Here is a 221,773-nt window from a genome sequence, read left to right as displayed (position 1 = left end):
GGATCTGGTGAGGAAGGCCGGCAAACACACCTCACAAGAGTACTGTCTCCGACCGCTCCTTTGTTTCTCCCTCCTTGGCTGTTCCACTCCCTCCTCCCTTTCTTCCTGGTCGGCCGCCCCAGACCCGCGAGGCCCCGCCTCTTTCAGGGCCGAGTGCCCTGCTCCAAGATGGCGCCGGGCGCTTCAGCTCTGGGGGAAGTGAGCTCATGTTACTCCGGAAGGGAAGGCTGGGTGAGAGCAGGCGGGCGGGTGACCCGCGGTGGGGCTGTGGGTGGGGCGGCGGCCGTATCTGTGGTGTTCGGGCTGGAGAGAGGGCGAGGGACTCGCCCGCCCCTGGGAACCCAGTCGAGGGCCCAAGGCCGGCGGCGCTGGAGGAAGTCGCCCCGAGTGGCTCGCCTCTGGCCGGAGGAGGGGCGGCCCTGGGAGCCGGCGTCCCGCCCCCGGCGGCCTCCGTCCCCGACCCTCCTCCTGGGCTGTGCGCGGGCAGCGCCAGCTCTGTCTTGGTGGCTGCGGCGGCAACCGCCTTGGGGGCTGGACGAGACCCTCTCCCTGAGGACCCGCTGGAGGAGCAGAGGGAGCGCGGCGGGTCGGTCCGGCAGCCAGAGGTCAGGCCGCGGGTCCCCGTCCGGGCTCCTACGCCCTTCGCCCAGCCCTCTTGGCTAGAGTCCGCGCGCGACCTCCCCACGCCGCTCGGCTTCTCCTTTGAGTATGCCACCGAATCCTCTGGCGGGGTGATTGTTCCTCCTTGCTTTGCTGGGAAGGAGATATATATTTAAAGGCTATCTGTTCCCACCGCTACCCCTGTCCTCCTAAAAGTTTTCCTTCAGTAGGAATGCTTGTATTCCTTCCCAGGACCCTTTGAGGGTTCCCGCTTGAGCCGTCGTCTGATTTAGCAACTGGGATCACCTTCAGATAAAATCTTAAAAATCATCACCTCCAAAACTCTACAGAGTAGTTCTCTCCCGCCCGAGAAGGGCAAATGGACTTTGGAGTCAAGATGCAGGGAGGTGAGCCAGTGTCGACCATGAAAGTCTCAGAGAGCGAAGGAAAGCTGGAGGGCCTGGCCCCCGCGGTGACCCCGAACAAGAACAGCAGCAACAGCAGCTGTGGGGGTGGAATCAGCAGCAGCAGCAGCAGCAGCAGCCGCGGCGGCAGTGCAAAAGGCTGGCAGTACAGGTATGGCCCTTTCTCCGAGGTGATTTCCAGAGGGGAGGTGGGGTGAGTATGCTGGAGTCTGCATTCCTGGAGTTGGTGAAAGGTAAAGTTTACCTGCTGACTTCCAGAAGCAACTGATCTCGTTTGCACCTGGGATCTCATCTTTCATAGGCGAGATTTAATTCATGAATTCCTCCACTCAACAGGTATGTCTTGAAGGCCTTTTGGAGAATACGTGAATGTATCCCTGAACTTCCTCTGCCGCTCTCCTCTACAACCTCTTTCCCTGATTTAATTCTGTACCCACTTCTCTTTTTGCCTGTGTTGTAATTTGTTTACAAGCTTCCCTCTTCTGCTTGATTGTGAGGGCAGGTACCATTTAACTCAACTCTCTCCACAGACTGGGGAATACTACCTGCTCAAAACGTGTTTGTCTAGTGATTGAATGGAATAATTGAATCGGAAAAGATTCTTGCCCTCATGGTGTGTGTGACTTAGAAGGGAAGATGTACATAAATCATTTGAATACAAGGGTGCTCGTGCCTGATACCTTAAACCGGTGACCCTGGAGATGTTTCAGTTTGAGTTGATCAAGCCACTTGCTGCCTCTCTGTCTTGATGAGATATTCTGCATTTGTTAATTTTTCATTAATATGAATGAAAAACTTAAGGAACAAGAAGAGAGTCCTGGAGAAGCAACTGTAGTTTTGTTTTGTTTTTGTATTTTGATATGTAAAGTATAGGGAAATATAACCTTCCAGAATCTTAAGAATGAATGAAATCAGGATACCCCATACTATTGGACCTAAAGGGATGAATTCTTAAATTTTCGTTTACTGACTGCCTGTGTGTCTGACTCTAGTCCTTTTTAGCCCTTGTGCTGTTAGTAGTTGTGAAATTTGTGTGACACTTGAAAGATATTAAAGCCAAGATTTTGTGAAGGGTATACATTTATCATGAATAATATTCGTATATGTTAAATATGAATGATATATTAACATACAGAAAGGGAGTGTAGAAGGTTATAACTTTTTATTGGTACATGATTGTAGGACAGGGAAGTATATTTAGTTACTGTGAGATGAGTAGGTCCACTTTTGGAATCAGCATGATGCTTTTTTTTTTGTAGTTTAAGACTGACGATATAAAGTTATCAATTACGTGCCCGGGATATTTTGATATGACTTAAGGAAGCAAGAGAAAGTAATATTTCGTGTAGTCAGAGGTCGATCCTCTCACATCCTCAACTCTTTGAAACCCAGTCTCAATTGAATTGAAAAGTGAAACGAGTTTCTTAGAAGCACTCTGGAGAGTTGTTATAAAGTCATGCACTTTACTTCTGTATTTTCATTCAGAACCCTATTATCCCTTGTTTAGGGTATTATTTAATGGTTATATAATTTTCAAACTAGAATCTATTGGAACCACAGATGAAAAAGGTATCAGGGGAAATGTAACAGAGGAAATGGCAACTGACAGTGTAGGACAGTCAAAGAAGATTTGAAAAATTAACATGCAGACTCAGCTGTATTACTTCCTAATAAAATAATAGTGGTCACAATGACCTTAAGTCATCCAGGAAAGCACACTCTATTTAAGAAGGCAGAGAACTGTATGATGCAGGGGTGAACAATTTTAAAGAAAATAGCCAAAATTTAAAAAAAGGATACTTAATGTCTGGAAAATTCAGTTCTGTGGAAGTCTTCCCCAAGAATGCAGATAAATAAGGCATTACTGCATTTACATACTGACATATATTTTGTTTTAATTTGGCTTGTCCAAGGCTATCCTTCAACCTAGCCTTCTATCTGAGTTATCCGTTTGTCCTCTAGGTCGTTGATCAAGCAGTTGTCTATTGTCCTGTGTTGCTCCCTCTTCCCTGGCTTCTTCCCCTGAGGCTCCAAGTCTCTGGACTTTAAAAACAACAATAATAAAAATCAACCTAATGCTTTCCTCTTAAAAGCAGTTTATACTCATTGCCTCTACTTCCTTAACCTTCATTTATTGCTCAACGTGTGACAGTTCGCTCTGTCCTCACTAAGAATATGCGTAAAAAACAAGGAATGTTCGTAGAGTCTTATTCCAGTTGATTCTCTATGAGCATATGTGTTATAACTCTTTTCTTAACTTTTTTGATATTACTTTCTCTTGGTTTCTTCTTTGTTCCTTGACTGTTTCTCATTTTCTTTGGTTGGCTCTTTTCCTTTAAAGGTTGGTGTGATAGACTTTTCATCTTCTCTTCTTATACTACATGTTTTCAGTTTATCTCATTCTCTTCTATGACCTCAGCTCTTTCTGGAACTTGAGAGCCGTATATCCAACTGCCTATCTGTAATTTGCTACTATCTCATTTTTAAAATGGAGATTTCAATCTTATGGAGTGGTTGAAATTTAGTAAAGACCCTGGACTTTGGCTTTGCAGACTTAGAAATTTGATTAGCATAATGTTTTCAAGTTTCATAAATATTGTAGCATGTATCATTTCTTCATTCCTTTTTATGGCTGAATAATATTCCATTATACGGATATACCACATTTTGCTAATCCATTTATCAGTCGATGGACATTTGGGTTGTTTCTATTTTATGGCTAATATGAATAATGCTGCTGTGGACATTTGTGCAAGTTTTTTGTGGACACATGTTTTCATTTCTCTTGGGTATATAGCTAGGAGTGGAATTGCTGGGCCATACAATAACTCTTATGTTTAACTTTTTAAGGAACTGCCAGACTGTTTTCCAAAGAGACTGCACCATTTTACATTCTCACCAGAAGTATATTAGGGTTTTAATTACTTCGCATCTTCATCAACACTTGTTATTGTCTCTTTTATTTTAGCCATCCTAGTGGGTGTGAAGTGGTATCCACAATGATTGTGGTTTTGAATTACATTTCCCAGATTATTGATGAGGTTGAGTATCTTTTCATGTACTTACTGGTCATTTATATATGTTCTTTGGAGAAATGTCTGTTCAGATCCTTTACCTGTTTTTAAATTGGGTTATTTATCTTATTATTATTGAATTGTAAGAGTTCTTTATGTATTCTGGATAAAATTTTCTTATCAGATATATGATTTGCAAATGTTGTTCTCCCATTCTGTGAGGTGTCTTTTCACTTTCTTAATGATATTGTTTGCAGCACAAAAGCTTTTAATTTTCATGAAGCCCAGTCTATTTTTTTTTTTTCCTTATACTTGGTGTTGCATCTAAGAAACCATTGCCAAGTCCAAGGTGGCAAAGATTTACACTTTTTTTTTTTTTTAATTTTTATTTATTTATTTTTCCCCCCAAAGCCCCAGTAGATAGTTGCATGTCGTAGCTGCACATTCTTCCAGTCGCCGCACGTGGGACGCGGCCTCAGCATGGCCGGAGAAGCGGTGTGTCGGCGCGCGCCCGGGATCTGAACCCGGGCCACCAGCAGCGGAGCGTGCACACTTAACCGCTAAGCCCCGGGCCGGCCCTACACATATGTTTTTGTCTAAGAGTTTTATATTTTCGCACTTACATTTAGATCTCTGATCTATTTTGAGTTAATTTTTCTTTATGATTGTGTTTTTTCTTTTGTGGAATATCTACTTATATGTTTAATTTTCTATTAATATTTTCTCTTAATATTTTCCTTGTTGATATACTTGAAGTCTATTTTAAAAATATTACACATTAATTAATATATATATATTTTTTTGTGAGGAAGATCAGCCCTGAGCTAACATCCATGCTAATCCTCCTCTTTTTGCTGAGGAAGACCAGCTCTGAGCTAACATCTATTGCCAATCCTCCTCCTTTTTTTTTTTTTTCCCCCAAAGCCCCAGTAGATAGTTGTATGTCATAGTTGCATATCCTTCTAGTTGCTGTATGTGGGATGCGGCCTCAGGATGGCTGGAGAAGCGGTGCGTTGGTGCACGCCCGGGATCTGAACCCGGGCTGCCACTAGCAGAGCGTGTGCCCTTAACCGCTGAGCCACGGGGCTGGCCCTAATTAATATTTTTTAATATCAATTTTACTTGAAAAATATTTTGTTCATTTTTTTTTTTTTTGAATAGGTAAAAGAGGTATATACAGTGAAACGTTTACCTTACATTCTTGTCCCAGCCACCCAGTTTCCCTCCCTGGAGACACTATCTTTTTTACTGATTTCTTCACTATAATTCCAGAGAAAGTTATATTAGTTCTTTATATAATAAATATGTAACTACATAACAATATATTTTAATTTTGCTATACTTGTCGCAAAGATTTTCCTAGTCTTTGTATTTTAATTTATTATATTTTTTCACATATATAGAACTCTTACTCTTTTTTCTTTCACTTCTAATTATAGAAAGTTATTTTTATAAATACTTGTTTTCGTGTAGTTTTAAAATGACTTGGTAGTTTTATATTTAATTTTGCAACTTTTTTTTATCTCATAGTGTCTGTAAGTCAGGAATCTTTGGCAGCTTAGCTGGGTCCACTGGCTCTGGGTCTTTCACAAGGCTATGGTTGTCTTGAGGCTCAACTGAGAAGGATCCACTTCCTGGCTCACTCATGTGGCTTTTGGCGCAATTCAGTTCTTTTGGCCTGTTGGACAAAGACCTCAGTTCCTCATGAACTGACCTCTGGCAGCCTCCTTTGGTTCCTGGCTACATGTGCCTGTCCACAGAGCATCTTAGTACTGGGCAGCTTGTTTCATCAGACCAAGGAAGTGAGAAGGCACGAGAGTGTTAGCAAGACAGAAGTCTGTCTTTTGTAACCTAAGCATGGAAGTGAAGTCACATCATTTTTCCCTGTTCATTAGAAGCAAATGATGAGGTTCACCCCTTACAAGAGTGTGAATACCGGCAGGTGGAGATCATTGGGAACTGGGCAAGAGCGTGCCTATCACAGATGTTAATAGAAGTGTACTCTAGATTGTCATCTGCTATTGAGATAGATTTGACAAGCAGGCAATTGGGAATTTGTTTCTAAAGCTGAAAGTTTGGGAATGAATTTGATTGTTGGGGAATAGGAGGAGCTACTATGAGATCAGTTGCAATGACCTAGATATGAGATAATAAAGGGAAGGTGTTAGTAGGCTGGAAAAGAAGGAAACCATTAGAGGATGGTTGACAGACCTTGGTGATTGATTGGGTGGAGGGCAGTAGTGAGGAAAGGAAGTAAAAGTTGACTTGAGTCATCCAGATTTGAAATTTTGAAAAGTTTAAAGGAGAAACATTTTGGGAGTCAGCTGATGCATTTGGTTTTAGGTATGTTAAGCTTAAGTTGCCAGAATGTTTAAGTGGCGTATCCAGCTGGCCCTTAGAGATATGGGGCATTGGAAATGTAGATAATTGTCTTTATAGTATCCACAATGTTTTCACTTCTATTATCACATTATATCCTCCCAACAACTCTTGCAGGAAAGTAGGGCATTGTTATCCCCATTTCCAGCTGAAGAAAACAGAACTCAAAATGAGTTGGCTAATGTTACATAGCTAGTAAGTGGAAGAACTTTTATTCCTAGTTAGGTATTTGCATAGAGGTATTTGAAGTAGATAAGCTCTCTAAAGGAATGAATAATTATTGATAAATACTTAGTTTAGGATGAGGTGGTTTCATCATTTACTGGTGTTTTGACTCATGCAGCAAATATTTTTGAGCCTCTACCATGTGTGAACCCCTCTGTTCGTTAATTCCAAATTAATGTGTACTCTCAAAACGATGAAAGTAGGGACCCCAAGGCTCATTTTGGGAGAATCTTGAAGAAGAATCAGAAGAGGGAAGAGCTTCAACTGCGTTTGCAACTCATGATGACCTTTTTTAAAACCAAAGTTGAGAAGTGAGTTTATTAGATTAGCCTTAAATTTTATTTTTTCCAAAGTAATTTATACTTATGATGTGGTCTTTGCTCACCATTTAAAAGGAAAATAGATTTCTTAATTCTAGATCCTTCCTTCCTTTTTCATAGTGAATGCCCAAAGTTTGTAAAATGTGCATGTTTCCGTTATTTTTATATTCTTCATGTCAGCTTTCAGAAAAATTTACAAATCTGCAAATCTGCCACTTGTTTATTAAAATGGACAGAAGAGAACTACCCAAAGGAGGAACTGAAAAGCAAATCAGGATATATGATGGGCGTGCTTTTTCTTATTTTGGGCTCTATGTTGGCTAACTACCATTAGCAAACAGGCTGATCGCTTTTCCTCATTAGTAAATAGTTATGTTTCAGTAAATGGGTAGAAGTCTGTGAATGTATAGTATAGAAATAATTTTTGTGGTCAGACCTGATGTTGTCCACTCTAAATACTCTATTAGAGGGAAGAGTACCTATTTGCAAATAGGGAAAGATCTGTCTAAATATAACCTAATGTTTACTCTCTTAGAGGTTTTACCACTTGTTTTGAGGTTGATTTAAAGAAAGAGTCATATGGGTCAGCCCCATGGCTTAGCGGTTAAGTGCTCGCGCTCCGCTGCTGGCGGCCCGAGGTTCGGATCCCTGGCGCGCACCGACGCACCACTTCTCCGGCCATGCTGAGGCCACGTCCCACATACAGCAACTAGAAGGATGTGCAGCTATGACATGCAACTATCTACTGGGGCTTTGGGGGAAAAAAATAAATAAATAAAATTATAAAAAAAAAAAGAGTCATAAATGTTTGCTTTTTTTCTCTGTAGGGGTTAAAGGAAAGTTGAATGTATATTTCTGTACCCTAGTTTTTTTTCCCCTGTCTGAAATCTGCTATAGATGCTAGTGAAAACAAGGGAGAGACAACTTATAGGCATATAAGTGAAAGCTATAATATATTGTTCCAAAATCTAGTGAGAACTATACTAAGCCTTGAGGAACAAGATTTGGGTTATTATGGTATACTCTGATTTCTTAATCTCCTTATATTTTTGCTCTACAGATCTAAATACAGTCCATTTGAGTTCATATTTTCCATAGAAGTTATACTGTATCAAAACTACACACAGGTTAATGTTAGAACATGCAAATTAGTCTTTTTAGTCTTTTTTGGATAAATCATGTAATTTAGGTCCTAGAGGAAATTGTCCATCAAATAGACTTCTGCAAAATTATGTCTTTTTAAAACTCTTTTGATTTTTGCTTTTGAAAATAGTGGAGAATATTTTTGATGTAAATTATACTACCTTGAAGAGAAGGAGCATCTTCCCTAGCTAAGAATCTTCCCCTGTACTGATTTTGCTTCATAAAATGATTTGTGTCCAGACTTATTCAGGTTTAACTTAAAATTAGATTGCCTGATTAAATAGTCACATTAGTGTTTTGGCATTACCATCTGGAGTTTAGAACAGTTTATAGAGTAATTTAATTTGCTGGTGAAAGAAAAGATTTTCTTTTTGGTTTATTAAATATTGTAACAAAGCATGATTTCCTACTTAGTCTCCCTGTACTTGAGTTTTGGCTGCCTTTGCAGTTCACTACCATTGTTATTCTTGAGGTTGGCTGGGAGTTCCCTGGGGGTGATAAACTGAAGTCTATGGTTGCTACTGGCTGCAGCTGAAAACCCTAGTCAGAGGGATAGAAGGGAGAGAAAAAGAAAAGGAAGGAGAGGGAACACAGGTAAAGAAAAAGGACCTAGCAAAGAGATAGAGATGGAGGGAGAGTGAGGGAAGGGAGGGAACGAGAATGATGTAAATGATGAGATGAAATGACACCAATAGTTGCTTCCGGAACAGGTTTCCTATCCTTGATAGAGGCTTTTTTAATATGCTACCTGAGCCTGTACCCTCAATTCTACAAAGAATAACTTCTTTATCAGTTTCATAGATGTTTCACGTATTTATAACTAACATAAATGAAAAGTATTTTTAATTTAACTTTTTTGGAATAGGTAATATGTTCATTCGATCCAAAAAAATATTAGAAGAGGTACAATGAAAAATCTTTCTTCCACCCCATCCTCCACCTGCTCATGTCTCCTCTTGCTTAAAAATAGAGAGTAAACACTCTTGGCTTCTTGTGTGTGTTTCCAGAGATTTTTAAAAAAAGAATCAAGCAAATACAATGTACATTTGCCCCTCTTTTAATTTTAACCACAAATGGTATCATATAAATTAGTTCAGGCTGCCATAACAAAATACCGTGGACTGGGTGACTTAAATAACAGAAATTTATTTCTGATAGTTCTGGAGGCTGGAAGACTGAGAGCAGGGTGTTAGTATGGTTGGGTTCTGTGGGGACCCTCTTCCAGGCTTGCCCATGGCCTCCTTCTTGCTGTGTCCTCACATGGCAGAGAGAGAGTGAGAGAGCACGCAGGCTCTCTAGTAGCTCTTCTTGTGAGGGCACTAATCTCGTCATAAGGGTCCCAACCTCATGAACTCATGTATACCTAATCATCTCCCAGAGGCCCCATCTCCAAATACCATCACACTGGGGGTTAGGACTTCAACATAGGAATTTTGAGGAGACACAGTACAGTCTATAGCACTCTAGACACTGTTCTCCACCTTTAATAAGTTCGCTCTTGATGGACATTTAATTTGTTTCCAAAATTTTTTAGATGTAATGCTGCAGTGAATATCCTTGTACACAGGTCATCTTGCAAGCATATGAATATATCTGTGGGAAAAATACCTAGGAGTGGAATTACTGAATCAATTTGTAATTCTGATAGTTATTCTCAGATTGCTCTGGGGTATACAGTGCCAATGACTGAGTGCCTATTTCCTAACAGCCTTATCAGTGTAATGTGTTATTAGATTGGTGAAAATCTATAAGTTTGATAAGTTGAAAAATGGTATTTCAGCATAGTTTTAATTCGCTTCTCTCTTAGTGAGGTTTTAGCATAAAATTTTGAGTGAAATTTTATCCCATTTTGTTATCATGGTAAATAGTGACTCAATGTAAATCAGCAATTGGGAGGATTCTATACGAAATATAATACTTATGCCTTTAAAAAATTTTTTTCTCTTACTGATAGATTCTTGGTGGCTCAGCCATACGGTTCCATCTTAGAGTATACATTGTATATTTTAAAGTGATATTTCATTTTTAAATTTTCACATGATTTTATAGCTATACAAGATAACAGAATCATTTGATTATACAACAATTTGTCATCGGGAGGTGATTCACTTCCTAGTCAATAGGGAGTTTGAAGGTATATATATGGTCACCAAAAATTATGATGAACACTATTACAAAAAAATTGAGAGATTTTTCTTTTATTTAAATAAGAAAATGAGCTGTTTTTATTTTCTATGTTTTTTAAAAAATAATATTTGTAGGTACTTTAAGGAAAAAACTTGAGTGTTTGAATTTGTTGTTACTTAGATCATAAATGTGAAATTTACAAAAGAATTGACTCTAGTCAGATAATAAATGTATGAAAACGAACATTGCTTGGTACTTCTTGTGTGATCTTCACCTTTTTTTTTTTCCTGTTTATTAAAATATGGAGGAAGGAAAATGCTTTTCTGCTTTTTCTTTTTACTTTCAATTTAGAAATAATTAGTCCAAAGGAAGAAAACATTCTTTATACTCGTTTCTTAGATTATGCTATTATGGACAAAAGTTAAATGTTACTCTACGTGTATTTTGGGACTAAGTATGGTTTAAAACCAGAGAGCGGTACGTACAAAAATAGAATGAGAACAGACATACAGATAGGGAGAGTGGCAGTGGGACTTTTAGTACCCTGCCGTTCTTGGTCTGTGGTGTCTTGGTGTCATTGAAATGGTTACTGCAAAGACCTTTTGAAAGTATTTGGCGGGGGCCGGCCCCGTGGCTTAGCAGTTAAGTGCGCGGGGGGACCGGCCCCACGGCTTAGCAATTAAGTGCACACGCTCCACGACTGGCGGCCCGGGTTGGGATCCTGGGCGCACACTGACGCACCGCTTGTCCAGCCATGCTGAGGCGGCGTCCCACATATAGCAGCTAGTAGGATGTGCAACTACGACATACAACTATCTTCTGGGGCTTTGGGGAGAAAAAGGGAAAAAAAGAAAAAAAAGGAGGAGGATTGGCAATAGATGTTAGCTCAGGGCCGGTCTTCCTCAGCAAAAAAAGGAGGATTAGCATGGATGTTAGCTCAGGGCTGATCTTCCTCAAAAAAAAAAAAAGAAAGTATATGAGGGATAAGTAAATAGCCTGTGAACAAGATAGTGTGCTAGAAAAAGTTTTCTACTTTTCTCTAAGGATTTTTAATGTGAATTGTAACGTTGCTCTTATTTGCAGACTTTAGTTTTGAAAAAACAATTTTATGTTGAGAAAAAACCTTTAAGTTTTGAGTGATGAGTGATGTACGAACATTTTAGGTTGCAAGGGCCATAAAACACATGAGAAAACCGAGGCCCAGAGAGATTAAGTGATTTGGCCAAGGTCACTCCTGCCGTTAGTCAGTAGGAAGGTCAGAACTAGATCCTCTGTCCCTTTTAGGTGCTCGTTCCACAGTATAGCACTACCTCAGACTTAAGTTTTAGAAACTTAGTTTTGGACTTAAGGGGTATTGAAAAGCCTACTAGTAATGTCTGCAAGTCTTGTTTATAGGTGAAAGCTACGCTCTATTTTTGTTGGCAGACAACACTGCTATAGGCTGGTGTGGATACAGACTCTTTTTTACATTGAAGGGTGGGAGTTAAATTGATACAGCCTCTTCGGAGAGCAGGTCGGCAGTATTTACAAAAGCTAAAAACACGCATACCTTTCACCCAGCAATTTTACTTTTGGCAAATATACACAAAGATATGTACAACTCTGTTTGTTGCAGCATTGTTTGTAATAATAAAAGCCTGGAAACAAATGTCCATTAGTAGGGGGACTGGTTAAATATATAATAATACTGCCATACGATGGATTACCATGCAGATGTTGGAATGAGTTAGATCCATATGTATCCAAATGAAACCATCCCTAGGAAAACTGAAAAAAGCAAGGTACAGAACAGTGTGTGTAATTGCAACCATTTGTTTAAAAAATAAAGTGTGTGTGTGTGTGTATTTGTAGGTGCACAGAATATCTCTGAAGAGATATACAAGAAATTGAGGCAAGTCCTTGTCTCTGAGGAGGGGAACTGGTGACTGGAAGATAGGGCTGGATAAGAGACTTTTCACTATAATATGCATGTAGTACTCGGGACACAGTTCTTCATGGGGTCTCATGTTTCTACATGTCTTATGAGCAGAGGTACTGACTGCCCTCTGTTTTGTTCTGTTTATTCAAAAATGTTTGCTTAGCAAACGGTCTTGGAAGATAGAGATAGTATCTCCCTCCTGAGCAAAAGTCAGGTTTATTTACTGCCCAATATAATAAAAATAATGTCTCTTTGCCTCGGAGGTCAGGCAGACTCACATCTGTTACAAGATTCAGGTTCCCCATGCTTGAGGTTCCTCGTCTATACCACAGCCCACTGTGTGTACAGGTGTCTCCTGCCCTCTTTGCATTGCCTTGTGTGATTGGGGCTGATAATTTGTCTGCTGCTATTGCTGTGACTACTGAAGTATTTTGTCTCTGACTCGAGTCTCATGTCTTCAGCCAGTATCCCTGAAACTCTGGCTGGCTAACTTGTTAGCTTGCAAGTAGGATAACATCTCAGACCCTTCATAGTCCTTGACAAAATACCTACTGGAAAAAAATACAATAATTATTTGTTAATATAAAAGAAGTGGAAGTCTCAGGGCTTTTTAGACCCCATCATTCTGAGTTGAAAATGTCAGGCTAACAAGATAAGACAGATCTAGAAAACTGATTTAGAAAATGAGCCCTTTGCCTGCAGAGGAATTGACTTCCTAGAGTGGGAGAGAACCGATATTTGTTGAGCATTTACCATATTGAAATATACTTCACGTATATATGGGTTGAAATATATTATCTCTTTCCTCATTATAAATCTATAAGATAGATATTCTTATCCCCATTTACAGATGAGGAACTTAGGCCCAGATGTGTTATTTGCCTAAGGTCACACTGAAATTCAAACCTTTATCTGTCTGATGTTAAGCTCATGCTCTTTCCACTATAATAAACAGCTTCCTAGCTTTCTGGAAGTGTTAGAGGTGACTTTCTACTTTTCTATATAGAAGTTTCTTCTGTCTCATCTTCACTGAAGCTCTGTTGTCAAATGGCCAGTATCTGCATGAGAGATTTCCCAAAGTTAATTTTCTGTGACAGTCAGTCATGTATAGGAGTTTTTCTTTTTTTTGGTCTGTATAGGCATACATTTACAGCTGTGCTTCTCAAACTTTCTTTGTGAAATATCTCTAACTGCGTAAGACAATAGGGACCCTCAGGGGATCAGTTTTGTGATTTAAAGCAGCCCGTGGCTGATAGATCTTTCTTGGGAGTTTTCTGTATTTTCAAAATTCATGAGGATTTTATATTCCACTCTGTAATATATCTGTTATTAGGTTTTCAAGAGATCAATAAATAATATCCTGAGTTCGGGACCTGTTGAGAGAGAGGACGTAGGGATCAGACAGGACACGATCAAATTGTCAGGTTTTTTTTTATTGTGGTAAAATATAGGTATCATAAAATTTACCATTTAAACTGTTTTTAACTGTACGGTTCAGTGGCATTAAATACATTCACATTGTTGCACAACTATCACCACAGTTCATCTCCAGAATTTTTCATCATACCAAACTGAAACTCGGGACCCATTAAATAACTCCCCATTCCCCCTCTCCCCCCAACCCCTGGCAACCACAATTCTAGCTTCTGTCTCTATAATTTTGACAACTCTAAGTACCTCACATAAGTGGAATCATACAATATTTGTCCTTTTGCGACTGGCTTGTTTCACTTGGTGTAATGTCCTCAAGGTTCATCCATGTTGTAGCATGTGTCAGAATTCCTTGCTTTTTAAGGCTGAATAATATTCCACATGGTATAGTGTACCACATTTTATTTATCCATTCATCTGTCGATGGACACTTGGATTGTTTCCACCTCTTGGCTATTGTGAATAATGCTGCTGTGAACATTGGTGTACAAATAATCTGTTGGAGTCCCTGTTTTCATTCTTTGTGTATATACCCAGAAGTGGAATTGCTGGATCATATAGTAATTCTATGTTTAATTTTTTGAGGAACCACCATACTGTTTTCCAGAACTGCTGCACCATTTTACATTCCCACCAGCAATGCACAAGGGTTCCAGTTTCTCCACATCTTCCCCAACATTTGTTATTTTGTGGGTTTTTTTGGTCTTGTTTTGTTTTTGTTTTAGTAATAGCCATCCTAATGGGTGTGAAGAAATAGTTTTATTACTGGAAAAGCTCACTGGAGAAAGTGGTTCCATTGTGGGTAAAATAGGTTTGCTAATATTTCACCCTGGAATTAGGCACATTTATGCACGCAGTCACAGCCAGCTTAGAATACTCAGGTTTTATCTCTGCCAGAGCAGATAAGAATGTCTTCCCTGGGTAGGCAGGCAGATCTGAGGAAAATTGCCCAGAAAGGGCTGAGCCATTCATGCCCAGCTGTGGAAGGTGTGAGAAGAAGGGTGGGGAAGGAGGACAACCCTCTGGAGAAGTTCTCCACATGGAAATGTGTGAGGAGGAGCAAGTTTCTTCTTAACCTTTTTGTGAGTTTTGGTATTAAAAATGCTTCAACTTCTTACAGTCAAATAAATTTGGTCTAGAAAGATACTCTAGTTTTACCCTGTTCTTATAGCCACCCAGCCCAGTTTGGGGTATGTATAACTTAATTTGGGAAGTAAGGGCTTATAGGAAACACAGTTCTATATCCCAAAAGAGTAGTGTGCATATAGTCACATTGGAAAGTTTAAAAAAATCTAATCCATACCTATTTTTTTTTTAAGATTTTATTTATTTATTTTTCCCCCCAAAGCCCCAGTAGATAGTTGCATGTCATAGCTACACATCCTTCCAGTTGCTGTACGTGGGACGCGGCCTCAGCATGGCCGGAGAAGCGGCGCGTCGGTGCGCACCCGGGACCCGAACTCTGGGCCGCCAGCAGCAGAGCGCAGGCACTCAACCGCCAAGCCACGGGGCCGGCCCTAATCCATACCTATTAATAGGTATAAATAGCTCTGTGCCTAGACCCTCCCACCTATTCAAATAATTGAACATTTAAAAAGTGTTTTGTTTGATTATAAAAATAATATATTAAAATTGGAAAATATGAAACAGGGAGCAAAATAAAACCATCTATAATTCTTCCATCCAGTGATAACCACGGTTGCTATTCCTTGTACCTATGTTCTGGACATATATTTTATATACTCTATAAAATTTCATAACCTGCAACTTTAGTGATGTTAGTAAGCACTTTCCCATGTTGTTAGAAACTCATAAACATTCAAATTGTTGAATACTATTCTATGACATTTCGTGATCATTCTCCTAATGTCATTCATTTAGCTTGTTTGTTTTTCTTCCTTTCTTCTCCATTCATTTCTTTTTTTCTCCAATTTTTATTTTTATTTATTTTTTTACTATTATAAATAGTGCTACAGTGGGTAGGGTTGCATATTATCTTTGTCTACATTTCTAATCATTTGCCTTTGCCTTAGACTGGATATCTAGAAATGAAATTCTTGGGCCAAAGAACGTTAACTTTTTTTTTTTTTTAAGATTTTATTTATTTGTTTTATTTCCCTCCAAAGCCCCAGTAGATAGTTGTATGTCACAGCTGCACATCCTTCTAGTTGCTGTATGTGGGACGCAGCCTCAGCATGGCCGGAGAAGCGGTGCGTTGGTGCGCGCCAGGGATCGGAACTGGGCCGCGGCGTTGGTGCGCGCCAGGGATCGGAACCGGGCCGCGCGCACTTAACCGCTAAGCCACGGGGCCGGCCCAGAACATTAACATTTTTAAGGCTTGTGGCAGGAGGGAGAACCTCTCCCTTGACTGTATACTTTTGGGTATAGATTAAGACGCAGTTGAAATTAGAATTTGTTTTATCTGAGATTTATTTGAGTATACAGGCTGTGAATTTATTATTTTTTGCAAGCTACTCAGAATTGTGATTTTATAGAAAAATTCTGCTTCTATCTTCCCATTGCTTAATTCATTCAGCAGAGATTTATTGCACACCTGGTATATGCCAGGCTGTACACAAGGTGCTACAAGGAATGCTAGGATGAGTGAGAGGCAGTCACCGCTCTCTGGAAGAGCTTCTACAGCAGAAGGAGGTACACGTGTTGCAGTCACTCCCATCTGTTCGGTTGCTTTTTCCTCAGCTAAGCAGGCTGCTCCCTCGCTTCATCCTGCTATTTCTGTTATCAAGGGAGTGAACGAAAGCTAAGCCTTTCTGGAGGGCAGTTTTTGCCTAATAGAAAGTAGGAATTTTGACCTGTGACTTAACTGGGAACTCCTTTATACTGACTGCAGCTTGCATAAATTCCTGCCTGCAGTTAAATGCCTTAAGGTGCCTGAGACTCATTTCTCTCCCTGGGCTCTGGAGCCCACCTCTCCCTCATTTCCCCTCTATCTTTCCCCTTTACTCTGTTTACTATCTGCCTCCCCTTAGTCAGTTAGAGCTACCCTGCCTCAAGGCCACATCCCCTTAACCACTCCTATTTCTCCAGGTCTCTTCAGTTACTGCCAGCTGGCTCTGCCTTCGCCATTCCTCATCTCTGGTTGTTATCTCTTGGTTGTTAAATTTAAATAGAAATTTCTCAATTTTCGTCTTACTTCACCTTTCAGTAGCATTGAACATTTGTGACTACAAACTTGCTTAAATGACAGTCATGCAGCTGCATAACGACATTTCCGTCAACGACAGACCCCATATATGACAGGGGTCCCGTAAGATTAGTACCATATAGTCTGGGTGTGTAGTAGGCTGTACCATCTAGGTTTGTGTAAGTACACTCTATGGTGTTCGCATCACGATAAAATCAACTGAAGATGCATTTCTCAGAACGAATCCCTGTGGTTAAGCAATGCATGACTGTACTTCTGGTTTTCTTTCTGCTGCTCAGTTACTTCTTATTTCCTATCTGCACTCTTCTTGCCTTTAAACTTTTCCTTAAGGTTCTCTTAGACTCTGTCGCATCTCCTGTCATTTTGTAATACTTCCTAGGTGATTTTATATTACTCTCATGGCTTCAAATACCAGTTACGTGCTTATATGCTGATTCTTACCAAATCTCTGTGTCTAATCCAGATCATGGTGCCTTACTGGATATCTCCCTGTGTATGTCCCACAGGTCCCTTAAATTCAACCTGTTAAATTGCAACAAATCCAAAACTTCCCCTATGATCCCCATTTCAGTGACAGTGTTCATATCTACATAGTTGTTCCAGCTGGAAATCTGGGTGTTGCCCTTGTCTCTTCTCTCTCACTCTTACTCTCACTCTCAGTCTCTGTCTCAATTCATATCTAATCAGTCATCAAGTCCAGTCATTTCAACCTCAGTCTCTGTTGAATCGTGTCTTTGTTTAATGAATCACGTGTCTTTAATGAAATACTTTTTTCATTTGTATGACAGCTAACAGCATAGTCCCATTGTGTCTTCTTCAGTAGCAGGAGCCCTTGTCATTGTCTTTTTCTTCAAGGAGATACATTTCTCTTAGATTAGATTATGGATTTGGGATGGAGAGGAATTGCCTTTTTTATTTTCTCATCCTTTCAGTGGATTTTCAGAGTGCTTTGCGTTTAGAAGGTACTGAATAATTGTGTTGAACTGAAATGAAAGGATTTGAAACTGTTCAAAAAGTAGCTTAGGAGTTGGCCCAGTGGCATAGTCGTTAAGTTCGCAGGCTCCACTTTGACAGCTTGGGGTCCACCGGTTCGGATCCTGGGCGCAGACCTACTCACTGCTCATCAAGCCATGCTGAGGTGGTGTCCCACATAGAAGAACTAGAAGGACCTACAACTAGGATATACAACTATGTGCTGGGGCTTTGGGGAGAAAAAAGAAAAAGAGGAAGATTGGTAATAGATGTTAGCTCAGGGCCAATCTTCCTCAAAGAAAAAAAAACAAAAGTAGCTTAATTTTAAAAACTTCTACAGACTTATATTCTTTAAGTCTGATAAAGAAAGGTTAAGAAATAAATGTGTTATAGTAATGGAGATTTAAGAATTGAAACAATCATTATCAAGATATCTAGGAGGAAATGAGCTCAAACTAAATGTAATATAATATTGTCACTTGGCATGGTTCAGTTAATCAACTATCAACTTCTAGCGCTAATCCCAATTAAATGTTAAGTTGAAAAGATCAGAATATACTCAATTTGTTGAGTGGTGGAGTTGCTGAAGCACTGAAGAAGAAATTAACTTTTTCATAGCTTATTTTTCAGTGTATTAACTTTTTCATAGCTTATTTTTCAGTGTATTAGCCTTTTGGACCATCATCTCTACTTCATAGAACACAAAAGAGCAGTGTGATATAATCAGACATGTTGTGTGTTCCTACTTTAACAGCTAGATTTTATTCATATTAACAAGTACATTAAAAATCTTCTATAAAAATTCACACATTTTAAACGGGAGCAAAGCATGAGGGTTAGAGGTACTACATGATAACTCAGTTATTAGAAGAGAGGAAAGAGTGAACAAAATTGACTCACAGAGCTCTCTGTGCCGGCCACCAGATGGCACAGTCGTTCCACAGCAGCTGGTTGCACTGACTAAAGAAGGGAGAGGGGAAGGATGAGAGAGGAACAGGACAACCAGCTGTTGCACAGAATAGGGTGTTCTTTTTTTTTTTGGCTGAGGAAGATTCATCCTGAGCTAACAGTTGTTCCCAATCTTCCTCTTTTTGCTTGAGGAAGATTTGCCCTGAGCTAACATCTGTGCCAGTCTTCCTCTATTTTGTGTGTGGGTTGCCACCATAGCATGGTTGCTGACCAGTGGTGTAGGTCTGCGCCCGGGAACGGAACCAGGGCTGCTGAAGTGGAGCGCCCCAAACTTAACCACTAGGCCATGGAGCCAGCCCAGAATAGGGTGTTCTTAAGTTGATTCTTTGTACCCTGGAGACGTCTGTTTTAAATGGTAAAAGCAGGCCAGCAGTCTATAATTGCATATTTGAATTTCTAGTTCTTTTGAGGCTGGCTTTATGCTACTATCAAATAAACCATGTTAATATCCCTCTTGTATTTTTTGTGAGGAAGTTAACTCGTTTAGATATAAGCATCAACAAAATATTAATAACATTAAAAATTGAACATAAAACATTACTGTGAAATATGAAGATATACTTTGATGTTATTTAGTGAATGATGCTACTGAAATTGTACTCTTAAAAATTCATTGGTGGCTATTAAATGACTGATATAAATAACTTAGATATGACCAAAATGAGGAATACCTTTATCAAGATGAGAGACTGAACAAAGTAAAGGAGATGCTGCCTTATCTTTAGTTGCTTTGAAATGAAAATTTTGTTTTTCTCATTTGTAGATAGTACACTGGAGGTTTTATGAAAGATTCTCCCCACAGTTCACATATGCATTTGGGAAGAATATATGTAGTCCTAGAACCAGAAGAATTGAATTACAGTTGAGTTGTAATGTTTTTATTACATGCTAATAGCTATGAAATGACATTTATCTCGTAATGAAGGGTGGTGTAGAAACCTAGATGAAGGGAGAAAACCAAAAAAGGTGAATTATGGAATATTTTGGCACTTTGAGGACATATTTAACTTAGGTTATGTGACACCTTAGGCCTTTTGTGTATTGATGCAGAGTGTAAATAAATAAATAAATAGATATTCATGTTATAAAGCTACAGGACAGAATGTATAAAGAATAAGGTTTTTTATTGAGATATAGTTGATACATAACATATTAGTTCCACGTACACAACATAATGATTTGATATTTGTATATATTGTGAAATGATCATCACAATAAGTCTAGTTAACATCCATCATCACACTTAGTTACAAATTTTTTTTCTTGTGATGAGAACTTTTAAGATCTACTCTCTTAGCAACTTTCAAATATACGGTATAGTATTATTAACTATAGTCATCATGCTGTACATTACATCACCGGGACTTATTTATTTTATAACTGAAAGTTTTTATCTTTTGACCACTTTTGCCCATTTTGCCCACCCCGTCTCTGGCAACCACCCCTCTGTTGTCTGTATCTGTGAGTTCATTTTTTGTTTATTTGTTTTAGATTCCACATGTAAGTGAAGGAATAAGTTTTGAGGACAAGAACAGTTTGGGGAATCTGAGCCGTGCGTTAAATATCTAAAACACTGGAGGGACTCTTTGGGAAATTATTTTTGGGCAGAGTCCAGGGGCATTGGAATTCCTGTGGCCCCAAAGAGCTTTAAGCCTGAAGACTGGAAAAGATGTGGGAGCCAGACAAGAAAGGTGTCTCTGCTTTTTCAAGTACCAATGGAACTAAAAGAATAGCTTTGCTGTGACCTGGGGCTGGAAGTAGAGGAACTCTAACGAAAACCCAAGGGGCTGGGTTTTTGAAGAATCTTTTCCTATAGATGTGGGCTTTAGAAAATATTGAAATGAGAATCCAACTGGTGCTGTCAGTGTTAATGTGACAGAATAGATATATAATTATCAGAACTTTGGGTTGAGATTTTAGAAGTTGACAATCTTTATCTTCTTGAGATTAGTGACCTTATGAAACCAAAAGGATTTGAGCAGTTTCACTTAATATTAATAAATAGTGTTGCTTGCTAGCCTTAGAAGGGAAGAAAAATACAGAAAAAAAATAACAGTCTCAGTTATGGGATCAGTTCTTTATTTTCAGATTTCATCTTTATTTTCAAGCATTCTGAAGACGTGAAATTTGAAAGGACCCAACACTGAGTTTTTTCCTGAGGCATCTCCCTACTTGCTCTCCTGTAATAGCTACTGGAATCTTATACTCAATTTGGTCGTTTTGTTTGCTGAGGGAATGTCTTTATCTTCAACTCTTTTCATTTGTCATTCAGATCAATCTGAATTTTTTTTGAACTTTGTTCTGGTGGTTGTGTTAGCTCTCGCTTGCTTTTGCTTTTGACATCCATATTTTAAAGGTTGCCAGTTGACTGACACTTTCAATTTCCTGGATGCTGTTAGCTGAAATTTTACCAAACGTGCCCTGTGATTCAGGGATAGTAGAGAAAACAAATGTTTAATATCCGTTTTATTTTATAGTGTAAATTTAAAACTTTTGGAGTAGAGTAGGTGAGTTTAAAAGGAATTCTTAATGTAAATTATAAAATGAAACATGAAGCTCATATATCAAAAAGATATGTCAATGTAGGTCTAGCTTTAATATCTTTTCATAAGTATAAGGAACCTTAAAGTACTGGAAAAGAATTATCAATGAGATATTGCATATTCTGTGAACCACTATAGCAGAACATTCCTGTAATAAGTGAAAAAAGGGGGCAGGAAGTAGAGAAACTCAATTGTACTAAGGGCAATGATACGGGTCCCAGATAAAATCTTTCCAGTGGCAAAACTTGTAGTGACCACTTTGCCTCATGCTCTCTGGGGTGGGGGAGCGGTAGTGAGGTGTCACACTCTCATCAAAAACAGGATCTTGGGGCCAGCTTGGTGGTGTAGTGGTTAAGTTCGCGCGCTCTGCTTCGGCGGCCTGGGGTTCCCAGGTTCAGATCCTGGGTGCGCACCTACGCACCACTTATCAAAGCCGTGCTGTGGCACCGTCCCATATAAAGTAGAGGAAGATGGGCACGGATGTTAGCCCAGGGCGGGTCTTCCTCATCAAAAAGAGGAGGATTGGCAACAGATGTTAGCTCAGGGCTAATCTTCCTCAAAAAAATAAAACGCCCCCAAAAAAACCCAGGATCTTCATTTTGTAAGCCCGAAGAATCAGAAGCATAGCATGTCCCACCAGAGGGAGGAGGCACTATTTGATCTAGAGATCTTTCTTGCCTATTCTAGAACCATAAAACTGGATTTTATTTCTTCACCGTTGAATTGTTATAAAATGTTTTTATTTATAATTGTATTTGTAGTATATGTGTTTTATATTTATATAATTTCATATTTATATAATGATTTTATATTTGAAATCTAATAATTTATGGGAGATTACACTCGAAGAAATCTGATAAAATGAAGCTCTATGGGTATGAAATACCTCTATTTGTTAACCAATGAATTTTACTTCTGAAGAAAATTTGAGGTATTTGTAGAAAATTTGTGTGTCTGCCGCTATTTTTAAAACTGGACCGTTAACTTCCTGGGATTTCTTCTGTTTTTCACTGACTTTGGCACTTTCTGATCTTTTTGAAACAGTGATCACATGGAAAATGTGTATGGCTATTTAATGAAGTACACCAACCTTGTCACTGGGTGGCAGTATAGGTAAGTGTGATTATGCTATGTCACCTCACTCTCCTTGGAGGCCAGAAGTGGGGCTTTTTAGGTTCTGATAATTTTTTATTCTGATATTACTTCAGTACAAATATGGCTAGGAAACCTTTTAGAGAAGGATTTACCATGTTTTCTAACAGTCCGATGACTTTCTTTCCCATTTTAGAGGGCAGGAGCGGTTGACATCTGTCCAGATGGCAGCCTCCAAATGCCTCAGAAGTTACCATTTTATTAGGATTAAAATCACTTGTTCACCTGGCTTGGGCTTTTTTTACTTGTAGTGGTTAGGCTCTTAGGGTGGTTTGGAGGAGAAACACGTTTGTGTTAGGTGCCTATTTTGTACAGGATTCTCAAAACTTCTCTGAGACCTTGGAGAGTTTAAATAACCAGCCAAGGTCACAAAGGCAATCAGTAAGTAGCGAAGCCAGCTATCTTAAATACTTTGTAGAATTGATAGTTGTAGGGCAGAGGGTTAAACTTTTTTTTTTATTGTGGTAAAATATACATAATGTAAAATTTACCATTTTAACCAATTTTAAGTGTACAGTTCAGTGGCATTAAATACATTCATATTGTTGTACAACCATCACCACCATCCACTCCAGATTTTTTTGCATCTTCTCAAACGGAAACTCGTCACCCATTAAACAATAACTCTACATTTCCGCCTCCCCCCAGTCCTTAGCAACCACTATTCTACTTTCTGTCTCTATGAATTTGACTACTCAGGTACCTCATATAAGTGGAATCATACAATATTTGTCCTTTTGCGACTGGCTTATTTCACTTGGTGTAACGTCCTCAAGGTTCATTCATGTTGTAGCATGTGTCAGAATTCCTTTCTTTTTAAGGCTGAATAATATTCCGTTGTATGTTTATACCGCATTTTGTTGATCCATTCATCTGTCGATGGACGCTTGGGTTGCTTCCAGCTTTTAGCTACCGTGAATAATGCTGCTGTGAACATTGATGTACGAATATCTGTTGGAGTCCCCGCTTTCGTTCTTTTTTGTATGTACCCAGAAGTGGAATTGCTGGATCATATGGTAATTCTATGTTTAACTTTTTGAGGAATCTCCATACTGTTTTCCACAGCAGCTGCACCATTTTCATTCCCACCAGCAATGCACAAGCGTTCCAATTTCTCCACATCCTTCCCAACACTTGTTACTTTCTGTTTTTTTTATTGTTATTATTTTTGATAATAGCCATCCTAATGTGTGTTGAGTGGTATCTCATTGTGATTTTTAAACTTTTTTAAACTGATAAAACTAGAATTTGAACCCACATATTTCTGACTCTGTGTTCTTTGCATTAGAACGTGCTGCTGCTCATTCACATGTCATTTGGAGACTTCTGCTTTTGGCCATGTTGGAATAATAGGAGCTGAATTTGCCTTCCTACCTTAAACAACTAGAAAATGGGACGTCATATATGAAAGAATCGTTTTCAGACGTTTTACAGAAAAGTCAAAGCACTGGTGAACATGTGATTGTTTAGAAGAGAAGGCAATTTGAGCCATGTTTAGTAACATTAGAGAATTCAAATAGGAGTGACGTGTGGAAAGTTGGAGATCATATGAGAGGTCAAAGCTGGCTATGAAAACAGGGAATCGTTCCTATTGAAGTAAAGAGGGCAGTTCTCTAGGGTCCCCATCTTTTATTAAAAAAAAATGAGAGAAGTCAAGGGAGCCTTTTCATTTTGCATTTTTCCACCTCAGTTTTTATGTAATTTTTTTTTGTGTGTGAGGAAGATCAGGCCTGAGCTAACATCTGCCAATCCTCCTCTTTTTTTTGCTGAGGAGGACTGGCCCTGGGCTAACATCCATGCCCATCTTCCTCCACTTTATATGGGACGCCACCACAGCATGGCTCGACCAGCAGTGCGTCAGTGTGTGCCCGGGATCCGAACCGGCGAACCCCCGGCGGCCGTAGCGGAGCGCACGCACTTAACCGTTTGCGCCACCGGGCCAGCCCCCAGTTTTTATGTAATTTTTTGAAGGCTTACACGTTTAAGTGACATATAGAATGTTAATTTAAAAAAAATTTTATGTCACTTTGCTCTTAGTACTATTCTTTGTTCTCTTTTTTAAAAGGGAACTAGATCAACTATCTTCCTCCAACATTCAACAACTTTCATTCATATAATATTGAATATTACTGAGAAAGTCTCAGAAGTGGAATAGAGCAAGAAAGCTCCAAAACATACCCAAACGTGTAAGATTTAGTATATATTAAAGATGGCATTTCAGGTCATGGCAGCCTGAGGCCATGGGAAGAAGGAGCAGGTGTTTGTATCATTGCATAAGGGAGCCTACCGAAAAGATCCATTGGCCACTGATTGTCTAGGGAGCTACCTAACAGATCCAAGCAAACGTTCTAGGATAGGGAGGGGCACTGCCTCTGCCTATATGATCTCTCCAGCTGTGTAAGAGGCCAGTTGTAGTAGCACCAGAAAGTATAGGGATGAAGACAACCCATTCTGTTTGCTGCTGAGAACACAGGACCTTTTACCAACTTGCCCCGTCAGAGAGGTCTCAGCTTGTCAGCTTGATTGCTGTAGGCCCACTTTAGAAAAAACTTTCATCTTCCTTTTTCTGTCAGCCTGGCTGGAGGTCTTGTGGCACAACAGAGATATGCTGGATCTTCAGCATGGAACATGTAGATTGAATGATAAAAGGGGAACAGAAAGGTTAAGACCTTGTTAAAGGACCTAGGCTTAGTAGCTCAGTTTCTTTGGCACGCCTAGCCACTTTTGTCCATGTGCTGCAGATAAAGTTAAATAACAAAAGCACTGCCCCTGTGCCAGGTATTCAAAACGGTTTCCCTGCAATCCATTTCTATTTTGACTAAGGGCAAGTTAGAGCAGCTTGGAGAAAGCAGCATGGGCATACTCTATAAATAACTACTTGCTTTGGAATGTAGTGCCCTAGGAAAGTACACAACAGCAAGACCCTCTCCTGAACCCGCTTCCCTTCCACTTTCAACTCTAATTCCCAAAGGTGAGATTGCTTCCATTTGGCTTAGAAGTTCTGTACACACTCAGCATTAAAGCCCTGGGATGGTCGGAACAAAGCACATGGTTGCCTTTCCATCCAAAATCTTCACTAAAGTTTATTTTTGTCGTGATAAGACATACTTCCAAGTCAGAATATTTTTTAGATTGCATTTGATGATAGTTCACTTTAAGTTGTAGGCTGTTCCAAAGATTAGTCATTTCCCCAAATTAGCAGTCTTTGTTATTTTGTAATTGCAAAAAATAATTATTTAACTTTTCTTTTAAAACAATTTTTCTTTAAAACAATTATTTAATTTCTTTTTTTAACAACTTAGGTGACTTTTCTGCATATAAAGATTTATGCTGAATCTTAAATTTCCCTCTCACACTTAGCCTTTGTTTCTACATTTCTTTAGCTTCTTGGTTAGGACAACTTGCTAAAAATACCTCAATCAAGAGTCTAGTACTCTTCTGGGAAAAATAGCTTCATTGGGTTTCCTCACTGTGTGGATTGTCTCTCTATCCCCAATCTACACATCTTGTAAAATATCTCCATAGAAGGGCTGAGAGAAGAACATTTGGATTAGTCCATGAATAATGAAAGACAGTCTAAAGTGCACTATTATTACCAGTGGATAACCAGCATCATCTTGGTGTTAAAAAGATAATCAGTTATTGGCTCATACTATCGTTTTACCAATCCCTCCTTAGCATTACTTTCTGTATATCAAGGTGAGTGCCTCCATGTTGTAAATTTGTGGGAATGCTTTTGGGATAAAAATATGTGTTCACAGCAAACTTGAGATTTCCCAACATATTATACTCTAAATTTTCTTTGAATTGACTACTTTTAAGAGAAAAGAACAGCCATTTTCCTTTGACTGTTTGAAATGAATTGTTCTTATCGCTTAGAAGGAGAGATCTCTTTCCTTCCTTCTTTCCTTACTGCCTTATTTTCTGCCTTCCTTGTTTGATCGTTTGTTCTTTTTGTTAACAGCTATGTTGAGATAATGCACAGACCATACAATTTGCCCATTTAAAATGTACAACTCAATGGTTTTTTTTTTTTTTTCCTTGTTTTTTTTCTTTGGTGAGAAAGGTTGGTCCTGATCTAACATCCGTTGCTAGTCTTCCTCTTTTTGCTTGAGGAAGATTGTCCCTGAGCTAACATTGGTGCCAGTCTCATTCTATTTTGTATGTGGGATGCTGCCACAGCATGGCTTGATGAGCGGTATGTGGGTCCACACCTGGGATCCGAACCTGAGAACCCTGGGCCGCCAAAGTGGAGCACGTGAAATTAACCACTACGCCACAGGGCCAGCCCCTCACTGGTTTTTAGTATATTCAAAAGATTGCATTCTTGCTAACAAACCCCTTCTATTTATTTGATGAATTTTTTGTAGTAGATTCGTGTCTTTCTTTGTTCATGCTGCTGTAACAAAGTACCACAGACTGGGTAGTTTATAAACAACAGAAATTTATTCCTCACAGTTGTGGATATTGGAAGCCCAAGATCATGGTGCCAGCGTGGTCGGGTAAGGGCCCTGTTTCGGATCACAGGCTTCTCATTATATTCTCACGTGGCAGAAAAGGGGCGAGGGAGCTCTCTTGGGCCTCTTTTTCTTAAAGGCACTAATCCCATTCATGAGTGTTCTGCCCTCATGACCTAGTCACTTCCCAAAGTGATTCCGTTAATACCATTACCGTAGGGGTTAGGATCTCACCATATGAATTTTGGGGGTCCACAATCAGACCATAGCACATTCATATGAGCATTTTACTAAGGACAGGTCATATGTTTTAGAAATTTAAGATGTTGTCAGTGGTTATTTTGTGTTAATTCAGATGATCCCTTCAAATCTTTGGGAAAATAAAGATAAATAACTCTTTTAAAAATAGGCAGAAATGTGACAGGCAGTTCACTAAGTAGAGCTACAGTTGGCCAATAAACACATAAAAAGTGTTTAGCTCCTGTAGTAATTAATGAAACAGAAATTTAAAACTCAAAAATATTAAAATTAATATATATTTTTTACCAAAATATGTGAACATAATTTTAAAAATTAGAAGCGTACTAAAAGATGAATGGGAAAAACAATAGTCCTTTGCTTTCCCATCTCCCTTCTCAGGCAACCACTTTCAACTTCTTTTGCTTGCTTTTCGTCGGTTGTTTTTCTTTCCCTGAAGAAAAGGCTGATTCCATTCTCTCCCAGTTTGATATGGTTGATATGGTTGCCACGTTTCTTAAGACAATATCTTCTGGGCTGGCCCCGTGGCTTAGTGGTTAAGTGCGTGCGCTCCGCTGCTGGCGGCCCGGGTTCGGATCCCGGGCGTACAACTGACGCACCACTTCTCCGGCCATGCTGAGGCCGCATCCCACGTACAGCAACTAGAAGGATGTGCAGCTGTGACATACAACTATCTACTGGGGCTTTGGGGGGGGGGGGGGAATAAATAAATAAATAAATAATAATTAAAACAAAAAAAGACAATATCTTCTAGGAACTTGAACTGGATCAAATTGTCTATCTGGTTCTGTTGTAGGACACACTAACATGTAGAATGCCAAACTGCTCCAAACCCAAACAGTAATCTTTTGAAATAGAAACTTTTTAGATTTTTTTTAAGAAAAGAGCTATTGCACTACTTAAATTGCAATCTGAATTAATATATTTCCTGACGTAGTTAATCTAGAACCAAATTAGAACATAAAATTCCTTTCCAAAGTGTATCAGTATTTCATCATTTAGTTTCAAGTTCCTTATGTTTCTGCATCTCCAGTTGCAGCTTTTTCATTTTTAAACAGGACAAGTAATCTTTAGTTGTGACCTATTTAATGATATAGTCACAACATCTTTCTACCTTGATGTTATTCTCATTGTGTATTTCACTGATTAAATCTTGAGTCAGATTCATTTCTTACCTAGCATTTGGTTAATCCCAGAGCTCATGTTTTGATTTCTTTCCAGTGAATTTTAAATAAAAGTTCTCACTACCATTCGTCTTTGGGCAGGTTACCCTCCCTGTTAATGAATTCTGAAGAGAAATCTTCCACTGAAAGGATACTATATCTTTGTTTCCTTTTTGCATTATCTGATATGCTTCTTCCCTATTAAATGCCTTGCCCTCAGTTGAAGGTTTTATATCTTTCATTAAACTCATTCAATTTTTCAATAATCTTGACTGCTAGGCAATTCAGTCTGGTATTTCCAAGTACTTCTTGAAATGATTTTGAATTTTATTTTTTTAATAACAAAAACTCCAAAATGTATGATTGAAATTAGTTTGCTTTAGTTTGACTAGGGGAAATGTTTAAAAATTATGACTGTTTTTTAAATCATTACAGGTTTTTTGTTTTAAACAATGAAGCTGGGCTGTTGGAGTACTTTGTGAATGAACAGTCTAGAAATCAAAAACCCAGAGGTACTTTGCAGCTTGCAGGAGCTGTAATATCACCCAGTGATGAGGACTCTCACACCTTCACTGTAAATGCTGCCAGTGGGGAACAGTATAAACTCAGAGGTATGACTGAGATATGAGAGTTAATGGTGTGATTTTTTTCTTCCCATGAGAAGTTGGTGTACTTCCCTGCTTTCATTTGGGTTTTGGAAATAGAAAATACTGTCATTGATGATGTAGACACAATATTCTAAACCTTGGAATTACTTTAAGAATTTATGAAATCTATTTTAATAAATAACTTTTTTCAAGTGGCTAATGAAGAAGTCTGTTTAAGATTGACCCCTCTAAAAAATTTGTGTAGATGAAACCCCGATTACTGAGAAATCTAAAAACATAGACTTCTTTAAATGATATATTTTATGTCTGCCATGGATTTTTATTTTACCCCTTTTCTTGATTTGGTTTGCATGCACTCTTTGCAGTTTTCAGTGACTAATGTACATACTCGGGATTTATTAAAATGTTCATATTCGTTCAAATAAAGTATAACTTCTGTTTATATAAATTTAATTTGTATAGAAGTGTGTGGTTTTTAATTTAATTAATACACGTAAAGTATAATGGTAGTCCTAATTGAACGTGCTGCTAGAGATCTGAAAGTATTGAGTACACATCAATGCTGAATAAAGGTTATTTCTTTAAATAAGAGCATATTTTTATGAGAAACTTAAGACATGTCAAGTCTCATATACCCACCTAGCTGCACATAATCTATCCTCCTTGTGAAATATCCATACCCAGCTACTGTGTTACCTAACAAAGTTGATGCTTTGGCCTCTTTCCTATCCCTCTCTAGTCAGAGACATTTGCCCCAGGAAGAGGAGAACCAATCCTTGGTTTTCAATGATCTGTTCTTCATGTTATAGACAATTAATTGTATTCAAAAAATAAATATAAAAGTGAGTAACTCTTAGATACTTTTTATCAGCTACAGATGCTAAAGAGCGACAGCACTGGGTTAGCAGACTTCAGATATGTACACAACATCACACTGAAGCTATTGGCAAGGTATGTGGGTTCATATCTGATATTAACGCACAAAAATGGGTAAAGAATTTTTTTTATTTTTTTACATTTTTAAATTGAGATACTATTCACAGACCATAAAATTTACCCTTTTAAAGTGGACAATTCTGTGGTTTTTAGTATATTCTCAAGATTGTACAACCATTGGAACTATCTAATTCCAAAACATTTTCGTTACCCCCCAAAAAACCTATAACCATTAGCAGTCACTCCCTATTCTCCCCTTTCCAAGCCCCTTTCTCACACTAATCTATTTTCTCTCTTTATGGATTTGTGTCTTCTGGGCATTTCATATAAATAGAATCATACAATATGTATTTTTTTGTGTTTGGCTCCTTACGCTTAGCAAAATGTTTTCAAAGTTCATCCACGTCATTGCATGTATCTTACTTTATTCCTTTTTATGGCTGAATAATATTTCCATTGTATGGATATACCACATTTTGTTTATCCATTCATCAGTTGATGGACATTTGGGTTGTTTCCATTTTGTGGCTATTATGAATAATATTGCTGTGAACATTTGTGTTCAAGTTTTTGTGTGAACACGTGATTTCACTTCCCTAGGTTAAACCTAGGAGTGGAATTACTGGATTATATGGTAATTCTCTATTTAACTTTTTGAGGAACTGCCAAACTGTTTTTCAAAGTACCCGAACCATTTCACATTCCTTCCAGCAATATATGAGAGTTCCAATTTCTCCACATCCTTGCTAATACTTGTTATTGTCCTTTTTTTTTTTTAATTATAGTCATCCTGGTTGGTGTGAAGTGGAATCTCATTGTGGTTTTGATTTCATTTCTCTAATAGAGACTAACAATGTTGAGCATCTTTTCATGTGCTTAGGGTCATTTATATATCTCCTTTGGAGTGTTTTTTTATTTTTTAAAGTGAAAAGGAAGGTCTCAGTGCTTGAAATCTGAGGTTAAAGATGTCTAAAAACTAACATGTGGGCAGCATAGTTAAAGGATTCTATACCTAGGTGATAGTTTGACTTTTTTTTAATTATTATTATTCCAAATGTTTTTTCCCCCATAAGTAAATTGTAAAAAGTTCTTTGTGATTTAGGCCTATAGCTTAGCCTTCAGGAAATCCGACATAAAGGCTTTATTCATACTACAAGATTCTAATCATTGGCAGTGATCGGAAAGTATTAGTTTGTTCCAAAGATGCTTACATGTTACATTAGAAAATTTATTATATTGAGTATTGCTGAGTACATTTTTTTGTTTCAATCATAGTGTTTAGAAATCTGAAATTAGAAGTTTCTTGTTATTCTAATATATGTCTAATGTGAAAAAAAATTCTTGACAGCACAAAACTGGGATTAATTTTCTAAATAAATTACCAGTTTACTGTGGGATGTGTAAAATACTTAAACTTTGAGTGTCTCAAATTTTATCATCTTTAGAAATGTTCTAGTAGTCAATTCAGAGGTTAATTTTATTTTTAAAACTGTTCATGTGTACGCCTCCAGTGTATGATAGGTTGAGGGTTAGCCAAAATTTTTAAAAAAGGAATGATTTTCTTTGTTTGTTTAATAGAATAATCCTCCTCTGAAATCACGGAGCTTCTCACTAGCATCTAGTGGTAATTCTCCTATATCTCAGAGGAGACCAAGTCAAAATGCCATTTCCTTCTTTAATGTTGGACATTCCAAACTACAATCAATGAGCAAAAGAGCTCCCTTACCTCCAGACCATCTTGTGGAAGTCAGAGAAGTAAGTATGAATTGAAGTCAAGTTAAAATGCATTAAATAATCTTACCTGCTTGGTTTTGTCACAAAAAAACTCTAAATCCTGTTTGTGTCTTCTAGGGTCCTCAGTGTTTAAGTCATAAAGACTCCCTAATTATATGTGGTATCCTTAGTTTCCTCAAGTCTGTCAACTAGGTTCTAGGTACACTGTCATTTTTCAAAAGTCTCTATCTTTGATTTCTCAAGTAAAAGTACAGGCTCCTTTTGATGTAAAATTTATGATCAAAAGAATTATTAAGCCTAATGGGAAGACTATATGACCAAATGAAGGACTACTTTTAAAAAAACTGATATAGAAAATTTCAAACATACACACAAATAGAAGAGTTAAACCCTTGATGTTTCCTTATCTTTCTATTTCCCTCTTTCTCTTTGAAACTGAGTACCAAATAATTCTAGTTAATAAAAAATGCAATTGTTAAATTCTAAATATTCCAGGTATCGTTTGCTGCATTAGATTTGGTAGAGCTCATAGATGTCTATGTAGCGGATTGTGACAATAATAACGTAAATCACACTCAAATGATTCAAGGCAGGAGGCTGGGGAGAATAAGTCCTCTATCAAGTTATTTTGGGTTGTATTTATAGATGAAGAAATTGAGATTAGAAAGATGAAGTAACATGCTTGAGATAAACAGACAATATCTTTTGATTCAATTTCTAGTCTTGTTATATAAACAAGTGATAATTACAAAGACCCTTTTTCGTAAAACAGTGCGTTTTTAGTATTCACGATGATGGTATTCAGTCTGTAGGTAAATATCAGTGTTTGTGTTTTAAGGAAATCAAGGTACTTCTATGTTAATCTAGAGGGAAAGAAAAGGAAACATTAAAAGTGGTTAAGAGGTGAGGCCGGCCCCATGGCCTGCTGGTTAAGCTTGGTGCGCTCCGCTTCAGCGGTCCGGGTTTGCAGGGTCAGATGCCAGGCGTGGACCAGCACCACTCATCAGCTGTGCTGTGGCGGTGACCCACATACAAAATAGAGGAAGATTGGCACAGACGTTAGCTCAGGGCGAATCTTCCTCAGAAAAAAAAAAAGTGGTTAAGAGGGGCCAGCGCTGTGGCTTACTGGTTAAGTTCAGCGCACTTTGTTTCAGTGGCCCGGGTTCAGTTCCTGGGCATGGACCTACACCACTCGGTGGCGGCCTTGCTATGGCGGCGACCCACGTACAAATAGGGGAAGATTGGCACAGATGTTAGCTCAAGGTGAATCTTCCTCAAACAGAAAGAGGAAGATTGGCAACAGATGTTAGCTCAGGGTGAATCTTCCTCAGCAAAAAAAAAAAAACCTGGTTAAGATACAAGAGATAGAATAAAGAATAACGTCTAGGGGCAGACTTGTGTCATAGTGTCTTCCTTAACCCTTGAGGAATTTTTGGAACTCTTCAATCCTGGCTAGTGATGACAGTTTGAAGGAGAGCTTCTGAGATGCTGGTAATGTTGTTTCTTGATCTGGGTGTTGGTTACGTGGGTGTGTTTGAATTTCATAAAATTCGTAATGAATTTTATGAAAATTCATTAAGCCTATACACTTGTGATATGTGTACTTTTCTAGCTGTATACTCTATGTCATTATACTTCAGTAAAAAATTAAAAATGAGCAAAAAGCATATAGTTGAAAGTTGTCTTGGATTCTCTACGTGCACATTTTCAGGGAAAAGGAACCTTTTCGTATTTGAGATTTTAGCCTCTGCAGAGGTCTCTGCTTGGCTGTGCTTGGGTCTTTGAGACCATTGTCATATCTCTCTTAGCTTCTCTTCTACTGTGAAGACTTTAATCACCTACTCTTCTCTTTCCTGCTCTAATAGTGATTTTGTTATTCTTACTGGTCCAGGGGTAATTTCTCACCGTACCCACACTGTAATGTTTTGTGTCTTTAAATATACTTTTCATATTATTGTGAAAGCATGTTAATATTTAACGTGTAACTCTGGCACATGTGTGTAGAGAGTGTGTGTACCCAAAGTTTCACAACTACCTCTTTGGGAAGGACAGATAGTTACTTATAGAACTGCCTAATTTAATGGCAGCCTCCTTGAATTATGGCTCCAGTAATTATTCTAGGATTTGAGTGGTGTTTGGCAATCTCTGTGCCAGTGCCACTCCTGCACCCACACCTATGCAAAAAAAAATTTTAGCTAAGTGTCTGGTTCTTCACTAGGTTGCCGTTTTTGCTTTTAAGAACACAACAGGTCAAACTGTAAAATTATGACTCTATCCCGAACATTTCTGTATTCTAATGGAATAATTCTGTTTGTGAAAAAGTAGTCCATTTTGAGTGTTTATACCATCTTTTGTCCTCCAGACAAATATTAAATACTTCCAGAACTGCTTTTTCCTTTAAAAGTTAGCTTATTGCTGATTATTCAAAATCATCATAATCTAGTCTCTAGAGGCATATTGTTTCCTAGTCTTGCTTAGGATGCCATGTGTTTAAGAATCTTGTTTGGTTTTGTGGCTTGGATGTATTTCGTTGTGGGAGCTATAAATGCTTTATGAAAGTAAGGGCGCTTGGGAGGTTTCTGAGCCTTTCCAAAGCAGTTTTATCCAATACAGTGACTGAAAAGATTTGTGTTAAGCTAAAACCAAAGCTAACAGTTTCACAACTTGAGAAAACTTTTTAAAATTTTGAACTAACTTTAAATTTACAGAAAAGTTGCAAAAATAGTACAGGATTTCTGTATAGCCCTCACCTAACTTTCCTTATGCCACCATCTTTCATAACCATGGTATAATGACCAAAACCAGGAAATTATATTGATGTAATACTGGTAACTACAGTCCTTATTCAAATTTTGACAGTTTTTCCACATGTTCTTTTTCTGTTTTAGGATCCTATCCAGGATCCTAGATTGCATTTAGTTCTTACTATTTAGTTTCCTCCAGTCTGTAATTGCTCTTTGGTCTTTCCTTGTTTTCATGACCATAACACCTATAAAGATTATTACTCAGTTATTTTTGTTTAATGTCCCTGAATTTAGATTGGTCTGATGTTTTCTTATGATTTGAATGGAATTATACATTTTTGGAAAGAATACCCCAGAAAAGATGTATCCTCAGTACCTCATATCAAGGAGTTCATGATGTCAATATGAATATTATGTCTTATGTCAATAGTAATATGTCTTATTACTAGTGATGTTGGCCTTGATCACCTGGTCAAGGTAGCTTCTACTGGTTTTCCTTACTCTAAAGTTGCCATCTTTCCCTTTATAGTTAAGAAATGTCTTGGGGAGATACTTTGAGACTATGTAAATCCTTTTTCTCCTCAAAGAAATTGAGAGAACTTTTGATGCCAAGCTGACCTGTGGTTCTAGGTAGGAGTTCTCAAGCTTTTTGGTCTTGGAATCCCTTTCCTTCTTAAAAATTATTGAGTACCTCAAAAATTTTTGTTTTATATGGGTTAAATTTACTAATATTTACCTTATTAGAAATTGAAATGGAGATTTAAAAAAATACTTCTTTAGTAATTTATTTTAAAATAAAAATAACCCATTACATGTTAACATAAATAACATTTTTGTCAACTTTTTTTCCAAAAAAAAAAATAATTGAAAAGGGTGGATTATTTTACATTTTTTGCAATCTCTTTAATATCTGGCTTGATAGAATGCAGCAGGATTCTCATATATGCTTCTGCACTCAATCTGTTGCGATATGTTGTTTTTGTTGAAATACACAAAAAAATATTTGGCCTCACGCAGATACGTGGTTGGAAAAAAGAGAATATTTTAATAGCCTTTTCACATAATTGTAGCTATTCTTTGACATTGCACCAAAACTTGACAGGGCTAATTTCTTTAATGTTAGATGCAGTGTGGAATCTAATATATATCATTGAACTTTTCATATTCTGTTACATGAAAATCCATTGGTCTGTCTTGCACTTTGAATGGATCTTTAACCTGTGCATGATTTTGTAAAACCATATATTAGTCATTTGGAAAATAGCAGTTCACAGAGTTATGCAGGTCTTGCAAATGTTGATCCATTTTATCATTATACAATATCAAAAATTCACGTTCCTTAACAGTCTCATCAGTCTCATCCACCAGTCTCTTCAGAAAAAACCTTTCAGTATTGGGAGCTGTCAAGCTTATGGTGACAGATATAGGTTTTCCAAAATTCTAATTTAATTTTAAAGCTCGGACTTTATAATTGGCAACAAGTACTGTCAGTTGTTTTTCTTGACGTGACAAGCTCATTTTGTTTGAGAAAATGTCTACCACATACCGCCAAGCCTGAAGAGCCATAGTTTATAGTTTCTAACAGTCATTCTGTCAAGGAAAAACACTTCTGTGTTTCTCCTTCTGCAATGCTCTGCACTTCTGTACTCTGGACACCAAATGTGTGAGGTTTTCCCCCACACCAAGCAATCTCTAATTCACTGTGGACACCAACTGGGTGTCCTACAGTTTATTTTTTTATTTTTATTTATTTTTTATTTTTTTTATAATTTTATTTATTTATTTTTTCCCCCAAAGCCCCAGTAGAGAGTTGTATGTCATAGTTGCACATCCTTCTAGTTGCTGTATGTGGGACGCGGCCTCAGCATGGCCAGAGAAGCAGTGCGTAGGTGCGCGCCCGGGATCCGAACCCGGGCTGCCAGCAGCGGAGCGCGCACACTTAACCGCTAAGCCACGGGGCCGGCCCATGTCCTACAGTTTAATTCACTTCTGACACTATTTGCCTGAGATAATGTCAGATCACACAGAACTGCCCCCACGTCAGATGCCAATCACAAGTCCAGGTTATCTCCTGTGCTTCTGACCAACCAGCTATAAATCAGAGGTTTCCATTACCCCTTCCTCGGGTTCAATCATTTGCTAGAACAGCTCACAGAACTCAGGAAAACAGTTTACTTACTATATTACCAGTGTATTATAAAAGAATATAACTCAGGAACAGCCAGATGGAAGAGATGCATAGCACAAGATATGGGAGGAGGGGTGCAGACCTTCCATGCCCTCTCTGGTTGCACCACCCTCCCAGTACCTCCACATGTTCACCAGCCAGAAGCTCTCTGAACCTCCTCTTTTTGGGTTTTTATGGAGGCTTCATTACGTAAACGTGGTTGGCCGAATCATTGGCCATTTGATTAATTCAACCTCCAGCCCCTCTTTCCTCCCTAGAGGTTAGTGGATAGGGCTGAAAGTTTTAACCTTCTAATCACAGGGTTGGTTCTCTGGGGCAACCAGCCGCTATGTAGGGACTCTCCAAAAATCACCTCATTAACATAAACTCTAGTGTGGTTGAAAGGAGTTTGCTATGAATAACAAAAGACACATTTCACCTTTATGCTCTGAAGCTATTTCAGGAACAAAACCAAATATTATAACAAAAGATGCCCCTATGCTCTAACCACTTAGGAAATTACAGTGGTTTTAAGAGCTGTGTGCCAGGAAGGGGTGAGGGGCAGAGACCAAATATATATACAGTAATCTGGTTTTCAGACAAACTAGATGCCATTTAAGTGATGTGCTATCACCATATTTGCCATATCTAGCTACTGGTTTTATAGTGTCAGGAACAGTCACTGAACAGTCACTAAAACAGCTTCACAAATCAGTTTTCTATTTCATTGTAAATATATGATCAACTCATTTGTTTGTTTTGGAGAGAACCATAACCAAATTTTAATATTTGTGCTATAATTATATTTTAAAGTTTATTTTTTTTAGCCAAGAATATCACTTCCTTAGGCCTATTCACTTCTAATATCAGTACTGGCAGGTGGCGTTCTTGGGCCATTTGCGCAAAGAAACATATTTTTTTTCTCTTAAGTGTTATGTTATGGTAGCTGATTATTTATGTTGTGAATATCCTGCTTATAATTTTTTTCCTTTATTAAACTTTTATTGGCTTATTTTATAGAAAAGTACACAAATCATAAGTGTACATCTGTTTTTATTTGTGCTCTCTTAATACAACAGGTGTTTTTAAGTTAATGAGCAGGTGTTTTTAATTTAAATGTAGTCCAATGTTTTAACTGTTTTTCTTATGGTGAGATTAAAAAGTTGCGTTCTCCAGGTTCAAGAAAGAAATTGGAAAGCAGACTCTTGTTTGGCCCTAGATTAAAGCCCCAAGCAAGTAAACATAGAGCATGTTTAACCAGCTCAAATCAGTTGTTAATAGCCCTGCTTCAGTATGCTTACTTCTGAATGTTAAACAGTCCCTAAAGGCCACACTTCCTCTGCTCTGTTACTTTTGTTTGTAAAGTCAGCCCATCTTTGAACGTTGTACTTTGCCAAAGAGCCTACATAAGATTAGCTCTTTAATTTATTCTGTGAGGACAGTTCTCCCTTGCTTGGAAAGTAATAAATTCAGCTTGGTTTCAGATATCCTTGAGGAGTAATCTTTTCCCTCAGCAGTACTAGCACTTATTGTGTCTCGTGTAAGAAATCTGACAAGTATAGAAGTTAATGTTCACCCACAACATTGCTAGACGCAGGGGGAAGAGCAGTTATATTTAGGGCCCCTAGACCAGAGAGGGATACAAAAGAGGCCTGAGGTAAGCTTCCCATTTCTAATCACATACCAAGAAGTTCTTGTAAAATGAAGAGATAGGGTGAGTATATAGTTTGTTCTTCAAACTGGAACACGTTCAGACAGAAGGGAGACCCTGTCCATAATTACAGCAGGACCATAAGCATAAACTGGGACTGTCTCTAGAAATCTGGGGCTTATGCCCCAACTAATAATAGAATTTTGTCTACAATTTCTTATCTGGTTTTCTGCTCTGTCCAGTTAGTCATGGAGGTTCTTTTCATTAGACCAGTGGTAAACCTAAGGGATCTGTGTGGCCCCTTCCCTTGGTCTCCATCTCAGTTCTTAATTAACCTTCTAAGCATGTATCCATGTATAAAAGAACCTGACCACAAAGTGTACACTTTGATGTAATTTCTGTGTAACCACCTCCTGGATCAAGAAATTAAATATTATTAGCACCCTAGAAGATGCTCTCATTCCCCCCATCACTACACCCTTCCTCACTATCCGGACTTCTGACACCATGGATTTATTTTGCCTCTTCTGAAATTTCTAAAACTGGAATCAAATAGTATGTACTACTTTGAGTATGGCTTCTTTTCAGTCAACATTGTATGTTTGAGATTTACTTATGATGTCGAGGTTAGCAGTTTCTTTTCATTGCTGCACAGTATTTATTGTATGAATATACCTTAATATTTTTTTTTTGTTCTAGTGTTGAGAGACATTTGAGTTGATGAACATATATACACACATATCTGTTGGTTATACACCCACAAGTGTATAATTGTTGGATCATGAATTATATTTATTGAACTCTAGTAGACACTGCTAAACTGTTTTCCAAAGTGGTTGTACTTATTCATAATTTTGGATTATTGAGAATTAGTCCTAAAATTTATATACAAAAACATTTACACACATACAAAGCATACATATGTATGCGTGTATAAATATGTATATATAGATATCTTTATACCCACACTTCATTTAAAATCCTTTTTTTCTGGTAAAGGTGAATGTTTGATCTATTACTACGACATATGTTTTCAGGGGCTATTTCATGTATTACACACTTGATTTGCTTGCTAGGATCATTTTGCATCTCTCTTTCACTAGCCTTCTGATGAACTATATTAAAAATCACCTGGAACAGAGCTTCTGAAAGCTAAAAGAATCTCTCCACTATAAAGTTTCTATGTGAATTAAAACAGTATGCAAAGGATGGGCAATCTGAGAACCTTCTGCTCACAATTGAAAGTAATTTAGCATAATAAATTCAGTTTTCATTTTAAAAAATTGGGTTGCTCGTCAGTCATTGTTATTCCATTGGCTCTGTTAGGAAAAGTGGACAGGGCTTCTCATCAAAGCAGAGTATATTAAATTCTGTTAACCCGAAAAGCTTATATCTAGTATTTGCTCCAAAATCAGCCTAATGGGGCCAGAAGGTTAGATGGGAAAGAGGAAGCAGGTAACCCATCGTGTTCTCAATGTAGGTTCAAATTGAGCCTGGCCAGAGCTGCTGTGAAGCAAGTGGTTGAGAGCCCAGACTTGGCAATTAATTTTACTTTTGAATGAAATACTTAATGCTGCTATTAAAGATGATCTGGAATGTTCTTTCTGATGACTTGCATAAATTTATACTGTTAATAAAAGGTGGCAAGTCTTTTGAGCTTTGTTGCTTCCAAAGAAAAAGTACAGCTGCCAAAGGTTAGCATCTTTTATTCAATTGATAAGCACTATTAAATGCTCATTAATTGAGAATAGCCAAACTTAAAATAGATTTCTAAGCCTAAAATGTGCTAAAAATGGCTCCGAAGCTGAATATGGTAATTAAAGTGGCATACAGTATGTCTGTATGTATACGTGTTAATACAGAAATCATGAGTGGCACGCACGGAACTGTCGTTTTCTTTAGATGATGTCTCATGCTGAAGGACAACAAAGAGACTTAATTAGACGAATTGAATGCCTTCCTGCTTCTGGCCATCTCAGTTCCTTGGACCAGGATCTCTTAATGCTCAAAGCTACTTCCATGGCAACTATGAACTGCTTAAATGACTGCTTTCATATTCTCCAGTTGCAGCATGCATCACATCAGAAGGGTTCATTGCCTTCAGGTAAGTTATGGATTAAAGGTAGGACTTCAACATTGAGGGCCAAAACGTGGAAAGGACTGTATTCCTTGTAATTCTACTCCAGAAAAATCTTAATTAAAAAAAATAATAATAACAAATAGAAAACCAGCGAGCCTCCAGGTTTTTAATTATCACACTAATGTTATACGAAGTCTGTTGTATTGTGTCCTTTTCCGAATCTAAAACAATTTTAGGTCTCATATCGTTGAATATCCCTTTAGAGACCTCAAACTCAACATGTCAAAAACTGAACTCCAAACCCTTTTCTCATGTATTACTGTTAAAATTGGTGGCATCACTGTCTATCCAGTTGACCAAAGTAGAAACATTGGGATCATTTCTTGGGTTTTGGTTTAGTCCACTATTCATTATTTCCATATTAAGATATATAGATTAAAGTCTATCAGTCACCTTTCAACTTGAAAAATAAAGTGTACGTCTAGTATTTGAGAGCAACTGTTTGTTGAAATTAATTTACTGGGGAAAAGAATGTTATTGCATGGGAGAACAAAAAATTAGTTTTCCTGTTAAATGAGGTGAATAAACTCATCACATTGGTTTTTAAAATTGAAATATAATTGACATATTTTGTAAGGTTAAGGTGTATAACACATTGATTTGATATATTTATATATTGCAATATGATTACCACCGAAGTGTTAGCTGACACCTCAATCACGTCACATAATTATCATCTCTTTTTTGTAGTGAGAGCATTTAGGATCTAGTCTCTTAACAACTTTGAATTAGATAATACAGTACTGTTGACTGTATTCACTATGCTGTGCATTAGATCTCCAGAATTTATTCATCTTCTATTTGCAAGTTTGTACCCTTTAACAAGATCTCCCCAATTCCCCCACCCGCATTACATTGTGTTAATAGTAGTAACTTAGTATTTCACAACACTCGTTGTTCTGTTATCCGACTAACTCCCCTTACTTGTGAAAGAAAGATATTTTAGAAAGATATTCAGTCTCTGCTCAGGAAAAAGTTTACTATACTAAGATCTTGATATGCATATAGTATGGATATCCTCATGTTTGCCTAAATTCAATACTTCAAGCTAACAAACTATTTTTGATGGCAATCGTAGATATAGGTCAGGGCAGTATTACAGAGGCCGATAAGCTATGTATGTTCTCCTTAAGGAATTCATAGTCCACTTGGGGAAGAAGTATGTAAATAGTTAACTATAATATGTAAAGTGCCACTTACAATGGGAACAAAGTACTATGGGAGAATATATGAATGGACTAATATTTCTGATAGAAAAAGGTCTGGGAAGGGCACAGAAAAGCTATGAAAACCAATTAGGTAGGGGAGAAGGCATTCCAAATAGATAGAAGAGACTAAATTGTGAGTCGTGAACATAGACTGGTGCCTTGGAGGAATTCTCAGTAGTCCAGTATAAATTTTCTCCTGTTATGAAACAACACACACATAAAAAGTTTAGCAACTACGGTACAACTGTAAGAAGAAACGAAAATCATGCATTGCCCTACCACTCAGAAATTGCCACTGTTAATACGTTAATATACTGCAATTTTTTGTTTTTTTCTTCTTAGTTTTTGTTTTATCTCATTGTTATTAGAAAATGTGTGTTTATATTTTACATTATTCACCTAATATCAAGAATATTTTCCAATTTATGATATGCTTTTGGTAAACATAATTGTTATTGACTGCAGTATATTCCTTTGAGGGGATAGGTGTACTTTGGTTTTTTGGTTTACTTAACTGTTCCTCTATGTTGAACTCTGGATGAGTTACCCTGAGCTTTGAAATTTGGGTTAATTCTAGTGTTGATAATAATTGTTTTGTCAGGAAAATAAAGCAGTTTGTTTCCAGTTTATACTACTTAATTTTTAAAAAGTATATCAAGTAGCACAGTGCTAGTTACTAGATGTTCAATAAATACTTTTTTTTTTTTTTGTGAGGAAGATCAGCCCTGAGCTAACATCTGTGCTAATCCTCCTCTTTTTGCTGAGGAAGACCGGCTCTGAGCTAACATCTATTGCCAATCCTCCTCCTTTTTTTTTTCCCCAAAGCCCCAGTAGACAGTTGTATGTCATAGTTGCACATCCTTCTAGTTGCTGTATGTGGGACCCTGCCTCAGCATGGCCGGAGAAGTGATGTGTCGGTGCACGCCCGGGATCCGAACCTGGGCCACCAGTAGCGGAGCGCACGCACTTAACCGCTAAGCCACGGGGCCGCCCCTCAATAAATACTTGATTAATTAAATACTATATAATTTTAAAAATTCTTAGAAATTTCATTTGTGTAGTTTAAATTAATACATAATCTTATTTTTAAATGATTGCTTCATGATTAATGAAGCATAAATTTGTGTTTTTTAATTAGAAAAGTGAAGCACATTGTTAGCTTTACAGAAGTGGCTAAAGTAAAAGTTGTTCTTCCACATCACTATTTTTTGGAGCACAGATTTATAGGTATTTAGGGGAATTAATGAACTGGTATTGATATTTCTCACCATGAAGTGCCATGTTTTCCAAATAAGGTCTGTAGAAATTTAATCTTAAGTCACTTGAGAATGAAAATATAACTGTGGAAAGAAATACTGAACTACCTTACCACGCAACTTTTGAAATGACACAAGAAATGAAATCTAAATTTAAATTAGTGTTTAGTCCCATGAAGCCTTAATGTATGTTATCCAAAGGCTCAGTGGTGATCATTGATTTAGAGGGATCCTGAGTCCAAACGTTTAGTTTGATAAAGAGTTTGGTTAAGGTTTCCAATCAGTTGAGTGACCTCTTAAAACAGATCTCTTAAATTTAGTGTTTGTGTGCATTTTATTTGTAGAAGTAAAGAAATCTAGATATTGATATTAAAAATAAACATTTTAAGGTAGGAACAAAGTGGTTTCATTTCTTTGGAATTTTGAAACAGGCCCTATGAACTTATCCAGGGCATTCCCCCAATCATGAATCCCCGCAGTGCAGAGTGAGACTGAACTTAGTGGCAAGGCAAAATGCTCTGGTAGCCTGGTAAGTACTTTGTACTTTATTTCTCTACTGAAGGCTGGGGTTTTGTTATAAAATGAGTAAATTCCGTACTCCTTTTAACTTCTGCTGTAGGAGTCTGAGCATCCCTTATTGTAGCCTCTGAAACCTAGATCAGCCTCTGAAATCAAATGGAACATTTTCCATTATTGATTAGGCATAGAATCTACCTTGTTAAACTAGTTGAGGGTAATAAGAGACATTTGAGTCATTAACTGAGAAGGTGACAGGTCTCTAAATGTGACCACTGTTTTTGACTAGGTCAGCTATTATTTATTCAGTAGAAGAGCCTTTCAGTTTAAAAGTATATGGAGCTTTTTTATCTGATAGGAAAAAAAGAAGAATGGACATGTATTTGCAATTCTTAAATTAGATCAAGGGGGTTATCTTGATTGGTTAGGAAATTGCTACTTGAGAATAAGTTTCAATCACAAATGGAAGCAAATTTTACTGTTTCACAGTCCCAGGCTCATCCTGTAATTGTGACTCCCTCAAGCCTAACTGCATACTCTTTGATCACCAGAGGGACAGGGTTCATATGGAAAGGACAGCAAATCAATTGTTAGGATGGGAATACACTTTATGAGTGACAGATTTGCCCAAGAAGTGAGTTCAGTCCTGTTCAGGGTTGATTCATTTAAGTGGTATCTGATTTCAAGTTGCAAGTTGCTCTGTTGTAAAATGCCCAATCATAGGGCTCATGCTAATGAGATACAAGTGGCTGTCTCGCAGAGTCTCTTAACAGGCTGAATTGCTTTTAGTCTTGTAGAATCAAAACAAAATTGTTCAATAAAATCCACATCTGCTGAACTTTCCAGATTATGAGCAAGTTTCAGCGAAAGTTTTCTCTTACTTCATCAGGAACGACAATCGAGTGGTTAGAACCAAAGATACCTTTATCAAACCACTATAAAAATGGAGCTGACCAGCCCTTTGCAACTGAGCAGAGTAAGCCAGTGGCAGTTGCAGAAGAGCAGTGTGTTGCAGAATCTGGACTATTAGCAAGGGTAAGGTAATGTGAAAATATGGTTTTGGTGTAAAAATTAGGAATCACTGAAAAAAGTCAGTTCTCTTTTCATTGTCAGGGCGTGCAAGTCAACCTAACACTAGAGCAACAGTCTTGCAGACTCTGGACATTGTTGTTCTACTTTAAAGTGCATTGGCTTTGGAAGAGGTTTTATTGTATAAAACTTGGACGTGTTCTGTTTTCCAGGTTAAATTACATGCCCTTTTTAGTATTGCTTTATTTTTGCTTGATAAAAATGTATTTAAAAATTGAAATTTGCATGTTTTTCTTTTTCTAGAAAGTAACTTGTCTAACATAAGATTATTTGCACCATATTTATCCGTTACATTTCTTACAAAATTGTTCAATAAAATCCACATCTGCTGAACTTTCCAGATTATGAGCAAGTTTCAGCGAAAGTTTTCTCTTACTTTATCTTAATTTAACATTATTTTACTATTTTTAGTAGTGTTTACTATTAAGTTTACAAGTTTAAAAGTTTACTGTTAAGTCTTTTTGATAGTAAGCACTTTACCAAACCAATTTTTTAAAGTGTTATTCTACTTAAAATAGCACACAGTTTTAGAATTTAATATTTTTATAAAGTATTATTCATTCTATATTTCTCAGAAGCTAAAGAGTGTTTTATTCTATTCATAGTTCCACCACTGTAACAAATCATATTGATTTTTTGCCTTTTGTGTTCACATCTGTTATTTTTATGGTCATCATAATTACATAGATAGTTTTATTTTAAGCTCTTTTTACATGATACTTCTCATAAGCATTTTTCTATGTAATTTTGGCCTATATAATTAAAGTTTTAAAGGTCGAAGTAGGCTATTGAGTATTTAGTTTGTTATTTTTTGTTGTTATAAATAGCACCATATCATCTACTGTTTTTCCTCCCTTTATTTGGATTATTTCTTTAGGTTATATTCCCAAGTAGAAGTACTGAGTCAAGAGTAATGCACAGTTTATGGTTATTTATATATTAGCAAATTACTTCCTAAAAGAAATTTATGACACAGGCACTTACAAAGCTGGCAAAGTCCTTGGCTTAACGAAGCAGGTAATGGCGGCAGGGTAGGCAGGGGAGAAGAAAAAAATTATGAAATGCTTTTTTTCTATAACTTTTGACTAGCTCATTTATGGAGTCAAGCAGGTAGTAAGTATATATCAAGCTGTCTAACATATGACAAGTCCAGTGTTAGGAATTAGAAGAGACCAAAAAAATAGAAGACATAGTTCTTTCACTGAAGAAACTTATAATCTACTTGGAGTCACAACATGCAAACACTGAACAATGGGATAATAAGATGAAGCAGTATTTTTTTTTTCATCTTACTTGATATGCTTTAGGCTGTTGGGATATGGGCACTCAGAGAAAGAAGAACGATGTATTGAGTAGAGTGGAGGGGGAATACTTTGGAAAGAAAGTAGAAGTGGAATTGGGCTTTGAAAAGAGACAGGATTTGAAGAGAAGTTGTAAGAGAATCTGAAGATGGAGGAGTCACATGAGCAGGGATACTGAGGCATGTATGCTTATTGTGGAGGCTTGCCTAATGGTTTTGAACCCAGATTCTATCATTTACTAACATTTGGGCCAATTAATTAATCACTCTTAGCTTCAATTTCCTCATCTGTAAAGTAGTGATAGTAATACCTTATAAGATTGTTTTGAAGATAAAATTAATTTAGCAGAGCACCTGGTTTATGGAAAATGATCACAGAGTCGTTGGATTTTGCAAATCCAGGTGACCATTCATGTTGCATTCTATGTGGAATGATATTCCCTGGAGCCCTGCTCCATAGAATACAGTGTAAACTGTGCCCCCAAGGAACATAAAAATCATGCAGAAGAATTTAGTGTTAATGTAATAGACAATAAGGTCATGAGCATGGGGAGGGATGTGATATGTTGAGAAAATTGGTATATGATATCACCTGGATTAAGCTATGGATAGAAGGCTATAGAAGTAGAAATGAAGACAAATGAATGGGTAATGTGCGTTTCAACTGAAAAATCAGTTCGACTTGTGATTGACTGGTTATAGAGTTGGGTCAAAGATAACTCCACATTTTTGAGCCTAAATCACAGATACAATTGTAGTGTCATTCACAAAGCTAGGAAAGTTAGGAAGAATGAGCATTTTGAGAGAAAAGATTTAGTATGGTTTATGAGCATGTTGAATTTTATAAGAGAAGAGGATATATGATTGTTAATGAATATAGAAAGCAATTGGAAATAATGAAACCAAAGCTTTGGAGAGAGATCAAGACTGGAGATATAATTTGTAAGTGAAAAATGACAGACTATAGGTCATATACTCCAACATCTTCACTCTTCTGAAGGAGAATACAAAGCCTTTTGGAGGTCAGGATGGAGGTATATGTTAGAGATGGGCCACAGAGGTGGGGAGGAGAGGATTGCTCTATTTCCAAATCTCTTCAAACAGTGAGTAGACTACATCACCTAGTGTAAGTAGAAAAAAAAATAAACACATAGCTATTTTTTTAAATTACAAAAGAAATTAGACTGTACTCAACTTACCAGAATAGACCTGTATTTTCCAAAATTTTCACATATGCCTTCGTTGAAATATGAATGTTAATGCAAGCTAGAGACATATATTATAGTAGTGGAGATTTTGCTGTCAGGTGATGGAGAAAGTAAACCCCAGTGAGGCTAGAATGAAGCCCTCAGTTCCTTCATGCCCAAGTCAGAAATCGGAAGGACAAAAATGAGGTTAGTATGAGTTTTGTGGAATATTGGGGTTTCTTTTTGCCATGCAATCTCTGGATAGTATGAATTCCTAGAAACTCAAGTTGCCACTGTATTTGCTAACCATTCTGGGTTTGTAAGGATTTTGTACATTTCAGCATGTTTATTTAAATTTTGGTAATGCTTTTACCTTAAGCTTTTCCTTAAGAAAGGCATGATGACCTCTGAGAACAGGCATTTCAAAAAGAAAGAGCTTTCAAATTCTTCCATTCACACCAAGACTTAGAACCAATATTTAATTGTTAACAGAATTCCTCTTTTTTCCTATTCTAAGTGATTTGAACATAAAATTTTTCTAAAAACAGCAAAAACTGTACTGTTTAAATAGTTTTTCTGCCAGATTATGTTTTATTTCTTTAGTATTATTTTCATTAGAGGAAGTTCCAAACCACAAAGTAAACTTTGTACTGTATAGTAACGTCAAGGCTATATTTGCATTATTAATGTGTCCCAGGTTCTGACCTCACATGTAATGGTACCTTTTCAGAGGGCTGGAGAACATTATTTAATCAAGACCTATTAGGTTTTTTTTCAACATTTCTCAAATGAATAATGATTGTATTTGGTATCCATGTGTAGAGAGGAGGATGATCAGCTTTTCTCCCTGTTTTATGAAGAGTAAATATTTACAAGTATACTTAAACTATACTGTGCAACTGATTTAGGGTAGATAACAGGACGTACTTCCTGACAGACTTACTAGCCATTGAAAAGAGTAAATTGGGAAAGCCTTTGGGATCTCTCCTCAAGGTTGTAAAAACAAGTGATTCTGATTTACACAAACAATAATTTGTCTGTGTGGTCTTAACATGAGGGCATGAACTAGACCATTGATTGATTTATCAGAATTTGAGCTGATATAGATTTCCTTGGTAGAAGAGAAAAGGAAAAAGGAGAAAAACAAAGATAAAAGAATGACCAGAAACCCATTATCCTTTAACTCTGTCTCTGTGTTTTATATATTTTTTTAATATTTCAAGAACATTAAGTTCTTGATTTTGTGCCTGATTCAAATTGGTTTTCTTTGGCAAGCTACATAGAACAAATGGGCTTCTTGTTTGATAGCATTTGATTATGAGAAGAGAAACTCAAAGGCAGAGACATTAACAAAATCATTTCCTTTTTAAAATCCTCATAACTTAAAATCTAATACAATACCAAAGATTATATGGTCATATAAAGCTCTCTTGCACGAAGGTAGTAAAAAGACCGTACCACTGAGAGAGATGGGACATTACCCCCACATAAACATGGAAAGTGACATCTGATAAGGTTCTATAGAATCTTGTGATTTGAAACTGTTGTTTAAGTAGAAATAAATAAGAAATTAAGGTTCTCTTGACCAGTTATTTGGAGCTCAGACCCTACTGAGATGAAAGGAAACATTTTCAGTTTTTCAAGGAGTTGTTTGATTGAAGAGCTCTGCAGGGAATGTTTTGTAGCATTAAGATTGTATGAGCAACTACAGAGTTTCCATACCTGCACCTAGAATTCTCTTCAACTCCATGGTTTCTTCCTAACAACTCCAAAAATGAGTGAATGTCAAAATATAGATTATAGTAATTAGACTTTAAATTTGCTTTAAAATTTACTTTTTTTTTTGTTTGTTTGTTTTGTGAGGAGATCAGCCCTGTGCTAATATCCGCCAATCCTCCTCTTTTTTTGCTGAGGAAGACGGCCCTGGGCTAACATCTGTGCCCATCTTCCTCCACTTTATATGGGACGCCGCCACAGCATGGCTTGCCAAGCAGTGCGTCGGTGCGCGCCCGGGATCCGAACCAGCGAACCCCGGGCCGCCGCAGCGGAGCGCGCGCACTTAACCGCTTGCGCCACCGGGCCAGCCCCTAAAATTTACTTTTATAGTTTTAGGTTAAAAAAGGGCAAATATTTAATTCTCAAAACATCTTGAACTTAAATTATAAGTAGTGTGGTGTCTCCAGGCAGTTGGTCAAAGCCTACAAAGCCTGAGATTCAGATGAGACATTCTTAACTCTTTTTGAAAAATCCTATTTTTAGAAAATATACATATTTTGTATGTGATGTATATGGCAAAACCACAATATGTTCAATGTCAGTGATAATGGATTCATTGAAGGAAATGTATTCCATGGCCAAGTGATGGAAGTTATATTTTCAGAAAGATTTTTGCCCATTCTCAGATTCATTTAGGCCCAATATAAGTGTCTTCCAAGTCTAATGTGTATACTTTTTTGTGTGTGTGTGTGAGGAAGATCAGCCCTGTGCTAACATCTGCCAGTCCTCCTCTTTTTTTGCTGAGGAAGACTGGCCCTGGGCTAACATCCGTGCCCATCTTCCTCCACTTTACGTGGGACGCCGCCACAGCATGGCTTGCCAAGCGGTGCGTTGGTGTGCGCCCGGGATCGGAACCCGCGAACCCCGGGCGGCCCCAGCGGAGCGCGCGCACTTAACTGCTTGCACCCTGGGCCGGCCCCTAGTGTGTATACTTTTATATTCTTTTTTTTTTTATGTGGCTGTGAAGTCTGTCCTTTAATTAGCATTCCTGTCTGTTGTTTGTAAAGCCTGCTGTTTAATCCAATTTCTATATTGGAAAATACGAAAAAGAAGATACAGGAGTATTTCTTGCACAAAGAGACAGTGACAGAAAAGAGACTTTTATTCTTAATAGATATTAATAAACATTTATAACACTAGACTTTTGCTTTGTTTTGCCTCAAGGAACCTGAAGAAATAAATGCAGATGATGAAGTGGAGGATACATGTGACAACAAGGAGGATGACCTGGGAGCCGTGGAGGAGCAGCGCAGTGTCATCCTGCATCTCTTGTCACAGCTTAAGCTGGGCATGGATTTAACAAGAGTGAGTATTGGGATAAACTGGCTCTAATATAATGGAGATCATTAGGTCAGGACTGTACCTGTAATTGTTAATATTGTCAGGGCTTTTTATTCTTTATGAATTGGTTTTTTAGTCTCTTGATCAGCATTTCTTATTTTCATAAAAAAAAATAATGATTTTCTTGTGCAGCAGGAACTCACATGGCAAATAAAGACCTACATTCTTCTTGTTTCTGTACAAAATAAAAGAGGTTCATTGGTATACAGAACTGGAAAATCTAAAGAAAAGGACATAATCCCACAAAATCATGAAAGTCATTGACACTTCTACTTTAGTCTTACTTCCCACATTGGGTAGTACATTTTGGATATTATCTATAACAGTGGTCAGCAGACATCTTCTGTAAAGGGCCAGATAGTGAATATTTTCGGCTGCGTGGACATAGGTATGTGTTGGACCTACTCAACTCTGCTTTTGTAGTATGAAAGCAGCCATAGATGGCATGTTGGATTGGGCATGGCTGTGTTCCCACAAAACTTTATTTCTAAAAACAGGAGGCCATATTTGACCCAAAGGTCATACTTTGCAGACCCCGGGTCTGTAGCCTTGCTTACTTTAAAAATGTGGTCTGAATTAACTAGATGGTGCATATACATCACACACAATGCGTATGTATATCAAATCACCACCACATACACTTTAAATATCTTATAATTTTATTTGTCAGTTATACCTCAGTAAAACTAGGGGAAAACAAGTGTGGTCTGAAGACCAGTAGCATCATCACCACATAAGAACTTGTTAGAAATGCTGAATCTCAGCCCATAGTTTCACACTTAGAAGACCAGAATCTGCATTTTGATAAGATCTCCATGTGGTTCATATGTACATTAAAGTTTGAGAAGCGCTGATTTATAGTTTCTGATTTTAGGCCAGTCTTCTCCGTTTCTAGTTTATTTAATTAGTGTGCCTTAATTTGTTTTAACAATTAATCCATGGTATTAATTTAAAAAGCAAATCAGGTTTAAAACCTATATATTGTGGGATTATGTACTTTGAAATATTACTGACACTACTTTGCGTTAATATGGGATTTCAAAATTGACTTTAGGAGGTGTGTTTCAAATTGAGGTTTTTGATGCCATCGAAGGTAGTGAAAGTGTAGATTAAAAGGTTGTTTGATTCCAGTGAATTGTTTACCTGAAAATGTAACTTAAATAGAAAGCATTTTGCCTTTAGCATTTACTTTGAAGCATTTCAAAATCAAAAACACATTTCTTTCTTTACTTAGACTTATGGTGATTATAGGAGGGTGTAAAAGTAAATAGATTGAATTAAAAGCCTTCTAAGAAGCAGACATTTTAGGAATTAATAAAGAAACCCATTAACCTTTCACCTTTCATCTAACCTTAATATTTTAACCGGGTATCATGTCTATTCTAGAAATTTTCATATTAGTGGTTCAGAAAAGACTATTAGTTATAAAATTAGTTAAAATGAATAATGATATGAGGGATTTGTTGGTTATTATGGTGTTTGCTGTCCCTTAGTAGATTTAGGTTTATAAGGCATAAGAACAGTGTTGGGGTTTATGAGGCATAAGAACATTTGAAAAGAATGTGCTGTGATAGTAATCCAGATGGTAAAGCTCTCTCTTGGCATGAATAACTAAACATAATAGAGTTTCCCTACATTTGTTCCTTGTTAATTAAAAAGATATGTGTGTATATATATATTTTTTATATTTATATATAAAATTATTAACATTAACCTACCACGAATTATGAACATTCACATAACATTGAAAAGAGTGGTGCTTTTTGAACAACATTAAAGAAGCTGGTGACTAAACTGCAGTCACACCTACCTCCTGTCTAACAATAACACTGGTACAACAAATATTTATTGAGCCCCCCTTATATTCCAGACACTGTGCTAGGTGCAGGGACTATAGCAACGAGTGAGGTAACCATGGTCCCAGCCTGCGTGTTGTGAATAAGTAATACACATATTCCCCACTGTTCATTTCGCTCCTTTTTAAATAGTATCATGAATTTAGTATAATTAAACACTTCATGGAAAGTTTTGGAAAATAAAAGGAAAAAATCTCCTATAATTCTACCACCCTAACAACACAACTCTCACTTTGGAGAATCCCTTCCAATCTTTCTTCAGATAACCATAGTTTATATCCAATTTTGTTATATTTCCTTTTTTCAGTTAATATCTTTTCTTTGCAAAGTGTATTATACACACAAAAAACTGAATAGAATGCATACAAACAGTTCGAAGAACAGTGGTAAAACGAATACCCGTGTCCTCACCTCTCAGATTAAGTTATAGAACATGCCAGAACCTGGAAGCTCTCTGAGTGCCCCTCCCAGTGGTAGTCTCCTACTATTTCCTAGATGTAACCACTTACTTGATTTTTGTGTTAATCTTCCCCCTACTTTTCATTATAGTTTTACCACCTGTATATGTACCCCATAACAATATGTTATTTAGTTTAGAAAAAAGTGGTAGCCGGCACACGTTTAGCTATATAAGGAAAGGGTTATGTTGCCATTCCTGGGAGAAGGCTCCCTGGGGAAGATAAGCTAGATAGAGTCTCTGGCTACAGCTTCTTATAACTTACTGCGAAAGTTTAGAAGAACCCTTTCTGAAGAAATCAGAAGGCAAAGTCATCAGTGAGTCCTGTGAAATATATAGCCCCCACAGAGTTAGAGCATTTGGTGTGAGCGAGGTACTGGACATCCAGCAGGAAGGTGAGCAGAAGGAGTGAGCTGCTCAGTGTTCTCTGCTTCTGAGTGAACTGTGACTTACCCCCAACTCTCAGGAGTAGATTGAAGCCAGAACACATCTATGGGTGAGATGGTGTATGGGTGAAACGAGTGTCTTCAGCCAATCCAGACGACAGAGCATGGAGAGAATAGGCACTTCATCAGCAGAGGGTCAACGCCAGCCGAATACAGATACAGTTGATACCAATTTCACTAGGGCATTCTATCCTCAGGTTTAAAAAGATGATAACAATGGCAGCATGAAGCACGTAGGTGACAGTCTTCAACGTGTCTGTGTCTGGAATCACATCATTCTAGTCTGGACCGGTTTCCCTGTGTCTGCTCTGCAGCTTTCCTCCTGGGGTGTCCTTTCGTTGTCCTCCTGGGATTGCCTTTACCTTTCTCCTGTGCTAGGTCTGTTTCCTGATTCCTTTCTTCTTTTTTGATTGCCTCTCATTTTAATGGAGCACATCCTCCTTTAACTTCTGAGAAAGATCTGTGGGAGGCAAAATGGGAAAATGTGTGTCAGAAATGTCCTTATTTTGCCCTCACGTTTGATTGCTAGTTTGGGTAGAATTTCTAACTTGTAATTAATTTTCCTTTAGAATATTTCCTCCTTGCTAGGGTTGTGGTGAAAAAGACTGATGTCATTCTAATTCCTGATCTTCGGTTTGCAACCTGTTTTTTTTGTTTTTGGAATCTCTTCTTTGTCCGCAGAAGTCTGAAATTTCCGAGCGACATATCTTGGTATAGGATTCTTTTTATCGGTTGTCTCTGGGCACTTGGTGGGCCTTTTCAGTAAGACAACTCATATTTTTCAGTTCTCTGAAATTTTCTTGAATTTTTTCATTGACCATTTCCTATTTTTTTGTGTTCTCTCTGAAATCTTTGTTACATAGCTATTGGACTTCCTGGTGTGGTCCTCTATTTTTCTCTTCTTTTCTCTCTCTCTCTTCTATGTTTTGGGAGATTTCCTCACCTTTTTTTGTAACCCTTCTCTTGATTTTTAATTTTTACTATCATATTTTAAAATTTTCTGAATTTTCCTTTTCAAAAAGCATCCTTGTTTCATGTGTATGATATATTCTCAGTTCTCTGAAGATATTAATTATTATTTTTATTTTTAAGTTTTTTTCCCTTCCTCTCGTAAGGTTTCTGTTTCCTCCAATTCTGTTTCTTTGTTTTGGTCTTTATATTCCTAGTTAGAGGTTTTCTCAGAGATCAGGTGTTTCTTTGATTTCTGCTCATGATTAAGTGGAGAGGAACTACAAAACCTGATTTTAAGTTTTGAACGTATGAGTTGGGCCTTTGCTTTTCAGTGTTGAGTAATCTGGATTTGTTGGGGAATCTGGTGTCAGTATCATTAGATTTTTTCTCTAATGGGTTAGTCAGATTCCCCAAGGGGGATTCTTCTAATCTCCTGCTTGGTGGGTAAAGCAGCTAGGAATTGTGGAGGAGAAGAGGGTTGGGTGGGAGGAAATATCAGCATCTAACATTTAATTCGTATGGAGTTACTTCATACCCCTTTTATCAGTATGGTATCTACTCTCTTGGAAGTCCCTGATGTTCCCCAAACTAGAAAATAAGCCACCTTGTTTCGCTCTCCAGAGACTGAACTGGTAGATTTTGGCTGAGGTGCAAGAGGGACAGTTACCAACAGTGTGGAGCTGTGGGGGGTGATTTACGGATCTAATTGCTTTGCACACAGATTTCACTCAGTAGTCTTTATTTTACCATTTCCCCAAACCCCCAGATCCAGAGGTACCTGGTACTGTCAATTCCTGAGCCCTCTCAGGAATCTGTAAACTACTGCTTAAGAGTCAACTTTCTAGTTAACAACTCCCAAAATGTTGCTTTTTGTCAACTTTCCTGATATCTCTAGGTTTGCCTTTATTTGAAATTTAATATAATTTTAATGGGATTTCAGTAGAAAGTGAAGTTAAGATGTATGTATTCAATCCATCATGAAATGAACCTGAAACATCAGTCTCTTTTATTATTTGTATCATCTTCATAACCATCTTTTTAAATGACTATAATAGTCCGTTTAGTTAAAGTTCTGTATTTCATTTAGCTAGAACAATAGTTAAAATGATAGGTTGTTTTAATTTTATTTTCACATTCCTTTTTCTTCATTCGTATTATTTCCTAAGGCTAGATTCCTGGAAGAGTAATTACTAGGCTAAATGGATCTGAACATCTTCAGGCTCTTAACATATTGCCAGATTGTTTTCTCAAAGAGTTGAACCAGTTTGCAGTGCGTCTCCAATTCTGCTTTAAATAAAATGTTTAATCTTCCTTATACTTACCTGGCTTTAGGTATCAAAAGTTCTCTTCTTGAAAATAGTTCTCTTGTGTTTAAAATTAAATGTAAGTTACAATTTTTGCTTTGGTCAGTGATCTCTTTAGTCTATTCTCAGGGAATGACATTGATTGCCTCTTCTCATATCTCATGTCATGATCAGCAATCCTCAATTTATTTTTAAAGTAGGAGAGGAAAAAAAAAAGTATGGCTAGCATTTACTTTAAGCTTTACCACCATTTCCCTGATGATGCTTTTATCCAGTCTAAAGAGTTTGAGGATTTTTTTTTAAATTTCTTCTACGTGACCCTCTTGAAGTCCTGAATTGGTATTTAATTTTAACCATTTGACTTTCATTTCCTTTTAAGCATGCTTATTTTTTAGTAAGACCATACTTTTCTTTTGTGACTTTGTTTTTAATATCCATCTAGAATGAAATGTATTCAGAAAGATAAGAATAGTTATCTACTGATGTACACCTGGATTAAAAATCTCCCTCTTCGGTTGATTGTTGTTGTTGTTTTAGGTGGTGCTTCCTACATTTATCCTAGAGAAGCGTTCATTGCTGGAGATGTATGCAGACTTTATGTCTCATCCAGACCTGTTTATAGCCATCACTAATGGAGCCACAGCTGAGGACAGGATGATCCGTTTTGTTGAGTACTACCTTACCTCATTTCATGAAGGCCGCAAGGGAGCCATTGCTAAGAAACCGTACAATCCTATCATTGGAGAAACATTTCACTGTTCCTGGAGGATGCCAAAAAGCGAGGTCGCATCCAGTGTTACTAGCAGCTCTTCCGCCCAGGCAGTCACAGATCATGCTCCTCTGTCAGAGGGGGCTTTGAGCCAGGTGGGAGCAGACTGTTATACAGTCAGATTTGTTGCTGAGCAAGTTTCCCATCATCCTCCAGTCTCAGGATTTTATGCGGAATGTGCAGAGAGGAAGATGTGTGTAAATGCGCATGTCTGGACTAAGAGCAAATTCTTAGGCATGTCAATAGGCGTGACGATGGTTGGAGAAGGTAAGTAGAAATATTGTTCTCCAGTTTTTAATATTAAATTACAGTCTTAAATTTCGGGAAGCTAAATAAATACTACTTATAAATTTGAAATGTTATGTGTACTGCTTTTGTGTTCCAATTCATAGTATGTTCCAGAATGCTGGGGGTGGTGGGAGCATATCTATGGACAAATATAAAGTCTCTTTTTAAATGATTTTTTTCTGATTTTAAATATAAAATGTTTTTATTGCAGAAAATTTGGAAAGTTAGGAAAGTATCAGGGAGAAAATAAAGCATCTCGAATCCTTCCATCCAGAGATGGATAAATTTAGCTAGAATTTTGTATTTTTTCTGTGTGTGTATGTTCAGACTTTTGTTTTTGTTTTATAAGATTAGGATTAATTCTCTATAGTTTTGTGTCCTGCTTTTTTGCAGTAAATAGTCATTTTCCCATGTCATTGATAATACTTTAAAACGTATGTTTTAATGACTGCATAATATCCTATGAAATGGGATATTTGGTAATCTTTTAACTATTTACACTATTTGGACTTTGAAGTTGTTTCCGTATTTTCATTATTATAAAAAGCACTCAAGAAATATCTTCTAGGTAAATCTTTATCTACATCTTTTATATTTCCTGAGGAGATACTTATAGAGTATTTTAAAATACATTGTCAAACTTGTAATTCTACTTAAGCAAAAGGTTATGAAAAAATAATTTAAGGAAATCTAGTGTTTTATGGCCAAGAGTATCCAAAAAATCAACAACAAAAAAAGCTTCCACAGAAATCATTACAGAGTTAATGAAAATACAATGGTGGAATAAAACCTACCATTTTAATATTAAAGGCAAACTCTTATGCATAGAATAATTTGTTCTGATTGTAAACTTACAATGTAAGCACAGCATAATAAAACCTATGCGCTGACATTTTAAGATTGTGTTGTTGTAGCTGTCAAGAAAATGCTTTATCCTCCTTTTCACTGTTCCCCATTTTTAAGATCTGTTGTGATATGAGTCTTACCGATTTCCAAATAATGTTTCAAGCTAATCAAAACTTTCATAATATTAGAAAGTACTTATGTTTTATTAGTTTAAAAAAAAAAAGTTTGGGGCTGGCCCCATGGCTTAGCAGTTAAGTGCGCGGGCTCCGCTACTGGCAGCCCAGGTTCGGATCCCGGGCGTGCACCAACGCACCGCTTCTCTGGCCATGCTGAGACCGCGTCCCACATACAGCAACTAGAAGGATTGCATACAACTATCTACTGGGGCTTTGGGGCAGTGGTGGGGAAAGGAGGAGGATTGGCAATAGATGTTAGCTCAGAGCCAGTCTTCCTCAGCAAAAAGAGGAGGATTAGCAAGGGTGTTAGCTCAGGGCTGATCTTCCTCACAAAAAAAAAAAAAAAAGGTTTGCCACTTTCAGTTATAAGCTCCGTAACATTAGCCGTAGGATCTTCATAAATCAATTTATTTATTTTTCAGATGAAAAAACTGAATTCTAGAGGTGGTGGGACATGTCCAGGATCACAAAGGTTAAGGCATAGCCAGATTTAGAACCTCATTCTTTGACATCTTCTCCCCGAGGACAGTTACTCTTATCAGTTCATGTAACAGAAAGAATCTGATACTGGTAGCCTTGCCCACTCCAAGAAAGGAAATACCTCAAGAAATAAGGAAAAGCATTAATATCTTAACCATGCATTAAACGTGAAGGAGGTATAAAGTCGTTAATTTTTGATTAAGTGCTAATTATGTTTATGGATTGCCTTTTAGAAATTAAATTGCTATTGGTACTCTCAACAGAAAGTAAATAAAATCAGGGAATGGGACTTATGACAATTTATTTTGCTTCTATTAGCAACCATCTTTTTTATTTATTGGTAGGGGGAAATTCTGTTTAATGATTAGGTAAATGAGATTTTAGAATTTTTTGAATCTCAGTTACCCTCACCAGTTATTATCATGTACATTCAAAACTGACTGTGTATTTCTTCAGATTTTAAATTCCATGTGTGTGCTACATAAATATATTCTTAGAAATCAAAGATCATAAACCTAGTTTATAAGTAATAAAAACACATCTTTTCCAACTTAGAATTAATCAAGTTATTATTAAATACTTAAAATATACCCCAGTATGTTGTCTGTATGTCTTCTGACAGCTCCCATCCATGTCCTGTAGGAAATGGCTCAGTAATTCTTGATTTATTGTTGCCCTTTGTGAAGACTGTTAAGAGGAATACAAAAAAATAGTTGATGTTGCTTTACGTAAAGTAGATTACTTTAGCATCTCAGTTTGTCTGTTTGCTTATCCTAAAAATTAACTAATTAAAACATTTACCAGGGAGGCCGTCCCGTGGCTTAGCGGTTAAGTGCGCGTGCTCCGCTACTGGTGGCCCAGGTTCAGATCCGGGCGCGCACCAACGCACCGTTTGTCCAGCCATGCTGAGGCGGCGTCCCACATACAGCAACTAGAGGGATGTGCAACTATGATGTACAACTATCTACTGGGGCTTTGGGGAGAAAAGGGGAAAAAAGGAAGGAGGGAGATTGGCAATAGATGTTAGCTCAGGGCCAATCTTCCTCAGCAAAAACAGGAGGATTGGCATGGGTGTTAGCTCAGGGCTGATCTTCCTCAAAAAAAAAAAAAAAATTTACCCTAACTCTTGCCCTTATTTGTGAACGTTAAGAACAGAGTACTTAATGAATGTTCATTAAGAGAGAGATACCATAAGAGTTCAGACTAGTAGTACATTTCCAGTTCAGTATTTGGTCTAATGGTGACCCAAGTAATGAGCTTAGGTTAGTAATGTAGCTCAACTATTCTTAGTGTCTCTTAATTATCTAGTATAAATTGATTATTCATTAATGTAATTCTTTTTATGTTTTTTTAAAACCGTCTTTAATATAACATTACTTAATATAGAACAAGCCCTCTTAGAATAATATTTGTTTGAAAACTACCACTTCTATCTCATGTAGCTTCACCCTAAATATTTCAGAATTTGGCAAACAAAATGATTATTATGACCATAATTTTTATCGTAGAATTAGTTTTTTTCTTCCTAATGTATATAGAATAGAATGAAAAACACTTTTTTTATCAAATTGTCTACGATTAAGGTCTGTGACTCTATAGCATTAGACATTTAGTATTCCCAAACTGAAAAAGTTATTAGTACTAATGATCACACCTTAACCTGATGCAGTATAGCATGTGCTTAAACTTGACTTAAGATTTTACTTTATTTTTAGGAGTATTAGAGAGAACTCTTGAACTGTTTCCGCTGTGACATTTTATGCTCCCATGAACCCCAAAGGGATGATAAAGTCATAGTGAAAGTAACCTTGATTCACTCTTACCAGGAAATATGTCAAATACAATTGTAAATGAAGTCAGTTTCATCTAAAGTTAATTGAAAATTAAGCAAAAGAATGAAGTTTATTTACTAGACAAGAGAAAAAATCAATAGAATTTTTCATAACTGTCTTTAGATTAACCACCCTCGTGTTTTCACATTCAGGTATCCTCAGTCTGTTGGAGCATGGAGAAGAGTATACGTTTTCTCTACCTTGTGCATATGCCCGGTCAATTTTAACTGTTCCTTGGGTAGAACTGGGTGGCAAAATCAGTGTCAACTGTGCAAAAACTGGGTATTCAGCCAGCATCACTTTTCATACTAAGCCATTTTATGGTGGCAAACTGCACCGGTAAGAACATTTTAATGATACCTGGCTCTTCTTCTACCAGTTTTGTCTTATAACTCCTTATTCTTTTTCTGCTTTGTTTTATGTGAATGGAGTTGAATTTTTATTTATGTTTATTTTTTGTTTAATATATTTCATCTCTTAAGGCATTCTGGAAATCACAATCTAGTTTTTAAAATAGTGACAGATCTATCTACTCTTGTAAAATTTTCCTGGTTAAAAATCTCCAAGGGCCAGAGAGAGGATCTGCGGGATTGGGATGCAGGGTAGCCAATGGGGGAGAAGGTAGACACTTATATAGTGCCTTTTTCCCCCTACATAGTTTTCACAACCCTTCCAAACAAAAATTGTTTCACTTATTTAACTGTTTTATATCTACAGTTTTCTTGAGATAGAATCTATTTTAGGAGTTGAGAGGGACTTTAAAAGGATAGGACATACTCAGGCTTCCTTTCATGATAGATTTAACATTACTATCGTATTTATCCTTAGTGATTTTTTTTTGACAAGTTTGATCTTTACTCTGAAGGCAGTGGGGAGCCAATTAAGATTTTAAGCGTGGAAGTGATATATTTTATTGATTTTACTTTATTTTTTTATCTTTTGTTTTGAAATAATTTCAAACCTACAGTAGAGTTGTAAAAACTCTCTTATACCCTTTGCCTAGATTTACCAGTTGTTAACATTTTGCTTCATTAGCTTTGTCAAAATCTCTCCTTCTTTGCCTATATACGTATACTTTATTATTATTATTATTCATGAAACATTTGAGAGTTAAAGACATCATGACACTTTACCCCAAAATATTTTAGCCTGAATTTTCTAAGAACAAGGAAATTCTCATAATCACAGAAAAGTTGTCAAATTCAAGAAATTTAACATTGATATAATACTAGTATCTGATGTATAGTCCATTTTAAATTTTGACATTTTTCCCAATAATTGGCAGTATTTTTTCTCTTGACCCAGGATCATGCATTATACTTCATTATGTACCATTAGTCTTCTGGAATGTTTCCTTAGCCTTTCTATTTCTCTTATAACATTGACATTTTTGAAAAATATAGGTCGATTTTATGGAATGGATTTGGATTTGGATTTGTCTGTTTTTTGAATTTTTGACAAGAATACACTGTAAGCAGTTTTGCATCTGAAAGTGATATATTTTAAATCTATATTTTAAAAAAGATCAATCTGGTGGCCCTTGAAGAATGGACTGGGGTTGGGGAGAGCGAAGGGAGATTAGAAGTTGGGAGACCAGTTAGCCATTCAGAATTGACAGACTTCAGGGAATAACTGACAGGATGTAGAGGGGTCAAGGGGCGTCTAAGATAACTTTGGGTGATGTCCTATTTGTCTACTGCTGGTAATAAACCTCTCTGAAACTTAGTGTTTAAAACAGCAGTTTATTGTTTTCTTCCACAGTTCTGTGGATTGACTAGGCTCAACTGGGTGATTCTCACGTGGTGTCTTTTGTGTGGTTGTAGTGGGATGTTGGTTGGGGCTTCAGTCATCTAGCTGGATATCCAAGGTAGCTCACTCAGGTGGGAGGTGTAGATCTGGCTGTTGCCCTGGAACTCAGCTGGAGCTGTCATTCAGAGGGCCTGTGTGTGGCCCTCCCACGTGACTGGGGCTTCCTCCATCTTGGCAGCTGGATTTCTAGAGAGAGCATCTAAAAGCAAACATGCTAAAAGCCTTACTGGCTTTGGATAACTGGTTTTCATATTTTGAGTTTTTAAAGACTTCTAATAATTTCAGATGGACTTCCTTATTTTCCTTAATCAGTCATTATATTTGCCATCTTGTTTGTTTGAATTTCTTGCTTAAATTGGCTTCTTTTCTCTCTTCAAATCTTTACCTATCCACAAGGCCACCCTCACTGGATCTTCTTGTCACCTGGAAGTATGATACTTTTCTCTAACAGTCTCTTTCTCTCTCCTTTGCATTCACATACACATTCTTTCCATGATTCTTGAGGGATACTTTTGGCTGACTCCAAAGTTTCCTCATTTTTTCCATTCTAATCTCCCTTCAGACCAATGGTTTCAACTAATTTCTCATTTAAAAGTTTCCTATTAGAAACAGACTTCTCGGGCCGGCCCCGTGGCTTAGTGGTTAAGTGCGCGCGCTCCGCTGCTGGCGGCCCGGGTTCGGATCCCGGGCGCGCACCGAAGCACCGCTTCTCTGGCCATGCTGAGGCCGCGTCCCACGTACAGCAACTAGGAGGATGTGCAGCTGTGACGTACAACTGTCTGCTGGGGCTTTGGGGGAAAAAATAAATAAATAAATAAAATTATATTAAAAAAAAAAAAAAGAGACTTCTCTATCCTGGACATTTTTTCCTCTTTGATTTCACAGAATATTATAACAAGGGCCTTCTTTCATGCCTTTATTAAAGGCCATGTCTCCCTCCTCAGACAGCCTACTTTTTTACTGCTATCTGCAATCAGAGCAGACACATTATCTGCTATCTGTATTTGGTGTAAATATATTATCTTCCACTTGTCTTTCCTTACTCCCTCATTTTCCACAACTAGCTGTGATGCAGCCAGGTGAGCCTACTTAACTATTCTCTGTGCCAATGTCCATCTCCTGATCCCATTTTCCATATATATCATACATACATACACACATATATCATCATCATCATCCTAAAGTGAGGTAGGAGTTATCTATATAGATAGATATAACACTATATCTATCTGTTTATATAGTGGTATAATATTAAGATTATGTTAATTATCTAAGTAACACACTTTTCTGCATACTGGAGATATAGAGTAGAAAAAAGATTATCTCTGCCTTCAAGAAGCTTTCAGTCTAGTATTAGAATCCAGGACCCTATCTTTCTAAAGCATTTGTAAGGCTTTTAGGAAAAACTCACATATAATAAACAGTTAAAAATAAAGTCTGTTATTTTATAATAACCATAACAATGGAAAAGGGCAATAATACTGTGAAGCCAGGATTAGGTAATTACTATACCTGAAAATAAAATTTAATTCTGACTCATCTGTTAAAATAAAAAAAGAAACGTGATGCTCAACATACTTCTTGTTGTCTGATAAAGGAAGCCTATCACTTTTTCAAGAGAGGCAAGCTGTTTTCCTGGTCTTAAATTCTAAAGGAGATTTGTTGTAGGTATCCTTATATAGTGGCATTGAGTAGCATAATAGACAATGTTTTCTTTAGTAGTTGTGCATAAGATGTAATTATCCTTCCTATGAGTATTTTTTTATATATATGTGTGTGTGTATATAATATATCAATGAAACCCAAAGCTAAAATCTTAACTTTCAGTCAATAAAAGCTTTCTATATGAAGCCAAGTTAATAAATCCAATGATTTTCTGGTATTCCAAATAGCTGTAGAGACAGGGTCTAGATAATCTAAAAGGCCAATTTGATGTCAGGCTTTTTAGAAAGTGAGAGAGCAAATGCCATATCAATTATCCTCATTTTAGAGATGAGTAGGATGACAACTTAAGATTTAGCTCTTTGGTAAGTATCTTAAGGGCAGCATATTCTATGTCATTGGTTGATACATGATCTAGATCTGTGTGCTTTAGCTATTCAGATATTCATTTACTTATTATCTATGATTGTTTTCATGCTACAGTGACAGAAGTAAGTAGTTGTGACAGAGACAGTCTGGCCCCGTGAATCCTAAGATATTTACTTTCACATCCTTTACAGAAGAAGTTTGCCAACCTGCATTAGACTGTTAAGAAGAATTGTTATAAGCAAAATGAGGCGTGGCCCTTCTTCCTCCTTGTGTTCCTTTTGCGAGTTCCTCGTGGCCTACCTCTAGTATATGTGCTTCTTGTCCCTGCCCCACTTCTCTTCATGCTGTCTTGCTGTGTAGCTGCACTAAGCAGCAAGGACCCTGCTTAACCCAGTGTGCATCAACAGGGACCTAGGGTTTATTTGTCCAGTGGAGAGGCACGTGAGGGAGATAAGGATAACGTGAGAGATTGTGCTGTGGCAGTAAAAGAGAGATCAAATGAAGAACGGATTATTGTTCCTCGGTTCTCAGAATATAGCTCTGGGTATGTGTGGATGGAGAAGGGAAGAGATAAGTGTTCAGTGTCATCTCATATCCTGTTTGGTTAGAGATAAATTTTTAAAAAAGGGAACAATGTTGGCAAATGGGATCAGAGAGGAAACATGAATGTCGCAAGAAACATTCAATCAGGCAGAAATCCTTAGCAGTGGAATTAAGTTCATATGCTTTGAAATATAACCCAGAGTTCCCACCTTTACTGTAATCAAACAGACTCATAGTCGTGATGTTCTTTGTGTCCAGTGAGCGATAATTACCACCTAACTTTTGATTTTGGATGTTTGGTTTGCTCTTGGATTCCAAACTCCTGTACAGCTTGATCTCTAAGATCTGGTTCATAGGTCATTTGCTTATTGGCCTCTACACCTCTGCTTGAGCTCTGGGTTTGCAGACTTTTAACTTCTGATTAAAAACTGTGGGCTCCCTAAATTCCACTCTGTCCCTCTGGTTCCCAGGCCTTTGACATACCTGACAAATGCTACTTAGGGTTCCTGAGCTGTTGCAGGAACCTCTGGGCTTTGGTCTTTTGAATTCCCTTTTGAGTCAGATAAGCCATAATCCCTGGCACACTGATTAGACCCTAACATTTGCCTGGTAATCTCTGAGTTCTGAACCTCTATCTAATCTGACCCTGTTGTTATTGTGTCCTAAAGTGAACATAAAATACTTTATTAAAAATAATTACACCTGTTCCTATTCCAACTTTATTTGAGTTGCATCCTATCTGTCTGTTGATAAACCAGCCAGATAAGACTTCATTAAACTTTCAACAACAGTAGTGTTTGAGTTCTCTCTTGAGTTCTGTGTTGATAACAATAATTTTTTGTATACCAGTACTCTTTTAATTTTTCTGTTTTGCCAAGAGAATTTAAAATTTTTTAACTCGTCTTTTCTATTTTTCTACTCATTGATTTGTCTGGTTTCTATGTTTAATTTAAAATTAGGCTTATGGGTTTTATACAGAATTGATATATCCAAAACTTCAAATATAATGACTCCAAACTTTTAAATAAATAGAACTAGTTAAAAAAAAAAAAAGTTAGATTGTAATGTTGCAACATTTTTAGACTATAATAAAAAAGAAATTTTAACATTTTTCATATTCCTATTTAGTTTTAATATTATAATAGTTTTATTTGTAACGAGCATTTTGTGATCATTTATGGTAACTTAGTCTCCAGTTTGATTCCCAGTATTCTTTCTAAAGATTAAAGTTGATGTTATTTGAAAAAATGTTAATTAAAAAAATTATCTAGTCAGCTGTCATGGATTTACAAAGAGTCTGACTTTGGCACTGACAAATTGAAGTGAACTATTTAACTAATATGAACAGAATTCACAAGGTACGTTCTTGGGTTTTAGAATCCTAAGAAACAAACCCAATATCACTTACTGCACTTAGAGCATGTCTTTATATTCTGCCTGCTTCTAGGGTTACAGGTGAAGTAAAGCACAACGTCACCAACACTGTGGTATGCAGAGTGCAAGGGGAATGGAATAGTGTTCTTGAGTTCACTTATAGCAGTGGAGAGACAAAGTATGTGGACTTGACTAAATTGGCAGTGACGAAGAAAAGAGTAAGACCTCTGGAGAAGCAGGATCCATTTGAATCCAGGTATGTCATCCTCCCATCCATCCAGAAAGAGTGAGAAGCTTTGGATCTTAATGTAAGCCTTTTCACTAACTTGCAACCTTGGTAAGTCACTCCACCACTTTGCATCAGCTTCCTCATCTGTGAATTGAAAGGGTTGGTCTGGTCTGATGCTCTTACACCCATTACCAGCTATGACATAATGTGATACATAGTCATATTTTAGTAAAAATGAAACGTTTGTAAACTGCGCAAAAGTATTAACAACATTTAACAGTCAAAGGATTACTATCCTTATCATAAAATGTCTTAGAAATTATTAACAAAAAGACAGATACCCCAATAGAAAAATGAGCAAAGAACATAAAGAGGTAGTTCACAAAAATAGGAAAAAAATGACCACTGAGAAAATGAATAGTTGTTCAGTGTAATTAGAATTCAAAGAAATACAAATTAATCAATAAGACAAATTAGTTTTTAAAATTGTACTTCTTTTGAGAAAAAATATGAGCAAATAGATATTTTCGTACTGCTAGTTAGAAGGTTAACTGGTACAACCTTCCAGAGGATATTTTGGGAATATATGTCATAGTCCTTTAAAAGTAAATGAAGTGGATCTCTATGTGCTAATAAGGTAGTCTCCAAAATGTGTTTCCAGTGGTTGCTACTGGAGAGGAGTACTGGGGTCTGGGAAAGGAAAGAGACTCGCTTTTCACAGAATGCCCTTTTTACTGTTTAAATTTTCTATTGCTGTATCAATTTGAAAAAGGAAAAAAGAAATACAAGGAAGCATTAAACATCTTAAGATCACATAAATAGAACCAAACAATTTATAACTAGATGTGGAAAGGGATTAAAAATTACTCATTAACCAGATGTTCAGATTAGGTCAAAAAGTAAAACAGGATAGGAAAAAAAAAATTCTTCTAGGGATTTATCCTAAAAGAGAAGTTCTCAAGGTTTGGTCGGCTCAAAATTTTTTCATAATAATGCTAAAATGTTATTTACCTTTTTCACTCTGTTGGCACTTGTATTGGTGGTGCAAAAGCAATGATGGATAGCACTGCTGGGCCTTAGCACTAGTCAAAGCAGTGGCACCAAACCAAACTGTACCAGTAGTCATTGTATCCTTCACTGCCATGTCCTTGCATTTTTTTTTTTTTAAATGCCAGTTTCTTTTTTAAATGTCCTTGAAAAAGCAGTACAGGTTATTAGTTTTATTATATCTGGACTATCGAGTACTATTGAGTATTTTTAATATTCTGCGTGACAAATTGAGAGTATACATAAGGCATTCATCTAAATACTGAAGAAGAACAGTGGTTATCTGGAGGAAAAGCACTTGTGCAGTTATTTGAATTATAAGCTGAACTAATTACTCTTTTCATGAAACGCCATTTTTACTTAAAAGAATGGTTGACAGACAAACTCTGGCTGTTCTAATTTCAATAGTGGGCAAACATTTTTCTTGTAAATGAATGACATGAACATGGCACTTCAAGAAACCATTATCAGTATTTGTTGCTAATAATAAAATTTACAAATCTTTTTTTTTTTTTTTTAATTTTTTATTTATTTTTCCCCCCAAAGCCCCAGTAGATAGTTGTATGTCATAGTTGCACAGCCTTCTAGTTGCTGTATGTGGGACGCGGCCTCAGCATGGCCGGAGAAGCGGTGCGTCGGTGCGCGCCCGGGATCCGAACCCGGGCCGCCAGCAGCGGAGCGCGCGCACTTAACCGCTAAGCCATGGGGCCGGCCCGCTAATAATAAAATTTAAATGGAAATAACCTAAGTGTCCATCAATGGATGAATGGATAAAGAAGTTGTGGTACATACACACAATGGAATGTTATTCAGCCATAGAAAAGAAGGAAATCCTGCTGTTTGTGACAACGTGGATGGACCTGGAGGGCATTATGCTACGTGAAATAAGTCAGATAGACAAAGACAAATACTGTATGATCTTACTTATATGTGGAATCTAGGGGAAAAAACTCCTAGAAAAAGAGATCAGATTTGTGGTTAGCAGAGGTAGGGGGTGGGGAGTGAAGGAGTTGGATGGAGGTAGTCAAAAGGTACAAACTTCCAGTTATAAAATAAATAAGTACCAAGGATGTAATGTATGACATAATGACTATAATTAACACAGCTGTGTGGTATATTTGAAAGTTGTTGAAAGAATAGATCCTAAGAGTTCTCATCATGAGGAAAAGGACTTTTTTTTTCTTTATTGTTTTCTGTATCTGTATGAGATGATGGATGTTAACTTAACATATTGTGGTAATCATTTCTCAATATATGTAAATTATTATGCTGTACACCTTAAACTTACACAGTGCTGTATGTCAATTATTTCTCAATAAAACTGGAAAAAAAATTTAAGCTTCAAGGCAAAATCAGAATTTTGGAGGGGCCGGCCCCGTGACTTAGCAGTTAAGTGCGCGTGCTCTGCTACTGGTGGTCCGGGTTCAGACCCCAGGCGCGCACCGCTTGTCTGGCCATGCTGAGGTGGTGTCCCACATACAGCAACTAGAAGGATGTGCAACTATGACATACAACTATCTACTGGGGCTTTGGGGAGGAAAAGAGGGGGATTGGCAATAGATGTTAGCTCAGGGCCAGTCCTCCTCAGCAAAAAGAGGAGGATTGGCATGGATGTTAGCTCAGGGCTGATCTTCCTCACAAAAAAAAAAAAAAATGAATTTTGGAAAACTTGTATATGCCACCATGAGCTTGAAAACTTTCCAAATAAACAATTTTCTGATAAAATTGGTGGTGATATTAATAAATGTGGTTTTAATGTTATATAATAAAATATGTCAACATCTAGAAGATCATTTTTCAGATGATCAATGCATGATATTACAGAATCATTCAAGATCCATTCAAAAATCCATTCAAGACGCCAGTCAGGCCAATGGATTTCCATATAGCACTTCCCTAATAATTAGTGACATTGAATGTCTTTTTTTTTTTCTTTTTTGATGACAAAAACAGTTCCTTTTTTATTATTACTTTTAAGAAAGGATTCCAGGGACCGGCCCGGTGGAGTAGTGGTTAGGTTTGCACGCTCCGCTTCTGCGGCCCGGGGTTCACAGGTTCGGATCCTGGGTGCAGACATATGCACTGCTCATCAAACCATGCCGTGGTGGCGTCCCACGTACAAAATAGAGGAAGATGAGCACAGATGTTAGCTCAGGGCCAATCTTCCTCACCAGAAAAAAAAAAAAAAAAGGATTCCAGAGAAAGCTTAAATTTTCTGGAACTTATATGGGCAACAGTTTTAATACTAAAACTTGATTTTATTTTATTGAGGTCATAATAGTTTTAACATTGTGAAATTTCAGGTGTACATTATTATTTACCAGTCACCGTATGTATGTGCCCCTCTACTCGATTTACCCACCCCTTAACCCCCTTCCCCGGTAACCACTAATCTGTTCTCTTTGTCCATGTGTTTGTTTATCTTCCACATATGAGTGAAATCATGCGGTGTTTGTCTTTGTCTGTTTGGCTTATTTCACTTAACGTAGTACCCTCAAGGTCCATCCATGTTGTTGCGAATGGGACAATTTTGTCTTTTTTTTTTTTTATTTATTGATGTCATAATAGTTTATAACATTGTGAGATTCCAGTTGTACATTATTGTTTGTCATTCACCATATAAATGCGCCCCTTCACCCCTTGTGCCCACGCCCCAACTCCCTTTCCCCTGGTAACCACCAAACTGTTCTCTCTGTCTGTGTGTTAGTTTGTATTCCACATATGAGAGAGGTCATACAGTGTTTGTCTTTCTCTATATGGCTTATTTCACTTAACATAATACCCTCCAGGTCCATCCATGTTATTGCAAATGGGACGATTCTGTCTTTTTTATGGCTGAGTAGTATTCCGTTGTGTATATATATATACCACATCTTCTTTATCCAATCATCTGTTGATGGACACTTGGGTTGCTTCCACATCTTGGCTATAGTGAATAATGCTGCAATGAACATAGGGGTGCATAAGCCTCTTTGGATTGTTGATTTCAAGTGCTTTGGGTAAATACCCAGAAGTGAGATAGCTGGATCATAAGGTATTTCTATTTTTAATTTTTTGAGGAACCTCCATACTGTTTGCCAGGGAGGCTGCACCAGTTTGCACTCCCACCAGCAATGAATGAGGGTTCCCTTTTCTCCACATCCTCTCCAACATTTGTTATTTTTTGTCTTGGTGATTATAGCCATTCTCATGGATGTAAGGTGATATCTTAGTGTAGTTTTGATTTGCAGTTCCCTGATGATTAGTGATGTTGAACATCTTTTCATGTGCCTATTGGCCATCTGTATATCTTCCTTGGAAAAATGTCTGTTCACATCCTCTGCCCATTTTTTGATCGGGTTATTTGTTTTTTTGTTGTTCAGATGTGTGAGTTCTTTATATATTATGGAGACTAACCCCTTGTCTGATATATGGTTTGCAACTATTTTCTCCCAGTTGGTGGTCTTTTTGCTTTGTTCCTGGTTTCCTTTGCTTGGCAGAAGCTCTTTACTCTGATTAGTCCCATTTGTTTATTTTTTTTTGTTTCCCTTGTCCGAGTAGACATGGTATTCGAAAAGATGCTGCTAAGACCGATATCAAGAGTGTACTGCCTATATTTTCTTCTAGGAGTTTTATGGTTTCACGTCTTACCTTCATGTCTTTAATCCATTTTGAGTTAATTTTTGTGTATGGCGTGAGATAATGGTCTACTTTCATTCTTTTGCGCATTGCTGTCCAGTTTTCCCAGCACTGTTTATTGAAGAGACTTTCCTTTCTCCATTCTACATGTTCTTGGCTCCTTTGTCAAAGATTAGCTGTCTGTATACGTGTGGTTTTATTTCTGGGCTTTCAGTTCTGTTCCATTGACCTGTGTATCTGTTTTTGTCCCAGTACCATGCTATTTTGGTTACTATAGCTTTTTAGTATATTTTGAAGTCAGAGATTGTGATGCCTCCAGCTTTGTTCTTTTTTCTCAGGATTGCTTTAGGTATTCGGGGTCTTTTGTTGTTCCATATGAATTTTAAGATTCTTTGTTCTGTTTCCATGAAGAATGTCATTGGGATTGCACTGAATCTGTAGATTGCTTTAGGTAATATGGACATTTTAACTATTGTTTATTCTTCCAATCCATGAGCATGGAATATCTTTCCATTTCTTATGTGATCACCAATTTCTTTCAATAACGTCTTATAGTTTTCAGTGTATGGATCTTTCACCTCCTTGGTTAAATTTATTCCTAGATATTTTATTCTTTTTGTTGCAGTTGCAAATGGGATTGTATTCTTGAGTTCTTTTTCTGTTAGTTCATTATTAAAGTATAGAAATGCAACTGATTTTTGTAAGTTGCTTTTGTACCCTGCAACTTTGCTGTAGTTGTTGATTATTTCTAATAGTTTTCTGATGTATTCTTTAGGGTTTTCTATGTATAGAGTCATGTCGTCTGCAAACAGCAAGAGTTTCACTTCTTCCTTACCAATTTGGATACTTTCTATTTCTTTCTCTTACCTAGTTGCTCTGGCCAAAACCTCCAGCACTATGTTAAATGAGAGTGGCAAGAGTGGGCACCCTTGTCTTGTTCCTGTTCTCAGAGGGATGGCTTTAGGTTTTTCCCTGTTGAGTATGATGTTGGCTGTGGGTTTGTCATATGTGGCCTCTATTACGTTGAGGTACTTTCCTTCTATACCCATTTTATTGAGAGTTTTTATCATAAATGGATGTTGGATCTTGTCAGATGCTTTCCCTGCATCTATTGAGATGATCATGTGATTTTTATTCCTCATTTTGTTAATGTGGTGTATCACATTGATTGATTTGTGAATGTTACCATTCCTGCGTCCCTGGTATAAATCCCACTTCATTGTGGTCTATGATCCTTTTAATGTATTGCTGTATTCGGTTTGCCAATATTTTGTTGAGGATTTTTGCACCTATGTTCATCCGCGATATTGGCCTGTAATTTTCCTTCTTTGTGTTGTCCTAGTCTGGTTCTGGTATCAGAGTAATGTTGGCCTCAAAGAATGAGTTAGGAAGCCTCTGTCTTCTTCAGTTTTTTGGAATAGTTTGAGCATGATAGGTATTAAGTCTTCTTTGAATGTTTGGTAGAATTCTCCAGGGAAGCCATCTGGTCCTGGAATTTTGTTTTTGGGGAGGCTTTTGATTACTGCTTCAATCTCTTTACCTGTGATTGGTCTATTCAGATTCTCTATTTCTTCTTGATTCAGTTTTGGAAGGGTGTATGAGTCTAAGAATTTATCATTTCTGCTAGGTTATCCAATTTGTTGGCATATAGTTTTTCATAGTATTCTCTTATAATCCTTTGTATTTCTGTGGTATCCATTCTAATTTCTCCTCTTTCATTTTTAGTTTTATTTACTTGAGCCTTCTCTCTTTTTTCCTTAGTGACCCTGGCTAAGAGTTTGTCAGTTTTGCCTATCTTCTCAAAGAACCAGCTCTTTGGTCAATCAATCAGTTTCATTGATCCTTTCTACTTTTTTTTTTTTTTTTTTTGAGTCTCTGTTTCAATTTATTTCTGCTCTAATTTTTATTATTTACCTCCCTCTGCTGACTTTGGGCTTTGTTCCTTTTTTTCTAGTTTTGTTAGGAATAGTTTAAGATTACTTATTCGAGATTTTTCTTGTTTGCTGAGGTGGGCCCGTATTGCTATAAATTTCCCTCTTAGGACCACTTTTGCTGCATCCCATGAGAGTTGATATGTTGTGTTTTCATTTTCATTTGTCTCCAGGTATTTTTTTATTTCTTCATTGATCTAGAGGTTGTCAAGTTGCCATGTATTTGTGACTTTCTCAACATTTTTCTAGTAGTTGATTTCTGGTTTCATAGCGTTGTGGTCAAAAAAGATGCTTGATATGATTTCAGTCTTAAATTTATTGAGGCTTGCTTTGTTTCCCAGCATATGGTCTATCTTTGAGCATGTTCTGTGTGCACTTGAGAACAATGTATATTCTGCTGTTTTGGGGTGTTGTGTTCTGTATATATCTATTAAGTCCATCTGGTCTAGTATTTCATTAAAGGCCACGGTTTCCTTGTTGACTTTCTGTCTAGATGATCTATCCATTGATGTAGTGGGGTGTTCAGGTCCCCTACTATTATTGTGCTGCTGTCAATTTCTCCATTTAGGTCTGTTAATAGTTGCCTTATATACTTTGGTGCTCCTATGTTGGGTGCATATATATTCAAAAGTCATATCTCTTCTTGATGGAATGTCCCTTTTGTCATTATATACTGCCCCTCTTTGCTTCTCATTGCCTTTTTTATCTTGAAGTCTGCTTTGTGTGATATAAGTATGGCAACACCTGCTTTCTTTTGCTTACCATTTGCTTGAAGTATCCATCCCTTCACTCAGAGCCTATGTTTGTCTTTAGAGCTGAGATGTGTTTCCTAGAGGCAGCGTATTGTTGGGTCCTGTTTTATAATCCATCTAGCCACTCTATGTCTTCTGATTGAAGAATTCAATCCATTTACATTTAGAGTGATTATTGATATATGAGGGCTTAATACTGCTATTTAATCTCTTATTTTCTGGTTGTTCTCTATTTCCATTGTTTCTTTTCCATTGTATTTCTGACTGCCATTTCAGTTTCGTGGTTTTCTGTGATAGTTTTCTCTTTATTTATGATTTGTGGCTCTGCTCTGATTTTTTGTTTAGTGGTTATCATGAGAATTGTATAAAAGATCTCATAGATGAGGGATAATCCATTTTCTGATAGCCTCTTATCTCCATTACCCTAAGTGGGTTCCATCCCTTTCCTCTTCCCCTTCTGAGTTATTCTTGTTACAAATTGTTCTTTTTTGTATTGTGACTTTGTGACTAAATTGAAGTGTTTATAGTTACTTTTGTTGCTTTCCTTCCCTTTATCTTTTATGTTGTAATTAAATGTTTACTAACCTATTCTGATACAGATCTGCAATTTTCTGAGTCTGTCTGTCTGTTTATCTCCTTGCTCAAGGTTTTGTGAACCTTTGCTTTTTAGGTTCAGATGGGAGGGCTCCTTTCAACATTTCTTGTAAGGCAGACCTAGTGATGATGAACTCCCTCAGCTTTTGTTTATCTGGGAAGCTTTTATTTCTGCGTTGTATCTGAAGGATAGTTTCACTGGATAGAGTGTTCTTGGCTGAAAGTTTTGTCTTTCACTAGCTTGAATATAGCATTCCATTCTCTCCTAGCCTGTAAGGTTTCTCTGAGAAATCTGCTGAAAGCCTTATAGGAGTTCCTTTGTAGGTTATTTTCTTCTGCCTTGCTGCCCTTAATAGTTTTTCTTTTGTTGTTGACTTTTGCCAGTGTTAATAGTATATGCCTTGGAGAAGGTCTTTTTGCATTGATGTAATTAGTAGTTCTCTTGGCTTCATGTGCTTGTAAGTCCAGTTCCTTCCCCAGGTTTGGGAGGTTCTCAGCTATTGTTTCTTTGAACAAACTCTCTGCTCCTTTCTCCCTCACTTCTCCCTCTGGAATACCTATAATCCTTATGTTAGTTTTCCTAATTGACTTGGCTATTTCTTGAAGAATTTCTTCATCTTTAAAAAATCGTAGTTCTCTCTCCTCCTCCACCTGAAGCATTTCTATCCTCTAAATCACTAATTCTGTCCTCCTTAACATCAGCTCTATTTTTTATGGTTTCTGGATTATTTTTTATCTCATTAACTGTGTTCTTCACATCCAGAATTTCTGTTTGGTTTTTTTTTTTTGAGCTTCATTCTCTTTGTTGAAGAATTCCTTTTGCTCATTAATTTTGTTCCTGAGCTTATTGAACTGTCTGAGTTTTCTTGTAACTCATTGAGTTTCTTTATGACAACTCTTTTGAATTCTCTGTCATTTAGATTGTAAATTTCTGTGACTTCAGGATTGGTTTCTGGAGACTTGTTATTTTCCTTCTGCTCTCAGGTGTTACTGTAGTTCTTTATGGTGTTTAATGAATTGATCCTTTGCTAGCGCATTTGTGGTAGTATCAGGTCACAGATTCCACCTACCACTGCTGGGGGTGGGGCCCGGAGCTGTGTTTTCTGATCCTGCCCTGTCCACTGGAAGTACCAGTAGAGCTGCTGAACGTTTGCGTGGGCTGGCCTCAGTCACTTGGCGGGTCACACACACACATGCAGGCAGGGCTTCTCTGGTCTGCCAGCAGGTTGCTCTCTGTGAGCAGGACTGCTGTGCTCGGTAGGAGGGGAGGGGCGCTTTCTTTTGCACATAGGCTGGCTCTGCGCTTGCCAGCAGCTCAACTGAGCTGCTGTGCTTGGTGGATGGGACTCCCTAGTGGGGGCTGAGCTGCTGCCACTCAGTGGAGAGTGTTTTTGTGGGCGGGGCCACCACACCACAATAGGCACTCCCACTGGCTGGGCCACCACTCTGAAAGTGTTCACATGCAGGCCGGGCTGTCCCTGCCTCCTCTTACAGTCATGCTGGCCACTGTGAGGACCCACGACCTGGATTGCTGGTCTGGAGAGGGGGAGGGCCCTGCTCACCTGGTTCCACTGCTTCCCAGGGATGCAGTCCACCCACCTTCAGCTGTATGACTGTGTGGATCTCTCAGGCATCCCGTTGTGCTGTGTAGGGAATCTTCTGTTGGTTAATGAATATCCAGTTAGTTGTAACTTAGAGGGGAGAGACAAAGGGAAGAAACAACTCATTCTGCCATGATGCTGATGTCACTCCCCTTTGGGGGAAAGTTTTTAACTATAAATTCAATATCTTTAGTTCACAGGGATATTTTGGTTATCTATTCCTTCTTGAGTGAGCTTTGGTAGTTTGTGTCTTCCAAAGAATTGGTTCATTTCATCTAATTTGTCTCATTTATTGACATATAGTTCATAGTGTTCCCATATTTTTCTTTTAATGTGTGTAGAATCTGTAGTGATGTCCCCACACTCATTCCTTATATTGCTAATATTTTCTTTTCCTGATCAATGTGATTAAAGGTTTAAATTAATTTTATTCAAAGAATGAGTTTTTGGTTTTATTGATTTTTGTCTATATTTCTGTTTTCTTTTTCATTGATTTCTGCTCTTATCACTTTTATTTCCTCTTTTCTGTTTACTTTGTGCCTCATTTGCTACTCTTTTTTCTAGTTTCTTAAAATGGAAGCTTAGGTCAGGGGTTAGCAAACTTCATAGAAGGCCAGGGAGTAAATGTCTTAGGCTTAATTGGCCACGTAGTTTCTACCACAACTACTCATCTCTGCCATTGCAGCATGAAAGCAGCCTTAGACAGCGAACAGATAGATGTTGCTATGTTGCAATAAAAATTTATTTACAAAAATGGGCAGTGGACCATAGTTTGACCCCTGGTTTAATTAATCGATTTTTCTTCTTTCCTAATGTAAATGCTTAATGCTATATATTTCCCTCTAAATCTGCTTTACCTATATCCCACAACTTTTGATCTTTTGATATGTATTTTCTGATTTCTCATGTAATTTTTTTTTGACTCTTGAAGTTATTTAGTTGTTTAATTTCCAAATATTTGGAAATTTTCCAGATATCTTCCCATTATTCATTTCTAATTTAATTTTGTTCAAAGAATATACTCTGTATAGTTTCAGTCCTTTAAATTTATTGAAATTTGTTTTATGGCCCTTGAATACATTCTGTCTGGGTAAATGTTTCATGTGCATTTGACAAGAGTATGTATTCTGTTGATGTTAGGTGAGAGTATTCTGTAAATGTCAATTAGATCAAATGGGTTGATGGTATTTTTCTAGTCCTTTGTATCTTTACTGATTTTCTGTGTACTTGTTTATCAGTTGAAATCAATAATTGAGATCAGTTATTGAAATTACCAATTATGATCAAATATTTCTCTTTGTAGTTCTATAAGTCTTTACTTCATGTTATTTGAAGATCTGTTATTAGGAGCATACACATTTAGGATTGTATGTCCTCTTGATGCACTGACCCTTGATCATTATGAAACAATCGTCTTTGTCCCTGGTTGTAGTTGTTGCTTTGAATTCTACTTTAATACTAAAATTGCCACTTAAAAATAACAACTTTATCGAGATATATTTTACATATAAAATTCACCTGTTTCAAGTGTACAATTCAGTGACTTTTAGTAACTTTCCTCAGTGGTGCAATCATTGTCATACATCAGTTTCAGAATCTTTTCATTCTCCTAGAAGATCCCTTGTGCCCATTTACAGTTAATCCCCATTCCTCCCCCAGTCCCAGGGAACCTACTTTCTGTCTCTGTAAATTTACCATTTCTGGACATTTCAGATAAATGGAATCATACAACATGTGCTCTCTTGTGCTTGGCTTCTTTCACTTAGAGGTTCATCTGTGACGTAGCATGTATCAGTAGTTCATTCCTTTTTATTGCTGAAGAGTATTCCATTGTATGATACCACATTTTGTCTATTCATTCTCCAATTAATCAACATTTTCAGTTTTGGACTGTGATGACTAATTCTTGTGCAAATATTTGTGCAGATATGTTTTCATTTCTCTTGGGTAAATACCTAGGAATGGAATTGCTGGATTGTCTGGTAGTCTTACGTTTAACTTTTCAGGAAACTGCCAAACTGTTTTCCAAAATGACTGCACCATTTTGCATTCCTGCCAGCAGCGTATATGGGTTCCAATTCTCCACATCCTCATCGACACTCATTATTGCCTTATTTATTATACCTATTCTGGTTGGTGTGGAATAGTATCTCATTGTGATTTTAATTTGCATTTCCATAGTGACCAATGATGTTGAGCATGTTTTCATATGCTAAATATCCATTTGTATATCTTCTTTGGTGAAATGTGTGCTTATATCTTTTGCCCATTTTTTAAATTCAATTGTTTGTTTTATTGGGTTGTAGGAATTCTTTGTAAATTCTGGATACAAATCCTTTATTGGACATGTGTTTTGCAAATATTTTCTCTTTGTTGCTTGTCTTTTCATTTTCTTAATGGTGTTTTTTTTAGTATAAAAGTTTTTGTTTTGATGAAATGAGATTATCAATGTTTTCTTTCATGGATTGTAGTTTTGCTGTTGTATCTAAGAAATCATTGCCTAATCCAAAGTCTCAAAGATTCTTTCTTGTATCTTCTTCTAAAAGTTTTATTGTGAGGTGAGGTTCTAAAGTCATCTTTTTGCATGTGGATATCCACTTGTCCCAGCACCATTTGTTGGACAGACTATTCTTTCCCCAAAGAATTGTCCTGGCAGTTTTTTTTTCCTTTTTGGTGAGGAAAATCAGCTCTGGGTTAACATCCGTTGCCAATCTCCCTCATTTTTGCTGAAGAAGATTAGCCCTGAGCTAACAGCTGTGCCCATCTTCCTCTATTTTGTATGTGGGATGCTGCCACAGCATGGCTTGATGCGCGGTGTGTAGGTTCACACCTGGGATCCAAACCTGGGAACCCCGGGCTGCCAAAGCAGAGCACGTGAACTTAACCACTATGCCACCGGGCTAGCCCCACTGGCAGTTTTCTTTTGCTTGGAGTTTGTTGAGCTTTCCCCTCCCTGTGCTCTGCCTGTAAACTCTCTAGCCAGTGAGTTGGAGCACTCATAGGACTCCCTGCATTTGTTTCCCTACTCTCAGGAATCACTGTCCTGTGCTCCCTTTTGTTCGATATCTGCAAACCATTGTTTCACTATATTTTGTCTGGTTTTATAGCTGATCAAAGGCAAGAGAGTAAATGTGGTCCCCATTACTTCATTATGTCCAAAAGCAGCGGTGGTCTCTCTTATATTTCAGCTCTTTAAAAATTTATTTATCTTTTTGCTTATTATTTCCTAAGTTTCTTAAAAATAAAAAGCTTGCTTTTATAACTTTGGAAAATACAAATTATTTTTAATTTAAAAAGAAAAAGCAGAAGCAGCAGCATCTTGAACATTAGTAACAGCAACATAGTATCAGTGTTCTCATAACTCATAGGCATGAAATTATATATCTGATTTAGAAAATGTAATTTTAAAACTTATTGTGAATTTTGAGAGTATCAGTTCTGTTTAATTATCTTTTTTTAAAGAATGTTTGTAAAATGTGTGATTCTGTGATTTTAGGCGATTATGGAAAAATGTGACAGACTCTCTGAGGGAATCTGAGATTGATAAGGCCACTGAGCATAAGCGTACCCTGGAAGAACGCCAGAGGACTGAAGAAAGGCATCGAACTGAAACAGGCACACCCTGGAAAACCAAATATTTTATTAAAGAGGTGTGTCCTACATGTCTTCAGACTAAACCTCGTTATCTACTTAGTGAGAACTTGAGCTTACTAGGCTTTCTTGAATTGTTGTCACTTATACATCTTTATTCTAAAAACAGTGCAGCTTAACCATGAGCCTTTTCGTGAGCTTTTTCACAATTTGTCAAAGTAAAATAGTTTACCAACAGTTCAGATGAAATAGGTTTGGAGATTTAAATTGGCCACAAATGAAAATGCTAATATAATCTTCAATGACAATAATAGAATATACAATTTATAATTTATTGCCTTTTTTTTTTTTTTTTTTTTTTGGTGAGGAAGATGAACCCTGAGCTAACATCTGTTGCCAATCCTCCTCTTTTTGCTGAGGAAGATTGGCCCTGGGCTGACGTCCATGCCCATCTTCCTCTACTTTTTATATATGTGGGACGCCTGCCACAGCATGGCTTGATAAGCAGTGCATAGGTCCACACCTGGGATCTGAACCTGTGAACCCTGGGCCGCTGAAGCAGAGCATGCAAACTTAACCACTACACCACTGGGCCGGCCCCCGCCAATCTTCTTTTTGCTTGAGGAAGATTGTCGCTGAGCTAACATCTGTGCCAGTCTTCCTCTATTTTATATGTGGGCCGCTGCCACAGCATGGCTGATAAGCGTTATGTAGGTCTCCACCCAGGAGCTGGGCCCATGAACCCTAGGCTGCTGAAGCAGAGCGCACTAACTTGACCACTACGCCACTGGGCTGGCCCCAATTTATTGCCTTTTGTACCACACCGAAACTCTGTGTTCACTTCCAGAGACCACCTTTTAAGGGAGAGATGAGAAACTTAATTGTTCACGCAAAGGATAGTGAAGTGGCTAGAATTTTTGCAATATTTAAGAAAAAAGAATGAAGTGGGGGTTTTTAGCCTGGAAAATAGAAAATTGGAGCCATTCATTATAATCTTCAAATATACATAGGCTTATCACACAGAAATTTTTTATCAGTTCGGATAGCAGACATGAGCTAGGCCCATATTACCAGGAAGCAAGTTTTGAACTTAACATAAGAAGGAATTGTATAACAATCAAACATAGCCAATAATAGCCAGAGAGTACATTTTATAGTAATGTATTCCGCATCGCTAGACCTATACAAGAGACCATGGCTTATGTAGAAGAGATTGATGCACTGATTTTGCAGTTGGACTAAAAGACTTCTGAAATCTTGTCTAAATTTAAAGATTTTTGTTTTGTTTTGTTTATTATTTTCTGTTAGAACTCAGAGTAAGGTGATTAATGTACCTGAGCTGATACCAAGAAAAGTTTTCTTGTCTATAGCTAAGTCTAAGATAGTCTTTTGAATTTCAGTATTGCTCCATCAAAAAGGAATCTGGAAAAAGTAATTTGATTTTTTTTTTTTTTTTAATTTATTTTTTCCCCAAAGCCCCAGTAGATAGTTGTATGTCATAGCTGCACATCCTTCTAGTTGCTGTATGTGGGACATGGCCTCAGCATGGCCGGAGAAGCGGTGCGTCGGTGCGCGCCTGGGATCCGAACCTGGGCCGCCAGCAGTGGAGCGTGGGCACTTAACCACTAAGCCACGGGGCCGGCCCAGTAGTTTGATTTTTATTTTTGCATGGTTATTACCTTCAAAAATCCATAGTTTGTTATAGTAGTTTCATTACTTTCATTTTTCTAATCTTTGGATATCTAATATAATACTGGCTGTTTTCATGGATAGGAATAAGAAAGAGAAAGTACTTTACATCTCTACACTTTTGTTTGAAAAAATAAAACTTTGTAATTACTATTCAAAATTATAGTCTGGTAACCTTTCATTTTTTCATTTCAAGCTCATTAAGAAAGCAGATGTATCAGGAGCAGATTCTAGAGAGGAGAATTAAGGGAGGACCTCTGTAAATCATTAAAAATAAACTCTGGGAACTGAGCTATAAAGAGTTAAAGGTGCAAAAAAAAAAAATAAAAATAAAAAAAATAAAAAAAAAATAAATAAATAAAAAAAAAAAAAAAAAAAAAAGAGTTAAAGGTGCAATCAATGGGATTTTAAAAGATAGGCACCCTGATTCTTGCTAGTAACATGACATGTAAACTTCTCATTTATTCTTTATTTGACAGATATTATTAAGAGCCTACAATTTAATCTTTTTATCACACTTTGTGGTGTTGGATAGACAGATGCAGAAAATGATAGCGAGATGTGGCAATTGTCCAATAAAATAGTGAATTTCTTTCAAGTTAGATGGTCTTAAGTAACTGTGTGATAGAGCAGTAGATTGGAGATGCTGGCTCAGATTTGGGCCCCTTGGGGTGGTCAGATGTAAGCAGGGCTTCCTAAATGGTGTGCCATGGCACAGTGGTATAGCAGATGGGTTAGATTTGTGGCATGGTATTAATTCCCTAAGCCCATGGGGCAGCCAAGTCACATCCTATGTGTGATTGGACCATGATGTATGCCATCACATGTAAGAAGCACTGCAGAGTGCAAGTGAGGCTGTGAGGATGGCATCCAACTGAAGCTGGTTAATACCACAAGGTTCATAACAAATTTGAAGCCATTGCCATCATGTATGCCTCTTTGCTAAGAAGAATTAAATGTTATTGAAAAGTCGATTTTGTCTCCCCTGTGGTCCTAAACAGAGTGCTGGGCACGTAGTAGAGGTTTCGTAAATATCCTTATGACTAACAAGAGCTTTTCCACTTGTTTGGTACTTTGATTATTGTTCTCAGACAGATTACAGACCAATTAGGAGTTGACTTTAATTAGATGGAGGAGTAAAGAATATCGTCACTTGGTGTAGAAGGAAGAGGTAGATGGGGCCAGCCCAGTGGCTTAGTGGTTAAGTTCGCTCACTCTGCTTTGACAGCCCAGGGTTCGTGGGTTCGCATCCTGGGTGTGGACCTATGCACCACTTATCAAGCCATGCTGTGGCAGCATCCGCCATATAAAGTAGAGGAAGATGGGCATGGATGTTAGCCCAGGGCCAGTCTTCCTCAGCAAAAAGAGGAGGATTGGCAACAGATGTTAGCTCAGGGCTGATCTTCCTCACCAAAAAAAAAGAGGAAGTAGAGTAACCCGAGAAAGTATAGATGAACTTAAAGTGTCTCTAGTATCATTTAATCATACCCACCTTCTTTTCCTGACCATTTCTCACTGACATTTAATCTATTAGATCATCCATTTCCTCCCTTTGGTATTACACGTGTCCATCAGCTCTATTGGTTGTATCCCCTTAAGTCATGTTGAAAATTTCCGAAGTTGTGTATAAATGCAAGCAGGCAGGCCTTTATGGTATAGTGGACCATATGGAGTCAGATGTGCTGTGTTGAGCCCCAGCTCTTACCTTGGATAGTTTATTTACCACTTCTAACCTCAGTTTCCTCATCTGTAAAATGTGGGTGAATATACAGAAGGTGCACCGAAAAGAACTCTGCCCCTTCCTGGGTGAAGTTGGGCAACTCATTTCACTGCTTGGAGCCTCAGTTTCTTCACCTGTAAAATGAGATGGTCAGATGACATGTCTTAACTTCTAAATCTAGCATTCAGTGATATGGTTAGGTGACATCTTTTTCAAAGAACAGTATAGGTGTCAAGAATTAGCAACTAGCAACTAGAAGGATGTGCAGCTATGACATACAACTATCTACTGGGGCTTCGGGGGAAAAAATAAATAAATAAATAAAAGAAAAGAAAAGAAAAGAATTAGCAACCAGGTGATTTAATATAAACAACCTAATGGTTGCTATTATTAAAGAGAAGTTATTCTGATACATATTAAAAATGGTAAGGAAGACTTTATTCAAGACTGTTGCAACAGAGAAGAGGGATTATACTCAGCTCTGAATACGGGGACAAGTGGGAATTTATAGCCAATGGGCAGGGTGAGGGAGTAGGGTGGAAAAGAGGATCTCGGTTATGTATCAAGGATGGAGGGAGGAGAGGAACTTGATTAGATATCAAGGGAGAAAAAAGGAGTTTGATTGGAAGTCAAGGATTGGGGAGTTCTCGATAAACTGGCTTATCAGGATTCTTTGCTAAAACTGGGCTCAGCAGGCCATGGACGAAGCCTAGTCAAGAAGAGAGCTCAAAGAAATCTGACTAAGGAGAGAGTGAGTCAAGGAGAGAGTGGTCAAGGAGAGAGTGAGTCCTTGTCACTATGAGCCAAATAATTGCTGGCCTTAAGTCGTTTGGAACAAGGTAGGGTAAATATATTAAAAAAAATTTTTTTTTTAATATAAGTAAATTGTAGGAGATAGTAGGGTTAAGGACAGAAGTTCAGATCTGACTTAACTTTGGCTAGTCCCATAAACACTGACCTCCAATCTTAGCTAACTTGACCTCAACTCTGCCAAACCCCCACCCCAGTATGCTGCTTCATGCCTTTGCTGCAGCTCTTTTTTCCTCACTTGGTCTTCTCCTGTCTTTAGTTCATTCTCTGAGTCTAACTTTATCTCTTGCAGTATCTTTCTATTCACAGGAACCAGGGAAAACTAATGGAGGTAGAGTCAGGAAAGAACTAGAAAATATACTAAGATACTAGAGATGCCAGTTGAGATGGAGAGAATAGTACCTTGATGACTCCTTCTTTGTACTCCACCTGCTGCTGTCACTCTGTAGGTGAGGCTCAATCCACAGCATCTTGGCAGAATTGATACAAATGACTTCTGCAAAATAGAGTATTCGTGGGGCTTCATCTAGGTCCCCCCAGACCAGAACTTCTCGCCTCATCCTAGCTAAACCACAGGCATTGTTTGATGTCTTAAGCACAGAGATTTTTTTTCCTTCACAAAAACTCTTGTTTTTAAATGTGAGAATAGAATTCCATTTCAGTGAAGGCATTGCTTCTAGTTTTGGTTACTGATTCTGAAAATATTACAGGAATGGTTCTTTAATTTACTTTTCTACTTGTTTCAGGGAGATGGCTGGGTTTATCACAAACCCCTTTGGAAAATAATGCCAACAACACAACCAGCAGAGTGACACACACTAAGACTCCACCAAATGAATTCTTTGTTTACCCTAAACCCTCCCAGAATGGAGTCATTGCACTGAGTGGCCTGTTTCCTGATTGTGCAGACTGAAACTAGGTAAACACGAGTGTCCCCATCAGGGCACCGTAGAACTGCCGCAAGACCAAAGTGTTGAAGGAGCACGATGGACCTCTCGCCAACCTGTTCATGTGATGTGAGCAACATCATCTTAACACCTTTCACCTGAATTATTAGATGATTAATCCTTTATCCAGTTCCTGCTCCTAAAGCTAAGTTTGAATCCCCTATTTTTGCATGGGAGCAGCAGATAAACACCACACTGAAAACTCGGTGATTTTGATTTCTTTATAGTGAAAAGTGAAGTCTCTTTCAGAGTTTGTGCTTTGCTTTCTGTCAATAACTGAAGTATTCACTACTCTTATAAACAAACCAAGAGGAGGAAGATGACCCAGAAATGGATTCAGCCATTGTGCCTGAAATCAGTGTTAAAAAAAATCAACCAGATTGTAGTAACAAGGCATTCTATTCCTTCAAAGAAACTGTGTGCCTGTGTCTGAGGAATTTATCCATTATCCACCTCTGTTGGAACTCTCTTTTAAAAAGTATATTTATAAATTGATTAGAATTATAACCACGGAGAATTTTTTCTTCTGAGCATTTTAATATACTTGAAAACAACATTGACTTGAAAAATTTCAGAACATTTTTCAATACCTAGTTTTATTAATTATTACACTTGAGAGACAATTTTTTAAAATATGTTCATGTCAATATGGTGAGATTTTGGCCTTTCTCAAGAACTGAGGCATTAAAGAACATAGCAAATATTAAAAAATAAAACTGTTACTTTGTCCCTACCTTTTTTTCACTTGTAGGTTAATATTCAGTATTATGTGCTATCCCTCTGGATAAGTATGCTTAATCTTACCTCTGTTCACTCAGATTTTAGAACAACTATTCATTTTGTCAGTAATTCAGAAGTTATATATGTGACTGAGCGTATGTACAGTCTGGTCTTACTTTCTTTTCAAGGAACCGCAAAGGAGTATGAAATAAGGAGTGTGAAATAAAAAGATATCAGGAAGTTGTATTCAGGTACAAATCTTTTTTTTTAATACGTGTTTTACTGAGGTTGAAGAATTGCTGGCAATTAAAAGAATAGTATGGCTTTCATCATTCATTCAAGTATTTATTGAGCACCTACTTATGGTGCTCAACGCTTGTTACTGCAAGCTACCTTAATTTTCCAAGAGTGGTGCCTTACTCTGTTTCTTCTGATGTGGTCTTCCAATCAGTGTGTGTAACATACCTGTTATTCATCAGACATTGTAGGTGGCTGTATCTGTTGTATCATCATAAGAAGTTTAAGCTTTGTGCTCTGATAAATTGTGTTTTATTGAAGGGGTTAATAGGATGAAAAGAGCAAAACAATAATTTTTTTCAACAAATTGTAAATTATAAGAAAATAACTGGTTTATGTACAACCATTTTAATGATTCCCCTGTTCATTTTTGCTGTGAAATGCACTGAAAAAAATCTCAAAATGAGTTATAGTTCATGTGTTGGGAAGATTGAAAAATAATAAAACTAGAGAACAGTGGTGTCTTTGTCTTTTTTATGAATGGAGAGAAAGAGAAAGTTTATAATTTAGTGGGGTTATTGCCCTATTCATTTGAGAGGGACATTGATTTTCTCTTAAATCCTTATCTTCAGGAATCTCTTAGGGAGATAAGGGAGTAAATTTAATAAGAGTTTTAAAAAATTAAAATGTTTTGGGGCTGGCCCCGTGGTGTAGTGGTTAAGTACGTGTGCTCTGCTGCAGTGGCCCGGGGTTCGCAGGTTCGGATCCCGGGCGCACACCGATGCACCGCTTGTCAAGCCATGCAGTGGTGGCATCCCATATAAAGTAGAGGAAGATGGGCTCAGGGCCCATGTTAGCTCAGGGCCAATCTTCCTCAGCAAAAATGAGGAGGATTGGCATCAGATGTTAACTCAGGGCTGATCTTCCTCACACACAAAAAAAATTAAAATGTTTTAATTTTACTGTCTTTTAAAAATACTGGAAATAGAGCAAGAATATAAAGTGAAACTAGAGATTTTTGTTTAGTTCTTTGAACCATTTCAGTGCCCATTTATTTCTTTGAATTGTTGAGCCATTTTAAGAATTATTGGGCCGGCCCCGTGGCTTAGCGGTTAAGTGCGCGCGCTCCGCTGCTGGCGGCCCGGGTTCGGATCCCGGGCGCGCACGGACGCACCGCTTCTCCGGTCATGCTGAGGCCGCGTCCCACATACAGCAACTAGAAGGATGTGCAACTATGACATACAACTATCTATTGGGGCTTTGGGGGAAGAAAATAAATAAATAAATAAATAAAAAGAATTATTGAGGGGCTGTCCCCACGGCCTAGTGGTTAAGTGCTCACGCTCCACTGCTGGCGGCGCGGGTTCAAATCCCCGGCACACACCAATGCACCACTTGTCAGGCAATGCTGTGGTAGCGTCACATATAAAGTGGAGGAAGATGGGCACAGATGTTAGCCCAGGGCTGATCTTCCTCACACAAAACAAAAAGAATTATTGAAATATGATTTTAAAAATTCTTATGAAAAACAATACATTTGTAATTGAAATCCTCCCACCTTATTGGATTGAACTCTTTGACAGCAGTGAAATAATACCACTTTAGGGTAATTGTTTTACCTTGTCTCTTTCTTCTTGACAACCCACTGCAGCTTATCCACCTGACAAGAGCTAGAGGCCTTTTCTGTTTGTTTTCTTTTTTTTGGCTGAGGAAGATGAGCCCTGAGCTAACGTCTGTGCCAGTCTTCCTCTATTTTATGAGTGGGTCGCTGCCACAGCATGGCTGATGAATGGTGTAGGTCCACCCCTGGGATCCAAACCTGTGAACCCAGGCTGCCGAAATGGAGTATGCTGAACTTAACCACTAGGCTACAGGGCCAGCCTCTTGTTTTGGTTTTTTTTACCTACGCTTTGCTAATATTTGGCCAGGGAAATGGGTCTTTGTAGCGTTGCTACATATTTGTATCTCTTTCTTTTGGGCCGAAGTTTTAAATGTATACTTTCCTTCTGGCTGTTAGGAATTGTGTGTTAAGAAGTCCAAGACTAGAAATGACAAAAAGAGAATGTTCTGGCCATGTATTTGGGCTTTTATTTTTTTACCATGATGGTGACACTTACTACCCTATACCTTCTGTCAAATATTTGTATTTAAGCCCCATAATCATGTTCCAATTAATTAAATTTTAAATAGACAGTTTTTAAGTCCCCAAAGTTAATTTTAGACTGTGTATTGGGTGAGATATGGCATCTACATATTGATTCACTGAGCTCTGCAAGCTGTGACCAACATCACTTCTAATGCCTACTTGTCACCAAAAATAGGAAGAAAAGTACTGAATCCCTCACTCCATAATTCTGGTACTTACACTTTACTCTCACTATAAATTTCTGGTACTTGAACCAACTTCTACAAATGGATTCTTAAAGGATTTATTAATTAACTAGGTAAGCCTGAAATTTTGTTAAATTCACCAGAGACAGTAGGAAAGGGAAGAAAAGGTGATTCTACCAAATGGGGATAAAAAAGACAAAGCTCATATAGATGAAAATGAAAATTCTAATAAAATATATATTCTAGTGGCATAAAATCCCTACTTCGTCCCAAAACCAAGCTGCACAAGAACTTTTTACATATTATAAAGCATTTTCACATTATTTTCACTTGATGTTCACAACAACCGTGTGAAATTGGAAAGTCAGGGATGGCTGTTCAGACTTTACAGATGAAGAAATTATTGCTCAGAAAGTTTTAGTGCTCACTTCAAGTCGCTTAGCTAGACCTTCATTCATTCAACAAACATCTGTTGAGTATTCCTTTGGGGCTGGGTGGTGCATTGGACTCTGATGTGGCAAATAACTAATCCTATTCCTACAGACTTAAATGAGGGAAGAAACTAAAACCTAAGTTCCTGAGAATGCGATGTTGACACCAGCAAGCCTATTGATCTTTCCAAACCCCAAAAAGGCATCATGGTACCTAGGTACTGTGGAAGGCAGAGTTGAGCAATGAGTTGAAAACAAGAAGATTGGTTCAAAGTCTGCAGAAAGAGCTCCAAACAATGCAGCAAGGTGACTAACCCTTATTCCACCCTACAAGAGACTCTGGAGAGATTGAACCAGAGAGGTTCCTGATTCAGGAACACAAATAAATTGATAAACTGAAAATGGAGAACAAAATCAAGTCTACAAACTTAAAGGTGAGACCTTCCAGCCCCTTCCCATTCCCAAAATATTGGCAGTCAGGCTTATATCCTTAGGTCAGAGATTAAAAGATCCTTTTGGGGAGAAAAATTACAGAAAAACGTCCTTCAGATACATTTGAAGGATCTGCCAATAAAAAAAAAAGTCTCAGTTGACAACCCTGTTAATTAATTTACGGTAAAGTACAGCAACTCCCTCAACATAACCCTCCATCCTCTCACCATCACACTACACACATCCATTCTCCCACCAACACACTATATATATAGACAACACATTATGTCTCATTTTAATATCTAAGGATCAGCAGACACGAGGAAAGCTTCCAACATGAATGAAAAAGAAATCAAAGAAAACAGGAAAAAAATTACAGGAAGCAGATAATTCAGGACATGAGGGAAAAGAACTTGAAAAAAAAATTAAATCTTCAGACAGATGAGATGATCTTGCTTCTGTGAAACATAAACATAATACTGCTTTCAAAATGGACTGTTCAGAGCCAGCCCTGATGGCCTAGCGGTTCAAGTTTGGCGCACTCCGCTTCGGCGGCCCGGGTTCAGTTCCTGGATGCGGAACCGCACCACTTGTCTGTCAGTAGCCATGCTGTGGTGGTAGCTCACATAGAAGAACTAGAAGGACTTAGAGCTAGAATATACAACTGTGTACTGGGGTTTTGGGGAGGAAAAAAGGACGATTGGCAACAGATGATAGCTCAGAGCGAACCTTTCCCAGTAAAAATGGACTGTTCAGAGAACAAGCACAGGTCTTGGAAATTAAAAATATGATAGTTTGGGGCTGGCCCGGTTGCATAGTGGTTAAGTTCACGCACTCTGCTTCAGTGTCCTGGGGTTTGCAGGTTCAGATCCTGGGTATGGACCTATGCACTGCTTGTCAAGCCATGCTGTGGCAGGCGTCCCACATATAAAGTAGAGGAAGATGGGTCACGGATGTTAGCCCAGGGCCAATCTTCCTCAGCAAAAAGAGGAGGATTGGCGACGGATGTTAGCTCAGGGCTAATCTTCCTCACACACACACAAAAAATGATAGTTCAAATTACACACCCGGAAGTTCTAGAAGATAAGAAAAATGTCTCGGCAAATAGAATAAAAGAACAAAAGATGGACAATAGGAGAAAAATGATACGAATTTAGAGGAGCAATCCAGGAAGTCTAACATACAACTAGTGGGAGTTCCAGGAAAAGAAAACCAATGGAAGAGAAGATCCTACTTAAAAATATGTATAGGGGCCAGCCTGGTGGCATAGTGGTTAAGTTCACATGTTCCACTTTGGCAGCCCAGGGTTCACTGGTACAGATCCTGGTAGTGGACCTACTCACTGCTCATCAAGCCCTGCTGAGGCAGTGTCCCACATAGAAGAGCTACAACTTTACGACTGTGATACACAACTATGTACTGGGTCTTTGGGGAGAAAAAAGGAAAAAAAAAAAAAGAGGAAGATTGGCAACAGATGTTAGCACAGGGCCAATCTTCCTCAAAAAAAAAACAAATAAAAAATAAAAATATGTATATATACAAGAAAATTTCCCAGAACTGAATGACGTGAATCCAGTTGAAAATGCCATGAACACCTTGCACAATCGGGGAAAAATAAAATCCCAAACAAAAGCACATCTTTGTGAAATTTCATAACACTAAAGATAAAGAGAAGATTCTAAAAACAGAATTGCATCAACCTTCTCAATAACATAACTGAAAGCTAAAAGACAAAAGAGCAATACTCCAATTTTGCCTAGAATTTTATCCCCAGCCAGAAGATGAATCTGACATACAAAATTTCAAAAAAATTTTATCCCCGCATTTCCTTTTCTGGAAGCTATTAAAGTACATGCTCTGGCAAAACATAAGAGGAAGGAAAAAAGCAGGAATTGGAGACGATAAGAGATCAAGAAAAGCAGAAGATCCAACAGAGAAAAGAGTCAAAGAGAGGCATCAACTCTACAATATGGAGACAAATAGTCTCCCGTGAACTAGCTCCTCCAACAGCTTTGTTATCTGTGAACAACACTGACTTAAGAAGTTCTTTGAACCAAAATCTACCTCACTAAAACTGCCTCACTATAATCGAGATCATTGGTCTTGATTCTAATGGAGTTCATATAAAAGTAGAATATTTTTTCTTGTACAGGGCGGTACTTCATATATTTGAATATCAGTTCTCCAAATTTTAATATTCTGGGGTTATTCGGCTATTCTTCATATGCTGGTGTTTTATCTCATGATCAGTTTCCCAAGAATGCACCATATATCGGTGTTATGTGGACTACTTGGAAAAGGCCAGAATATTGCAAATAGAATCGTGTTTTAGACCCATATGTCTTTCTTCTTTTTAAAGGTTTTGTTGATGTATAATAGACTTAAAGTAAATATTTTTAAGTGTACAATGTGATGTTTTGATATATGTCTACACCCATGAAACATCGCCACAATCATGATAATGAAGATATTTACCGTTCTCAAAAGTTTACTCTGACCCCTTTGTAATCTCTCCTTCCCACCTCTCCCCTCTCTCCACCTCTCTCCCATTTCCAGAGAACCACTTGTATTGGTGTCCTGAGGCTGCTGTACAAGTTACCACAAACTGAGTGGCTTACAACAACAGAAATTTATTCTCTCACAGTTCTGGAGGCCAGAAGTCTGAAATCAAGATGTCAGCAGGGCCACACCCTCTCTAGAGGCTCTAGGGGATAATCCATTCTTTGCCTCTTCCAACTTCCGGTATCTTTCGGCATTCGTTGACTTGTGGCCAATTACTCCAATCTCTGCCTCTGTGATCACATTGCCGCCTCTTCTCTGGGTCTTCTCCTCTTCTGTCTGTCTCAAATCTCAAATCTTCCTCTTAGAAGGACACTTGACATTGGATTTAAGGCCCACCCAGATAATCCAGGATGCTGATCTCATCTCAAGATCCTTAATTACATCTGCAAAGACGTTTTTTCCGAGTAAAGTAACATTCACAGGTCCCAGGAATTGGGACCTTTTTGGAGGCCACCATTAACCCACTACATCACTAATCTGCTTTGTGTCATATAGATTAGTTCGCATTTTCTACAATTTTATAAAATGGAATCAAATAGTATGCTCTATTTTGGGAGGGGGTCTGGCTTATACCACTCAACATAATTATTTTGCTGATTATTTTGCATAATTGTTATTTTATCCATGTTGTTTCATGTATCAGTAGTTCATTCCTTTTTACTGTTGAATAGTAATCCATTGTTTGGATGATACCACAATTTGTTTATCCATTCACTAGTTGATAGACATCTGCAGGCACGTCCCCAGCACCTCAGGCCTCCTCAAGTGGAAGAGAAAAAACTCCTCCGCCTCCATTCCTGCAGGCAAAGAAGCGCCTGCTCCCCTGAGCTCACCTGGCCTTCAGAAGAAGCTGAGTCCGGCACTCTCTGCCCCTCAATCAGAGTCTGGGGCTACAGCTCTGTCCCAACGCTGCTCTGCTACTAACCAGTTGTTAGTAGTGACTGGGAAAAGTTAACCTCCTCTCTAGGCTTCCCTGTCCTCATCAGAAAAATGAGGGGGTTGGATTAGAGGATCTCTGAGATAATACCTTACCTATGATCTCTAGTTTGGGTTATATATAAAGGAAAACAACTCAAGAAGAAAAACAACTGCCATCTATTGTCATTTCCCTCAGGTCTGAAGTTGGTGGTTTCTGGAATTAACAGGTGACTTAGACCTCTGCACCTTTAACACTTTTCCACAAAGTGGTGGGGTGAGGAGAGTAAGGTGGCTTAGAGCTGCTGGCTCCCTGGTAGAAGCAGAGCTCTGATTAGGGCCAGGCTGTAGAAAGGGACACAGTGACTCCTGCTGCTTGCCTTTCCCCAGGGCTGCCTCCTTTGTCTTGAGGAAACGATTCTCACAGAGGGACCAAGCCCACAAGGAAGGGGCTAGGGGAGGAAAGCCCATCTTGGGATTGGGGAAGGGATGCAGAAGAGGCAGCACTGGCCACCATCCCGCTGTAACCACTCTCACCTACTTGCCTCTTTGCTGTTTTGGGGAGAATTCAGGTATGAGGACATGCCTGCAGAGGCTGGAGGCGGAAAGGGTTTCTTTTGGACTGGTTGGTACAGTGAGAGCTACAGTGGGCAGGAGCCTGACTCTCCTGCCTGACTGCCTTTAATAAGTAAAAGTGCAGTTTGTTATTGTTTGTTTGCTTGTTTTGTTTTGTCTGCTCTGCCCCTCCCCCCACTCATTCATTAATTCAGCAGACCTGTGCTGAACACCTACTGTCTCCTGAGCACTGGGAACACAGAGAGGAGTAAGGCTCCGCCCCTGCTCTTACTGAGTTCCCTGGCCTAGAAGAGGAGACAGACTCATCAAGTTAGTCAACAAAATGAGAAGTACCAGAACAGAAGAACGCCAGCCTTCAACGAAGGGGGCTAATGAGTGTGTGGGAAGGAGGTCACAGAAAACCCCAAGTCGGGGAAAGCAGAACTGGTCAAAACACAGTGCAAAGTAGATTCAGTATAAATTTATTTACTTAAAATTATTTCTAGTAGTTAAAAAGTTGTTTATTCTACAGATATCAGTGAAAAGGGGAAGATAGTTTAGGAAAAACCAATTTGAAAGATCTTCAAAGGCTATCAGTCGTAACAGCCCCCGTCTCTTGCCTGTTTCTTGCTCACCTTTCTGAACGTGTGTTAGGCCACTTCTTGGGCAGAGGTGAGATTCCAGATGCCGCTCCCTGTCTCCTGCTTCCTCTCCTCACTTAGTTCCTGCTCCTGAGTGTCAGCATTCACAGCCATGCCCTCCCCTTGCCTTGCTGCCCTGGGAACCACTGCTATGTGAGGGGTGCTGGCCAGTTGGCTGAAATAGGATCCCCCTTAGGAGGGCTGTGCCTCTGATAAGTGACAACAAAGGTGTTCCCCTGTGGCAGTCAACATAGCATGCGGCAAATGGTAGCGGAAGTTACAAGTAGAAGATTCCATCTAAGACTTAAGTGTTTAAAATTGATTCATGGTAATTTAAATTTTACAAATGTTGCCTTCCTCTCCCCCTCCACTTATACTGTCTATAAGAGACACACTTTAAATATAAAGACACAGGTTGAAGGTAACTGAATGGAAAAAGATCTACCATGCAAATAGTAAGCATTGTATAGCTGGTGTGGCCATATTAATACCAGACTAAATAGACTTCAAGACAAAGAGTATTAGCAGACAGAGAGAGATACTAAATAATGATAAAAATGTCAATTCCATTAGAAAGACATAACAATCATAAATGTGTATGTACCTAATATACAACTTCAAAATACATGAAGCAAAAATTGACATAATTAAAGGGAGAAATAGACAATTCCACAATTATAGTTGGAATTTTAACACTCCTCTCACAGTAACCAATTGAACAACTAGACAAAAATCAGTAAAGCCATCCATGATCTCAACAACACTGTCAATCACCTTGACCTAATTGATATTTATAGACCACTGTACCTTACAACTGCAGAATACAGTTTTTCAAGTGTGCATGGTACATTCACCAACTTGCTGGGCCATAAAACAAGTCTCAGTAAATTTAAAAGGATTGAATTCCTAGAGATTATGTTCTCTTAACTACAACATAATTAAATTAGACAACAATAACAATAAGATATCTAGGAAAACTCCAAATATTTGGAAACTAAACAACACATTTCTAAATGCTTCTTGGATCAAAGAAGAAATCACAAGAGAAATTAGAACATATTTCTAAGAAAATAATAATGAAAAACATATCAAAATTTGTAGAATACAGGTAAAGCAGTTCTTTTTTTCTTTTTTGTGTGTGTGTGGAAGATTGGCCCTGAGCGAACATCTTTTTTTTTTTTTTAGGTGAGGAAGATTAGCCCTAAACTAACATCTGTTGCCAATCTTCCTCTTTTTGCTGAGGAAGATTGGCCCTGGGCTAACCTCTGTGCCCATCTTCCTCCACTTTATATGTGGGATGCCTGCCACAGCATGGCTTGATGAGCAGTGTGGGTCCACACCTGGGATCCAAATCTGTGAACCCTGGGCCACTGAAGTGGAATGCATGAACTTAACTACTACGCCACTGAGGCAGCCCCTAACGCAGTTCTTAGAGGGAATCTTATGCCTTTAAATGATTTAAATTTCTTTAAATTAAAAAAGAAGAAAGATTTAACATCAGTGACCCAAGGTTTCACCTCAAGAAATTAAAAGAAGTAAACTCAAGATAAGCAAAAAGAAGGAAATAATAAAGAACAGAAATTAACACAGAGAAAGTAGACAAACCAGAGAGAAAATTACCAAAGCCAAAAGTTGGTTCTTTGTAAAAAGAGCAACAAAATTGTTAAGCCCTAGTTCCATGGACCAAGAAAAAAGCAAGAGAACATAAGTTATAGAACACAGATATCAGAAAGAAAAAGGAGTTACTGAGGCCTGCCCAGTGGCGTAGTGGTTAAGTTCATGCACTCCACTTTGGTGGCCTGGGGTTCCCAAGTTTGATCTCGGGTGCGGACCTAGGCGCCGCTCATCAAGCCACGCTGTGGCAGCATCCCACGTACAAAATGGAGGAAGATGGGCACGGATGTTAGCTCAGGGCTAATTTTCCTCACTACAAAAACAAAATGGTGTGTTTCTTGTCCATGGTATTGTTTACAAACACTAGTCTGCATAACCCTATGATAGATATGCTGGCAGGAAGTTTAAGCATCAGGTAGAAAGTTGCACTTGACTTCTGAATTCCCTTCTAATCTAATTGTGATTTTATGTTTTTGTGCATAGTCATGTCACTACGTGTATGACTCTGTATATGTTAGTACAAGTCTATGTGTCTGTGAATGTATTAATCATGTCCTTTAGGCTGTATTTTTGATGCTTTGACATCTTGGGGTCTTGCTGATCCTTGAGACTGCCCCTCCTGGGGCTAGCTAATTCCTAGCACACCTTTCATATGCAGAGCAACCAATTCAGAGCCCATACTCCCAACCGTCTCATTTATGGGATCTCACACTCTGGGCCACAATTCCCCTCCCCTAACCACCCGAGGGCCAGCTACCAGACAACTAGGGATAGCCGCTACACTCCAGAGCCCGCTGAAATTATTCAAACCAGCCAGTCCTAACCCTGCTTACCTTGCCTGGCCCGTTTCTTCCCACAGAAACCACCATAAAGGCTCGCACCCATGTTTTCCCCTCTCACTCAGCTTCCCTGTGTGGTCCCCATGCCTGGTATGTTGAGCTTCCTGTTTCTAGGGATCTGTGAGTATAAACTTCTTCCTTCATGACAGTCATTTCTCTGTCTGCATGTCTTACCATACCTAACTAAAACGAATCCTGAGTACACTTAAAAGAGTGAATATGTATGTATGTCTCTAGATCTCTCCTACTACTTATTTCATTCAGTATAAACAAACATAACTGGATGGAATTTTATCCTGGCAGGAACACTATATAACCTATAAGCTGGTTTCTCCCAAATGGGTTCCATTTTATCTTTCTCAGAGCAGAGTCTCTACATATTTGTCTGGGGGGAGGGGGGTGGGGAATAGGAATAATTATGACCTCTGTGAACTCCTAAAAAAAAAACTTCCAAAATAAAACACCCAAGTGGATTTAATATGATTTTGGAGAAGAAAATAAAACAAAAACACACCAAAAAACACCCCTCAGAATCATGTCATAAATCGTTAGTAACTTTTAGGCAGCCCTGGTTGTCAAAGATCAGATGGTCTCACTGCTTATGAATACCAAAGAAAACTCTCCATTTCTAGAGCGTCATCTGCCAGGTTACCAAGTACCCTATAGGTAAGCTGTTACCCATATGTACAGTATTAGTTGAGAGGTGCAGCAAGACTCACCTGTCCCCAAATACCTTGGCCAATGACCTGCCACTGTGCTTCCTCCCAACCTGGTTTGAGTTTCCTAGTTGTAGGGTAAACAACTAATCGCTTCAGAAGACCTCTATCAAAGTGTGTTTAAGCCATCTGGGAGGGGAGAAATATTTCTATCCTGTGGTGGCTTTCAGGATTTTTGGCTGCTGAAGAGTCCAGTAGCTGGCTTGCTGTAGGACTTTGGGGGAGTTTCTCAAGCTGTAGGGGTTTAGGGTACAGTTCTGCTGATTCTGGGTGTATATTCCAGTCTTCTCCATGGGTAGACAGCCATGAATCAGTTTGGATGATCACCTTGGCAGACATTGAGACTGCCTGGGACAGGGCAGATGTTTAACAAATATTTTTTGCATGTTTAGTTGAATAGATAGGAGTTTCACTGTGTCAGTTACAGCTCTGTGCTGCATAGAACAGAAACCAAGAGAAAATCCTGGAAGGATATCAGGAGCTTACAGAATTAAGGCTGGTGATCCGAGCATAGAAAGTCGCAGAATCAAGGTAACTCTGGAGACTTGGCACAAAACCCACAGGAAATTCAGGAGTTGCAAACAATCTGGCCCTAGCACTACCATTGGCCCAATGATGTCTCCCATCTCCAGCATCCGCTCTGACCCAAGATTCACAGTCCTGTGAGTTTCAGGGTCTGAGTGGCTGAGTTGAAATAATTTGCCCAGAGGTAGTAAAAGAAGGATCTGAGCTCTTCAACTGTAATGGGAGGCTGCAATAGAAAGCACATACTAAGAATTGCTCTCCAATCAAGGCCTCACACAACGGGGAATTTGCCCAAAAGGAAGATAGCGGTACTAACAGGAAGAGGGCAAATTACATATTTGTGCTGTGAACTAGGACAGATGTCATCCACACTGAAACTAAAATGAGAGATGGAGTGGGGTTGGGGCTGGTTGCTGGTCAAGGTTGAAAGAGAAGAAGGGTGTAGTTCTAGAGGAAAGAGAAGAGCATGACCTTCACAAACCCTCGGTGGCCAGCCAGGCACAGGAGGAGAATCCTGGGGAGGAGAGAACAGAACCTAGATGACGGGCAGCAGAGAATAGGTGTTTCAGGTAGTTCCTAGGCTAACACGGCTCAATAAATATTTGTTAAATTAACGACAAAATGGAAACCTAAATCATGCTATTTAGATATAAGAGACCATGGTTCCTCTGGCTGGCTGAGGTGTCCCCACAGAAGATGAGTCATCCTTACAGCCAAACTGGCTAGTCACCCCTGCTACTGAGACTTTTCCCATTCACTCGGAGCAGGCAACCTCAGGTGCTCCCCCAGTGGAGGTTGGGGGGTGGGTATCCTTCCCTTGTCTGAATCAGAAGAATGAGGGGCACTTGTATCCAAAATCCCCATGGAGTTAGCCTTGGGCTTTCCCAGACTTGAGCCAGACTGGAGTGACTTAGCCTTCGTATTCCAAGGAAATGTGCTTCTCTCTCTGGGTTTTCAGGTGAGGAATCAACCCTTGATTTCCACCAATTATTTGCCTTCTTTTCCAGAAGAATCTCTCTTCTTCCTTTCCCCCATGCAGAACAGCATGGCCCAAGAGCTTGGCTTCTGGGTGTCCGATAAATCTGGGTTTGAATCTCAGGTCTTCTCCTTATTTGCTGGCTGTGTGACCTTGTCAAATATTACCCAAGCCTGCTTCTTTCTCTCTGAAATGGAGAAAATAATACCTGTCTTGCAGGGGCATTTCATGAAAATGTGCATAAAGTGCCGAGCACATAAAAACCTGCAGGGCAGGGGTCCAAAAGGTGGACCCATTAAAAAGTTCAAGATATTTTCTGCCACCCCAGGCTTTTTACATAAACTCTAGTTATTGTCTTGTTATCAAAAAGAATTGGTTAGGGACCAGCCCGTGGCGTAGCAGTTAAGTGCACACGCTCCGCTGCTGGTGGCCCGGGTTCAGATCCTGGGCGCACACCGACGCACCGCTTGTCAGGGCATGCTGTGGCGGTGTCCCACATAAAGTAGAGGAAGATCAGCACGGATGTTAGCTCAGGGCCAGTCTTCCTCAGCGAAAAAGAGGAGGATTGGCATGGATGTTAGCTCACGGCTGATCTTCCTCACAGAAAAAAAAAAAAAAAGTAATTGGTTAGCTTGTAGGCAGCCTCAAGGGTAAGACATATTATCTAGTGGATACAAATTGCAATTTTTGAGAAATATATTATTTTGTAATAGAGTAGAAATAATTCCTCAGGTACTATCAGAGCTTAAATGAAATTTTCCTTAAAATCTTCCAATTCCTTTTTAACCTAAGGAAATAACTGGTTGAGTATACAAAGTTGTTATATAGGATGGTTGCTGCAGTGTTGGTTATAAAAGGAAAGCTTAGAATCAACTTAAATTATAACTCTAGAGGATTATAAAATTAAATAAATTATAGTAATTTTTTACAATAGAACTCTGTATAGCCTTTAAGAAGATTCTGTAGAAATACATTTACTTGCATGAAAAGGTGTTCTTGCTGTACTAAGTGAGTAAAATAAATTATAAAATAGCATTATAGTGTGATTCCATTTTTATTATATATATGTATGATATTTGAAGTGATATATATATTAAATATTAACAGTATCTTTGGGTGTGGGAGTATGGGTAGCTTTTATTTTTATGCATAACTATTTTCTAATTTTCCCACAATGAACACATATGTATATAAAATAGGGGGAAATGATCGTCTGATCCTTTTTGCCCTGATTTTAGACTCTTCAAGCACCCTTTTGATTTTTCAAATTTGGTTTCTCAAGGTCATCTCTTAAGAAGATATAAGAACAAAGTTATATCCAGCTGAACAACTTAAAAGAGATATTAAAGGCAGTCGATTTTCTTTCCCACAAAAAAAGCAGTGTGAATGAAGGGGAAAAAGATGATCCTACTCTGTTTTAGTTTTTTTTCTTTTAATAACCACAGATAGCACCGTGGCCTCCCCTCAGGTGACTGTTTTGTAAAGCCCTGAGCCCTTTTCCTTGTTTCTACTCACTGCAGGGTGACATACTCCAGTCACCAGCCCAGAGCAATTATCCCAATGGCTCCAGGACCTAGTTTCCCCGGTATCTCAAAACTGGGAAAAGGGCACAGGATAATGGATACAAATCTGTCCCTGGAAAGATATCTCTCCCTCTTGTGATAAACTAATAAACTAGTCTTCTGATTTAAAAATATATCTCCTGAGGGGCCAGCCTGGTGGTGTAGCGGTTAAGTTCGCGTCCTCTGCTTGAGTGGCCCAGGGTTCTCAGGCCCGGATCCCTGGCGCAGACTGACACACCGCTTGTGAAGCCATGCTCTGGCAGCTCCCATATAAAGTAGAGGAAGATGGGCACCGGTGTTAGTCCAGGGCCAATCTTCCTCACACACACACACAAAATATATATATCCTGAGATTTGCCTAGCTTGAATAATCCCTGATAAACGGATAAAATACCTTTAAACATTTATTGAGTAAATGTCCTAGGTTTGGTAAGAGAAAAAAATACTAACATAGGGTCCTTGCCTTAAAGGAGTCCAAAGTCTAGTTGGGGCAGACAGACATATAAATAAATAATTGTAAAATAATACGAGAATGGTAATAACTGATTTATGGATAAAGTGATATTAGCAGTTGGACGCGATAACTTAAGATTTTAGAGGTGAATGGGAAATTCCCAGGAGGCCAGAGAAAGCATACCAGGAGGGGGAGAAAATTGTGTGTCACAGCTTGAAATAAGCTAAGTATTTGGACAGAAAGATCAGTTTCTCTCCTTGAAAAATTGATGACCAGACTTTGAATAGAAGGTGCCTCAAGGTACCACAGTCTGGTACATCCAGTGCGCATTTCCCATCAGGTTACCATAGTGAATGCCTGTCAAGAAAGCAAGTTCCGAAAATTCAAGGAGATGTTTGTAGAAAATTACCAGAGATCTCCAGGGCTTCATGAAACACTTAGAACTCAAGCACCACTTCAGCCAAGCGCTTCACTTCTCTCAAACACTTGGAAGCGTTACCTTTTGTTGACTGTGTTACTCAACCTGCTGAAAGTTAATAATTTATGCTGCTCTGATCTTTCCGGGTGAAAAAATGGAACCAATAATGGTAGGCAAGACAGAGGCCAAGGGGGAGGTCAGACCGGTCTCCGATTTCTTTTGAGTTTCAAATTTCCTTCAGGTGATCACTCAACCTGACCTACTCTGGTCTTCACCTTCCCCTGGGCTCTCTTTCTCTCCCTCCATCAATTCTTCCGGATTACTGGGTCTCCTGGTTTAGCATCTGACCAGCGCCTTTGTCGACCCGCCGCCCCCGCCAGCCCCAGCCCCAGCCCCAGCCCCAGCCCCAAGCCCAGCCCCAAGGCCAGCCCTAGCCCGGGAGCCCTCTCGGTCTCCGCTGCAGGACGGGGCGGGGCGGGGCCTGGCGGGGCTGCGGCGGGTGGAGAGGCGGGGCGGGGCGGAGGGGGCGGGGCGGGGCGGGGCGGAGGGGGCGGGGCGGGGCGGAGGGGGCGGGGTCTGGCGGGCGGGGCTGGGCGCGGCGGCGCAGGCGCACTGGGTCCGCCGCGCCGAGGTGCAGCTATGGAGCAGGCACCTCCGGACCCCGAGCGGCAGCTGCAGCCGGCACCCCTAGAGCCGCTGGGTCACCCCGACGGTGGGCTGGAGACTGTGGTCGGTGAGGAAGTGGAGGGGGCCCGAGACGAGAGCCCCGGGGACGGCACGGTGAGGAGAAGGGGCGGCAGGGGCCGCGGGGCCTGTGTCGGGGCCTAGCGGGCCGGGCTGGGCTGGGCTGGGCTGGGCTGGCGGGGGCCGGTGGGCTCGCCGGAGAGACCCGGCGGTGACGGGGAAGGGTCGGGGCCACAGGTGCAGTGAGGGGGCGGCTCACTGGAAACAGGGGGTCCTGGGTAGAGGGCGAGCGCCGGCGCTGCGGGACCAAGGGAAGGGAGAGGGCGGCGGCCAGGGAGCGGAGGGGACCCGTGGGTGCGCGTCCGCGGGCGTGGAGGTGGGGGCCCCGGACGGGCAAGGCTGGAGGAGATGCGGTGTTCAGTGGTCAGGGAACCCGGAGGTTGGACCTGAACAGGAACGCTGATGTTTCTAGTAGTCTGGTAGGAGATTGTGCAGGGAAGATGGCTTAACCGGGGCCCTTTGGGTGGTGGACCGCGGTGTTTGAAAAGGAAGAGAATGGGGGACTTGAGGAACAAGTCTGGGGCAATAAGGGTGGTTGGCCTGGTACCACCATCAGGAAATTGAAGAAAGTGCCTGATTTAAGAAGAGGTGCAAATGAAAATAACATTTTTAAACTCCTTATTTGGCTGTAATTTCTTCATTTCGGGGTCAGTGCCATAGTTCCCATTGGAGATTTGTCATCGATATCCCATGTACCTGCTGTAAACCCTTGGTAATTAGTGATTTTCGTTTGCTTGAGGAAAGGAGAAAATGCATCGTTTCATGTTTGCAATTGATTTCATTCCCAAGTGTCTTCACGTATAAGGCAAGACGGGCAGACCAGGTTAAATTGAAGCATTTCAGAAACTAGTGCTCCACATCAGACTGCCCTACCCAGAGTGTGCATTGCTCTTCCATTTTGCTGCTTTTCTTCGGGAACAGGTGTTAGTGTTAATATAAAACTGCCTATCCTCATGATAGATGGATAAAGAAAAGTCAAAGTTGTTTGCTGAATGTAATTAGAAAGACTCAACTTTAAGTTTAGAGACCTGATAACCAGGAACTTCAACATGGGAGTTGAAGGTTTTACTTCCTTAGGGAAGTGTCAAGGTATATAGGGTAGTGTTAAAAAACAAAATTCGACTGAGTAAATTTTGAAGGTCTTATTGGCTTTATTCAGTGATTTATGAATTGGGCAGCATCCCACCCAGTAGATAGAAAGGAGCTCGAGGAGCTGTACGAAGTGAAAGACTTTTATAGGCAGATGGGAGCGGGACAAGGAAATTATGCTAGCAAAAAAGTGGATTGGTTGTGGCAAGGTCACCTTCCTTTAGGGGACGATAGGGGTCTGTCAGGCAGATTACCTCATTAGTGCTGACCAGGTGATTTCCTGATTGACTGGTGTAAGATTCCATTCCTGGGAGAGGCTGACACTGTAATGAAGTTAGGGATTAAGTCTCCGCTTGGTGATGTGGGGTTTAGCATAGGTGACTCCATTTTGTGCCTGTTGTCTCTTTTTTAACAGTAGCATGAAGTTTTTTTGGGTGAATTTTAAGATTTTCGTTTAATTTTTTCCTAAAGTCTAGCATTATTTGTGGAGAGGTCAGGATCTCATATTAAATGTGAGACAAGTGTGTGTATTCTGTAGTGCATCAATTTGGCTCTTACGTGATTCGCTTTTTATGCGGGTTCCCATCTGTGACTTAGATTTTCTGTTTTCTCTTTTAAAAAACTGTTATTGTGAACTATATCATTAATGCAGAGAAAGTTCTCACAAAATAATTATCAGTTCCTTTGAAGCCCGCATATGTTCTCCTGGATTATAGCTCACTCCCTCCACCACAGAGATAACCTGTATTTTGAATTCTCTATTAACAATTCTCTTGCTTTTCTTTATAATCTTACCATATGTATCCCTAAACAATATATTGTTTAATTTTACTTGATTTTGAAATTTACGTAAGTGGAGTAATTTTACTATGAATTCCTTTCTTTTGCACAATATTATGTTTTTGTGATTCATCCAAAATGTGGCTTAGTTCATTTATATTCATGGCTCTATAGTATGCCATTTCATATATATTCTATAGTTGATTTCTCTTTTCTTCTGTTTACGGACATTGGAGTTGTTACAAGATTCTTGCTATTTCTAAAAAATTACTCTATCATGAACTTCTTGCTGCATATCTCCTGGTGCAGATGTCTAAAAGTCTAATATAAACTTAAGAGTGGAGTTGCTGGATTGTAGGGGAGTAGCATGTTCAATGCCAGTAGGTAGTGCCAAATTGTTTTCCAAAGTGACTATACCAGCAATTTTTACTTTCATTAGCAGTACCTGATGCTCTCTGTCCTTATCAACACTTAATATTTTCAGACTTTAAAATATTTGCCAATCTTGTGGATATATATTAAAGCAATTTTAGATTGTTCCAAAAGTTAAGAATCATATCTTTTGTTGGCTACATCATATGTTTGATTTTGATTATGATGATAAAAATTTTGGTAATTTTTTTTGTGAAAGCCTGCGGGTAATTAATATGAAGTCGAAACGATAGTATGAAATCCATTTATGTTAATTTAAAAGTGATTATAAATATCTCATTAAGTCTAAGGTAGTTGAAAACCCAAAGATGCTATTATACAGTGAAAGTTGTAGTTATATAATATTACCTTACTTTTTAGGAAAATGTTTGTAAATATGTATTACAAGAGACCATCTAGGGGCCAGCCCAATGGCGCAGTGGTTAAGTTCGTGTGTTCCACGTCGGTGGCCCAGAGTTCGCCAGTTCGGATCCTGGGCGTGGACCTGCTCACCGCTCATCAAGCCATGCTGAGGCAGCGTCCCACATAGAAGAACTAGAAGGACCTACAACTAGGATATACAACTGTGTACTGGGGACTTTGGGGGAAAAAAAGAAAACAGGAAGATTGGCAACAGATGTTAGCTGAGGGCAGTCTTCCTCAAAAAAAAAAAAAGAGAGACCATACCTTAGTGACCAAACTTATGGGGTTTTGCAAAACAACTCCCTAATTTAATAAATCATAGAGATACAAGCTGTGTGGACAGATATTTCAGAATCACCAGGAGTTTAAACACACACATATTCACATATACTCTGTATATTTCCCCTCCGCTAGAAAAACTCCCCAGATCCCTCCTTAGACTGTCATCTACTGCTTTTTCCTCTTTCTGTCCCCTCTTCCCCTCCAGTCCACCCAGTTGAGAAGTATTGCAATAACTATAGCTGTGTTGCTACTGTTACTGGTAGGAATGTGGTCTGGACAGAAAGGTAAGTTGGATTTGTTGTTTGTGTGTGCTATGCACAGAAAGCCTCTACTTTTCATTTAATTTTCCAAATTACTCCCAAAGAAAGATAAAGATGAGGAAGTGGAAGCTCAGGAAGAAGTGATTTGACCAAAGTCGCAGCTAGTCAGTGGCATGGCGGGGATTTGAGCCCAGGTTGGCCTGGCTTTGAAATCATTCATCTGTCCATTAAGCCTTGTGGCTTTATTCCAAAAAAAAGTTAAAATAGTTTTGTAAATTTCTCCGATACTGTGTTTTAAATTTTTTAGTTTAGTTAAGATTGTTTAATTTTAAGAAGAAAAAAAATGTAAAAGATGTGTTGATTTACCAGGCAGTTTTTCACCACAAAGATATCTCTGCAGATAGTGTGCAGAGAGGGCAAAAGCTTGCCTCATGGGCTTCATCTTTGACTCTGGGCGGAGTCCCAAAAAAATTTGGGTGGAGAGTAATTTGTACCGATTGCCCTACACCTAGGGGTGGTGGAAACAAGCACTGCCCAAGAGTCACAAGTCTCTTCTGGTTTTAAACATCACTAATCAAGATTCTTTAAATTCTGCTGTAAACTCGTATTCTGTAGTCTCTTGCTTTTCTTTCTGTGAGTCTTTAATCCTCTTCCTTTCCATTGTCTGATTAGAAGTCTCCTCTTTTCCTTTTCTACTTTTTCCCTGTAAGGAACAGTGCATTCTTTTTCTTTTAAGTATTGTCAATTCTATTTAAAGTAATTTAGAAAATGGAAAAATGAGAGAGGAATCCAATCTCCAAGAAAGTAGTAATTAGTCCTGGCAGAAGAGAGAGGAAATAGCAAGGGAACTGAGGTAAGAATACTTCTTTTTTAAGCTGGAAGATTCCGTTGCATTGGCAGTTAACAGTATTTGCCCGGAGAAGAACCATTGCCTGAGGGATTCAGAAGCGAGTTTTTAGGGAGAGCGCTCTAGGCCTGGGAGTGTGGGTCGGGGCACAGAGTGCTTGAGCAACTGGTGCTTAAGAGTCCTGTACACAACTAGGACCTCCACTGATGGGCAGCAGAGAGCTGATGGGAGTGGCGAGAACTGAGAGTGAGGTTTGAGGCATTTGTGGGTGAGGATACATAAAAAAGGGAAAGAAAATGTATCTGCATAGTTACACAGTCTATCGGTTTAGCAGATGTTGATTAAATCATACTTAAGAATGTTTTCCTCATTTTCCACCTTAGCAACTCTCTCAGATTATTTTGAAGGTGACTCACAGTACAAAATACGTTTACAAAATCAGCATACATATACTTTCATACGTAAGTGTTGTTTCAGGAAAGAATACTTTAACCTTTATTTCATGTAATGCCCTCTGATAGTTTTCTATTCTTTTTCATTAAAAAGAAATGTTGGTCACAACCCACCAAATTAGTTTCATGAACCGTGAATGTGTTGTGACTCAGTTTGGAAAACTGTTCAAACTTACATATTGTTTTATTTTTAATAAAAATTAATGTTTTCTGAATAGCTGTGCTTTTTTTAGTAGATAAAAAGCACAAGAACACAAGTCATGTATTACAATCCTATTTTTCGTAGTTATCTAAGAAATACAGCTGAAGTAAACTTCACTATTAGGCCTAAGTAGACATTATTATTTTTTTACCTAATAAAAGCTACTTTGACCATTGTAGACATATCCCCAAAGGGAAGTAGATTCAACGGATGGTTCTTAAACTTCATATCTCTGACCTTTTTCATTAAGATCACACCTAGAAAAAAAGATTGTAAGAAGTGCACTAGTATATCAACAATGGTTAGCGCTGGGTTGTAGGATACAGGTGATTTATATTGACATAATTTTTCCTACACTTTTCAATTTTTGTATACTAAGCGTGTATTCATTTTTATAATCAGAACTTTAACCTACAAGTAATAGATGATAGATAATACTTGCTATGTGGTAGGCAACTTTTAAAACTCTTTACGTGCATTAACTCGTTAAATGTTCCCAACAACTTCATGAGTTAGGTACTCTTTTTTTTTTTTTTTTTTCCTTTTTAATGAGGAAGATCAGCCCTGAGCTAATGTCCGATGCCAATCCTCCTCTTTTTGCCGAGGAAGATTGGCCCTGGGCTAACATCCGTGCCCATCTTCCTCCACTTTATGTGGGATGCCGCCACAGCATGGCTTGACAAGCAGTGCGTTGGTGCGCGCCTGAGATCCAAACCTGCGAACCCTGGGCCTCGGAAGCGGAGCACACGCACCTAACCGCTGCGCCACCAGGCCAGCTCCTGAGTTAGGTACTCTTATCCCCATTTTACAGATGGGGAAACTGAGGCAGAGAGGTTAAATAACTTGCCCAGAGTTACACAGCTAATTTGTGGCAGAGATGGGATTCACATTCTGGCCAGCTGGCTACTAATCTGAGGGAGAATTGATCCTCTTCTAATTACCAGCTTTTGCTTTTTCTTGAGCACCTGCTTGGCCTGATGCGCCAATGGTTTCTTTTGATTTGAGTTTACGTTACTTGTGTTTGTGTTTGTCCATTTTGTAATTTTTCTGCCTTGTGTTATAAATCTTTCTCTGTTTACTAGAGGGAATTTAAAACATTTGCATTTATTATCTTAACTGGCTTTATTTTTAGTTGATTTTATTCTGTCATATTTTATACTTTGTTATTTTGGTTTCTGATTTTGAGTTTTCCTTTGTGGATACTTTCTTTAGTTTTATCCTCTGTAATGATTTAGAAGGCATGTATCTTTGTTTTTTTCTTCCCCAAAACGTGAGACAAAAATTATTTATGAAAATGTAATGACCATTTTAAAAACTTTTGAAATAATCTCATTTATAGAAATGATCTCAAATTTCTAAGCAAATAGAGTACAAAGAACCTTTTTCCCCTGAACTATTTGAGAGTAAGCTGCCATTGTGATAATTCCCTTACCTCATCCCCAAAACTTCTGGTATGTATTTCAAGGGCAAATGAGGACATTTCTCGTGTATAACCACAATATTGCCATCAAAATCGGGAAAATAGCATCGATAAGTTACTACTGTCTAATCTTCAGACTTGGTTTGCCAGTTGCATCAATAGTGTTCTTAGAGCAAAGTGATTCTGTCCTGACTCCTGTGTTGCATTTAGTTGTGTTGTCTTTTTACTCTCCTCCAGTCTGGATGAGTTTCTCAGTCTTTACTTTCGTAACTTTAACCCTTTTAAGGTTAGAAACTAGTTATTTTGTAGAATGTCCCTCAGTTTGGGTTTGCCTGATGTTTTCTCGTGACTAAATTCAGGTTATGCATCTTTGGCAGAAATCGCCACTGAAGTGATGCTGTGTTCTTCTAGTCACATCTTACAGGATCGCACATGATTTGGATTTGTCTCAATACTTTGATCACTTTTTATCCAGGCTTCACCAATATAAAGTTACTCTTTTTCCCTTTGTAATTAAGAAATATTTTGTGGGGAAGTACTTGGACCAACTTTGAAAGTATGAAAATATCTTGTTCCTCATCAAACTTTCTGCTTGTCTATTTCAGTATGGACTCAGGAATTTTTGTTTTTTAACAGCTTTATTAAGGTAAATTTATATACCATAAAATTCACTCGTTATAAGTTTATGATTCAATAACTTAGTAAATTTGCAGGGTTGTGCAACCATTACCACAACCCAGTTTTAGAACATTGCTATCACCCCCCTACATTCCCTCATTCCCCTTTGTAGTTAATCCCCCTTCCCACCCATAGCCTTTGGCAACCACAGTCTGCTTTCTATATAAATTTGTCTTTTAGGGTATTTCGTATAAATGGAATCATACAATCTGTTGTCTTTTGAGTCTGCTTTCTTATAATGTTTTTGAGGTTCATCCATGTTATAGCATGTATTAGTTCCTTTTTATTACTGAATAATGTTCAATTGTATGAATATATCACATTCTGTTTATCTGTTCACCATTTGGACATTGAGTTATTTTCAGTTTTTAGCTATTATGAATATTATTACTGCTGTGAACATTCATTCACATGCAAGTCTGTGTGTGCATATATGTTTACATTTCTCTCGAGTTAGAATTGTATGAGTGTTGGGGCCGGCCCCGTGGCTTAGTGGTTAAGTGCACCAGCTCTGCTGCTGACGGCCCGGGTTCAGATCCCGGGCGTGCACCGACGCACCACTTCTCCGGCCATGCTGAGGCCGCATCCCACATGCAGCAACTAGAAGGATGTGCAGCTATGACATACAACTATCTACTCGGGCTTTGGGGGAAAAATCAATCAATAAATAAAAATTATAAAAAAAAAAAAAAAGAATTGTATGAGTGTAATTGCTGGGTTATATGGTAAGTTTATGTTTAACTTTTTTTTTGGTGAGGAAGATTAGCCCTGAGCTAACATCCATACCAATCCTCCTCTTTTTGCTGAGGAAATTTGGCCCTGGGCTAACATCCGTGCCCATCTCCCTCTACTCTATATGGGTCTTTTTCTTTTTAATTATATTGATGATTATTATTTCTGTTCAGTTTCTTCTGATTTCTTCTTCAAGTACAACATTATTTAAATGTTGGTTCTTAGTTTTCCTTTTTTATTATCTTTCATCATTTTCACTTTTTTTTTGCTCTTTTTTTCGTCAGCATTCTGGGGAGGGCTTCCCAACTGTGTCATCTTCTTGCTGATTTGATTTCTTGCAGTGTCAGTTTTACTGCCCAGAATATATTTTGTTTTTGCTATTTTATTTTTCTTTCTTTGCATTCTTTTCTGAGTTAGCTCCATGTTCATCGCAATCTGCCTGTTGTTTTCTGTTTGCCTGTTTTCTTTTAATGTTTTTTCCTATAATTTTCAATATAACAGTAAACATAATGTATTTTCTTTAGTGTGTGATTTAAATAAGATTAACTGAATAAATTAAATTCTATAGACACTCTAACTCTTTTCATCCACAGTCCTAAAAGTTGTTTTATTAAAGTTAACTTAATTTTGTCTTTAATCTTTTTTTGTGTTGTGTATGTGTGTAAGATTAGCCCTGAGCTAACACCTGTTGCCAATCCTCTTCTTTTTTGCTGAGGAAGATTGGCCCTAGGCTAACATCCCTGTCCATCTTCCTCTACTTTATGTGGGACGCCTACCACAGTGTGGCATGATGAGCGGTGCGTAGGTCTGTGCCCGGGATCCAAACCTGTGAACCCTGGGCTGCCAGAAGCAGAGTGCGTGAACTTAACCACTATGCCACTGGGCCAGCCCCTGTCTTTAATCTTAAAGAGCAGCACAGATGAACAAGGGCTCGCTGGAGGATTGAGAATTGCTCATGCAAGCAGTGGACTCAGGCACTTGGTCTCAGTTATCCTCCCATTCCTAATGACTGGCATTGTAGAGACTCAATAAATATTTAGTTATTGAATTAGTAGTTTCTTTTTTTTTTAAAGATTTATTTATATATTTTCCCCCCAAAGCCCCAGTAGATAGTTGTATGTCATAGCTGCACATCCTTCTAGTTGCTGTATGTGGGACACGGCCTCAGCATGGCCGGAGAAGCGGTGCGTCGGTGCACGCCCGGGATCTGAACCTGGGCCGCCAGCAGCAGAGCGCGTGCACTTAACAGCTAAGCCACGGGGCCGGTCCGAATTAGTAGTTTCTTATTGTTCTTTTTATCACTATCATCTGCTTTATGCTTACTTTTACTGTCTTCACTGTTTGCAACATTTTTAAAACTTAAAATAGATTATATTCACTTTCATGTACTGAATGGGAAGTAAAGAATTTCATCAGCCTTTTAAATATGTCCATCTTCTATATTTATTTAGTCTTAGGTAGTTATTTAGTCTTAAATCAGGTGGGAAGTAGTGATTCACACATCAAGCATCTACATTTGGGACATTATTCCTTTAAATATGAGTATCGCATTGCTCTTTCTTTAATGATATTCTGCACTCTGATAAGAAGTCCACTTTGAATACAGCTAAAATATTGTATCTCTTTAACATACGTCACTGGTCTCACGTTTTGGTCATCAAGTCAATCCATTTCTAAATCTATTGCATGTATCCTTTTAACAATTTTGGTATCAGTTGTATTATTCTTGGAACTGTTTATGCTTTAATATTGACAGTATAAACAATTTTATATCATCTACCAAACCTTGCTGGTATTATTGTGTGTCATTCCTTAGGTTTTATGATAGCCGATTTTATTCTTTTATTGTTTTTCCTTCTTTGTAATTGGATGGTGTGCAATTGGATTGCGTCACAGGGTAAATTAATGACTCATGCATTATCTTTTTGGCTGGAGAGATAATTTGCTTTATCAGTCATGAGCTTCTAGAATTCAGAGAATTTTTCACTGGAGTAGATGGTGGTAAAGTGCTTGGCTGTGGGCCAAAATTATGAGTTTTATATGTATATCTCAACCAATGAGGGCTTCATAATCCTGATGTTGGGTTTGTGCTTATGTAATTTTTTGAGTTTTCTTTTAGTTAAATGATTTCTTCCTCTCTTATTTTCTCTCTTAGTACATAAACATACAACTCATACTTCATAAAAATGTCTTGTTTAACGACTGAGTGATTTCTGCTTTTGTTGACTAATAATTCCATTCCATTGGGTTGGCTCTTAGTTCTCTGTCCTTTTTCTTTATCTTCCTTTAGCATTTTTACCTTCTTCTCCATTATTATTATTATTTTTTTTGGTGAGGAAGATTAGCCCTGAGCTAACATCCATTGCCAATCCTCCTGTTTTTGCTGAGGAAGATTGGCCCTGGGCTAACATCTGTGCCCATCTTCCTCTACTTTATATGTGGCACGCCTGCCACAGCAGGGCTTGATAAGTGGTGTGTAGGTCTGCTCCCAGGATCTGAAGCTGCGAACCCTGGCCGCCGAAGCAGAGTGCGTGAACTTAAGCACTACGCCACTGGGCTGGCCCCTTCTCCATTTTCCTTCGACATTTTGGGGGCACTTTCTAAGTGTGTCATCTTTATTCATCATTGATTTAATTTTTTGCACTAGCACATAGGTTTAATTTTCTGTGTGAAGTATCACCATGGGTTTTAACTGCATGCAGCTTTTTCCTTTACGTTTTGGTGCATCCATCTTTCTACTTATATGTCTTCTTCACAAACTGCCCCAAATTATAATGTAGTCCAGTGTTTTTAATTAAAACTCACCTCTGAACTTTAAGAGCGAATAAGGGAGGAAAAAAACAAAGCACAGTAGTTATCACATGGTCTCACTTTGTCTTCCTTGTTTAGACTTGGGTTTTCTTGAGTGTATTCAAGACCCTTCCTCAGTGGTGCACTTCCCATACATAGAGCCTGAGAACCACTGGTAGTGTATGTGTGTGTTTGTCGTTCTTTTTGATCCTTTGATGTAGACCTGGGAATGTTCTAGCAGGAACAGAAAGGAGTCTGCTCTTCTTAAATCTTACTGCTGTCTCGCAGGTGGAGCCTGTTAATCACTGCCGAAAAGTTTAGGTAAATTTTTTTTGTTTTTTTGTTTTTTTTGGTGAGGAAGACCGGCGCTGAGCTAACATCTATTGCCAGTCCTCCTCCTTTTTTTTCCCCTTTTTCTCCCCAAAGCCCCATAGATAGTTGTATGTCATAGCTGCACATCCTGCTAGTTGCTGTATGTGGGACGCCGCCTCAGCATAGCTGGACAAGCGGTGCGTCAGTGCACGCCTGGGATCCGAACCTGGGCCGCCAGTATCGGAGTGCGCGCACTTAACCCTAAGCCACGGGGCCGGCCCCAGTTTAGGTAAATTTAAAGTTGAATGTAGGATGACTCCTGGTTTTTTTTTTTTTAAATTAACTTGCCTGCTGAAAATCTTGCCTTTTGGCATATGGGTAGTATTTTATTTTCGAGAGAGAGAGATTTGACTTCGGTGAAATAAAAAATTAGATATCAGTCTTGAGGATCATTCATCTTTGTATAAAGTGTTTTTAGATTTTTTCGTATGCATTTCTACATAGATTTATTCTTGGTCACTTAGATATCTATGTTTTGTTTTTATCTTTATTTTTTTTGTGCTGTTATCTTGCCTATATTTTAATAATTAAGTGTATAATACCTGTTGAAATAGCTTCTGGAAAAGTTTAACGTGCTACGGTATGCTGATAAAGAGGGGCCTGTCATTTAGCAACCCCTAGCAACTCAAGAAATGTGAGAAACTAGCTTGAAATATGTACCAATAATGGATTTTATTATAATAGCTGGGTTTTTTTTCCAATACCATCTTAAAGGTTTTTTTTTTTGTTGTTCTTCCATTTGTTTTTGCCCAGATGACAGAAAATAATTTTTGGTTGAAGAAGATAGAAATTAGTGTTTCAGAAGCAGAAAAGCGAACTGGAAGAAATGCCATGAACATGCAAGAAACTTACACTGCTTACCTCATTGAAACAAGGTGGGTGATGAGAATGAGGCCCAGGTTTAGATGGAAGAAGCTTTGGTAGCTATTGATGCAAATTCTGTTGCATAATGGAATTGTTTACAGGTTGTCTTTTTAGGGATTTTGCTTGATTGTTTCTTTACTTTTTTTTTTTTTTTTTTTTTTTTTGGTGAGGAAGATCAGCCCTGAGCTAACATGCATGCTAATCCTCCTCTTTTTGCTGAGGAAGACCGGCTCTGAGCTAACATCTATTGCCAGTCCTCCTCCTTTTTTTCCCCAAAGCCCCAGCAGATAGTTGTATGTCATAGTTGCACATCCTTCTAGTTGCTGTATGTGGGATGCCGCCTCAGCATGGCTGGAGAAGCGGTGCGTCAGTGCGCGCCCGGGATCCAAACCCCGGCCGCCAGTAGCAGAGCACGTGTACCTAACTGCTAAGACTCAGGGCCGGCCCTGTTTCTTTACTTTTTAACAGGTAAAGTAAACAGGTGTCTTTTATTGTGGTACTCTTGGTGACTATATTCTGATGTACTTATTTTAGGGGGAGAAGGAAGGTTAGTGAAATGCTTTTGGAGCCTGGAATGTTACTGGACACATGCTTTGGTTCAGTTATTGGTGTTAGATACTATTCCTGTGCAATTTTGGGAAGGGATACCAGGTTATCAGGAGTGTATGAAGTGAACTTGGGTAAGTGGAGATTGTTAACAAAGAAGTCTAGGAGGAGAGAATATAGTCTAAGTTATTTTAGGAGAGCTGGAAGTTACAGAGAAATTAACAGGAAAAAAATTGATTGAGACTGGATCTTTAGACCTTGGCATAAAATTGAAAAGACGAAGTAAATTGTGGAGTAAGAAATCAAAACTCACCAGAAAAGTTGTCTTTTACCTCATAAGGAGAAAGTTAAAGGAATTCGATTGTTTTGTCTAAAAAAACGCAAGGGAAGACTCCAGTTCTAAACAGTTTATATAAAAACTGTACTGACTAGTTCTTTTTTTTTTCTGTAGACTGAGCAGACATACTTTCAATTAAAACCAATAGATGTGAGAGAACTTTTTGATATCCAGTAAAATAAAATAATAGGACTACCAGACTTAGTTGATAAAGAGTTATAATCATGTTTTAATGTGAATACATTTTTAAGAAAAAAAATTTTAAACCCTCCATTTTTGTAGGCTTTGCTAAAAGTCACCAAGCTTGCCTTAAGGCTGAACCCTGTGACTTTTCTTTTTTATTTATTTATTTATTTTTCCCCCAAAACCCCAGTAGATAGTTGTATGTCATAGCTGCACATCCTTCTAGTTGCCATATGTGGGACGCGGCCTCAGCATGGCCAGAGAAGCGGTGTGTCGGTGCGCGCCCAGGATCCGAACCCGGGCCACCAGCAGTGGAGCACGCACACTTAACCGCTAAGCCACGGGGCCAGCCCTGAACCCTGTGACTTTTCAAGGCTTTCTCCAGGTCTGTGGTTCTACCCAAAATGAAAGTTAAAATCTTGGTGAAGGTTGTTTAGTCTACAGACAATTCTGAAAATCCCTTTTGCAAGTATAGTTTTCCTTTCTCAACCAAAAAAGAAAAGAAAAAAGAATCGTCCAAAAACAAGAGAAAATTTGTATACAATAGGAATTTTAGGAAAAGAGAGGGGTAAGGTGTATCTTTTTAAAATTTAGTCATTTTGTGACATATGTAAATATGTGTATGTGTCACAGAGATTTTTGAGGTGATTAAAAAAAAATATGGTCCCATGAAAGGGCTTTTGTTTCTGTTTTTTTTTAAATTAGCCACTTAAAAGATCATACTTCTGAAATTAGCATTGGCTCCAGCTTTCTAAGTAAGTTCTTAAATTTGAAACTAAAAGGGATATTTTTAGTATGTGCCTATTTCTTCACCCAGTTGAGTAATGAAATTAGCTGTTGATTACTTTTATTGCTGGAAAGGAATCTTGATTTGAATAATCTGGAATAATTTATAGTTGTTTATTTTTGACTTTGAAATGAATAGAGTATCATAATTTGAAACTGGGAGCTAAAAGTGACCACACTTGAGTGCTATAGCTAGACTCTGAATAAATATTTAAGTGGATCATCAGTAAATGTGTCACACAAAAGGATCATTGAGTTGACTTTCATGATTGCATTTCATTTTAAATTTATTTTAAAACAGTGGTTCTCAAACTTTAAAATACATAGGAATTACTTGGAGAATTTGTTAGGCTGAAGGGTTTTCGGTAGGGTTCAGGAGTTTACGTTTTTTAACCAAAGCTCCAGGTGTTTTCAAAGCAGAAAATTATGGCTGTGGGCCATAATTTTGATTATCTTTTGAAGTACAAAGGTTTTGGGGCTGGCCCTGTGGTGTAGTGGTTAAGTTCGGTGCACTCCTCTTCAGTGGCCCTGGTTTGCAGGTTCGGATCCTGGGCGTGGACCTATACCACTCATCAGCCACGCTGTGGCGGCAACCCACATATAAAGTAGAGGAAGATTGGCAACAGATGTTAGCTCAGGGCGAATCTTCCTCAAAAAAAATAGAAATAAAGACATAAAGTACAAAGGTTTTAAATTCTAAGATAGTCAAATTTATCTTTTTTTTATGATTTTTATTTTCCCTATCTTAAGAAATTCTTTTTTTTTGGAAATTCTTGCTTCGCATATATCATATAGATATAAGAAATACTGTTTTGTTTTGTTTTGTTTTGTTTTTTGTGAGGGAGATCAGCCCTGAGCTAACATCCGTGCTAATCCTCCTCTTTTTGCTGAGGAAGACCGGCTCTGAGCTAACATCTATTGCCAATCCTCCTCCTTTTTTTTCTTCCCCAAAGCCCCAGTAGATAGTTGTATGTCATAGTTGCACATCCTTCTAGTTACTGTATGTGGGGTGCGGCCTCAGCATGGCAGGAGAAGAGATGCGTCGGTGCGCGCCCGGGATCTGAACCCGAGTTGCCAGCAGCGGAGCGCGCGCACTTAACCGATAAGCCACCGGGCTGGCCCAAGAAATACTGTTTTTGAATAGATTATTTTGTAAGTACTGTACCTTTAAGGTTAACTGACCTTCAACAACTACAGAACCCTCAAATTTCTTAATTTAATCATTTAGGATTCTTTCTGTAATTCAGTGTTATGCAGATAATCTTGGACAATATGAAGTGTTATTGAGCCTTGGTATTAACTAAAAGTTTAACTTTTATCGTGTAGCTTACCTGCCTACTCTTTGGATACAAGTGGAAAGCCCATTTAGCAATTGCCTATGGTGTTATAGTTTAGCAGGGTAAGATTGAATAAGGCTCAAGTCACTGGTTTTTAATTTCTCCAGAGATTTTGTGTTTTCCGGCTCATAGAATATGAACCCTTTTAAAATAGATAAGAATATGCCTCTTTTAGAATAGTAAGAATGCCTCCATGGCTTGGGAGGCAGTATGATGTCATTACTTAATTCTTCTAATTTGTAAAATGGAGCTAATGATACTATCTCCTTTATTGTGAAGGTTAAATTAAATGTTGTGTGTAAAATCAATTATGTGCTATTAAATATTTGTTAAATGACTGGATAAATGGAGTTGTGTTGTGATCCAGTGAGAGTCTTCTGTATGCTTTTAGTCAGTTTCCAATGATTAGACCCTGCCTTAAGTGGCCTTTTTTTTTTTAAAAACCCTTAGCAGGTCTTATAGGCTATATTTATCTACCTATTAGCAAGATTCGGGTTCTGTTCGTAATGATTTTGACTAATTTGAAACTTGATATTAACCCAGATATTTTTCCAGCTGAACTTGAGAATCAGAATTGGAATGGTATTAGTCATAGCTAATGGTTAGGTCAACTCTTTATTTTTTATTTTTATTTATCTTTTTTAAATTTGAAGATCTAATTGGCTTTATTAAGCTATTCATGAATCAGCATCTAATGTGATAGCATCGCATCTAACCAGTAGAAGGGTGCTCTCCAGGTCAACTCTTTTGTTTGTTTGTTTGTTTGTTTGCTTTTTGTGAGGAAGATCGGCCCTGAGCTAACATCTCTGCCAATTCTTCTCTTTTTGCTGAGGAAGACTGGCCTTGCGCTAACATCTGTGCCCATCTTCCTCCACTTTATGTGGGACGCCGCCACAGCATGGCCTGACAAGTGGTGCATTGGTGCCCGCCCGGGATCCGAACCCTGGCTGCCAGTAGCAGAGTGCGAGCACTTAACCGCTACGCCACGGGTCCAGCCCTCCAGGTCAACTCTTTAAAATGAATTAAGATTTAATACTCATATATTTTTGCCGTGGGAGCCATTGTGCATTTGAGCTTCATATTTTGTTTACTTTTTATTAATATGCAATGAATAAATTTAGTGGCAAACAATATATAAATAATAAAAACATTGAACATGTCTTGTGCTGAGCATGGCATAGTGTACATACTTGCTCAAGACTTGACTGATTTAGCTTTTGTGCCTTTATGCCCTAATGTACAAATGCACACTGTGGTTATATGTATGTTTCTTGGAGGGCTTGTAAGTTATTGTCAAGCAAGCAGTTGGAAAATAGGAAGGTCCTGATAATGTTTAGAAAACAAATGCTTTCTGACAGTGATTATGCTAGCAGAAATTTTAAGTCAAAATAATTTCAAATATCCTTCACATGATTTTATCCTAACTTTCCCCCGACTGTAAGTTGAACTTTCATGTGGATGAGATGTGGCATATTCTGCAGCTCTTTATATTAAAGGTAAGACTAGAGGTGAATTTTTACATCCCTTCTCCCCCACCCTTGCAGAGTTAATTAGCATTTTGCTTTTGTGGATATTTCCTGGTACTTGGATGCATCTGATTCATTTATAACCTTAAATCAAGTTTTTTTGCGGTATCTTGGTCTTCGGCATGAGTGTTGTTCTCTCACTGTGGCAGAAGTGCAGTTAAAAATACTTTCTATTTAATGCAACACTAGCTAAGCCAGATTTTACTATATTGTAAAATCAATTATATATTAACTGAATTATTATACATTGAGGCTTTTAGACTATTCTTAATATGACTGTTTCCCTTGAGTTCAGATAGGTTTCCTATACCAGACGGAGAGTGGTTAGGAGGGAGGGTTTTGGAATCAGAGGATCTGAGTGCTCTACCCACAGATCTTTATGATTGTAGGAAGAGCATGTACTGTGCTGTTGCTTCTTCGTCTGTAAAATGGGGACAAGTGTCCCTGCTTCACAGGGTTGTTGGAAGGATTAAATAAGATAATACATGAAAAGTTCTTTACTCAGTGCCTGGTTCATAAGCATTCAGTAAATGGAGTTATAAGTTTTAAAGGAGGTTGTGTGCATGTATTTGTATTTTTAAAAAGTAATAGAAATCTTATGCTGTTTCTTTTCAGGTCAGTTGAACATATTGATGGTCAGAGTGTCCTAACAGACTCACTATGGAGGCGGTATAGTGAATTTGAGTTGTTGAGAAGCTACCTTTTAGTTTACTATCCACATATTGTCGTGCCACCTCTACCAGAAAAAAGGGTAAGAAGTGAAATGGCGGTGTAGTTTAGAAATATTTAGCATTGAATCTATTCATCATGATTGTTTTGTTTACCTAGGCAGAATTTGTTTGGCATAAACTCTCTGCTGACAACATGGACCCAGATTTTGTGGAAAGACGACGAATTGGTTTAGAAAACTTCCTTTTGAGAGTTGCTTCACATCCCATCCTTTGTAGAGACAAAATCTTCTATTTGTTTTTAACACAGGTATTTTTCTTTTGTTTAGTCTTTTTCAAGAATCCATTTGACTTGGGATTTTTTAAATTTTAAATTGTGGAATGCTTATTCTTAAGGATCCTTTTGGAGCAGCTTTGTTCATCAGTATGTGTTTCATTTTTTTTTGGTTTGTTTTGAATTTCAAAATTATTGGAAATCATTCTTTTGGCTAACATTTTTATACTTAAAGATAATAAGGCAGGACTTTTGGTATCACTTAAATGATATTGAAGTTGGTCTTTAGATTTTTGAAGCCCAGATCTGTATCTTGAGTCCCTCTTTTGGTAATCTTTTGGAATCTGGATTGTATGTTTAATCGTGAAGTGAAAAGAATTCTTTTTTTAACCTCTCTCCCCCATCTCCCCTGAAAGAAGAACAGAATGATAGGCATTTAGTTTATTTAACTTGGACTATTCCTTGTGGGTTGTTTTATTTTGCAGTGATTTCTAAAATTAACTTTAATTTTTAGGAAGGTAACTGGAAGGAGACTGTGAATGAAACCGGATTTCAGCTGAAGGTAAGGATATTTGTATGAAATGATTTGTCGTGTTCTTTTACAATTCCCAGCACACGCCCTCGACTTAGTGGGTACTTGGTGTTTATTGAATGACTGAATGTTGGAAATAGGCTTTGCATCTAATATCGTTGGTAAGATTTTCAAAGAAACAATCATTGATAATATTTTCAAAGAAACACTGCAATTTACTTTTGATTTGTATAATTTTAGTTACTAGCGAGACTATAGTGGGCATATTTATGAATTTAATTCTATTGAGAAAGAACATTTTGAAGCACTAATTTAGATACAAGCTGTAGATTTTTCTCACGGTATACTCATATTATACTTTGCGTCTTTTTTTTCTCCCCTCTGTCCTTACCACTGCCACTCACAGTAGTGCACCTCATAATTGCTCACTCTGTCGCATGAATGATGCTTCTAAAAATCAAGCTTGAGTTTTCCAATTTTAGTAGACTAAAAGTTGAGCGATCAGTCATGTTTCTTCTGTGTACTGGGACATGGTGACTGGTTTTGAGTGGGCACAGGAGTCATTTTGAGTTAGCATCTGTTAATGATACAGGCTTCTTTAATTTTCATACAGCTTTTTAAATTTAGTCATTAGAATTAGTGTTCAGGAGTGAAATTGTTTTCTAAAAATTGAAAAGCATAATGGTGGTAACATGCCACCCTAATTCCACTCTACTCTCCCTGTTGTCCCCAAAAGTAATATAACGCTGGTTGTTGTGGATTTTTGAAAGTTTTCATCTCCTATGTAAACCAAATAGGTAAGTAGAGAAATATAATATAAATTGATAAACGATTCACGTGACAATACAGTAACAAAAGTTCAATAGGTCTAGGCAATAAGAACAAAATGTTTTTATAGTAATTTTGAAAACACCTCATAGAGATTTATGCATTGGTATATAGGTATTTGAAATGAACAAAAAAGCTAGGAAGAGAAAGATTTTTTTCTGCACAGAAAATATAATCAAGTATCTAATTCTGTCATAAACTGATTCTAATTTATAAATATTTTGTTGGCAGATAACATGAAAAAATTAGTATTCTGTTGGCTACAATTCATTGCTTTATGGCACTCAGAGAATACTGGAATTTTAGTTTAGATATGGATTTGAAACAACTCTAAACTTTAAAAAAATTATTGATATTTTGATAGGGTCTTTTGAGAACTAGTCTGAGATATGTTAAGAGCTAAGATGATAAGAAAAAGAGCAAACTGGGGCCAGCCCAGTGGCATAGCGGTTAAGTTCATGTGCTCTGCTTTGGCAGCCTGGGGTTCGCAGGTTTGGATCCCGGGAGTGGACCGACGCACCGCTTGTCAAGCCATGCTGTGGCAGCGTCCCATATAAAGTAGAGGAAGATGGGCACGGATGTTAGCCCAGGGCCAATCTTCCTCAGCAAAAAGAGGAGGATTGGCACCAGATGTTAGCACAGGGCTGATCTTCCTCAGAAAAAAAAGAAAGAAAAAGAGCAAACTAAATTATAATTGTTTTGCTGACATCTCTTTATATAATAGAAAATTTTAAAATTTTTAGTTATTGATTTAGTCATTAGTTTAGTAACTGGTTATCAATTGTTTGTCCTTGAAGCCAGTTTTTGGCCATAACTTGGGTGACCTTGAGAAAACTCCTGAATTTCTTCATCCATCTAGACTGTGCTGTTTACGGAGTGCTTTGAATCTTGTGTGTAGGTGCTATTTAAGAGTTTAGGTAAAATGTTTTGTATTTGTATTATGCTGAAACCTTGGTTTCACTTTATTAGGTCTTTGAAAGGTAATAATATACATTATTAATAATTTGAAGAGTCAGAATTTTAATGAAATGGACCAGAAATAAAATGTATGGAGAGAATTTGTAAACCTATGTGTCTTGGTGTATTTCCTTATTGTGTTGTGGCTGTTTCTTATTTTAAGTCCTTCCTTCCATCAAGGAAATGGGACCTTTTTGGACCACCTCACATGCACACGTACATGCATACATAGATACAGACATGTATGTGAGGTTGTCCACATACACACCTATATATAGTCACATTTCACTTATCTGGAGGTCATGTATTTGGCATTACAGCTCACCTGATCACAGTTCAAAGCTGGGATTTAAGGAAAACTGACTTCTGAGATGTTCAAATGGATATAACAAGGCTTACTGCTATACTTACAGAAACACTCTGGTCCTTTCAGATAAGACTCAATTTTATTATAGTTATTCAAAGAAACTTGGTTATTTTCTAGGCTACAACATATTAGAAGAAACTTTAAAAGGTCGAAAAGTGGATACTACTGAAGACAGGCACACTGTGACACTAGTGAAACTTGACAGCTGAGCCTGCTGGCAAAGAAAGATGACGATGATGGGAGAGTCAGATGCCACAGTAGGGGGACATGTAGCATGGAGCCAAATCCCCACATACCTGTGCAGCCCCTAGGGCTTCACTGCATCACAGATGGGTTCAGTATTAGTTATTTATAGTGGTTCCCTGGAGGCCTCAAGTAAAAGTTGAATTATGCTTGCTTGTACTCATAATTCAGTGTTTCTTTCTTCCTTTTTTTTATTTTTAGCATGCAGCCAGTTGTTTTTTTTTTTAATTTGTTAATTCAGTGTTTCTTAAAATGTAGCCATTGTGCTTTGTGCATCTAAATTTGTTGGGATTGTTTTTTCAAAATACTGAATTGTAGAGTTCATCCTAGACATACTGATTCCCACTAGACTAAAACTTGACAACCATTGCTGTAAGGTGAAAGATAAGAATATTTTTAGGAAGATAATTTTAGGAAGATTGTCAAAAATTATAAGAAAAAAAGTTTTTTAGAACTTAAAGCATTATCTTGTCTTAATATTATTAACATTATAATTTTATGTTTACTATGTACTAAACACTGTACTATAATATACAGTAGTTTTTTTTTTTTTTTTTGCTCAGTATTGCCTCTTTACCTTTGAGGTTAGTTCACTGTTATTCCCATTTTTTAGATGAGGAACTCTAGAAAGTGACTTACCCAAGGCCACATAGTTACAAGTGATAGAGACTGAATCCAAGTCTAGGCCTAACTCAAAGCCCTTCTTAATTATCATCTCATATTAGCTCTCTATTCACTTCTTAATTATGTAATTAATATATGTAAAAATAGTTGGTAAAGGAAGTGTTGGAAACTATATTTCAAATGAGAAAATGAGATAGTTTTGAACCAGACCAAATATTTATATCTTGTAGAATATTCGACCTTGGCTATGAGATTGTCATCCTCAAATTGAAATGTCAGCTTACTTTAATTTCCCTTTTTCAGACATGTTTAATTTAATCTATAGTTTGGGCCTACTAGATTAATATTTTCTTAAATTTTTTTAGAGTAATTATATCCAGCAAGATAATTATAAAAATTTAGCATTTTTTTTTTTTTGGTGAGGAAGATTTGCCCTGAGCTGACATCTGTTGCCCGTCTTCCTCTTTCTTTTTTTTTTTTTTTTTTGGTAAGGAAGATTAGCCCTGAGCTAACATCTGTTGCCAATCCTCTTTTTGCTGAAGAAGACTGATCCTTGGCTGACATCTGTGCCCATCTTCCTCTACTTTATATGTGAGACACCTGCCACAGCATGGCCCGATAAGTGGTGCACAGGTCCACGCCCGGCATCCGAACCCGCAAACCCTGGGTCGCCGAAGTGGAGCGTGCGAACCTGACCAATATGCCACCGGGCTGGCCCTAAAATTTAGCAGGTTTTTTTGTGTGTGTGTATGTGAGGAAGATTAGCCCTGAGCTAACATCTGTTGCCAATCCTCTTCTTTTTGCTGAGGCAGATTGGCCCTGGGCTAACATCTGTACCCATCTTCCTCTCTTTTATGTGGGACACCTGGCACAGCATGGCTTGATAAGCAGTGTGTAAGTCCGTGCCCGGGATTCAAACCTGTGAACCCCAGGCTGCCGAAGTGGAGAGTGCAAACTTAACCACTACGCACCGGGCTGGCCCCAAATTTAGTTTTTTTAATCTATGCTCTATTTAACATAAACATGAGCAACAGTTCTTTTCATCACTGCTCTATATTGGTGTTCCTTCTTTTTTCTTGAACATTTATATAATACTTATATTAATTCAGTGAAAGGCGAGCAAAGAGTTTATCTCTAGAATAATGAACATAATGAACATAAAAACTAGTTACTGTAGTTTAAAGTAATATCGTTTGAACTCAGTTAACTCAGTAAGTTACTTATATGAAAGTAAGTGTCATCCATATGCCCAAACGTTGAATGAATTTAGGCTGACTCAGAAGAATCCAGAACTCTGTCTGTTGCTTAGAGCAAGGACTACCAGAGACAAGATGTGGGCCCATAGGATCTCTGCTAATCTGTGTCTTGCACAGGAACTCCAAGAGAGCCAACGTGGAGATGCCAAATGCTGGGTGCCTACAGAGTGTCACGTACTCTTCTAGGTGCTGTGGATATAGTAGTGAATGAGCTGGAAACATTCATAAACTCTTTGTTCTTATGAAGCTTATATTTTAGATGGAGACATTAAATTAATATTTAAATAAGATACTTTAAAATAGTTATAACTGATATAAAGGAAATAAATCATCATTGTGAAAGAGTATGACAGCCAGGATTTTTTTTTCCAGGGGTTGTTTTGAGATAGGTGACCATAAGATTTATTGTCCAAATGGGGATACTTTTGAGAGTAAAAAGAGGCACTATTAATAATTAGACTGGAACAACAGGCATAAACCAAGTCTCCCTGGGCAAACTGGGTCACATGGTTGAGGAGGTATCTGAGACCCAAATAATAAGAAACCTGCAGTGGAGTCAACCTAAGGGCCGAGGAAGAAGAATGTTAGAGGCCGAGCTGGGTAGTGGTTTACTAGGCAAGGTTTGGGGGAAGATAAGAATCAGAGAATGAAATAAAGGAAAGATAAGGTCCAGAACAAGGAAAGTAAAGTATGTAATAGGAATTGGAAAGGGTGGAGGAGGTGGGGACTAAAGGAGAACATGAGAAAGGTAGTGTGTTGGGGCTATATATATATTTTTTTTTTCATTCAACCAGTACTTACTCCATGTTTTTCTTGTGCTAGGCATTGTGAGACATTGGGGATGCAGCAATAAACCAAGGAGATGAAAGTATTGCCATGGCAGCCTCTGTGCAACTCCAGGGGCACCATCCACATTGTGCTTTTTTTTATGGCTCTTATATTCTAGTGGACAGCTGGGAAACAAGTAAACAGCTCAGATGATTTCAGATAGTGCTGTGTTAAAGGAAATAAAGTAGAGTGGTATGAAACAATGATGTAAGGGCTTCTTTAGATATTTAATGGGGAATCTGGTAAGATGGATGGTAACTTGTCAGATTTGGAACAGTCCAGCTAGCTTTTTAGAGAGAAGTTTCTGGTTTGGTGACAATTTAGGCAATTTCTCTTTTTATGGAATCTAGTGAAATGATGAGTAGATTGAGTTGGATGTTGTCAATGATCTGACCTGACAGAATGTTTGGGAAGCAAAAGTTAGGATGGGGACGATTTACGTTTTATATGACTTCTAAATTGGTAAATTGGTGATATTAAAAGTAAAAAATAAATTGGTGGTATTAAGAAGTATGAGATTCAAGAAAAGTTACAAATGAAAATTTTCTTCTTTACTGGCCTTCATGGCCTTTATTTCATCCTCATTTAAAGAATCACATTTGCATGTGACTATAAAGTCATTAAAACTTTGGTGTTTAGTGTTAATTTTAATTAACATAAGGGATAACATAATATATGCCTTAAATTCATTGGTGCTTTTATTTGTAAGGACTTGCACATGTATTAGCCCGTTTGCCCTGGAGATATAAGGAAGGTCAAGAATTGGTGAAATACTGATTTTAGAAATGAGAGAATCCCCTGAAATCAGTGACAAATTAAGTTTCTTTAGATATTCTTGATAGCTCTTAGAATTTCTTTTGGTCTGAAGTGCTAGGAGGCTGAGCCAATGGAGGAGTGTGTTTGTTGCATTTGTTTTTATTTTCTTAGCCAGGTAATCTGGGGAGCCCTCTTATGTTTGTTTTGTTTTGTTTGTATAATGTTTTATTATTTTGGGAGTATTTGTAATTGTGGATTGGAAGTTAGAATAATATAAAATTTTTAAACTGATTGGGATTTTCAAAACCAACCAAATAATGAAATTGATTCCTGATTGAGCTTCCGTTAACGAACCCTGTAGTTTCTGTGTACCTGGTCAGAAAAGTAATTTGGTTGTTTTTTCTCTTTTAAGTGAGAAGTTTAGGATAGGATTTAGATGTATTAAATATAAACTTATGCAATGAAATTATTTAGTGTTGATCCCTCTGTCCTTCCTTTGAGAGCAGTTATCTAGAAATAAGTAAATATAGTTAAAAAGTTGTATGTTGTCTTGTAACGTTTTCTGCCAGCTAGTAAGTAATTTGATTTCCTCTAGCTTGTCATCTAGTGTACTTTAGTACAGTATTACTTTAGTAAAGGCATTTCCATATTTCTTTTTTTCCCCTAAAATACTGATCATGAAGATGAGAAAAACCAATATACATTTGGTTTGGATTCCACCTGAGAACCACCCTCAGTAATGCACAGGCTCCAAAGCAGTCGTTTTATTTAGTTTGTATTTACAGACCATTGCCTTTCTTGATTTGAAGAAAAAGTAAATTACTTTTTTCACACGACCTAGTCTGAGTTATAATAATCAGGGCTATGTGCCCATTAGTGTGTTGGTGTTTACAGTTGTTTTACTTTCGTATCATTGAATCCCATGTATTCAGTTTAATTTATAACATTATTTTTGTAGTGTTTTCAAAAATAACTACTAAGCTGTTTTTTTAGGTGTGTTTAATGTGTTTGACACAACTGATATGAAGAAAACTGTACTTGAGCATCTTAATTCTAAAGGGAAAGTAAAATTGTTTGGATTTATACCCTGAAATGTAATTGTATTAAGTGAATAAATTATTTTTTCCAGGCAGACTCCAGGTTAAAAGCGCTTAATGCAACATTCAGAGTGAAAAACCCAGACAAGTAAGGTTTTGTTTTAATAACAGTTACAATGTTGTTTTGAATGGTGCCTATCAATCTATTTAATTTTTCATTTCTGAATGTATGCACTTTATTTGCTAAATATTTTAAATAGTAATTAACATTTAGTGAAATCCTTTTGCAGTCTAAAACTGATTTTGAAATTTGGTAACTTAATTGGGTTTAAGGTTGTAAGTAACTGAAGTTTTAGAAAGTTAAACCATTGCTTTTTCCTAGAAAGGTTTATTAAATGTTGTTGAAGGTATCAGAAAAATGGGAAAAGTAATTTTAATTTCATATAATATAGTTTTTCTTATATGACTTTGCTTGTCAAATATTTACAAAGTTCAAGATAAGATTATATATTAGATATAGATTTTAATAATAAAAACTTTGTACTATGTATACCAAGAAAACTTGATAGGTAAATGCATACCAGTATAATAATTTCATGGAGATGTATTTATATGACAATTTCTTGACTTCATTAATGTTAGTTTGGTGTTTGTGAGGGCATTTCTATATTAAAGGAAGCCAGTGTATTCAGAATTAACTTTCCTTAGGAAGGGACCTAGGTATTAAGATTTTGGTCTTGTTCATTCTCTGAATTTGGTGGATAATTCAGGCTCTTCATTATATGGACCTTTACCTGGTGTTTGGTTTGGCTAAGTTTTTCAGTTAGAAGTGTGCTTAGGCAGATGAGGCTTTTCCATTTTTGGTGACCAAGTTTATGAAATCTGTTAGAATTTCTCTATGGCCTCTAGCATTAATTTCTACATAGTGTAAATTCTTAGCAGGCAAAGGCCAAGTTTGCATAGTCTGATAGCCTATTATGCCTGACTTTACAAGCAATAACACATTACCATAATGCCTCTGGTTTTTAATATAAGTTTTGAATATAAAATATAAATATGTTAGAGTTTTGGTAATTAGGAAATTGTGAGGATAACCATTGAGGTGGAGTTTTTTCTTTTTCTTAGTATACTTTATTTCTTAAGAGTAGTTTTAGGTTCACAGCAAATTGAGCAGAAAGGACAGAGCTCCCATATGCCCCCTGCCCCTACACATGCCCAGCCTCCCCCACTATCATCATGCCCCACCACTGTGGTACATTTGTTACAGTCGGTGAACCTACATTGACACATCATTATCATCCAAAGTTTGTAGTTTACATTAGGGTTCACTCTTGGTATTGTATACTATTTGGGTTTTGACAAATGTATAATGACATGTATGCATCATAATATTATCATACAAAGTATTTTCACTGCCCTAAAAATCCTCTTTGCTCTGCCTATTTATCCCTCCCTTCCCACAGCCCTGGCAGCCACTGATCTTTTTACTGTCTCCATAGTTTTGCCTTTTCCAGATTGTCATATTGTACAGTATGTGGCCTTTTCAGATTGGCTTCTTTCACTTTGTAATATGCATTTAAGGTTCCACTGAGGTTTTTATAGGGGTTATAATGACATCCATGGTATATAAGAGATGTTCTCTAGATTAAGAACTAAAATTATGTCACCCTCCAAAAAATGCTTTGGAAAACCTGATAAGCAAAGTTTATGACACTGGTAGATATACATTCATTAGAGAAGCATGTAGATGAGACTATTTTTTTTACTTTTTTTTTTATTGCTAAGCACAAAATTAATACATGATCAAGTGCAGGAAAACAAAAAGGAAGAAAAGCCTAAAAATAGATTTTAAATGTGTATTAAAATAGAAATATGTACATGTAAATAATGCAAATGATATAGAAATATGAACATAGTGAAATTTCCTGTTATCCTTCTGAGAAACAACCAGAGTTAATAGCTTAGTGGACAGCTTTCCAGATCTTTATCTCTATATGTATGAATCAAATACATACATTTTGGGGGGAGGGTACTACAAAAAATATGTAATCGTTTTTAATACTTTCTTTTTGGATTTCACTTTCCTTTGTAGATGAGACTTTTTTTTAAATTAATATTTTGATATTAATATTTTATTAATTGAATGTTTTTAAACTGCTAAATTTAATGAAAAATATTTTGTCAGTTAACTGTTTGTCTTCCCTTTTCTGACCTAATCTCGTTTTCCAGATTGCTAAATTTTATTTAATATCCATATTTTATACAGAATTTTAAATGTGATATGACCAGTAACATAACCAAGGCAGTTTTTTGCACCTACGTTCTTGTTAAAGTGTGTAATTAATGTGTAATTAGTAATAGAATTTGTTTGCCTTAAGTTCTAGGTAAGAGAATTGTCTATATTAGTCATTGTTATAATAGATTCTTAATATACAGAATCTCTGTTCTAGGTGTAGCCGGCCCAATAGATTACTTATTATTCATATCATTACTAAAATAGTTGATATCACTAAAATACTTTTATTCTGTCCTCTCTTAAGATCTAGAAAACCAGAAAGATTGTTTCAGAGGGATTACCAAAATGATACTTGCTTCATGCATGTTTATCTTGCTTCAAAGTAGACTGTAAGAGCAGTTAGGAGGAGGACCTTGAGTCTATGGGCGATATTAGGAGGTAGACCGAGTGATGAGTAGAACATATGGGGTGAAAGAGAGGGAAGGAAATACAGATGGCACCCAGGTTTCATTCTTTAAAGTGCTAGGGAATACAGGGGAGAGAGATTTTGGGAGATAGGGAAACATAAATTGACCTTTGGACATGTAAGCAATTACACGTGTCTATTAGTCAGTTGGCTTTATAGGTCTGGTGTTTAGGAGAAAGATTTGGGCTGGAGGTAGAAATTTGAAATTCAGCAGTGTGTTGATCATAATTGTGAAGGCTTGTGAATGACAAGTCACATAGAGTGTGTAGCTTGAGGATTGATTGTAAAGTGGGTAAGGACCTAGGACTGAACTCTAAAGAAGCCAGCACATTAAGGGAAATCCAAAGTGTAATCTGAGGATTACCAGCGTTTGAATCCTGTGGGTAAGCTTGTTATAAATTCAGATTCCTAAGTCCCACTAGGGCCTCTGTGTACAGTTGTGGTGGTTATTCACAGCCCTCACTTACTGAGGCACCCTCAGGAGTGTTTTTAACAAATGTTTCAGGAGTTCTTTGCACACTGAAGTTGGAGGTGTAAGAGATGAGTGAAGGAAGTGAGCACTGCAAAAAAGACTTTAGGAGTGACCAGAGAGTAAAAGGAAAATCATGGGAAATAACGCTGATATCAAGGGAACAAATTTTTGAGGAGAGTGAAGTCAGCTATTACATTGCTGGAAGGATCAAGTAAGATGAGGACTAAAATATATTAGTGGATTTTAGCAACATGAAAATAGTGGGTGACTTTGTCAGGAATATTTCTCCACTGTTAATGCTGGAGGCAAAACTAGATTGTAGTGGGCTGAGAGCAGTGAATGGGAAGGGAAGAAGTTATTGCTAGAGAGATAATGCCTTGTAAAAGTGTGGCTGTGAAAGGGGTGGTATTGAGAAAGTGTTAACAGTTGGGTGTGTTGTCAAGGGAATATGTTAGTGTCTTTTAATCTAGGAGAGACCCTAAAATAATTGATATGCTAATGAGGAGCTTGTAGAGAGAGGAAGTTAGAAAATAGGAAAATGGGGTGTAGCTAGGATAGAATCTAGAGTATTGGATGGGAAGAAGGATGTAGCTTTGGGGAAGTTTCTAAGTATACTGGCAGGAGGTGGAGGTAGTTCTGGCTTCTGTTTAATCTTTGAAGCTTAGTTGGAGAGTGATGGGTGGTGGTTTCAGGTCTTTATGGAGAAGAACAGTTATTAGATTAGGAAAGCAAAAATTACTGAGCAGCATTAAGATTAAAGACCATGAGTTTATGGTTGCAACATAAGATTTTTTTAGCACCACAAATTTTTTCCTGTCTTTTGTTTTCAAGTAATTTCTCATACCAACAAATTTTATCTATTCAGTCCCACAGTGTAAATTATGAAATATGACATCTTTTCTTGGCTTTAAAAATATCCAAGAAAAGTGAGATTGTTTTATTTTAGAATTTTTTGAATTTGTATTGGTATGTAAATTTTCAGGGCCAGCATGTGGTTAAATAGAATCAGTTTCATAATTCTCAGGAACTGCTGTTTTGTCTTTCAGTTTTTGACTTGTTTTCATGAGAAAAATGATGTTTTATTTGTTTCCCGTTTCAGGAGGTTTACTGAGCTAAAACACTACAGTGATGAACTGCAGTCTGTCATCTCACATCTTCTTCGAGTTAGAGCTGTAAGTGGTCCCCAAGAGCTTTTTGACACACGTTTATAAGGAAGTGCTTCTCTTTTAATCATTATGTTTTTAAATAATGGATGCTATTTATGATGAATAACTGATTTTTACATTGAAATTTGGTGTGTTCGTCATCTGAACTGCTTTTTAAGAAAAATGCGAAATGTTGTCTGACATAAACAACTGGAGGAATTTTAGCCTATTGTTTTCTCTGTAGTTTGTATATAGTTGTTCTGACGTCAAAAAACCTACCACGTCAGTATTGGAATAAAATTAAATGAGTGTGGGATTTTAGATCTACATATGATAATATCCTATTCTTTCAAGGTTTTTTTTAAGGTCTGTGAAATAGTTAGGCCATCCTGTGTCTGTGCTCTTACATTCTACTAAAGAAACTTATGTGAGGTAATGGTCTGCCATGAAAAAGGGAACTAGAAATCAAGGCATAATCATTGTACTTAGCCTTATGGTTTGACACTTTGGGGTAAATTGATGTACCTGGGAAACGTGTCATCCACTCTGATCCTTTGGTGTAACCTAGAGGAAACCTTAGAACTTGCCTTAATTAAAGGCTTTGAAAGACTTGAGGTTACCAGGTCTAGCATCATATCTTATGCTGATGGGAATCCTCTTGAAATGAAATCTATTATCCGGGATTTGTTTTAATGAAAGAGTCTACTGGTAAGGGGTGGAGAGGAGGGATGGCTTGAGATGAAATTAGATTGGCCATATAATAATTATTGAAGGTGAGCGTTGGGAAATGGAAGTATATCCGGCTATTCTCTACTTTTTGTATGTTTGAAGATGTCCATAATAAGTATTAAAAAATGGGATAAGGCGGGTCCGGCCCCGTGGCACAGTGGTGCAGTGCATGTGCTCTTCTTCGGCAGCCCGAGGGTTTGCAGGTTCAGATCCCGGGCGCTCACCAAGGGACCACTTGTCAAGCCATGCTGTGGCGGTGTCCCATATAAAGTAGAGGAAGATGGGCACGGATGTTAGCCCAGGGCCAATATTCCTCAGCAATAAGAGGAGGATTGGCATTGGATGTTAGCTCAGGGCTGATCTTCCTCACCAAAAGAAAAAAAAAATGGAATAAGGGGAAAAAATCCATCTGAAAATCCTCATATTGGCCCAATCTCCTGTTTGACCATTGGACTCCTTAAATAAATTGTAAGATACTTTCTGGGGAAAGAAAACATACCTGTGAGAATTATTAGGCTGCAGTCAAGAACTAGGTATTGGAAAGGACTGTGTGGATTAATGAGATAAAATTTCTAGGCCTTTAGTTGCCTTGAAATTACCCAAATAAATTAGACAACAGTTCTTGTGGAAAGTGGAGGTGGTGGACAGAGACATCCGGAAAACTGGAAGAACAATTCATACTCCTTTGTTTTCTGTGCCAGAAAAGTTGGAGAATCTACTTAAATTAGAGGTCTGGCTGAGTGTGAAAATTGTATTCTCCTTAAAGGCCATCAAACAAAGGGAAGGGGGGACCCTGTAGAAAGCCTCATTTAGCAGGAGGGCTAACAGTTCTGGGAGTCTTGGGTAGGCAGACTTACACTATTAAGCAGTCACATGACTAACCTCAGGTGTTGAGAAGTTCTCAGTCTTTCATATGCAGGAGAAACTAAGGGACAAAGCAGAAAAACCAGCCAGAATCAGATTTATGAGAAATCTCAGAGATGAGTGGCGAATTGAACAAATTGTAAGAGTTAAACACTCAGAAAATCCATGAAACATAGGGAATAAATTTAAGTGAGATCTAAGGGAGGGGGAAATGATTGTCATTGTTGAGACTGTGCTATAGATCATTTAGCCTGAAAGAGGGTATGGATGACTGCTTTCATAAGACGTATAAGATATAAAATAAGATAGTTTTCTATCATTTCCCTGTCGTTTTCTGTCATTGCTGTTGTCTTTATAGCTACGCTATCTGATGTTGTATTCTGTACTCATTTGTTAATTATCTCCCCTACTAGTGTATGTGAGCTCCACAAGAGCAGGAGCTTTGTTTTCTCATTGTGAAATCCCTAGAATAATGCTCGACTCATAGTAGGCGCTCACTACATATGTTCACTGAATGAATGAATAGATGAATGTATATGCTGACAGTGTTATGTTTAAAAAGATCTGAAAAAGCGATAAGATAAATTGCTTCTTGAATTAAGTTATAACCAACTGGAGAACTGGTCAGTAATGTATATGTGACAAGAACCTTTAAAGAAAATGACCTTGTCATCAGAGTTTGTAATACACAAGTAAGAGAATTCTGGGTATAGATATTTATCCTAAACTTTATGAAAACAGATTTCAAAATTTTATTGACATGAAAGATAGCTTGAGCTCTTCAAAGGAAAGGCAGCATTGATCTGTGAATCTGTATAAGTGAGAGAAATGCCAATGAAAAATACAGAATGATTAGTTTCTGATTAGTTAAAATTCTGATTGTTCTAAAATTGGGAGAAAGGCTATTTAGTCATGGACAGTAACAGAAAAGTAAAAATGGAAGTTAATGCCCTACACTGACAGAAACTCGCAAACAATGCAGAAGGCACCACAGGGAGAGCCTTTTTGTAACATTCGGAGCATCAAGAGAACAAGGCCTAGACACATGATAATGAATTGTTAACAGTGAAGAGAAAATAGAATTATTTGACTGTCTTTTCTGTCAAGGCGAATTCTTTTGAAAGTAGAAAAGGCAAAAAAATAAATTACAGATAGGTTAAAGAGTTAAATATTTAAGATGTCAAAACAGATCAACCAGAAAGGGCAGGTGGCCTTAGATTAGAGGAGCTGGATTTGGAATTTGTCTCTGCCATTTCCCAGGACCTTCAGGCAAATCCAGTAACCTCTCAGAGTTTATTTTCTTTGCTGGGAAATGGGAATATCTGCCTGACACATAGTAGGTACTGAATAAATATTTTTTATATGAATGGGTGCATTATTCATAGAATTATGAGACTCAGATGAGATAATTTGTGTTTTGTAAACTAAAACAAAAGAAAAATAATACTGATATCTAACATTTATTTACCACTGGATATCAGCCACAGTGCTCAAGCATATTATATTATTCTTCCTTAATTCCCACAGTAGCCCTTTGAAGGTAGGTGCTGTTACTTTCTCCATTTTATAGATTTGGAGACAGAGGCAAATGAGTTAAGTAATTTGTCTAATATCATACTATAGATGTGTGGAGCCAGAATTTAGACCTCTGTCTGACTCCAGAGCCCATGCTCTTCACTACCTACAACGATGCTTTGACAAAGGACGTGAATTCAAGTAGATTGAGGGAGAAGAGAGCTGATTTTTATTGAGCCACCTTGCTTATTGTCAGGAACCTTATAAATGGCATCTTCTTTAATGCTCACAAAGTCATATGGTGAAGGTCATTTCCACGAGAAAGATGTAATACTAAGGCTTGGAGTGGTTTAATAAATTCTCCAAAGTCAAACCCTAAAGTAAGAAGGAGCTGGAATTTGAAGTCACATTTGTCTGACTCCAAATCCCTTATTTTCTTCTACCGTGTATGCTGCCTCTCTAGGAGAAACCAAATTTAAAAGGGAGGGGGGAATGTGTAACTTTGATAATACTCTAAAAATGCAAATTATAGTTATAGAGATGCTATTTAATATTTAATTTGTAGTAATTTCTAAAGATGGTAGATTTCTAATGTTTGTGAAATATTGAGAATGGTGGCAGTGTAAAGTCTTACATACAGCTCCTTTGGGAACCATTTTGGCAGTTCAATATCAGGAGTCGTAATCTCATAATCTTTGACTCCTTGGGAGATAATTCAAAAGAAAAAAGCTGTGTGTGTCCAGATTTACAAAATAAGATCATCTAATTGAATGTCATACAACTTTGTCCTTTTTAACATTTAAACGCCTACAACTTCGGTGAGGATAGAGAAGGCATTCTTATCAGTTCCAAATGATACTGAGCTGGGGAGGATGATTGGATGAGTCTGTCATATTTCTTCTATTGTCATAGAATTTGCTAGGTGTGTCAGTCCTCCCCGTCAGATGATCAGTTCTCGGGAAGAAAGACTTGTCAACAGAAATGAGGTTGAATAGCAGTCTAGATTAAATCACTGGGTACAGCTCCTTTTTCCTGGCACCAATATTTTTGATTACCAACGATCATTGAATTAATGTGGTTTCAAGTTTTCATAATTCATGTTTTATTTTCTGCCGTTTTTGTCTTTCCTTGGCTCTAGAAATAATTTTTGGTCTATAGTTTATAGGGTTTTTTTTGCTTCATCTTCTTTCTCACTGCCTGATGATGTAGATAGAAGTCATTTCATGTTTTAGTTGGCTAAAACATGAATAGTTGATACTAGAAACATTGTTGGTCCAGTAACAACTGCTGAGTGTCTCTTTGTGGCCTGGTTCATGAGTAGAGTAGGTCCTCATGTGGTGCTCACCTTTTTGGAGTATGAAAACTCTTGCCTCTTTTTGCTGTACTCTGTGGACCAAAATGTTTTCCAGAGCTCTAATTACTGTGGTGGAAGCTCCTTTTGCACCAGCTTCCAGGAGTGATATACTGTAAAGAAATAAACTTTTAAATACCTGGAATTCACCAACTTTCTCTTTGGACATTTATTTTGAAACTGCATTTTGCAGTTATGTTCCTTCTAGTTTTTGTTCTTATGTTATTTAACAAGCTCTCTCCTTCTGTTTCATGCTTGATATCTCAAGTGAAAGATAAAATGTTCAGCTTTCAGGAGGAGGTTTGATCTTTAAAAGTACAAGGGTCTAGAAAAGTTAGTGGTCTAGAATGGCGTTTTCCATTTTATGTTCTTTGGAATGCCAGTCCTGTAAGATGTTCCCTACTATAAACCACATCTCTCTCTTGAACAGTCATGATTCACATACGGTGTTAAACATCTAAAAAGTCCTGCAGAAAAGAAACCTGTTAAAATTTATTATCTCAGTGTTTCCCAAATTTACTTGTTGATGGAACCAGTTTAAAACAACAAACAACCTTTGACACTCCGTAGGACTCTCAAAAAATAATTGGGAAGTAATATCCTAGAGAAATTAGTGTAGAGGTCTGGTGACAACCTTGGAAAGTTTCAAGCAGAATAAAGACTATGAGCTTTGTCCTGGAAGTTGAGTCTAGTGCGGCAATTGGCAAACTTTCTGAAGGCCAGATAGTAAATATTTTCAGCTTTTTGGGTGATATGGTCCCTGTCAAATCTATTTAGCTCTCTTATGAAAGCAGCCAGAGACAGTGCTAACATGAATGAGCATGTCTGTGTTCCAATAAGACTTTACAAAAACAAGCTGCAGGCCTGTAGTGTGCTGCTCCCTAGTCTAATGGGTATGTGTTCCTTCAGAGCAGGCCAAGAGAGATGGAAAACATTATGATCTTCTCACACCTTTCCAAGTGTTTACAATGGTGGTTTGTTCACTTTAAGCTGAAGTATTGAAAGGGTTAAGATTTGTTGTCATGGTTACTGCCTAATTCCTCAAATTACTCATGTTTGAGTAAGGAATTAGGGAGGTAATTAATCCTCAGGGTTTACATTTACAAACTGTATGTCAGGAATTTTTTTTGAGGGTTTTATGTGGGATTAGTTTTGGTGGTCCAGTTCTTGTCTGTAACACTATAGGGGAAAGTAAAGCAAATTACCACACGTGGTGTTTTGTTTTGTCTTTTGTAAAATTTGTGTGAATGGCTGGGCAGTACATATTTCATCTGAGTGATCTAAATTGTAATTTCTATTGTTATTAAAATATCTAATGTGTTTGTTGGTTAGAAGGAGTTATCTTAAGTAGCACAGAGGTATGTTGCATGTGTTCAGCATTTATGTGTAAAACTATCAATAGAATTGAAAATTTATATTCTTGGTGAAATTTACACTTTGGGGACTTTATCATAAGGAAACAGTCTGAAATTTGGAAAAAGTCTTACTCTCAGAGATGCTTATTACAACATTATTTATAATACTGAAAAAATTAGGGATAACTAAATATTCAACAAGAAATGCTTATATATTTTAGACACTACTGGGTGGAATTTTATGCAACTTTTTAAAGGGATACCTAGTAAAAGTAATAACCTGCTGGATAAAAATCTTACCACTCTTGATATAGGAAATTTAAAAACAATTAAAACCTGTATATGTAGAAAGAAGCATGAAATCAGTTAGATAAATATGATGAAAACACTAGTTTTTTTTTTTCCCCATGATGAGACTGGAAGATTTAAGTTTTTTCTTTTCTATGTTTTCCAAGTTTATTGTACTAAGCATGCATTTTTTTTATGAGGATGAAATCTGTTTTTTAAGTAATCTGTATATAACTTTGACCTAATAGCAATTTCTTTAAAATATTTCTTCCAGAGAGTAGCAGATCGACTTTATGGTGTATATAAAGTACATGGGAATTATGGACGAGTTTTCAGGTAAGCATTATACAAACTTTAAAAATAAAGATTAGCTTTAATTTGCTTTTTGCCTGAGAACTATAATTCTTGAAAATTTGTGAGTCTGGAAAGTAGACGATTATTTTTTTAAATGATGTTCTGTAGTAATGGTTTTTAAACTTTTCATTTTAAAGCCTTTCTTTAAATAAAAAATAGTGAGGAAGTCCAATATATGGAGCAGATGAGAGTGCAACTGCTCTGAAGCAGGAAGCGCCACCTTTTACCTTCTTGGCGGAATGCCTGAGAAGATTCTATCGGAAATCACTGTCTTACAGAAGTAGTGATTTTCTCTTTCTTTTTTTTTTTTTTTAAAGATTTTATTTATTTATTTATTTTCCCCCCAAAGCCCCAGTAGATAGTTGTATGTCATAGCTGCACATCCTTCTAGTTGCTGTATGTGGGACGCGGCCTCAGCATGGCCGGAGAAGCGGTGCGTCGGTGCGTGCCCGGGATCCAAACCTGGGCCGCCAGCAGCAGAGCGCGCCCTTAACTGCTAAGCCACAGGGTTGGCCCATGATTTTCTCTTTCTTTTCTTTCTCTGTGTCACTATAATTTCTGAAGGCATTTTTGCAAGATGGGTTTTTCAGTCTTGGGGTAATTTTAGTGTAAATTAGAGTATTTGCTTCTGTATATAACTTGCATATTTTGGTTGTTTTTGAACCTTCTTTTTATGAATTTTTGGTTGTGTTCATTATTTTGGTTGTGACATTTTAGAAATTATTATCCAAATCTTTTTATAAGAAAAATGTCCTTGCTAATGTTCCCTTGTAAGTCCTTTTGATTGAATTAATTTAAAAATGTGACTTTACATTTTTGAATAGATAATACATTCCTATGGCACAAAATTCAACAAGAACCAAAGCTTATATGGTGAAAAGTCTCCTCACCCCTGTCTGCCAACCACCCAGTCTCCTCCTCTGAGACAACTAATATCAGTTTCTTGTGTACACTTCTAGTAAAATGTAGCACTATAAATGTAATATATTAGCATATTAACAAATGCATTTCTCTCTTTTTTTTAACATGAAAAGGGAGAATGTTGTATACGTTGCTATGTTCACTTTTTTTACCTTGCTTTTTTCACTTAAGAACTGCTCTCTAAGATATATTGTTATCAGTAAATAACTGTATTGGGCTTTATTGAGCAGGGATATCATAATTTATTTACCAATTTCTTCTTCATAATTTCCAGTCTTCTGCTATTGCATTCAATGCTGCAATAAATATTCTTGTTCATGTCGTTTCACACACGTATGAGTATATATAGGATAAAATTCTACAAGTGTTGTTACAAGGTCTAAGGATAATGGCATTTGTAATTTTGGTAGATATTGCCAACTTGCCCTGTATAAACGATGTTAAACTCCCGCCAGCAAAGTTTTAGTACCTGTTTCCTCATACCCTCACCTGAACAGTGTGTTAGAAGACTTTTGTCTTTACCAGACTGATGGTGGAAAATGGTTTCTCAACTGTAGTTATAATTTGCATTTCTCTAATTATGAGTGAATGAAATTTTTTTCCTATAATTAGCCATTTTTTTTTTCTATTTCATAAGCTGTCTATGTATATATTTCGCCTTTTTTTTTCTATTGGGCTGGCAGTCTGATTTCTTAATTGATGAGCAGGAGTTCTTTATCTTTTAGGAATATTAGGCCTTTGTGAAATGAATTACATTTTTTTTCCAATTTGTCCTATGTCTTTTGACTTTTCTTATGTTGGCTTTTGATATGCAGAAATATTCTATTTATTAAATTCAGTTACATATAAATGATTAGTTTTTCTCCTTTCTAAAATAATAGCCTCTGATTTTTGTATATATCTTAATAAAGTCTTCCCCACTATGGAGTATAAAAAAATATTTCTCATGTCTTCCACATTTTTGTGGTTTCATAAATTTTTGATTCATCTGAAATTTATTTGAATATCAGTTGTGAGATATGGATCTGAATTTATTTAATTTATTAAAGTAACAAGTTATCCATGTGTCTTTGGTTGATCAATACATTAAAATTAAATGCAGGTTGGGACAATATCAGGATTATATGACCTTTTTTAATGAAGAAAAGCATATTGATATTGTAAACATGTAAACTCTTCATAACTAGGACAGGAATACACGGCTAAACATAAAAGGAATAGGATAATGGAAAGAAAGGCAAATAATAATCAGTTTTCTGAAGTCTGCTGCATGATGTTTGACATATCTACAATTGCTTTTAAATTTATGCACATGAGTCAGCCCTGATTTTTAGAATATAACCCAAACTGTAATTCCAGTTAAGCTTGAGAATATGCTCACTTGAAAATTAACATAAATCAGACACTCCCAAAGGTATCACATTTATTATAATTAATAAATGGACTTGTATAATTTGAGAAGCAAGTAAATACAAGGTCACTTGAATCAAATTTTAAAGAAAATTGTTTGCATTAATGTCTCATGATAAATATTGTACAGATTTGTCTTTTTGCCAACTCAATAAATTAATAGAAAATCATTTTTTTTTTGTGAGGAAGATTAGCCCTGAGCTAACATCTGTCGCCAATCCTCCTCTTTTTGCTGAGGAAGACTGGCCCTGGGCTAACATCTGTGCCCATCTTCCTCCACTTTATGTGGGACGCCGCCACAGCATGGCTTGACAAGCGATGTGTTGGTGCGTGCCCGGGATCTGAACCCGCACTTAACTGCTACGCCACCGGGCTGGCCCCTAGAACACCATTTTACGTCTAAAATATTTCATGAGGGCCGGCCCCGTGGCTTAGCGGTTAAGTGCGCGCGCTCCGCTGCTGGTGGCCCGGGTTCGGATCCTGGGCGCGCACCGACACACCGCTTCTCCAGCCGTGCTGAGGCCGCGTCCCACATACAGCAACTAGAAGGGTGTGCAACTATGACATACAACTATCTACTGGGGCTTTGGGGGAAAAAAAATAAAATATTTCATGAAAATTGAGCCAGGGAGACCAGAGGTGGTTGAGGTAATTTAAGCAGGTTATCAACAGCCTGAACCAGAGCAGTTGCCAGTAGGGACAATTAAGGAGGCATAAATGATAGGACTTACCAGTGGATTCTTTCGGTTATTCAGCACACATTTGCTGAGGTCTTGCTACCATGGTAGGTGCTAAGCAAACCAAGATTTAATTTGCGGGCAGCTGAATGATTAGGAGGATTGTGGTAGAGAATGTAGGAGAAATAGCAGGTTTGAGGAGGAGTTAAAGGGTTCTGTTTTGGATAGATTGCATTTGAATTAAAGATTTCTTTCAAGCAATTGGAAATTTGGATCGGGAATTTAAGAGACTGGTGAGAATATGAGCTGTGTATGAAAGATGTATCCTAATAGAGGGATTTTTGAAAACGTAGGGTTAGGTGATAATGTTAGAGGGTTAGAGTAAGTATGTGAGAGATTCAAGGGCCAAACGTTGGGGAATACCTGTGTTCAGGGATCAGGCAAAGAAAAAGAACCAGTGAGGGAGACATTGGCAGATTGATGAGGAACCAGCAGTGTGCATTGTCAAGCAAGCGAAGGGAGCATTTCAAGAAGTTGGAGTTATAGTATAGAGGAATTGAGTTTAATGAACTCAGTGGGAGAGAAGATAGAGAGGAAGGTACAGAGCTGTTGTAAAGCAGAGGAGCAGAGTTGTAGGAGGCAACATTAACTGGCCTCCGTCTTAGTGAAGCAGGTATCTCTGCTGAGAACAAGTGGGGTAATCTGTGGTTAGGAAACCTGAGGGGAGGTAGGGCAGTCTGTGTCAGAGTCATGCAGAAGAGAGTTCCTGAACTTGTCCTGCTGCATACCCTTCTTTACCTCCCTCACTAGCTGCACGAGGGATGGATTGGCTGGAAGCAGCTGCGGCAGAATCTCTTTGAAGGCTTGAGTTCTATGAATTCATGCAAAATATGTGTTTTATTCGGTAGAACATCTATGGTTGTTTAAATATATAAAACTTTCCCTCCTCAAATGTAAAAGTAAATATCCATGGTAAAGTATCCCAGTTTGAGAAGCGCTAATGAGAGTATCAATTAAGAATGTGGAAAGGATTGCTGAGCAGAGCCAGTTGGTGGGGAGTGTTTTTTATCTTTTGAGTGCCGCTGACCCATATGTACTGAAAAAATTCAAAAATTGAGGGTCACATAATTGGAAAAAAGATTAATATGTTCTTATTCTTTGGTTTGAAATTTGAGAGGGGGAGAAATATAAATCTGGTTTCATCAGCTTTGTTTCTTAATTTAAATTTTTTCAATATATACCTCAAGTAATTTTGTAAAATTATGACTTGTTACTAAATTGGAGATTGGAGTGAGAGAATGGACTAGGAAAAAAGATTGAGCTGTGAGTGGAAAAGGACTGTCCAAGTGGGAAAGACAGAGGATGAGACATAAACATATATTAAGTAAGAAATGAGCGGGAATTAGATGCACAGAGAAGAAACAGGGAAGATTTTATAGTATGTTCATGTTACACGTTGCTGTTAATTTTTTTTTTCTTTTTTGAGTACAGGAGTGCATTTTTGTGCTCTTCTTGAGTTCCTAGGCTTTTTGCACATTCCTCCTGGATTATGCACTGATCTGATTTAGGATAGGCCAACGGGCCTTTCCCCATTGGTGCGTATAGGACTTGTCTGTATTTTCACTAGTTTCAGACTGAGCTAGGAACTCTCAGATCTGCCTGTCCAGAACTGGACTGAATACATAGGTGGGATCCACCCTGCAAAAGACTTAGAAAAAAGGGGGAAAGAGTTTTAAGTGCCGAAAACTATGCACTTGTGGCGAATGAAAACTGTCAGAAGCTAATAGCCTGAAGTGTTGTGTTCTGTTAACTGAGCATTTTGAAATACTTATTTTAATTCACAGATTGTGAATCTGTATAGAAGCAACCAAAAGAAACCATCTCTTCCAGATTTAATTGGTATAATTCCTTTCAAGGAATTCCAGGAAAATACACAAGCAAATTTCTTTCAAAAAGTCATGTGCAAAGGCACACCATCAGGGATACACAAAATTCATCGTGTACCTCAGAACTCAAAGACACAGGATGTATTTTGTCTAATGATTCTATACTTTGTTTTTATTTTTTGGTCATGTGCATGGTGAGTGGGGGTAAAGAACTCTTTAGGCTAAGAAAACCAAAAAGAAGTGTTGTGGGTGCCAGCCTGGTGGCTTAGTGGTTAAGTTTTCGTGCTCCGCTTCGGCGGCCCGGAGTTTGCAGGTTCAGATCCCGGGCGCGGACCGACGCACTGCTTGTCAACCCATGCTGTGGCGGCGTCCCATATAAAGTGGAGGAAGATGTGCAGAGATGTTAACCCAGGGCCAATCTTCCTCAGCCAAAAGAGGAGGATTGGCACTGGATGTTAGCTCAGGGCTAATCTTCCTCACAAAAAAAAAAAAAAAGAATTGTGGGTTGGGATTAGTAGATAGAACACTATTGGCAGTCAGTTCTAATCTCAGCTCTGTCTCTGGTGGGCTGCCTGACTGAGTAAACCATGTTAGATCTCTGAGCCTGATTTTAAGTATTATTTAGTTGTGGGGTTAAATGGCGAGAGTGATTTCCAAACCCTTTCTTAGCATGGAACTTTGTTTAAATGAAATCTTATACAGAAGTACAAACAAATACAGCCTGTTACCACAGACCTGCTTGGGGTGGAGACTTTCCCTCTAGTGCCTCTATCCCTGATGAACACCAGATTGGGTGACTAAATTTAGCTCTAAACCTCTATTTTTGTTGTAATAATATTTTTATTCCTATCCAAAATCTTGATGCTTGGGCATTCTTGGCGTCTTTTCTTTTCCTTCTTTAATAGAAATGTAAAAACCTAAAGCAGGAGGGATCTTGGCGGTTTTATAGTTCAGAGTTCTTAATCCAAGAGGTGAGAATGGGGGGACTTCAGGTTGTCTGAAGTCTCTGAAATTATACGTAAAATTAGTTTGTCGTTTTTTCCCCCTTAAGGAGAATGTCCATAGTCTTCATCAGATGCTGCAAAAGATCCATGACCCTCTTGGATCTGGTTCGTCTGTGACAATAACTCACCCATTAAGTACTTTACAATAGCAATTATGCCTCTTAGAAAGTTGATGCTAACTCCGTCTACCCTTTATAGTTCCTTGTATGTTAATGGTTTCCTGCTCTCCCCACTGCAATGGTTAACATTTTCTATTTCCAGTCCTGAACCTAATGGACACTCAGGTCACCTGGAGAACTGTTAAAATGATTATTGTGATTCAGTAGATCTGGAATGGGTCCTGTGATTCTGTATTTCTAACAAGTTTCTAGGTGATTCTGTTCGTAGACCACAGTTTGAGGGGCAAAGGGCTAGACTCTTTGTACCTTGAGGGGAGAGGTCTTGTGCCTAGCAGTGGCTCATACGTAGAACCCAGTACATGTTTCCCTTCTCTCATTTATTAGTTCACTTATTGGTTTATTCTTTCATTTTGCCTACAAACTATAAATGCCAAATATTTATCAGGCACTAAACTACTTAATAGGAATACATAGATGATTAAATGTAAGTCCTACCTTCCTTGAACTGGTTTTTTTTTTATTATTATTGAGGTCATAATAGTTTATAACATTGTGAAATTTCAGTTGTACTTTATTATTTGTCTGTCACCATATATATTGCCTCTTTACCCCTTATGCTCACTCCCCAACCCCCTTCCCCTCTGGTAACCACTAATCTGTTCTCTTTGTCCATGTGTTTGTTTATCTTCCACATATGAGTGAAATCATACAATGTTTGTCTTTCTCTGTCTAGCTTATTTCACTTAATACCCTTAAGGTCCATCCATGTTGTTGCAAATGGGATGATTTTGTCCTTTTTTATGGCTGACTAGTATTCCATTGTGTGTGTGTGTGTGTGTGTGTGTGTGTGTACCACATCTTTATCCATTCATCAGTTGGTGGGCACTTGGGTTGCTTCCACATCTTGGCTATTGTGAATAATGCTGCAATGAACATAGGGGTGCGTAAGTCTCTAAATAGTTGATTTCAGGTTCTTTGGATAAATACCCAGTAGTGGGATAGCTGGATCATATGCTATTTAGGTTTTTAATTTTTTGAGAAATCTTGATGCTGTTTTCCATAGTGGCTGCACCAGTTTGCATTCCCATGAGCAGTGTATGAGGGTTCCCTTTTTTCCACATCCTCTCCAACATTCATTATTTTTTGTCTTGGTGATTATAGCCATTGTAACAGGTGTAAGGTGATATGTCAATATAGTTTTGTTTTGCATTTCCCTGATGATTAGTGATGTTGAACATTTTTTCATGTGCCTATTGGCCATCTGTATATCTTCTTTGGAAAAATGTCTGTTCATATCCTCTGCCCCTTTTTTGATAGGGTTGTTTGTCTTTTTGTTGTTGAGTTGTGTGAGTTCTTTATATATTTTGGAGATTAGCCCCTTGTTGGATATATGATTTACAAATATTTTCTCCCAGTTGCTGGGTTGTCTTTTTGTTTTGTTCCTGGTTTCCTTTGCCTTGCAGAAGGTGTTTAGTTTGATGAAGTCCTATTTGTTTATCTTTTCTTTTGTTTCCCTTGCCTGAGTAGACATGATATTCAAAAAGATCCTTCTAAGGGGCCGGCCCGGTGGCGCAAGCGGTTAAGTGCGCGCGCTCCGCTGCGGCGGCCCGGGGTTTGCTGGTTCGGATCCCGGGCGCGCACCGACGCACTGCTTGGTAGGCCATGCTGTGGCGGCGTCCCATATAAAGTGAGGAAGATAGGCACAGATGTTAGCCCAGGGCCGTCTTCCTCAGCAAAAAAAGAGGAGGATTGGTGGATGTTAGCTCAGGGCTGATCTCCTCACAAAAAAAAAAAAAAAAGATCCTTCTAAGACCAATGTCAAAGAGTATACTGCCTATATTCTCTTCTATGAGTTTTATGGTTTCATTTCTTACCTTCAAGTCTTTAATCCATTTTGAGTTAATTTTTGTGTATGGTGAAAGATAATGGTCTACTTTGATTCTTTTTTTTTTTTTTTTTTGTGAGGAAGATCAGCGCTGAGCTAACATCCATGCCAATCCTCCTCTTTTTGCCGAGGAAAACTGGCCCTGAGCTAACATCCATGCCGATCTTCTTCTACTTTATGTGGGATGCCGCCACAGCATGGCCTGACAAGCAGTGCGTCAGTGCACGCCCAGGATCTGAACCCGGGATGCCAGCAGCGGAGTGCGCGCACTTAACCACTACACCACAGGGCCGGCGCCAACTTTCATTCTTTTGCATGTGGCTGTTCAGTTTTCCCAGCACCATTTATTGAAGAGACTTTCCTTTCTGCGTTGTATGTTCTGAGCTCCTTTGTTGAATATTAGCTGTCCGTAGATGTGTAGTTTTATTTCTGGGCTTTCAGTTCTGTTCTATTGATCTGTGTGTCTGTTTTCGTACCAGTACCATGCTGTTTTGAATACTATAGCTTTGTAGTATATTTTGAAGTCGGGGATTGTGATGCCTCCAGCTCTTGAACTAATTTTTAGTCTTGTTTGGTAAACAAGGGAATTAAATTTGGTTATGTTGACCTTGAGTTGGTAGTGTTATGGAACCAAAGTGGATCTGCTTCTTGGTGAGTTGAAATCAAGAACTACTTCACCAGAAGTAGTTGTCAAACAAAAAAGTCAAGTTTATTTGCCACAAATAAGGAGCCCACACGGAATTATTTCCCAAAGCTGTGGCTCCCTGAGCACGGGAAAACAGGGGCCTTTTATTTTGGATGGGGAATGAATATTCAAAAGAGAGAGGTAGGTATTTGCTTGTGCAGGCTCAGTTGGAAAACATACTTCCACGTACATCACATGTTATGGTAATAAGGCCTAAGCTCCTCCCAGGGTGGAGATTTTAGCATTAAAATGAAGCAAAGGGCGATTTTAGGTCATCTCTCTGCTCATCTGTGCAGGCACTGCTCTTGCAGTGGGGCTCGGTGGGTTCAGGGTGGTTGGTGATTGCGTCTCTTAACATAACGACAACAAAAAAAACTATTTGGAGAAACAGTTAAATGCTTCTGAACCCTTCCTTAAGTTCCTCAGGGAATTAGTTGGTGACAGTAGCACATGAAAAGGTACTCAAAGATTAGATGGATGAAGCACCTGTGGGACATCCAGTAGATGACCTGGACTGTCCGTTAATTCTATTACCATGACCTACAGTTGTAATAACTGTGATCACTACGTTACACATTTGGCGAGTTATGCCTGTAATCTGCCAAAATCCCTAGGGTTTCTGTTGCATGTGAAGAACTGGGCTTTGGATATGTTCAGTGAAAGTGACAGAGATATATAGGAGCAGAATTGTCTTGTAGGCATTGGAAATATGGCTTTAGAGCTTAGATAATATAGTTAGAGATATTAAAAATCCATTTTGTAAACAGCAAAGCACTAAAAAAAGTTTAACAGTTGCTATTACTATTTTTGTGTGAGTAGTTAAACATATGAGCAAAGAAAATTATCAGAAGGAGTCTTACCTATTTTGTTATTTAGTCGTAACCATACTGTTACATAGGTGATTTATATGTTTGTTTTGCTTGACAATATTAAAAGCCATGGAGCTTTTTTCCTTCTAGTACTATAAGCATATAATCTAATATTTCAAGAACAGTGTATAAAAACTACAGATTCACAGAATAATCATGTTTCGTTGTTTTTTTTTGTGAGGAAGATCAGCCCTGAGCTAACATCCATGCTAATCCTTCTCCTTTTTTTGCTGAGGAAGACTGGCCCTGAGCTAACATCTATTGCCAATCCTCCTCCTTTGTTTTTCCCTTTTTCTCCCCAAAGCTGCTGTAGATAGTTGTATGTCACAATAGTTGCACATCCTTCTAGTTGCTGTATGTGGGACGCGGCCTCAGCATGGCCGGACAAGCGGTGCATCCGTGCGCACCTGGGATCTGAACCGGGGCCGCCAGTAGCGAAGCACACGCACTTAACCGCCAAGCCACAGGGCCGGCCCAGAATAATCATGTTTAAAATTTTTTTTTTTTTAATGATGTGGTACAATTGAAGATGTTTATTATACATTCTTCACATAGCAGAAAAATTGGAAACAACCTGAATGGCCAAGAAAATGGTAAAAAAAATTATGAGTTGCCATCTGAAATAATGCTTAGAACAAATTGTTTTAATAATGTGGGAAAATACTGTTAAGGGGAAAAAGCATGATACAAAATTGCATATACTTGGGAATCTCAGCCATATGAAAATGAGTAAATAAAAAGACTAGAAGAAAATATATCAAATGATGTCATCTCTTGGTATTTGTGATTATAGATTTATTTTCCCTGTTTACTATAATATACGTATATAACTTCCATAAAAAGGAATTTTTATTTGAAGCATTTCACAGAAATGACAACAAAGTGATCTGTGGTTCTAGTAGACTTTCTCATGCAACTTTAGTGCCAATTATTAAAGTTTTACTTTGCATCTGCTTCTGTACAGCCGTCGTCTTCTGTTAGCTATTAGATAGTGGCATGTAATCAGGCGTGTTCATGAGAACCATCTTTGGAGTGTTTAAAAATATACACGCCTCACCTCAACCCCAGAGATTCTGATTAAGCAGATCAAGAGCAGGGCCGGCATCCATAGATTCTGAAAGCTCCACAGTTGATTTAAATAGGCGCCCTAGCTGAGAAAGTTGTCTGTAAGCAGAAGCTGTTTTGTATGATACTTACTTTGCACTTTGCAGCAGGTAACAACTTTTGAACTAACATTTTAAAGCCTCATTTGCATTTAGTTGTTAAACTTAAGGGGAAAGCAGCAGATTTGAGTCATAGAAAATAAATCCAAATACAGATACTATATATTGCCTAGAAAAAAAACCTTGTTAAAGCTTCCATTTAATAATATTCCACGTCTAATTAATGATGTTTTTGGTTTTATCATTTTCTTCCTAGTGAATGGAGTGCCATAGAAAAAGAAATGGGTGATGGACTTCAGAGTGCTGGTCATCATATGGATGTGTAAGTACCTAGAGAATTTAAGGTGAAACCTGAGGCAAAGTTTGGTGGTGAAATGTTGAGTGATTCTTCTGTTCTGTTTTTATCAGGTTTGCTGGCATTTATATTATGCTCTGTGTATACAGATCTGATTCAAAGAAGTTTATCTCAGGAATGCAAGGTTAATTTAACGTTCAAAAATCAGTAGTCCTTGGGGCCGGTCCCGTGGCATGGTGGTTAAGTGCGTGCGCTCCACTGCTGGCAGCCCGGGTTCGGATCCCGGGCATGCACTGACAAACCGCGTGTCAGGCCATGCTGTGGCGGCATCCCACGTAAAGTGGAGGAAGATCAGCTGGATGTTGGCTCAGGGCCGGTCTTCCTCAGCAAAAAGAGGAAGATTGGCAGATGTTAGCTCAGGGCTGATCTTCCTCACCAAAAAAAAGAAAAATCAGTAGTCCAATTCATATATTAGCAGAATAAAGAAGAAAGCACGTATGGTCATTTCAATACATGTAGAAAAAGCATTTCAACATCCATTCACAGTAAACATTCTCATCAAACTAGAAATAAAAATAATTTCCTCAGTCTAAAACTTACAGCTAATATTGCATTTAATAGTGAAATATTGATGCCTTCTCCTAAGATTAGGAACAAGACAAGATTGCCTGCTGTCACCACTTCTAGTAAACCTTGTATTAGAGGTCCTAGTCAGTGCAATGAGGCAAGTAAATCAAATAAGAGGCATAAACCTTAGAAAGAAAGAAATAAAACTGTCTTTATTTGCAGTTAATAGGATCTTTTATATTGAAAATCGTAATGAATCAACCAAAAATATTCTAGAACTAACAACTGAATTTAACAAGAATGCAGGATACACAATCAATATATAAAAAATCAATTGTTGGGCCAGTCTGGTGGCGCAAGTGGTTAAGTGCGCACGCTCCACCGTGGTGGTCCAGGGTTCGCTGGTTCGGATCCCAGGTGCGCGCCGACGCACCACTTGGCAAGCCATGCTGTGGCGGTGTCCCATGTAAAGTGGAGGAAGATGGGCATGGATGTTAGCCCACGGACAGTCTTCCTCAGCAAAAAGAGGAGGATTGGCAGATGTTAGCTCAGGGCCGATCTTCCTCACAAAAAAAAAAAAAAGTTAAAAAAAAATCAATTGTTTTTACACGCTAGTAACACAATTGGAAAATAAAAATTTAAAAACAATATTACTTATAATAGCATCAAACAAAATAGAGATTAATGAGAGATGTGAAAGACCTCTACCCTGAAATCTTTATATATAAACATTGCTGTAAGAAATTAAAGATCTGTATAAATGGAGAGATAAACCACGTTCATGGATTGGAAGACTGAGTAGTGTTAATATGACCATTCTTTCCAAATTGCAGTCCCAAGCAAAATTCCAGTTACTTTTTTATGGAAATTGATAAGCTGATTCTAAAATTTATATGGAAATTCAAAAGACCTAGAGTAGCCAAAACAATCTTGAAAAAGAACAAACTTGGAATATATTACCTGATTTCAAACCTTACTGAATAGCTGTGGTTATCGAGATAGTGAGATATTGAGATAAACAGGTCAATGAAACAGAATGGAGTCCAGAAATAGACCTACATTTATATAGTTCATTTCAAAAAATGATTCTGGAATAACTAGATATATACATGGAAAAAAGAATGAACCTTGAGCCATATCTCACACCTTGCATAAAAACAAATTTAATTTGGATCATATACATAAGTGTAAAAGCTAAAATTACAGGTTTTAGTAGACAACCTAGGAGAATATGGTTGCAGCCTTAGAGTAAGGAAAGATTTCTTAAAAAGGACGTGAAAAAGAAAAAAGTTTTTAATGGCAAATTGTTCTTCATTAAAATTAAAAATTTTGCTCATCAAAAGATACCATTAGAGAAGGGAGGAATGTGGGAGTTATTGTTCAAAGGGTGCAGTTTCAATAGGGAAAGATGAAAAAGTTGTGGAGCTGGATGGTGGTGATGGTTGTCCAACAACGTGAATGTACTTCATGCCACTAAACTGTGCACTTAAAAATTGTTAAAAAGGTAAATTTTATTTTTTGTATATTTTACTACACACACACACACAAAAGACACCATTAAGATTATGAAGAGGCAAGCCACAGACTGGGAGTAAACATTTCTAACCATAATATATAAAGAACTCCTACAACTCAATAACAAAAAGACAAATATTTATTTTATCTAAGTATTATTTTTCTTTGGGCCGTATTTAAGCTAACTGGCTACTTTTCAACCAGTTTATTAAGAAGTCTTCCTGCATTCTGTTGACTTATTTTCAGTATTTGCAGGAATTTAGGATTATCGCATCAGTTGATTTATTTCAAGTATTAAATAAAATTAATCTCAGTACTGTTATCTAAAACTCTTTTATCACTTACACTTTTCTACCCAAGGATGTGCCATTTATCCCTACACTGTGTTTCCTGTCTTCAAGCCGCCAACCCTGTGGTTCCTCTTATTGTTTGTTTCCTTAACATTAACTCTTCTAGAATCATAGATTTATTAACTAAAGGCAGTTTTTCCTACTCTTTACAATGATTCTCAAGATTTTTTTCAGTCACATAGGGGGAATTCTACACTCTTAACAAATACAAATTTCTAATTACAGAATATATACTTTGCCTACTTTTATAAATCCTGTCAGCACATCACTTTTCAATGAACCCTAACATAGGTTTATTTTTTTATTTATTTTTAGAACTCCAGTAAACTTTGTTTGTATGCTGCGTGAAGCAGGCCTGGAGACATAAAGTATATTTTTCTTTTATTCTCATGCTATAAGGAGTCAGAATTAATTTGAAAAAGGACGCCTGTTATGCCATGCAGAAGTAGTAAATGACACAGCCCGTGTCCTTAGTGAATTTATAATGTGATCAGAGAAATGAAACCAACGCACAAGGCATTACTTTCGTAAAATTTAAGTTCTAGATTGTTGGTAAGAGATTGGAAGTGGAGTGGGTAAATAAGCGCTGCAGCAGCCTGGGAAGATTGCCAGGAGTTGTTGAGATGTGTGCTTGCAGGATTTGGGAAGCAGTGTGGAGAGCCATCACACAGCTGTACAAGGAAAAGACTAAGGTCCAGGAACGAGAATGACGTGACAATGAGGGGCTCGTCTGGATCAAAGCAGAAGTTGCTATTGAGAATTAGAATAAAATAAGGCTTCTGAAATTTTCTGTAATCTTTATTTGCTTGACTTTTCCTTTTCTAGCTTTTTAGCATTACTGTATGTAGTTGCTACCAGGAGCACTTGTGCACCAATTATGCTAAACTTTTATTCTTTCTACAGATTTTGTAGTCCTTTATAATATTTTTGAACAAAAGATATTACAGTCTTAGAGTGCTTCTTAAGCTCCCTATAAGAAGGACCATTTTTTGTTTGTTTTGTTTTTTATTTCCAAGCTATTGCTGATCGAAACATTTTGGAAAAATTCAGTAAAATTGTCATGGTAATTAAAGTTGCTATGAATGTTTCCAAATGCTTTTTCTCACTTTCTGTACTTACTTTTTTAAGTAGAAAATGCTCTGTGGACCACACTTTGAATAGCACTTCTTTAGGGCATTAATACTTTGTGTCCTGATAAAAGTTACTCTGTGCAATGGTTTTTTAAACAGGTACGCATCTTCTATTGATGATATTTTAGAAGATGAAGAACATTATGCAGATCAGTTAAAGGAGTATCTTTTTTATGCAGAAGCACTGCGGTAAGTATAATAAAGTTCCAGATGTAGCCCTGTAGCTGGTCACCACTCTCTTCATAGGCTACTCTAAAATAAAGATAGTAAGGTGATTTTTAAATGAATTTATTCCCTCAGATATTGAATGAGGTCTTGTTGTATTCTTCTGTGTTACAGAGTGCTAGGCATAGAAATTTAAGACAAGCTCTGTCCTTGAAACATTATATTAATAAAACCCATTGCCTCAGGCATCAGGTCTGTCTGTATGTTGTTTCTTTCTGCTTTTTTCGGTTTGAAGATTGGAAGCAAGGTACAGATTGAGTGTGTTTAGCACTGTCACTAGCTTGTATATTGCCATTTTTATTCTATAATATTTTTCATACTTGCATATCTCATCTCCTCAGTATGATTGTAAAACTTCTTGATGTCAGGACTTTGTCTTCTGTTCTTATGGTATCTCCTACAGAGCCAAACAGAATTCTCTAGTAGATAGTCCTATTTAATTAAGAAGTTACTATATTTTTTCTGTCCAATTTAGAAGAATGAATCATTTTTCCTGTAATAGGTGGCTTTTGGTCATAGTCACTTTTGGTTATTTTCCTGAAACTTTTAAAAGCAGTATAAGAATTCTGTTAGTAGGGGCCGGCCTGGTGGCACAGTGGTTAAGTGTGTGTGCTCCCCTTTGGCGGCCTGGGGTTTGCAGGTTCAGATTTTGGGTGCTTGTCGACGCGCTGCTTGTCAGGCCATGCTTTGGCGGCGTCGCATATAAAGTAGAGGAAGATGGGCACGGATGTTAGCCCAGGGCCAATCTTCCTCAGCAAAAAAAGAGGAAGATTGGCATTGGATATGAGCTCGGGGCTAATCTTTCTCACACACACAAAAAAAAGAATTCTGTTAGTAAAACAGAGGAGCAATTCCGTAGCTGTTCAGTAACTGGTATGAAAACATCACACTTTTAGCCTTTTTCCTTCTAGAGCTTTGAGTAGTAAGGAGTTTCACCAAGGTATTTTCAAGTTACCAAGCAAAAGAAAGTTGCTGAATACAGCGGAATTCTGTGCAGCTCTTAAAAATTATAGAAAAGAATGTGTGTTGATATGGAAACATGTCCATGGTATATATAAGGAAGAAAAGATGTAGGATCAGTTGGGGTGTGTGGATATGTGTATTTGTAAATGCCTAGCTAAAGTCTGGAAGGATAGACACCATCTGTTAACATGGATTGTGTCTGGATAGTGGGAGTGGGGGAAAGAGAGTTCTTGAAACTTTTTATTTTGTGCATTCCTTTTTAGAATCTTTTTTTTTATTTTTATAGTGAGCGTGGATTATTTTTATGATAATAAGAACTAATAAAGCTTTCTTTTTTATTTAGAAATGTCTGAGATAATATCTTTTTAAAGAATACTCAATTGCTATGTGAGATTATAGCATTAGTTCCTATGTTATACAAAAGATTTTTTACTTTATTTTGAGGTCGCATTGGTTTATAACTGTGTAAATTTCAGGTGTATATCATTATATTTCAGCTTCCGTATAGACCGCGTTGTGTTCACCACTAAAAGTAGTTTCCATCCGTCATCATACATAAGCACCCCTCTACCTCTTTCTCCCTCCCCTCAGCCCCTTTCCCTCTGGTAACTGCCAATCTGTTCTCCTTATCTGTGTGTTTGTTTATCTTCCACATATGAGTGAAATCATACGGTGTTTGTCTTTTCTCTGTCTGACTTATTTTGCTTAGCATAATACCCTCAAGGTCCATCCATGTAGTCACAAATAGCATGATTTCATCTTTTTTTATGACTGAGTGGTATTCCATTGTATATATACACCACATCTTCTTTAGCCATTCATCTATTGATGGACGCTTGGGTTGCTTCTAAGTCTTGGCTATTGTGCATAATGCTACAGTTAACACAGGGGTGCATATATCTTTTTGAATTAGTGTTTTCCTGTTCTTTGGATAAATACCCAGAAGAGGAATAGCTGGATCATATAGTATTTCTATTTTTAACTTTTTAAGGCCTCTCCATACTGTTTTGCCACAGTGGCTGCACCAGTTTGCATTCCTACCAGCAGAGTATGAGGGTTGAGGGTTCCCTTTTCTCCACATCCTCTCCAGCACTTGTTGTCTCTTGTCTTTTTAATAATAGCTCTTCTGACAAGTGTGAGGTGCTATCTCATTGTGGTTTTGATTTGCATTTCTTTAATAATTGGTGATGTTGAACATCTTTTCATGTGCCTGTTGGCCACAAAAGATTTTTTTTAATGTATATCATGGTGGTATGTTTATTGAAAAAAATGTTGCAAGTATCTAGAAAACACCCTTTTTTTAAAAGTATACATAAAGCTTTTATGCTTAGATTCTGCTAGATTTAATTTTTAATATTGGACTACTATACTTTAAAATAGAAAATTCTGGGTACACAAGTTCTGACCCCAGTAAGACATTGTGAATGCCTCCGTTTTACGCCTGAAAAAAATTTTTAACATGTTAAATGAAAAGACATGAAAAATTTATTAAATGACAGCACTTTTTTCATCCCTAGGGCCGTGTGCAGGAAACATGAACTTATGCAGTATGACTTGGAGATGGCTGCTCAGGACTTAGCATCCAAGAAGCAGCAGTGTGAGGAACTGGCAACTGGGGTGAGTGTTTTTCCATTCAGGTCTCTAGAATTATTGTAGCAAGCCTTATGTGAGAAGAGCTGCAGTTACGCAGTTATACAAACAGGATGTCTGTAGCTTTTACAGGGGAATAATTTGTGGGTAGCGTTGTAATTCTTTGGATTGTGATCTTGCTATAAAAAAATGTAAGCCATTAAAACATTGTATTACATAGTATTTTTGCTAACAAATGTGTAATAAGTGTCTTCTCATTTCTTATTAAGTCCAAGTGAAAAAACATTATTCTTTGGGATTGAAATAATGACCTTTGTCAGGTTTAATTTTACAAGGTATATTATAGAAATTTTAGTTTAGTTTCTGTAAGTGAAAAAAAAAGCCTTACCCAGTTAGAATCAGTGCATCTCTCCTAACAAGGAGCTTTTTGTATACTTTATTCTTGAATGCTTAGTGAGTACTTGTGAAGAAAATTCCGTATCTTATTGTATTAAACTTAGATCATTTTAATAATCAGCTTTCTACTGTCCAGCTATTTCATTGGAATAAGTGAGCTGTCTTGGTGAGAGCACACAACCTGGAAGTAATGAGGCAGTGACAGTGCCACCGTTTGGGAGTCACTTCATGGTTAACAAGTGCTTTAGATTTAAAAGTGCTTATAGGTTACCCACTTGCTACATGTATGGAAAGTCATACATATATGTGGGAAAAGATCTTTGACTGTGAAACACGTATACGTTAGGCTTGATTTATTTTTAAAACTCAGGGGAAGGTCCCAGGCTATTTTCAGGGAGCTTGGTTCTCTATTCTTGCATGTGAAGGGAAAAGTGTTGCCCTCAGTAAACTCCAGAGAGTGAGAAAATGTAAAAGCAGCCAGGGTTGGGTTTAGGCATCCTGTTTTATTAATAGAGACCCAAATTTTAGTGTGAGTTATGCAGATTTTAAATATGTTTCTTTGGTTTATTTCCATTGTTGCCTGTTCAGTTTTATCTGTTTTTTATGTCATAGAATAATTTTTAAAAATATGACCACTAATGTAAAGAAATAACTTGCCTAATGCTTTGCCTAGAAGTTTTCCATTTGATTAAGAAGTTCAGTTAGAATTTTTCCCTTTTTGCCTATTCCATATTATTCCACTGTTAGAAATCGTATTAGGAGCCCCCTAGTTGTAAGGCTTATAGTGCTTCTGTCTGAGCCAGAGGGAAAGTTTTTTATTGCCTTTTTTTTGTTTTAATTTTTAATTATGGTAAAATATGTATAACGTAAAATTTATCATCTTAACTATTTTTAAGTGTACAGTTTAGTAGTAGTAAGTACATTCACATTGTTGTGTAACCAACCTCCAGAAACTTTTTCATCTTGCAAAATTGAAACTCTACACCCATTAAACACAAACTGTCAATTTCCGTTTCCCCCCCGAGCCTCTGGCAACCACCATTCTGCTTTGTCCCTATGAATTTGACTGCTCTAGATACCGCATATGAGTAGAATAGCACAGTATTTGTCTTTTTGTGAGTGGGTTATTTCACTTAATGTAATGTCCTTGAGGTTCGTCCATATTGTAGCATGTGTCAGAATTTCCTTCCTTTTTAAGACTGAATAATATTTCATTGTATGTATATACCATATTTTGCTTATCCATTCATCTGTTTCTATTTCCTTTTAGACCGTGAGAACATTTTCTTTGAAGGGAATGACTACCAAGCTGTTTGGTCAAGAAACTCCAGAGCAGAGAGAAGCGAGAATAAAGGTGCTAGAAGAACAAATAAATGAAGGAGAACAACAGCTAAAGTCTAAAAATCTGGAAGGCAGGTAAAAATGCTGAGATGTTTAAAAAAGCTAGCCATGTAGACTACATGGAAGATGATTTCTTTATAACAATTCCCAGCTTCATTAACATCCCTGAATATACCCTGTTCTTCTCAAATGCAGTGAGTGAATCCCTAAGAAATTTGAGTTATCAAAAATCATATTATAGAAACAGTTGTTGTAGCGTGGGGGAAGAGGAAGAAGAAAGAGTTTATTAGCTTCATAATATTTTTTTCCTGGACTTTTCATGATTTCTATCCTTTGCATATTTCCTCTACCCATTCTTTTCTGTCATTTAACAGAAGCCTGCTCATTCTTCAGTGCCCAGCTCTTGTGTTACTTCCTTTATGAAGTCTTCTCATATCCTTGCAGGCTGTCGTAGCACCAGGTTCATGCCACTGTAGCTAGTGGCTGTTTTTTATTGGGTGGTTGGTTGTTCTTTGTGACTGTCCCTGGCTAAATTATGAGCCCTTCAAAGTCAATGACTGTGTCTTTCTCGTCTTTATGTCCCAATACTTTGTGTAGTGGTGGTCTAGTGGTTAAGATTCGGCGCTCTCACCACCGAGGCCTGGGTTCATTTCGGGTCAGGGAGCCACAACGCCTGTCTGTTGCTTGTCACACTATGGCGGCTGCTGTTGCTGTGTTGCTGAAAGCTATGCCACTGGTATTTCAAATACCAGCAGGGTCACCCAAGGTGGACAGGTTTCAGTAGAGCTTCCAGACTAGACAGACTAGGAAGAAGGACCTGGCCACCCACTTCTGAGAAAATTCGCCACGAAAACCCTATGAATAGCAGGGGAGCATTGTCTGATATAGCACCAGAAGGAAAGAGCACCAGAAGGAAAGAGGATGACGCAAAAAGACCAGGCAGGGTTCCACTCTGCTGTACACAGGCTCGCTAGGAGTCAGAATCCACTCGATGGCACTAACACCAACAAACCTTGCATAGGGCTTGGCATGTAATTATTCCCTAAATATTTCTAGAAATTCACTTCTCAAAGATATGCCATCACTGTTTGGCTCATTTTCGTTATTGTTTTCATCTGAGAGTCAGTGAGTAGACCAAGGCAGACCAAGAGTATATCATTGGTTTGGAGATGGTTTTGTTAATTTTTAGAACTGCTGGCACCAAATAAGTCAGAGTAAACTTTCACGAATAGAGTTAAAAAGACAAATGCCTCTCAGAATTTTTAAAACTCTAGTTGTCATTTAAAGTAAGTGTATGATAAACGTGATTTATAATCCCTTCTTGTCAAAAAGAGTGTATGTTTTCCAGTGACCCCAGGAAGGCAACTTCATGTGGCATCTGTTATGCTTGTGAGTTTCAAGGAGCCATCTCCATCTGTTTTATAGGAATAATTTGAAGCTGGAATTCTTGTGGCAAAAATATAGATTATTAAAATGTAGAAGAATGTATGACTGTCTGCTTTTTCTCCCACTCTAATTTTTAGGAAGAGAAAAAAATAGAACTATCTTATACAAGCAATCGCTTTTACCTCTATATAGACAAATAAAAACTAACTCAAATGAGGACTGGTTATTTGAATTTATAATATATAGTTTACTTAATTGAAATAAGAATAATAATAATGACTGTACCTTTTATTTAGAGAATTTGTGAAAAATGCTTGGGCCGATATTGAACGCTTCAAAGAACAAAAGAACCGTGATTTAAAGGAGGCCCTCATAAGCTATGCAGTCATGCAGATCAGTATGTGCAAAAAGGTAGGTTTTAGTTTCAGTAAAGATACAAGTATATTTAGAACTGCTTACAAATTTCTTTAAAACTAATTTCTCTTATTTGGGCCAGAGTATTTATCATTTTCATTTTTAAAGCCCATTCTTTTCCCCTTGCAGAATGTTTCCCAATTTCTCTACTTAATTTTGAAAGAAGTATCGTAACCAAAATATCAGTTACTGAGTCTCCACTCATCTGAAGTTCCAAATTTGTATGCCCCACTTAGAACTTGTATTTGAAAATATACACTAACAACTTACTTTGATTACATGATGTTCTTGGACAGGGCAGTAAAATACCTCATTCCTAACAGTGATGTCTACTTTGGAAAGTGGCTTAAACGTTATTTTGGGAAAATATAATTGTGATATGGTTTGTTGTCAGAGTAAATCCTTCATGTAGCTGATATTCGTAGTAGAAGATATGAACGTTGAAGCTTATTCTGGTTAAAATAAGTGTTTTGACAATGGTGGAAATCTTACTAAAATGCTGTTGTAAGAACAAAACATAAAACATTCCTTGACCTCTTCTTCATAACCCGAGATCTGCCTGTCTGACCACCAGTTAGTGCCAGTGCTTTATGTTTATCTAGCACTTCACAGTTTATCCAGCAATTCAACATGCATTCTCTCAGTAAATCATACAGTAAGACAAATTCCCATATTTATGAAGACCTTCTCAGGGGGAAGAATCACACTCAGATAAACACTCTTAGGCTTTAATTTATCCAAAATTTGTATTTTTTCTAGGAACCATCTCTTTCCTAGACCTTTTCACTTGTGTCACCAGCAATAGCAGTAGAGAGCAAAGATATTTTGAGACGTAAACACCAGACACACACCGTAGTCAAGTGGGCTCCTTTTGTATTGGGCAAATTCATATTTATGCCTCAGTGAGACTGTAAGTTACTTCATGTTGTGGATCTTTGGGGTCGCTTAAGAGAAGTTAAATCCGTGACCGGTCAGTCTGCAGATGCCGATGGTTGAATGGACTGTAGTTGGGTGCTGTTTCTCTCTGTTGCTGTCATCCTGTCAACTCCCACTGCCCGCCTGCTTCCCAGGGCGCTTCACGTGTACGGTCTTCCTTCTAAGCTGCCTTTTTAAATCTCAGGAGGTCTGAAAGATCAGATAACAAAGGTTTTTAGAGTTGGTTTTGTTTTGTTTTATTCCTATACAAGACTCGTTGATCAGCTCCTTGTGATCTTTCATTCGCTTCTTTCCAAAGTAAAATGCACACTTGATATAATGGCTCAGAGGACTTTTCCTCTCACTTTGCTTAGGGTGGGGTGGTTGAGGGTGCTACAAATTAATCTCTGAACAAAAAAGATCTTACTGTAGGTATATTTGGACATACTGTTGGGTATCTTGTGGTTCTACTCATGTATCCTGAGATAATAACCATAGTAAACAAGAGATTACTCACACAAGAAGAGTAAAAGTGTATGTTCCCCTTATTTCCCAAGAACAGTACTATAAAGTTTCATCATGTTTTGTTTTCTTCCCTAAGTGGAATAGATTTTTATATTTGAAAATCCACAGTGTTCTTTTCTTTAGAAACTTAAAATTAGGTATGAGAAGTCAAGATTAACATCAGGGTTTTTTTTGATAAATATGGATATTATTTTGTAAATTTTACTTGTGTATTAACTTTTAAAATATATCATACTTTGTTATAATGTCAGCTAGTCAAAGTGGTGATTTAATATAATCAAATGACTAAATTGCAGTAGTAATAAACGAAAAAAAATTTCAAATAAAAATATTAATATTAGCATTTAAAAAGCAAATATCACTCCTAAGTGTTTTATGGTCAACCTTTTTGATGGCGAATTTTCTCATTTGTTGAATCAAGGAGGCTGAGGCTTTTAAGAAATACTTGATTGTCCAGCTATTTTATCTTTTTAAATTTTAAAAATTAATTATCATAGAAATAACATGTATGCTCAATGCAAAAATTTCAAATAATCCAGAGTATGTTAAGTAAAAATTCTCTCCCTCCTCCCCCAAATCCCTCACCACTGTGACACCTTCACATGTATCCTTTCAGACTTTTTTGTACGTATACAGTCATGTAGAAAATATACACTTTCCTCTTCCTCACAAAAATGGGACTGCATTGTATATGCTAGTGTGTAGTTTTGTTTTTTCATTTGAAGTCTCATGGACATCTTACTATGATAGTGCTTAAGATCTATCTCATCCTTTCTAAAAACAAATACTCCATTAGATATTACTTTATCCAGCCAATCTGAGACATTTTAAAGGATTTTTCTGGGGTTTTTTAAATTTGCTTTTTGTGTTCCATCAGGAAGGAAAAAAACTAAAACAATCCTTGATTTTTTTTCTGTTGTTTGAAGCCTCAGTAAATATTGACACACTTTAATATTTAAGTATTAAATAAAATATTCCTTCATAAATTAGCAGTTATTGGAGAATATGTATTTTGTTTATTGAAAAAATACCTTTGTTTCTACCACTTCCTTAGGTTTTACTGTTGACATTTTTACAGACATGCATTTTTATTTAAGCATATTAGGTATATTGTAGCATATTAGCTTTGTGCTAAATAGTTTGTCAGAACCATTGAGGAGTTGATAATTTAGTACATAATTGATTTTTATCAAAACATTAGTTATTAGACCAATAATTTAATAATTCATTAATTTATATTTAATTGTTAGACTAATAAATTTTATTCTTTCGTTTTAAATATTACATAGAAAAAACTTCTTGAGAACTTGTTTGATTTACAACAGAAATGATATGAATATGTGATATGAGTAAATGGGTTTGTGTTATGAACCTTGAAAATGGTTTTGTAAGAAGTTGTATGAGTTTTTTATCCATTTTGAAGATAGGCTCATACAAATGATTCTCTTACTTTTCTCAGAAGTATTAGACATTCCTTTATATTAGCCATTGCCAGAAATAGTGTCATATGTGCTGGACTTGTTGTTAGTTTCCAAAAAGCAAAACTTAGCATACCAGTAAGCCAAATACTTGGGCTTTCAGAATCCTTCCAAAATCACATTTTAAAGTTCCATTGTTTTTTTTTTTAGGGAATTCAAGTTTGGACCAATGCTAAGGAATGCTTTAGCAAGATGTAATCTTGTGAAATGAATTTCTCTTCAATCAAAGTGCCCCAAAACAAAAGCACAAGTAAATAAAAAAAATTTGTTACTACCCACTATACACAAAAATATATAAATTGAGTAAATTCAACTTTCTTTAATTTGATTGTAGTTGTGTTAATATAGCACAAAAAGGATGTATTTTAATGAAGATTAATTATTATAATTTGAGGTTTTGGGGACTGGTGCTGATTCCAAAAAATTAATTTGATAAAATATACCAATGGATTGTTTGTCAGGCTTCTGAACCAATGAGTGAATGTCAAGATGTTAGGTAATTTCTAGATGTTTGTTTCAGTGCCAACTGTTTCAGATCTGTTTATGTAGGGAGTTTTTTCCTAAGATTGAATTCCTATCTTTACTTGGTAAGACCCACTAATCTGTTATAGGGGGTTATTTTTCCTTGCCTTATAGTTGAGCTGTTTGGTTTGACAAAGCTCAGCAGAAACATAGTGTGAAATCGAAGATTTTCTTCCACGTTTCTTGATGCCCCCTGTAACATTTGCCTACAACTAGAAAATGCCTTCAATTTGTGTTTTACCAGAATTTTGATACTGGTCGGAAATTTTATACTGCCAATAAAGAAGACTTAACTTTCAGATACATAGTGAAATACATTGTTATGATGTAGGGATTGCTATATAGAAACTTTTAATTGAGTATGTTAATATAAGCATTAAATTCTTCACAAATAATTCTTAACCTCAGTGATGAGCCTAAATTTACTCTGCTTGGCTCTCTACACATGGCATTTCAGGGTACAAGATGTAGCATTTCAATGTATAAGATATATGTAGTGAACGTATGTGTTAGTATCTTCATTATTAACATCCTTCTTTTCTGTTGCTTGGCTGTAATTTTTGTAAAGGTAAATTATATTGTTTTTGTGTGTGTGTTTTTGTGGTATACGTTCAGAAGCCAAGGACCCTCATTTTGCTAGCTTTGCAGAATCTTACATGTATACTCATTATTACTAATTATGTAAAAAAAAAAAAAATCTCCAGTACTGTTCAGCATTTGACTTTTTTACATGTTTAAAATGTTGCTGGATTTTTGTGCTGTTTGCCAAACTTATACAATAAATAAAGAAAGTATTGTGCTGATTTTCATATGATTTTTGTTATTTTAACAAAGTGATGTATACATATTAGTATCTGATGCCCTATGAGAAAATAACTCATGCCATATTATGTTTTGAAGTGTTTAATTGTATAAATTTGTCTTATGCCAAAATGTTGGATTTTTTAAAAAATAAGATGCTGAAATGAGAAACAATTTTTTTAATTTTACTGGTTTTTATTTAAAAGGATAAAATTATTAGAAGCAAAAGACCTCTGTATAGACACACATTTCATTCCATTGAATTGTATCATCTCTTGATGATATATCTCATGAAATGAAATAGCCTCCATTTGGCAAATAAAAATCAAAAGCCTTCTCCGCACACTAACCTTAGACTAAATGTAAAATGTATTAGATTTTTTCTACTAGCTGACTTAATTTGAGAAGGCCATTGTTACCTGTGTTTTAAAAGATGAATTAGGAAAAATATTTTATCTCTAAAATATACAAATATTTACTTGGTTGTATATGTATTTAACTAGAAATATCTTGACTTGGGTTGGTTTAGAAAAAGTTTCATTTGATAGCACAATCATTCTTTTTAAAAAAAAAACTCTTGGAGCCGGCCCAGTGGCCTAGTGGTTCAGCACACTCTGCTTCAGCGGCCCAAGTTTGGATCCTGGGTGCAGACCTACACCACTTGACGGCAGCCATGCTGTGGCAGTGACCCACATACAAAATAGAGGAAGATTGGCACAGATGTTAGCTCAGCACAAATCTTCCTCAGCAAAAAAAAGAAAGAAAAAACTCTTAAGGAATTTTATTATGGGAATCATTTTTGGTATTTAAAAATCAGAACTCAAAATGAATTATTAAGGGGGGGTTGTTAGCTCCCAAAGATAAATATAAAAAGATAAAATAAGCAATAACTAAAGAAAAATGACTCATTACATTGATATAAATACTTAGAGGGAGATTTCATCTTGACAGTGTACTTGTGATGCAGTTGGTATAGTCAAAGCATTAAAATTAACTGAAGTCATACTTAACCTTCTTTTACTTCCAAAAGCTTGAATATAGATGAATGAGTCACTGGTAATTACAACGTAGCATCCAAAACAGGAACTGAGGGTTCTTAAAATTCAAGCATCTTTAGAATAAACACATACCCAGCTTGCAATGGAATGAAAAATCAAGAGTTATGTAACAGGAATGCTAGACTTTTTATATCCTTATAATCATTCTTTAGATTTATATGCATACTCTCCTCCTGGGTAGAATTGTCCTAAACAGTTTTCCCTAAAAAAGGACTTAGGAATTTCTTTCAAGGTTGAGTAACCCAGAGAAATAAAGCAATGTAAGGCCAAATCAGTAGAATTGTACTTGCTTCCTAAATTATATAGCTTTAAATATTTATATATTTGAAAGGAAGGAAGAAGCTAGGGAAAAATGAACAAATTAAATCCAAAGTAGAAGAAAGGAAATATTAAAAGTAAGAGCAAAAATCAGTGATATTAAAAACAGATAAATAATGGAATTAACAAAGCCAAAAGTTGGTTCTTTGGGAAGACCAATAGCAAAACTGGCAGAAAAAGAAACAGCACAAATTATCCCTATCAGGAATGAAATGGAAGACATTATTATAGATCTTACAAACATTAAAAGGATAATAAGGAATATTATGGACAACTTTAAACCAATAAATTAGATGAAGTCAACAAATTCCTTGAAAAACATAGCTTACTAAAACTGATACAAGGTGAAATAGAAAATCTGGATAGCCTTATAGTGAAGAAATATATTATCAAAAATCTTCCTACAAAGGAAAACTCCAGGTCCAGATGGCTTTATTGGTGAGTTCTATGAAGATTTAAGGAGGAAAAAGCTTTAAGTCTACACAAGCTTTCAGAAAATAGGGAAAAGGGAATACTTCCCAACTTTTTTTTTATGAAAGCAATATTACCACAATACCAAAACTGGCCAAAGACATTTCAAGAAAAGAAGGTGACCACATATCAATATACATCATGAACATAGTTGGAAAAATCATTAAACTATTCGCTAATTGAATCCAGCAGTATGTAGAGCATAATACATCATGACCAAGTTGAGTTTATCTCAGAATACAAGATTGGTTTAACATTAGAAGTCAATTACTATAATCCACCACATTAACAAAGAGTGTACCTCATGATCGTTTCAGTACATACAGAAAAAGCGTTTGACGAGGTTCAACGCTGATTCATGATTTAAAACTCTCAGCGTCTGTGGAAAATGTACAGCTAACATCCTACTCAATGTTGGGAAAGTTAAGTCCATCACTAGACAACTGGCTGCTAGACAATATGTGTCCCCATTTCCCCCTCCCCTATCACCAGTGCTGAGGTTCCTCTGGCTTTCACCCCAACCTCCCTCCAACTTTCCCCTCTCCGATTGTTTCTTGTGCTCATTGCTAAGCCTTTTTCTCAGAATATTTGTTGAACAGTGAAACAGACAGATGCCCCATACTTGAAGCTCTAATGGAGAGTATGTCCACCAGGTGGACACTCCAAGTCCAGAGGGTTTGGGGAACCTATTGATTCAGCAGATGGTTATAAAATTCATCCCCAGATGAAGGTGGAATGAGTTGATTTGGTAGCAAAAGCCGAAATAAATAAAACATCCCGTTCACATACTATGTGATAAAAGCACCATTCAGCAGAAGACAGGGGGAAATTCCTAAGTACTCAATTGCTAAGGCCTTGATTTCAGAGGATATAGCTAACACATGTTGAATGTTTACTGCTCAAGTCAAAGCCAAAATGGAGGCACAGTGCAGGGATGTGGCTTGCCCAAGGTCCCACAGCTGGTAACAGGTAGAGCCGGGATTTGAACCCAAGTATCACAGCTCCAGAGCCTGTGCTTTTCGAGGCTTTTCTTTTTTAGAGGAGCAGGGTACTTGAGGCATCAGAGACCTGAGGGAGAGCCTCTGGGACAGACTCATGAGGGTGGGGGAGGGATCAAAAAGGTAACTTTCATGATGCTCAAATTGCAAGACACTTGAAAATGTCTTGGATACTACTGGGAATGGGAGCAAGAAGAGGCTATGGTGAAATACTAGACTAGTTCTCCAACTTCACTGTGCTTGTGAATCCCTGGGGGAACTGGTTAAAATGCAGATTGTGATTCAGTAGTTTGGAGTGGAGCCTGAGAGTCTGCATTTCTAGCAGGCTCCCAGACAATGTCAATGCTACTGGTCACACTTTGAGTAGTGACGTGTACATATATATATATATATATATATATATAATATGTAATATTAGTAGCTATTAAGCCAATGGCCTGGCCAAACCGAGACCAATTTAGGTACAGTTATTTAGCAAATATACAAAAATTTAGCAGTTTTACAAAAATAAAAAATTAGGTAATATTAATTTCTTAATACAATTACATGTTTACAAGTTTGTGTCAAAAGCTAAATTTAAAACTATGTGAAGCCTTAATGATAAAGACGAATAGATGGATAATAATTATGATGCAAAAATTAAGACTGAAACTCAATAATATGGTAATAACAAAAATAGTATTAATGAGGCTTTCATCAAATATTGCAGACGACTTTCTGTTAAATACAGTGATTTAGACATGGGTTTACCTTTGTGCCTTCTCAAAATTCCTCTAAAATGACAGGAAGGTGTTTTGTTTTTTTTTTAAGTACCGTTGAGGACACAGGGAACAGAAGAAGAGATAACTGTGTACAAGAAATGTTCACAAAATTTTAGAAGATAATAAGATAGAGGAGTGCTGATTGACAGCAAAATGGTGGCAGCTGAAGCTTACTTAGGTTCTTCTAGCTGGGGCTATTAATGAGAAACAAGCTAATTTGCACAACAGAATCCAAGAAACACTCCGAGGAATGAGAGGAAACAGGTATATTGGTAAGAAGAAATAGGTGTGGAGTTAAAAGAGTGGGGGAGGGATTTGTGGCAAGTCTGTACCAAGAGCCCAGGTCCCTACCCTTTCTCCATATGTTTAGGAGACCACCATTGCACTTTACCATTAAATTTCAGATTAGTAAAACATTCCAAAAAAACAGTTAATATACAAAAAATTGCCATCGGAATAGCATCAGGCTTCTCAACAGCAAGATATCTTAGACGCCGGGAGAGAATAGAGTAATGCCTTCAGAATTCTGAAGAAAAATTATTTCCAACCTGACAGCCAAACTGTCAATCAAGTGTGAGGCAGAACAAAAACATTTTTGGATATGCAGTCCCAAAAATTCTCTTCCTCTACACCCTTTCTCAAGAAGCTACTGGAGGATGTGGTTCACCAAAACAGGAGCATAGACCAAAAATCAGGAAGACATGGGATACAGAAAACAAGAGATCTAACACAGAAGAGAGATGAAAATTTTGCCCAGGATAAGGTGAAAAGGAGTCCCAGGAAGGCGCTGTTTAGAGTGGAGCCAGAGATGGAAGGCTCCAGGGGAAAGATCACCCGGGAAGAAGTTGGAATTGTAGGCTTCTGTCTGTGGGATGTATGGAGACAAATGTGGAACATTGTATTTGGAGGCCACTGGAGTGGGATGATTTAGCCAGAGATAGAAAGAAAACTAAGCAATAAAAACACAAGGCTATTACAATATTCAGGAGAAAAAGAAGTGTTTTGCAAGAAGAGAATCATAATCAGAATATACTACATGGCTCTGCAGTTTAAAATATTTACATAATTATGGTAATAAAAACATGACTCAGCTTATCCAAATTTGGTGCTAACAACTGTAGTGATTGGTTGGGAGGGGAGGTTAAGAGAGCCAGATACTCATCTAGTATGTCTTGATAAATGAAGACAGCACTGGAAACATTGCTTAGAAATATAAAGACACATGTCAAAAGAAACAGCGAAAAGAATCGAAGGGACTGAGGAATGAGGAATAGGTAGAGGGGGCAAGGGGCTCCTGCTTTTATCATAAACCTTTAAGTACTATTTAATTTTTAAATTATGTGATAGATAATCAATTTAAAAATAACAAATAAATAAAAAGTAAATGAATTGACTTTAAAACATGTCCTCTGTAGAGAAAGCAAATAATGCAAGTAGCAGAACAGTATGTGTAACATGAGCCAGTTTTATTTTTTAGTAAAAAGAGGGTTGATGATGTCTGTATGTGTCTGTGTTTGCATATGCTTGGGAGATGTCTGGTAAGACACTAAATGGTTCACAGTGGTTACGTTTAGGGTGTCAGTTGGCAGTTGGTTGGAACAGCAGCCTTTTACTTTTTACTTTATTTCAGTACTGTTGAAATTTTTGCACCATATATAGTATATATATATTGCACCATATATAATAAAAGTATAATTTTTAAAAAAGTGTGGATAAGAAATAATTATGCAAAGAAAATAAGATAAATCTATTAAAAGAACACCGCAGGGGCCAGCCCCATGGTGTAGTGGTTAAGTTCAATGTGCTCCGCTTTGGCAGCCTGGGGTTCATGGGTTCAGATCCCAGGCTTGGACCTACACCACTTGTCAGCCATGCTGTGGCAGCGTCCTGTATACAAAAATAGAGGAAGATTGGCACAGATGTTAGCTCAGGGTTAATCTTCCTCAAGCAAAAAAAGAGGAAGATTGGCAACAGATATTAGCTCAGGGCACATCTTGCTCCCCCCCCCCAAAAAAAGAACACCCCATTCCTGCAGGTGATAGGAATAATCTTTGTAAAAAATATTGCTGTACATCAAACTGCTTTGCAACCGAAAGAAACATAGCGGTAAATACTAATATGGCCCAATAGGAACATTATCAGAGTTGGTACATGTACTTGATAGTGGAATACACTGGAAATGAATATGGACATGGGAAATTAAAGTGACACAAGCTCACAGCTTCCCTCCAAAAGTGGCTCCTGAGGGAATTTTAACTGAAGAAATTGAAGTCAGAAGATTTAAACAAATCAGTATCAGGAATTAGGTTATCAGCGAAATGTGGCTACCACATACTGGAATGAAAGGACCGTGTCCACATCTGCCATCTCCACTTATTAATAGATCATTTCGTAAAATGACGATTTCTCATAGCTACAGCGAAGTGCACTGTTTGCGTGTTAGAAACGCTGCTTGCTGTGAAAATGCCCCACTCCTTTACAAGACCGGAAGAAAACGCAGTGTGAGGCAACAGTTAATTCAAATATGTGTAATAAAAATGAAAAATAATTCTGTCTCCTAATATTTATAAGCAGAGAAAAAGGTAGAGAACAGTTTTAAACAATAAGCACATAAAGGCAGAGGAAAGCTAAATTCTGTTCCTCCGGCCTCACCCGGGGAAGTAAAAGAGGTCAAATTAAAGACCCCAGGGTTTTACAAACATAAATGATAAAGGACATATCAAAGCCTCTTTTAGATTGTGAGATTCATAGTGGACATTTCAATTGAACATTAAAACTTTTTTTAAATTAATATGTGAAGATAGTAAAAAAAAGAAAAAAATTCAAACGGTGCTAAAAGCATGCATGTGGAAAGTGGCGGCCTTCCTGTCTTACTCCCCACCCCTCTGGCTCCCTCTTCTCCACAGAGGTAACCACTGTTGTCAGTTTCCTGTGTATCCTTCCAGAAATAGTCCATCATACACATGTGTATATACCCCTCCACACACACGAATGGGAGCGTCTGGTGCATACCTACCATATCTTGAAGATCGCTCCATGTCAATACATACAACTCAACCTCTTTTTGGTCATGTGGTTTTCCATATAGACCATAATCTAATCAGCCTCGTATTGGTGGAAATGAGAGGGGTGTCCAGTGTGGGACTATTATAAATGATGCAATGAATGTCCTTGTCTTTATGCTCATATGAGAGTACATCTGCAAGATAAATTTGGTGGGGATTTCTAAAAATAAAGTTTTATATCCTACATAAAATGGTAGATAATGTACTTCCAATGTTGAATGAATTTCGTGTTCTCCTAGTTCCAGTTTGAGCATGTGGTTCATAAGAAAAAGTCAGCTCTTGATGATCTATGAGAGGGTTGCCCTCTGAGGATTTTCATGTGGCGACCCCGGCTCAGCCTCCTGCGCAGCGCTGGTCACAATGGGACTGAGACAGTGGGCAGCAGTGCAGGTAACGGCTGGCAGCAGCTGACCCGGGCGCGGGTGGTGTATTCTCAAGCATGCATGTCTAATTACAGTCCCACGCTAGTTTTAAAATAATTTGGCAACGAACTACCATTTAAAGTTGCCTACATTTTACCCCCACCCCCACCCCTGCCCACGAGGTGAGCATAACTATATTTTGTTTGTTCAAAGGGAAAAGCTGTCAAAAGTACAGAAAGGTGACCAGCAACCCATTGAGGCTCCAACATGACAGAGTCTTGTCAGGAGAACCAAGTCTTAGGCAGGACACTCAGGGCCATACCCAGGCTAAGGGGCAGGATTGAGCCCACTGAAAGTTGCTGTGCGCCACTGGGGACATTATTAGCACCTTTCAGTCCCTGTCCTGGCTGCCCTGCCCTTTCTTTGCCTGCTCCTGAGCTTCTGATTTGGAGGGAGAGAGAGAGAGTTATTTGAGAGTTTCTCCAAAACGACAGAATTGTTGTGAGAACAAATTAATACTGTGCAATCAAGCACCTGATGCCCAGAGAGGCAGAATAAAGGGAAGATTCCATCTGGAGGCATCAAGTGGATAATGCTTCCCAGAGTTGCTAAATTTTAAGAGAATGGTGGAGACGACTGAGCCAGTAGGTGTGTTTTCAAGGTTAAGGATAGTGATAAGGGCCAAGGCAGTCCTTCCCTCAAAATCAATCCCTGACCTTTCCTACTGAGTATAATAAATGTGAGAAATGAATTTTCAGGGTGAAATTTATGACTTCTTAATTAGCATAACTGACTTTCATTGATAGCATTAGTGGGATTCAAAATTGGAAAAAAAAATTGGTTAAAATTCATGGATTCTGATTCATGGAGTTTTGGGTGGGGCCTGGAAATCTGCATTTTCCAGAAATGTCCCAAGTGATTCCTCATTCTAATGACAGAGGCAATGGAAAGAATAACCACCACTCTGGAGTTGTAAATGACAATCTCATACCCTTCCTTGCCTTCCAGACGTGGTTGGTACAAGTGGAGCTCATAAATCTGAAGCCTTTGCCAATATGGACCCAGGTCATGGATGTGGCAAAGAATTCACTTTAGGGCATGTTGAGCTTGGTGTGCATGAGAACATGCAGGTCGAGGTGCCCAGGAGGGAGTTGAATGTACAGGTCTGAAGCTCTAGAGGAGTCTGGGCTGAAGATGGGGCTGGGAGACATTAGCAGATGGATGGAAAGTGAACCCTGGGAATGAACAAAGTCACTGAGAGGAGCAGGCTGAATGGAAGGAGACCTAAGGATGAAACTCTGTGTGGATATGGGCGTGATCATTGTAACTAACCTTTCTCCTACGTTTTGGTAAAAACTCAACTCTCTTTCTATCCTAATGTATCTATACCCATTGCCTTTTCATGTGCCATTACTACGTTCCTCCCTGTCTGCTCTTGTGCAGGCTCTGAATGCCCAGTTCTTTCAACCATCACTCACGTGTTTTCCAGACCCCACCCCACCTGAGATGGTATTACCTGGAAGCCTCTGGTTTGAAGGATCCTTCTCAAAACTTAGTACCCAGAATTAAGCATGACCCTCCAGAGGTGAGCCCAGTGTAAGCAGGGTACAGGAAGACTGTGCACTGCTGGTGTGTAGGCACCGCTGGGTCCCCGGCAGCAAGCTGAAGATCACCACTGTGGGAACCGGGTATCTTCTCTGTTTCCCTTAGACCCATAAAAATGCTCAAGAACAAAGTCCACATTTTATCAGGTAAGTCTCCTTTTCTTGATTCCCTATACATGTGTACTCATATGTATATGAACAGAACGAGATCACCATTTTCTCTCTCTACGTATATATCTATATCTATCTGTAGGTAGATCTATGGCTATAGATGCACACACAAACACACACGCACCTTGTGTTGCTGGGCTGGTTAGGTGGGGATGACTGAAGAACCCTGACCCTATTGTCCCAAGTCCTGGTGGCAGCGCCTTGTGAGGTCTCATTCCTGGTCCCTGGCTCAGCAAAGGCTCAGGGATTCTCACCTCTGCTTCCTTCCACCTGGCAGCAGGCCTGGAAAGGCAATGGAAGGGACAATATCCTCTGATTAAGAACTTGCTCAATTGACCCTTGAAATAGACCCAATTCTTTCAGTGATAGGATCCCAGAATCTTCAGGTAGAAATGAGCTTAGAGATGATTTCCCCTCATTTTAAAAATGAGGAAACAGGACCAGAGAGGGGAAGTAACTTGCTCACAGTCACACAGGCAGTGAGCGCAGATCCTCCACTTCTGGACAGGGTCCCTCCCTTAGGTATTCTCTCTCCATACTTGTCTCCTGAGCCAGTGGGCCTGTGTGGCTTGCCCAAGCCTCTCTGGCCGTCACAGCTCACCACCTGCTCAGTAGCCAGGGAGGGGAACTGGAAGGGGGTTACAGCAAGTCCCACACCAGGCCAGGGGGTACATCGAGGGTGGTTTAGGGGGAGGACACAGGAAGGCAATTGGCTGAAATGAAGGTTTGGGATAAACACTACATTTCAACCATCCAGCGACTTTGGACAATTACTGTCACCAACACCTCTCGAGTTCCCTCCTAAACACGAGTCTGTGTATGTGACACCTTGGCACAGTGAGCGGGAGCCACTGATACCTGTGTTTCACAGGTGGCCTGAGCCCCAGAGAACTACGTGCGAGCTGGGTCACACAGCGTGGGCTAGACCAGGCCTGGGGGTCCTGGATCCCCCTTCGCTTGGTCCAGCCTGCAGGGAAGCCCTCAAAGGCTCTTTAGGGGTGCCCTGGGGGACGGGCAGAGGGTTTCTTTAGTTGTTGGCCGAGCGTCGGGAGTCCTGAGACCTTCCCACCTGCCGTGAGCTCACCAAGCCTGCTGACACCTGAGCTCAGGACGGCTCCTTTTTGGGCCCAGCTCATGTTCCTCTCTGGGGGACATGCCCTGGCTTGGAGGTAACTGAAGACCCCCGTCTCCTCTTAGAGATGGAAACTGAACCACAGCTTTTGGTGGGGCCTCTGGATATTCATGACAGGGCCACTGCAGGGGAGCAGGCTGACTAAGAGAACTTGGTATCATGGAGAGTAAGGGATGCGAATTCTGGGACACTCTTCGCTGCTCCCTGAACGCTCTTGCTTTCGTTTGCCGCAGGGCCCTTGGACCTTCTGCTTCTCTTGCCTGAGGCGGGCTCAGGCCCCAGCCCCATCTCCTTTATCTGGAGAACTATCCTCACAAGCTCATCTCAGCCATAACCTCCTCTGGCAGATCTTCCCTGAGCTCTGAATCAAAGAGCCTCTGGCTCCTAGAACTCCCTGTTCCTCCCCCGCCTGAGAATTTAGCACCAGGTACTGAAATTGTAGTTTCTGTGTGTGTGGTCAAGTTTTGTAAATGTCCCATGTGTGTTTGAAAAGAACATGTCTTCCAGTTGTAGGGTGAAGCGTCCCACACAGGACCATTATATTAAGCTTCTAAACTGGGTGTTCAAATCTTTTTCCTTACTGATTTTTTTTGTCTGCTTGATCTATCAATTACTGAGAGAGGTGTATTAAAATCTCTTACTTCAATGTTGGACTTGTCAATTTCTCCTCATAGTTTTGCCAATTTATGCACTTATATAACGAGCATTTTTCCTGGAAAAATTCTAAGGACTGCATATGGATAAACCACAGTTTAACTAACTTGTCCTCTATTATTGGACATTTATTGTTTCTAATTTTTTACTTTTATAAATCATACTGTAATAAGCATCTTTGTATACAGTTATTTCTGATTATTTCCTCTGGGTAGAGTCCTAGTAGTGGCATTTCGAAGTCAGGATGTATGAACGTTTTAAAGACTTGTCATCTATGTTGCTCCTTCATGGCTGTTGATCAAATTAGAATTTTCAGTGTGGAGTCACGCAATTGGTTCTCATTGAACTATCTGTTCCTAAAATCCCTCAGTGGTTTTGGCTTGATCTTTTTTGTCAGCCAGGCATCCCCATATTTGTGCATTTGGCAGACAATATATGTAATTTAGAACTTACATTATCTCTGTTAAATTTTGCCTGTTAGGTTTGGCTCATCCCTCCCAACCTGGCGATATCTCTCAGCCTCTGATTCAGCAGTGACAGCCACTGATGTGGGGGCCCCGTCTTCTGTAGCTTCACTCAACTCAGGATGGAAATGATGAGAAAAGACTCCCATGGGCCTATTGAGTTCTTTTCCAATAAAACTAATAGTTACAGTTTATTAAACATTTACTATGCTCTAGGTACTACCCGTACATTAACTCACTGGATCATCACGACAAGCCCCCAAAGTAGGTATTATGGTCTCCATTCTAAGACGTGGAAATTGAAATTAAGAGAGAGGAACTCTGTCTAACTGGTCATCCTGCTCTGAGTGAGCAGAGCCAGGGTTCCGACCCCTGACTTGGGTTCTGGCCTGCAGCCCAAATGGCCAGCCCTGTTCTAGACGAATCGACCACCAGGTGGCAGTGGAGCCAATGGGCCCAGGAAGAACCTCTCGGAGATCTGAAATCAGGCGCAAAACTGCGTTTTACCTATAAAAGTAGCATTGACTCCTATTGACATGCCTAAAACTAGATTATTCAAAAAAAAAAAAACAAAAAAAAACATTAACCCAACTGGCACATTCCTCGGGGTAAAAAGATAATAAAGTAAACAGACCTTTGAACTTGGACCTTTCTAGACTAGATTTCATCAATACAGCTCCTCAGGGGAAAATCTGTTCCTAACTCGCCAGCACTTGGATGATTATCCCTCGTTTTCTGCATGCTCTTGGCTGCCTTTGCCCCCTGCACCAGTACACCCCCAGCAGTAATCGAGGCTATAGGGCGATCCTCCACTGGGAGAGCTATCAGGATCTGGGGCAAGGGGTTTAGAGAAGGGAATCTGGGGGGTCAGTGAAAGCCCTCCTGGGGATTCGGAGAGTCCTGGTTTTGGAGAGAATTCCCGACTCACCATCCAACCACCCGCCCTTCCATCTCTCCAGCTCGTGAGGAAGGACGTGCCTCTGTCTGATCTAAGAGTCCACAAACCCCTCTCATGTCTTCAATCTCCCAGTCACAGTTTGAGAATTTTCCGCCTCCTTAAAAAAAAAAAGAAAAAAACATTTTATTCTCTTTTGTAGAGTTTCTGAACAAGCACTAGGGCTTTGCTTGCTGAGTTTCCCCCTTGGTTGGCAGCATCTTTTTCAAACCATTTGAACAAACACACATTTGTCTTGTCCAGCTGCGTTATATTTCAATAGAAATAGAACATAAAAAGAACTTTTTTAACATTCTGCCACACATTGCTTCTGCCTAGATGACCCAGTGCTGAACTCCAAGCCACTCCCAGGGTGTCCCTGCCGGCGAGCTGATCGCCTCCCAGTGCCCGGTCCTCACACCAGTTAGGGACCTCCAGCTGGGGCAGGACCTGGAGAAGCAGCCAGGAGTGGGGCTCTGGCTGCAGATCCGGGGGTTCTGAAGTCGAGTTTCAGGCCTGGTTTGACTCCTGGCTCCACCTTTATGAGTTCTGTGATTTCGGATAAGCTACTTAAGTGTGCTGTGCCTCAGTTTCCTCAGTGCCAAGTGGGGTAAGTGTAGCGCCTACTGTGCAGAAGTGTTGTATTACATACACCAATGCATGTCAAGTGCCCAGCACACTGTTCCAAGTGCTCAAGAACGTTGGCTATTGCTCAGTTAAGTAAGGGATCAGGGATGGCTCAGGAACTCATGGACCGTTACTGCTGAGGGGCCCACAGGGATCATCATAGTCTGTGCTGTGGTCTGAAAGTCTGCATCCCGCCCAGATTCATATGTTGAAAACCTAGTGCCCAATGTGATGGTGTTAGGAGGGGAGGCCTTTGGTCCTCCGGGTGGAGCCCGTATGAATGGAATTAGTGCTCTTATCAAAGAGACCCCACAGAGCTGCCACCATGTGAGGATACTGCAAGAATTTGGCAGTTTGCAACCTGGAAGAGGGCTCTCACCAGAACCCAACCATACTGGCACCCTGGTCTGGGACTTATAGCTTCCAGAACTCTGAGAAATAAATTTCTGTTGTTTATAAGCTACCCAGTCTGTGGTATTTTGTTACAGCAGCTCAAAAGGAGCAAGACATTCTAGTTCTCTCAGATAACCAGATGTCTTGCTTTACTGGCTTGAATGAAAATATGGACCTTTTTTTGCTGAGGAAGATTTGCCCTGAGCTAACATCTGTGCCAATCTTCCTCTATGTCGTATGTGGGTCACCACTGCATGGCTGACGAGTGGTCTGTGCCCGGGAACAGAACCTGGACTGCTGAAGCAGAGCGCACCGAACTTAACCACTACACCATGGGGCCATCCCCTGGAACTATTTGTGTGTGTGTGTGTGTGTGTGTGTGTGTGAGAGAGGAAGATTAACCCTAAGCTAACATCCGTTGCCAATCTTCCTCTTTTTGCTGAGGAAGATTGGCCCTAGGCTAACATCCGTGCCCATCTTCTTCTACTTTATATGGGACACCGCCACAGCATGGCTTGAGAAGCAGTGCGTCTGTCTGCGCCTGGGATCTGAACCTGCAAACCCCCGGCCCCAAAGTAGAGTGTGTGAACTTAACTGCTACACCACTAGGCCGGCCTCCCATGGAACTATTTTTTAAGGTGCAAATAAGTGATTTCAAGCCCCCAACATAGTACTTATTAAGAATGTCCTCCATTGGGCCGGCCCCGTGGCTTAGCGGTTAAGTGCGTGCGCTTCGCTGCTGGCGGCCAGGGTTCGGATCCCAGGCATGCCCCGACACACCGCTTGTCTGGCCATGCTGAGGCCGCGTCCCACATATAGCAACTAGAAGGATGTGCAGCTATGACATACAACTACCTACTGGGGCTTTGGGGGAAAAAAATAAATAAATGAAATTTAAAAAGAAAGAATGTCCTCCCATTGTTTGTCAATTATACCTCAGTAAAGCCTAAAAAATAAATAAAATTTTGAAATTGAAAATAAAAGAAAAGAGCGTCCTCCCAATAGTGAATCTAGAGACCCCCAAGTGTCTCCCAGTCGTGGTCACTTCACCTCTGAGAAGAGAAAAATAGGCCAAAAGGGCCATTCTTCTGAGAAAGCAGGCAGCCCCTCAAGGTAAGGCCGTGTCCACTCAGGAAGTGCCCAGGCCACTGAGGCTGGCCTCATAGGCCGCAGGTGTTTCTCAGGGCTCAGGACTGGGACGAAGACCCCTCTCTCCAGGGTTATGGTCAGCCTAGGGCCAGCCTGGGCTCCCGTGAGCTCTTTGAACTTTCCACACGCAGGCTCTGGTCCGCCTGTGCTCGGTCTCCCCACAGCTCGGAGGAGAAGCTCCAAGGGCTCTACACACCCTCTTGAAGCAGGAGGCTGCCCCTCCCTGCAGCTGCCAACAAAAATAAAATGGCAGCCCAGTGATGCCGCGAACCTTCCCTCTACCTAGCCAGGATCGACTCGCCCCCATCACCACAGCCTCTCCCTGCCCTCGCAACACCTGCAAGTCCAGTTCCAGAAACCCCAGAGGAAGTCCTTCCCCTCCCAGGCCCAAGGGCCGCCATCATTCCTGCCCTAGATTCATCTTCCCAGCAGGGTCCCCCATTTCCTGCAGGAGAAACCGCCATCCTGTTGCCCCTGTATTTAGACGAGAAAACTGAAACCTAGGAGAGGAAAGGTGACTCTGCCTGGGACACACAGCTGGTCAGCAGGCTGGGCCCACATGTCCCGACATCCAACTTAGAGCTCTTTCCCCAAACCGTAATGGGCCCAGGGTAGAGTGGTGAAATTGGGAGGATGAGATGGGGTCAGAGGTCAGGAACAGGTGAGTCGTGTCAGGATACCCTGAGAGTTGTGTGGGCAGTTGAGTCTGCAGTTGGTGGGGGTGGAAGTGATGAGGGGGCTGAGGCCCACGGGATGCTGGTTCTCATTTTTAGTAGGAACTTCCCTCAAGAGCTGTGCAATTAGGTGTTTAATGAATCAGAAACACTTTTTTGAGGATTAGAAGGAAATACCCAGTCCCGCCTTAGGCGCTTAGGGGCTGTTAAAAACCAAAACCAAAACCATGAAGTCTGGGGACTGTGAATTCCACTTATTTGCATGTGAGCTGCCATTAATTTGTAGATTGAGTTTGGGGCCTTAACAAGGCGCACATTAAATTAAATTAACTAATTAGCGCAAATGTCTGCCACTGCTCTTGGGACAATTACTCAATGAGGGAGTAGTGAGAACTTAGGAACTTTCAAATCAGGCTGGTCTTTTCCTGGTCGGCTGCCTAAAGGCGGAGCTGCGAAAGCACAGAGACAAAGGCGAGCACAACGTTGCCCTCCCAGAAGCCCACAAGCAGATGGATGGGGTCCACACAGAGTGGTCAGAAACCAGAGACCCCATCGGTCCTGACCTGGTGAGGCCTGACTGCTCTGTGCTGGAAAACCTTACAGCCTGTCCCTAGGATCCTTCCTTATGGAAACTGGGAGCGGCTTAGGACAGCTGGCCTCAGGGTCCCTGGGTGCAGGTGGGTGATGGGGGAATTAACTCCAGTTTGGCGTATGTTGGGGTCGAAGTGTGGGGCGTTGAAGCTGGTCAGAGCACTTCATCACAGACCCTTAGAGATGAAATCTAGAGAAGGAAGCTGTTGACCTAGGTGCTGGCCCCTCCTTCCACCTTAAGGCGGTAGATCTCAGTGTGGAGTCAGTACGGCCTCCCCCAGATGATTCTGGAGTAAGCTCAAGTTTGAGAAGCCCTGTCCTAAGGCATTCTGGAACTGTAGCAGCTTTGCGGCTAACTGTAGACTTTCCGTAGACAGGCCTGTGTCCCAATTCCGGCTTTGCGGCGGGTGGAACTGGGATGAGGCCAAGGGGCGCCTCAGGCGTAGATTATAGGAAGGCCCTGGCTCTCTGGGTCTTGGGGTCTGATGCCAGATAGCTGCCTCGATTGCCTCACCCTAGTCCCAGCCCTGTCTTCCCACTGGATAGGTGTGCAACCTTTGATCCTAAAAAACTGAGTTCTGGTTCTGTTGGTCTGAAGTGGAGCCCGGGAATGTGCTTTTAAGAGCTCCCCAGTTATTCTGATGGTCAGCCAGACTTGGGGATTACTGGCTTAACCTCTCTGAACTTCAGTTTTCCAACCCGTGAAACAATGTTATGGTATCCACCCCTCGGGGTTGTTGTGGGGATTAAACAACATAATGCATGTATAGCACTCAGCATCCGTCTAGCATGCAATAAGCACCCAACAGTGGTTGTGAGGGACCAGTGCCCTGGGTTGCTCTTGGGGGGCACTGAAAAGGCCTGGTTCACCCCAGCGATTTTGTAATCAGCCTCCCATTCCCCCCCCCCCCACTGAAGTTCATCCTGTGGGGGAGGGGCACTGTGTTAACCCCTCCCTTAGCAGGAGTCTGGTTTCAGATTCTGGAGATAGGACATAGGGTGGTCTGGACACTCTCTAGAAGAGGACCTTTGTTGTCCCACGCAGGGACATTCTGCAGAGGCCTGGGGTGCAGCAGCAGGCTCTCCACAGAGCCCAGGGAGGAAACTCGGCGTTGCTGTTGACTGGAAACCTGAGTCAAAGTGAAAGGAGAAAGGGGTCAGACGTTTGTGGAATACCAACTAGGTGCAAACGTGCTTCCACTCTGTCTTGTTGACCTGTCATAACGACCGTGAGGGAGGTGGTCTCGCCTTCCACATCTCACAGATGAAGAAACTGAGATGCAGAGAAGTTCAAGCTGCTCCGAAGCTCAAGCTTGTTGCCTTACAGGGTGGTGTTCAAATTGTGCTCTGCAGAACCCAGGCCATTTAATGTCACTTTAGGGGGCCCTATAGGGGCACGGAAGTGTCCCCTGGCCCAGCTCGGACCTCTCACTCCGTCTTCAACTATAGCATAGCTTTTAACTGGTTTGGGCCTTCAAATAAGATTCTGTCAGGATGTCCTGGCTAAAAGAAATTTGAAAAAAATCACTGCTCCACACCATCCATCTGCCTAAAGGCTCTCAGGTGTCAATGTATGCCCCAGCCAGGCCTGGACTCAGGGCCACAAGATCTGAAGATGAGGTCCTTTGGGCCTCAGCTTTAACTGAGGAATTAATATGAAAGATATTAGGCGTCTACATGAATGTGAGCCAGAATTCCCATACATCTCCAATTTACAAAGGAATTTTAAGAACTGGTTCTACATCTCTTGGACTCCTCAAGCAGATCAGAGATCTGAAAATGGGTTAGAGTGTGGGGAAAGAGGATGACTCGTGAAGAGATTTCCTTGGAGAAATCTGTTGCCGTGGTGAGTCCTCCATGCTACCCACCTGGGGAGGAAAGGGGATGTCATCTACTTCATCTCAGACAGAGTGGGAAAGGCTTCCATGGGGCTACCTGGAGAGCTTACCAAGTGTTTCAGTCACCTGCAAAACAAACCACCACAAAAATTAGTCCCTTCACGCAACAATAATCACTGATTTGTTCATAGTTTTACAATTTGGGCCAGGCTCAGTGGGGACAATTTTCCTCTGCTCCACATGGTTTCAGCTCCAAAATGACTCACTCACCTGGCTGTCAAGTCGGTGCTGGCTGATGGCTGGGTGGTCAGTGGGGATTGTTGGCTGAGGAGCTTGGTTCTCCTCTATGTGGCTGCCTAGGCTTCCTCACAGCATGGAGGCTGGGCCAGCCCCGGTGGCCTAGTGGTTAAGTTCAGCGCACTCCACTTCGGTGGCCTGGGTTTAGCCTCCCAGTGCGGACCTACAACCAGTCGTCTGTCAGTAGCCATGCTGTGGCGGTGGCTCACATACAAAAAGAGGAAGATGGGCAATGGATTTTAGCTCAGGGTGAATCTTCCTCAGCAAAAAAAAAGCATGGAGGCTGGGTGCCAGCAGGGAGAAAGGGGAAGCTGCCAGTCCTCTTAAAGAATGGACCCAGGACTGGCACAGAGTCACTTCCACCATATGCTATTGGTTAAGCAGTTACAGGCTAGCTCGGATTCTAGGGGATGAAGTATAGATTCCACTTCATTTTTTTTTTATGAGGAAGATCAACCCTGAGCTAACATCCATTGCCAATCCTCCTCTTTTTTCTGAGGAAGATTGGCCCTGGCCTAACATCCGTGCCCATCTTCCTCTACTTTATATGGGACAATGTCACAGCATGGCTTGACAAGTGGTGCTTTGGTCTGCACCTGGGATCCGAACCTGCTAACTTGAGCCGCCGAAGTGGAGCTCAGGAACTTAACCACTACGCCACTTCTTGATAGCGGAAACTAAACTAAGGGAAGGAATTGATGGCGGCCATCTTTGGAGACAGCGACCACACCACAAGACCTCTGGAGTTGAGGTGGTATCTGGAGCCTGGGGTCTGATTCCATTCTCTAGAGTATGATAGACAGATGTGCTGATTCAGGGCTTTAGGGGCAGAGCCAGGAGCTTGCTAATGTCTTAGGATCATCCTGGACTTCATTGGAACAAGGGGAAGTATGAGTGTTTCCCATGGGTCAGAAGGGGGCCAAGCAGAGAGTCAGCCTGTGGGACCCCAGCAAGAAGCAGAAGTAAAGATGTCACAAGTGACCATCCAGAATATAGATGCATCATGTGAGTCAAGGGAACTGTGGGAGAAAAGTCCTAGGGGTGGGAGTCTCTGAGCCATCCATAAAAGCACCCACAACAGGAAGACAGCTTTCATTCTCTACCAGCCCAAAGAGTGCAAAGCTGTCCATGCAAGTAGCATGGGACCAGACCCCTTACCTCATCTCCTGCCCTTTCCCTCATCTGGTGATGATGGAAACAGCCGCTAGGGGAGGAGGAGGCCAGGGGACTGGGTTGGAGGAAGAAGAAGGCTTTCCCAGAGACAGTAGCACCGACTGCAAGCTTTGACTGTGAGAGACAGAGAAGACACCTTTAAATGGAGATTGAAGAGTCTTTAAGGAAAGACTAATATATAACCACTGAATGAGATTGTCTTTCTGACCTAAAGTGACTGCAAGGCTCTCTATTACCTCAAACTGAGAACACAAAAGTCGTGAGGCCTGCTGAGTTTTCACCCAATAGCAGAAGAAAAGTTTCCCCACTGAATAAAGTTTAAAGGATAGTGGGAGACAGAAAAATAAAGTTTATTTAGTCACAAACCATGCTTGTTCATCATACAGATAGAATTAATGAATGGGGCCCCAGCAAACCCTCTCCATAGCTGGAACACCGCCACGAGCCCGCAGTCCAAAGGCCGGTGGGGAGCAAGCACGGCACAAAGGGTAGTGTTGTTTGCTCCCACGACCTTGCTTTGCTGCAGGGAGAGAGGCTCACCAGAAAGTTCATCCAGGCCCTGGGGAAGGCTTCAAAGGTGGAAAGTATTTTCATTTCTCCGCAGGCCCTCAGATCCATCAGATAGAGAAACCATCTCTGACTTTCTTGTACCTCTTGCCCCAGCCTGGAAGTCTCTTCTGTCTCTGTCTGCCTTGGGTCTTAGGTCTGGAAATGACTGTACACCTCCCTCACAGATACATCCTTGGGCATCTGCACCCACTGCCCAAGACCTTAATATTGCCTGGATTTCTGGGCTGCTGTGTTGACAGCTGTGGTTGTGGGGTCAAGCAGATTGTGGGGGTAGCTGGTAGTAAGGAAATACTGGATATCCTAACAAAGTACAACCCAGAATGTCTGTCTACTCATGAGAGCAGAATCTCTTGGTGGGGAGAGCTGGACCATGTGGTCCAACTTGGAACTGGATCCTAGCTCTCCCCACAAGTCTGTCTTCAGCTACCCCTGCCTCCCACTCACTGCTTCCCCCTTGATACCCTGTCCCAGGTGTGGATACATCACCATTGTCTCATGATCTAGACTGCTTAGACAAGGCTAGCCCACTTAAACAAATTTTATCAAAAGCTTAGGACATACAAATGAGAAGTGAACACAAAGAGTAACATGGAAAAGGCAATCTGGCTCACAAGGCAGGGCTTTTTTTTGTGACTCTTTCCAGAATTCCCTCTCTCTGACTCCACACTTCCCAGCTCCAGAGGGTGCACCTTGGCCCCCTCTACCAGAGAAGTTCAAGGTCAGGACAATGAGGCTCGTGGAAAGAAGTGGATTCCCCCCTCCTGCCTGCCTAGGGCCTCATTTAATAATTCACTTTCTTATGTAAAGAATCTCTTCTTCCCAGAGGGGATTAGCCCTGGGAATTACTTAGCATTTCAAGGAAGTCTGGATGTCAGGCTGCCCCTCTCCCCACTCCAAAGGATTTCTGGATTGGGATCAAATTATATTTCAACACCATGACCCCAAGATTCATATAGCAAAGTTTCATAAATCAAACACAACAGTAAAGCTTTGATCCAGATTTTGTTTATCTCTTAAGTGGCCAATAAAATCTGAGATTTTTCCAGTCATTAGTACTATTCACCAAGTGTTTGAGCTTCATCTCCTGGTCACACTGTGTGCTTTGAAGTTAGGTGTAGGCTTGTGTGGTGGTTTTAAAATAGCCACGTGTTCTTTGATACTCTTCCCTTCAGGAGATGGAGCTTAGGTTTGCCCATATGGTATGGACTGGAGTTAATAACTCACTTAGAATAAATAGAATATTCTGGAAGTGATGGTGTCTGACTTCCGAGACTAGGTCATAAAAGGTTTTGTGGCTTCCTTCTTGGGCTCTCTCTTGACTTGCTCATTCCGGGGGAAGCCAGCTGCCATGTCATGAGAACACTCAAGCTGTACTTCAAAGAGGTCCATGTGGCAAGGAACCAAGGCCTCCTGCCATCAACCAGCCCTAAGTTGCCAGATGTGTTAGTGAGCCGCCTTGGAAGCAGATCCCCCAGCCTCTGTCAAACCTCCAAATGCCTGTAGCGCTGGCATCTTGACTGCAGCCTCTCGAGAGACCCTGGGCCAGAACCACCCAGCTAAGCCACTCCGAGATTCCTGACCCTCAGAGATTGTGTGACAGCATAAGTGTTTATTGTTTTCAGCCACTAAGTTTTGGGGCTATTTGTTATACAGCAATAGATAACTAACACACCATATGTCTTGCTTTGGCTTATGAAGAACGGACAGACGTGTCACGTGTCATTTCCAGGAGGAAACCTAAAGAACAAGGTACAATCCACGGTGCTCTTTTTCCAGTCAGGTTCCAGGTGGTGGCTGCTTCATCAGCCTGGCCCTGGAGTGAGGACCATGTTTGGGTAGGGTCCCAGCAGGGGAAAGATGACACAGGCAAAAGGAAAGTCGAGGAGAGTTTAATGAAGGGACCATCCACAAAGGTGTGGTCAGGCTTAGCAGAAACCAGCAAGGGGTGGTGAAACATCTCAGGTCAGCCCTACCACCCCCAAACCTGAAGGGGCAGGGGAGGGAGTAGTTATCAGAATTCAGTGAGAACTGTAGCTGTAGGAGAGGGCTACTCAACAGGACCATAGCCTTCTGTAGAGAAATACAGCCACTGCCAACCAACAGCTCTGCAAGGAGGGCTCTGGAGGAATAAATACCCCACCTTACCTCTTGCTGGTGCTTCCCACTGGCCAAACCATGTAGTCTGAAATAGTGGTTTTGCCAGTATTTAAATGACTCTTTTTTTTTTTAAAAGATTTTATTTATTTATTTTTCCCCCAAAGCCCCATCGGATAGTTGTCTGTCATAGCTGCACATCCTTCTAGTTGCCGTATGTGGGACGCGGCCTCAGCATGGCCAGAGGAGCAGTGCGTCGGTGGGCACCCGGGATCCGAACCCGGGCCGCCGGCAGCACAGCGCGCGCACTTAACCGCCAAGCCACAGGGCCGGCCCTAAATGACTCTTTAAAAATGGTACCAAACAGTTCAATTTGCTAGCTCTTTTGGGGTACAATTTGTAGCGTATTCATTTTGATTGTTCATTGAGAGGAATTTTTTCTTTTAATAGCTGTACTGCTGAGGCCATTCTGAGGGTCTTCTATGGAAGAGGTGGCCACCATCTGCTTTAGATACTTTTTCACAATGAAGTATTTTCTTCCTTGTTCGATGGAGCTTTCAGATGGCTACTGGCCTACTCATGGCCTGCACTCTAAGAGTCTTGCTCATGGAGGCCGTGGCCTCCAATTTCAGGAGAATATCTCTTTTTTCCCAATGATCTTGGGCCTTCCACCTTTCTGTAAACACATATGATGGTCCAGCCCAGCCCTAAACCCATCTAGAGGATTTGCACAACACCCCTCCTTCCAGAGCTGATTTAGCTAACTCTGGGCTTTTAAGACCCAGGAGTCCTAGCCAGAGAAAGGGCCAACTGGATAGGACTGAGCTTACAGAATAAATGACTCAATGTGCAAAGTTCTTAGAGCATCCTTTCTCTCACAGAGGGCCTATGCCAAGTGGGAGATATCAAACCTCTCGTTAGAGCCTTGTTACTCTAGTGAGGGAAGCCCTGCTAAGCGTCCACTACCCAGGCATCCCCTCCCTGGGACTTCAGGTAGGACCTGATCAATCATGATTCTAGAGATTAAAAGATCTGTCCTGAGAAATAGGTATTTGGAGTCCTGATGTTTGGACCTCTGTGGAACAGTGGCTTACTCTGATGGCTATACAGGAAGTCCAACTCATAAATATTCACAAGGTAGTGTCAACTCTTGTTTGAACACCTGTCTACCAGAGCTTATGTAGACCCTCTTCTCTATATATTAGAAGAATATATGATGATCTGTTCTAAGACATTTAATATTGGAAAGCAGCAGTTTACTAATCTAGACTCTGGAAGTACTGTCTCAACATCAACTTAAAATCATGGTGTGTCTGTGGGAGTGGGGAAGTCTGAGGTGGATTGCTAAGGGATACTCAAACGGGATAAATACAGCCCATCATCCTGGAGCACCAATTTTGTTAGAAGTTTTAAGGGGGAAACACATTTTTATATATAACACATTATGAAACAGACTGTAAAATTCACATGGATTTTAAATATAAATTGCAAATCTTCGAAGAAATTTTAGCTTACAGCTGGCCTTTTTGGGCTACAACCTCTTCTCACCCACCCCCAGCTCGTGCTCACGTGAGGGGGCTCTCACGGCAAAGCTGAAGCAGCATGGGATTTGAAAGTGCCTTGCTGGTGGTAGAACTCCCCAGATAAGAGGAAGACAAAAATATGACCAGGAGATGAAATACTGGACCCCACCTTTCAGCTGTTAGCCTAAGTACCTTCCCCTGGTTAGGAGCCGATACCTCGCTGTGTTGCTTTTACGGCAAGTTCATAGAGAGCCATGCAGGCAAGTGAGTTTAATAGGATTTCTTTATAAGCTGTTTAAAGATTGGAAGGAGTCTGAGCACCCAATTCTGAGCACCATGTGGAGGGGGTTTTTTCCCCACGCCAACAAGCAATTCTCTGACACCTGCTGGGTGTCCTACAATTTGACTCAGTTCTGACACTATCTACCCGGAGATAGCGTTAGATCCACAGGTTAAGGGCTTGGTCCTACAGTCCCTCTTCCGTCACCCCCCCACTTCAGATGCCAATCGAAACTCCAGGTTGTCACCTGTGCTTCTGACCAACTGGCTAGAGATGGGAGGTTCCAATGACCCCCTCCTTGGGTTCGATTAATGTGCTAGAGCAGCTCACAGAACTCAGAGAAACATTTTACTTCCTAGATTACCCTTTATTATGAAAGGATATAACTCAGGAAAGGAACAGCCAGACAGAAGAGATTCATAGGGCAAGCTATGGGGAAAGGGGGAGGAGCTTCCCTGCCTTTCCAGGAGTACCACGCTCCACAAATCTCCATGTGTTCACCAACCCGGAAGCTCTCTGAAGCCCCTTGTTTTGAGTGTTTATGGAGGCTTCATTACATAGGTATCATGGACAAAATCATCGGCCAGTGATGATTGAACTCAATCTCCCAGCCCCTCTCTCCTTCCTTGGAGGTCAGGGGGTGGGGCTATTCTAACCCTCTAATCATGTGGTCAGCTCCCCTGGTAACCAGCCCCTTATGAATAACAAGACCTCCATTTCACCTTTATGGCTCTGAAGCGATTTCAGGAACTGAGGACAAAAGACCAAATACTCTAACAAAAGATGATCCTGTTGCTCTTATAGCTTAGGAAATTCCAAGGGTTCTGAAACCTTTGTGCCGGGAACAGGACGAAGACCAAATATATACTTCTCATTGTGAATCACGGTATCACAGATAGTCTTCAGCGTCTCTCAGTACCCTTTATATGAGGATTCACATAATAAATTCCTGCTTGATTTTAGATCTCAGAAAAAGCTGCCTCCACAGAAGAATTAGAATTCTCTGTCTTATTGGACAATGAAAATTATGCAACTTTTTGTGTTTCTTTCTGCTTCATTGCCGGACATCTTAGAGCCAAATTTCCTAGGTCTTGTAATATGTTCAACTCTGATGCCAGAAAATACTGCCCCTTCTGCTTCCTTCAGATGGACTCAGAGTTGCTCCATCCTATACGTCGTCTTGTTCTGTGTCGTAAACAGTCAGCAAACTCAGGCAGCAAACAGGGCACAAATTTTAACGTGAATATTTTTTCAATCAGCTTCTAAAAGGTTGTGATCAATTTACAACCAAAATACAGATACAAGAGCATTAACACAGACTAGAAAACAAGTCAAGCACTAGAGAGGGACGGCTGATGGATGTTATTTTTTAAAAAAGGAAAGTCTATGCAAATTCACATTGTTTTGCTATGATAAATAATGCTGCAGTGAATACTTATGTGCATAATTCTCATAATGTATGCATAAGGTATATTTCTAGAAGTGAAATTATTGCCCATATGGTGTAACTATTTTCAAAGGGAAACTAATTTGCTCTGTCTATTAGGATGTTTTGGGTCACAAGAAAGGCGGTGTAGTACAGTGGCTACGAGTGCGGACTCTGGATGGCCTGAGTTTGAATTCTGGTTCCACTATTCAGTAGAATTAAAAGCAGGCTGTTTACCCTTCAATTCACTTCAGGAGCTAGTGGTAAACACAGTGGTCTACTCAGCAAAAAATAGAATAGAAAAGAAAGAGCAATGGAATGTAAAAACGAGAAAGTGTAAAACAAAATGAAGGAAGAAAACCTAAATAAAACCATTATGAAAATAAATGTAGACAAGTTAAACTTGCCTTGAGTAAAAGACAGTGATTCTCAAATTGGGTCAAAAGTCAAAGGAGAGATTGACTGCTTCCTCACCTTCAGCTAACTCTTTACTGTGAAATCTGGTCACTACGCCCAACTCACCACTGTCACTGCTCTTGTCACACCATGCGGATGGTCACTAAATCCAATGGAGTCTTTTCAGCCCCTTTGTTCATCTCTTGGAAATATTTGATGCTGTTAGCCACACCCTTTCTCTTGACACAAGCTCTTTCCATGACTTCTATAAAACTGAATGTTTTCTAGTTTTCTTCCTTTCTGGCTACTCCCTCTAAGTGTCTTTTTCCTTTGCCCATCCCTTAAATGTTGGTGCTGTTCCCCAGGAGTCTGCCCTAGGTGCTTTTCTTTCTCCCTCTATACATTCTTTCTGTAAGATCTCAACCACTCCCAAAGCTTTGATTACAACCCATGCACTGATGGATCCCAAATCTGGAATCCCAGTCTACGTCTCAGGAGAGATCCTGAGCTCCAGATATGTATATCCAACTGCATACTGGATATTTCCATTTAGGAACTTTGTAGGAACCTCAGACTCAACATTACCCAATTAAACTCATAATTTCTCCCATCTCTTTCTCCTGTTACTATTAAATGGCACCACCTGGTTGCTAACGTCAGAAACCTGGGATCCAGCTTTGAATCCCCTCTCCCTTACCACTCATATCAAATGAATCAGCCTCTCCTAAATATTTTCCAAGTCCATTTGCTTGTTTGCATGCTCACTGCCAACACCCTCTTCTGTCCCAGCACATTTTCTTGCCTGGGCTCTTGAACAGCTTCCTAAATGGCCTATCTTTGGTCATGCTATGCTACAATCCAATGTCCATTGTGCTCCAGAGTGCTTCTTCTATAGCAAAAAATTTTACTATAACACTCCCATGCTTAACATCCTTCAGTGACAAGGCTCTTCATGACCTGCCGTTGAACTCCTTTCATCTTGAGTATGCCTTGCTCTTCTCATATTCAGACCTTTGCACATGCTCTTCTTTTTCCCTCAAATATTATTTGCAATTCTTTTCTTAGTTTACCTCCTCTCATTCTTCAGGTCTCAGATTAAATATCCCTTTCTCAGGAAAATCTAAAATAGGTTAGGCTTCCTGACCATGTGTTTCCTTATCATCATATAATTTCTCTACCATTTATCAGAAAAGTGTTGGAATTTCTTACTTAATTGTCCTGTTTTCCTGTTGTACTGCAAGGTCCATGAAGATGGGAACTGTGTCCATCTTTTTCACCATGTGCCCCAGAATCTAGCACTGTGTCCAGTAATGATTAGATGCTCAATAAATGGTTATTGAATACATGGACAGAGGTGCAAGGGTATGTCCTATTCGTATTACTTGTAACTGCAGAAAAACCTGGAAAATATTTAATTTTCTAATGTGAGGAGATAAGTTCAATGAAGTGTGATCCTTCATCTGCTGAATTACCCATGCAGTCCAGTCATTAGAAATATCATGGTAAAAAATGCTTAATGACATATGGAAAGATGTTTCTCATATATTGTTAGGTGAAAACAGCAGTGTTATATATGTAGACATAGAGCCTAATCATAATTTTGCTCTTGTGTTTTTAATTTTACCTTCAAATTCTTTATCTCATGTATCTACCTTTCTATTTATTTTGTTCTTTTTCTTCTCAGCTTGCTTTCATCCTGTGGCTGTCTGCTCATGTTTTATGAAAGACATCTCTTCTTCCATCCTATTGAGGATGCTGAACAATGTCCCAGCACTTTCTTTCTTGTCCTGCAGTAATCTGCACTTTCAAGGACTTGTCCCCTCCTCTTATTCTTTAGGGAGGAAAGGATTTGTCCTTTCTCTTCCTCAGTAACATTTTTCCATGGACTCCATTTTTTTCTCCTTTTACTTACTTGGATTGAATGAAACAAAGACGTCAGCTTGGCCCCACACTGTCTGCTTGGGAGATAATAGCATCCTTTTCTTAGATCAACAGCTTGAGAGGAGGTTGGTGTGAATAGTGCCCAGTTAAATTCCGAGTTCTGGAGGACTCTAGTACAGCTTTGCTCACTGAGGTGACATCTCCTTCAACACCTAAGGCCTGGCTCTTTGATTCTGAGACCCAATACGATACATAACAACTTTAATTCTTTTTCCATTCAGAGGAACCAGGGCTTTGAGGGGAAATGACTGATTCCAGGTTTGGGTAGGAAATATACATAATAAACCCGAACATCTTGTCATACCAGATAGTGAGGATTATGCATTAAAAGGATTCAGGAACCAATGGAAGGGGCTTCCACTGGCTGACGATAGATAATTTGAGCATCAGTGAGGATAATTGCAATGGATTGAAACACATCAAATAATTAAATTCATGTATTCACAATATCCCCCTCCCCCAGCCCCAAAGCCCTAACTAGTCTCTGTGGGAGGATGCCAGAGACCAACTCATTTTGAAAATTGATAAATAAAGGTAAGAAATCAAGCATTTATGTTGCCTTTCCTGTATTAACTATATCACTGAGAAACCAAATACAGATTGTGGGGAAGTTTCTCTTCATAGAAGTATTAAAGTTAATAAGTGAAGAAGGAAGGCAAGAGTTAGAACATTTTGCAACCTCCAGTGTAATAAGGGATCCAGGCTTTGATCATCAACAGCCTCCCACATCACAAAAAAGAAATGCAAACAGATATTAAGGGACTCCTGGCCGAAGAAAACAGCAGCAGCTATACAGTAGTCTTGCCAAAAAAAAAAAAAAAAATCTAGCAAAGCTGATTAAGCCTCTAGATTCAACTCCCTTTTTACAGGAAATTCAGAGGATAGAGGAACATATTCAACATTTCCCTGTCCCCAACATGAGGATGCAATCAGCAAAAGGCAGATTGTAAGAAACTCTACCTGCTCCCTTCAACAAATAATTTGTCAAGAAAAAAAAAAAATATATATATATATATATATGTATGAGAAATGGTAAGGGGAGAATGTATAGAGACTTAAAAGATATATCCCCATTCTCAGTCTATGGACCTTATTGGAATCCTGATTCAAAAACAAAAAAACTTTAAAAAATTGTGATATTTATCAAACAAAATTTGAGCACTGACTAGATTTCTTAAAATAAGAAACTGTTAACAGTTGGGATGATAATGAAATTGTGTTAATATTTTGTTAATGTGTAAAAATAGTCTTTATTTTAAAGATCCATGCTTAAATATTTACAGATGAAATGATGTGATATTGGGATCTGTTTCAAAATGTATGGGGAGTAGTGATGGAATATAAAAGAAGCATGGTTGACCATGAGTTGATAATTGTTGAACTGGGGGATGGGAACACAGAAGCTATTATATCATTTATTATTCTGCTAATTTTGCACATCTGATATTCTCTATAATAAAACGTTTTAAAAATTGCAATTGTCAAAAAACAATTCAGTGAAATCAACCCCTAACACTTGAGTCCTTCGTAAACACTGCCTCTGTCCTTAGTTTGGAATCCTCCTAGCACACTGGCACCTACAGTGGATCCCATCCTACCACAATGACATTCTTCAGTCAGCTCCTACAGCTAAATTCCAGCCAAGGCAAAATTACCTTGAAAATCCTTTAAGTTTCCCACAAAATAAGTAAATAAGGTATGGTGTATAAACCTTGTAGAGTGATTCTTGTGTACATTAGCATTTGGGAAACCCTGAGATAAACTAAAGGAAGATCCAGTAACTTGGAGTACTTTCTCCACTTGTTTTCCTAGACACCACTGTTTTTTGATTCTCCCCTACCTTATTAACCACTTTGCTGCCTTCCTGTCATCCCTCTCTCAGTGTCAGAGTGTCCCAGGGTGCAGTGCTTCGATCTCTTTTCTTTTCTATCTACCCTAACTTCCCAGTGAATTCATCAAGTCTTATGACTTTAAATAATGTCTATAAACTGATGACTCCCCGATTTCTATCTCTAGCCCAGAATCAGTCCCCTGAACTCCAGAGTCATTTATGTAATTGCCTACTTGAAATGCCCATCTGGATGTCTAATAGGCGTCTCGAATTAACACATCTGAAACAGAATACTTGATTTCCGGGTCTCCCTGTCTTCCCTGTATATGGCAGTGTTCCTCTTCCCTGTATATGGCACTAGTAGCTCAGGTCAGAAACGTGAGAGTCATCTTGAATGTCCTTTTTCTCTCACATCCCCTATTCAATCTTTCATTGAATCCCATTTATTCTTCTTTAAAATATATCCAGAATCCAATCACTTCTTACCACTTTTGCCTGGATTATTTCCATAGTTTTGCAACTGGTCTCCCGGCTTCCACCCTTGCCCCACTGCCAGTTTCTTCTTAAACCTAGCAACCAAGTGGTCTTACTTCAGCCGCCCAATGTGTCCCATCTCAGAGGAAAATCCAAAGTCTTCAAATGGCTTTTATGAAGACCTTCAATCGTGCAGCGAACTCCACTATGTTCCACTACCCAACTACCCCTCGGACCTCGTGTCTGTCTGTTCTCGAATTCACTGATTTTGCTCCAGCCCCACTGACTTCCCTGGTGTTCCCTGAACACGCCAAGGACACTGCCATCCCGAGACCTCTGCCTTCCTTCAGTCCTCTGCCCAGTTCTCACACTATAACCTCCCACCACACACACATACAAACACACATGCAAACACACACACGCACACACACACGCACACACACACATTTCTTAGCACTCCCTCTCCTACTTATTCTGCCTTATTTTTCTATAACACTTATCATCGGATATACTAAACATTTCTTATTTATTTGTCATTTGTCTTCTCTGCTGGAATGTAAACTCTCTAAGAAAGAATTGGAAATATGTTTGTTCACTGCTGTATTCCCACTACATAGTTCTTGGCACGTAGAGAGAGCCCCCAAATATTAACTGAATGGATTGAATCAACGAAAGGAGGGACAAGAAGAAAATCTAGATACAGATGCATAAGCATGAAACCTTTAAGATGCCCCTCAACTCTCAGCAGTGAGTGGGGGATGGGTGGAGAATTGGGAGGGGTTCCTGCTTGTCTCTGGGTTTACTCAATTCTGTTTCTATTATTACAACTCCTCAAAAGCCATCATGTTGTGATATGCTCTGTGGAGAGGCCCATCCCTCAAAGAACCCAGGGGTCCTCAGTCCAACAACCACTGAAGACCTGAATCCCACCACCAATCACGTGAGTGAGGAAGGAAGCAGGTGGCTCCCGCTTGAACCTTGAGATGACTATAGCTTTGTGAGAGACCCAGAGCCAGGGACCCAGCTAAGCCATGCCTGGACTCTGACCCATAGAACTGTGAGAAGATAAATGTTGTTTTAAGCTCCTAAATTTGGGGTAATTTGTTACACAGCAATAGTTCACTAAGACAGAGTTTGGTTTAGTGACTGCACCAGAAATTCCTTGAAAGCAGTGACTGTTTACTCAGTGCTTGTCAGATGAATATTTTTTGCATGACTGGATGACGTAGAGTTTTTAATCTTTTTCTCTGTCTGCATGTATTTTAGGGGGGATTGGAGAAATCTACATCAGGCGGCTGCTAACTAGATGCTGCTTTAAATGTAATGTCTTTCTCTTAGCCTTGCCTCTCAGTCCCTAATTCCACTCTCCCATATAAGTGAACCTATCAGTGGTTTTGACCATGTGGACAGAGTGAAGTTTCTTAAACAAGTGATCACTTTCCACCCTGTGCAGGATGCATATTTCAAAGATAGGGATAAGCAGAGAGGGGATAATTATTATCAGTAACAATGGCCCCTTGATTAGAAATTTGAGTGCTGCTCTTCTTAGAACATTAACCTGTAGTTAACAATCACAGGTTATTGTTACTGATCAAGTTGCTTGAATATTTCCCTCTTCAATTAAGATGCACAGCCCTCGAGGTGCGGGCCATAGGGAACAGTCTTCCTAGTCTAAATGATGCATCATAGAGGGGACTTGTTTAGAGCCACTGATGATGCTAGGGCCCAGATCACCAGCATTTAATCCCTCATTTTGACTCTCAGCCAGAGAATGCTAAATACAAGAGACTCAACACATTAATTATTGGGTTCAAGATCTGATTTTTCCACATGCAACTTGACACAAGCAATACCTACACTGAGACATAGTGAATTCCTTTCATCAGAAAGCTGATTGAGCCTCAAAGTAAAAATTCTTTATTGTACCAGTCAGAGGCTCAGGGAGAACTGCTAGGCTCTGCCCAGTCATGTGGTCGGTGGCCAGGCTGACGGGGAAACTAAGAATCAATAGATGTGAACGCTTCCCTTTATAGCCAGGCCTCTCCTAGGCGGAAAATGGGAGAGCCCAGGAGAAAGGTGGTTAGGTCAGAATCTTTTCATCGAATCCCATATTCCATATTCCAAGAAAGGATTTTGGCTTTTTTGTGGGGTGTGTTCCAGGGCCCTGGGGATTGGGAGAATGCAGCTGCTTGGCTTTTTTTACCCAAATTTGTATGCCTCTCCAGCAGATGATTGCTGACACTGCCAGGGCTGGACAAGCCTCGTTGTAATTTTTTGAGGTACAAAAAAAAAGATTTTCCAAGCTGCTTTCTCTGAGGAGGAGGAGGGCTTGGCGATGCATCACCAGCTGGGCAGGCTGGGGTGTGCTATGATTGGTAAAACCGGAATTATGCAAGGGTGTGGGGAGTCGAGCTTGAGACCTGGGGCACAAGAAGTGGATCTCAGAGGGGCTGTCCCTGCAGGGGAGTGGGTTAGTTAGTACACTACTAGTTAGTAGTGGGTTAGTTAATAGCAGGCAACCCCTGGGTCAGGGGAGGCAGTTCTGTGGAGAGAGACTTCCATGATGCTCTGGCTGAAGGGGATGGAGGATGGGGAACTCTGACAATGAGAGAGTTTAGGCTGGTCATTTAGAAGCAGGTCCAAAGCTTCATGTAGACTGACCCGTCTTTGTCCTGGCCACCCTAGGTTCCTCCCCAGGTTAACGTGTGGAGTTGTCCAGGTCTTCCTCTGTTGGTATCTGAGCATTTCTGGGAAGCTCTAGGGAAACCAGAATCTGAAAATAAATATTTATTTATTGTTAAGTAACCTTGATAGTCTCTGGAGTTCTATCCGGGCCCTGATTATCATTTGATTCACTTCTTCATGTGTTCATCTGTTGAATACACTTCTTGAGCACAATCTTTGCGTCAGAGGTTATTCTAGACTTTAAGGGTATGAGGGTGGGGGATGCCCATGAAGTCTGTGCCTTCGTGGAGTTTGTGCGGGATGATATGGGTCCAGCACCATCCAAAAGGATGAGTCTGCTGGCTCATCAACTCCTGTGGGCAGTTACTATTCCAATAGTCAGCACAGATGTGATTTTCCCAGTGGATAGCTATTCTTGAATATAAACAGCTGTGAATCAGCATGTCAAAAAAGCCTCCTTAAAGGAGTGTTCTCTCTTGTCTGAGACTCTGGAAGCTTCAGAGAAAGATGTTTTCGTCCAGGTATGGGGCAGCTGTGTGCTGGCCAACAGAAACTCTCAGAACACCCATAGGTGAATTTAGCTTAGCCATAACCCCACCCATTTTGTCATAAGAGATGTAAAAACATCCTTCAACCTCCATCCCGCTCACACTCCATCATCATAGTTGGATCTAGTAGACTCAAGGCACGAGGTCTACTGGGAATCAAAACAGATATAGAGAATTCATCTGTGTATTCCTGAATGGTGTTTTGGAATATGATAGCTCTGTTATGCCTCTAGACCCCAAATAGACTGGTTTGATCCGAAACGATGTCTGAGAAGAACATGGGTCAAATAGCAGCTCTCAAACCTTCAAGAACAGCTTTTTACTTCTGTCTGCACATTAAAATGACCCAGAGAATTTTAAAAATTCCCCACACCTGAGCCTGATCCTAGCCCAATTAAATCAGTAGCTCTGAGTAGGGTGTCTGGGCACTTACTTTTTTTTTAAGCTCCTGGTGACACTGATGTGGCAGCCAGAGTTGGGAACCTCTGCTCTAGACTACTCTAGACTCCAGGCAGGCCTAACCTCTCAGAGAGCAAAGGTAAGCTAATCAGACTGCTTGCACATGCCACAGCGACATTCAAGCTCACCAGTAAGTCGGTCAATAGGTCTAGATTTCAAAAGCAAATTTCCAAAGTTCAACAGAGGTTTCCTGTGGCTAGAAATCTTTAAAACTGGAAAAGCAAACTTTTATTTCCAAAGCAGCTTTGAAGTTTGAAATTTAAAGCTGGCAAGCTGCGTCATCCTGCAGAAGGGAATATTTTAAATTCCTGGAGAGCATGTCAGAATTTCAAAGGATAATAATAATAGGTGAAATTTGACTGATGTCTAGAGCCAAGCAGGCAGCAAGGTTTAACGGGGATCACAGTTACCAAAAACCTCTGGACTCTTTCTCTGTCTTCTTCATAGAAATAGATAATTATGGAGTTGGAAGGCCAGCCGTCACCCAACAAAAGAATCCTGTCTGGAACATCTCTGCTGGAGGGCCAGCTAATCTCTGCTAGAACAATTTAGATAAAGAGGCACTTATCATTTTCTAGAACAGTCTGTACCACTTCAGTATAGCTGGGTAAGGTATATCTTTGGGTTGGGCTGAAAACAGCAGATGTATCTCATCAGTCTGGGTTCTGCCCTCGTCCAGTGTTGGAGGGTTTATGATGGCCACATCCACTCCCCAGGTCCTCTCTTCTCTAGTCTGTGTCCTAAGTTTCTCTGACCATTCTTGGTGTAAGATGGTTTTCAGATACCTCACCACCTGGTTGTTCTCTCAAACTTGTCAATGTACTTCTTAAAATGTGACACCCAGAACCAAACACTGGGTATGAATATCAGAGGCATCCAGAAGGGCTGTGGCAAGATTCAGACACAAAAGCACCACAGTCTAGTTTCTCTATCATTAGAAGGGGAGGCCGGGCCCTGGCTGGGTCAGCGTGGTGACCCTGGCATGGTCTGAGATAGACCTGGGAGAGGAGCAAATCTCAGGTGACCATAAGCGCATGGTCAGAGAAGGAGAAACAAGATTTAGCACCAATTTGTAACCAAGGATTAGACACGAATACTACTTTGTAACTTTAGTGCAATTACTCTTTTGTTTGTAAACATCTTGAAAATGTGCAGTCGGCTCTGTGTGTTGTCTTTGTAGTGTGGAAAAGAGAGAGATCACAGATGGACAATAATGAAGAGCAAGGTAAGAAAGTGCTCCCTGTGCACTGGGCAGGAAGAAGGCCGTTGGCCATTCTGGGATGCTGGCTGAGAAGTCAGAGGCTCCGATGTCAAGCAAAAGTGATATGGGAGGACAGGGTGGTCCCCAGCCAAAAGCTAGTGGAATAATCTGGAAGGCAGGGAGGGATTGAGACCAACAGTGGGTGTTGATATTAGTGCCCTGCTCCCCTGCCGAGAACATCGGAAATCTCGGTGTTCTAGGAGAGCGTGGAAGAGGCAGAGGTAGTTCCCCAAAAGTATTCATCAAAAGCCACTCCTCTTGGAGAAGGAAGAAAACAGTTGTCTTAGCTTCCTTGCACACCTGTTTTTGTCTTGTGCCAGAAAGCCAGGGCTTTAAAGAATATCTTGTCTTGGAAAGAGACAAGTTCAGAGAGCTTCCCAAGGGTAGAAGACCAGAGGCAGCTTTGCCCTTCAGAAGGTGAAGGCTGCTTGGAGAGCTGGCAGGCTGGAGGTGAGGATGAAAGTGAGCACACTGTTTCCTCATGTTGGAGTCAGAGAGAGGAATTGTAATTAGAAATGATGTAATCATTCTGCTTGCTTCTAATTTCTGCAGTTGTAATAGTTGAACCTGGAGATTCTCCCTCTGCAGTGAAGATGTTCTGTGTCTCCGCAACAGAGTGTGCTTGTTTCAGAAAGAGGCTCAGGGCAGGGCCAAGGTCTCAAGTGGCCATGGGGACTGTCCTACAGGAGGGGTCTCTGAGCCTATATTGACACCAGCCCAGGCAGCAGCCACTAGCTCTTTGTCATTTTGTTTGTTTAGTCCTCAACACGTCACCACGTACAATAACTTCATAATAAAAGCTTTCTGATTTTGTGGGTGGTTGATGGCTGATACGGTAACATCTGATCTGATTTTCTCCTTCTAATTTCACCGTCTTCCTGGATATAATCTCCTGAAATAGAAAGAAGAGACAAGAGAGTTAACTACATAAACTGAAGGTAGGGGAATAGGGGAGAAGTTGTTTTCTTTGTCTGAAATATCTGGATTCTTGATTCTGTTACGGCTTGCCTGACATCTGAAGTGAGGTGACCTTATGGCAATTGGAAAGAAATACACACAAAGAATTTCCGTGAATGGATATTTTCCTTTTAGGGAAAAAACAACCTATTACTGATGCGATTTCTTTTAACTGGAGGGAGTCAACATTTAGCCTGAGTGGCTCCCCACAAGCTCCTCTGACAACTCAAACAAAAGACCTAGATACTGTCTGGTACGGTCCACAACATCTCAAAAATTCCAGGGAACACATTATTCTCCTGTTTTAGAGAAGGAAGAAGGTTTGGAAATGGAATCTGTTGAAATGAATGTCAGCCTGCAAGATCTTACACTACTTGAAGAGGAATTTAAGTGTTCTGAACATGTGCAACTATCCAGAGACATAGATTGTGAAATGTATCTTTTTCATTCACTCATCCATGCATTCATTTATTCATTGATTTAGCAAATATTTATTGGGGGCCATCTCTGTATCCAAAGTCTGTTTGGCTTTCCAGGTTGGAAGCAGTTCTGCCATAGCCTTCTAACTCTGCAGGAGGGTGATAGTGCATATTCATTAATCTCCTCTTGAGAGGCAGCATGGCCCTAGGCGATCAGATGCTAGTCAGGCACATGGAGCATCACCCTTACATTTTGTGAGCTCCCAGCAGCCTTCACATTTGGAGACACAGTTGCAGAGGCAGATGATCTCACCTACATGACTGGGATTGGGGCCATGTGAACCCAAGCTTGCTCAATTTCCCTACTCTCCACATTAAAATGTCTCTGTATCTTATGTTTTTCCAAAGAAGATACACAGACACATGAAAAGATGTTCAACATCACTAATCATCGGGGAAATGCAAATCAAAACTACACTAAGATATCACCTTATACCCGTTAGAATGGCTATAATCACCAAGACAAAAAATAACAAATGTTGGAGAGGTTATGGAGAAAAGGGAACCCTCATTCACTGCTGGTGGAATGCAAACTGGGGCAGCCGCTATAGGAAACAGTATGGAGATTCCTCCAAAAATTGAAAATAGAAATACCTCATGACCCAGCTATCCATCTACTGGGTATTTATCCAAAGAACTTAAAATGAACAATCTAAAGAGGCTTATGCACCCCTATGTTGATTGCAGCATTATTCACCATAGCCAAGAAGTGGAAGCAACACAAGTGTCCATCGACTGATGATTGGTTAAAGATGTGGTGTATACATACAATGGAATACGACTTAGCCAAAAAAAAAGACAAAATTGTCCCATTCACAACAACACGGGTGGACCTTGAGGGTATTATGTTAAGCGAAATAAGCCAGACAGACAAAGACAAACATAGCATGATTTCACTCATATGTGGAAGGTAAACTAACACACGGACTGAGAGAACAGTTTGGTGGTTACCAGGGGGAAGAGGGTTGGGGGGGTGGGCACAAGGGGTGACAGGGCGCATTTATATGGTGACTGAAAAATAATAATGTACAACTGAAATTTCACAATGTTATAAACTATTATGACCTCGGAAAAAAAAATTTCTCTGTATCTTTACTCATTGTCTTCTTCCCTCTTGTTTCAGAGAAAGCAGTGTCCAAGGCTGACCTCTCCAGCTGTCCTCAGCCTTTCCAGCATCTGCTCTTTCTCTTTCCTCTTGATTTTTTCTGCTCTCCACAAACATACCTAGTTCTCCCTGACATGTATAGACAAGCTCTCTATTCTGCTACTCCTCAAATTACCATCATCTTCTCTATTTCCAGTGACCACCAACCTTCTCAGATGGTACTTCCTCCTCTCTGGTTACTCCTTCCTCTCCCTATGAACTCCCTACGGCCCACCAGAGGAAACTACCTGCAAAGGTGACCAATGACCTCTGTGGTAGAGAATTGTGTCCCCATATCTGTCATCTTTTTCTTCCTTTAGAAATAGAACCCATCAGTTTTAGCTGAGTACCAGATTCCCCAGCTAAAGACTGCATTTCCAGGTTCCCTTACAGCTAGGCCTTGCCATGTATTTAACTACTGGATCATCCCCTTAAAAGGAAGGGGCATGCTATATCCACTTTTGTGTTTTATCTTCATGCTGGCTAGACTGTAGAGGGATGACGGAGCAGTAATTTTAGACGTGAAATAGAAACCTCATGCTCATGATGGCAGAGCAACAAGATAAAAGGAGCATGGGTCCCCAACAAGATGGCATGGCCGTATTAGCCCTGAACTGTTTATGCTGGACTGTTATGTGAGGGGAAATACACTCTACACTGTTGTTTTGGCCTTTATTACAGCAGCTAAATCTGTATCCTTATAGAATAACCCACAACTTCATCAACACAAGCCTCAAATTGCCAATTCCAATGACCATTTCCCAGGCCCTACTCTTCTTGATTTCCCTGCAGCACTAGGCACTGTGGATAACCCTTCTTCTCGAAGCTTTCTCCTCCTTCTGTTACCCTGCTATTGCACAACTCTGATTCCCTTCCCACCCCTCTGACTGTTCCTGCTTTGTCTGCCTCAGGGCTGTCCCTTCTTCATCCCTCCTCTAACCATGGTCATTCTCCACTGACTTCTTCCTCTACATTCGATGCCCTTCTTTGGTAAGCTGATCCCAACACATAATTTCAATCCTTTCTTCAGACCTCAGCAACACTGCCTTTGTCTGCCTCCTGGACAGCACAGATACTTACCACACAGCAGTATGGCGTGATGGTGAAGAGCACGGACTCTGGAGCCAGACGCTCCTGTTGGAATCCCAGCTCTGCCAATTACTGGGGGATCTTGGGCAAGTTACTTAACTTCTCTCTGCCTCAGTTTCCTCATGGACAACAGGAAGATAACAAGAGCACTCTTCTGAAAGAGTTGTTGTGAGTATTAAATGGGTTAATAGATGTATGGGACTCAGAGCAGAGCCTGGTACCTGTAAAGTGCTATGTGACTGTTAACTCTTGTTCTTGGCATCTACACCTAAGGACACAGGTCACAGTCCCTGACCAAGCCATGGCTGGCCCAGACATTACCTCAGAGTCTCAGTCACTTCATAGTGCTTTGGTGGCTAGAAACGTGATTGGACTTTGCTGCCTGCCTGGATTCCTGATCTCTTCCCTGCTCTGGTCTCTGGCAATTACAAGATAGTTTTATTCCTCTTTGTGTTAATGACTTTTGGACACCGATCTCTAGCCCCGACCCTTCACTGGAGCCCCAGTGCTGCCTCGTAAACAATCCATGGCTGTAGCACCTTGAACCCATCCTTCATATCACTGTCAAAGCCACCTGGATGGGTTCTGCTTGGTTGGTGGAATCACAGACCTTCTCCCACGGGGCTGATCCATTGTGATAATTCCCACATACTCCTGAGCATTTTTACTGGGAAGTTTCTCTTTCCTTCTAGATAATTATGGTGTCAGACTTGTGTGGATTAGTAGTAGGGAAACCCAATTCCAGAATCGGACTGATCCTGATTCAGATCCAAACTACTCCACTAGCACTGGGGAAATTATCAAACATTCAGGGTTTCATAACACAAAATTCACAAGTATGTTACATAAAACTGGATACATTCAGCTAATGCACGTGGGGAACTTGGACATACGAGGCAGTCAATAAATATTTTTTCTCTTATTTTAAAAGTAATGCTTATTCTATTTACTTTTATTTATATTTTGCATTTCTTTCCTGTTAACAACTTAATGAGGGGCCAGAGGGTTTGAGTTTGCTTGTGCCCTTCTCCACAGGGGAAGCTCACTATTAGTGAGTTTGCTAGCAGGGCAATAACTCAAAACAGTTTAAAATTAAGTGAAAGAATTTATGTCAGGCTGATTCCAAAAATGGTGACCCTTTAATAAAGATTAGCTCGCTTCTTTTGCTGGCCATGCAGAGCTGCACAGGAGAGGTAGTCAGTTTTTCATCTGACTGTACACAGAGCCGGCCCTGAAGAAGCTTCGCTTTTTTGTTTTTTACAGGACTTATTAGTGAAAGGTAGGTCACTGCCGTCCATTTCTCGTTCTTTCTGCTGCCAAAGTCTCATGACTGATGCAGGAATGGGGAAAATAAGTGGTTGTCTATATTTCCTGCTTCTGAAAAAAAATAAAAAACCAAGCATAGGTCTAAAATAAATCAAATAGGTTCTTGTCTCTCTCCCCAAGTAAGAGCTTGACTCCAATAATAAAAATAAGCTAGCTCCTCCAATATTGCAGTGGAGGAAAGCTCTAAATATTGCATGGGATATACCTATACTAAAGAATTATTTATTGTTTATCTGAAATCCTAAGTTAACTGTAGATCCTGTATTTTATCTAGCAACCCTAACTAGGAGAGCATGGAAAAGTGGTGGAGATGATGGGTTCTGTGTGAGAAGGGAGAGGAAAATATGGACAATGTGGGCAGGCCAATGCCCACTCGGTGAGACAAACAGGATTCTAGTGGACAGACGATTTTAGTAAGTGAAGCAGTCCTATCTTGCTGGGTTGGAGTCCAAGACTGCACTGTGGAGGGTTGGTGGGTTTTTTTCTTTCCTTTCCTGCTTTAGAGAGCATACCTGATGGTGGTCTGTATCACCCTACTGTCCTCAGAGAGCGAAACTGCACTCCAACCCAGATCTGTTTGTTCTTTTTAAGGGCCTTCTGAGAAATGGAACATTGAGGGGAAAAAGAGGAGATGCAGTAAAATGCCTAAAGTATAACCTAATCTGGGCCAAATGTAGCCCACAGCATCCTAAAAATGAGACACGTGGGCACCTCCAGCCTCTAATTACACGGTGAGGATGACGCAGATTGGCTGCAGCTCCGGGTTGCTAGAGAGTGTACAAAACCAGACATTTCTTTTCTTATGGGAAATGGAAAGCAGTCACTTTGGAGATGGTGGGGTGGAGAGAAGGCATGCATTTAATTCTTGTTGGTATGAACATGTTTATTTCGACCTACCTAATATAGTTTTTGTGATATTTAAAGCATCCAAAATGCTTTATGTTGCATGTTGTAAAATGAAATCAAAACAAAAGAGCTCAACATCACTACTTATTAGGGAAAAACAAATTAAAAACACAATGAAATACCACTACCTACCTTCTAGAATAACTAAAATTAAATAACAAAACAAAGCAAAAACTGACAACACCAAGTGCTAGGCAGGTTGTAGATCAACAACGCAAAATGATACAGTCACTTTGGAAAACAATTTGGTAGTTTTTTACAAAGTTAAACATATAATTACCATAATACCCAGCAACCTCACTCCTCATGTTAAACCTGTTTATTCCGCAAGAAATAAACACACGTGTCCACACAAAGACCTGTATGTTAATGTTTACAACAGCTGTATTCATGATAGCCAGAAAACTGGAAACAATCAAAAGTCTGTCAACTGGTAAATAGATAAACAAACCATGGTACATCCAAACAATGGAATACTACTCAACAATTAAAAGGAAGAAGGCTACTGATACACACAAGACCATAGATGAATCGCAAAAACATTATGTGAGCGAAAGAAGCCAGACTCAAAGCCTACATGCTCTGTGATTCCATTTATATGACATTTTGAAAAAGGCAAAAAAATGGTAGGGACAGAAAGTTGATCGGTGGGATGGAGATTTTCTACAAAGGGGTATGAGGGAATTTGGGGGGTGTTGAAACTGTTTGATATACTCATTATGGTTACACAACTGCACACATTTGTCAAAACTCGTTGAACTGTACTCTTAAAAAGATGATTTTACTCTATGTAAATTAATTCAATAAACCTGACTTACAAAAAAACCCTAAAGTATTATTTTTATTAGGATATTGTTATCACCTATGTTAATGTGAGCTAATATTTGAGTATTTAATATGTACCAGTCACTATGCCACAAATTATGTGTATATTAGATGATTTTAAATATATATACATTAGAGGACTGTTGTATGTATTAGATGGGTATATGTATGTATTAGAGTGATTATTAGATGAGGAAACTAAGGCTCAGAGAGGTTAAGGAACTTGCTCAAGGTCACAGAGGTGGTAAGTGGTAAAGCTGAGATTTGAACCCTGGTGTGTCTTATTCCAGAGCCATCACATCTTGCCGCCCTAGTAAGCATAATCAACTCATATATATCTAGTCCAGGTTTCTCAACCTCACACAATTGACATTTGGGGCTGGATAAGCATTGTTTTTGGGGGGCTGTCCTGTGCATTGTAGAATGTTTAGCAGTATCCTGGCCTCTACCCACTACATGCCAGTAGTGCCCCTCAGTTGTGACAACCAAAAATATCTCCAGACATTGCCAGATATACCCCAGGGGCAAAGTCTCCCTCTCCCCTCATTAAAAACACTGAGATTTCAGCAAAACTATCCCAAAGAAAGACCCACATGGAGCCACTGGGAATACTGAAGATCAAGAGAAGACATTCAGCATATTTGGGTAGCTGGGGCACTGACTTAATTGGGGCCTCTGGGTAGTGGGTGAATCCTCAGAAGTTAATTAACTCTATCTACATAAAGCTCATGTGAAGAAATATATGTGAATATGGACATAGGAACACAAGGATGAAACTATAAAGTTCCATGACAAAGACTTACGTCAAAATGCATGTCTCCTTCGTATGCAGTCCAGGGGTCATGAGGGAGGCTTTACGCTTTCACCAGAGGGGCCTCATGGTCCAGATGGTGCTGAGGCTGCCCTTGGGAACTGCCTCTGCTTTGAAATCTCTGCCTGTGCCAAGTCCTCATCTTTTGGAAACAACTAGCAGTCAACAAGGATGGTGAATATGGTGGGCAATCAAACCACGTGATTGTGTTTTTTCCCGAAAAGAAAAATCATGAAGTGGTAAGATTGATAGTTCTCTACAGTTTGTTCAATAACTCTTGTGTGTTTGGTGGTTTCTTTAGACAAATAGTACAATAATAATACTCGCTACCAGTCCCTGAGAGCTTACGATGTGCCTTGTAATATTCATTTCGTTGAAGCATCGTCAGAACTCTGTGACCCATCACCACATACAAAAATTAACTCAAAATGGATCAACAACCTAAATGTAAGAGTTAGAATTTACAGTTTTCTAGCTAAAACTTTTAGAAAACGTGGGTGTAAATCCTTGTGACCTTGGACTAGGCAATATTTTTGAAAATATGACACCAAAAGCACAAACAATTAAAAAAATAGATAAATTGGACATTGGCAAAATTAAAAGCTTTTGTGTTTCAAAGGATACTATTAAGAAAGTGAAAAGACAATCCACAGAATGGGAGAAGATATTTGCAAATCACATATCTGTTAAGGGATTAATATCCAGAATATATTTTAAAAACTCTTACAATGCAACAATAAAAAGACAACCCAATTATTTATTTATTTTTTTAAGTTTATTTTATTTTATTTTGTGAGGAAGATCAGCCCTGAGCTAACATCCATGCCAATCCTCCTCTTTTTGGTGAGGAAGACCGGCTCTGAGCTAACATCTATTGCCAATCCTCCTCCTTTTTTTCCCCAAAGCCCCAGTAGATAGTTGTATGTCATAGTTGCACATCCTTCTAGTTGCTGTATGTGGAATGCTGCCTCAGCATGGCTGGAGAAGCGGTGCGTTGGTGCGCGCCTGGAATCCGAACCCGGGCCGCCAATAGCGGAGCGTGCGCACTTAACCGCTAAGCCATGGGGCTGGCCCCTGAAGACAACCCAATTTTAAAGTGGGCAAAGGAAATACGCATTTCTCCAAAGAAGATATACAAATGGCCAAAAAGCATGTGAAAAGAGGCTCAACATCATCAGCCAGCAGGGACATGCTAATAGAAACCACAGTGAGATACCACTTCATACCCAATAGCATGGCTGTGATAAAAAAGATAGACAATACCAAGTGTTGACAAGGATGTGGAGAAATTGGAAAACTTATACATTGTTGATGGGAATGTATAATAGTGCAGCTGCTGTAGAAAAGAGTTTGGCAGTTTCCTTAAAAAGTTAAACATAACATACCAAATGACTCAGCAATTCCACTCCTAGATACATACCCAAGAGAAATGAAAATATATGCCCACAACAAAAATTTGTACAGAAATGTTCATAGCAACAATATTCATAATAGCAAAAAAATAGAAACAACCCAAATGTCTGTCGACTGATGAATGTATAAACAAATTGTGGTACACTCATCCAATGGCCTTTTATTCAGCCATAACAAGGAACAAAGTACTGTTACATGGTATAACATGGATGAACCTTGAAAAATACTGCACGATTCCATTTATATGAAATGTCCAGAATAGCCAAATCCACAGAGGCAGAAAGTAGACTAGTGGTCACCAGGGACTGGGAGGAAGGGGGAATGGGAGTGACTGCTAGTGGGTCTGGGCTTCTTTATGGGGTGATGGAATGTTCTGGATTAGATGAGGTGATGGTTGCACAACTTGTGAATATACTAAAAAAACACTGAATTGTACACTTTAAAAGAGTGAATTTTGTGGTGAGTGAATTATATCTCAATTTTTTAGAAAGAAATCTGTGAGATGATTACTATTATTATCTCTATTTTACATAAAAGAAAACTCATGTTCTGAGACAACAACTTATTCTAAGTGGCTGAATAAGGTGTGAAAATTCCCCTTTGTACCTCTAAACTCTTAGCAGTTTGGTGTATTTGCTTCTAGTCCTTTTTCTATGCAGTCACGTGTGTGTGTGTGTGTGTGTGTTTGTGTGTGTAATATAAATATAATATAAATCATTTTATACCTATTGTGCTACACCTTGCTGGCTGTTTTTATTTTATGTTTCACTTCAGAGATGAGTCCACGCATATATGGACTATACATAGAGAGACAGAGACAAAAACAGAGAGACAGAGACAGAGACAGAGAGAGAAAACTAGAGAAAGGAGTTCTTTAGTATTTCATAGAATGAATGCATCATAATTTACTTAGTCACGTCCCATACTGATGGATATTTCGGTCCATCCATTCTGTAAACAGTGGGTTTATTTTCCAGAGTTCCATACTTTTTGGACCACTACTCTTCTCCCTCCCACCCACTCTCCCTGGATTATCTCTTCTCCATTCCATTTTACGGCCTTCCAGTGGTAACTACCCAGTACCTCTGTTAGAATTAGACAAGAGAGTCCTGCCCTAAATTGTGTACTTTAAAGGTCCCTGCATATGCAAACATACACGATGTAGGTTAATTGAGGATTACCTGGGCACCTTTGTCATTTAGGATCTAGCACTCAGCACAGGTATGGTGTGACCCGTATCTTTAAACATCCACTCTGCTAACATTGTTCAGGTCCTGGGGAAACACTTCACATCTCTTGCCTACGTCCCCCAAACAAAAGACAACTGCCTCTAAATTCCTGATGCCCACGTTGGAGATAGATGCTGCTTCTGAGTTTGGAGAAGATTTGAGCAGGGTAAGTATTTAGACAATTAACTTGTCAAATCCTTCCTCTCAGATGACATGAGTATAATAGACTATTGCATAACAAAGTGTTTCCCAGTAGTGCTCAATATCCATTTTTTTTGCTTCCCTTCATGTTCTAAATCATAATTCTTCTGGTATTGACAGTAGTTGCACAGAATGGTGGAAAAACATTTTATAATATTAAATATTATTATTATTATTAATCATAAATCTTTTTATCTAATATATCATATTATTTTAAATTTGTATATATGTAGGTCTAGGCATAACATATTTGAAGCTATGTAAATAACCAATTCTTTACATTGGCAACCAGGTGGATTGTGGTAAACTGTTTGCAAAGATAGCTGCCAATAATTCTTTCCATCCCCATCCACTCATGCCGTTTCTCCCATCAAGAAGTGGAATCTGTTTCTCTTCACGTGAATCTGGGATGACCTTATGACTTGCTTTGACCAATAGAATGTGGCGGAACTGTGCCAGTTCAGGGCCTAAGCCTTAGGCTTCGTAGCTTCTGCTTTCCTGTTGGGATCCAGCCAACACGTAAGGAAGCCACCTTCATTCAGACTACTGAATGATGAGAAACCATGTAGAGACAGGTCTCAACCTCCTAGCCATCCCTTCAAAGACCCCAGACATGTGAAAGAGGTCATCTTAGACGCCCTAGCTCCAGGTGAGCCACCACATGACTGCAGTCTTATGAATGAGCCCTGGAGAGACTAGTAGAACCAGCAAGCCAATCCACTGAAGGGTGGAAAATAAGAGATCATTAATTTAAACCACTAAGTTTTGAGTTATTTGTTATATAGCAAAAGATAACTAAAAAATAAATGTTGCTGGAATTGCTAGTGTTCTATCTTTATAAAAATATTTAATAAGATTTAAATTGTCAAAGAATTAAAACTTTCAACTTTAAGTAGTTTTGACTTAAATTGCTGACATTCATTAAACATAATTTGTAGTTTAGAACAAAAAGAACTTTAAAAAACTTACATGAGGGGCCGGCCCGGCGCTATAGTGGTTAAGTTCGCGCGCTCTGCTTCGGCGGCCTGGGGTTCGCAGGTTCGGATCCCAGGTGTGGACCCACCTACCGCTCATCAAACCACAGTGTGGCAGGCGTCCCATATAAAGTAGAGGAAGATGGGCATGGGTGTTAGCCCAGGGCCAACCTTCCTCAGCAAAAAAGAGGAGGATTGACAACAGGCATTAGCTCAGGGCTAATCTTCCTCACCAAAAAATAACTTACATGAAAGATAACTTAAAAATTTTTACATTTCTTTGATTTACTTTTTTTTTTTTTTAGTTAATAAATGCAGTTTTGTTGTGTACACAAATCCTCTACAACTTCAGGGAAAAATAACTGAAAAGTTCTTAGCGGTAAAAAGGCTGGAAACCCTTGAGCCCAGGACTCCTGAGTTCAAAGGGCAAAAAGCTCTTTTTTTAACCCATAAACTGCGTTTCCGCGGCTTCCTGACCATTTCAGCGGATATCTAGCTCCGTTAGTTGTTGGACCAGAAGGAGGCTAGACGTGGGGAGCCTCAGAACAGGAGAGAATGCAAGTTCCAAAACCAAACAGCCTTCAAAAAGAAAAAGCTGAAAAAATTCTCTCTGCCTGCTTTTGCTTTGCTCTTACTTTGCACCTGGAACAGAAATTTCAAATGAACATGTATTATTCACTTGCTATCTGATAGGCATTTTACATGCATTACTTTGATCACTGCCCATTTCACAAATTGGGCCACACAGCTACTGAATAACTGAACCAGGGTCACGAACCCAGAAAAATCTAGTGTTTGAAGCCTTTCGACACTATGCTGTGATGCCTTTTCTGTTAGGACAGGGCATATTAGGATTAGGGCAAATATCTCTACCTTCTGTAGACTCCATTACTTCTGGGTGAAGATATTATGGATACGTTTTTTTCTTCTATATTTCTATAATTTCTGAATTTTTCCTAATAAGGACTCTTACATCTCTGATGGGAAAACACAAATGTATTTTTAATGGCCCTTCTATGGATGAATTCATCAGTAGCTAATGCCTGGAGGCTGTGCTAGTAGAGCCTTCCACCCAAGGCTGTTGGATATACGGACTGGTTCTAGATTTGGGGAGTCATCCGCGGAAAGACAGATTTTGAAAGCTTGGGGAGTTGATTAGGTTCCCATAGGGTGAGTCTGTGGAATAGGAAATTGGATTGGAGAAAGAACCCTGGAAGATAAATGGTGGAAGAGGAACTGGTGAGTGAGGAGAGATAGGGGGGAACCTCCATGTCTATTACCTGCTGTGTAATATGGCACAGTAATATTGTGCTGTGCAATATTGGCCGGTATTTTGTCAACAATTTCTATTTTCTAGTCTCAAGTAATATCTTGAAAGTAAGAATTCTAGGAAATGTTAGTCTTAGAATCTTGGGATTTGGTGTTTTTCTCCAGGTAGAATGAATGGTCCTCGATCAAGCCCCCAGAGTATATCTCTATATCCTCTGCTTTATGAATGTGTGAATTGCTCTCGTCTTTGTTATTGGTGGTGGTGTCTCTTCTCCAGGGACACATGGAAATACTGACCCATTTCTTTCTTTTTTCCTTCCTTCCTTCCTTCCTTCCTTCCTTCCTTCCTTCCTTCCTTTCTCTTTCTTTCTTTCTTTGTTTCTTTCCTTCTTTCTTTCTTTCTTTCTTTTTCCTTCCATCCTTCCTTCCATCCTTCCTTCCTTCCTTCCTTCCTTCCTTCCTTCCTTCCTTCCTTCCTTTCTTTCTCCCTTCCTTCCTTTCTCCCTTCCTTCCTTCCTCCCTTCCTTCCTTTTTTTTTTTTGGTGAGGAAGATTGGCCCTGAGCTAACATCTGTGCCAATCTTCCTCTACTTTGTGTGTGGGACACCACCACAGCATGGCTGGATGAATGGTGTGTAGGTCTGCCCCTGGGATCCAAACCTGCAAACCCCAGGCCACTGAAGTAGAGTGTGCGAACTTAACCACTACACTACTGGGCTGGACCCTGACCCATTTCTTTATTTCCCAGCTCTTAGCCACATAATAATTGATTCTGAGCAAGTTACTTAACCTTTCTGAGCCCCAATATCTTCATTAGCAAAATGAGAATCATTGTGCCTTTCATAAGTTGTTAGGAGAGGATATAAAGTGCAAAAAAAGTGCTTAACTGTGCCAGGAATATTGTCAGTGGTGAAAAAATGGTACCTACCAGTTTTAAACAGCCACCCTGGGGCTTTTTGATGCTTGCACGTAAGAATCGCTCTCTCTGTCTCCTGAAACCGAGAAGTCAAACTTAGGTTCTGCCAGTTAGTGAGTCAGATAAAAATCTCAGCTCAGCAATGATTTCCAGCCAGCAGTTGGCCAAGTCCCAGTTTGGCCCCTCCAAAAACTGATTTACACTTTTTATGAAAATTTATTTAAAATTTTGTGTATTTTGAATAGTTACATTTATTTTTTAACCCTTTGAATAACTATTGTCAATTGAATACAAATTATGTGAAAATCTTCATTGCAACAACATTATCGAAAATTTTCCTGAAATAAAGGCAAGAAAAATAAATTTCATGAAGGAAATAAAGAGTAATTCATGAATTATGTGTATATTTTATGACTCATCCCAATCGTCAACCCATCAAACTCCCAAGTGGTCTTGGCCATTTTGCCAACTTTCAGTCATATAAAAACCATCACTTTACACATATTTTTAAAAATTTTGACATTATGAAGATATATTTGTTGGGGGCCGGCCCCGTGGCGTAGCGGTTAAGTGCACGCGCTCCCCTGCTGGCAGCCTGGGTTCAGATCCCAGGCACACACTGATGCACCGCTTGTCAGGCCATGGTGTGGTGGTGTCCCACATAAAGTGGAGGAAGATGGGCACAGATGTTAGCCCAGGGCCAGTCTTCCTCAGCAAAAAAAAAAAAAGAGGAGGATTGGCATGGATGTTAGCTCAGGGCTGATCTTCCTCACAAAAAAAATAAATAAATAAAATAAAAATGAAGATATATTTGTCAAAGTAAAAGGAGACAGTGTATTTTATTTAACAAGTTAGTTTGATTTACACATTTTAAATATTTTGGTCTAAAGTATGTGGTTATTTGTATTCTTGCCCCAGGCCCTGCAAGTGGCCTGGGGTTGTCTCTGTCATGACCTTTCCTTCAACCATCTGACGCATATATTTATTTGCCTACTCAATTGCTCCATCTGTTTGCCTACAAGAACTTCAGAATCAGCCTATCCAAAATGAAATCATCTTTCTGTGCTAAACCTCTTCTCTCTTCTGGTGATTTCTCCATCAGTCACTCAGGTCAAAAATCTAGAAGTCATCCTGGGTTTCTTTACCCAGTTACTCTTCCTTTAACTTTCTAAATAATTCTCCAGTCTGTCCTTTTCTCAGTATCTTTATCACATCTGCCCTAGTTTGGGCCTTGAGAGACAGTAACACCTGGAGCAGTGCTTCTCAAACTTGAGAGTTATCTGGAGGGCAGGGCGTGTTAAAACACAAATTACTAGGCCCTACTACCAGAGCTCCTGATTCACTAGGTGTGGAGTGGGACCTGAGAATCTGCATTTCTAACAAGTTTCTGGGTGATGCTGATGCTGCTGGTCCGGGGCTATACTTTGAGACCCACTGACCTAGAGATTGATTTCAAATTCTACTCCTCTTATTTCCTCTGGGACCTTGGCCAAGTTACTTAGTTTCTCTTGGTTTATTTCCTGGTCTATATCATGGTGATAAAAGTCTTACCTTTGAGAGTTGAATTAAATGAGATAATACAGGTAAAGTGTTTAATACAATAGGCCTGGGCAAAGAAGGATTTAATAAAAGGTAGTTATTTAGGCCCTTGTCATCTTTCTCCTGGACTCACTACTGGTCTTCTCCATCCCTTATAAAACGAGCTGAGTGATTCATTTCTATCTCTAACCACAATCTCTTCCTTTCTATTCACGTCTACCCAAACACATTCAAATCTCTTTCAATTTTTAAAAAACCCACAATCTGGCTTTGACTCCATTCCTTCCTCCAGTCACCCTATCTCTATCATGTCGTTCATCTCTAAGCATCTTGAAAGAATTGTCTAGTATTGCAGACTCTTACTTCTTCTATTCTAACTCACTTGTCAGTCCATCATAGTCTGGCCATGGCATCCACACTCTCCTAAGCCAGCCCTTTCTAAAATAACAAATGGCTTCCCCTCATTGCCAAATCTCCTGGACACTTGATCACTCTATGACATCTAACACTGCTAACACATCTTCTGTAGGAGGCAGTTTCAAAAATGAATTCCAGTGATCTCCACCTCCTGGTATTCACTCCATTTTGTAATCCCGTCCCTTGTGAGTGGGCTGATCCTAGCAACTTTCTCCTAATGAACAAAAGTGAGACAAAAGTGAGATGGGATGGCATGGTATTTCTGAGATTAAATTATAAAAGATTTGCTCACACTCTTTCTCTGAGTCTTCTTGCATGTTTGTTCGGTTGAAGCAACTCCCAGGTTGTGAGGTGTCCTATGGAGAGACCCACATGAGAAGGATCTGAGGCTCCCATCCTAACAGCTCTCAGAAAACTGAATCCTGCCCACAAGGAAGAGTTTGCCAACAGTGTGGAAGAAGATCACCTCCCAGTCAACACTTCAGATGAGACCACAGCCTTGGCTAACACCTTGATTGCAACCCTGTAAGATACTCGAAAAAAGAGGACCCAGGGGGCCACCCCAGTGGTGCAAGTGGTTAGGTGTGCGTGCTCTGCTTCGGCGGCCCGGGATTCGCGGGTTTGGATCCCAGGCGCGCACTGATGCACCACTTGTTAAGCCACGCTGTGGTGGCGTCCCATATAAAGTAGAGGAAGATGGGCACAGATGTTAGCCCAGGGCCAATCTTCCTTAGCAAAAAAAAGAGGAGGATTGGCATCGGATGTTAGCTCAGGGCTGATTGTCCTCACAAAAAAAAAAAAAAAATGAGGACCCAGCTAAGCAGCGCACAGATTCCTGACCCAGAGAAAGAGGGAGATAATAAATGCGCTTTGTCTTAAGCCACTAAGTTTTGGGGTAATTGCTACACAGCAATAGATGACTAATATATCTTCCTTCTTAAAACTACTTTCCTATGGACTTCCACAACTCCTGGTTTTCCTCCTAATTCCCTGTCTCCTCCTTCTCTCTCTCCTTCATCGGCTCATCTGGTTTTGATATCTCTCACCTCCTGCTGTTTCTCAAGGTTCTTTTCTTCTCTCTACATCCATTTTCTTGCTGGTGTCATCCATTCAAATGCCATTTGTGATCCAGTAACCCTCAAATTAGCTCTTTCCAGTGCCAGGCCCATATATTCAACTGCCTAACTGACATTTCCACCTGGGTGTTGTCTCACAGACACTTAGACTCAGCATGTCTGAAACTGAACTTATTTCCCACCAAAAGCCACATCCTCCCGTGTTTTCTGCCTCATGAGCCACCATTCACCCAGTTGCTCAAACCAGAAACCTGAGAGTCATCTTTCATTCTTTACTCAACAAATATTTATGGAGGACCTATAATGTGCCGAGCAGTGCTCTAGGCTCGAGGAGAGTTTACAGTCTCGTGGAGAGAGAGACAATGAAGACAATAAATGAATTACAATGAATGTCATGGAGAGTGAATTGTAGTATTAGATGGAGGTGGTCAGAATAGACCTCACGAAGAAAGAGACACTTGAAGGAGGCAAGGACTGCGCTAACATGAATATTTGGGAGAAGAGCATTTCAGGAAGAGGGGACAAGTAGTTTAAAGGCCTTGACCAGGAACTTAACCAAGGGGTCAGTGTGGCTGGAACAGAGAGAATCAGGGGGAGATTATTAGAGATGAGGTCAGTGAGATACCCCAGCTCAGATCATGTGCAGCCTTTCTGGCCATTGTAAGGATTTTGAGTTTTACCTTCAGTACAATAGGGAGCCACAGGAGGGTTTGGAGTGGAGAAATCACACGATCACTCTGGTTGCTATGTGTAGACTACGCTGTAGAGAAATCATTCCTCTTCTTTTTCTCTCTCAGCCCCAAATCTTTTCTTCTCACTAAGCCCTGTTTATTTTATCTCTTAAGTATATCTTGAACTCATCTACTTCTCTTAATTTCTTTTGTCACTGCCTAAGTCAAGCCAACAACATCCCTCATTCATTCATTTAACTAATACTTATTGAGCAGCTACTCTGTGCCAGGCACTATTCCTAGTGTCAGTGCTTGGGACACAGCAGTGAAAAAACAGCCTGTGTGGAGCTTACCTTTCTCCCTTGGATTTATTGCTTTTCAAAACTTGCCATCTCTTAAATTGTCTTATGTATTTGTCTGGTTACTTGCTCATTGTATCCCCTCCTCATCAATGTATAAACCTTGTGAGATCAGGGACATTATCTATTTTGTTCACCAACTGTATTCTCAGTGCCTAGAACAGCACTTTTCATATAATATGTGCTCAATAAATACTAGTTGAATGAATGAACAAATTACAGCAACAGTCTCCTAACTGGTCTATTTCCAGTGATTTCCAGTGGCTTTTAAACTTTCTTTGACCTTGACTCACAGGAAGAAAAACATTTTACATTGTGATCCAGTAAAGACTCACACGCATGCATATATATATAGTAAAGTGTGATGCTCTCTGATTATGTGTGAAGCTGTCTGATATTATTTATTCTATCCTATTACATTTCATTGAAAAAATCCTGCCAGTTACAATCTTAAATTTGATTTCAGAATCCACTAACGGAATTAAACCAGAAGTTTGACGAACGCTGCCCTAATGCATTCTCTACGACCAGAGTGTTCTTTCTAACTCAGAAGTCTTGTCACGTTACTTCCCTGCATAAAATCTTTCAATGGCAATCTGTTGGTCTCAGGCATTTTTTCTCAAACATCAGTCATTTATGGTTGTTTGGGTACCAACTATAATATAATATATTTAATATTTTGTCTATAAATTGAATCACTTTTGTTGCTTAGCTTCATTTTAAGGGATAAGTAATATGTTGATGCATGGGTTATATATTTTTCTAATGCATATTAAAGTCATTAGCTCCAAAATTAAAAATGCTGGTCTGTGGTCCATCTAAGATCCTCTTGCTAACCATCCAGCCTCACTTGGGGGAAACCTAATGTCGGGATAAAGGTCAGATGCCTCCACTAGGCCCACACAAGGCACTCGGGAGCTTGCTGGTGCTTTCCGCCACTGTCTCATCTTTTTCACCACTTCCTGCACTCATTCACTCTGAACAACCAGCAGGTCCCTGAATGCACTGAGCTCTCTCTGGCTCTAGGGCTCTGTCGTGCCATCTCCTTCTTCTGCCCAGAACTCCAACAGAACCCCCACCCACCTCCTTTCAGGTCTCAGCTCAAATGTCACCTTGGGGAAGCTGTCCTGGCCTGTGGGGTGGGTGTGTCTTCTCAGGACCCCCTGCTTATCCCTGTCTGAGAGCGTATCACCCCGAGGTGAAGCAGCTTCTCCGCAAGCTTTACTCCACCTGAAGACTGCAAGCTCCTTTGGAGGAGGAAGAGTATTTTATTTACCATAGTATTTCTAGTGTAGTATCAGACATTCAATAATGATTTGGTCGATGCATAAAGGAACAAATGTATGGATTTCTCAAGGAAATGAACATCACTAACACTCTGCACGTAGCCTGACACATACTAGGCATTCAAAAATCATTGTTGGGTGATTGAAGGAAGCGAGGTTGCTCCTCACCCTAGCGATGTTACCTTTTTTCTTATTGGAGAGGTGGTCTCACAATGTCTTTGCTCCGTGTGACATTATTCTTTCCTCTCTGCCCAGAAAGAAGTCAAAATGTCTATCTGTGTCCTAAGGGACTTTTGGTCCCTCGGTAAACAAGCCTGTCAGAACAGAGGACAGGGTCTGTCGGGAAAGCCACGGCACTCTAGGGATATGTATTTGTACACTTTTTTCTTACTCAATGTAAAGCAGCTAAAAGGTAAATATTAAATGTTTGAATTAATATTAAAATCCATACTTCTCGAATGTTTTCAGTGCATTTTATGTTATTCTACTATATATCCAGATTTTTATGCCATTATCCTCATTTTCCAAGATTCTAAAAGACAACCTATGTGATTTTTAAGACTGACGGTAACAATTTTTCTTACAACATTGTGTGCCATAGGGATATGTAATAAAGGTTTACAATAACTAAATTGTACTAAAGACTTTTATCTTTCTTTTCTGTAATAGCTCTACTATTTGGCATCTTGGGGATTATGGTATTTGGTATAAATAGAACTTTCAAATAACTGATGTTTAATCTTATAAACACCAAAACATTAAAAAACAAAAAAGACAGAAACTTTCCCAATGTACTGCACACTTCCCTGGCTTTTTGAGAAAAATGCTCCAAAGATTAACAGTTGCATGCTGACTTGGCACTCTCCCTACGGACATCAGTTCTTTGGATCTTATATCTGTCCGTGCTAGAGGTCTGGGGAGCACACGTGCAGATTTAAACGATATGGGGCCTGGGCTAAATGGGTGATGACCTTAGCTGTGACATTGAAACTTGTTACAAACAAAAACCAAACCCCAAATCAGCTGATTTTGGGGGCCTCCCCTTCCCCGTTTTTTCATAAGGGAAGAATGAAACTTATATAGCTGTATAATCTTCTTCAGGAAAGTGTAAAATGGTTGTCTTTACGAAATGTCAATTAGCCAACGAAAAGGTAAAACAGCCTCTTCCCACCAGACGATTATCTACTTTATTTGTCACTGATGCTATCACTTCCCCTTGCTACTACTGCTATAGATCACTGGCACCTAATTTTCAACTTGCATTTGCTTTTCAGCCTTACTTGGTCACGTTTTGTTCATGGAGTATGGAGGATTATTCTGCAATTATTTCAAGATGTGTGTGTGTGTGTGTGTGTGTGATGGAAAGGGTTTGTTTCAGAGCTTATACATTTTTTAATTATCAGGAGATAAATTCTTCTCTAAAGGCGAAAGAAAGTCCTGCATAATGTTTTATATTTGTCCAGAACTTCACATGTAAGTTTTTAGACGTATGAACAAGGTGGAAGGGGTTGTTTTGGTATCAGAACGATAAGCCAGTCCATAGGCTCCATCAACGAGAGAGCCTTCTACATACCTCTATGTTATCACAGCATATTATGCTGAAATTATCTCACTTTTTATCTCTCTCCTCCATTAGTCTAAGAGCTTCTTGAGAGCTTAGACCATGTCCTCGCCTTCTTTGAACCCCAGCACTCGTGTTCTTATATAACTGCATAATCTTCAGGAAAGTGTAAAATGGTTGCCTATATGAAAAATCAATTAGTGAATGAAAAGGTAACACAGCCTCCACCCCAGCACTTCATTCTTGTGTCCTTGTGCATCTTGACCTTTCACTCACGTCTCCCCTGAACCCCTGCAAACCAGTCATCTCACAGCCCGGGGACTTGAATACAACCAAGTACCTCTTTTACCTCTTTTGTTGAGCCTGGTACATGGCTTTTAATAAATGTTTACACTGAACACTGGCAGGTAGGAAGATGGTCATTTTGGGGGAAGCTAACTCCTTTTCTGTGTTGATCTCCACAATTGTTTAGAAACAGGGTAGTTTTAATATTCTCTGGTAAGTCTAGACTACTGACACGCTTTTTTACTTAAATTATAAAAAGGTAGTAAAAACAGAACAGAAAAAGTTCATCTCTGCCTTAAATTGCACTATCTGGCAATACGCAAATACATGAAATCTTTGAAAGCTCCAGAATGATAAAAATTTTCAATTGCCATTATCGCTATTTATGGAAACCCACAGCTTTAATACATAAACATATATTAGAGCAGTTAACTTGTCTCCATTCTGCTTAAACTTTGGGGAAGAAGAGGTAGGAACTTGATTCACTGGTATTTGCTGAGTAGAAAACAGCAAGCATCTTTACAATAGACCAGTTTCATCAGCCTTATAAATAAAATTATTGAGGCAAAGATTATACTCAGAAATAAATTCTCTGAATAATGTTACATATTTCTTCTGCAGCTTAATTGCTTATTTTTTCCTAGCTCCAGCTAGCTATCATATCCCCCCTTTTTTTTTTTTTTTTTGTGAGGCGATCAACCCTGTGCTAATATCTGCCAATCCTCCTCTTTTTTTTGCTGAGGAAGACTGGCCCTGGGCTAACATCTGTGCCTGTCTTCCTCCACTTTATGTGGGACGCCACCACAGCATGGCTTGCCAAACAGTGCGTCGGTGCACGCCTGGGATCTGAACCTGCGAACCCCAGGCCGCCGCAGCGGAGCGCGCCCACTTAACCGCTTGTGCCACCTGGCTGGCCCCTATCATATCCCCTTTTTATTCCCCATGCTAAACATTCTCTAAGATATTTTGCCACTTAAATCATTTTTTTGTACTTGTATAATTTCTATCTTTTCCCTTGCCTCAATCCACTTGCAGGAACTGACTTTTTTTCCCTATTGAATTCCATTTTTAGGAAATTTGATTCAGCACTACCTCTAAGTCTTTTTTAATAGGAAGAATAACAACAGCAATAATAACAACAATAATAATAGTAATATCTACATTTAACTATATACCAGATATTGTTCTAAATATTTCACATGTAAACATTTAATATTCTTAACAACCCTAAGAGGAAGTTACTATTGTTAGCCCCATTTTCTAGATGGGGCGCTTGACAGCACAGAGAAGTTAAGTAACTAAGGATGCAAAGCTAGTAAGTGGTAGAAGCAGGATTAAAACCCAGGAGGGTTTAGCTGCAGTCTGTGGACTTAACCACCAGGCTAATCTCTAGATCCTAATATGATATTATCCTTATAATGTGCTCTATTTTATTTTATTTTTTCCTTTCCCATCAATATCACCCTGGTCCAAGACCTTGTTTTCTTTCATTCTTGTGTTCTTGTGAATCTTGACTTTTCACTCATGTCTTCTTTTGTATCCCTCCAAACCACAGTCATCTCACAGCTGATGAACTTTAATGCAACCCAGTACCTCCCTTAGATGCTCCCAAGAGGTGGAGGGCTATTTGTCTTCCTAAACTTAAGAATGTGTTATCTAAACTCTATACCCTAAGTAGAAGAGAGCAGGTCATACATTAGTTTTTTTAAAAAATCAGCTTTATTGACGTATAATTGATATACAAAGAACTGCACATATTTAATGTGTACAATTTGATGAGTTGGACATATGCAAACCACAGTGATATTATCACCAAAATCAAGGTAACGGATATATCTAACACCTCCTGGAGTTTCCATGTCTCTCTCTTTTTTTTTTTTTTTGCGGTCAGAATACTTCACATGAGGTTTGTTAAGAAAATAAATTTTGAAGTGCACAATACCGTATTGTTAGCTGTACCGTATTGTACAGCAGATCTCTAGAACTAATTCACCTTGCATAACTGAAACTCTATACCCACTGAATAACAACTCCTCATTTCCCCTGCCCCCCAGCTCCTGGAAACCACTATTGTACTTTCTGCTTCTATGAGTTTGACTATTTATTTTAATTTATTTATTTTGTTGGTGAGGAAGATCAGCTCTGAGCTAACATTCGTTGCCAATCCTCCTCTTTTTGCTGAGGAAGATTGGTCCTGGGCTAACATCTGTGCCCATCTTCCTTTACTTTATATGTGGGATGCCTGCCACAGCATGGCTTGATGAGTGGTGCATAGGTCAGCGACTGGGATGCAGGCCTGTGAACCCCGGGCCGCTGAAGCAGAGCGTGTGAACTTAACCACTACGCCACCGGGCCAGCCCCGAGTTTAACTACTTTAGATCCCTCATAAAAGTGGAATCATGCTGTATTTTTCTTTCTGTGACTGGCTTATTTCACTTAGCACAATGTCATCCACGTTGTCACAAATGCCAAGATTTCCTAACTTTTAAAGGCTGAATAATATTCCATTGTGTGTATGTACCACAAATTCTTTATCTATTCATCTGTTGATGGACACTTGAATTATTTCCTTATCTTGGTCATTAGTTTTAGAATATATTAATGATCTGGGAAGTGACCTTCGGATCTGAAGCAGGAACTCAGGGGGAAGTGTCCCAGAAGATGGCCCATGGGAACAGGAAAAGCCATGTTTTCCTGGGTCCAGTAGGAGTGACAAGATATAGTGGAGACAGGCTCCTGTGGATCTACCTCTGACAAGGCTATGAATTTAGAGCTTTGCAAAAAGAAGCCAAGTTTCTCCGTAAGGTAGAATCACCCTTGACAAATGGCTTTTGCTGCAGGCAACCACATGGGTAGAGAAGATAGTACTTCCACCTACTCCTGAGCTTGAGAAGTCCAGGAAGCTTGAAAGGTGGTTAGTACAAAGAGGTCCCGAAGACTGGTGAAGTCTTTGGGGACAAGAGATGGAAGTACATTCCTCTCCTAAAGAAGCCAGAGGGCCAAGACTGAAGAGAACTCACCCCAGAGCCAGAGGAGAGGAAAGAGGGCCTGAGAAGCACTGAAAATTCCACCAGTCAGAGCAGTGGTGCCAGCCCTCTATGAGTTGGGCCACATCAGATAAGATAGACGGCTGTAGGCTGAATCTGGCTCACAGACATGTTTTGTCTGACATGCTTTCCTGTTTTAAAGAAATGGAATTAGTTGCCAACATTAATATTTGGGAGCATTCACCCAAAAATTCAGATTCCTGATTTCTCTCGATTTCCTGGTCTTCACATTCCCATTTGGAAATCATCAGCTGAAAGTGAGTAGTGTCCTCTAGACTGGCTTGAGCTCCCCGGCTCTTCACAGCCCCTTTGACTATCAATTGTCTTTACATCTGGACTGCTTCACCTATTCATGTTACCTGCTTGCCTCATTGGGCATTAAAGTCTGCCACCTGTGGACTGCATCCTGAGCAGTTTAGTTTAATGTATATCATCTCCCAAAAGAAATTTCTAGGCCCGCTCACAGATGTTTCCTGGAGCCATCTCAAAAAGGGAGTAAAAAAAGACACAAACTATATAAACGTAAACTTTTAAGAAACTTTATAACTTACCCATGAGAGTTGTGTTTGTCTACAGTGATATGTAATGAAACCATTCAACAAAAGGGGCCTGTGAGCTTGTTAAAAAGCATACCAACAAAAGTAGGAGTTAGAGAGATAGCATGCATCCTATTAAGGAGCCAGTTTTGGGGAGACAGAACCTCTTTTTAAAAGAGAAAGAACCACAATGAAATATTACCACATACTTATTAAAACAGGTAAAATAAAAAAGAGTGATAACACCAAGTGCTGGTGAGGATGGGGAGAAACTGGATCTCTCATACATTGTTGGTGGGAATGTAAAATGATAGAGCCACTCTGGAAAATAGTTTGGCAGTTTCTTAAACACTTAAATATGCACTTACCATATGACCCATCAATCATACGCTTAGACATTTATCCCAGAGAGATGAAAACTTAAGTTTACACAAAACTGATACACAAATGTGCATAGTACTATTCGTAATAGCAAAAAAAAAAAACCCCAAAAAACTGGAAACCACCCAAATGTACCTCACCTGGGGAATGGATGAACAAACCCTGATACATCCATACAATGGAATACTACTCAGCAATAAAAAGGAATGAATGTTTGTTACCTGCAAGAACCTGGATGGCACTCAAGGCATTATGTTTAGGTGAAAACATCAATCTCAAAAGGTTACATGCTATATAATTCCATTTATATAACATTCTTGAAATGACAAACTACAGAGATAGAAAACAGATTAGTGGTTACCAGGGGACAGGGATGGAGTAGCAGGGTGGGATGAGGAGGCGGATTTGTGAATACAAAAAGGAAGCATGCGGGAGTTCTTTTGTGGTGATGGAAGAGTTCTATATCTTGGTTGTAGTGATGGTCACATGAATCTATACACGGAATAAAATTGTATACACATACACACATGAATGCAGGTTTTAAAAAAATGTGAAAACTAGGTAAGTTTTGTCGTCTAGTTAACGGTAATATACCATTGTCAATTTCCTGGTTTTCATCTTTCTAGAACCTTATAAGATGTCACCATTGGGGGAGGCTGGGTTAAGGGTAAATGAGACTGTGTACTATTTTTGCAACTCTTGTGAGTCTACAATTATTTCAAAATAAAAAATTAAAAAAAAAAAGGAAAGTAGGCTGAATGTCTAGGGCTGGTGTTTGGGGAGATGAGCAAGAGAAGCATGGAGAGGCAAACCGGGGCTGAGAAATATTTCCAGGAGTTTAACCTACAAAAGGCTTAAACTTGCTCCCTGTCATCACGTCTGCTGTCACTACCTTTATAGTGCTCTTTATTCTGCACACATTAGACAGCTGTTTCTCTATTGTTTCTTAGTTATGGTGCTGAGTAGAGAACTAGATCTATTCCTAATGGCAAACCAATCAATCTTAGCCCATTGGATGTAACCTCCAGGACTTCAATCCTTTTCAGTTATTAGTTTTCCTATTACCTAATATTCAGAGTCTGCTTCTTTGCTGTCAGCAGTGTTTTTTATTTTAACATCTGAATTTGATGCCATTGCAGATGCTAGAAGTTGCCAGAAGGCTGTCCTCCAGATAACTGTCTCTTGCTGTAGCTTGTATCACTGTTTTGTGGCAATTAGCATTCAGAATATGCACTGTCACCTTATTAACATTTATATTTTTTAATGGAGAAAACACATGGAGAGTTGATCGTGGAGCTGTGGCTTATCCTTGCTCTTTTTAGTTACCTGTGTCTAAATTAGGCTGAACCTTTGGGCCTCAGCTATTTCTAAACAGGCATCACGATTTACTAAGGTTAGTGCCTGGGGGAACATTAACCTTGCAGACACTAATCTAATTCAGTGCCATCACAAGTGCATAATGCCCGAGTTTGGAGTTTCGCCAAAAAGCACTATTCAAATGAACATTCCGTTGGCAAGGGGTGGGAAGGTGGGTGTGGACAAGGGAAGGAGAACTCTAGAAATGGTTATACTGCAGATATTTTAACGCCTTTCTTTTTCTTCTCCTCTTAGAGGTTATGCTTAAGTATTGCAGAGAGACGCTAAATAAATCTTCAGACTATTACGAAGAAATCGCAACTAAGTGTCCCAGCCCACGGTAAGATTCTGACGCTCATAATCACTCACCATTCACTGAGCATCTTTTATGTTGTACAGCTGACCTTGTGCTAGGGTGGGGACACAAAGATGAGCAATTGTAAACCACCGCAGTATGCACAAACACCTCAGGGCGCCTAACGCTAGTTGATTGAAGGCACCATCAAGGAGGTCACAGCTTGGCCAGGGAAATTTAAGGGGCCTCCAAGGGATGAGACAGAACTGTGCAACTCTAGTTCTACACAGATCATTACCAAGTCTTTACCATATAGACCGAGAAGGTTTGAGCCCCAGGTTAAGTGGGTGGGGAAATACCATGTAACGCCTTGCGCAACACTGTCCAGGGCCGGAGCTCTTCATCTTTCTCTATGCTCACACCCTGCATCTC

The 221,773-nt window shown here is 39.0% G+C and overlaps 2 protein-coding genes across 5 annotated transcripts; both read left to right on the top strand.

Moving 5' to 3' along the window:
* Positions 1-297: 297 nt before the first annotated feature.
* On the top strand, positions 298-85,083 carry OSBPL11 (oxysterol binding protein like 11). Its single transcript, XM_058555968.1, has 13 exons — positions 298-1,176; positions 22,277-22,345; positions 28,698-28,873; positions 29,742-29,821; positions 31,385-31,561; positions 40,005-40,206; positions 44,112-44,257; positions 49,739-49,879; positions 55,467-55,965; positions 59,473-59,659; positions 65,151-65,333; positions 78,346-78,499; positions 83,406-85,083. The coding sequence occupies exons 1-13, from the start codon at positions 980-982 to the stop codon at positions 83,469-83,471; spliced, it is 2,277 nt and encodes a 758-aa protein (XP_058411951.1). The 5' UTR covers positions 298-979; the 3' UTR covers positions 83,472-85,083.
* A 15,061-nt stretch (positions 85,084-100,144) lies between these two features.
* Positions 100,145-160,780, top strand: SNX4 (sorting nexin 4). 4 transcript variants are annotated; one of them, XM_058555964.1, is made up of 14 exons: positions 100,145-100,314; positions 111,770-111,891; positions 117,211-117,346; positions 117,424-117,573; positions 118,052-118,099; positions 125,058-125,113; positions 129,239-129,311; positions 135,661-135,722; positions 146,616-146,681; positions 150,316-150,405; positions 152,922-153,021; positions 154,661-154,806; positions 156,414-156,528; positions 159,600-160,780. In XM_058555964.1, exons 1-14 carry the CDS (start codon positions 100,174-100,176, stop codon positions 159,645-159,647), a joined length of 1,353 nt encoding a protein of 450 aa, XP_058411947.1. In that variant the 5' UTR covers positions 100,145-100,173; the 3' UTR covers positions 159,648-160,780. The 4 variants fall into 4 exon arrangements, with proteins under 4 accessions (XP_058411947.1, XP_058411948.1, XP_058411949.1 ...); XM_058555965.1 differs by lacking the exon at positions 159,600-160,780 and adding an exon at positions 157,291-157,677; XM_058555967.1 differs by lacking the exon at positions 100,145-100,314 and adding an exon at positions 110,946-110,965.
* Positions 160,781-221,773: the final 60,993 nt, after the last annotated feature.

The sequence above is a fragment of the Diceros bicornis genome, chromosome 15, assembly GCF_020826845.1.
Source record: "Diceros bicornis minor isolate mBicDic1 chromosome 15, mDicBic1.mat.cur, whole genome shotgun sequence".
NCBI classification, from domain to species: domain Eukaryota; kingdom Metazoa; phylum Chordata; class Mammalia; order Perissodactyla; family Rhinocerotidae; genus Diceros; species Diceros bicornis.
Note: the sequence above shows the minus strand (reverse complement) of the source record. Positions and strands in the feature narration are given on the sequence as shown.

Excerpts from the sequence above, each read along its gene's own strand:
- OSBPL11 (XM_058555968.1), top strand. The coding sequence starts at position 980 with ATGGACTTTGGAGTCAAGATGCAGGGAGGTGAGCCAGTGTCGACCATG. Across the intron at positions 28,874-29,741 it reads GGAACAGTATAAACTCAGAG|CTACAGATGCTAAAGAGCGA; the intron begins GTATGACTGAGA and ends ACTTTTTATCAG. Across the intron at positions 65,334-78,345 it reads CAGGATCCATTTGAATCCAG|GCGATTATGGAAAAATGTGA; the intron begins GTATGTCATCCT and ends CTGTGATTTTAG.
- SNX4 (XM_058555964.1), top strand. The coding sequence starts at position 100,174 with ATGGAGCAGGCACCTCCGGACCCCGAGCGGCAGCTGCAGCCGGCACCC. Across the intron at positions 118,100-125,057 it reads AAACCGGATTTCAGCTGAAG|GCAGACTCCAGGTTAAAAGC; the intron begins GTAAGGATATTT and ends TATTTTTTCCAG. Across the intron at positions 125,114-129,238 it reads AGAGTGAAAAACCCAGACAA|GAGGTTTACTGAGCTAAAAC; the intron begins GTAAGGTTTTGT and ends TTCCCGTTTCAG.